This window comes from Peromyscus leucopus, chromosome 1 (assembly GCF_004664715.2).
Source record: "Peromyscus leucopus breed LL Stock chromosome 1, UCI_PerLeu_2.1, whole genome shotgun sequence".
Taxonomy (NCBI): domain Eukaryota; kingdom Metazoa; phylum Chordata; class Mammalia; order Rodentia; family Cricetidae; genus Peromyscus; species Peromyscus leucopus.
The window spans coordinates 149,965,305-150,253,662 of NC_051063.1; the positions used below are offsets into that span (position 1 = coordinate 149,965,305).

Here is a 288,358-nt window from a genome sequence, read left to right on the forward strand (position 1 = left end):
TTCCTTATAAAACTTTAAACTATCTGATATTTTATTTTTTATGTGTGTAAGGTAGGAACCAGTTTCATTTGTCTCTGTTTATTCAGTTCATTTGTCCAATACTATCTACCAAGCATATCCTCTACAGTATAATCACTGATATAGCCTATGTCCTGAGCATGTATGTGGCTCTTTGGGGGGGGAGGATCCAAACTATTTCATAGATCTTATTTTCATTCCAATAGCTATGGACATATTTGGAGATAGGATCACTATATATCCCAGGCTGGCCTGGACTTACTGTATAGCTCAGGCTAACCTTAAACTCAGGATTTTTTGACTTTAGCTCTGAGTGCTGGGATTATGGGCCTGCATGACATGCCTGCACTTATATGTTAATTTAAAGTAATCTAACCACCCTATCATATGTTGTGTTTCTACAACTTGTTTACCAAATCATGACTTTCTAAAATTCATTCCATTTTAATATAATATTTTAATTGGGTTTTTGAGAAGTTCATACATGCCTACAGACCAGAACCAGCAGGGCTAAGTTCCTAAACAGTGAGCTGTTGAGTGAGAGGACCAGGGATGAGGGATAAAGAAGACAAAGCAATAGTTGAGACCAGGAGGTTTTTTGCATAAGCTGATGACTTATGCCAAGCAATTTTATTAAGAACAATAGCATCGGCTTTTTGGAACCCATTCCCTATGGTGGGATGTTGTTGGCTGTTTTTTACTCTTTTGCTCTTTTACTCTTCTGGGGGCCTGCCACCCAACTCCCAAATAAATAGCACGGAGGCTTACTGTTACTTATAAAATGCCCGGTCTTAGCTTGGCTTGTTTCTTGCCAGCTTTTGTTAACTTAAATTAACCCACCTACCTTTCATTGCTAGGCTTTTACCTTTTTCTATTTCTGTGTATCTTCCTTTCACTCTTACTCCATGGCTGGGTGGCTGGTCCCTAGTTTCCTCCTCTTTCTCTTGCTCCTTCTTTTTGTTCTCTCACTCTTTCTTCCTCCCAGATTTCTCCTTCTATTTATTCTCTCTGTCTGCCAGTCACACCTATCCTTTCTTCTGCCTCATTATTGGCTGTTCAGCTCTTTATTAGACCATCAGGTATTTTAGACACACAAAGTATTGCAGCCTCACAGAATTAAACAAATGCAACATAAAAGAATGCAACACATCTTTGCATCATTAAACAAATATTCTACAGCAAAAACAAATGTAACACATCTTAAAATAATACTCTACAGCAGTGGGATGCCTCGCTCAGCCTTGATGTAGGGGGAAGTTGGTCCTGCCTCAACTTGATATGACATAATTTCTTGACTCCCATGGGAGACTTTTCCTTTCTGAGGAGTGGACATGGGAGGCCAGAAAGGAGGTGTGTGTGGGGGGAGGGCACGGGGGAGTGGAGGGAGGGGAAACTGTGGTTGGTATATAGAATAAATTTTAAAATATAATTTTATTTTTTTTTTAATTTGGTTTTTCGAGACAGGGTTTCTCTGTGTAGCTTTGCGCCTTTCCTGGAACTCGCTTTGGAGACCAGGCTGGCCTCGAACTCACAGAGATCCGCCTGGCTCTGCCTCCCGAGTGCTGGGATTAAAGGCGTGCGCCACCACCGCCCGGCTAAAATATAATTTAAAAAGAACTATAGCATCATATATACGATTTTCAGGGGGTAAATAGCTAAGGTTAGCAGAGAAGTAAACCAGACAATGTTGGCTAATAGAACAAGGGATACCTCAGACACAGCTGCCTGAGAACTGATAACCACAGCCCAGGGGGAAGAGTTGTGTCCCTAGAAGCTGTGACATTGACTCCTACAAAGGCACTGGCTTAAGTGTTAGACAGGCCTTGCCAAGGCCATTCCTGGAGAAGGACACAGAACTAAAGTTCCCTTTGTCCTTTCATAGAGCCTCTGAGAAGGTATTATATTGGTCTGGCTCCTTACTTCACACAGTGCATTTTGATCATATTTAGTCCCCACTCTTCCCCCTTAACTACCCCCAGATCCTTCTCCTACTTCCTTCCAACCTTATTTCATTTTTAATAGCCTCCTCCTTCCTATTTGTGCTGATATATACTCATGTATATGGGCTTATCCACTGGAGTATGGTTGATCTTCCATGCACTATACCTAAAAGAAAATTGGCTCTTTCTCTTAAATAGTTTTGCTACACTGCTCACCAGCTAGGCTGTGAGCTTCAGATTTTTGACAGCTTTTATCCTTTAAAGCCCAGATGATGTGGGAGCTCATCAACTCTGGACCAACAGTTAGGGAGCCTATATAGGACCCTTTGCATGTGTGTGACAGTTGTGTAGCTTGGTCTGTTTGTGGGGATCCTAGCAGTGGGATCAACACCTGTCCCTGGTGCTTGCACTGACTTTTGGGAACTTATTCCCCATGATGGGTTGCCTTGCCCAACCTTGATGCAGGGGGAGGAGCTTGGTCCTGCCTCGACTTGATATGCTATGCTTTGTTGACTCCCATGGGAAGCCTGCCCCTTTCTGAATGGAGCTGGAGGAGAAGTGGATGAGGGAGTAGAAGGGAGGTGGGAGGAGGAAGCAGGAGGAGAGGAGGGAGGGGAAACTGTGGTCAGTATGTAAATATACAGTATGTAAAAAATAATTTTAAAAATAAGAAGCCCAGATGAATAAAAGTAACATATTCCCCAGTTTGTGGCACAATCACTTTCAGTCAATACTAATTTGCATGCACCAATAACTTTGGAGCTAGGGATGGGAGCTCATGAGCCACACCCACCTCCCTAATGGAATATAGACAAGCTTGATTTTGTACAGGCAGTCACAGCTGCCGTGAGCTCATGAGTATAGCAGTCCTGTTAGATCCAGAAGACTTTCTTTTGGGAGGGGGTTCTGGTCCTTCCTAACCTCTGGCTCCTATGATCATTCAGCCTCATATTCTGTAGTGGTCCCTTGTTTAGTAAATTATGAACTCCAATAATCCATTTCTTAATTTTCTATAATTAAGATGATTGCAGAAACAACTCCTGGTTATTAGAAAGAAACTGAATAGATAGGCTAATAGGCAGCAAGGCAATTTAAAATAAAAAAAAAACACAAGTAAGGCAAATTGTCTTTTAAACAAGGTAAGTTGAATTTATAAGTTCAATTCCTCTGAAATCAGAAAAAAAATGACAGAAAACAAACTGTCCTTGCAAAAGGCTGAAACAGAACTGGTGATGCTCACTAAGATATATTCAAACATTTGAAAAGTGTGAGAGTAGAGGGTGCAATGGTCAGCAGTCCCCAGAGTGTTAAGCAGCCGTGGGCAGTAAAGTCAAATAATAAAACAGAGACTATTGCAGCTGCAGAATAAACACAGGATGCTTTTAAAACTCACTGAAAAGCAGACAGTCTTAGAAATAAAAATGTGGTGAGAAAACAAATGTTTTATAATAGTGGAAGAAGATACAGTGTTATTTTTCTCACAGAAAGTGTCACAAATGCAAACAGATGAACTATAGTAGAAAAATGATCAACTGACAATTTGGGATGGCCAATATCCAAATCACCGCCACTCTAAAATATGAGAACAGAATAAAAAGAAGGAATAATAATAATAATAATAATAATTAGTGTGTTATAAATACATCTGTGATAGAACACTTGCTTACCAAGGCCTTGGGTTCAATGCTGAAACACACACACACACACACACACACACACACACACACACACACACTACCCACAAGCAGACATTAAATAGTACCATAAAGATTGTTAGCTATTTTTAGCATGAGTCTTCAGATTAAAAGGTCCTATTTCACACCTGACACAATATAAGAGAGGGAATTATCTAAAATTAACCACTGTGTTATTTTAGAACACTGCAGGAAAAGGCCAGAATATGTACCAGAAAGTGACAATTCAAAAGGTGAGCCATTAAAATGTCCCCAGGCAAGAAACAATTCCTTCACTTTTCTAAAGAAAAAATATTTCCAATCTAGGCTTCTATATAACTCACCCAGTCAATCTAAAATATATTTAGATATTAAAGTTTAGGAGATATCTGTTTGCCCCCTGCAGTGCCGTACATCCTTTCTAAGAATTATTTTCTCTACTAAAGTGTGAGAGTAATGTTAACAACCAGAGTTACACAGAAGCGTGTATGAGACCTAACACATGAGTACAAAAGCAAGAAGAATTTCTAGGTCGATGGTAAGAGTAAACTGCCGGATGGTGGTTAGAAATCAAGACAGGGCTGATTGTAGGCACCAGGGTAAGAGTCTGGAGGAAACCGCTAATGGCTTGGAACCACTCTGGCTTACCTTTCCCTCTGACGGAGAGGCTATGCCTTGAACCCGGGTGTCACCTAAAGGCCACTTGTTGAAGGCTTGACCTCCGGCTTGTAATTATTTTTTTAAGATTCATATTTGTTCTTATTTATTTATGTATGTATGTATGTATGTATTTATTTATTTATTTATTTATTTAGTGTGTGTCTTTCTCTCTCTCTCTCTCTCTTCATCACAGCCCCTGTGATGTAAATAGGCCTCTTCCAACATGTGATCTCCGCTGCAATGTGCAATGTGCAATGTGCTATGTGCTGCCAAAGAGCCAAAGCAACAGGGCAGAGCAACCTCAAGAGAACCCTCCGACACTAAGCTATAAACAAGCCTCACTTCCTTTTCGTTTGGACTAGGCAAGCTTAGCTGTTGTTGTTTTATCTTCCTTTTTTTGTCACGGGGATAGAAAGCTAAGGCAAAAGTGAAGCATTTACTTGCTAAATTTATGAATAAGTTTAATTTAACATTCATTGATAATTGAAACTCAGAAACAACCATAGAGAACTTAAATCTAAAACGCTAGATGATTTGGGAAGTTGTATGAGACAACTTCAGATATCAAGTCTGACACAAGAAAGAAAAATGACCAACGGTAAAAATGTTAAAACAATGGTCAAATTCTCCTTCCACCCAATATGCCTCAGACTCATACAGTGCCTTGTGAAAAAATTCTGCTGTACTCCCAAGGAATTTGTAGCTCAGAGTTGGCACACTATGTTACAGAAAATAGATCTTGAAAATAAGCTTCCAAACTCATTTTATGAGTTAATAACCCTGGTGCTAAAACAGAACTAATAAATTACAAGTGAAGAAAATGACAAACTGATTTCATGGTGGACGTTCACTCAGAAACCAGAGATGCAGGGTTAGCTAACTCAGCCCAATAGTGTAATTTAACACTAATGAAACAGAATGGTTACATAGGGTTTATCCCAGGAGCAAGAACACACCCAGGAAGAGTCCGCATCAGATTCCTTCATATCAGGAAATGTCTCAGCGCGATCTACAACCGAATGAACAGAAGAAATGCATTTGCTTTTCTCAGTATGTCCATAAAAATTACATAAAAAGTTCAGTGTTACATGAACTTAAAGCTCATGAAAAATAATCTGGAACAAATTTGATAATCTGGCAAAATTGCCAAATAGGCAAAGAAGTCATAAGAATAAATTGCATTCCTCTAAGTCAACAATAACCACTAAGAAAATACAATAGCAAGATTTGGTTTATAGTAGAAAGTAAGTCTGTAAATATTTAGGACAATCCACCAAAAAAAAAATCATTTGTGAGATCTGCATATAAAAAAATCTTTCTAGTAAAGGGCTTGCTTTTTAAATTAATTTACTTGAAAAACTTGTAGGTTCACATGAAACTGTAAAATATACTTTGCACAGTCTTTGACAGCTGCTCTAACTGTTCCCATACACCCAGAAGACGGACACTAAGAGAGCCCACTTGTTTGATTTGATTTCACTGCTTTACGTTTACATATATGCACCAATTTATGTGCTGTGTGGACCTGTGTATGCTCATATACAGTCTGGTCCTGTATGCAAGCTTATGTCTCCACTTCAGCAACAAAGGCACAGAACACACCCACAGAGTCCTCAAGCTCTCCTTTGGTAGCCGTGCTTTCTTGCCTCTCCTCTCTATGACTCTGGCATCCCTAACCGTTGGCACACACTGGTCTGTCTGCCCTTGTATGACTGTCATTTAAATGATAAGAGATAAGGGAAATTACTCAGGAGTTCATCTTCGGAAACTAGGCTTCTCTGCACTCAGAGTAATTCTCTTGAGACCGGTCCAAACTGTTGTGTATTGATCAATAGATTTTTTTTTTATAGATACCTTTATCACCTGAATCTGTAGCACAGATGTGCCACACTTCATTTCACAATTTTCCCACGGATGGACATTTGGTTTGTTTCCAGCATAGCATTTTAGAAATAGTTTCCATGAACACCCACGTTCATGTTCTGGGAGCATGAGATTTCATTTATTAGAAATGAATGTGTGCAGGTTGGTTTTTGTCAACTTGACACAGATCTAGACTCATCTCAGAAGAGAGAACCTCAATTGAGAAAATGTCACTGTAAGATTGGCTCATAGGCAAGCAAGCCTGGGGGACTTTTTTTTTTTCCGGATGATGATTGATGTGGAAGGGAACAGTGCCATTGCTGGGAAGGTGGTCCCGGATGGTATCTGAACACAGACCGAGCAATCTACAAAAAACAAACAAAACACAGTAAGCAGCGCTCCTCCACAGCTTTTGGTTGAGCTCCTGCACTGACTTCCTTATATGACAGAGTGTGACCCAAGAGTTGTAAGAGGAAATAAACCCTTTGCTCTTCAAGTTGCTTTTGGTCATAGTGTTTTATCACAGTAACAGAAACTCTAATTTAAAAAAATGCCTATGGTGCAATTGCTGGTAATTACATGTGTTTCCTTGTGATGCTAGAGATCAAAGCCAGGGCATAGTGCATGCTGGGCAAGCACTTTACTAGTAAGTGATGCCCCAGCTACCATTTGCTTGCCTCTGTAAGAAACCTCAGAATACTCCCAGAGTAATAACAACATTTCATATTCCCATCAACAATAAGGGCAGCTTTTAAAAAATATAAACACAATTAAGGGTATGTTAACAACTGCAAACAATCAGGTGGGATGGTACATATCTTTAATCCTGGCACTCAGGAGGCAAATGCATGCAGATCTCTGTGAATTTGAGGCCAGCCTGGTCTATATTTTGAGTTCCAGGCCAGCCAAGGCTACACAGTGAAAAAACAAACAAGCAAAACTAACAAACCAGTTATCAAAGAGTTGGAAAGGTACAAATGTAGACGTGCCTCGTCGTGATGTGCTGTTATGAGCCCAAGGCAAGGGAACCAGGTAGCCATGGACAGAGACCTCTAAAATGGAGCTAAAATAAGCATACTCGAAGCTAATTATTTTACCTATTGTTATAATTGTAACAGATGGCCCACTAACACAAACCTCAAATTCAAGCCAAGGCACTATTGAAGGATTAATTTCAAAGTCTTGGAGTTTTCAAAATCTTGTAGTTTAAACACATAGAAAAACAACGTAAGCCAGATGGTGGTGGCGAATGCCTTTAATCCCAGCACTTGGGAGGCAGAACCAGGTGGATCTCTGTGAGTTCAAGGCCAACCTGGTCTACAGTGCAAGATACAGGACAGGCACCAAAACTACACAGAGAAACCCTGTCTCGAAAAACAAACAAACAAACAAACAAACAAACAAAAAACAAACAACATAAGATAAATATAAACTTACAAATGTACCAGCAGGCTGCAAAGCAGGGCAAAGTATCACTGGCTGAGAAATCTAGAAAAACAGGAGCAGGAGATCCATAGAAAACTTTTGTTGCCCGGGAATATGGGTCATGAGCCTTATGAATAGTGATGAATTATGTAATCCTGACAAATGACAACTGACACAGACTTCTATGTGTAGTCACAATAGCTTTCATAGATTCTGGGAAGACTGAGAAAGCTTCAGTGTCATTCTTAAGGCTCCTGACTCCCCGTAGATACACAAAGCCTGGATTCTGCAACGTCAACTCTAACACCTGACAACCTGGAATTCCTGAGGTCTCAGAACACCATGGGGAACCACTGACCTCCCAGAGCATCTGTGGCTTCATTAGAAGGAATAATTGGTGTCTAGAGATCTGAGACTGTTGTGAGTGGTCTTGGGGTACAGCGTGGTCATCTAGGGGTACCACTAAGTTTCTTTTGTAGGACTAACAGAGGATTACACATCTGGGAAAGACCCAAGATTGCTATGCAAAGACAGTAAAAGTAACATGTTTGGGAGACAGCACAAGTCTGAAGCAGAGAAAGTGAAAGTGGGGATGCAAAGGAGGCAAATGACAAACTTTATCACAGCAGGAAAACAGCTCCCATTGGGATGGGAGGAGGTCCAGATCTAGGAGTCTACTGGGTGGACTTGGAGCTGGAAGTTGTTGGGTTTTTTTTGTTTTTTTCGAGACAGAGTTTCTCTGTGTAGCTTTTCGCCTTTCCTGGGACTCACTTGGTAGCCCAGGCTGGCCTCGAATTCACAGAGATCCGCCTGGCTCTGCCTCCCGAGTGCTGGGATTAAAGGCATGCGCCACCACCGCCCGGCTAAACTGGAAGTTTAATAGTATCCCGAGGTCTTTTCTTTCCTGTCTCCTTCCTGCTTGGTCCCATTAGGTATCCTCCCTTGGTAGACTCTCCCTTCCCACTGGTGAACTTTATCTTCCTGCTGTGTGCAACTACAAAGTCATCCAGAAACAAGGAGCAGCCCCCTGTGCTGGGCTCCCGCCCCTCTGTTGATCTTGCACAGCTCTTGTGCAGTGGTCCACACAGCCTCTAATGCTGTGCTTCTCACAGGGTCAGAGTCTGCAGTCCAGTGGAAGGCTATGCTGCATCTTGGTGGGTGCTTGGGCTTGCCTGGGCAGCAAGCAGACAGTGCTCACTTACCTGATGGTGGGACTTGAAGTCACTGGGGGTGGGGTGGGGATGTGGTCTCAGGCCTCTTCTATCCCTACCCCCATTGGCCCCAGCTTTGATCTCTAAGGCTTTGCCAGAGCCACCATACACAGGCTTGGATGCTGTGGGCTGCTAAGGTCAGGAACCCAGCCATCAAGTACTCAGCTGGGATTCTCCATTGCCACCTCGGGTACACAGCATTTGTATGAGAGTGCTTGCTCACTCAGTCCTTCCTCTTAGAGATTGGAATGGGATGACCACTATGACTGCTTAATGCTGAGGTTACCCAATCCTTCGGGTATTGACCTGAAAGACAGAACCCTCAGGGGATGGGTCCTATGGTTAATCTGGAAGGCTGTGATGGAACTCAGTTGGCAGTGGAGATCCCAAATACAGGACAATCATGTGATGATAGCATATGTACTTAACATAACATATGTACTCACATAAAGCATTTTATGTGAGTGAGGTAAGATCTGTAGCATACAGGAAGTGAGACTGTCAGAATAACTATAATCCTCCTTGAATCATAATTTAAAAGACTGTTAGGAGGCTTTGCTCCTATTACGGGAAAAGAAAAGGCAAGAAAAACCTTCACAAAAGCCCTCTTCAGGACCCATCATGGGCTTCAGCAAAGCTGACACTGTTCCTGACACCTTTGTCTATGGGGAGAGGCACATCTTGACTCGAGTGCTTGAAAACCTTGTCAGTCAATACAAGTTCAGCCATTGCACCTCTTCTGTCACTACCTCATGAAGAGTTTTGGAAGACAAGGTTAATAAAGATAACTCTTAGCATCAGAGTTAAAATGTCTTGTTCGGCAAGATGAACTGTAACTGTGCAACAGGCTGAACTACATGCCAGAGCCCAAATGTAATTCTTAACGGGAGGGGACATGGAGTGCAAGCCTGGGAGAATTGAGGACCCCCCTCTCATTAGGAGAAAACCCATCTGTCATGTTCCAACTTAAAGTCTAGGACAGAAATACAATCTCACTGGATTATGTTTTGTAGTAATACCCATGGGCATAAACAGGTGTATCTACATTTTAGATGAGCCTGTTTTCTTTGGCTGTGGGTAGGCTCTCAATGTTTAATCAAGTCAAGGGCAAAGTGTCCTGTATCTGGGCAGTATTTTCCTTATCAATCAGAAAATAATTAGTGAGAAACAGCTGTCTTAATAACAATCCCACAATGTCTAGGGAATGTGGTCCTTTGGACTGTTACAAAACATACCAATTACTTTTAGTCCTTGGTTGTGCTTTTCTGTTGAATGTTTAATGCCACTCAGGTGACCAGAAAGAATTACTTTTTACTGTCCTCAGAGATTTTTTCAGCTTGGGAGGAACCTCTGACTTCTCTAGGTCTCTTTCTACCAGCTGTTCCATCTATGTGAGGATATGTCAAAGGCATTGCTTGACCATAAATGACATCTTAAGTGATTCCCCTATGATCTCCTGGGACACAGTTGACCTTGGAGTGCAGAAGGCAAAATTCTGTCCCTTTTAATTCCTTTGTCCACACTGGTCTAACCTCCAAATATGCTTATTCAACACCAAGATGATGTTATACCCATCTACTACCTTTTCCCCTTCCTTCCATCCTTCCTTCCTTTTTTCATTTTATTTTGACAAGGTTTTACTGCATATTCTTGGCTGTCCTGGAACTTGTTGCTTGTTATGTAGACCAGGCTGGCTTCATTTAACAGAGTTCTACTTGGTACTTTTAACTACTGTGTAATATTTAGATGAAGCTTGGACCAAAACCCAAACACTTTTAAATAAACTTTGATTACTGGTTTGTTCTTGTATGTACAGGCCAGTTCTTGTAATGGTTAGGAAGGGAAGGCCAGTAACTTCATTGGTTTAAGCTGGACATCACTTTACTGAACTTTTTAAAAAATCTTTTGAGGTATATATATATATATATATATATATATATATTTTACATCTGTCTTAGTTATGGTTTCTATTGCTGTGAAGAGACGCCATTACCACAGCAACTCTTATAAAGGAAAACATTTAATTGGGCCTGGCTTACAGTTCAGAGGTTTAGTCCATTATTGTCATGGCCAGAAGCATGGTGGTGTTCTGGCAAACCTGGTGCTGAAGAAGGAGCCGAGTTTAACATCTGGATTAGCGGGCAGCAGGAAGAGAGAGTAAGCCACTGGACCTGGCTTGAACTTATGAAATTTCAAAGCCCACCCCCAGTGACACACATCCTCCAACAAGGCCACAAGTCCTAATCCTTTCAAATAATGACACTCCTTGTGAGTCTATGAGAGCCATTTTCATTCAGGCAACTACAACGTGTATGGGTGTTTTGGCTGCATACATGGCTGTGTACCATTTACGTGCATGTCTGTACCATGTGCCTGTGGAGATCAGAAGAAGGTATAGGATCTTCTTGGAACTGGACTTACCCTGTGGCTGATGGGAATTGAATTCAGGTTGTGGTTGTTTGAATAGGAGTGACCTCCATAAAGTCATAGATTTGAATAATTACTCATCAGGGAGTGGCATTATTAGGAGATGTGGCCTTGTTGGGGTAGGTGTGGCCTTGTTGGAGGAAGTATGTCATTGGGGTGTGCTTTGAGGTTTCAGGAGCCCAAGCCAGGCCCAGTCTCTCTCCTCTCTTCTCTTCTCTTCTCTTCTCTTCTCTTCTCTTCTCTTCTCTTCTCTTCTCTTCTCTTCTCTTCTCTTCTCTTCTCTCTTCTCCTCTCCTCTCCTCTCCTCTCCTCTCCTCTCCTCTCCTCTCCTCTCCTCCCCTCCCCTCCCCTCCCTTCCCTTCCCTTCCTCTCTCTGCGTCTCTCTCTGTGTCTCTGTCTCTCTCTCTGTCTCTCCCTCTCTCCCTCTCTCTCTGTTCCTGTCTCCATCTGTCTTTGTCTTTCTTCCTGCTGCTTGCCAATCCAGATGAAGAACTCTTGGCTCCTTCTCCAGCACCATGTCTGTCTACATGCTGCCATGTTACCTGCCATGACATTAATGGACTAAACCCCTGAACCGGTGAGCCAGCCCCAGCTTAATGTTTTCCTTATAAGAATTGACATGCATCAACAATTAAGGTAGATGGAGAGCTGTCCCCATTACTCATCTGTCATGTGGAAGCATGGGCAGGGGACAGATCTCCCCCCCCACATATACACACACACCTCAGCTCTCTAGGGAGAGCTGGCCCTAGAGGTCATAAGAGCTGGAGAGCTGTCCCTGCCCCTCACCAGTTGCAGCACTCAGGAGAGTGGCCTCTGCATCTCTACTGGCCAACACAGTAGAGCTGGCCCTAAGGTGTAGGTGTGGGAGAACCAACCCTGAGGATTTGAAAGCAGGAGAACTGACCCCACCCCTTGCTCATCAATGCAAGGGGTGAACTAGCCAGGGCAGTGTTGGAGGAGTCACCCTGGTAGTGAAGACAGGCAAGAGCTGGCAGGCTGACCAACCCTATAACTAACTACCCAGGCCTGGAACAACGGGATGTCCAGGAAGAGTCCCAATGTCAATAGTGTAGCAGAGACCAGAGGCCTTGAACCATTAATGGTTCTATGTGATGAACACCTGCATGTAAAGATGTTTGGATAAAGGGGGTTACTGCATGACTCACTGTGTCACACTGCAGTTTCCATGGTGAGATTTTCCCCTTTATTTCTTTTTTCCCCTTTTTTATCTTAGATTTCATTTTGTTTTATTTGGCAGCAGAGGGTATGGGGGCAGATTGCAGGGGTAGAAGGCAGAGGGTGGGTGCCAGGGGACAGGAGATGGGTGGGATTGGGATGCATGATGTGAAAGATACAGAGAATAAATTAAAAAAAGAAAGTTAAAAAAAAAAGAGTTGCCGTGGTCATGGTGTCTCATCATAGCAATAGAAACCCTAACTAAGACACTGGTCCTCTGAAAGAGCAGTTAGTGCTCTTAACCACTGAGCTGTCTCTCCAGTCCATACCATACAAATCTGAGTATCACATATACCATCTCCAAGTCGCATCTTTTACATACTTGCTCACATTTTAATAAACTGCCTAAGTTGTCTAGTTTTCCCTTCCATTATGGAAATGTCCAGCCATCTTAATCCTCACACACAAATTCTTCTTAGTAAAAAATATTTCCACCTTTACCTTCTTAACACTTTCTTTTACCTACTAACCAGTAGGAAATTCCTAATACCACAAGACTTGAAGAATACTAACAAATAAATTTACCATCTGTTGTGAGAATTTTCTGCCTAGCAGGGGACTACCCTTGTTTATCCCGTCCTCACAAGGCTGCAAATGACAAGCCAAAGTTCAATTTTATCAGAGTTCATCTTGAGGAATTAATGAGCTCACTTATCGATATGGGTGAGTGCTGTGGGATGGTCTATATGTCAAATTGCTCTGATTGGTCAATAAATAAAACACTGATTGGCCAGTGGCCAGGCAGGAAGTAGGTGGGAAAAGGAGAGAGGAGAATTCTGGGAAGCGGAAGGCTGAGGTGGAGAGACACTACCAGCCGCAGCCATGACCAGCAGCATGTGAAGATGCCGGTAAGCTACCAGCCACGTGGCAAGGTATAGATTTATGGAAATGGATTAATTTAAGCTATAAGAACAGTTAGCAAGAAGTCTGCCACGGCCATACAGTTTGTATGCAATATAAGTCTCTGTGTTTACTTGGTTGGGTCTGAGCGGCTGTGGGACTGGTGGGTGACAAAGATTTGTCCTGACTGTGGACAAGGCAGGAAAACTCAAGCTACAGGTGAGGGGTTCCTGACAGAAGCACGAGAGACCTTAAAACAGCTAACAGGAAAGTTTTCCCTCAGCCTCAACAGTGGCTTTCTCACAGAAACCTAAGTGGAGCCCCCTCTCCCTAGCTGTCTTAGTTGGGTTTCTATTCCTGTGGTAAAGACACCCTGACCAAAGTCAATTTGGGGAGAAAGGGTTTCTTTCATCATAAAGCTTGTAGTCCATCATCCAGGGAACTCAGGGCAGAATCTTGGAGGCAGGAACTGATGCAGAAGCCATGAAGAGCTTCTGCTTGCTGGCTTTCTCCTCACAGATTTTCTCAGCCTGCTTTCTTATAGCACCCCGCACCACCAGCCCTCTTGGAGTAAAATCCACAGTTAGTCACACCAGGGCCCTACCATACCAATCATCAATTAAAGTAGGATAAGATAGAAAAACATTTGATACTAATTTATTGATTTATTTAGTGACTTATTTAAGGCACTGCTTGTACTGCCTATTTGCCAAGCATGACTTAACTTGTTACCTGGAAAAAAAAATGATCTGGAGAAATAGATGAAACAATGGGTCATTGCCCTTAACAGCCTGCTGACTGCCATGTACTCTTCTGTGAAATCTTGCTTGTCTGCCTCCTCTCGTAGTTTCAGATTATAAGATGAGAACTCAAATTGGATCCAATACCTAGGACTTTAAGGAACGATCCTGGCTTCAGTCCACAGGTAACACCTTTCTTCCACTCTCATTGGTGCTGAGAGTGCTTATTTCAGAAAGAGCCACGAAACACAATTGAGAAAATGATCCACAGGATGGCCTGCAGGCCAAGGTGCTGGAAGCATTTTCTCTGCTGAGGTTCTCTCTTTCCAGACGATTCTAACTGTGTCAAGCTGACATAAAACTAGTCTGCACAACTGATCCCTTGTCAACTTGACACGCAAGCACATCAATTATTCTACGATTACTTTTCCATCTTCCTTTGTCCCCAAGACAACATGTTAATATTAAAATTATAATCAAACATTCCAACTTTGAAATGTCCCAGGGTCTTTAAAAGTTCAAAGTCTTTAAAACATCCTGTCCTTTCAAAGTCTCTATAAAATACCCAGTTTCTCTAAGAACTCCATTCTCTCTTAAATTCCAAAGTCTCATAACTGTGGGTTCCTGCAAAAATCAAATCATATTAAGTAATTTCTTACTCTAAGAGGGATGAACAATGGCACAGTCCAATCAAATAAAAAGAAAACCAATCTTCCACAGTGTAAAAACCAGCATCAGAATCACAACCCTATGGGCTGCAAGAGGTTTCCTGTCTCCAGCTCCACCCTTTACAGCACACACAGCTTGTCTCATAGGCTAGGGCTGGCTCCATTCCACAGCTGCTGCTGTCCTTGGCAGTCATCCCACAGTACTGCAATCTCCACATTGTAGGGTCTCCACTGGAACTGGGCTGTGCCTTCATAAATAGCCTCTCTGGGTTCTCTTTGGGGACTCTGTCACTGCCACATGGTGCCAATCTCTGTAACTGAAGAGTCCTGGAGCTTCTACGTCAACAAAGGCTGTACCTCCACCAATGGCCTCTCCTGGCCTTTCACAGTGCAAAGCATTGGCTGCTTTCCCTAAGCCTTTCATATCTTCAAAAGCAGTAGTATCTAGGAGATTCTTACACATTACCAAGTTTGGCTGCCAGCATGAGGTACAACTTGGCCACCATCTGGACCACAGGTTCAATGTGCTGACCCTGAGAAAATGCTTTCCAGAATATTTCACCTCTGTGAGGTTGGTGTCCTTTTAATCACTCTAGTTTCTCAGTTCCAGTAACCAGTAACAATTGTTCCAGTAAAGTGAAGGTTTTATTTCAGTGGTGCTGGTCTCTTGTTCATCACAGGTAACTCTAGATCCAGCTGACAAGGAACTATAGATTCTTAACATAAGATATCATATAAAGGCCCCTGTAGAGTCTTTCCTTCCCTCAAAACTTCACAAAATAGGACTCCATCTCTGCATTGCTTTCAAAATACTTGTCTTCCAAGATCTCACTGATTTCTGAGCACTCAATGCTATCATACTAATATCCCACTCCTGTTACTAATTTTCTGTTTTATTTGGGATTTTTATTTTCGAGACAGGGTTTCTCTGTGTAGCTTTGTGCCTTTCCTGGAACTCGCTTTGGAGATGTGGCTGGCCTTGAACTCACAGAGATCCGCCTGCCTCTGCCTCCTGAGTGCTGGGACTAAAGGTGTGCACCACCACCACCCGGCTTATTTGGGATTTTTAATGCTTCAATAAAATACCATGGCCAAAAGAACCTGGGAAGGAAAGGGTTTATTTCACCGTATAGTTTGTAGTACATCATCCATAGAAGTCAGGGTAGGAACTCAAGCAGGGAAGGAACCTGGAGGCAGAAACTGAAGCAGAATCCATGGAGAAATGCTGCTTACTGAATTTCTCCTTACAGATTTCTTATCCTGCTTTCTTATAGCATCAAGGACTACCACCACAGTGAGCTATACCTGCCCATATTAACCATCAATCAAGAAAATGTTCCATCTGCTTCCCTACTGACCTATCTAATTGGGGCATTTTCTCAATTGAGGTTCTTTCTTCCCAAATGACTATAGCTTGTGGCAAGTTGACATAAAATGAGCTAGCATTCTAGTCTTACTGTCTTCCGTAGACTATGAATTTTGACATCTACCCAATGCCAGAGGCCTTATACGGTTAGGGAGGAATTGAATATAACCAGATAAGAGGAGTGACTGAATACTTAGACAATAACCCTGTACACTCTTCATGTCTGCAAAAGAATAGCAACAGCCCACAAGCCCAGTTGTGATGATCTTTTGAAAGCAAGAAAGCTGAACTAATGAAGATTAAAGCTCAAAAGATAGTGTCATGGAACACCTCCTAGGTAAAATAAAGTTGGATCTAAACTGTGTATGCAGGACAATGTAACACATTTTGATTACCTATACATATTTTTAGCTACCAAGTTTTTTTTTGTTTTGTTTTGTTTTGTTTTTCCTGACAAGTTTTAGGCAAATCTTTCTGCTTGGACTTCAACATCTTATTTTTTCTGTGGCCTCTCCAAACCTGAGAATTACCTCCCCATCTCAAAAGTTTACATTTCATTCAGAGCCTGGGGACATTATCAAAATGATCTTGGTGTGAGGGAACACTCCCTGCAAATTAAAGGCAAAAAAATTAAGCACACATAGAGCCAAAAACTACTAACATATTAAGCCTAATTGTAGTTTTAGATGACAAAAGACATTTCCCACTCTTGTCTTAACTTGGGTAGGGAGGAAGGCACAGTCTCACAACTTGATAAATCATTTTCCTGCCCTTAAATCTAGTAAAGGTTCCCAGTAGAACCCCCCAAAAAAGAGCCCCAAACTTACCTAAACCTCAGGAAAGGTTATGAGGGATGTTACTTTCTGTCCTTTGTTTTGCAGCTTTACAGTCCAGAAAATGATCTATGATAGCCATGCTTTGGGCTCTCAATGAATCTAAGTAGCATGGCCCAGGACACAAGTAAGTAGTTTGGGGTCTGAAGTGTAAGGGTCAAATCCTATCTCCAGAGCCAGCATCCCAGTGAGCTTAACCAGCACATGGCAATTTTCCAACACTCTCTAGACCTTAAAGACATTTTTTTTTTCTCTATAAAACTGAACCAAGCTGTCGACACTGGATATCAAGCTTGCTGTTGAGTCTGAAGCCAACTGGCTGGACCCAAAGCACCTGTCCTCCTTTCAACCTTCACAGAGTTGTCCAAATTATTCTTATCCACTGGGTCTGACAGGCACTGACAAAAGGTAGAAAGCATTTTCTTCCCCTTTAGAATAAAAGAGTTAGAACACTTTGTTTTAGAAGGCCACCCTCTGACTTCTTTTAACTTTATAATACCAGGGTGACAGTGGGCACCCAGGATCAAACATCAAACAGGCTCAAGCTGATTGAAGCATCTGTCTTTACTAGTGTCTAATTTGATACCTCCCATGGCCAGACTTGGAGTGACCAACTGCTTGAAAGCTGTATACCCACAGTCAGTTTGCCTGACCCTACAGATGGAGGTAGGTAACACGAAAACAAAAACCCTGATAAGTACTCGCCCTCATAAAAGAGATCAAGTTATACAGGAGGTTTATTTTTCTCCAGGGCAAGTGATTGATTGGACTTTGAGGGGCTAATTTTTCTCAGTGTCTGAAAAGGCAGCTGAATAGCAACTTCAGAAGAATTTGGAGCCTGGTTTGTCCACTCTTGTAATGAGATGGGGGAGTAAGTACAGAGAAGTTGGGTAGGATTTGCCTTATCGAACCCACACTCCCTAGTCCATTTGGAGGGGTGGCTGCAGCCTATAACAAGGAGCACATAGTGTGTCTAGTCTGTCCTGGGGAAAGTGCAGTCTGATGGCTTGGCTCTCACCATGTCCTGATTTCCTCCCCTTTGATTTTCCTATGACAGAGAACAGATAGTGTGGAGTAGTCTCTACCAGAGAGTTTGGATTGAGTAGTTGGATTTTTTCCTTTACCTGTGGCATGTCTCCAGCCCCTTCCTGATTTCTTTTGATTTGTTTCACTTGTGGGGCTCCTGGTTTCAGAAGTCTGGTACCTGTCTGGTCCATGACAGTTCCTCTTATAGCCCAAGTATCTTTGGTAATGCCATCCCTCGAAACAAAAGATTAGTCTTCTGATTGTTCGGGCTATGGATGAATTGAGGAAAAATTAAAGCATTCTTATGCACTTTTGGAGTTTAGCTTGTTCCAGCTGTTCATAACGCAAGCTAACAGGGACCTCAAAGGATCTTGGAGGCTTCCATCCCCATCTGAGAAGTAAAGCAAGACTGGAAGAGACTGATGGAGGGTTGCTTAATTCTCCATGACTCTCTCATCTCAGCATCTGGGGAAGCAGCTCCTAGCCTTTGGAGGGGAAGGTCAGTGTGTCCTAACAGAACACCCCTGGAATTGGTTCCCCATGTGAGACTAGTTTGCACTTACCCATACCTATGGGCTTGGTCCCTGACAATTTCATTCACCTCCTAGAGATATATTTCTGATGCCTCCATTCCAGAAAGTACACTCATTTTCCTCCAATCTTATTTGAGAATGGGCAGATCAAATTTGAGAAACCCCTGAAGTCTTGGAGACAGAATATTTTCTCTTTTCCTGGAAGCTTTATGATGGCTTAAGAGCCTTTTATTTCAGATGATGCAAATGAAAGTGACCCCTAATTTCATACAGAGCTGAGTAGGGAACCAGAGCATCTCAAATAATAGCCTGAACTAGTGATAACTAATGAGAGAGTACCTGACTCTTGGCTTGGGATAAGAGCAGTCCAAGGGGGACAGGGAAGGGACATGTTGCTCCAGGGGAAATAGGGCAGAAATCCCTTTCCCTTAGGGTATCCATAATTGTATGACCTCTCTTTTAATTCATAAATTCATGTTACATTTTTGCCCAATTAGGAAGCAAGTGGTATAAGCACTTATGGTGACTGATTTTCATTTAAAGAAGGTTATGAACATTGGGAAAACTTCTTACACATTTATTATCAGTGGCCATGCTAGGGGACCAACAGGGAGCACTGGAACTCATGGAACATGGGCAGTTGGCAAAGCCACTCCTGAGTGAGCCTTGGAGAGGCAAAGCTCGGAGGACTAGGTGTCCTGAGGACCTCATGCTGTTATTGAGCAGAGCTCTGATTGTTGCTTTCAAGGTCACTATATCCCTCATAATTTATGACTGGATGAAAACTCTCAGGGGGTTGCTAGCCCCTCACTGGGCAGTGTTACTAGTACTTAACAATAATAGTGATTGACTTTTTCCAAGCATTGATGCTGGAGCAGATTAATGATTCAACCACCACCTTTAGAAACAATTTAGACATGTAGAATTGTTAGTAAGGTTAGGTTAAGGTGTTTTTATGAATTGTTTTGATGTAGAAAATCTTAGGAAACAATTTAAAATTTAGAAAGCCACACTTTTAACATTTGAGTGAGGGACTCTTTGAGGTCATGGAACTAAACAACGGTAGCCTGGCTATTGCTGGATGACGTACCTATCTTGCTAGGATAGGTTGGTGATCAAGGGTGATGATTAATTCTTGTACCCATTACTTCTCTCAGATTCCTAATATAAAAAACTGATGAGTGGGTATGTACCGTGAGGATTTAAAGTAGAGCCAACTGACTGTTTTTCATATATAAAAGTTTAGATTTGTGATTCTTTTAAGATTTCTTATAAGATTACCTTTTGAGGTAAATAAAAAAGTGATAGGTCCTTTCTTTGTACCTGAAAAATGCAATCTGCCAGCCAAAGAACTCATTGAGAAAAACACCGTGCTTACTTACATTCTGTTAATCTATAACAAGTTGCTTGAGTATGAACATATGTGGGTTCTTTGGACAACTTGTTTTTCATCCTGTAATATGTAAAATATTTGATTATGTAAGAGATACGGGAAAACATGTTTTTTACTTGTATTCATTGTAATCATTCACTTAAAAAACAAAATGTAACCATATTGTAATTTTTATAGTGCTTGAAAGATTCCACTGGGATATATAAGCTGTAAGGGAAAAAGTAAAGACAGGAGGAAAGGAAAACACCAGCAAAGATGTAGAAGGAGGACATCAGGAAGCAGAAGAATGACATCAAGAGAGACAGAAGAACAGGACAGAAGGGTAGAGTAGAACAAGCAACAGAAAAAATAATAAAATGAAGAACTAAAGCTTCGGCCCTCAGAAAAGTCCTCATGTGTCTGTTTTCTGTCCTGCAGCTTGCCTGCTCTGCATCTCCTTTTCAGTTTCTATGGACTTCTGAAGGCTTTCTATTCATTGGCACCCTAGGTGAGATCCTGACATGTTGGAGGTGTGTGTGTGTGTGTGTGTGTGTGTGTGTGTGTGTGTGTGTGTTTCCTTTTTTCGTCATCCCCAGAGAATTAAGTTTTACTCCCTTAGATAGAAAAGTCAAGTTGAGTGATTAGTTACCTGACTCTGTGGATCCCCCTCAATCCCTGAGCTGTTGAAGGCTGGTCCTCATGGCAGCAATAATTTACCACATGTAAATGGGATCTAAGTCCTTATAATCTAGAAAATACTAAACACAGAAAGCAATAAAAGAAGTATCTATCTCTGGTCAGCTGTCTCTGGGGTTTCCCCCATCATGATCTTGAGCCCCCTTGCTCCTATAATCCCTCCTCCCTCACTTCAACTGAACTCCAGGAGCTCGGCCCAGTGCTTGACTGTGGATCACTGCATGTGCTTCCATCAATTACTAGATGTAGTTTCTATGATAGCAATTAGGGTAGTCACCAACCAGTTTACAGGGGAAGACCAGTTCAGAAACCCTCTCCACTGTTGCTAGGAGTTAGCTGGGGTCATCCTTGTGGATTCCCGGGAATTTCCCTAGCACCAGGTTTCTCCCTTGCCCATAATGGCTCTCTATCAAGATCCCTCCCTCCCCCAACTTGGCCATCTCAGTGCCTCAAGTTCCCTGCCCCCACCCCCTCCCTTCTATCCCCCTCCCAGTTTATCCAGGAAATCTTAACTATTTTCCCTTCTTGGAGCCCTCTATGTGTGCCCCTCTTAGGGTTCTCCTTTTTACCTAGCTTCTCTGGGGTTGTGGATTGTAGCCAGTTTATCCTTTGTTTTGCATGTAAAATCCACATATGATTGAGTGCATACTGTGCTTGTCTTTCTGGGTCCGGGTTATCTCACTCAGGATGATTTTTTTTCTAGTTCCATCCATTTGCCTACAAATTTCATGATGTCATGGTTTTTACTGCTGAGTAGTACTCCATTGTGTAAATGTAACACATTTTCTTTATCCATTCTTTGGTTGAGGGACATCTAGATTATTTCCAGGTTCTGGCTATTATGAATAAAGCTGCTATGAACACAGTTGAGCAAGTGTCCTTGTAGTATGATTGAGCATCTTTTGGTATTTGGTGGAATTATTTCTTTAGTCTACCACTGGTTTCCCTGTATGGAGTAGTAGGTGTTTGTCCATACCTCCCCAGGAAACTTCTCCCACTACAGCAGGTGAGTGTCGCTCAGAGGCAGATCCTTCTCGGAGGATAACGTCCTGCAGTTCTGTCTAGATTGCTTTTTCTTTTCCTTCTCTTGACTTAGTGCTAGAGATTGAACATAGGGTCTTGTGCATACTGGCAAGCACTCTATACTGTGGTACTTCCGCAGGCTGAAGTTTAATTTCAGTAAATTTTATCTTTAAATTTGTCTGATAACTTGGTGGTTCAGCTCTTGTCCAGTTCTCTGTTTTGTTGCTTTGCTGGGATGAACACTCAGGACCATCCTCCCCAATTTACATGTCCAACAACTACAGTCACCTGGAAAGAAGGACCTGACCTGGGATGGGATGTGCAAAAATGCAAGATGGTGAAATGTGGATTGGGTTTTAAAGCCTGTGGGGTCTAAAAGCGTTCCTCTCTGAAAAAGGGTAACATTGCATGGCAGAAAATCCACCAAGGCATGTGGGGAGAGAGAGAGAAGGAAAGAAAAAGCTCTTATTTCATTTTTTTTCTTTTCTGATCAAGAATCATACACTTTCATTTTGTATTTGGCCCCACAGATTGCATGCCAAGCTTGATGGTGGTTATGTTATAGAAATTTCAGCAGGCCAAGAAATGTGTGGTACAAGGTTGACCCCACCTTGGTCTGCTTGCAGTGGTCCAGAGGGTGCCTGGACCAGTCTACTCTGGTGGCCAGCCTAGCAAATAACCTAGCTGTCATCATAGAGCCTTTGTCCAGTGACTGATGGAGGTAGATATAGAGATCCACGGCCAGGCACCAGGCTGAGCTCTGGGAATCCAAATGATGACAGAGAGGAGAGATACTGCAGGCAAGGGACGTCGAGATCATGATGGGAGAACGTGCAGAGATGACTGGCCACTCTAGTGGAAGCCCATGAACTGTGGACTGGTGGCTGTGGAGCCCCCATGGGACTGGACTAGGCCCTCTGGATACGGAAGAGGGTTGTTTGCCTCGAACTTTTTGGGAGGCACCCAGGCAGGGGAATTGGGATCTGTCCTTGGTGCATGGGCAGGCTTCTGGAACCCGGTACCTGTGGTGTGACACCTTGCACAGCCTTGGTGCAGTGGGAAGGGGCTTGGACCTGCCTAGGCTCAGTGAGCTGGGCTCTGCTGACTCCCCATGGGAGACCTCGATTTGGGGGATGTGGGGATGCTGCATGGCTTGGGAAGGAGAGTTGGGGGGTAGGAGGAGGGAGGAGGGAGGAGGGGGAATCTGTGGATAATCTGTGGAGCGAGTAGAAAATTTCTTAATAAAGAAAAATGAAACAAAAAAGAAACGTGTGGTAGTAAATGTGATCAATTCACAATGATACACATGTATGGAAATGTCATAATGAGGCCCATTATTCTGTATGCTAACTAAAAATAATACTAAAAGAATATTGTAATAAAGCACAATTTGAAAAAACAGTATGGAGTGAGGGCTGGAAGGTCTCAGCTAGGCTGTGCTGAACCAGAACTGACGAGGTCCTCTCAAATCTTGTAACAATAATCAACTTCCCTTCCTGGAGAAAGCGCATGCTGAGTAAAACTGGTATGAACAGCAGGACAGGGAAAGCAGAGACAGGGAGAGAGACTGGACACCAGTCTATGGCAATTTTGTGCTATGAAAAGAGTTTGCCCCCTCCAGAACTCGTGGAGTTCAATGCCCTGTGTGCAGTATCAAGGGGACAAAAGGCTGGAGAGAAGGCTCAGTGGGTAAGAGTGGTCGCTGCTTAAACATGAAGACCTGAGTTGGCATCTCAGGCACCCTTGTGAAAAATTGATCTTGGCTGTGACACCCTGTGACCCCAGTGCTTTGGGGTGGGGGTGGGGGTAGAGACAGGAGTATTGCTCTAGGCTTGGTAGCTGCTGATTCTGTCTCAAAGGAGTAAGGGAGAGAGGGATGTAGCATGATACTCACATCCTACTCTGGCCATATACATGGGTGGTGCCTGGGGCAGCACACATGTGAATATCACACACACACACACACACACACACACACACACACACACACACACACACAGAAAGAGAGAGAGAGATAGACAGACAGACAGACACAAATACATAGAGAGACAGAGAATCAAGGAGAGACAGAGATGCAGACACACAGATACACATACACAGAGAGAAAGAGAGGGAGGGAAGGGGAAGAGTTACAGAGAGAAATTAATCTCATGGTGGTAGTGCTAAAGGTGGGGTCTCTGTTGGCCAAATAGAATTAGAGTCAGCAGGGCAGAGGCATGGGTGAATGCTAGAGGCTTTGTATGTAAGAAGAGGGAGAGTAGGGGGCATATGCATGTGCAAGTATGCACACTTTCTCTGGCTCCACCCTGGAACTCTGCCAGCAAACTTGCTATGCTCAGTTGTACAAAAGTAACCTTGGACCTGCAGAATTGTGAGTCAGGGTTAACCTCCTTTCTTTATAAATTACCCAGTCTGCAATTTGATTTTATTAGCAACAAAGAGTGGACTAAGGACAGGAAGAGAGTCAGAATCTTTCAGAAATCCAAATGTCAAAATTTCTGTCTTGTCTCAAAAACAACAGCTGTCAGGATTCCAATCAAGAAAAGAGAATTTGACAAGTAAGTGTGTATGTGTGGTCTTCCCTGGATCTGGCTGGTAGCTTTTTCCAGGGTGTTGCTTCTGCAGTGGATGGTTACTGAAGGTTCTCAGTAGAGTAAACTGCATAGAGGGAATGAGCTACAACCATCTGGGATCCAGTAGTGTGTACTTGGGTGGAGGTCTCTGTTGGATTTTGACCTTTGTGATATCTGTGTCATGCAGAGTTAAATACATAGATAGCCAGCCAGACACTGAGAATGCTGAAGGGGTGGTGGGAAAAGCAGAGCATGGCTTCTGCTTCACACCAAGACTTGTAAGCATCAGGCTGTTGTTTTACTCACCCCTCCCAAGAGTCCCCTCCCTCCTCTCTAATCAAGAAGCTGCAATGAAAAGGTTCTGAGAGGCATAGTTTGGCCATGTCAGTTAGACTCCATGAAACCCTACCACTGCATTCCAGAACTCATAACCACACTTCTGTTATGAAGGTTTGAAATACCTAATCTCAGGTAAAGTCAGTGATAGGAAAGTATTGACGACACACAAAAATGTTTTCTTGTAGAGAAAATACAGTAAAAAGGATAAGAAAGAAAAGAAAATTAAAGCCTTGCATTTTAAAGAAAGAATTAAAATATATCAACTGATGAAACCTGTAACCGGGGGTGGTATATGCCTTTAATCCCAGCACTTGGGAGGCAGAGTCAGGAGGATCTCTGTGAATTTGAGGCCAGCCTGGTTTATAGAGAAAGTTTCAGGATAACCAGGGATTCACACAGAAACCTTGTCTCAAAAAAAACAAACAAAGAAGCAAACAAACAAACAAAATGAATGAATGAATGAATGAATAAATTTAAAAAACTGCTTGTAAAGGAAATAGATGCAAAAGATGACATAACATAAATTAGGTGCTAGGACTCAGAGATGAAATATCTAAAAAGAACATCATTTTATAAATAGCCACAGGACAGATACAAATAATCACAATAGGACTCACCTACGGAAAATGTAGAAGAAAAAGATATTTAAAAGGAAGTTGTATGAAGGAGTTGAGAGAAGGCTGATAATGTGAAAGACCTCTTCCTCTTCTAGCTAAAAACAAGAAAGACAAAAACAAAAGCATACAGATCAAAATAGAAATCCAAAATGAGGGAATGAAAGAAATATCATGGACATACTCATAACAAGCCCTAAAGACTTGAAACCTTACAAGGAAGGGTTTGGAAATTCAACCCAGAGCTGCTTTAGGATATGTGGCTAGAGTGGTTGACTTTAAAGCAAAAGAAAAAATGCTCTGAATATCCAGATAAAAAAGAATACAAAATAGAAAAGAAGGAAGGGGCTTAGATTACCATCAGACCTTTCAAGAACTGCACTCCATGCCAAAAGAAAAGAAATATATTTCAAGACACGAGGTTTTTAAGTAAATGAGCCCAAGAGTTTATGTTTAGGAGAAGTGACTTTCAAGCAGAGAGGGCACAAACTGTCAGCAGTGTGCAGAAATGTAGGGAACGTTTTCCAGGAATAGCATCATATGAGAGGATGGAGAACAACCTTACCTGGTGCAAATGCAGTAGGAGAACATTAAATGTATCTTCCTTCCTTCAGAGGCTTGGGAGGCAGATAGGAAGCAGAGCACATACCATGAAATAGCTAGATATTTAGACAATGGGCAGTTACAGCGTTTCTTTGTTTGTTTGTTTTATTTTACAATAAAGTCAAAGCCAAGAACTAGTTTTATTGGGAAAAGTATGTTACAGGCCCACCAGACCATCAATTCCGCCACGAAGTTGAAAAGGGCTGTAGTAAAATGTGCAATGTGCCCTTTCTCTCCCCAAAATATCTTAAATTGAACTCAAATATGTTTTCTTCCATATCAAAGATCTTGCTGACGTTAGCGTTGGCACAACGCCCTTCTATTGCAGTGGTTCTCAACCTTCCTAATGCTATGACCCTTTAATATATAGTTCTTCATGTTGTGGTGACCCCCAACCATAGATTATTTTGTTGTCATTTTATATTTTGTAATTTTGCTACTGTTATGAATAGTAGTGTTTTATAAATATCTGTGTTTTCCAATAGTCTTAGGTGACTCCTGTGAAAGGGTCATTCGACTTCCAAAGGGATCATGACCCACACTGTTCTATTGACTGCTGAAATGTTTACTCCTTCTCTGTCTTTCTCTCTGTCTCTCTTTCTTCCTTTTCAAATATCACCCTCGGAGACATAGACTCTGTCAGCTCTGATTGGACCAAGAAGTGAATCTCTATTCTCCTAGCCAATCACCCCAGCCTTTAGGCTTTAGGCTCAGGGGTACAACCCATACCCCTATACCCCCACTAATTGCAGACCCAATTGCAGGCCAGCACACAGGACTCCTGCAGGCAGGCCTGACTACCACTCCCCTCTTCACTGGACCCTGTAGCCTAAAATCCCCACTCCACCCCCCAAACCCACCCATCCCTTGAAACCACAGCTGCTCCCTGAGACACAGACTCAGCCACGGGGGATCGGACCAAGAGCTCTGATCAGCCCAAGAGCTCAGATTGGACCAAGAGCTCAGATTGGACCAAGAGCTCTGATTGGACCAAGAAAGGCTCCCTCAGATACAGACAGTATTTGCTCTGATTGAAGAAAGAGATGAGTAGATGCCAGTGCAAGAATACATTCAACAACATAAATGTAATATGGCATCACCAGAACCTAGTAGTTCTACATCAGCAAGACCTGAAAATCCCCACATAGAAGAAGAAGAAGAAGAAGAAGAAGAAGAAGAAGAAGAAGAAGAAGAAGAAGAAGAAGAAGAAGAAGAGGAAGAAGAAGAAGAAGAGGAAGAAGAAGAAGAAGAAGAAGAAGAAGAAGAAGAAGAAGAAGAAGAAGAAGAAGAAAACCACCTTAAAATGACTTTAAGAAGATGATAGAGGCCTTTAAAGAGGAAATGAAAAATTCCCTTAAAGAAATCAAGGAAAAGACAAACCAAAAAATTGGAAGAAATCAATAAATTCCTTAAAGAAAGCCAAGAAAAAGCAATCAAACAGGTGAAGGAAAGAGTTCAAGACTTGAAAACTGAAATAGAGGCAATAAAGAAGACACAAACTGAGGGAATGCTGGAAATGGAAAATCTAAGTTACTGAGGATGCAAGCATAACCAACAGAATGCAAAAGATGGAAGAGAGAATCTCTGCTGGTGTTGAAGATACGAAAGAGGAAATAGATTCATCAGTCAAAGAAAACATTAAAGTCAACAAAGTCATAACACAAAATGTCCAGGAAATCTGGTACATCATGAAAAGATCAAACCTAAGAATAATAGGGATAGAAGAAGGACAAGAATACCAGATCAAAGGCACAGAGAATATATTCAACAAAATCATATATGAAACTTTCCCACCCTAAAGAAGGAAATGCCTATGTAACAAGAAGGTTACAGAACTCCAAATAGACTGGACCCAAAAGTCCCCTTGCTGCATAGTAATCAAACCACTAAACATACAGAATAAAGAAAAAATATTAAGAGCTGATAAAGAAAAAGGCCAAGTAACATATAAAGGCAGACCCATCAGAATAAAATCTGACTTCTCAATGGAGACTCTGAAAGCCAGAAGGCCCTGGATAGATGATATGAGGACACCAAGAGACCGTGGATGCCACCCTAGACTATTATACCCAGTAAAATTTTCAGTCGCTTTAGATGTAGTAAATAAAATATTCCATGATAAAACAAGATTTAAATGATATATATACAAATTCGGCCTTACAGAAAGCACTAGAAGGAAAAATCCACCCTAAGGAAGTTAGATGCACCCATGAAAACACAGGCAGTAGATAATCCACATGAACAAATACCAAAGAAGGGAAACATACAACACTACCACCAAAACATAACAGGAATTAACAATCACTGGTCATTAATATCCCTTAATATGAATGGACTCAATTTGCCTATAAAAAGACACAAGCTAACAGAAGGGATACGAAAACAGTATCCCTCCTTCTGTTGCATACAAGAAACACATCTCAATTTTAAAGACAGACACTACCTCCGAGTAAAGGGCTGAGAAAAGTCTTTCAAGTCAAATGGACTTAAGATACAAGCTTGTGTAGTTATCCTGATGTCTAACAAAATAGACTTCAAACTAAAATCAATCAAAAGAGATCAAGAAGGACATTACATACCCATCACAGGAAAGAGCTACCAAGATGAAGTCTCAATTCTGAACATTTATTCCCCAAATACAAGGGCACCCACATATGTAAAATAAACATTACTAAAGTTTAAATCACACATCAAACACCACACACTAATAGTAGGAGACTTCAACTCCTAACTCTGACCAATGGACAGGTCTACCAACAGAAACTTAATAGAGAAATAAGGGAACTAACAGACATTATGACTCAAATGGATTTAACAGACATCTACAGAACATTCCACCCAAACACAAGAGAATATTCCTTCTCAGCACCCCATGGAACCTTCTATAAAACTGACCACATACTTGGTCATAGGCAAACCCCAACAGATACAAAAAAATTGGAATAACCCCTTGTATTTTATTAGAGCACCATGCCTTAAAGTTAGAAATCAATAACATAAATTAACGGAAGGCTACAAACTCATGGAAACTGAATAATGCTCAAATGAATCACCACTGGGTCAAGGAAGAAATAAAGAAATAAAAGATTTCCTAGAATTCAATGAAAATGAATTTACAACATACTCAAATTTATGGGACACTATGAAAGCAGTCTTAAGAGGAGAGTTCAGAACTCTAAATGCCCACATAGATAAGATGGAAAAATCTTACATTAGTGACTTAACAGCACACCTGAAAGCTCTAGAAGAAAAAGAAGCAAACTCACCCAGGAGGAATAGACAACAGGAAATGATTAACTGATGGCTGAAATCAATAAAATAAAAACAAAGATAACAGTACAAAGAATCAATGAAACAGAGCTGGTTCTTTGAGAAAATCAACAAGATAGACAAACCCTTATCCAAACTAATTAAAAGGCAGAGAGAGAGAGAGAGAGAGAGAGAGAGACAGAGAGAGAGAGACAGAGAGAGAGAGACAGAGAGAGAGAGAGAGAGAGAATGAATGTCCAAATTAACAAAATCAAAAACAAAAAGGGAGATATAACAACTGACAATGAGGAAATCCAAAGAATTATCAAGTCATACTTCAAAAACCTGTACTCCACAAAATTGAAAAATCTAAAAGAAATGGACAATTTTCTGGATAGGTACCACATACACAAATGAAATCAAGACCAGATTAAACAATTTAAATAGACCTATAACTCCTATGAAAATAGAAGCAGTCATTAAAAGTCTCCCAACCAAAAAATCCCAGGGCCAGATGGATTCAGTGCAGAATTCTACCAGCATTTCAAAGAAGAGCTAATACCAATACTCCTCAAATTGTTCCATGCAATAGAAAAAAAGGAACATTCCAATTTCTTTCTATGAGACTACAGTTACCATGATACCCAAACCGCACAAAGATGCAACAAAGAAAGAGAATTACAGGCCTATCTCCCCCATGAACATTGATGCAAAAATACTCAATAAAATACTTGCAAACCAAATCCAAGAACACATTTAAAAAATCATCCACCATGATGAAGTAGGCTTCATCCCAGAGATGCAGGGATGGGTCAACATATGAAAATCTGCCAATGTAATTTATCATATAAACAAACTGAAAGAAAACATCCACATGATTATCTCATTAGATGATGAAAAAGCCTTTGACAAAATCCAACACCCCTTCATGATAAAGGTCTTGGGGAGATCAGGAATACAAAGAACATACTTAACTACAATAAAGGCAATTTACAGCAAGCTGACAGCCATCATCAAATTAAATGGAGACAAACTCAAAATGATTCCACTGAAATCAGGAACAAGGGAAGGCTGTCCACTCTTCCCATATTTAGTCAATATAATACTCTTAAGTTCTAGCCAGAGCAATAAAACAACAAAAGGAGATCAAGGGAATATAAATTGGAAAGGAATAAGTCAAACTTTCGGTATTTGCAGATGATATGATAGTCTACATAAGTGACCCCAAAGATTCCACCAGGGAAATCTTACAACTGATAAACACTTTCAGTAATGTGGCAGGATACAAGATTAACTCAAATAAATCAGTAGCCCTCCCATACACAAATTATAAATGGGCCGAGGAAGAAAGAAGAGAAACATCACCCTTTACAACAGCCACACATAATATAAAATACCTTGGGGTAACTCTAACCAAATAAGTGAAAGACTTGTATGACAAGAACTTTAAGTCCTCGAAGAGAAGAAAGAAATTAAAGAAGATATCAGAAAATGGAAAGATCTCCCATGCTCATAGATAGGCAGAACCAACATAATAAAAATGGCAGTTTTACCAAAAGCAATCTACAGATAGAATGCAATCCCCATCAAAATCTCAACACAATTCTTTACAGACCCTGAAAGAACAATACCCAACTTCATATGGAAAAACAGAAAACCTAGGCTCTAGATCCTCTAAAACCTAGGATCTAAAAAAACGATCCTTTACAATAAAGAAACTTCTGGAGGCATCACCATCCCTGACCTCAAGCTCTACTATAGAGCTATAGTAATAAAAACAGCTTGGTATTAGCATAAAAACTGACATGTGGACCAATGGAATTGAATTGAATACCCTGACATCAATCTGCACACCTATGAACAGCTGATTTTTGACAAAGAAGCCAAAATTACACAATGGGAAAAAGAAACCATCTTCAACAAATGGTCTTGGCATAACTGGATGTCAAGATATAGAAGACTACAAATAGATCCATATCTTCTATCACCATGCACAAAACTCACATCCAAGTGGATCAAAGACTTTAACATAAATCCAGCTACACTGAACCTGATAGAGAAGAAAGTGGGAAGTAGCCTAGAAAAGATTGGTACAGGAGACCACTTCCTAAATATAACACCAGCAGCACAGACACTGTGGGCAACAATTAATAAATGGGACCTCCTGAAACTGAGAAGCTTCTGTAAGGCAAAGGACACAGTAAATAAGACAAAACAACAGCCTACAGAATGAGAAAAGATCTTTACCAACCCCACATCTGACAGAGGGCTGATCTCCAAAATATATAAAGAACTCAAGAAACCAGACAGCAAAATAACAAACAATCCAATTAAGAAATGAGTGGCCTATTTAAACAGAGAACTCTCAACAGAAGAATCTCAAATGGCTGGAAGACATTTAAAGAATTGCTCAAAATCCTTAGTCATTAGAGACATGCAAAACAAAACAACTCTGAGATACCATCTTACACCTGTCAGAATGGCCAAGATAAAAAACACTGATGATAACTTATGTTGTAGAGGATGTGGACCAAAGGGAACACTCCTCCACTGTTGGTGGGAATGCAAACTTGTACAACCACTTTGGAAATCAGTATTGTGGTTTCTCAGAAAATTGAGAATCAATCTACCTCAAGATCCAATGATACCACTCTTGGGCATATACCCAAGGAATGCTCAATAATATCACAAGGACACTTGCTCAACTACGTTCATAGCAGCACTATTTGTAATAGCCAGAACCTGGAAACAACCTAAATGCCCTTCAACTGAATAATGGATAAAGAAAATGTGGTACATATATACACAACAGAGTATTACTCATCTGTGAAAAACAATGACATTATGAAATTTGCAGGCAAATAAATGTATCCAGAAAATACCATCCTGAGTGAAGTAACCCCGACTCAGAAAGACAAACATGGTATGTACTCACTCATAAGTGGATATTAGATGTAAAGCAAAGGATAATCAGACTACAACCCACATCTTCAGAGAAGCTAGGAAACAAGGAATACCCTAAGAAGGACACATGGATCACCTTGGGAAGGGGCAACAGAGGCGATCTCCATGGGTAAACTGGGAATGGGGGGCGCAATAGAGGGAGGGAGATTGGGGATGATACCATGAGGGAATGGGATGGTTGAGCTGGAGGAGGGATGGAGTGGTAGAGCAATGAAAGAGATATCTTGATAGAGGGAGACATCATGGGGTAAGGCATGCTAGGGAAATTCCCAGGAATTCACAAGGATGACCACAGATTTGACTACAAGCAATAGGGGGTAGGGTGCCTAAAAAGGGAAGGGGGGAAATGTAATAATAATTGGAAAAATTAAAACATACTTTTAAAGCACATATCCACCACTGCTTTGACAGTGTTACTGCTCTTGTTACACTGATGGTGCTCTGCTTGGAGTAAGACATGAAGTCAATGAGCAATGTGTATCACTGCAATTTGATTATCCCATACCCTTTGGGAACCAGGGATTGCAGGAGCTGCAAATTTAAGATTGAAAAGTTTAAGTAGAAAGTCCTTGGCCCTGGATTTGATCTCTTGCAGTATTTCAGCACAGTAAGATGGATGCGTAGAGAGTTGAGATGACAGACAGGGAGATAGGTAATCGTCAACCTATTCATGAAAGAGATCTAAAAATAGCATTTAGAGCCAGCTAAGGGAAACTAGAATTTAAGAGCAATGGCTGAAATGGCTGATTCCTGGTCTAGGGCCAGAAGTGTACAAGATGAACAGATGAGCTCAGAATGCCATCTTGTAGCAAAAAGTAAGCGCATGGACCAAAGGGCCCCTTAAAGGACTTTGGAGCCCACCTGAAGGGTCACTCACTCACGAGAGAATAGGCAATCTGAAGAACAGTAAAGATAATGACTGTAATCAAACAGACCACATAGGCACAAATGCATGTGCTCATATTGATGTTTGTGCTACTGCCGATCTGCCAAGACAGGATTAAATGTGCACAGAGTGGAGAAAATGACTACGTGTGAGAAAATAGGAAGCGAGCCACAAAGGTCTGGGAGAATTCCCAGACTACAGCGTATGCCTGCCTATAAAGGAAGGTGGGAGGGAAGCCGGCCATCCAGAAAGGTTCAGGGCCACAGGCAGCCCTGGAGCCAAAACTGGTGGACAGAAGACTCAACATCTCTCAAAAACAGGAAGTAAGATGTCAGAGTTGCCGCCTCAACTCAAACAGCAAGATGATTTCATTAGTTGATAATCTGGAATTCTTGTTCAGTTGTTACTTTAAACTGGAGATCTGCCTGGGCATTTGTGAGTGTGCATGTGAACACACACACACACACACACACACACACACGAACACACACACTCGGACACACACACATTCTCTCTCTCTCACACATACACACACACACACACACAAATTAGCTAGTCTTATAGGATATTAATGAATACATTCATTGTTTTGAAGTCTTGTGAATAAAGGGAACATCTGCCTTGCTTTTTCTATGCAAATTACTGATGAGAATCTAAATGGCAGATCAGGGATATATTTAAGATGAGAAATTATGGAATTGAAGCATCATCTTTTTTTTTTTTTTTTTTTTTTTTTTTTTTTTTTTTTTTTTTTTTTTTTTTTTTAGTGTCTGCAATTTAAATAAGCACTGCCAACTGAAACCTATGACTGCTGGTCACAAGAAGACAGGTAAGCTGGCTGGCCTTCTGTGCCCCCTGACAATGAAGTCCACAGCAGTCATGAAGCAATCTTTCTCTCTGAGGGAAATTTGAATCAGATTTAGTTGAAAGATTCAGCTCCTGATATTAAGCAAACCTAGAGGCTAAATGGGAACGGCAAACTGTACCAGAGGAGCCCAGTCAGCAGAATCTTCCCTCCACAGATATCTTCACCAGAAAATATGGAGGTTGAAAAGATATAAAGGGGCAGGAAAAGCATGTAAAAATCACACTAATCTGCTCTGTAGTGTTTAGGGGTCCTTAAACTAATTAACAAAGCACTAATGAAAAGCTGTAAGAGAACCCCCATCAAAACCCAGAGTAGACATCACTCTTGTGAGGGTAGCTTGAGCCTCTAGAGGCTGCTGTGACCCGTGTCACTTTGGTTTAAGATGAAAAGACATTTACATGATCGTACCTCTTTAAGTGGGGCATTTGATGTGAGTGATTTTCTGTATTCATGTGACCTTCAAAATAACAATGTGTTATGAAGGGAAAATAGACATCTATAGACATATAATAAGGGAGTATTTACCTTAGAGAGATACTCACTAGTAATGTTTGTTTACAAGAAGAGTAAACAAAGAAAAAAAGAATATAACTTCAGCTCCAGGAAATCCAAAATCTTCTGGCCTTCATGTGTATCTACAGTCATGTGCATATACTCGCGCACACACACACACACACACACACACACACACACACACACACACACACACTTAAAAACAAATAAATCTAAAAATAGTTTTATCAGAGATGGCTGATGACTGTACCAGGTATGTGATGACTAGGAATCCTAGATGTTGCTCAGTCCTGACTGTTGACCCAGGATCTTTTAGGCCATTCTGCCTCATTTATCTTAATGCTTACCATAAGCTGATCTGCAGTTTATGTGCTGCATGTCTGTGCAGTTGAAGAGAAGCTAGTGACAAAGGAAGATGTGTGATCTGCTTACTGTATGTAAGAGCTGAGTGAGACCAAACTCAGCTGCTTTCTTGTGTTAACTTGTCCCTACACAGTTATCACTCATCACTTTGAAAGCAGAATTCACACTGAAGAGAAAAGGGGAGACTCAGGAGCTGAGCCTGAACAGACAAAAGCTCCTGGAAGCTGGTGTGGCATAGGTTCTGCTTTCCCTCACAGCCTTCACTAATCATCAGAAAACTTCCTGTCAATAGGTGAAAAGGAGAAAAATGGATGCTAGAGAGATGTCTTGGGACATAAGAGCACTTGTTGACCTTGCAGAGGCACCAGGTTCAGTTTCATGCACTCACATGATGGCTCACAACTATCTGTAACTCCATTTCTAGGAAATCTGGTACCTCTTCTGGCCTCCAAGGACACCAGATATGTATGTGGTGCATGTACAGGTAAAACACTCATAAATATTCTTTTTATAAAGAGATAACCAATATTATCTTAATATATGTTTACCAATATTTTATTCTCACTTATGATTCTTTTTTAAAGATGAGTGTGGTGGCACACACCTTTATTTATTTATATACTTATTTTTTTATGTATGAGTGCTCTGTCTGAGGATGCATCAGATCTCATTATAGATGGTTGTGAGCTGCCATGTGGTTGCTGGGAATTGAACTCAGGACCTCTGTGGTGTTGTTCTTTTGGCTCTTTTGAGGGGCCTGCCACCCAGCTCCCAATTAAATCACACACACGTCTTATTCTTACTTATGAATGTCCGGCCTTAGCTTGGCTTAGTTTCCAGCCAGCTTTACTTAACTTTAAATTATCCCATCTGTTTTTTCCCTCTGGGCTTTTCCTGTTCTCTTACTTCTGTAAATCTTACTCTTACTCTGTGGCTGGCCCCTGGAGTCCTCCTTCTCTGGCTCCTAGATCTCTCCTCCCAGGTTTCTCCTTCTATATATTCTCTCTGCCTGCCAGCCCTGCCTATCCTTTCTCCTGTCTTGCCATTGGCTGTTCACCTCTTTATTAGACTATCAGGTGTTTTACCCAGGCACAGTAACACAGCTTCACAGAGTTAAACAAATGCAACATAAACAAAACTAACACACCTTAAAATAATATTTCACAACACCTCTGGAAGAGCAGCCTGTGATCTTAACCACTGAGCCATCTCTCCAGCCCATCATGATTTTTTTTTTTTTAATTGTAAAAAAAATCTATCTGGAATAGAAGAAAGTTTATTTTCTAACTAAAAACAATTGTGTGGTCTCTGTACATGTGCCTGAGGATATGTGCATGTGTGTGCATGTGCATGTGCGTGTGTGTGTGTGTGTGTGTGTGTGTGTGTGTGTGTGTGTGTGTGTAAGCCAGAGATGAGGTTGATGTCAAATAATTTTCTTGACTACTCTCAACCTTATTTTTTGATACAGGGTTACACTCAACCAGGAGCTCGTTAATTTGGCTAGACCGGCAGGCCATGCACTCCAGGGATCCACCTGTCAGGTTATCTCCCACCCCAACACTGGAATGCCAAATGTGTGCCATTGAGCTGGATTTTACATGGATGCTGGGGAACCAAACTCAGATCTTCATGAATACACAACAAAGACCCTTTACTGCCTGAATCATCTACCAAGAATGGCTTGTTGTGAAATGACCATTTGAAAGAAAAAAAAAATGAAACATAGCAGAGCAACAGGAAACTATAGACTAATACTTTTCTGTTTTGTTGCTGAGTTGAACCATGATTCTCCCAGATACTTATGTTGAAGGCCTAAGTTCTGCGACTTCTGAATATCATCTTATTTGGAAGCTATGAAAACGGAATCAAGTTAAGAGAAAGACACTCTGGTGAGTCCTAATTCAACATGACTTATAGGAAGAGGGGCCACACATGCACAGAGCTGTGGCAGAACCTGGGATGAGAAGCACCAACCGGGATGCTACACCCACAATTCCGAGGATGCCAAGGACTGCTAGCCACTGACAGTAACTAGGAACAGGAAGGATGCCACCCAGGCTCCCACACGGAGTAGGCTGAGGCTGGGTTTTCATTTTGTAAGAACCCACAACTCTGAAAAATTAAATTTGCATGTTTTAAATGGTCACATCTCTGTTACTTTATTAAGGAAAACCTAAGAAACGAAGATGGTGAATTACTGAAGGCCTTCTGCCTAAGATGGAATGGAAGCAATACCCTGGACTACCATTTTCTAGATAGTGTCAGAGTCAACAAAAAAGGCCAAGAAACAGAGGGAGAACAAGGATAATCTACTGAAAGACTCTATCATAATTAACTGGATAATTTAGAACTTCAATGGATATATGACTAATGTGAAATATCAACTATATTTCTGCAATGCAGCATTTAAAAATGAAAAACTAAATATGTCATTATGATGACATTGAAAAACAGTAACTATTGGTGAATAATTCTTATGATGAATAATTCTGAAATACCTACACTGAGAACGACGGCAAATAGAGAAGAGCTATGTGAACGGAAGTCAGCATCATGTTTATGGATTAGAGGACTGACTGTTTAAAGACATCAATCATGCACCAGTTAGTCCAAAAACTCAATAGAATCCCAGTGAACGTGTTGAGCAAGGAGTGATACAATGCTAGTATTAATCTAAAGGAACGTCTATGGGAATGTTGAAGGTATAAAAAAGATGGAAAGCCCACACCACCAGATATAAAATTCCATGATAATTCTATTATAATGAGTGCTATAGACCTAAGCCAGACTATTATCTGGTACACAACAGTGACATGGCAATGAAGGAGAAAAAGATTATCTTTCATTAAATGAACTGGATCAATGGAATATCCACAGAAAACAATACATTTCTATTCCTAATTATTTATTTATAAAAATGCATAAAAATAAATTCCAGATATGCAAGAAATCTCAGTGTGAAGCTCCCAGCAGAAAACAGAGGATGATCTCTTCATGACCCGGGAGTAGGCAAACAGATCAGAAACCAGAGAGAAAAGTGCAGATGTGTTGAGAAGTGCTGATAAATCGTTCTACACTAAGAATAACTGTTTCTCAAAAGATACCCTTAAAGATAAATTCTAAAGAGAAGTCTGTGGGGTCAGGGCATAGGATGGAAATACAGATCTCAGAAAACATAAAGAACTCCATGTTCAGTTAATATAAATAAGCATAAATTTTTATCTCTTTTTATTAGCTTCATTTTTAACATCCACACATTGCTTAAATAAAAAATGACAACATTCCACTATACAGTTTACCACAATGTGGTTAAAAGACACATGATGATAATTGGACATTAAGTATTAAGTGTCCAGGAAGTAGTACAGTAATAAACATATTAAATGACAAAAGCAATAATGTGTTGCAACCCAAGGAGCAACCACTTAGCAAACAATATAAAAATGAGAAACTGAGAACTAAATGAAATAGTCTATAATTTTTAAATTTTACATTAATTTATACTATACTGGTGTGTGTGTGTGTGTGTGTGTGTGTGTGTGTGTGTGTGTGTGTTTTGTTATCTCACAGCACCTTATGAGGTCAAAGCAAAGCTTGTGGGAATTAGATTAGTTCTCTCTTTCCATCATGTGGATCCTGGAGATTTCACTTGCGTCTTCAGACAAATGACAAGACGTGCTCCTGCCAACTGGGCCATATCACTGACCCACGTAAATAAGAATTTGACTACCAGCAACAGTGAAAAAAGATGGTACAGTAGGAACAGAGGTACCAAAATAGATGGGACAAGTAGAGGCTAGATATCAATATGATAAATGTAGGGAGGCCAATAATGCACTGAATTTAAGTGGACTGAGAAGTAAATAATATTGGAATATTCAGAACGGAAGAAAGCTGCTGTATATGATCTCCCAGGCATACTTTAAATATGAAGTCATGAGTTGCAGGTAGAAGTAAATTTTAATAAGATGTGCTGCTGCAAATGCAGGCATGAGACAGGTAATGTGAATTTACCGATATCAAAGAGACTACCAGCCTGTGAGTAATATCAGAATTAAAGAGGACTATTTTATAAAATAAAATGGCCCAGTTCACTAATCCAACAACCATTCATGCACACACAACAAATTAAAGACCTATCGGGGGAAATGGCAGAATTAATGGAGAACTAGAATCATCATTAAAGATAGTTCCTTAAAATGTAAAGCTCGGTGAAGAAGGGGCTATGTAGTGAGCCCCATGGGCCTGTTTAACTGACACTTGAATTCAACAACTTCAGAATACATATTCTTTTCAAGTGCATACAAGATGTTTTCCAAGACAGAACGTTTACTACATACCAGATTTTTTTTTTTAAAGTCAGTACAATTAAAAGGTTAAAAAAAAATCAAGGAGGGTGTGTTATGACCACAAAGATTTAAGTTAGAAATAGACAAGAATCATACATACAGGAAAGAATAGCTTATTTGGAAACAAAATAGCACAAGGAAATTAGAAAATGCTTTGATTTGCAGGTAATGGCTATAGAACACCAAAATGGCAGTACTCAGACAGAAATTTGCATCTTTCATCACATTTCAAAGGAAATCTCAGTTCAATGATCTCAGTGTATTCATTAAGAACTGTGTAAGAAAAGCTAATTAAATTCATAGTAAGTATAAAAGCAATGATAAGCATGAGATGAAAACCAATAAAAGAAAAAGGTTAGAAAATTAACAAAGAAAATGTTGTTATCAGGGAAGATTAATAAGACTGATAGACCCCAGCAAGTGTAATTAAGAACAGAAATGGGGAAACAAGTGACTAGACGCAGGGATGAAAAGGAGGTATCACTTCATGGCTTGCAGACTGAATGAAGGCAACAATAGAGTCTCATAATGTTAGGCCCCAAATATCTGATTATTTAGATGAAACAGTTGAAATTCTCAAAATATTACAGGTAGTAAAACCTTTCCAGGATGAAATAGAAACTCTGTATTATTCTATAGCTATTAAGCTTTGTTGTTAACTTAAAACAAACAAAAAAATGTAGGGACAGTTGTGGGAGCCCGGTTTCAGGTTCCACATGGCTTTACCAAGCAGGTCTGCATATAGAGGATGATTAGGACCACGGGCCTGAGTGCAGGTGTCTGAGATGGTCTGCACCTGGCTGTGCTGGGGGAGGAGGTCTTTTGCTCCACCCCTTGGCATCTCTAGAAATACCCTGGGGCAGAGACAGTCGGGGCCCATTAGGATAGGTTCCAGGCCCTCTCGAGGTTATCCTTTATTTTCTATCTGTTTATCTCCACAAGATTCTCCACAATAAATCCTTCTATCTAATATTTCCTGCTGCTGACACTCAAGAAAACTCTGGGGAGCTGTGGAGTTGGTGGGTAAATGCCCCACAGACAGTGAGAGCCCTGTAAGGGGTACACAAGCCTGGTAGCCGGATACAGGTGGAAGGTGAGAACTGGCTTCACAAAGCTGTGGATGACCAATGTACACGCCATGTGCCATGTGTGACAGAAATACATCATGCGACACTAAAGATAATTTCAAAAATTCCATAAAGAGAACTCCAGGCACACAACTCCATTTGTCAACCTCATCAGCATTCAAAGAAGAAATAATATCATCTATAATCAATTTCAGAATATGGAGGCGCTGGGAGTATTTCCCAATTTCATTCATGAGGCTATCTTCATTCTTGACCAGAATTAGATAATGAAATCTTTAAGAAGTAAAAATTATATAGCATTCTTTCTTCCAGGTAGGAATAGATGGAAAATCCTTTAAAATTCAGTAAACAAACAAACAAACAAACAAAAAACACTAGCAGGAGTCAAATCTATGATCAGGGGGACCTGTGGTTTGATGTTTCTTGTCAGTGAGAAAGTTTCCAGAATTTGTTCTTGGATATTGCCTTTGTCTTATATTTTCTCTCTACTTAAAGCATCCTGCATCCCTAAAAGACACAGAGAAGACTGTACCTACCCAGGAAAGCCATGCCAATTCTTCCACTACAGTGTAGGTTAGGAACACATCTCAGCAGTTTTAGGCCAAAGGGAGCATTGACATTATCCATCATGATCAATATGTCCGCGTTTTACACATTCTAATTTTTATAATCTTAAAAAAAATCGTTCTATTATTTAAAACTGTTGGACTTCAGTTTAGAGTTTCTATTGCTATGAAGAGACACCATGACCATGGCATCTTTTTTTTTTTTTTTTTTTTTTTTTTTAAGAGCTGAGGACCGAACCAGGGCCTTGTACTTGCTAGGCAAGCACTCTACCACTAAATCCCCAACCCCGACCAAAGCAACTCTTATAAAGGAAAACATTTAATGGGGCTGGTGTATGGTTCCAAGGTTTAATTCATTGTAATCATGAGGGGAGCATGGCCAGCATGCAGGCTAGACATGGTGCTGGAGAGGTAGCTAAGAGTTTTACAACTGGATTGACAAGCAGCAGGGAGGGAGGGAGGGAGGGAGGGAGGGAGGGAGGGAGGGAAGGAAGAGAGAGAGAGAGAGAGAGAGAGAGAGAGAGAGAGAGAGAGAGAGAGAGAGAGAGAGAGATTGATTGATCCTGGCCTGGGTTTGAGCTTCTGAAACCTCAAAGTCCACCCCCTAGTGACACATTTCCTCCATCAAGGCCACACCTACTCCAATAAGGCCACATCTTCTAATAGTGCCACTTCCTATGAGCCTCTGGGGGCTGTTCTTTTTCAAACCACCACAGCATCTTTCCTAATTACTCTCTTGTAGTCTCAGCTTTAATGCTGACTGTAGCTCCTCTTATGTGCTGTCTACTCACTTGGATGCTTTTTATTTTTTAAAAAAATTATTATTTAATGTGTATGGGTGTTTTGTCTGCATGTACATCTATGCACTACATGTGGGCCTGGTGCCTGAAGAGGCCAAAGGAGGGCACCAGATTGTGAAGTACCATGTGATTGCTAGGAACTGAACGTGAGTCCTCTGGCACAGCAGCCAATGAAAGCTCTTAACTGGCGGAGCCAGGTCTCCAGCCTTGCTTTCCATTTTGTAATTTGAACTCACCGTGATCTTCTTGTGGAGTCTTGTGTGGGAAGCTGTAAAGTCCTCCCCCAACACACACACACACTAGAGAAAGAATCCTTGAATATAAACAGCACAGGCTCTTGACATCTGGATCTGCCCTGTGCCTGATGCACTGTGGCTAGTTGCAGGATTACCCTCCCCAGAGTCCAAGTAGAAAACAAGCTTCCTCTCTTTTCCCTGGGATGCAGTAGAGGTTTTCTAGTCTCTTACACAGAAGGGCTGTAATGTGAAATCTAACTGGTCTTCTAATAAAAAACCCAGAGCCAGATATTGGGGTAAATGCTCAAAGATCAGAGAGACAGAGGAACAAGCCACAGCTACTTCTGACCTTGCCAACTCCATGAATCCTCTGACTGAATGTCTCTGAGTCTTCAGCTGAAAGGCCTCCAGCCGAAAAGGGCTTCAGTTCCTGTCTCCTCACACCTTATATACTTTCTCTGCCCAGCCATATTACTTCCCTCCTAGCGCTTGGATTAAAGGTATGTGAGCTTCCCAAGTACTGGTAGCAGAGGCATGAGATCTCAAGTGCTGGGATTAAAGGCATGTGATTCCCAAGTACTAGGATTAAAGGTATGTGCCACCACTGCCTGGCTCTGTTTCTCTCCTAGACTGAATCAATCTCAAGTAGTCCAGGATGGCTTTGAACTCACAGAGATCCAGATGGATCTCGGCCTCCCAAGTGCTAAGATTAAAGGCATATGCCACCACTGCCTAGCATCTATGTTTAACTAATGGCTTGTTCGGTTCTCTGATCTTCAGGCAGATTTTATTAGGGTACACAATATGTCACCACAAAGGGTGCTTTGTTTTGGTCTGTGAGTTTATGAAGAACTCTTCATCCAAGCTCTCTACCTCTCATAGGCACAAGGTCCAGTTTCCTTGAGGGACTGCATTAAAAGTCTAGACTTCTACCCTCGAGTTTGACCTTGATCTGCCTCTCCCTAGGCTATGGCAGCAACATCAGTTTGTGGGGTTCATGGGGTTTGTTTCCAATTCTAGCCTTTATGAGCTTGGACACAGTATATTTCTGTTTTTAGGCTTACCATTTCTTTATGCTGAGAAAGGGATTAAGAGATAAGCCTACATATCCCGGTAGGTTCTGCTCTCAGATCATTGTACACTTTACAAATGAAAATAACTGGGACTCACTGAAAACACTAGTATAGCTGGACTTATAGTCCTACTTATTGGCATTAGGGATACTAACACCTCTGAACTGAGAAGCAACCCAGTCAGTCCCTTAACTGGGTTTGCAGATCCTCCAGGTGTCTGGCCAAGCACAGGGCATAAACAGGTATTGACCAGTTGTCCCATCTGAAGATAGTTATTTTCTAGGCTTCTGATCTTACAGGGTACAACATTAATGTTATGTTTGGGGCTCTTAAATGTGACTCCCCAACTCAGTAAGTATGTAGTTGTGGTTTTTGTAATGTGTTCCCAATGGCTACACTCAGGGGAAGGGGCTCATCCCTCTGTGGTACTAGCCAGGGCTCTTGGGCACTTGAAGAGTGAGTGTAGGAGAGTGGCCAGGGAGAAGCTCCCCGCTGATGATGTGTGCCTCCCCCTCTCTGCTGTTCTTATTTCCCTTCTTTCCTTTTTGGCTAGCAGCTAATACTTTGCAGCTCATTCCTTCACTAAGTGCCTACTTTGTGATGTCCCACTGCTGGAGATGGGATGGGGGGTACCCAGGAACCAGATGCACACCCATCTGTTTGCCAGATGCTTCTGTCCGCTGTCCCCTCCCCCTGTGGAATACTGCTTCTCCTTGGAGGGGAGCGCTTGGTCACGTTGTCTTTTTTTTTTTTTTTTAACGAACCTTCTCCAAAACCAGTTTTCCTTCTTTGCGCTTACTCTGAAGCTGCCAGAGTTTATACTCATATCAGTAAACAGCATGGATGTGCGTCAACATACTCATTACAAGGGTAAGGCATGAAATTGCTCCCGCAAACCGAGTGGCTAGACTCACTCTACCCCATTCCCATGACTGGGGTACCTTCCAGCTTAGTCCCTTTTTGATAAGTCTATCCGTCATTTTTAGTGTCATACCGTCTAATCCATAGGGGTGGCACTCTGATGGCCCAGATGCTCTGGAATCTGTGGGAAGACAGGGGTCAGAATCTCCTAAGGGAATGCAGGGTAATCTTCAAGGTGGGCTTTCTGTACTCTGCTTCCGGGCATAATTGGGGCACAGCATTCCTCCCTTCTGAAGGCTCTCCTCAGAACCTTCCAACCTTCCCAGAATCAAAATGAAGAAGATTCTTCCAGGCCAGGGTCTCTGCGGCTGGTCCCCCTCAACTTCTCCTTGTTCATTTACTGTCCTTTGAGTCAAAAAAAAAAAAAAAAAAAAAAAAAGGCCTACACAACCTTGTCCTTCCAGCCAATGGCTCAGAGTTAAGGTTTCAATCTTCCGATCCTATTTTAAAAGAAAATGAGACTAGATCAGGCTCTCAGCTGGGAAATATCACGCCATATATTTGTCATGCTCCCCTCTCCCATAGAAAGCCTCAGAAAGAAGCCCAAATAGAGCTGGTCCCTGAAAACAACCAGGTCTTGCAGGGAACGTCCAGGGTTACTCCTCCCTTGTCTACCTTGTCTGGCCGGAGAAACTTCCAAAGCCTGTGACGCAGATGCTGGCACCAGAGAGAGTCCTGGAGGACTGGGTGGGTGGGGTGGGTGGCAGGTGACTGTCCAGGTTGTGAGGACAGCTCGCAGCTGAGAGCAGGAGCAAGCGACGCGGGGTCAGAGGCCAGCGAGTAGCTGCGCAGGGAGGGATGCAGTTCCCGGGGAGGCCGCGGAGCCGCTCGGCCCTGCGAGCGCCCGAGAGGCGGGGGCGCGCTGTCACGTGTGGGGGCGCGCGGCGGCGGGCGCGCGCAGCGCTTTAAAGGCGCGGAGGCGGCAGGAGCGGCTGCTCGGCCCGGAGCGGACGGCGGCACCCGGCGGCAGCTCCGGCGACATGTGCGGCGGACGGGGAAGCATTTGGCTGGTTCTGGCCGCGGCGCTGCTGCACGGTAACCGCGGCGCGGCTCCGACCGCACTCCCCCGGCGGGCAGGCGCGGGCGGGCGGGCCGGCGGGTGAGCCGGCGAGCCGGCGGGCGGGTGGTCCCGGGTGGCGGCCGGGCTCGGGGGTTGGGCTGCTCCGGGGCGGGGTGGCCGGCGGCCGCGCGCTGAGGCCCGCTGGGCGCTCTGCTTCCCAAGTGTCCCTGCAAGGCGAGTTCCAGAGGAGGCTGTACAAGGAGCTGGTCAAGAACTACAACCCGCTGGAGAGGCCGGTGGCCAACGACTCGCAACCGCTCACCGTGTACTTCTCCCTGAGCCTCCTGCAGATCATGGATGTGGTGAGTGTGGCGTGGCGCTCGGGCCGCGCACCCTCCTGTCCCGGACCGGGCGGCGCGCCGGGCAGGACCCCCCAGCCACCTGTGCGTGGGCACCAGAAACTCCGGGCCAAAGTGTCCCGAGTTGGGAGTCAGTAGCAGGAACAAGCTGCGTTGGTCACTTTCGGTCTTCCTTAGAGAGAAAACTAGTGCAGTCCTACGCCCGCCCGGTATAGTTTAGTCACTTAAAGGCTTTTCTCTCTCGTTAGTGACTGCGTAGTGCTTTGGCGGGGGCCTGGTCTTTCCGTTGCCCATCTGTCTGGATAGAAGGCTAGCTTGTGGGTGTTTAGAACCCTTCCTATTACAGTGATGGACATTGTTTTTATTCTGTGGGCAGGACGGGTGCTGGCGATCCTTCTTGGAGGATTCCAGGCAGGCAGCTGATAGCAGTCGCTTCGACCCCGTGCAGCAAGCAACTAGATTTAGGCGACACGCCCCTGCAGTACCCGTGTCAGCTTATTTATTCTCTCTTTCTCTCTTTTTCTGCTAGCTAGGCTACTCGTATGATTTTTCAAAGGTGGATTCTTCAAACAGCGCCAATCCTTAGAAAGTGTTCCGGTATCTGTTCTATACAAGGCTTGTAGTGGGTAAGGGTGGAGCAAAGGGGTGTTTATGGTCATCAGGAAGAACTGCTGTGGGAGGAAAGAGGTGCCAAAATAACCACAACGCCAGGTAGGAGGTGCAGAACATCACTAAAGGGGCTTAGGTAAAGTGGCTTCGCTCCTGTGCTGTTTGTTCCTCTTAATCTAGCTGTCATGATGAATGGCTTCTGTCCCCATACTATACCCGTTAAACCCGCGTCTCCTCCTGTGGCAGGATCCTGCTTTATTAAGTAGTTGTGGGCAATGTGGGGGATTTATCATGAGAGATGTAAGACAGCTGCTGCCACATGGACAGTTGTTTTCTAAGTTTACAGAGCACAGACTTCAGGAAAGGAAGACAAAGAAATCTTGTTGGTTGTGGGTCAGAGTGACAGCCAGTGAGAGAGGGGGATTCTGTCCTGGAGCAGAGTGTAGATCGGAGAGAAGTGGAGGTGGAAAGCTGTGAAGTGGAGGAGGGGCAAAGGCTCCTGGGCATTTTGGGGTGGGGTAGCCCTGCAGAGCAGTTAAGTGGCCGAGAAGTTGGTTTGTTGCTTCTGACTTTGCTGGTCTCGGGATGGTTGACTGGGAAGTTTCGTGAACACTTGCGCCTTGACATCTCTGTTAACAGAATGGACACCTAAGTGCTTCACTGGCCATTGTGAGGAGCTAAAGATGATATGAGTGACTTACAGATTCCCCAAGACCAGATACACAATTACCGTTATTTTTATGCAAAAACTACAGAAGGAAGGGTCAGGTAGCTAGATTAACATGTTCCATAAGAGTCACACAGTAAGATGCTCTCCTCAGCTTCTACTTGCCCAGGGTCTGCTTTGGCCAGCCGACCTCACTGTATGCTCCATAGCAGCCTCTGGCTGGGTGGTTGTAAGCTTTATGGTATGGGGGCTGGGGCACTCAGCTGTGGAGCTTGTGTGAGGTGGAGCAGACTTTCGAAGGCCATTGAAAAACTTTTAGGAAATCTGGCTAACCTGTTAGTAAGGTTTGCTGACTCTTAGGAAAAGTTATGGTGTAAAATAGGATTCATGATGTGGAAAAAAATTAGTTATGGTAGGAAATTAGAAAAAAATAAAAAAACAACAAATCATACACCTTTATGTCGTTACCATATCAGTGTTAGGAAAATACATGTGAAGAGAGTCATGAGCAGAGGTCAAGGGGAGGGTAAGGTTTGGCAAAGTCGTGGCCTCACCTTGGCCTCGGATCTAGCTGTGCACATACTGAACTTCCTACTCGGCAGTGCTACATCTTTGTGGAGTGGCCTTGAGAGAGCTACTTGCCTTTTCTCAGCTCCGCTTTCTCATGTGTGAAAGGAGAACAATCATATCCACTTCATGGGTTTTGAGGGGATTAACAAAGAGAGGTTCCTGCCACACGCTGGTAATTTGCTGAAGCCTTGCTCCATCTTAATTACGTAGTCATTCCTCAGAGGTCACGAAGGCCATTCCTAGAGAGGTGTGGTCACCTTCTCAAGGATGCCCAAAGAATACAGACAGTCTGCTCAGGAAAACTCACATGGACTGAGTTTACATGCCCTTGGCCCGTCATAAGCTGCTGCTTTTCGACTTGGTAACTTATTTTTTTCAGAACAGAGTCAACTGGATGAACTGTAGCTGATTGAATGTGGCCGTCCTAAGCTTCTGGGTGAGAAGGAGGTTTCTACATCAGGCATAAGGAAATATGCAAACATTTGTATTCCAATCCTGCTTGGCGCTGCCTGCTTTTGGAACAGAACCAGGTCTTCCTTGCTGAAATCTCAGCACTCTGGACAGAGACACCAGCTCTCAAGAGGGTTATGAGTTGCAGTCTTGGCTAGTGTAATCTCTTTACAAATTCAGTGCTAGGGGGTCATTTTGCTCAGCTGTTCCTTAGACCAGGGTTGATTGTCCCCTGATTTATTATCATCGTCCCCCTCCTTTTTTAAGCATAGATGCCCTGCCTTCAGGGACGTGGAGATGGCATATAGTCGCATGCACGCACGCACACATGCACGCACACACTCACTTTTCATGCAGGGTTGTTTTCACCATCAGCTTATTCTACCTGTGTTTGTAGGGCTCCCAGTGTAGGCCTTGTTAGTTTCGGAGAATTTATAAATGAATAAGAGAGGACTTCCACCTTTAGAGGCAACACGATCTGGCTAGCTCTAAGATCAAGAAGTAAATCTCAGATTTCCTTATGTGATGGAATTTAACATAGTTTGTAGACAAGATCTGCACATGTTCATAGGGAAACATTTATTCCCAGTGACAGTGGCTGGAGTGGTTTCAAGAGCAAGAGGTTGGATTTCCGATAGGAGTTTTCCAGGTAGAAAAAGTAGGAAGTGTTTCCCAGGCAATGGAAGCAGAGCATTGTAAATGTGAGGGAGGAGACACCTTCAGCAGGGTGTTTCCATGAAATCCTGAATCTTGCCTTTAGCAAGATGTTTCCATAAGATCCTGGCTCTCTGCCTCCAACTAGGTATTTGCATGGAATCCTGTCTCCGTTGATGTTTGCTTCAGGTTTGGTTGCAAGACTTCTCAGGACTTATATGCTTATGCTTATTAAAAGTTCAAAAAATATTGATCAAACCATTGGTAGTTTTATCAACCCCTTTTCTAGTCTGTATTCTTTTTTTAAAAGTGATTTTCTCTGCTAGAAAGTGCTAGTGTATAAGGTATCTTGAATATGCTATAGTGTTCACATGCTGGCCTGTGCTGTCCCTGTGTGCATGAGAAGGTAGCAAGCCAGAGTCTTGTAAAACTGCAAGATTAGCTTGCCAGAACCTAGTTTCTTAGAAATGGAAGTATTCTAATCATAAGTTTTTATTAAATCCAATAAGTATGAATTATAGATTAGAATGAAGAAAAAATGTGCATATGTTTTAAAGATAAAACATGGGTCTTTAGAGGGTTTGCCATATCCAGTGTGGTCTGTTCTAGTTATCTGGCTATCCCCTTGGTAAAGCACTCAGTAGAGAGTGGGAAGGCATGGTGAATTTCTGAGCAGGAGCGGGAAGTATCAGTATCTATATTTAGAAGATACAAAAGCCTCGAATGTGGGGCACGCTAGAGAGGAAAGTTTGGGCAAGGACACGGAGATCTTTCTTGGTTTATTTTCTGTTGCTCTAACAAAATAGCTGAGACTATAATTTATAAAGAAAGAGGTTTATTTTGGCTCCTGGGTGTAGGAGCTGCAAAGTCCAGGATCGTGGTCGTAGCATCCTCTCAGATTCTAGTGAGGGCTTTCATGTTGCTTGAACTCAGAGCAGAAAGCAAAAGAAGAAGTGTGCCCATGCAGAAGAGGCTAGACACAGGGGCAGCCTTGGGTTCTAACTGCTTCTCCAGGTAGTTGATCCAGCCTCTAGAGAATTAACCAAGTCTTCTGAGAAAGGCATTTTTGAGGGCTCTGTCCCCAGAGCCCATACACCAGTCAATAAGGATCACCCCAACATGACTGTATTAAAGAATTAAAATTCCAATACATGAACTTTTGGGAATACATTTAAACCATAACAAGGTCAAACACAGAATGACCTTTGTGGCAATGTGGAGGAGAAAGATTCAAGAGACTTTGGGGGCATACTATCCATGATACATAATTGGACAAAAGCACCATGTGCATTCACAGATCAGTTAAGTGAAAGTGGTCCCTTATTCCTAATGCATACTCGGGTTTATGGTGATTCTTAATTTACTTCATGGGCTTTTCACTGGGCTGAGAATGAGGTCATGCATCGGGAATCATTCTGAAGACTTGCAGATGGGGCTTCTGAGTTGACACTGGTTTTTATAGTGTTTCTTCTCCTCTGCCGCTATTTGGTCATTTACCTGGACCCATGCATCTAAAGGCCATCCTTAATATCCATTTGCATAAAATAAATATGCAGTTATAAAAACATCTCCAGAAGGTAATATGCTTTAAATGAATAATACAAATCAATATGTAGTTATGCACAAATACAAGACACATAGTTATGCATGAATGAATTTTAGAATTTTAAAGGTTTTAGATTACAGCGCTTTCTGGAAGCTTTACTCACAGGACAGTGAAACTGGTAGTATATTTTGAGTTTGTTCCTGTAGAGGCAGGCATGGGGTGGAGCACAGTTCCCTAAGAACCTGGGATTTATTTGAAGTCCCTTTAGTGTCCTCCTGATAACTAACACTCAGCAGATTTTTGTGCTTTTTATTTACTAGCAGAATTTAAAATGCTGCACCTCTCAATAAAAATCATACTCATATGGGATGTCTAAGCAGAAATGGCCAAGGTGAAAAATCAGATAGTTACCATAATTTAATAGCTTTCTTTTTTTAGAGCAGTTCTAAGTTTACAACAAGTGCAGAGATTTCCCACCTGGCTCTCCTGACACCCCCCCCCCCCCCGGCCTCTTCTCACCATCATTTCCTGTACCATTGTTTATATGCAAGCCTGGTGAGTCTACCCCAACATGTCAGCATCACTCTCAGGCTGTACTTTATATTTTTACTGGCAGTGATGTGGACTTGGACAAATGAATCTTAATACTCTTGTGTCCACCATTGGAGCACATACAGAGTTGAGGCATTGCTTTAAAAATGTTTATTGATGCTCCCTTTCCTCCATATCTTTCCCTCAAACCCTTGCCTCCACTGGTATTTTTACTCATTGTGTAACTTTCCTTTCCAGGGCCTGGGGAGTTAGTTCAGCTGGTAAAGTGCTGACCATGTAATCATGAGGACCTGAGTTCTGATCCCCCAGAGCACACAAACAGCTGCAGTTGTCACTGGTAATCCTAGTACTTGGGGTATAGGGAGGGAGACCAGCAGATCTCTGAAGCCTATTAACTGGCCGGCTTAGCAGAACCTATTAGATTTGGGTTCAGCAAGAAACCCTGCCTCAAAACACAAAGGAAGAGCCCACAAAAGGAAAGATACCCAAGGTTGACCTGTAGCCTCCTCATCCACGTGCACACACCTATAGTAACAAGTATGTACACTGCACATACTATTCCACACACCACACACCACACCCCTCAAAAAAAAATCTTTTCCAGAATGTGATAGGGTTACAGTCATCTCTTTGTAGCCTTTTTGAGATTTTCTCCTCTCTCTTAGTAACAGGCATTTGAAACCCTCCATATTTTTTGATGACTTGCCAGCTCATGTCTTTTCTATGTTGACTAATAGGGCATTGTGATTGTATTAGCTTATTTATCATTTCATCTATGGAGGCATGTCTTATTTGCACCTAAGTTTTGGCAACTGAATAAACAGCTGTGATATCTGTGTTGCTATTCTTATGCAGACTGAAGTCTTTTGGAAATTACCAGTAGGAGCATTTGCAAGACTCAGTGGTCAGGGCTTGTTCCACTTTGTAAGGAGCACTCAGGCAAGTCTTGAGGTTAGCAGTGAGCATTCTGTTACTCTCCATCCATAGCAGCATTTGGTGGTGTTGGAGTCTTAGCTTTTGTTGATTCTAACCCTTGTGTAGTGGTACCTTACTGTCGCATGTGTGTTTACCCGATAGATAATGTGAAGCATCTTTTCATGAGATTCTTTGCCGTCTGCTTTTCTTTAGTGTCTATTACAATCCTTGACCCTCTTTTGTGGTGAGATCTTTTTCTCATTAGTGCATATATTTGAAAAATAGTCATTTGTCAGATGTGTCGTTTAGAACGTGTAGAGTGGTTGGTTGGTCATTTTGTTCCAACAATGTCTTTTACACAGCAGAAAGTTTTAATTTTGGTGAAATCTATCATACAAATTGTGTCTTTAATGAATTTTGCCTTTTGTGTTTTTTTTTCTTCTGTTAGACTAGGATGAATACAGTTTCACATTGGTTTAGATCTGATCCAATTTGAGTTATTTTTGTGAAAGGTATAAGGTTTTTGTGCTTTTTGCTACACAGATAATATTTTTGGTATCATTCTTTTAAAAGTATCTGTCACAGCTGTTCACACTGTTGTATTTTGGGGACTCACTCTTCTGTTCGACTAACTCATGTGTCCCCCCATCAGCACCCCATTCCTGTGATCATGATATAATAGTCTTTAAGTTGGGAAGCATCACTCCCAAGCCTTGGTTGTGTATGATATTGTGTCAACTCTTCTAGAATGTTTATGTATGCACCTCAGAAGTACGTTTCCCATATCCACAAAAAGTTTTCTTGTGACTTTATTTGGTGATTCTTTTGGATTTTATTGATGGCCAATAGTGTCATCTGCAGACACAGGCTGTCACAGTTTTCCTTTCCCAGTGTGTATATCTTTATTCCCTTTGTGAGCCTCATGCAATCGAGAAAGAGTAATGAGAAGAACATTCTGGCCTTGCTCGTATCCTTGACAGCGAAGCTTGAGTTTGTCACCATTAGTTACGAATTTAGCTGTAATTTTTTTGTCAGCATTCTTCATCTGAGTAAGTTCTCCCCTATTTCTAATTTATTGAGCTTTCATATCATGAATGAATACAGAACGTTTTTAAAAGGCTTATTTATGTCTATTCATATGGTAGTGGAATTACTGTTCTTTAGCTGGTTGATGTGATAGATTATGCTAATTGATATCTCAATGTTGAACCATCCTCACATATTTGGAATAAATCCCATTTGGTAATGGGAAATAATTCTCTTTGTACATTGCTTAGATTCAAGCTGCTCACATTTTGTTGTTGCTTTTACATTTATTTAGTTTTTTTCTTTTTCTTTTTCTTTTTTTTCTTTTTTTGGTTTTTCGAGACAGGGTTTCTCTGTGTAGCTTTGCGCCTTTTCCTGGAACTCACTTGGTAGCCCAGGCTGACCTCGAACTCACAGAGATCCGCCTGCCTCTGCCTCCCGAGTGCTGGGATTAAAGGCGTGCGCCACCACCGCCCAGCTAAGTTTCTTATGTGTGTGTGCACATGTGTGTGTGTGTGTGTGTATGCACCACAGTGCTCATATGGTGGTCAGAGGACAGCTTGTAGGACTTAGCATTCTCCTCCCACTATGTGGGTCCTGGGATACAACACAGGTCAGCGGACATGGGGTCAAGCACTTTCACTTTCTGAGCCTTCTGGGAGACTCCATCATTGAAGATTTTTATATTTGTGTTCTGGAGTTATGTGGCTTCATAGAATTATGCAGGCAATAATTCCTTTGCCCTTTCAAAGACATAATAGAGAATTGGTAATGTCTGAGCCTGGTGTTCTTTTTTTTTTCTTGAAAAAAATTAGTGATTGATTTTAATTTCCTTAATAAATATCAACCTATCCAGCCACCGCCCTCTCCTCGTGTGTGTGTGTGTGTGTGTGTGTGTGTGTGTGTGTGTGTGTGTAATTTAACAAATTATTTATTTAAAAGAAACAGTCCATTTTACTTAGGCTATCAAATTTGTGAGTACATGCTTGTTCATGTATTAGTTTACATCATTTTAATGTCATAGGGTTGGGATCGTGGCCTCCTTTTCATTTCTGGTATTAGTAATTTATGCTGTCTTTGTTTTCCTCCTTGAGCTAGTGGCTTGTCAATTCTATTGATCTTTTCAAAAAGCCGGTTTTTAATGTTCATTTTGCCTATTGATTTCCTATTGTCAAATTAATTTATTTCTGTTGTAATTCGTATTTAGATTTATTAATTTGTGTTTTCCCATAAGGTAGAGACATTATTGATTATAGGTATTCCTTCTTTTTAAATGCTGCTTGGTGCTATACATTTCCTTCTAAGCACTGATTATCTTTGTCTTATAAGTTTTGAAAAGTTATGTTTATTCTCATTTAGTTAAAATATTGTTTTGAGATTTTTTTCAGGCACATGTCTGGAAGCATGGTCTTTAAATCTGTGTGTGTCTTGGGAGGGGTGTTTCTAGGTATGCTTCTGTTACTGGGTTCTAGTTAAATTCTGCTGTGGACCCAACACAGGGTGTGACTGTTACTGGGTTCTACTTAAGTTTCATTGTAGACTCAGCACAGGATGTGACTGTTACTGGGTTCTAGTTAAATTCTGCTGTAGACACAGCACAGAATGTGACTGTTACTGGGTTCTAGTTAAATTTCATTGTAGTCTCAGCACAGGATGTGACTGTTACTGGGTTCTAGTTAAATTCCACTGTGGACACAGCACAGGATGTGATACTGCTGTTCTTTTAACTGTGTAATAGAGTACTACAGTGTGCTGCAGTTAGAATGCCTTGACCTCACAGAATGTTCCATGTCATTTTAAGAATATGCATTCATCTGGTGAAGAATTCTTCTATAGAGAGATTGATTGTGTCTGAGTGATTGGAGATCTCAAATCCAACTGTGTCCTTAACTGATTTTCTACCTGCAGCACAAGTACATTTATTTATTTTGTTTATAGATAGGTAGGTAGATAAGTAGGTATGTAGGCAGGCAGGCAGGCAGATAGATAGATAGATAGATAGATAGATAGATAGATAGATAGATAGATAGATAGATAGATAGATAGATAGATACCACACACACACACACACACACACACACACACACACACGCACACACACAGGCACACAGAGGCACACTCAGAGACAGAGACAAAGAGAGACAGAGAGACAAAGACAGGGTCTTGCTATATAGCCCAGTCTGGCCTCAGCTTCTCAGGTACTAACATTACAAACTTATGCCACTGTGAGCAGCAAGCACACCAGTGTGTGTTCTAACAGAGGCCATTTAGCTGGGAGGGTGGGTTAAGCTGTTTGCAGTTTTCTGACTTCATGTCTGCTATAATCTGATGCTCCATTGTTAGGCACATACGAAGGATCGTGATAGCCTCTATCCCTGACAACATTGCTCGTTTTGAGTTCTTGTGTCGATGTACTTTTCTTATATTTACCAATAGCACAGTGTATTTTTCCTTTCTACTTTTAATGTCTTTCTGTTTTCATATTTAATAAAGTTTCTTGTAGACAATACAGAGTTGGACTTTGCTTTTTCATCCACTTCATTTCTTTCAGTTGGTACATTTAGAGCATCAAACCAAAGTGGTGATTGACATATTTGGATCAATATATACAATTGAACTTCTGTTGGTCCCATGTTACACTTGGTCCCATGTTACACTTCTTTTTTTTTTTTTTTTTTTTTTTTAAATCTACATTTCTAGTCAGGATACTTTTTTTTAAAAGATTTTATTTTTTTTATTATGTATACAGCATATATGACAGCCGGCCAGAAGAGGGCACCAGATCTCATTACAGATGGTTGTGAGCCACCATGTGGTTGCTGGGAATTGAACTCAGGACCTCTGGAAGAGCAGTCAGTGCTCTTAACCGCTGAGCCATCTCTCCAACCTCCATGTTACACTTCTTCTAGTGTTCCTATAGTACTTATTCTGTCCTTTTTTTATTCATTCAATGTTGTTTTCAACGTTTCCATTGATGTAGTCTGACCCTCAGAGGCTCTTCTGTGGCACCTCTGTGGAAAGCACCCGATTTTTCTTACCAGGCTTTGGTCTTTAGCATTTCTTTGGGTTCTTCCTTAGATTTTTCCTTTCTGTTTGTCACCATCTGTTCTTGCATGGCGTCTGCTTCCTCCACCAGAGCTTCCATATTAACAGCCTCTGTCAGTTTCTGGTCTTGAAAGCTTTAGTTCCAGCATCCCTGTCACGCCTGCCCTTTCTGACTCTTCAAGTTGCATTTTTTTTTTTTTTTTTTTTTTTTTTTTTTTTTTTTTTTTTTTTTTTTTTTTTTGCCTTTCAGCGTGTTTTCTGATGTTTTCTTACAGCCAGATATGATGGACTGGATGGAGGAGTTCCAGGAAATTAGCCGTTGCCCATATGGATCTGTGTGGGAAGAGAGGGAGTGCTCCTTTGTACTGTGATCAAGTGGCAGGCTTTGCTGAGCCCCTGGACTATGGACCAACCACTTCAGTCATTTTCTTTCTCATTAGGTGGCACAGACTGGCTAAGGCTGGCTGGAATTTGTATCATTCTGCTGTAGGGTGGACATTGTTAAGTAGAAGACTTTCTGGTGTATTGCAAAGTGCCGCTGCTTAGGGAAGCTGGAGGAAGAGTGTCTCTGTTTATTAGGGATCCCGGTCAGGCTTCTGGTAGTAAGCCTCCCAATGTTATGGGGTTCCTTTGACTAAGTTCCTCTGGAGTTTGTAACTGTCAGAATTATCTGCACTGAGTCTTCAGCCGTTCAATGACAGACAGGTTCTCCTGTCCCGTTCTTTGCTCTGAGTCTGCTCTGGGTAGATGTGACTCTTTGTCTCCCCGACCTTGAGGGTAGCTATGTGTCCTAGGTTATCCCCTCTCCTACAAAGTAGGCAAGGAATGGTTCATTTTCAGTCTGTTCAGCTCTTTACTTCTTGTTAGGACACAGTGGTGAATTCCAAGCTCATTACATGCAGAACCGGATAGCTGACCTAATAATGTTTCTATAAGTGACATTTCTTAAAATTACAAAAGAAAGATATGCTTTGTAGAGCAAGCCAAATCAAATTTTAACAAAGACAGAGTTGAGGAGGAGAAATTATCCAAATCACCATTGCTTAAGACATTCTGGTGTGGTTTATTTCGTCTTCTTTTCATTTTTATAGGTCTGGAGAGAAATATTTAAAAATTAAAGTACTAAGACACCATTTATGGTGCCTTGATCAATATTAAGCAGCATTAATTTTAAAGGGATGCACATAGGCCAAGTAGTAGAGACTGTTGTTTGGCTACTGTTATGTAACTCTTGAGTCACTGCATACCTAACCCTCTTCCTTTTGGTAAGTTCAGAAAGAATTTAAAATAGTTTTACTTGAATGATCGTGGTGAATTGCGCAGTGGGGCTGGTTCTGTGGTGTTTATTTACAACCCTTGTCTTTGGTTCCTCACTGGGTACAGCAGCTGGGTTGAAGTCAGTTTTTTCAGTGTTTGCTGGGACTCCTCTGTTCGCTTCTCTCTCCTTTCTCATTTTCGCCCCCAGTTTGTTAGTCATACATCTCTTTCTTCCCGTGACCTACAGACTGCAGCAGGAATCCTTGACTAATGACATCCTAATGAAGGTCATAGCTCTTTCCGTGCAGTGTGCAGATATTAGCACACTTTTCCACGTGGACTTCAATCTCACATTCTCAATGTACGTGCTTTGAATGCCACGCATTTTGTTTCTCACTGTATTTTGAAACTTAACATTATAATTGTCTGAGCTGACATATCCTTTAAAAAATATTTTTAATTGAAATCGAGTTAATGATTTCCCCTCCCCCTTCCTCCCTTCAGCCTCTCCCTGTTCCTCTCCCTTGAACCCTTCCCATCTCACCACTCTGATTGTGTCCAGTCTCCTCTGACATAGTCTTTTGAATTTGCTCATCCATTTACATTTCTGCTGCTTTTGTTCCTGCCCGCATCCTTGACTTCCCATTGCCTTCTCCTCTTTGGTACTCCATTGTGTAGCTCTAGAAGTGGCAAAAATCTGTGATTTCTCTGTCTCTACATATATTCATAATGATTTCATTTTCAAATAATGGTTCAAAATCTGGGTTAGTAATTTATGTACCACATTTTTTTTGTTAGAAAATTTTTGTTACAATTATTTATCGTGTATGTGTATGTACACACATGTAGGTTTATGTGTGTGGCTGCAAACGTGTTGAAGTCAGGGGACAAGTTGCAAGAGTTGGGTTTCTCCTTCCACCAGGTGGGTCCCAGGGATTGAGCTCAGGTTGTTAGGCTCGATGGCAAGGGCCTTTATCCACTGAACCATCTTACCAGCCCATTTCTCATTTTAAAACTCTTACCCCATTGTTTCTTCTTGCCACTGCTTTTCCTAAGGTCAGGTGAGTGTCATGTTCACCTTTAAGGTGCTTTGTTCTTATTTTCCTCTGGGCACTCTTAAAGGCTTTGTTGTTGTTTGTTGTAAGCGATTTTATGTCATTTCTAGATTTGTGCTTGTTTTGTCTTCTTTTTCCTGAACACACACACACACACACACACACACACACACACACACACACTCTGAATAATGATACTTGTATGCATGTTTCAGGGCTGACCATTTGGTATTGTATAACCAATTGCTGTGCTGTTCCCTGGGGAAGACCATTTCTCCCACCCTCAGTATTCCTTAGTCGCCTGCAGTTCTTTGTGTCGGTTGAGCTCTCCTAGGCTTCCCCCATCCACTTTGGCATGTCTCTCGGTATTGTCTTTGCTCAGCTTACCTTTGGGCAGTGATGTTGGTGAGACTTTACAGGTGTAGCTTCTGACATTTCTAGGAGACGCAGGCTCACAGCAATCTTCCTGACCCTCTGGCTCTTACAGTCTTTTCTCCCTCCCTTCTACAGTGTACCCTTAGCCGTAGGTGCAGGAGTTGTTTGATGATGTATCCGTTGGCGCCAGGATCCAAACTCTACATTTTGATTGGCTGTGGTTTTTCTGTAGTGGTCTCCATCTGTTACAAAGAGAAGTTTCCTTGATGAGGGGGGAGAACTACATTTATCTGTGGGTGTAAGGACAAATGTTTAGAGTGTAGTTAGTGATTATGCTGGTTTTGTTAAAGTGGTGATTGTAGGTTCTTCTCTAAGATCCATGACTTCACTGGTCCTGGGTAGTTGGCTAGGCTTCCGGTATCGGGCATGATTTCCCTCCTGTTGAGTGGGTCTGAAGTCCAATTAAAGAGCTGTTGGTCACGTCCAAGGTGAATGTGCCACCACTGCACCCTCAGGGTTATCATGCCATGTTGTTTTATGTTGTGGTTTCTTGCTGTCATTGCTGGGTAGGATCATTGGTGGCTTCCCTCCTTTGGAAGCTTGCATGGTGCACTCTGGTACCATGAAAGCTTGTCTTCAGGGATGAAGTATTCAGGTTTGTTCCAGCTCAGGGTGGTGGTGGCAGGGTCTCTGGGCACTGGTGTTTTCAGCAATAGGAAACCCTTCCAATCTAAGAGACAACCAAGGGCAATAGCAAAAGCCTGTATGTGTTTTGGGGGGTCTCCTGGACAACCCTGAGCTCAAAATAGGGCTATGCTTCTGTTACATGGTTTCTTTCATAAATGTTGGAATGCCACACATGCCAAGTGTGGTTTCTGCTCTGTTTTCCCCTTATTCCTTTTGGGACTGCAGTTGTGTGTTTGAAACACTGTTACCCTCTGTATACAAGTGCATCCTTTCTAGGAACAATTGTGTCACCTAGGGGATGACCATTCATGTCTTGAAGCCTTTTTGGTTGCCATAGGGTGCCACTGACATTTCCTGGGATGGGACCAAGGAAGCCACTAAATGTCTCAAGTGTGGAAAATGTGCTGGATGCAGCCAGGATGTACCTGGACCAAGGTATCAGGAATGCTGAGACTGAGCAACTCTGCTGTGCTCCCAACTCTGATTTTTCCTGTATTTTGCATGACTCTTTCTCTCTAGGCTTCCTTACAGCTGGTGACTCATGTTCAGTCACAGATCCTTTCTGTCTGGTTGTTTTTCTCATCTATTGATTTCACTTTCAAGAAAATTTCTTTTGGTTTTTCTTACATTTTGTTCATTGCATATTTCTCTTAAAACTCATATGTTAGTAAGAATCATTCACGGGGGCTAGAGTAGTCAAGGAGTTCAGTAGTTAAGAGTCTTCTGGAGGACCAGAGTTCAATTCCCAGCAGTGCCTCAAAATTATAATTCCAGTTTCAGGGACTCCGGTACCCTCTTTTGGCCTCCATGGGCATCAGACATATATGTGGTGCACAGACAAACAAACATGCAAAACACCCATACACATAAAGAAATAAAACTAACACCAGAGAACCGTTTGCAGTCTCCAGTCAAAGACTCTGGTGTTTGAGGCACACTGTTTCTACTGTTGATTTTCTTGTTTTTTTTTTTTTTTTTTTTTTTTTTTTTTTTTTCCCCAGTAACACGATGTACAGTCTTCTAAGCCAGGTGGTTTTTTTGTTTGTTCTAGAAAATGTATGTAGAAATTATAGGCATTATCTGAAGGGCCTGTGAACACATTCTCAGTTCTGGCTTGCACTTTCCTCTGCTCAGCTGCCAGCGCACGGACACCAGCAGCCAACATTCTCTCCATCCATTCAGAGGCTGTGGAAAGCAACTGCCCCTCTCTAACCCCTGGAAGTGCTTCTTGCTCATACATTCTGGGCTAGAATTCCAAAGAATTGACGAGGATCTTCCTTCGCTTCCCTGAGCTGGAGCTCCTGCTTTGTCCCAGTCCCTCTTTCCGGGTGCCCTCAGATGTGTAGTCTCTCTGAAGGACACACCATGTGATCTTAGAAAAGTAGGCTGTTGTTCCCTGGGGTCCCCCACCCTGTTTCAGCGTGTCTGTGATCCCTCACTGCCCTGACAGTTCCCTGGTGCCTTCAAACTTGTGATTGCATTTCTTCCCGCTTTTCCAATTGCTTTCGCTCAGTAGCTGGTGTCCATCTAGCTGACCATTGTCCATTATTAAGTCCTATTTACAATGCTCCTTTATAATCAACCCAAATTTGTTATGGTAGAATTTCCCCCCCCTCTCAAACCTGTTTATGGGTCTAGGAATAAAAACTTCCAAAATTGTTTCATCATTGTTGCTGGATATTATGGGCAGTTATCTTGCAGGAGTCTTTCTTACAAATGATAACTTTCAAGGCCACTCAGTACATTTCCCAGAGCTCCAGCTCTCTGTTTCATCCCTGACATGCTGTTAAAGAAAGAGAAATGGTCCTGTCATGGCCAAACAGTGATAAAATCTCTTCTCTACTGCTTATTTAACTTAAACATCAGGATTAGGTGGTGTTTACAGATAAGACAAAAGTCATTTTGTATCTGTGCAGTTGGTGTTGGGGATTACCTCTCCCATTTGGTGTTTTTCAACAGCTATTCTCACGCTGTGCATGTCAGTGATTTCCTTCATCACAGTCAACATCAGCTATTTTAGCAAACATAACACTCAAAGTATTATAAAGTGATGTGTGCATATGTGGTGTGTGTGTGTGTTTGTGTGTGTGTGTGTGTGTGTGTGTGTGTGTGTGTGTGTGTGAGAGAGAGAGAGAGAGAGAGAGAGAGAGAGAGAGAGAGAGAGAGAGAGAGATATTTCCCTTACTTTTGCCCTTGGCATGCATTGATACATTGAAGTTAAAACAGAAATCTGGGATCATAGCACCTGGCAGGCAGAAATAGTTAATTAAAATGATCAGAAATTAAATACAAGGTTATATAAAATCCAAGGGAGTGGGTTAAAATGAACAGGGGAGGCTGAGTGAGAGACGAGGCTTTGAGTGGGGCTAAGCACAGGTCTGTCAGTCTGTAGATATGGCTGCTGACCTGTCTCCCCTGCAAGGGGCAGGCAGCAGGGAATTGCACTTGTCATGGCTAAAGAAAGCCACCTGTGAGAGGTGCTAGGCGTAGGGCATTGACTTTTGGATCACTGAAAGCAAACTGTCTATAAAGATTCTTCCTTGAGCAGAAGCAATGGTATCTCGATTCCACAGGGAGGGCATGTGAAGGAAGAACTCACTTTGTTTTTAGAGAGAAGGTAAACATAGGGTAGCTTTCCAGTTGGTTTCAGGTTTTAGATTATATAAAGAGTTTCTGGTGTAGCATATCTACTCTAATATAATTTTAAATAAATAATGTTTGGTGATTTTGATTAAACAGATTAAGCCAAGACTGCTCACTGATCGTCAGAGTGTATTTGATTAACGTTGGCTTGATAAAATCTGCAATTTCAATCACTGGTCAGAAAACACAGTTTGCTATTCCATAAAGGCATTTTGTTGATATTTGGAGTAACTTCATCAAGTTAGCTCATGGAGGCTTAGATTTCATTCTGGAGGTTAGCCCTTAATCCTGTTTGAACACTTTGTGTTGTATTGCAGTTGGTATGCACAAGTGTGTGGCAATATCAGAATCCAGCCAGTGAATTGCCACAAAGGGACTCACCCTAAGGTCCTGCCCCCCAGCCCAGCCATCCCATCCTCCAGGACAAACAAACCTGCTAACCTTATTTCAGATACCAGGTTTTAATCTTTGCTGCCTCTGGGACTTCTTTTATTTTTATTCTCCTCAGTACCAGGGCTTAAAGCCAGTGTGCTCCCGTCTACCACCTAATCCCTCTCTGTGGAGCTTTAACAGTATCTATTTCCTCATATATGGCTGCTTTTGTTCAATTTACTTTTGTGAGTCACCAAAGCTGTTGCCTGTAACTTCACTTCACTCATTTTTATTGTACAGCCGTAACAAGATTTCATATTATATTGATAGATACCTAGAGTGTCGGTAGATTTTCTGTTATAAAGAATACTTCCATGAATATTCTTTCAGCTGTTTCTTGGAGATTTACATCTGCATCATCTGCACAATGCTTATATTGTCACTCTCGGTTAGAGTGATGCTCAATATTTAAAGAAGATTTAATTCTCAAATTTCTCCCCAGCTCTCTGCCACACAGCTACCACACTTCCTTTGCCCTCCCACATGTCCCCAAGAAATTACATAATCAGTTTTGCTTGAATTTGATATGTGGTATTTATTTTAAAGTCTGTGGCGTCCTGTCCACTTCTGAGTCATGGAGTAGGCAGTGGTTGTATTTATTTTCCCTAGAGTTAGTGCTGTGGTCCTTTCTGTGTTACAGTTGTTCTTTTATCTCTGTCTCCCCAGTAGAAGTATAATTTCCCCTCTCCTGTTGAGATGTACGTGGAGTTCTGTCTTTTGTGTTCTTAGAACCATCTTGTGATGATTTCTGTCCTCTCACTTGAAAGCAAATTGATTGTTTCCTGGGCCTGTCCTGCAGCTGTCTCACTGGAATCTTCCATCTTGCCTCTATCACCAGATGAGTGTGTGACAGTCAGTTCAGCTTTGACACTAATACTACTAGGTTAGTATCAGATCCCACAGCCTAAAAGGGCTGATCTCCACAGTGACTGTTGTGCACAAGGCTTGCATTTCTGAATGGCCCATTCAATGGAAGTCGGCTTGCTCTGCTAGAGAGTAGCAAGTCTCTGTTTCAGACGTTGCCTGACACTTTAGGAGAGTTGTAGTGGCTGTACGTGCTCAAACACTTGGTGTCTTCAGTGATTTGGAATGTAGGCCAATGGTAAAGCCCCTGCCTGGCATGCTTAAAGCATACTTAAGGCCCTGAGTCCATTCCTCAGTACTAAAAGTAAATAAATTTGTTATTCTGGTGAGTGTGGAATAATATTTCCTGGGGTTTTAATTAGCAACACCTTGACTGCTAATAACATGAGATCATTTAATTTTTGAGAAATTTTTGTTCAGATCTATTTTTTTTGCAAGGCATCTATTCATATTTTGATGTTTTCTTATGTTGCTTTGTTTAAAGCACTCATGTATGAATTTTTATACTACGAATTTGTAACTTTTCTGTCTTTATTTTGTGCTGCCGGAAGAGAATATGTGAATGTAACTGGTTCATTAGAGTAGAAATTGACTTCTTACCTTTCTAGAGGCTAGACGGTGTCCTGTTTTATGTTGGTGACATGGAAGGCCTCGCATGGCCTAGAACAAGGAGAGGAAGAGGAAGAGAGTGGGATGAAGATGAACTCACTCCCTCAGTTAAGACATTAGTCCAATACTGAGGTGGAGCCCTCATGTACGCGTGTTCGTGTGTTTCCGTGCACACGCATGTGCTTGTGGAGGCCAGATGGTAACTTCAGGTGTCTTCCTTAGAACCTGAGATCACATTTTTTATTTCCTGGAGGCTGAATATCTCGTTAGCCTAGAACTCACCAAGTTGACAAGGCTGTGTGGCCCTGCCTCCCCAGCATTGGGGTTACAAATTTGTATCTCTACACATATACCTTTTTTTCTCTCTCTCTTTCTCTACTTCCCCCTCCTTCCCTTCTCTCTCCCCATCTCCTTTTTGTCTGGGTTATGCAACACTCTTACTGACTGAGCTATCTCTCAGCCTCCAAAGGCGATTTCAGCGCGATGTTTGGAGAGGGCATTCACACAGAGGCCGCTCATTATGCTTTAGTACCACTTCAAATGCTGGGTGTAGGCTTACTTCCTAAAATGTTCTTCCGGGACACTTTGAATTGCAGTATCTTTTAGTAAACAGAAATTCCTAAATGTATGGTTCATAAGTCCTTCTTGTCTGCTTAGGCACCTTGCGTCTTGTTTTTAGCCACTTTCTCACTCAAGTTCGCGGGGACATTTTCTTTTGTCACAGGGAATTCATGCCAAGGATTCAGACTGCAAAGCACAGGTTCTCTCCTAGAGCCAATTTGATTTTCCCTTACAAGATGTTTTTAAAACCTTTCTTATCTTTGTAATCTACCTTAAATTTTTTTTTGGGGGGGTATGGTTTATATCACTTTTAAATAGTTTGTATTTTCAAGAGTAATTAAAGGTAAAGTGTCGGGTGATTATTTGAGGTCACACTTGGGCATCACATTTCGTAATGACTGTACTCAAATGGACATTTCAATTATTGAGGAGTGTATGATATGGAGAAAAAGCTTTGGCTCTGGTACCTTTTAATATTCAAAGGCATTGAAATGGCACCCATTATTTTGAGAGCTAACAGGAAAGAGGGGCTTATGAGAGAGAGCTTGGCTCCTGTCCTAAGAGGTTCACTTGCTGTCCATTCCCAACAGACAGCTACTGGGAAACATCATCTCTTTCCCATTGTTACATCTGTTTCACTGTTTGGCTCACATATATACATACACATATACATATATATGTGTATGTATATGTATGTATACATATATACGTACACACATATTTATTTAACTGCATTTATTTATTTACTTATTTACTTATTCATTTATTTATTTATTTATTCATTCATTCATTTATTTATTTATTGTGTGTGTGCTGGTGCTATTTAGAGCAGTAATGTGACCTGTAAGCAGTATCCATAATGAAGGTTAGTGGCTCATGAATAAAATTGAAATGGATTTTCTTGTTTTGTTTTTTTTTTTTTTTTTTTTTTTGTGTGTGTGTGTGTGTGTGTGTGTGTGTTATGAAATGACTCAGAAGGAAATCAAAACAAATTTTCATAGTGTCTTGGCCATCAAAACTTTTAATCTCTAGTTAACTTCAAAGATTATAAGGCCAGTCTTTGATAGGAAATAAAGTTTGGTATGGTTAACTTGAAAGCTTTGACTTGATATTCATAGCTTATCTGTTGAAAGATCTTTACGGACTTTGGAAATCACTGGTAAAAGGCATGGTATTATTATGGATTGGGTGTTTCGAACTCCAGCTGAGTAGAGCCGGTCCCAGGCTCTTCCCTCATAGGCTGAACATCACAGTGGAAGATGAACAGGCTGTGGGAAATCCCTCCTCTCCTCCTCTCATTCCCTCCTCCTCCCGTCCTCCGGTCCTCCCCCCTCCCCTCCTCCCCCCCCCTCCCCTCTTTTCCTCCCCCCCCCCCTGAGCATGACAGGATGATTTGGACTCTCCAGCTTGTTTTGTGCATTGAACAATTAATGCAGTGACAGTGACCCAGGACAGTCCTTTGACAATAACCATCAGGCATACATTAAAACAGCAGTGTGCAGATGGCACCTTCATTGTTTCTGACAGGGAAAATTATGGGCAGTAGATTAAAGTATAAAATGGAAAAGGAATATTCATGATGGGAAGTGTTCCCATCCAGTAGTGTTTTGCATAGGCGAGAAGCAGCTGGCCATGGACATAGCAGCACACGGGCTCTGCTGGCTTCTTGGATTTTCACAGATATCATTAAAAGATACTGGTTTGGGAAGAAGTCCCTTAAAGTGCCTGTTCGGAACTTATACCCAGAGAGGGAATGTAGAGCAAGGTGGGAAGCATTGTGTAGCTTTGGCTGGTCTCAGAAAATGGCATGCTTTTCAGAAATGCCACTCTGGGAGGAAATGAGAAATGAGATATCATTGATTCTTCTGGAAAATGTGGAAAGGGTTTGATTCCTGTACCTGACTTTGTTTGTGTGACTGAGTGTATTTTCAGTGTCCACATTTGAAAACAGCCATACAGTGACATCATTTCTGAATCTAACCTGGAATTTGCAATGCACTTTCGCTCGTTTGTGTCCCTTGGATGATCATGGGAGATGTCACCACACTAGTTTGGCTGTCCTGCCTGCTTTACAGAGGACATTTGGGGACTTGAATCCAAATCTCATTGTCTTCCTTCTGTCCTAGGGATCTTGTCTCTGTTCCTTTGTCATGTTGATTCCACTGCATCTGCTCTTCTTTCTGGTATTCACACTGCCATGGAGTTGGCTTCTGAGTCTGTCATGGCAGTCTTCATGACCCCTGCCAGCATCTGCATTTTGGACATAAAATATTCAGTGAATTATGTCCAGGCTCACTATTTCACCTTATATCCATGTACTGGGGCTTACCTTCCTGGAGGGGCTCCTGGGTGGGAAGTTATATTGGGAAACAGTGATTAAGTACATCTGGAGATTCTGTTGATTGAAAGTATGAATGAATATGAAGGGTTTTGTTTGTTTGTTTTGTTGTTGTTTTTCCTGGAGTTGAAGACATGGACACTTAGAGGTAAAAGATTCCATGAGTCCTTCACTTCCAGTATATCAGGCAGGAGAAAAAAAAAACACAACCTCAGACTCATCTGGGAGAGTAGAGGGGGAGCTTTCTCCAGAAGGACACAGGCAGAATAGAATCCACATCATCAAGAAAGTGCAGGAGTAGAGGGAGGCGGGGCCAGAAAGCCAAAGCTCCAATTTTCACTCTAAATCTCTGTACAACCAGTTGGATGAGCAATCCTGTGTCTCCTTTGATTGATTGGATACTAAAGCCCACATGCATGTGCTTATCATAGTGGAGTCACCATACATGGAGAAGTGAAAGACAGCCTCTACCAGTACATCCAGCTATGACTGTCCATCTAGCCAGGACCTGGGAGGAAGCCAGCAGTGGCAGCCAAAAAGAGGGAGGGAGCAAGTCCAGGTTCTTGCCTTGCTTGGGGAGGACTGTTGGGATTGCTCAAGGTCTTGTTCAAAAGATGTTTTCTTGTCAGAATCAACTGTGATGTTAAAATATTAATTTATAAGCATCTACAGGGATGATTCAGAGAGAAACAAAAGATCTGAAATACTCAGAATATCATTTAAAAATGAGGCGAGAGTAAGCCAGGTATAGGGACACACTCCTTTACTCTCAGCAATGGGAGGTAGAGGAAGGAAAATCTCTGTGAAGTTGAGGCTAGCTTGGTCCATGCAAGGTGTTTCAGGCAAGGTAGGGCTACATGGTGAGATCTTATCTCATATTTTTTAAATTAAAAATGGACGGAGACCTTTGTGATTCTGTGGGCTCTGAAATGCCAACAAAGCCCTGTGTCCTATTCTGTAAAATGCTGATAATAACACCACATGGTTGGTGACACTTCTTTGGGGGACCTTGTTTTTATTAAATAATTCTTGTTCACATTTTAAAAACTGGAAGGCAGACCTGAGGTTTTCTGTATCTCTGTCTCCATTACATTTCTCATAGGTAGCTGGCTCCAACCCATTTAGCGGTTTCTCTGAGATTTACATCTATAAAGAAAACAATGTGCTTGCGTCACCACTGATTGCTTTAGACTTATGTTCAGCATCTGAGTGAGGCCTTCCCAGTAATGAAGATGAAGATTTAATTTAGTGCTAGATGTTAGCCAGAAGGCCTAGATGAGATGAGAGGATTCAGTTCATATGCCCCTCTTCTTGGAACACATAATAATCACACTTGTTTGTCTCTTCCCATAGTTCCCCAAAGAAGTGTTTTGGACAGTCTACAACATTATATATATATATATATATATATATATATATATATATATATATATATGTGTGTGTGTGTGTGTGTGTGTGTGTGTGTGTGTGTGTGTGTGTATGTATGTATGTTAAAATCTATGAAGTCCCTATTCACCTCTGACCCATGGAATAGACAGTAATTACATTTTTTTCTTAGAGTTCACTGTTTGTTCCTGATTATGGATTTTTTTTGTAATCACTATTTCCTGCCCAAACTCCAGTAGAAGTGGGATTTTCTCCCCTTACATCTAGAGGCAATGTGGAGTTCCGTATTCTGGATTGTTAGAGCCACCTTGTGATGCTTTTTGTCCTGTACTTAAAGGCAAATGATATTGATTCTCGAGCCTGTCCCACAGCTGTCACCCTCAGACTCTCTTACTCTTGCTCTGTCAGTGGTTCTGACGCCAAGTGGGTGCGTTTCAGTCGTTCAGCTCTGACACTACCCAGAGTTAGCATCAGAGCCAAGGGACAGAGCCCACACCTGGACCGACCTGAGTTTGGACATGAGCCACAGTGGGGTCTCGTCACACACACCTCTGCCCAGCTGACATCATATTTAATTTGGGCCTTCCCATGACTCCTCAGTTTTGATAATTCACTTAAAAGCTCCTGAGATTCAGAAGTGTCTCATTTGTAAGATCATCATTTTACTATAAAGGAAGCTGGTGGGCATCCAGATGAAAAAGAGCTAGAGAAAGCCTAGTAAATCCTCTTCAGAAGCTTCTGTCTCTGGAGCCTGGAACTCTGGGCTTCCCACCCAGGGGGCTCCCCGGGCTTCATCTAGAAAATTTATTGGAGTTTCATTCTGCAGTCATGGTTAATTAAATTGATTGAACACAGTTTCCAGCGCCTATCTTCTCCCCAGAGCTGTAATGAGAGTTCCAGCCCTCTAATCATTGGGACCATTTTTTTTTAAACCACCAACCCCTGCCCTGGACCTCCTTAGAGGTGTGTGTATCAATCTTATAGATCTGTGGTGGCCAGCTGTGGGGGAGGCAGAGATGAGCCAAGGGATTCCAGAGAACTTTCAGGGCAATAAAGCAACTCTTTAAACACTGAGAGTGGGTAGATACATGTTGTCACACATATGCCCGAATACATAGACAACTAGGAGAGAATGCTAATGCCACCTATGGACTCTGGGTGAAGGTTCCATGTCCTGTTCAGTTTCTGTGAAAATTACAGCACTCTGGGTAGTGTTAGTATTACATGGGCCTATCTATGGATAAAGGGACTCTCTGTACCTTTCACTTAAGTTTGCTCTGAAAGAAAACAATACTCTAAAAATAAAGTCTACTAAAAATGAAACAACGACCCAATTACGAGCCATTGGGTACTTACATAAAATGTAGCAATGTAGGCAAAATAAAATTAAAATGATAGAAGAAAGTGCAGCATGCAAACTTTAAGCAAACATCAGATATGGGAATATAGATATGAAATATCCTCCGTAACAAATTACATTGCCAAGTCAAAGGGGCTGGTGTGAAATCGTAAATGTGTCAGACCACAGAGAACACCCAGCAATCCTAAACTTGTATGAACCAAACAATAGAACTGAAAGCACATGGAGGAAAATGGACAAAATGAAACATCCATAGAGATAGCTGCAAATGCCGATCCTTCTTTCTCTCAGAAAGTCAGCAAGGAGACAGAGTAATCACTGTCAATCAACAGGATGTAATCAACACTTACATAAGGCTCCACTCAAGAGCAACAGTACATATATTTAAAATAAATGGAAAATGCACCAAGATATACCATGACTTGAGTTGTAAATTCAGCACATTTAAAATAACTGAAAATTTGCAAAGTTTGCTCTCTAGCCATGGTGGACTCAAACTAAAAACAAGTAACAAAAGGATAATGGAAAAGAATATGTAATTTAGGCAGCTTAGTGCTACTATAACAATACCTGCAGAGTATGAAGTACCTACTTATGAAGTAAGCAGAGGTATATTTTGGTTCATGATTCTGGAGATGCAAGACCAATTGTCCCATTTGCTTGGGACAAGGGTGGCGCATAGTGGTGGAGTAAACTCTTTACATACCGAGACTGAAAGATGGGAGTCTGTAACGAGGGCATTCTGTGTGACCTAATGAAGGAGAGATGAATATCTCTCATGAATATTGACTACAGTATCCTTAAGAAACGGTAGCAAAGAGAATTCAGGATTACATAAAAAGAATTACCTGCCACAGCCAGGCAGGATTTATCCTAGAGATTTGAGGTACTTTAACGTTTGAGAACTAATCAATATGTACTAATCACACAGTTATAATTGCTGCTAAAAATTGACAAAGTTTAACTCCCCATTAAAAAAAAACTTAAAAACTAAAAAAAAAATGCAAACAGAATATACTTCCTCAGTTAATGAAGAACAGCTATAAAGAGCTTAATGCAGTGTTACATTTAGCAATTAGATGATTTCCTCCTAAACTAAGAAATGAGGTGGTTAGCTCTTCTCATGACTGCTGTTCAGCCTTCTACTGGATGTTACAGTTCTGGGCGGGGGGGGGGGTGCGAGGAAGTAAAGCCGTGACTGTTTGCAGAAGACATCATGACTTGTATAAGGATTTCCCCAAAGTTTGCCAAATATCTGCTAGAATTTATTCTCCTTATACATACTAAGTATGTTGATAGTCCTTCAATTAGTGTAATTTATATCAAAATCCTTGTAAGATACTTACAGATGTGAGTATTCAAAATCTGTATTGAAAATAAGAGAGAAGAACTAAGGCAGATTTGAAAAAGAATGTGAGGGCGGATTTCAATAGCTCTGGGGTGTGTGGTACTTGAGATGGGGTAAGTGCGTGGGTTAATGAGTAGCATTTAGGATCTGGAAGAAGACCAGTGAAAGGAGAGCCAGCTCATTTGACAGAGGTACAAAGTGGAGCACATGAAGAAAGGATCGTGTTTCAGACAGACTTCTGCTATTGGATCGCAGGCTTAAAATTTAAAAAAAATGAATTTTAACATAAGCCTCATATTTTATACAAATATTAACTCAAACTGGATTATAAACTTTAATGTAACATGTGAAACTATAAACCCTTTGAAGAAAATTGTGGGCAATCTTCAGGGCTTTTGCTAGATTAAAAGTCCCCAAACAAGAAAAAACCTTGATAAGCTAGACCTTCTAAGACCTCATATAAGTATTTTTGGGAGAAAGACTGTTCAGAGGCATAAAAGCAATCCAACAAATAAGGAAAAACTATTTGCAGTTAACTTAACTGACAAAGGACTTTTGTCTAGAATATATGAAGAACTCTTAAAAAGCCAACACTGAAAATCCAGTCAGCCAATGTTGAAATGTATCAATAGGAATAAATCAGATCAAAGAATGTCTATTGTTGGGAGATACATGGAAATGTCTGTTCTCTCAAGATACCGACAGACGAATGAAAGGATCACTCTTAAATCCTCTGAGTTTATTGGGGTTCTTTTCAGAAGATGACATACAGGTCAGTCGTTCACTTTGCATTATCTATGAGAAGCAAGGGCCTCCTGAAGAACTCTGGAAGTCTCTTAAGTGTCATGTGGCCCTTGTCTTCCTCCAGGAGGGAATATTAATGGTCCCCATCCTGTGAGGGTGATCACTGAGTCATCACATCTGTGCTGCATCATGACAATTATGGTCTGGTCCAGCCTGAAGGAAATCTACATTCTAGAGCATAATAATAGTTTCATGAGTCTATACTACACTTAACTTATACATTTAAACCTTACTACTTTATAAAATTACAGTTCACTAAAGCTGTTTTTAAAAGTAATTATTTTAAATAGGCAACTATTAACCCACATTGAAGTGATAAGTACTTTAATTCAGATAGCTAGGTAAATGAGAACAAGAAGTACATTGTCTTCTTTGGGATTGTTTGCATTTTATTACACTGCTGGAGCTGTCATTCATGACCATGCTACAGAGCAACTAGCTGGGGCTGTTTGCTCCAGCCAAATACAGACAGACCACCAGTCTCAGGTCATTGAAGCATTCAAGGCTATGGGACTGTACTAGCAGACCTTTTGTGGCTTATGGCTAGCCTCAAGCCTAGAGTGTAGGAGTCTCGTTGTTCTAGACTTTGGAAACCAGAGCCCGTGGTCTTGTTGGAGGCATAGGATCCTAGATTTTAACCAGCAGCAGCCCAAGCACTTGGTAATCTTCAGCTTCTAGCTTCTGAGAGCACCAACTATGGGAAGTGCCTGAAGGGCTTGGGTAGGGGGACTCACTGCCTGTAGCAGCTGCTGCTATATACAGCTCTTGGGCTGAGGATGTTGGGACCCTGGCCTTTGTCAGTTCCACTATCTTCTCCTTGTGGCTAGGGTGTCATATGACCCTTGAGGATTTTTGTTTTGTTGTTGATCTTTTTTCAGTATATTTCATCTCTTGCATTTCTTCTGTGTGCAAATTCACTCATGCTTTACTCCGCTCTTCTGTTCTTCTGATAGGCCCATCTATTTAGGTTGCTTATTGCTAAAACAACAACAACAACAAAACACCACAAAAAACCACTCCTGTAATGTTTAGAAATTCAGGTTAGATGTGAGGGAAGATGTTACAAGAAAGCTCACCATTGAAAACTCAGATCATATTCTCCATTACTGCAGAGGATGGGGATGGAATACAGAAACTGCAGAATGGGTTCTAACAGGTTTAAGCAGTGAGGCACTACAGACGTAATTTTCTGTTGATGCCTAACACCATTCTTCATTTTATTTTTTATATTATGAGCTCTTCCGAAAATAAGCTAACAGTTATATAACATCCATCTTGTGAGTCTAGAACATTTTTTTTTAAATGGGAAAGTAGCTTGTTGATAATATTGCTAGTATTATAGCATCATAGTTAGGATTTTTGGTTTCTATGTTTTAGTGACTTAAAACTTAGTGTAATTTTTTTTTAGATGTAGAATTAATGGTCTCAAAGTTAATGGTTTATTGTTGTTTGTTTTTAAACTCTTGACATGAAGATCTCTAACCTTAGATTGCACTGAGGGAAATATGTGCTAGTTTTTACACATTGACTCAGTGTGGGGAATGCAGTTTCACCCTCATCAGCCTGAGTCTTATTATAAATACTGTTTTGAATGTAAGTTGATTATTTGCATATTCTCATCTATGTATAACTACAGACGTAAAGAAATGACCCACAGTTAGGCAAGCCAATCATTCTTCTATTTTCTCAGTGTTATTTCCTATTATGCATAGGAACAACAGCAGCTGTAGGGGTAACCGTGAGCTGGTACCCAGCAGAGGGAGGAGACCCAGTATGCAGAAACACACTTGATAGTTGTAGCCATTATTTATACATTTGATACCAGGATTGACCCAGTGAAAGGAGAGAGGACAAGGCACTGAGTGACAGTTACTTTTGCCTCATTTGAGTGTTTCAGGAGGTCTTACTGTACCTTCTCTCCTCCCTGAAGCAGCCACAGGCTCCCACATCTTTGGAATCACTGTTTCTTTTCATTGAGGACTTCCTTGGTTGCAGTTTTCTGTTCTGTTCCTGTTGTGTTTGGTTTGGAAGCATATAAGGAGACAGTTGGTTTCCTGGTGTCTTATTATCCTTTCCTGTTCCGTCTGCCTTTCAGATGGAGGTTCGGTGTTGGGGTCTTTGGGGGTCCACAGTGACACAAACTTGAGACAGAACAGACTTAGTCAGTGGCTTAGGAAGTCCCTCTAGAGACCAGTGAGTGCTGTGGCACAGGATGGAAGGCAGGGAGGTTGGAACGTTCATGTTCTTTGGTAGGTCGTGAAAGGTTGGAGAATAGTGTGGTAATAGTAGTTGGATGAGACTCCCTGGGCTAGATCATTAAATGCCTGGGACTCTCCCTTCCCTGGGAATCTCTTATTTCCTATCTTGATCATCTGCAATAACCCAAATATAGACTCTATTAGGACAGAGGCAGTGCTTAGTCAAACTGAAAAGAAACAGGTTATTTTTCTAGGTTACAATGAATATAGAAATACCATTTTAGCCCCCACGTGGCAGGATGGGGTGCATATGCAGAGACGTAGGCTAGAAACTGAGCAGGGACTCTTGTATAGATTTAAATGTGGCTGGCCTCCTCTCTGCTCAGCACCTTCTCCCTAACTACTTCAAGATTTGGACTGACTGGAAACATACTTTCCTGATGTATCAGGAAGCTAATATATCCCCAAAGGTCATTTGGAAAGGTTTTTCTTCTTTTTGGAAATGTATGCAAATTGCTTAATCACCTAAGTTATGAGGAAGTGCCAAAGTCATTCTGTCCCCAACCATGTGATGGGAACATTTTCCCTGGTAATTGGTGCATGTGCTTCCTGGCCTGACACTTCATTGTAAGAAAGACTCAGAAGAAAAGAAGCTGTGAATAAGTGGAATTTGGTTTTCTTAGTGTCTGCTTCTTCCATGTACAGAGGACACCTGGGTATGCTCCAGGCTGGAAGGGAAGTAGAGTCTGCAGCACAGAGAGGGGTGTGGTTTCTCCTAGAGACAAAACTCTGCAGTGATTAGTTAAAATGAATCACTAGGGTATTTCTGGGCACAGTCATTTATTAGCTTTCCGCAAGTCTATAAGAAAGACTGGAGCCCAAATGTCTGTAGAGAAGGCATTATTTATTGATATTGGGGGTGGGGCGGGGAGAAATTATAAATACATAAGGAAGCTGCAAGTTTAATTAGATTTTTCTGGGACTTAGGTGACTACTCCTGGTGCTAACCGTGTGAATGGGGAGCTGCTGAGAAGGGCTTCTGCGTTCTCACAGCCCACAGCGCCTGTCACAGGGGTTGTACCTCTGTCACAGTGACTCCAGCCTGGCGGCCAGTCTCTTCTGCTGTGCTGCTTTGGAGATCAGGACTGATGGCTGTCTGAACTTCAAATGCCTGAGAACGGAATCCTTTGGTGCATGCCCTTGAGGCTGCGAGCAGAGCTCTGCTGGATAAGGACCGGATCTGTCTCTTTGTGGCTCCAAGGTTGGTCTGTGCTCCTGCCTTTCTGCCAGGGGTCTTACTTTCCAGAGCAAGAGACCTGGGTCAACTGTGTGAGCACTCTGTTCCATAGCAGCCTGGAACAGAGATGTGTTGGGACAACTCCTCTGGGGAACTCCATAGGCTACTTTGAATTCAGTGCCATGGATGGCACCAGTTGCCTGGTCTACTCTCATGCCAACTGCCAGGCCTATAGCCAGGCCTCTCTCTCCTCTGAGCAGCCAATAAGGATAATTTGTTCTAGTCCCTCTACAGTAGCCCCGCTGTCCGGCCCGCCTTTGCCATATTTTGGTAGTGTTGGGGATCAAACTGAGGTCCAGGAGTATGCTAAGCAAGCAGTTTTGCACTGAGCTGCCATGTAGCCCAGCCCCTATGGTTTTGATTCTTTTCAATATTTATCTTTGTCCTTTTTTTTTTCTTTTCTGAAATACTTAGGAGAGGGTAATATTTCTATTTTGCTCTTCATATTGATTGAAAAGTCCAGAATAACAGAGAGTCAGGTCACTGACAGATGATAGACCCTTATATTACCAAAATGAACCTTAATTTTCTGTCTAGTTGTTAACATGTTCCTGTGTGTTAGTGCTATCTCTGTGTAGATGTTAGAGGCATCTGAAAACATAGTTTTCTACCTTTAAGTTTTGTCAAACATCAATGTTGGTTCTGGTAGAAAGCCCCCGTTTGTGCTCTTTATCCCATGAAATGTTCTTCAGACTCGATTGTTCATACTCTGAGATGGATTATTAGAAGTCCTGAGATTTCATGTATTTTCTTTACATTTCATTGCTATACAAAGAGGCCTATTCACCATACTTGATCCATTCAAAAAGTACTTGTTTTTCACATTTCCACTTGAAAACTAATCGTATATATCTTGAAGTTGAATGGCATTTTAATTTTTCAAGTTTTTTGAGATTATATTATTTCTCCCTCCCCTTCCCCCCTGCAAACCTTCCCATATACTCCTCTCCACTCTCTTTCAAATTCGTGGCCTCTTCTCTCATTAATTGTTGTTTCATACATGTATGTGTATTCCTAAATATATAAATACAACCTGCTCAGTCTGTATAGTGTTTCCGACCAAGCCTGCGCTTTCTGGGTTTCCACTACATTCCAGCTTCGAGACCCCCAGCTTCACCCCCATCTCAGCAGGAAGCAACCATGGACAACTTCTACAGCCCCTTTGTCACATACCCTTCTTTTTTAACTGAACTCTCCAGCCCAGGGACTGGTCTGCCCTTAAAAAATGTTCTATTATTAATTGTATAAATTTTGCTCATGATCCTGAAATGTATGTACTATTAGATATTCCCTCATATATTTTTCACAATCGTTCTATATGTGAGTCTTGTTATATATACCCTGAGGTTATTACTGTCCTCTCATAGTTATAGTTTAATATTGCATTGATTACAAATTTATATTAGGTAAGCTTCAGCTGCAGCCTTGTTCCCACAGATGGGCATGACTAATTCAGGTAATTTTATCTAACTATACCTCCTTAAAATACAGCTTAGACAAATTTACACCACTACCAGAGATTAATAGATAGAGTAAATGTTCCAAACTAATCATTTCTTTTTGATAAGTCAGAATCATAGTATTTAGACACATTTGACCATATTATGATATACTAGCTAATGGTAGATTTTTATGTTATTCCTCTGCCCCCTTCTTGGGACAGAGATATTCTGATTATATACAAATATACCTATTAGATGGTTAAACTAATTCTCAGCTTGCCATCTATATATATTATTGATTGTAAATACATTTTAAAGATTGTAAATATATATTGAGACAAATATTCATCATATATCAAGTTATTTTTCATTTTTTTTAGTCATCTCCAAACTTAATATTTATCCACATCATCCATTGCCCTAGAGAGAATTAAACATCCCTTTTTTACTATACAAAAAAACAGGAATTCTTGCAATCCACAAGAATATATTATAGAGATTCAGCTGTGTATAAAAGCTATACTTTGACTGGCCAAGGGCCCATCAAATGGGAAGCCATTTTTCACGGAATATTTGGTGTTATACAGCCTTAATATTTCAGCTGTCTTCTGCTATGAAATTCTTGCATACTCAAATACTCCCAGATCATATTCACAAACAGCTAAGCTTTTCAGACCTGCGGAACTTCTAGGTAACTAACTTCCGCTCTGAGCCTAGGTGACAAGCAGGCTGTAGAGGCATAGCTTTGTTTCTTGTGCAAATGAAGCTCAGACCATCCTTTGCCTTCAAGCCTAATGGCATTCCAGAGCAATTGACTGAGGACAATAGGGTTTTTTGCATAACCAGGTGCAGTAAGGACTGGAGCAAAATTCCACAGGCAAACACAGAACCCAGTGGCCAGAGAGAAGAGAGGAAGACAGAGGTTCAGTAGAGGGTAAAGCAGATCTCTTGTAGAGTTTATCAGGTCCAGGGGTGAGGAGCCAGGAAGGATAGATGGAGGACGAAGGAACAGAGGACGAAGATCAGGTCAAAAGCATAGGAGCTTACTAAAACTATGAGGACAGGAAAACTGGGCACAGAGAGGAGCTGAATGTGAGGACAGAGCTGAAGCCGTATGGGTAGAATTTTGTCATAGAGGAATAAAGTTAGCGAACAAGAGAGCATAGTGTATGTAGATTCCTTTCCCTCAGATACCCCTTGCCATATGTAGCGCTTTCCCAGGACCCTGGGAGGAATTTTCTCAGGGTAGGAACTTGGGAAAATTCCTTTTTCATTAGTATATATCTTGAAGTTGAATGGCATTTTAATTTTTCAAGTTTTTTGAGATTATATTATTTCTCCCTCCCCTTTCCTCCCTCCAAACCTTCTCGTATACTCCTCTTCACTCTCTTTCAAATTCGTGGCCTGTCTCATTAATTGTTGTTTTGTATGTGTGTGTATTCCCAAATATATACATACAACCTGCTCAGTCTGTGTAGTGTTTCTGACCTTTTGGTATTGGCACTCATCCCTGGACACAAAATCTCACCAATGTGCCTGCCCAAGCCTCTTAATTTTGATGGGATGTTTATTTAGAGGCTAATCGGTACAACTGAGATTATCCATAAACATACATAAAAATCAACAGAAAAAAAGTTTCTCTTCAAATCCCGTTCAGAGTTTCTGTTACACAGAATGAGGATTTTATAACCCATTATTTTAAAACTCTGCTTCTTCCAGAAATTCATCCCTTTGGTGAGGTGGCATCAGTTTAAAAAAAGATTCCTTGTTTCTCTGAAATGGCCTTTATTTTGATTTGACTCTTGGTTAACCATTTGTGTGGGCAAAAATTTTACACTTGAGTTCTACAGTTACTTTCCATAGTTTGTAAGTGTCCTTTCCTTGACTGGGGAAGCTGTTGAGTTCCCATCTGCTCTCTGGTCAGTTATCATACTGCACTCCCTTGGGGATAAACCACGACTTTGTGCTTTTACGATAGTGTCTTTTTATGTTACAGCTTTACTCTACAGTGTGATTTATTTATTTTTGTTGCTGTCTTTCCTGTCTTTCTTCTTTTGAAGAAAGGGTTTATTTTGGCTTATGGTTCCAGAGAGATAGAGTCCATCATGGTGGGGAAGGGATAATAACAACAGAAGCAGGAAGCTGGCTGGTCACATCCTTAATCCATACAGGAAGCAGAGGGAGAGTACAGGAAGTAGGGTGAGGCTATAGATCTAAAGCCTGCCCCAGTGATGTGCTTCTTTGAGCAAGCAAGGCTCCATCTCCTGAATAGTGTCACCACCTGGGGATCTGATGTTCAAATACATAAGCCTAAGGGAGACATTTCTCATTTAAACTATCACAGTGCCCAGGGGAGGGGGAGGGGGAGAGGTGTGTGTGTGTGTGTGTGTGTGTGTGTGTGTGTGTGTGTGTGTGTGTGTGCCCACATACACTCACATGTGAAGATCAGAGGATGGCTTGACTGTTGTTTGAGTCTCAGGATTACCTTCCACACTGCCCCCTTTATTTTGAAGAGTTTTTATTTTGAAGAGAGTTTCAGTGGTCTGGAACTCTCCAAGTCTGATAGTATGTCCAACCATTGAGCTCCCTTTATCTACCTGTCTCCTCCTTGTCAGTTCTGAGCGTGCATGTCTCTAATCCTGTTTTGTGTGTGTATGTGTGTTGTGGTTGTTGTTAAATATGGTCAGGATTATATTTATAGAAAACTTTCAAAGATGCCTCTTATAGCCCTAATTGTTTCCTATTATCATCTTACATTAGTATGATATGTTTTATTACAATTAATGAATGTGAATAGATAGCTTATTTAATTTATTTTTAGATAGGTTATTTTACTCTAACTTCCATCCTTTGTTTTGTTTTCTTAGGTTTTTATTTGCATTTAATAAATTGAATTCACTTTACTTCCCAGCACCTATTTAGGCCCCCCACACACACTTATTCTCAGTCATCAGAGCTTTATAGGCTCCTTTTCACTTTTACACTTTCTCAGGCTTTATTTTCAGTGAACTTGACATGTTTGAGGAGTGCTGGGAAGGCATTTTGAAGTGTGTCTCCATTGGGAATTGTTGGACATTTTAATCAAGGTGAGACTGGAATTCTGTGACCGAGTGAGACAAGCCATAGATACAAAGTGTTATTGTCATGTCCTTAAAGGACACGTCTGTGGTATAAACAAAGACAACAGTAGACATGCTAATGTAGATGGGGTTGTGGGTGGGGGGAATGGAGGGAAGCCCAGAGGCCTCAACCCTAAACAAAGAATTAAGACAACTAGGCAATGTTGTGAACAGGAGAAATAGTTTTCCTTGGGGAAGCACACATTAATTGGTTATCTAATACCAAATGGTCAGCCCTGGAAATATATACAATTAACATTATATACACTGAGCAGGTTGCATTTATGTATTTAGGAATATATGTATATATGTATATTATGTATAGGTAACAAAACAGTGAAAAAAGACACACTGAATTTGAAATAAATCAAGGACGTGCATATGGGAGGGTTTGGAAGGAGGAAAGGGACTAAGGAAATGATGGAATTATAATATAAAATTGAAGAAATAATTTAAAAGATAGGTAGGAAAAGGACACATGCTATCCACAGAACCTACTGATAGATACCTGTTATCATGTGGCAAGCATTGCATTTTCATGTTTCCACTCCAAACTTACTCTTTCCCCTACTTTCCATACCTTACTCTTTGGAACAAAGTCACATGTAAAACTACCCTCTGTTGTAGAACATTATCTTAACTAGGCAAAGATGTGTTACATTTGTTTGTGCTGCAGAGTATTACTGTAACTGTGGAAAGGTGTGTCACTTTTGTTTATGCTGCATTTTTTTAAAATTATGTAAAGATATGTTGCATCTGTTTCACCTTGCCTACCTAAGGCACCTGATTGGTCTAAGAAGAAGCTGTGTGGTCAATAGCTAGGCAGGAGAAGGATAGGCAGGGCTGCCAGGCAGAGAGAATAAATAGGGAAGATCTAGGCTCAAAAAAAGAAAGAGAAGAAGAAGAGAAAGAGGAGGAGAGAATGAGAGACACATCTGGGGCAAGAATCCAAGAAGCTGTCAATCAGACAGACATGGAGACAGCAAAAAAAGTAAGAAAAGGTAAAAAGCCCCAAGGCAAGAGGTAGATAAAGAGAAACTGGTATTTAAGTTGAAAGAGCTAGCCAGAAATAGAGCTAAGCTAAGGCCAAGCATTCAAAACTAATAAGTCTCTGTGTCATGATTTGGGAGCTGGTTGGTGACGCAAAAGAAAAAGGCTGGTACAGCCCTCAATTGAGGAATGTGTTCCGCCACCTTAGAGGCAGAGTAGTTATATAATTATCTGGACTTTGTCTGCACAGGAGATTTATCTGTTGTATCTCATGTATTCATTTATTAAATCATAGTAAACAATGATACTGCTTTTGTAGGCTTGGTTGTAATCCATATTTATTTTGTTCAAATTGTAGCTTATGGTTATAGGTGCCTTGTGCCCCTTCCATACACTACCGTTAGTGTGATATCACTTATACTTTCTACTTACTGTTCTCATTTTCTGGCTTTGCACATGCTCCAGGTTCATTATAGATAATGCTTGTCAATTACTCAAACTGGCTGTCTCTTTCTATTGGAGAATGATTAAAAAACAATCAAATCCAGGTGATAGGGTGCTACTGCAATTTCACTTCTAGACTTTCTAAGCTGACAGAGAAAAGACACCAATGCGCATAACTCCTGTATATTTATATTTGTACACGTCTGTGAGTACCTGTTTGTATAGTCCACATATATTTATATATGCACATAACTGAGTGATTCTATAGTTAACATCTGTGCCTTCATTACACTAATGTGTATTCACATTTCCCTTCTAATTCATTGTAACATACATTGTCCTAATTTCTTCTTACTCCAGCATTAAGATATCAGACTCCCATCATGTCGCCCATAACAGTGTGTGGTGGGTTCATAAATAATTTTCAGACCATCTCCTCTGTCTGGGAACAGTTTCATCAGCCAGAGCACAGTGTTTTTGGAATTTTTGAGACCCTATGAAGTTTAAGGGTCAAAATCCTTTATTTTTGTCATGTGTTTGGAACCTTTGGTCATAGTTTGCACTCGGTACTGGACCTTCTCACTTCTCAGTGCTTTCTACACGCTCTGTGTACTTTTGGGGTTATTTTGTGCTATAAAGGTCTGCGAATGTTGACCAACACTATATGTCTTGTACTCACCATTACAGTTTCATATGGAATCCCTGTACTCTACCTGTTCATCCCTGCTCACCCCCATACCCACCCAACTGTTTACAACCTACACCTTTTGCCTTTTGCACACTGTCTTGTAATTGGAACCAAGCACTGCAGCTTTCTCAACTGGCTTCTTTCCCTTATCAAGATGGAGTTGTTTCTTTTATAACTTTCGTAGCTTGATGGCTCATTCATTTTAACCCTAAATAACCCACTGTATGACATGGTTTGCTTCCATCTATCTATTCATCTGTTAAAGGACTCCTTGGTTACATACTGATTTTCCTAATTATAAAACTGCCATAGACATTCATATGCAGGTGTGAAGCGCTATCCTAATTGTCTTATTAATAAAAACATGGAGTCAGATATCAGGGTGAAAGCTGAAAGAGAAGCAAAGCAGCAGTCACTAAAAACTTCTTACCTCTATGAATCCTCAGACCAAATGGGGGACAAATCCTGTCTCCACCCACCTTATATTCTTGTCTCCACATCCCAAGTGCTGGGATTAAAGGCGTGCACCACCACCACCACCACCACCACCACCACCACCACCACCACCACCACCACCACCACCACCCAGCTCTGTTTCTCTTTTAGACTGGTTCAATCTCCTGTAGCCAAGGGTGGCCTAGAACTCCTGATCTTCCTGCTTCCTCCTCCCAAGTGCTGGGATTAAAGGTGTATGCCACCACGGCTTGACCTCTATAGTTAAGTAGTGGCTAGCTCGGCCCTCTGATCTCCAGGCAAGTTTTATTTGTCAGAACACAAACAGAATATCATACAACACGGGTGTTTTTCATTTTTGTATTTATTTTTTTTTAACTCATCACAATTTCCCTTCCTTCCTCTCCTCCCAGCCCCGCCCCCATCTACCATATGCGGGGGTGGGGGGTGGGGGGTGGGGGGGTTGTAGGTAAATGTTTTTGAGTAAGTGCCTAAGAATTCAAGTGGTGGGACATTAGGTTAGATTCCTAAGAAGTGCTCAACTGCCTTTCCAAGTGGCCGTAAGAATTTCCCCATGAAATCATAGAGGATTTCTCTTGCTATCGTCCTCTCAGCTTTTCCTGTTTCACACCGCTGTCCTCTCCCTGCTTGTTGTTGTTTGTTTTTGCAGAGTGTCAGGTAGCCCAGGCTGGTGTGAGCTCAAACTTGACCATGCAGTAGATGATGAATGATTCCTATCTGATTTTCTTGTCTCTACCTCCCAACTGCTCAAGGCTCACAAGCATGTGCCACCACACCTGGACTGTACCATGCTGGAGCTCCACCTCTGGACTTGGTGTGTGCCAGGATGGCTCTCCACCAACCTAGCTACATTCCTAGCCCCTCTCCACCCCCCTACCCCCCACCCCCCACACACTTAAGCCCTTCTGAGAGAACTGAAACTTCTTGCTGTAGCCTACCATGGTTACTGTTTATGCTGGAGCTAGAGTATGGTGACATTGTAGAGGCTAGGGCAGATGTCCTAGGTCTGATGTCAGTCTTTTCCTGGGCTCCCCTGTGAGTGGTGACCTTCACAGGTGACTCCATTGGCCTGTAGCCTTTCTCGTCATCCAGAGAGGCAGAACTGCTACAGTGTTAGAGAGGGCAGGAGTGACTGACAAGGCTCTGTCAGGAGCAGAGGCTTTTCTTACGGGAACGTTCTGGCATCTGTTCCCAAAGTTTCTTTTCATTTGCTTTGAGGAGTCATAGAGGAGTCTTGCACATGTACCAAGACAGCATGGCCCAGTTCCTAGAGATAAAAGCAGTGAAACTGTAGGGCATCTGGCGTCTATGGTCAACCGAATCCTTACTCTTGTTCAAGTTCACACTTAGTTTACAGTGATTATCAAATTCCCATTTAAGCACTGATACAAGTTCAGGACTCTAGGCTATGCTTTAGTATTTGCTGACATCCAGATTTTTGTGTCACACTTTACCATGTAACCTTAGTGCCTCCTGTGTCTTGAGAAAAGCCATTGATTTTTCAGTCTGCTTGGTGTTTTCCTTTGAAGTATGGGAGTGATTGATGGTAAAGTCGTAGTATGCTGGAACAGAAAAGAAATGCACTTTATTAGGTTTTAATTCATTTCATTTCCTTTTGAGGATATTGTACTTTCTTAATCTGAGGATTCATTGTCCAGTTTTGGAAACCTCTCAGCTCTCCTTCTTTGACATTTCTTCTGCTTTTTTGTGGATGTGTATTGAATCTTTTCAGTCTGTCTTTTAAAGCATGTTTTCCATCTCATTCTCAGCAAGTCATTATATCACATTTGTCTTCTACGTTCTGATTATTTTTTCTGTCTTTTCTAATGTGTTTTCCAGTCTATCTGTTTTTAGGGTTTCTGTTGGTGTGATAAAACACCATGACCAAAAGCAACTTGGGGAGGAGAGGGTTTAATTCAGTTTATAGTTCTCAGGTCATACTCCATCACTGATGGAAGTCAGGGTGGGAGCTCAAGGCAGGAGCTGAAGCAGAGGCCATGGGGGAATGCTGCTTCCTGGCTTGCTCAGCCTGCTTTCTTATAGCACCTAGAACCACCTGCCCAGTGTTGGCACTGTGACCTGGGCACTCCCACGTCAATCATTAACCAAGCAAATGCACAAAAGACTCGCCCCCAGGCATAGCCTGTGGAGGAAATTTCTCAGTTGAGATTTCTCAGATGAGTCTAGCTTGGTTCAAGTTGACAAAACTGACCAGCACATGCACTGAGTTTTTATTTTAGTTACTAAATTTCTCATGTTGGAAAACATTTTTTTTCAAGTATGCCCTTTCCTTCACACATTTTATTCTTTTATATTTTTATATCACAAAGCATTTAATTGTATTAATTGTGCTTATTCAGTGGTACCCTCTCCTACTTCTCTAGTCTGAATTTGTGGAGGTGTATTCCACTGATTTGACATTCTTTCCATTAATTGCAAAGGACATTTCCTGTCATTATGATATGCTTGTCTTAATTTTTTTGGAATTATTTTAATCACTTAGTCAAATACAATTTTTCACCTAATGTATTTTTTATTTCGAACTCAAGGATATTTTATTTATGTTTCTAAGCATCATTAATTTTTGTTTCTTCTTTTTGGTCATTTGTTTATTCTGTTGATTCTTCATAGCTTTAGTAGTCTAGAGCTACCTGCATGCTCCTTCTATGGCTGGTAGAGTTCTCAGGCACTAAGGACTGTTTAAGTTTGAACTCTCTGACCAAAGGGAGACCATATTCTTAGGAGGATGATAGTCTATCCTGTTTGTTGCTTTGTGTCCAGGCTGAAACTGACAAAATTCATTTTTGTTCTCCCAGTAGGTTCTTCTAGAACCCTGAGGAGGATGCACGTGGAGGGGAGGTTTGGTAGAAGAGGACACGTGTGGAGGGGAGGTTTGGTAGAAGAGGACACATGTGGAGGGGAGGTTTGGTAGAAGAGGACACATGTGGAGGGGAGGTTTGGTAGAAGAGGACATGTGTGGAGGGGAGGTTTGGTAGAAGAGGACACGTGTGGAGGGGAGGTTTGGTAGAAGAGGACACGTGTGGAGGGGAGGTTTGGTAGAAGAGGACACGTGTGGCGGGGAGGTTTGGTAGAAGAGTCTTGTTCTTTTTATCACATAGGCACCTCCAAGTTCACCCTGGTGTTGCATGGCTCTCCTGCCTCTGTAGCTCATTATAGTATCAGTTCACACACTTGTCAAACTCTTTTAAAGAAGCAGTTCAGACAGGAAACCATTGGAGAGAGCCCTTACACACTGTGATAGAGATGCTGAATGCAGTTCTTCACAGGTGATGGCTCTGGCATGGGGGAAGGACTCAGTTCTCTTTAAGGGGCTGGCCCCTGGGAGTTTGGCCGTGCTCCAGCGAGTGTATGAGCAGCACGAATTGGACTTGGTGTATTTTTTTTTCTTTTGGGGAGAGAGCATAAGGGTGGGAGGGTGGACCTAGGAGGAATGAGAAGCAAGTGTGATTGAGGTACATTGTATGAAATTCCTAAATAATCAATAAAAACATTATGTTGAAAAAAATATTCTCTAAGTTTGTTGTTGCGATTTCTTTTTCTTTCTGGTGAGCTTAGATTTACTTTCAGATAGTCATTTTCCTTTATCTCCTTTGAAGATACTGTGTAGCAGGCCTGCTGGTACTTAGCTTATGGAGCCCGCTGTTTTGCTGGACTCTGAGCAGATGCTCTATTTACCATCTTGGAACATTCCACTCCCCTCCAGGTGCTGTGCTCTCTGAGCCAACCCAGAGTGTCTTCTTGGTTTCATTTCTGTCTCAGGCTTCTTGCCTAATTGACTTAATCTCCATTTTCCATCTACACAAATTGTGATTACCTCACGCCAGTAACTCAATTTTTTTAGCTGTCTGTTTTGTCCCTTTCTGTTTCTAACTTATTAACTATGTGATAGTGTTATTTGGGCTCTCAGATTATTTATTTAGGTCTGCAGATTTCCTTCTCTTTTCTTTCCATTATCTTGTTATCTCGAATTTTAAATCATATTTAATCCAAGACTTTATTGAATTTATAATAAGAACTGAGAAGTGTGCTTGAGCTTCTTGCTTGGACCTTTTCTAGACTGTTTATTTTCCTGACTTTGTTGTTTAGCTGTGTGTAGCTGACTGTTTGCCTTCCTTTTCATTTTGAGGTTAAACCCTTTCCAAGGATTGTTTATTTCTTCACTTCTTCAGTCATATACTATGTTTATGAATGTGAACATAGTTTGTCACTTGTTTTGATTTTCATTTTCTTATGTCTTATCCTTGTTCATAATTTTATTTTTGATGCTATAATAGCCATGAATTCTTTTTTCTGGTCATTCTTTTTCTTGTTTGTGCCTTTATTAAACCAATGAATATATATTATTTGTAGAAATATTAAACATCAAATGATAAAAAGCAGGTGAAGTTGCTGCTTCTCAATCTTGCTTCTAGGGGAAGGGACATGGGAAGAGGTTGGGCAGTGGCCACTGAGGTGGAATCAGATGACCTGATGTGGCATTGTGCATCATTGTGCATCCGGATGGCTCTAGATAGAGCACTGTGCATTGCAGAAAGCCACAAGTAAAGCATTTGCATGGTTTCACTAAGAACTCATAAAAGCTTGAGGCAATGGGCCTGTTTAATGTGGCTTAAACATTACGTGATGTATACATATATAATGTAGAGAAACAGCACAGGCGCTCCATACTTTATGTGTGATTTTATGATGTGTTTCAATGTATCAATTAAAAATAAATGTAAGCCTCATTTCATAGTGTCCCATGTAATCCCAGCTACTCAGGGAAACAGGCAATAGGACCATAAGTTCAAGACCTGCCTAAGCTAAGGAGTGAGGGCTTAGGAAGACTTGTGTTGTAGAATATTATTTTCAGGTGTGTTACTTTCCTTTCTATTGCATTTGCAATATAACTCTGTGAAGCTGTGTTACTGTGCCTGTGTAAAACATCTGATGGTCTAATAAAGAACTGAACTGCCAATGGTGAGGCAGGAGAAAGAATAGGCAGGCCTGGCAGGCAGAGAGAATATATAGAAGGAAAATCAAGGAACGGGAGGAAAGAGATAGAGGGGTGAAAGGAAAGAACAAGAAAAGGAGGAGGATATCAGGGACCAGTCACCCAGCTACACAGCCAGCCACAGAGTAAGAGTAAGATTTACAGAAGTAAGAGAATGGGAAAAGCCCAGAGGCAAAAGGTAGACGGGATAATTTAAGGAAAGCTGGTAAGAAACTAAGCCAAGCTAAGGCTGGACATTTATAATTAAGAATAAGCCTCTGTGATTTATTTGGGAGCTGGGTGGCAGGCCCCACGAAAGAACAAAAAGAAACAACAACAGACTTGAGCTCAAAACAAAATTTAAATCAAAGGGCTTTTCTAACACTTGGTGTTAGAACATCTGTTAATGTGAGGGAGCCCTGGGTTCAACCCCAGTACCGCTTGGTAAATAAGTATAATGTTCGAAAGATACTGAGCAAATGGATAAAGAAATTCTGTTCCTAACTTCTGTTCACACACTTCATTCTTTTCCCATTTATTTTTTTGTCTGTTGGGACTCCTTCCTCTGCGATGTCAGATCTTTGATGGATTACATGAGAGTGAGCTGGGAAAAGCCACAGGCCTCATACTGATGCTGTCTGAATCTCTGTTATCTGAGGCTTCCGGTGCAGGCACAAGGGTCCTCCGACTCACTTGCAGGTCTTTGCTTTCCACTTGTGACACGTGTTTGTTGGGGACAGTGCAGAGATGCCCAGTGCTGGTTAAGGAGGGGGGATGTTTTAAGCATAGAGGTATACAAACCCTTGCTCCCTCTTCAGAATGTCTGAGCTGAATTTCTCTTTCTAACTTCTCCCTCCTGTTCATCCCCACTGCCCCTGCTTTGATAACTCTAAGGCTTCTCTTCTTTCTGTTGGGTTCTGCTTCCACAGTCTACCTGCCAGGGTTCACTTCATGTGCGAGAATGGAAACGCCTTCTCTTAATGAAGGGAGCCTGTGCATGCAGTTGGAAATGAACCCTTGGATTCATTGGACTCAAGGGCATCTTTGGGCATGCAGGCAGCAAGTGGGAACACTTTCTTGGCTGTGTGTCTTGTTCCCTTTCAGTACTGTGAGTGAGATTCACAGTGGGGGAAATGACAGTCCACTGTCATTGCCTGGCTCAAGGACCTAAGCTCAGGAGACACCTGCCTCTGCATATTTGCAGTTATCTGCCTTGAAGGAGTCAGCCTGATTGGCTTGGTTTCCAGTTTGCTTTTCTGTTTTTCTGGGGTGGATGATGTCAGCAAGGAATTGAACACTGACCAGTAGGGAATAGTTAAAAAAAAAAAAAAAAAAAAAAAAAATCTCTGCTATATTCTGCTTTGATTTTTAAAAATCCCTTAAGCCTTTTCTTCTGCATCACTCCTAAAAACAGTGCTCTTGAGCAATGCACAATTGGCTCTGGTAGTTAAAAATAGAATCAAAGAATTCAGAATCGCTCAAGAAGCTGTTGTTGCAGTAGTTTCTCAACGGCTGCAGTCTGCCTCAGTGGGGACTGTGTTCTGAGTTAAAGACTGCAGGGTAATGAGTACTTTTACTTCTCAGGATGTAACCACACTGTCAGAAATTTGTACATGTATGTCCTGTTTCCACTGGGGAAGATCTTTCATGAAGCTCTCCCCCTGAATAAAGAGCCATTAGGCAAGACTCAGACATTCCACTACACTCATTGGGGGGAAAAAGACATCTGTGGATGCATGTGTCACAGAGTAACTGTCAACCAGTTCTGTGAATGAAATGGGACCACTAGGCACTTAGTTTCTAGGCCTTGTCTTTAGCAAGAGTAAAAACAACCCCAAACACAGGCCCTGCATGCCGAGGAAGCGCTCCCATTTGGCCACTTCTAAGTGTTTGAGCTCCATTGTGCTAGCCGTGGTCCCGCTGGTCACTGAACTGTGGTGAACCACTTTGTGGCTTTGTGTTATAGATACTTTGGGTGACTTACTGAATTCTTACATTGTCACTGCTGGGGTTGCAGATAAGGAAATAGTCATAACAGAGTTCGATAGCCTCTGGCGCCTGCACAGGCAATAAGTGGAAGAGACCGGGTCAGCCTGTGATAGCCAGACTTTTCCCATCATTCTTGGGCAAGACCTTGAACAGTCTAGACTGAGACTAAGGAAGGAGCTGTCTCTGTGCCCAGAAGGGTCTGGGTCTCTGAGGTGAGAACCAGAGGGTGTTGGGAATGCCAAACCTGTTGCAGTGGACATCAGTCTTTGATGCTTAAAGACCCCTTCACTCTCTTAAAGGTTTTAAGGATCCTAGGTTTTATGTGTATATGTTAAAGCTTTCAGTATTTACAAGGTTGAAATTTTTTAAAATATATATATGCAAAAAGTATATAAAGTCTATTCATTTATAATGATAACCCTATTAGGTTAAATATTATTTCCAGAAAAAAACTACTGTACTTTTCCAAAATGTAACACTTTGAGTGAGATGAGTTATTGTTTTATAGTTTTGCAAACCTTTCTCTAGCAGTTTGTTTAGTAGGTGGCTCTTATGTATGTCTGCATTCAGCCTTAGGCCAATCACCTACCTGTAGCATGTAGCCTCAGTAGAACTCTGTCCATTGTTCACAAGCAAAGGGGAAAGAAGGAAGTAACATCATGATTAACCTCACAGAGCCCCTAGAGCAGTAGTTCTCAATCTGCCTAATGCTGCCACCCTAATACAGTTCCTCATGTTGTGGTAACCTCTAGGCATAAAAAGATTTTTGTTGCTACTTTATAACTGCAGTTTTGCTACAGTTATGAATCTTAATGTAAATATTGTTGTAGATAGAAGTTTGGCAAAGGGGGTCACGACCCACAGGTTGAGAACTATTGCTCTAAAGTCACCCCAGATTGCTCTCTGAGATCTTCTGTCTGGAACATATATCAAGTGTCAAGAGAAAGCATTTTTTTTTTTGTTATCATAATCAACGTGTTCACTGTGACAACATGGGGTCAGGAAGATATTTTAGTTCAGAACACCTAGATCTGGTTAAAGAGATAGACGAGTTGCATCTCAGCTTAAGTTTCTTTAGACAGTGTTATCAAAGCACCAGATGTTATCAGAACAGTGGAAGGCAACCTTGGTGTGTTGGAGCCAAGGGGCCCTGGAAAGACATGCCACCTGAGAATTTATTGGGGGGGGGGTGTCACAGAGTGCACTCCAGGAGATAAGAGCTGAGGAGAGGAGGAATAAGAGAGGAAGAGAAAGGAAGAGGAGATGGAAATGGAACAGGGGAAGAGAGGAGATGCAGATGCAGCCTCCTGGGAAGAGAGAGAAGAAGGGGAGAGGGAGTTTGCCTTTAATAAGGGCATTTAGTGCATGCATATAGAGACTACACATCCACGCAGTGCATGTGCACAGACTGTGGCCATAGGACCTGGGCTAGCTAGGTATTTGCCTGAGTGTTAGCAAGTGCATCCTGTCAGGTCTCCAAGGGCTGAACCAGGTAATGCCTAAATGCTAACAGACAGGGTCTTAAATCTGTAGGCTAAGCTGCTCTCAAACTCTTGATCCTTTGTGTCAGCCTACACAGTGATGGGATTAGTAGTGTGTGCAGCTCATCCTCTGCCTTTAACTGTGTGATCCTAGGCCAGAGGTTTGCTGATAGTTCCACAGTTGACACGTGTGTGCATTCTCTTCACTTGATCACAGGGTAGTATGAGCTCATAGAAAAGCATTCAAAACAAACAGGCATAGAAAATGAAATTTGGGAGCCCACCTATGCATTATAAGTTACTTAAAATAATAACTAGCTTTATTGGATCATCACAGCTAAAACATGGTTGAAAATACATAAAATAAGTCATGTTTGTTATAAACTATAAGAGTGCTAACCAAATGTGAATTTATATCTTTTCTGAAACAAGGATTTAGACAGGGTTGATATATGACTTTTCTCCGAGTTTTGTAAAATACTGTTGAGTATCATCTCCCCATAACTTCCAGAAGAGTGATGGCTGAAGAAATGGGATACTGCACAGTAGGCATCATCAGAACAGTTACAATCTACATTAGGTGCACCATAATTTAAGATTGATTTTTTAAAAATGTGTCACACAAATCAAAGAATGCTCTTCACTGATGTGCTCAGGTTAAAATAGAATTATGGGGGGGGGGCAAGTCAGCTGACAATGGGGAGCTCATGCTGGGCTGGGATCCTTCATCTTGTATCTCCCAAGAGAGCTCAATCGGGTGACAGCTTTCCAGTCTCTCAGGCTAGGTGGCACTGCTCCTCACCAGCTTCAGGAGGCCTTTGTGGTCGCTGTTACTGTTACTGGTGGGAGCTGAAATAGACTGTGCCCCTCTGTGTTGCTGAGCCTCTCATGGCAGTAAGAGCCAGATGGCAGCTTGAAGAAACCCATCCGTGAATCTGAAGCCCTCACCAGCTATACCAGATCCACCGCTCCAGTATATTGACCTCACATATCCAAACTCGAAACTGAGAAACAGTACTTTCTATATTGTTTGTCAGCCTCATTGCTTATGTTTTCTTTTCTTTCCTTCCTTCCTTTCTTTTTTTTCTTTTTTCTTTTTTTTTGTTTTTGAGATAAGGTTTCTTTCTTTGTGTAACAGTCCTGGCGTCCTGGAACACACTTTCGTAGACCAGGCTGGCCTCGAACTCACAGAGATCTGCCTGGCTCTGCTTCCCAAGTACTCAACTAGGCTTATGATTTTTTCAAAGCCCATATTTCGGTGTTCAGCAGTGTCGTTGCTTCTGAACTTTTATTTTGTTTTATATTATGTTTTGCTTTGTTTATTTTTGAGGCAGAGTCTTATGTAAATCAGGCTGGCCTCGAACTTGCTACATAGCTGAATATCATCTTGAGCTCCTGAAATCTGCTCCCACAATTGTAATCCCAAGTTCTGGGATTACAATTAAGTGTTACCACAGCCAGCTGGTGTATAGTGTTTGTTATAACAGACCTAGACCGGGAGCCTGTGTTGCTTGTGGGGTACCCGTGGCATGCTCTTTTCAGAGTTCTACACCCTCCCTTAACCAGGGAAGTAGCATTCTTCTCCCCTGAAAGAATCGCAGTGTGTGGACAAGGTGGTGTCCAAGCTGTGAGGGAAGCAAACTGGCTGCTGCACCCACTGATGATGGGTGTTTAAATGAGTTCATAGGCTGCATGGTAGGCTGGTGGGTTGGTGTCTGTGGAGGATACTTATGCGGAAGAGACGGCATGCAGAACTGGCTGTCATCCCAATGTAGGTCTTGGCAATGTTAATGGCATCCATGTGGGCATTGTCCTGCCTGAACATCCTTCTGCTGGAGACCAGAGTGACATGGAGTACCATATGCAGAGTCTCAAAACACCGAAGCTTAGTCTCCTCTTCCCTGTGGCAAACATGGAAATGTGCAGCCATGAGGCCAGGAAGCAAATTCAGGACTGGTGGTGTACCTGGGGCCTGCTGTGCACAATGCTGTGTCAGGAAGCAGGGTAGGAGGGCTAGCCTTGAGTGGAACTGGGGAACAGTGCCCTGGGCAGAGGGATGGAGACACTACTTCGGGCCTGATTTCCGAGCAGCTTTTCAGGGACAGGAGATGGGTTTGCCTGTAAGCAGCTCATGGTCTTGCAGAGTTCTACAGGCTCACTTATGGCACCTTCCATAAGACCTCTGTGAGGTTGGGGTTAGGTTAGCTCAGAACCCTACTTTCCAGGAGTCTGAGGTCTGCTGATGTTGTGCATCGTGTACTATCAGGTGAGGAAAGTGTGGACACAGGATCGTCTGTCTGGTACCTTGGCAGGCAGGGCTGTCAGCAGGGCTCAAAGAACAAAGGGTCATGGCTGGGGTCTACATGGTAGACATGAGGGGACCTAGATACTGACTCAACCTGTATTGTTGAGAGATCCTAGCATGTCAAAGCAGAGGCAATGAGTCATAACCATTTGCACAGGTGTGGCATTCTTACACACGGGACCCTAATCCCACCTCAGGAGCAATGATAACTGACCACTGTGTACTTCAGTCCAGTGTGCTGATTATAGTGGGAGTACTCCACCAATATTTGCTGAAAGAGTACGAACTTGGCTGGACCATAACTTGTAGAAAAGCCTTGAGTGATGCACTATGGACTTGTGTTTTGACCCTCTGAGGAGGGAGGTGAACATCTTTGTAGTCAGAAGCGTGCCCCCCCCCCCCCCGTGGAAGCAAACTGACAGGTGATATATGTGTGGGTGTGCACACGTGTGTCTGTATGGGAAGTAGCTGGATACTGTGTTGGGAAGGAAAGGGAGACCTTCTCACCTGACCACAGGTGACAGGAGAAGAGGAGATCCAAATGGAGAGTGGCAGCAGCCTGCCTGGCCCCAGACTTCCTTTGCAGTCTGGTGTGGACCTGGCATTGCTGTGCTGCCAGGTGGTGGCTGGCTGCTGCTTGTTGATTACAGTTTGAAGCGCTGTGCTTTGGTCCCATGCTGCTACGCGGCAAGGAAATCCAGTGTCACTCTAATGAGGTTTCTGTCCAGACTTTGGAAAGAAGAAAGGCTTTTAATTAGATTGGTAGTAATTGAGCTCCCAAACCACAGAAGCCTCTCTCAGGAGAGGCAGGCACAAACGCAATTAAAGGAAGAAAAGGGACCTGAATGGAACTCTTGCTAACTCTAAGTCCATTAGTAACAACAGCTGCCTAATAACTTGAGGCAACAGATACACATCCTGAAGAACTTAGCAGTGCTTCCGGTAATGTTGGGATTGATCAGGAATGGGAGTACTACCACAATTAAAGTGTATGTAACTCTACCGGGGAAACATTTGCTCAGCATAGAACATGGGACATGTTAACCTGCAAATGTTTACCACCAAACATTGCAACACATTTTAGTTTAGAAAAGTAGATGTATTTCTTGCTTTGATCAAACTGCATTTCTTTTGGACTCATCCTGGCTTGGGATCCTCTGGTGCTTCATCCCCTGCCCCTCCACAGACAACCCAGTCTTCTCTCTCATAGTTGCTCATCACATCTTCATAGGTGCCTAGTGGATGAACATCTAAGCACAGGAACATCTATGTATCAGAAGTCTTGCCGCTAATTCTTTATATGTGGGCTACATTTCCACTAGTGGCAGCGTTCAGTTCTCATGTGCATTCCTGGCCGCTGACTGCACCCTGGGATGTGGCCTGTGCTTTTTGCCAGGGTCAGTTCTTGGTAAGTCTTTGTCAGTGAATCAAGCCAGGCAGCTACTGATACAAGAGTTAAAGGGTCCACTTCTTGGCAGGTCTTCATGAATACTTTCCCTGGAGGGTATTGGTTGCTAACTTTCCAAGTCCTTTAGGTTATAATTGAGAATTTCAAACTGACTGACAGCATTCTCAGTATAACTTGTGTCCTTGCACATTTTAATGGGATTTCCGCCCCCCCCCCTTATGTTAAGGATGCTTAACATGCTTGTTTGCATGTATGTATATGCATCACTTGTGTGCCAGGTGGCCAGGGAGGGAAGAAGAGGGCATTGGCTCTCATGGAGCAGGAGTTATAGTTGTAAGTTGCCTTGCAGCTGCTGGGAATGAAACCAGAATCCTTTGGAAGAGCTGCCAGTGCTCTTAACCACTGAGTGATCATCTTTCCAGTTCCCCCTTGCACTAGTATTTTGCTGACACAGCTGGGCGTGGCTAGCTATGAAAAAGGACTGGCCAGTTGGAAGGATTCTATGAGACTCCTTTAGATGATGTGCTGTTCAGCTTTCTGGCACCAGAATAAACACCTGAAATAGTGAACTTACAAAAAGAAAAAGGGTTGGCTCCCAGTTTTTGAGGTCCCAGTCGGTAAGAAGTTGGTCCCATTGCTTTTGGCTTGTAGTGAGGCAGCACATCATGGTGGAAGCCTGTGGTAGAGGAAAACTGCTCACTCATGGCCAGGAAGGCAAAGGGAAGAGGAAGAAGGACTGGCATTTTAGTGCATCTGGAAAGTGCATGCTCCCCTTCACCTGAGAACCTCCCTTTTGACCCCTCTTCTAAAGGCTCTACCATTTCCCAGTAATGCCAAGATGGAGATGGTGCCTTTAGCATTTCAGGGGAGACTTAAGACCCAAGACCCAAATCTAGGAGGTGCTCAGTGTCTGAACCAAACCATGGTAGTTGTACTCTCCCAAACACCTGGGGTCGGGGTGGGTATGTGGACTTGATTCTCATCTGGATTCTGTTTTGGAAATGGAGAAATTGACTTTGAAATCAGAAAGAAGCGTGTTGAGCCTACTTATAAGGTTGCCCTACCTTCCTGGTCCTTTATTTACTCACCTTGCTTATATTTACATTAGAGGCTTCAAGAGTTTAACATGTTGCCTGCTGGATAGACAAAGAGGAAAGCCCAGAGCCATGAAGAGATAAAGCAGACTGATGGCCCATTCAGATCCTTCATATTAGGCGGGCACTCCCTGCGATCATGACTCTTCCTGGGGGAGTGTAAAAAGATAAATTGCCAAGGACTTAGCTAGCATCATTTCTGATGGTGGGATGGCCTGATTTTAATTTTCTTCTTTATATTTTGCTGTCCTTTGTAAGTGCTCTGTAATAAATGTGTATTACTTCAGAATAAATAGAAAAGCTTGACTCTGGGGAAATGCTGCTGGCATAGATTTGGAAGTGCCTGGTGCATTCTAATTTCCACACACAGCACTGATCCCCAGTGTCAGATCTGTACATGAATCATTGTTCATGGCTCCTTTTGTGAAGCACATAAGCCATATTTATGTCACCCTTTTCTTTTTACTTTTTAAGGATGAGAAGAACCAAGTTTTAACCACCAACATTTGGCTGCAAATGGTAAGTTCAGGCAGAGGCAGCCCTTGCCATGGGCCTGCCTGTTCCTGCCCCATGTGCATGTGCTCGGATTGCATGGAAAGAAGTTCCGAAGAGAGTTGAGGCTGGTGCTTGACTCCACTCCCACCCTCCAGCCAACTGAGAGTGCTGGAGGACTGCATGCAGATTGTCCTGTCTGATGGGATGGGACCAAGGATGTAAGACTGGCAACAGCAGGACTCTGTGCTTGCTTGTATTCTACTGCTGGATGATTCTAGGGCATTCCAAAACATCCCATGCCAGAGATAAATAATCAGATGCAGGGCCACGCCTATAGACTGATGGCCTGTGTTATAGCTGCTCCCTAGCTCATAAGCGCCTCTCCCATTGTCTGAATTCTCCAGAGCTACATGTTTGAAGAAGGCTGAGGGATCCTTAGCCGGGGTGTTCACACTCCATGCTCTAGAGTCCCAAGATGGTCATGAAAGGATACAGAGAATCGAATACAGTGATTTGGAAGTCCACAGTCAGAAAATACTCTGAAGCACAAAACATTTTGATTGCCAAAGTGACACTCAGAATGTTTCAGATTCTGAGTCTTTGGGATTTTCAGATTGGGTATGCTCATCTAGCAAAATCTATGCAAACTGCTCCAAAATCCCCAATCTCCCGAGCCCCTAAACACCTCAGTGCTAGCATTTTAGATAAAGGATATTCAACTTGTATTTTATGCTTGAATTTTTAATTTGACATGCATATTTCTAATCTAAATTATTTAACTGTAAAATATAAGTTCCATCAAAGTGTAAATATTGGAATCTGAGTTTAAGAGTGTCGGCCTCTATTTTAGGTGGAATCTTCATGCCACTGTGATTCTGTGCACATGTAATTCTTATAAACACAGCTCCCTGTCTCTCGTATATTTTACACGGTCTCCTTTCCTCTTTGTATCTTCATTTCTTGCTTCTCTTCCCCCTCTTTCTTTTCCTATCTTCCTCCTCTTTTAGCTTCTTTCTTTTCACTTTGTTTTTTCTCTTTTCTTTCTTTTTAAGACATGGCCTTGCTATGTGGTTCAGGCTGGCTTTGAACGCCCAGTCCTCCTGCTTTACCATCTCAGGCTCTGGGAATGCAGGCAAGCATCACCATGCCTGTTTGTACACTTGCATTTCTAGTGCTTCTTTTTAATTAGAATTTTGTTCTATTGTACAATTTTATATTTGAAACTCCTTCATTAAGTACTCTACTTGGATTTCTCTCACATGTAAATATTTATGTAGCATCATTCCTGTAGGCCATAATACATTAAAAAAATTCTTCTGAATTGATTTAAGGATGCTACTATTGGTATATAATTCACCAGAGTGAGATGGATTACAAAGTTCAGATTGGAAATTCTTGTTTGTCAAACATGACACTTGGTTTTAAATTGACTTATACATCCACAGGTGACCAATTTCTTTATTTCTAGAAATGGGTGACCAATGAAGTTGCGGCCCTTGCTTCTATCACTGCCTTATTACAGATGAAGGGTCCTGCAGAGTTGGAAATGATCAGTCTTTGTGCAGCCATGTTTCTTAGTTCCTTGAACTTGCCAGGTTATTTGCCAATAATAATGTTGTATTCTACTGATAATTAACATGCACCAGTGCTGTGGGTTGGCCCCATGCATGATTCTTGAGTCAGATGAATAAAAGTAGGAATTGGATAAGTTGAGGGAAGCCTGTCTTTCCTTTTTTAAAAAAAAATTTTTTTTAATTTATTTTATATACCAACCAGTTTCCCTTCCTTCCTCTCATCCGATTCCTTCCCCCAACCTCCTTTTTACCCTCACCTCCCATCCACTCCTCAGAAAGGGTAAGGCCTCCCATGGGAGTCAACAAAGCATGGCACATGAAGTTGAGGCAGGACCAAGCTCCTCCCCCAGGCATCAAGGCTGAACCTTAAGGCATCCCTTCAAAAGGAATAGGTTCCAAAAAGCTGGCTCATGCTCCAGGGACAGATCTTGGTCCCACTACTAGGGGCCACAAACAAACCAAGCTAAACAACTATCACCCACATACAGAGGGTTTAGGTCAGTCCCATCCAGGCTCTTTAGCTGTCAGTCTAGAGACCGTGATCTCCCATGACCTGGGTCACCTGTCTCTGTGGGTTTCCCTGTTATGAGCTTGATCCACCCCATCCCCCATGGTCATGTGATTTCTCCTCCTTCTCTTCAGCATGACTCCCAGAGCTCGGCCCTGTGCTTGAGCTTGTCTTTCTTGTAGTATAGCGGCAGGAGAAGTAACAGTGGAGCAGAGGTGGCCCTTGGCAGGTGAGGTTTCTAAGGAATCCATGTGTAGTTGAGAGGTTAAAACAGGTGCTGGAGGTGCACTCAGCTCCAGAAGAGCCTTCTCACTGAGGGCTCTCACTATCTAGTAATAGTGTGGGGCTTTAGAGACAGTCCCTTGCAGGCGTTAAAACAACCACATGCCCAGGGGTGCCCCTCTCCTGGCCTCCTTTGTGTATGCCGGGATGCATGATTTCTGGGAATGCCAGCTGCATTCTCCAGGGCTCTCATCCCTCCCTGCTTCACAGTCATCTTACTCTGGCCAAATGGCAGCACATCCTCTCAGGCCAGGGATCCCAGTATCACCCTGAGCCTTTCGTGTTGAAAAACTTCTGGTAGCTCAACTTTCAAAACAGATCCTGCATCTAACCGTCGTCCACCAGCTCATGGCTTCCCCCGTTGTGACTGCCTTTCTCGCCTCCATCAGTGTAGTCTTACAGCCAGCCAGCCAGCCTATTCATCCCTACTTCTCCCCTAGTTGTGTCTGTTCTCAGCACGGAAGCCAGAGTGACCTAAATGGAAATGAATACCTCCAGACCCAGATCCCGCCCCTTCCGAGGCTCTGGGCTGCTTGGATGAGCTCAGAGCTGAAGCCAGTGAGGTTACCTTCCTACCTTGTATCTTCTCTTACATTCCTTTCTGAGCTCTTCTTCCTTCATCTGCTCCCACTGTTTTGATGTCATCCACACCTGTTGCTCACAAATGACCTTCTGGGATTTTGCATGCATGGCTCTCCCTACCTAGAAAGCCAGTTGCTGGGTTCCCTTGCTCTCTTTTGTTGTCTTCCCAAACACCACCTCTTGAGATGCTTCTTCCCAGGCTATACTCAGTCTATGATGTTTATCACCCCTCCCCCACCTCTTTTCACTGTTGTGAACAGAAGACCATGGTAGACAGATGTTCTACTACTGAGCTGTATTCCAGCCCCCAATTTATTCTCTTTGCTGCTCCTTTCCTCTAATAAACTTCTCCCCTCTGACGTGTCTGGTGCCCACTTGTCCATTTGCTCCTTGCATTCAGGTCTCTCCCTTGCCGCTGACTAGCAACTCTCATGTGCTAAGGTTGAGCCCCACTGTATGTTCCTCCAGATCCTAGCTCACTGCCTTGACTGGCAATCGTCACTGAATAACCTTTGTTGAAGGAATGAACAAACCCAAATTCTACATTAACCTGGGCAGGGGGACTAAGTTGATTCAAAATAAAGTCAACTCCTCTTACATCACAATGGGATGCTGTGTGTTAGTTAAGTTCTGGCAACTCTTGAAGATGATGGCTCTTTCCCTGGGACCTGTGAGGAACAAAACAGCTGTTGACGCCTGCCTGCCTGCCTGCCTGCCTGCCTGCCTCCCTCCCTCCCTGCCTCCCTCCCTGCCTCCCTCCCTGCCTCCCTCCCTCCCTCCCTTCCTCCCTTTCTACCCCATCCTACCCATCCTCCCCCCCTCTACATATCTTTCAACATATCTTTCTCTGTGGCCATGGTTGGCTAGGTGCTTGCTGTGTAGCTAAGGGTGGCATTGAACTTGAGGTGATTCTCCTGTTTTAGTTCTTCAAGTGCTGGAATTATACCCCACCATGCCATTCTACAGAGAGAAAGATGTGCCATGGACAGATGGACAGTTATCTGTACCTATGCCCACCTCCCTGGCCCTCAAAACTTCATTGCTTTCCAGTAATGTCTCAGACATGGCATGTGATTTTAAAGTGAGCTGGTTTCCAGGAAAATTACAGCAGGACTATTACAGTACTGAGCTCAGATATTCCATAAATAAACACCTGCTCTCTGAAGGCTGTCACTAGAGAACTTCAGATTTCTTTGAAGCACAGCTTAGTTCTAATTAAGAGCTGCATTTGCAGAAATGTATAGAGTTTCACTTTTAAAATCCCATTTATCTATTGAACTCACCACTGGGAGTGCCTACTCTGTGGAAGGCATTGACCACAGCCACGGGAGAGCACTTAGAAATGTATTAGCCACATTTCCTCTTTCAGCCATTTATAATCAGGCTGTGTAATTAACTCATTTAAAGAAAAGGTTAAGCACTGGGGGATGATAAATGTTTGAAGAGATGGGATGCTAATTACCCTGGTTTGATCATTGTACATTATATACATGTAGTGTGTTAGCACACTGTACATATAAATAAGTGCAGTTATGTGTCGATTGATGTTTATTTAATGGTTATCATAGCAAGTCCAAATGTTTCTCCAGAATATTGTAAGAATGGGTAGGTATACAGTGGAGGTCACAGATGGGAACAGTCCTGCCTTATCAAAATGGAAGACAGAGAGGCCCAACTCTTCTAAAGGGAAGATGGGCAATGCTGGCACTACTGTGTGTCCCTGTATCAGTGAAGCCTACCCAGGTAAGCCTCTGCTTAGGCAGCTTGTGCCCTTAGAAGACTGCGTGATGACAGTGGTGGTACTAGAGGGCTATGACAGTGCCTCTCCACAGCGTTTTCAAGGCTCCCCAAGAATCTCGGGTTTAAAACAAATATAAACAGTTAAGAAATGAAAACCCATGTCTCTGTACCCTTGCCTCAACCTGACATTGCTTTGATTAAGTCCTAGTTGCAGGATGGACACTGGGGCCTTGCGTGTCACCAAGGGCAGGCTTGGGAGCTTCTTTGGGACAATTGATAACAGCCATCCATTGATTCTTATTTCTGTGTTCCCTGGCCACTCACCCGCTTGGCCTGACCTACTTGGACATGTTCAAGAATGAAGCTCGATCCTGAAGTTAGCAGGCCCAGAGTTCCCAGGAGAGCTGGCAGGGCAGGAGTGAGGGCTGCCTTAGTGAGGCAGAAGACAGATGGATAGTCAGGGAATGGATTTCAGCATCGGGTTTTAGTTCCTGAAGCTTCATTTCACTAAGTTCTGTTCTGAAATCTGATCCACATAATCTTCTCTCCAGGGTGTTTCAACTCTGAAGTCAATTTTCTGCAAATTATAGATTTTTCAATCCAGTCAAAATGGCAGAGTCACTGAAGTTTTTTAAAAATGGAATTCTTCTTGACCTACCCCTTGCAGATTTTGTTATCCCTGTCCCCAGGCATCTTTCATTTCACATGATTGCGATTATTCCAACAGCCTAAAGAGTACAGAGTCGCTGATCTGAATCTCTTCCTAGCCTGGGAGGAAGCTGCTCGTAGATTCCTCCTGCAGAGATTTCGCTTTTGGGAGACTCTTAGACAGCTTTGATCTAATTCGTGAGGAGATATGACAGAGGGCATTTCAGCGTCTGTAGAAATGCTGGAACCTTCCAGATTCCTGCATTTGCTTTTTATAATCCTCCCCCTCTTCTCTGGAATATCAGCCATTTTGCCTTCAGATTTCCCCATCTTTCTGTACTTACTCTCTATTTTTAGACTCCTAATTCTAATTATAGTAATAATAGCCTTCACATCACAGAATATTAGATTGTAAACCATAATTAGTTCTAAACTGCTTCCCTTTTAATTTTCTGCATTTATTATCTGTGGAGCAGAAATACCACACATTGTGTTTACACATTCGCCCCGAGTGGGCTGCTCAGTGCTGGACTGCAGCTGGGACAGAGTGGGTGACATTGAGCATCACAGACACACAAAAAAAGTCATCAGGAAAGGGTAGAAGGGACTCATGTTCTTCCTTTGAGATCAAAATACTTCATCAGACGAATTTTCCCTCAAATTGGGTGATGTTTTCTGACACCAATTATGTGATGTAATTTTTAATACCAAGAGCAATTCTCTAACTCAGCTGGATATCCATTTAATTCAGTTCTGACATTGTCCACCTTGAGGTAATATCTGAATCCACAAGCTTGTGTCCCACGAGGCTGTTCCTACTTCAGAAACACGTTGCAAATGTGGTGCCCGGCAAACGTGGTGCCCTGTACTCATCACATGGACTCTGACGTCAGGGTTTCTACAGCCTTGGGTTCAGTACCTTCCTAAGATGGCCAACTCTTTGAGGTACGCATTTACTTGTGTTTGTTCCTAAGGACGAAGCTCAGAAGCTGGCGTGCAAGAGGTACTATGGCCGGTGTTGAGTTTGGTATTCCCCTGCCTCTCAGGACACGCCACACTTCTGTGAGCACACTCACCTGAAACTTCACTGCTGTTTGTTTGGAAGTTTGTCTCCCTCCATCCCCAACCCCACCTCCTAATTCCGGACTGGAGGAGGAGATGGGGTTGGACATTCCCACTCTCTGATCAGGCAGTTTGCCTTCACGGGGTCCAGCTTTCTTCCTGAGACTGTGGGGAGTTAGTTCAGACCCCAAAGCTGCTATTTTAGCATAAGCTCAGATGAACCCCTTTAGCAAAAGACATTTCTGTCACTCAGTTAGTTATAAGAGTTTGAGGCACTCTATGCCAAGAAAACCAAGTGTGTTTTTATTTTATTGCAATGTATTTTTAAAGGAAGCAAAACTATTTTGAGAATTTCATGCATTGGTATTGTATATTTATATCATTTCCAGTCTTTCCTCCTCTAACATCTCCTGTGTCTTCTTCCCAGTCCTCTTGAAATTATTGACCTTTTTCTTATCTTTTAGTTATTACACACCCCACCACACACACACACCCAGGGAGGTTGAGAGAAGGAGGAAGAGAGAGAACAAAGGAAACTTACTGGGTCCCTTTATTGTTGCTCATCTGTGTATGTGTGTTTAGGGCAGACCACTGGTGGTTAGAGAACCTAACAGGGGACTGACTGGCTGTCTCTCTCTCAGGCAGGATGGGGCTGCCACTTCTCTGTTCATTCGGGTTCTTACCCCAATATCTGACTCCCGACTTTTTGTTGATAAAGAATAATTAGATAAACGCTTCCCTGGGATTTCCCCCATCTGTGTTGGCATGACAGTGAGTGGTGTAAATATTCCTGCCTCATCTTTGGTGATGTTCCCTGAGCCTTAGGGGTTGTGCTGTAGGTGTTATCATTTGGGGTTAGAAATACCAGCACCAGTTGTTCTCTGCATTTGGGCTAGTTGTGGGTTTCTGTGATGGTCTGTGTGCTTCACAAAGAAGCTTCTTTGATGAGGCATGAGATCTATACTTATCTCTGAGGATGAGGAGAAGTATTTAGAATGCAGTTGAAAGTATAGCAGTTTAGACAAGAGGTAGTTGTAGACTTTTCTTGAGGGTCTGTGACCTCACTAGCCATGTGTTGCTGGCTGGGTTTACAGTACAGGCATGGATTTCCTCTTCTTGAAGGGGCCTTTAGTCTAATTATAGAGCTCTTGGTTACTCTTATATCTTTAGTATCACTGTTTTACCAATGGGGGCTATCTTGCCTTGTTGGTTATTATTGTGGTTCCCCGCCTTTATAGTGGGGCAGGACTACTGATTGCTTTTCTTCCTTGGATGCTTGCATAGCACCTTCATAAACTATGAGAGCTAGTCTTCAAAGAGGAGACTTCCAGGTTGGCTCTAGCTTGATTCCTCTAAGTCCCATATCCAATTAAAGTGGGTGGTATCTTCAGATCTGCATTTTACGTTCACGTTCTGGGAAGCAATCAAGAGCACCATCGATAATCTATATTGATTTGGGCATGTCTTGGACTCCCTTGACCAAGAACTGCAAGTGAGGGTATTTCACCTGCCTGGCTCTGTCCAGCCCTGCTTTCGTGCCATGTTTAGACACACACACATTTAAATAAAAGTTCCCTGCAAACTCAAGATGGGCTCACAGAGGGCTGAGGCATCAGAGTTGTGTAAGGAGCTGTTGCCACAGAGGAGCATCCTGCATTACCACCTCCCCTTCCCTCTGCCACTGTACAAACCACACACTTTTCATTCTGGGGCTTGCTGTCTTTGGTTCATTCATGTGGTTTCTCAGGAGCTGCCATGTTGAAAGGTTGCCAGGTGCTATCCATAGAGAAATACGCCTTGGGTTCCTATCCCCACAGGCCCAAGATCTGAGTGGCAGAAAATGCTTTGAGAACACACATCCATTCCTGCTAGAACCAGACTGCAAGGACCTCATTCCACATGTTTTTCCCTAGGAAGCCCCCCAGTAGGCAGCTTAAGGTCCATTTTTCAACCCCTATGTTGTGCTAGCACGCCTCCCACATTTCCCATGCTTTTTATACCATTGTTTGTATCTCAGATATTGGAGATACTGTAGCGCTGTGTCCTGTAGTATTCTGTAAAATGAAAGCATCATTTTCTAAATCCATCATTTGTTGCTTGCCTATGAGGACCCCATGATTTTGCCCTGATGCTGCAGGAGTGGTCTCATTTTACCCTAGAAGATAATTCAGCCCCTACGCTCTCCCAGCACCTCTCTCACAGCCCAGGTCTGTTCTTGCAGCCAATCCCCCTCACTGCCTAGTAGGTCAGGTTGGTTTTGACATCGGGGAGAGGAGCATGCACAGATCATCACCTTCAGAGACTGCATCTGTTCTGTGTTGCTATGGTGGAAGGCTTGTAGTACAGAGAGAACTTTTGCAGAACCAGCCCCGAGACAGCCCAAAGATTCATTTACTTGAGATCTGATGATACAATTGAGTCTTGACTCACTGACCAACTTAAATCCAGAGCTGTCGGAGCTTTTTTTTCTACCATTACATTGACATGCTTGGATTGTGGTGAGCTAGGAGGCACACACACAATGCTGAGCAAACAAAATAGCAGTGATATCACCTGCCACAAGACTGGGGAGTACCCTCAGCTGAGTATGCTCAGAAGCCAAGGGATGTGGGGCAAGATGGGTGGTGTGAGGCAACTCTGACCTGGTCCCTGTAGTGGTCTTAAGTTTGAACAACAAGGTGATCCCATCCCCTCACTTCCCAACTCCTCCGGTCATCATGCCTTTGGACTTAGGAGATGGGTCCTTGTCTGTCATGGCAGCATGCCTTTAAAGGAGGTTCTTGGAAACCTTGCCCCCTTGGTCACAATAATGGTCACAATGATTAACTCAGAGCAGCATCCCAGGGTGAAGTAGAAGATGGAAGTGTGTTGATACCAAAGCAGGAGAGAGAAATGAAGGGGAACATAGAGCCAAGCACATCCAGATGGAGCAGGCTGTTACAAACATGGTTTGACTGCTCTCCAGGAGCTCCCAGCAGACCACTTGAACCAGGCCAGAACTTCCTCAGTGCTCCACTCCCCATAAATCTCTTCAACTGTGGACCCCTGCAGGAGAGGTGTTAATGTCCCAGTGATGCTGCTGCATGCTGAGCTAATGTAACATCCTTGTTTGCTGAGGTGTCCCTAGTTGTTAATAGCCCCTATCCTCTGACATCAAATTATTCCAGTTCTGAAGTAGACTGTAGAACACTGCCTGTCCTCCAGAGGATGGTTAGACCTTTGAGATCTGTCCATGGATCTTCATTGCCATAATAAGTAGCTTTAGATCCACAATGCTTATCTGTGTATTCCAAGTCCAGTAGCTCTGACAGTTTGGTTCCTTTGGCTTAAATATTGTTTTATCTGAACACGTGGTCAGAAATCAAATGGAGATTGCTATACAACCGTAGCATTTATATGTGTCTTCGCATAAATAATTTGGCTAAGTTTCAGGGCACAAATGAGAATATGTTTGATTATGGGGGGCACTCTGGTTCTCAGTGGAGGTATAGCACTTTCCTAAATCCTGGAAAGTCTGGATCTTGCCACATGAATGTCAGCAGAGATACATACAGAGTTGGTAGGTCCTTTGCTGCCAGCCCTGAGACCTAATGGGGCAAGGCTGGTGGCCTGTCAGTAGTAGGGACTCTGCCTGTGGTATCTCTACAGTTTTGGCCCTGGGAATGGCTGGAGGTACCTGGTTATTGGAGCAAGGATTGTAGGCCTTCCTGGGGGTGGAGATGACTCCATAGGGACTGGCCCCAAGTTGCTGTACTTATGAATGTTCCTGGGTTCTCATCCCTGTGTCTGTGTTCTACTGCTGAGGCCCAGAGTTTGAGGTGTCAGCTTGTAGTATCAAAAGCACTGCCCATGCTGAGAGAGATGACTTTTAGAAAGAGGAATTTTATGGAGTCCAGTAGAAGCCCAAGGGAAACTTCCAGGAGTCTACAAGGATGACCCCAGCTAAGACTCCTGGCAGGAGTGGATGCATAGCCTGAACTGGCCATCCCTTGTGATCAGATTGGTGACTATCCTGTTTGTCATCAGAGAGACTTTATTCCAGTGACTGATGAAGGCAGATTCAGAGACCCACAGCCAAACATTGGGCTGCACTTGGGCAGTCCTCTGAGGAGAGGGAAGAGGGATTGTAGGAAACAGGGGGGGTCAGGAACATTGCAGGAAAACCCACAGAAACCACTAGCCTGGCTCACGGGAACTCAGAGTCTAAACCAACAACAAGGGAGCCTGCATGGAACTGACCTAGGCCTTCTGCATATATGTGACAGTTGTGTTGCTTGGTCTATATGTGGAAACAGGGCTGTTCCTGGTGCTTTGGCTGGCACTTGGGAATCTATTCTTCATACTGGATTGGCTTGCCCAGCCTGAATACGGGGGAGGTGCTTCATCTTATGGCAGCTTGATATGCCATGCTTTGCTGAAGCCCATAGGAGGCCTGCCCCTTTCTGAGCGATTACAGGGGGGGGGGGGGAGAGTGGAGGGGAGGAGTGGAGTGGGAGTGGGAGGAGAGGCTGCAGTTGAGATGTAAGATGAATAATTTAATTAATAAATAACTGTCCATAAGACAAAGTCAGAAATCATGTTTAAGTGTGCCCTCAGAAGTTCTGAGTGGTTCTGCTTTTATGGAAACAAATGGCTGACATTTCTATAGCTTGGTTTTATTTCCAGTTGGAATAAGTGAATTTATTTATTTTTTTTCAAAATGCCCTTTCAGGGAAAACTTTGAAAGCAGAACCATTGTTCATTTGGCTAGAAGCAACCCGTCTACCAACCGAAGGAGGAGAAGCCTAAGCCTAGGGGTGTGCAGTGAGTCGGAATTAGCTTTAATGCCACCATCTGAATGTGGTCATGGTGACAGCAGGTCCCCAAATGTGATTTTTATGCTATTCTAGATCATTTTAGAAGGGATTATTTAATTCTCAGTTTCCTTACACTTTATAGATACCAGCTCAGTTGTAGAATAATGTCTGAACTCTTGGCTTTGAACTTTCCTAGTAATTTCTCATGAGAAATAGAAGTAAACCGGGGACAGCATACTGCTAATGCTCGATCTTTGTCAGTCTTGGACAGATCACTATTTGCAGTGGAACATGTCCGAGTACCCGGGAGTGAAGAATGTTCGTTTCCCAGATGGCCAGATTTGGAAACCAGACATTCTCCTCTATAACAGGTAAGCGCATCTGACAGATGGGAAATGATCTTCCCTTGCATGCATAGAGCAGTAAAGCATATTTGAGCATTTTACAGAAAAGCTGGCTGTGTTATCTTTAATTTGGAGCCATTGCTCCTTGTGAGACTTTCCCAGTGGTCAGGTCTCTGGGAGGCTGCTCTGTCCCTCTGCTGGTATTTGCTGTATTTGCATGTAAATTCAGGTTGTCCCACCTGCTGCCAGAGGTGCCAGGGACTGCACTATAGATGACATAAGATTGTTTTCCACTTACAGGAATGTAAAGCATTCTTAAAGCAGTACCTTAGTATCTGAATGACAGCCATTACAATCCACAGCGGAAGGTGCCAAACAGCGTGTGCACTGCAGACTACAGTTTAGACCTAGGTTCTCATCTGACTTGTTCCCCATTGCACACTAGATATCTGCTGCACTTTGACTGAGTTCCTGCAGAGCATGCTTCTCACAGAAGCATGTGCACAGGCTGAGGAAGATCCGTAAGAGTAGGATGATATTGATGGCAGTCATGTTTTTATCTTGCGGGCAAAAATTTAAAGGATTTATTTGTAATTCAAGGCAATGTGATTTGTAGACCAGATGACCAAAAAGCAAGTTTCTAGGCAGGCTTAAGTTCTAGAAGCAGTGGAAATTCCTTATCACAGCTGTGTGGCTCAGTAACAGAACTTTGAACATCTCTGTTCTAAACAGGATGACCAGTATGATGTCATGCAAAGGCGAAGGATCCTAAAGATCTTGCACCTTTGCTTCTGTCTGGGTAAAGAGAGGAACCCAGGTAATCCTGATTCAGGACACTGACAGGCCACCACTGCTCAGTAATCCCTCAGAGAATTGCCTGGGCAGCTGATATGTTCCACTTGTATTTGCTACTTCGAGGAGCCTGGACATCCAGGTTCAGTTTCTTGTATTCACAAATTTCATTGTTTCTGCCAGTTCCCTTGAATGACTGAATGTGCCTCTAAAGGAAAACCACCTCCTCATTTGTGCCACTGTCTGCTTCTTCAGGTTCAGAAAATTGACTTTGTGGGATGTCCAAGGTCAGAATGAGTGGTCCTTTATTGAGTGGGTGAAGCAACTGAGGGTCAGGTCATCCATTTCCTGGAGACTGCACTGATATTCCAGGTCTGCTGTGGAATGGCACCATCTTTTAAGGCCACTGCTTAATCAGTAGACATTTGTGTGCTAATGATTCTAAAGGATAAGTGACGTGTGTGTGTGTGTGTGTGTGTGTGTGTGTGTGTGTGTGTGTGTGTGTGTGTTGGGTTCTTGCTATATAGTGAAGACTGTCCTAGAACCTGTAACCTTCTGCTTCCACTTTTTAAATGCTGGGATTACAAGCATGCAACTCCACATCTTACTCTTTAGTTGATGTTTTCTGGGCCTGCCTCTAAATACAGTCACATTTCCAGGTACTGGAGTTTAGAATTTCAAGGTAAAAATGTGTGGAAAGACAATTGAGAGTTTGTAAGGAAATTTCTGTAATGCATGCAGCATCCCTAGTGGGGCCCTCTGCAAAGGGAGGATATTCAGTACCAACATTCAGTGGCAGTTGTGTGTTTATAAGTGGGAGGAGGAGGATGTTATCTATCAACTAAAACTGTTTTGTAGTTCTGATGAGTTTTATCTGAAAAGTATGAGTATACTTTTTAATGTAGTAGGATTTCAAATGGGGCAATGAGAGATGGTTTTATGGCTGTGTATACGACTGTTAACTCTAAATCATGACATGTTTGGTGATCCCAATCTTCTGGCTAATGGAGAGTTACTAATTAGTCTATAGAATTAATTTCAAGGAACACAGATAGAGCAGCTTCCACCTGACATATGGCACCAGGCTCCCCTTCAGAACACAAACCATAGTCTAGAATTCTGCTTGGATGACACACTTTAGAAGCTTCCCTGTTCTTTTCTCCATATGACTGTTGATCATATCATCATGTCCCTCGTGGAGTTGAGAGAGGCCACCACAATTTCTGCTTTCGTTTTTCTAAGCAGTTAATGTTATTGTTTGAATCTGAAATGTCTAACACAGACTCATATGTTGAAAGCTTGCTCTACAGCTGGTGGTACTGTTATGGGAAATTCTGGAGTCTTTGAGAAGTGAGCCTAACTGGAAGAAGTATGTCACTGGGAGGGAGTCCTTCAGGTTATAGTATCTCTTGTCACTTCCTGCCTACTGTCTTTGCTTACTGGTCCCCTGTAACATGAACAACTGCCCTCTACCAGAAGACCCCGAACGCATGATATTCTGTTCAGTCTCATGGACCCAAACAGCCAGGAACTGAACCTTCTGAGACTGTGAGCTGAAAGAAATAGCTCCTTCCTTAAGTTGTTTCTGTCAGGTCTTTTGGTCACTGTAACACAAAAGTAACTCACACAGTGGGATGTACAAGTTCCATGATGAATCAGCTGCTAGCTCTCTGGTTTTTATTCCCACACAAGCAGAATGTAAGATGCACAGATTACAGAGACTTTTGTTTAAGCCAGCCATAGACTTGTGTCATTTACCTAGCACTACAAAACAAACTACCTCAAACCGACTGGCTTGAAAAATCTCAGAATCTTACTCTATTATTCTTTGTGATTCTTGAGCCTGACTAGAACCATCTGCTTGGGTGTCTGCTCCATGTGACATTGGCAGACTGTGGTCACTGGGGATGAAGGACACACACTTAGCCTGGGCAGCTGGCAGGGATGACAGCCATGGCTCTGGACTGAGCCTGAGCTGAAGACCATGCCACCTTGGCTTTACTCCTCTGTCCTTTTTCACGGGTCTAGGTATCCTAGCTTGATGGTGGGGGTACTCCAAGAAGTGGGGTCTGAACAGAGAAGTTCCAGAGCAGCCACTCACTCCATTCCACTGCCCAGAGCAAACTGGCTCAGCCTCTTCTTGTCCTTTTGACACCAGATCTTCAGTAAAACTTTTCGAGTTTTACTCATTTTCGTCTTTTGGTGTGTGATAGCTCTTCTCCCGAGTTCGCCATCTGCCTGCCTTTCCTGCATGCCCCAGTGGACTGATTTCATTTCCCTTGACTGTTCTTCAGAAATTACCTTTTATCTTCACATGTGCAATGTGGCATGTGCGTCACTCCCCCAATACATACATAGATGTGTACACTATAAAAAAAGAGCAAAAGAAAACAAAGGAAAGAAATCACATTAGCAACCCAGAAAAAAAAAAATCATGAGAGAGTCAAAAAATCAACAGCAGAGATAGCAAGCCCAGGCTTGTCTTCAGTAAAACCTTGACCTTTTGTTATTTTATGATAGGAGATTTTGAGAGAGGTAAGCTTAATACTTTCTGCCTGTTTCAGGCACTAAGAATATGATGTTGGGCCCATACTGTGGTCCATCCATGCGTGGATGAAGATGTAACGGCTGTTCCCAAAGAAAGAGGTTAAAATGCCACCATTCTTTGAGCTAACACGGGGGCATCTGGAGATGCCTCACAACCATGGCTAATTTTTGTTCCAGTTTGGTGTCCAGAGTCCAGGCGTATAACACTATGGTATTGAGATCATGTTTCTGTGCTTAAAGAGGCTGGGTTGCTGCAAAGCAGATACCTCTACACCATTTCTAGAATGGGCTGATGCGTTTTCTTGATGGATGGGAACCCAGGGATGTGCTGCCAGCCAGTTGGACTGCTTTGAGGAGAGGATGGGCGTCAATAAGAGCTCTGCCTGGTGCTGGTTCCAGTCGTTTCTCTGTCACTTTATTCTGCTTCGTTTGGAGCCGTCGGTTCAAGGATTTTTCTGAACACAATCTAGCTCAAAGTGAGTGGCAATTATAGATGGCTTGTCACAGTCCCCCCTTTTTTGGCTAGAGTTAGATGCCTTTCTGGTGTCAGTAAGTCGTCTTACAGAAGAGAATTCTGTATGGTGACATGGAGGTGGCCCCTGCCCCATGCTTAGCCTCCCTGGGAATCTTTTTTTAATTGCCTAGTAAGAGAAAGTGTTTGTGGTTAATGAGAAACGTTTAATGAATGTTTTTAAAGATGTGTTTGTCAGCTCTGATTTTGAGGACAGCACTGGTGGTCAGACACAGATTGTGTGGAGCTCTGTTTGCACACATCTGTAGGCAAGTATCTTTCTTCCCATGTCCCCGTGACCCCTTGGTTGATGACAAACCTGTGGAGATGTGTCTGTGTGCTCCAGCCTGTTAAGGCTCCTGATGGAGCTAACGAATGACACACCATTGGAACAAAATGTTTTCTCCCCTGTGGAGAGTCTGAGGTTCTTCTGAAATGAACTCAAGATTGGAATGTCAGTGTGTGTGGTTTATTTGGGGATCGATACCAGGAAGTGCTGGGCCGGAGGAGGAGTGTGATGGGAAAGGATGTGAAAAGCAAACAGCACGGGGGCAGCTGGGCCATGCTCACTAGGAAGTGCTGTGTGGCCGTCTCACATCGTTCTGGGGAAGCTGGGGCTGAGGTTTGTATGAAGCTACCAGCTCCCTGGAACCTGCAACAGAGTCTTGCCCTGTACATGGACTCGAAAGCCTCTGGAGAGGCAGCTCTCAGGACCTTGTCGATGTTGTTTTCCCAACTCTACCCTCAAGGTCCAGCATGGCTATAGACCCAAATTCGGCCTCCAGCGGGGATGACAGCAGCAGAGTGAAGCATTGTGTGTGGTCAGGAGGCTTCTTAGGATGTGCGATGGGCTGGGTGTTCTCAGGCAGGCAAAAAGGAGGGAGGTAGAGAGAGAACTGAAAGCCTAGGTCTACATCTTAGTAGGTGTTTCCTGTTCCACCATGGGCTGGAGTGTGTTCACAGAGGTTCCACACAGGTTCATAAGTGAAATGGGATCTCAGGGAGTGACCACTTAGTGTTATGGAATTAACACTTCTTAAATCATGGTATTTGGAAATAGAACTGAGGTTGGTCCATGAGTGCACAAAGCCCTCCAGTCAGGGCTGAGCCCTTGTAGGCTCGAGGGCATGTCTCAGAAGTTACCAGGACAGTTCTAGGATGCAGCAGAAATCTCCTGAAGAGCAGTTTTGCCACTGTGACTTTTGAGAAGGAGGAGTTAACATTGTGTTGCTGGAGTATCTGCATTTTCAACTGTTCCCATCTCCTGGGGGTGCTCTTTGTAATCCGTGTGAGTGGGAGGCAATGGTATGTTTTACAGAAGTGAAGGGAGCTAGCCATCTGTGTTAGCATCTCCACATTCATCTCCCAAAAGGCCCACCACAGCTTCCCCTGGCTGCTGATAATGTTTGCTTTTCATTTGTTGACACATTGAGCCAATCCTGAGTGAAGGCCCCACACTACCACTGTACATTGTGTGATGAACCGAAGATGCAGCCTTGTCAGACCAGATCACGTCCCTGTCCCACAGAGAACGGTGGAGAGCATGTGACAGATCGTAGGTACTCCCAGAAAAAGAGCAGGGACAGAGACAGTGGGACTGGAGTCAGGCAGGGTAGAGAGTTTCACAGAACAGTAGGTTCTATGGTGTCAAGGAGGGAAAAGAGAGCCGTAGGGCAGAGGGCTGTCCGGAGTGCTTGTGAGAGATACGGAGATAACGGAGGCCGAGACAGACACCCAGGGTCCACTGACAGCGTGGCTTAGTGTGTTCCCGGCACCAGCTGGCTGGCTGTCTGCTTCTGTAGTAGGCTATGCATGTTCCTGTCTGAATACTGTTAACTCTGGAAGTTCTGGAAAACTGATAGCAAAGTCAATGAGTATTGTCCATGGGAAAGCAGATGGATTCTGTCTCCTGGGTGAATTTCTCTCTTCAGAGGTCAAGTGAGCTTTCCTGGATGACTGTGCATGAGTCTCCTTTCTGGATGCGCATCAGAATTGTTTTTAATACCTTGCTGTTCCCTTGTCAATGAATGACTTAAATGTCACCTTTGACAAATGTCCCATTTATATTTGTGCAAGTATCGTCATTTAAATTTTTTTTTATCTATTTTTATGGCCCTGAGACAAGAACATGTCCCCTGGATCCATTCTAGGAATAGAAGGGACCCATGTGGCCAACAGAATTGGGTGGTAAGATAAGGTCAGCAACTGGAGAGAGAGTTAGGGACAGGATGGAGAAGGAGGAAAACTGATAGCAAAGTAAATGAGTGTAGTCCGTGGGAAAGCGGATAGATTCTGTCTGGTGGGTGGATGTGGGTCAGGGTCCTGACTCTGTGAGTGGAATGGGAGAGGCTAATCTTTCTCATAGAATTTCTGTTCCACTTCTCCTTTGCTCTGAATAAGTTACAAGTGCTTTTTCATAGTTTCCTTCTATCTTGCTCCCAACTGGTAGCCACTAGGCGACCTTGTCCAGACTGTACACACCTTGCTCATGGCAGTGAGCCCATGTGGCTTCTCTGGCCTCTCAGTAACTTGGAGGAAAAGGTGTGTCAGTGGCATTGTCGCCTGCCCCTGTGACCCCAGCTAATGTAGACTGCCTGGAAGCTGCTGTGTATGCCAGAGTAGCAGACTTTTAGCACTGCCTGCCCTATTTCGCACCTTCTGCAAAAGTTTCTGTGGTGTCTGTCAGCTGAACTCGGGTTACCATCTTGACTTGCTACTTCAACACACTGGAGCCAGGTCCAGTCGACTGGGCACTTGCTTGATGCCAGGGAGTTTTTTCTTCCTAGACTATGAAGTTGGCATGCTCATCCCTACTCCTCAAGGGAGGTCACTGGTGTGCAGAGATGCATGGTGCCTTTCCTAGAGTCACACAGCTAGCTCTTTGATAGTGTACCATCTAGTTTACTACTGTCTGTATCCCTGGTCCTGCCTGTAAAGTGTGTGTACTTTTAGAACTCCTAGGTTTCAAATTTGTATGAATTAAGTTGCATAGTAGGGTGAGTATTGATTATCATAATATATGTTTCCTTATTATTTTTTTGTCATTGTAACAAATTGTCTTAGTTACTTTTCTATTGCTGTGATAAGACACTATGACCAAGGCAACTTATAGAAGAAAAAGTTTATTTGGGGTTTTGCCTCCATGACCATCATGGCAGGGAGCATGACAGCAGACAGGCAGGCCTGGCACTGGAGTGGTAGCTGAGAATTCTCATCTTGAGACACAGCCACAAAGCAGAAAGAGAAAGCTAACTGGAAATGGTTGCTTTTATGAACCACTGGTGGTCAGCCACCAGTAACATACTTCCTCTTCCAACAGGGCCACACCTCCTAATCCTTCCCAAACAGTTCCACTAGCTAGGGACCAAGCATTCAAATATATGAGCCTATGGGGGCCATTCTCGTTCACACCGCTACACATACCCGCACAACATAAAAAGAGGACAGGTTTACTGTGGCTCGTGGGATTGGAGGTTTTAATCCGCGGTCAGTTGACCTCACTGCACTGAACCTATGGTGGCATACACCATGGTGAAAACATAAAGAAGAGCACAGACACACTGGCGTCCCACAGTCCTCCTTAAGGGCAGGTCAGAGTATCTAAAACCTTCCCGTAGGACCCACCTCTTAAAAATGTCCGCCTCTTCCCATTAATATCATGAAGACTTTAATTAATCAGATTTGGGGGTGATAGTGATATCCAAACTATAGCAGAGGGCTGCGCATTTCAAGAAAGTTGGAAGAAATGATTACAGATGTTACAGATGTTCTAACCACAAAGTAAAAAAAAAAATTGAGGTGATAACAATGCATACTTTGCTTTAAACATTATATAAAATATATAATAGATGTGTATGGTTTTGATGTATCAAGTCAAAATTGAAAGTAAAAAGAATAATGTGTGCTCCTTCCTCCCTCCGAGCTGTCTGTACTCTGACACCTTCTCTGGACAGTCCTGCCTGCCTCAGCCTTCCTCTCATTCTAGGAGCAGACCGTTTCTCTCCTCCTAAGCTGCTGTGACATTTCCACACTGCCACTGCCTGCACTGTGTTCACCGTTCTTCTCTGTCTGGAGAAGGGGCTCTAGTCTGTTCCTGAGCTGCTGTGGGATTTTCACAACTGTCACTTCATAATGAGTCTTGTTCAGCATCTGGTGCCTACCTTACTTTTGACCCAATCCCTGGTGAACGAGGAGCCATCCTGTGATGGGACTTGGAGTGACAAGCTCCGATTACCCTGTGAGAGTTTGAGCAGAATTCCCTGCTGTGGGAGTTTGTACACATTTCCATTGCCTCTCAATAAGCTATCTGTGCATCAGTTGCCCACATGGAGAATATAGAGAGCTTTGGACCACAGGGTGTGGCTTCAGAGGGACAGGCTTACCCTACCTTGGGACCTTAGCTACATGATCAGAAGTGGTCCAAGCTGATATGTCCCATGGGGTGTTTCACACATTTAGATATTTTATATTTCCTAGCTATTGTGACCAGAGAGACAACAGACGTAGCTGAGCAAGTATCTCTAGAGTAGGATATTGAGTCTTTTGGGCATATGCCAAGGACTCGTATAGCTGTGTCATATGCTCGATCTACTTTTAGTCTTTTCAGAATTGTCCACACTGATTTCAATAGTATGGACCAATCTGCAGTCCTACCAACAATAAAGGAGGGTTCCCTCCTTCCTACAGCCTGGGCCGGGGAAGATGAAACCTCAGAGTAGTTTTATTTGCATTCCTCTGATTGCTAGCAATGTTAAACACTTTCAAAGTTATTTCTTAGTCATTTTTATTTTTTTTCTACTGAGAAATCTCTGTTCAGCTCCATAACCCATTTTTTTTTGAATGTGTTAACTATTTTTTTGATGCTTTGATTTTTGAGTTCTTTGTATATTCTGGATATTATTCCATTACATGTATGACCAACAAAGATTTTCTCACAATATGCAGACTTCTTTACTCCATCAATTGTTCCCTTACCTGTAAAGGACTTTCTTTTTTTAGTTTTATGAGATTCTATTTCATAATCTTGGCCAGAATTTATAGGCAAATGGAGTCCTGATTAAAAGTCCTTTACACCTCCGGGCGGTGGTGGTGCACGCCTTTAATCCCAGCACTTGGGAGGCAGAGGCAGGTGGATCTCTGTGAGTTCGAGGCCAGCCTGGGCTACCAAGTGAGTTCCAGGAAAGGCGCAAAGCTACACAGAGAAACCTTTCCTACACTTCTATCATGGAGTGTACTACCTGTTTTCTTCTTTCACTTTCAGCCATTTCAGGTTTCACACTCAAGTCTTTGATGTATTTGGAGTTGTGTTTGTGTAGGGTGTTGATATGTGTCTAATTTCATTCTTCTGTGTGTAGACATCCAGCTTGTTCAAGATGTGTTTTTGTAATCTCTGTCAAATACCAGCTGGCTGTAGCTAAATGTACTCATGTTTGGGTCTTCTATTTTGTTCCATTGGACTATAAATCTGTTTTTGTGTCAGTACCATACTGTTTGTATTTCCATAGCTCTGAAATATAACTTGAAATCTGATAGGGTAATCCTTCCAGTGATTCTTTCTGCCTGGGATTGCTTTGGCTATCCCAGGTCCCTTGTGTTTCCTTATTAATTTTAGGATGTTTCATGATAAAAGTCCCAGAGCATGTAGGACTGAAGGGACTATGCCTCAATGTAATAAACGCTTTCTATGAAAATATGTATTTTAGGATTTTTTTCTATCTCTGTGATGGGGTTTTGATTGGCATTGCATTGAATCTATAAACGTCTTTTAATAGGATGGTCATTTTCACAATGTGAATTCTCCTCATGCATAAACAAGGGGGGGTCTTTCCATCTTCTTCCTTCCTCATCCTCATGCTCTTTCCTCAGAGTATTATAAAGGTCTTTTCCCTTCTTGGTTAGGCTTTTTCCTGTGTGTGTGTGTGTGTGTGTGTGTGTGTGTGTGTGTGTATGTGTGTATGTGTGTGTCTGTTATGAGTGGGAGTGTTTCCATTTTCTCAGCATGCTTGTTATTCATATTTAGAACAAATATTGGTTTTGTATCTTATACTTTGCTTAAAGTGTTCATTTCTAGAAGTTTTTAAAAATTTTCATTGAAAATGGAGTTTTTCTCATGTAATATATCCTGATTATCATTTTCTAGAAGACTTTAATATCACCTGTGGGAATAATTTAATGTCCCAGTAGGGATAATTTAACTTTTTCTTTTCCTATCTTTATCTCTTTAATTATATTCTATGGTCTTATTAGTCTAGCTAGGACTTCAGTCACTATATTGGACAGGAGTCAGGGTAGTGGACACAGCCCTGTCTCATTCCGAATTTCAGTGGGATTGCTTTATTTTTTTCTGTTAGAATAATGTTGGCTGTGGGTTTTTCAAATGTACCTTTTATTACATTGAGGTATTTTCCTCCCAGCCTTGGACTTTTATCATGAAGCCATACTGGATTATATCGAAGGTTTTTCTTTATCTGTTGAGATGATCATGTAATTTTTGCTTTAAGTCTATTTATATGATGTATTAAATTTATTGATCTATGTATGTTGAACCATACCTGCATCCCTAGAATAAAGCCAACTTGATTATGGTGGATGATCTTCTTAATATATACTTGATTTGCAAGTATTTTATCAGTAATTTTTATATCTGTATTCATCATAGATATTAGGCTGTCATTTCCTTTTTGTTGTTGTGTTGTTATTTAATTAGATACCAAATATATACCAAATACTGGCTTCATAAAAGGGGTTTGGAAGTTTTCCTTCAATTTCCATTTTTTTTTTTTTGGAGTAATTTAAAAATTATTTGTTGTAGCCTTTCTATGGAATTCTGGTAGGATTCTGCTGTGAATCCATCTGGGCCTGGGTGTTTTTTGTTGTTATCGTTGTTTTTTTTTTGGGGTTGGGGGGTTGTCAGAAAACTCTATTACTGTTTCAGTCCCTTATCTGTTGTGGGTCTCTCTTTGTTATTGATCTCTTCTTAATTAATTTTGGTAGTTGAGATGAATTTATGAATTTATCCATTTATTTAGATGTTTTAAAGGGATGTAAGTTTTTAAATTATTACCTTATAGTGTTCTGAATGTATGTGGTGTCTGTTGTGTTTTTCCCTGATTCTATTAATGAGTCTTTGTTTGTTTGTTTGGTTGGTTTTTTGTTAACTTCGCTAAAGGTCTATTGATCTAGTTTATTGTAAACCAGCTTTTAGATTTGTTGATAAATTTGTATTTTTTTTGTCGTTGTTGTTTCTACTTCATTCATTTCTGCTCTGATTTTTACTTCTTACTGTCTACCTAATTTGGGATTGTTTTGTTTTTGTTTTTTCAAATTCTTGTGTCATATCACTAAGTCGTTATTTGTTCTCTCTCTGGTTTTTAATGTATGTGCTTAAATCTAGAACTTTCCCCATTGGGGCTGCTTTTAACATGTCCCAAAGGTTTTGTTGTATTGTTTCCATTTTCATTTAGTTCTAGGATCTTTTTAAATTTCTTTCTCATTTTTTTTTGACTCATTCATCATTCAGTAATAATCTTCATGAGTTCATGTTGTTTCTGGAGAGTCTTCTGCTGTTGATTTTTTTTTTTTTTTTTTGGTTTTTCGAGACAGGGTTTCTCTGCGTAGCTTTGGCTTTCCTGGGCTCACTTGTAGCCCAGGCTGCCTCGAACTCACAGAGATCCGCCTGGCTCTGCCTCCCGAGTGCTGGGATTAAAGGCATGCGCCACCACCGGCCTGCTGTTGATTTTTAATGGTCTTCTGCATTGTTGTGAGATAGGGTGCACAGAGTTCCTTCTTTTCAATGTTATTGTTGAGGTTGCGTCCAGGGTGTGGTCTGTTTTGGAGAAATTTTCATAAGCTACTGAGTAGAATGTATGTCTTATTTTGTCCCCAGTCTCCAAGCCTGGTCCCAGTGGAGTTGCCCTTCCTGTTCCCTGGGCCAGCCTGGTGAATTTCCTAGATCCCCGCCTTGTGTGTTGTCCTCGATCTCTGGGCCTCACTCTAGTTGACAGCTTGGGTAGTTGTGCAGCCTTGTGAGTGCCCCCGGTGCTGCTGTCTCCCACCAGCCTCACATTCTCAGACATAGTGCAGGTAGCACAGAGACACACCAAGAAAACCTATGTGCTGTCTTGATTATCGTTGAATTGGAATCACGTTACCTCATCAATCAACCTTGAGTAGCTGAAAGACTGTCCCACCAACTCTTGATACCTGCTTTGAAATTAATCAGACTTGGGCAGCAACACAAACAAAATCACACTTTACTCAACAGAGGCAGGATAGAATCTTGTGTTAAACACTTAGCCAACAAAATAAGGCCACATGCCTACATTCCATTGCAAAAACACAAACCCTGTGTAAGGCCAAGACAATATGGGCCCCTAAACCCGCCAGCCCAGTAGAAATGTTCTCCAATGAGAATGACTTGGAAGAACCTCCAGACACTGAATTTAAAAGAATAATCATAAAATGACCAAATAATTCAAGAAATTTAAAGACTGCATGAACAAATACCTCAAAGAACTTAAAGAGAATACGAATAAACTCCTGAGTACAAGAGGGGAGAAGGAAGAGGGAATCGGGATGAGGAGAAAGAGGAGGAGGAGGAAGAAGAGAAAGAAGAGGAGGAGGAGAGTGGGTATTCAAGGGGCAGTGAGACAGTCCCAGTGTTGAGTCTACTCTTCTGGCAAAAGTGGCACTTATACTGTCATGGGGATTGAGGTCTGTTAACCTAAACTCTTAAAAGTCCAGTCTGGAGGCTGGGGAGATGGCTCAGTAGATACAGTTGTTGCTTTACAAACGTGAGGACCTGAGTTCAGTTCCCACAACCCATGTGAGAGTCTGTGTGTAGTTGCATGTGCTTGTAATCTCAGCACTGGGGAGCGGAGACAGGCAGATCCCTGGAGTGCTCTGGCAAGCCAGCCTAGCCATTTTCCAAGTTCTATGTTAGTGAGAGACTTAGTCTCTCCAAAAATGGTGGGTGATACCCAAGGAACAACACTTGAGTTGTTCTCTGATCTCTACATGTATATGGACACACATGTATACACACACACACACACACACACACACACACACACACACACACACACGCACGCACGAACACACACAGTCCCACCTCTTCCTGTTGCTAATATTGCTATAATGGGAACTAAATTAAGTTTTGATGTGAGTTTCAAAGAAGATAAATATCTAAAGACAACTTTTACTTCAAAGATCATATGATCATTTGCCCTGGAGCCAAATATGAATGACCATAGCCTGGAACACAGGTCTAGATTACCCCAAAGTTCATGTTCCAATGTAGTAACAGTTTCATAAGGTTTTTATAGTCATAAGACAGAGCAAAGTTATAAATCAAGGCACTTTTTACATACATTGGTGGAATACTAGATGGGTGGGTTAACACAGACCAGGGGAACTCTGTCATAGGCCTCCGACATTATCTGACAGCATTCTTTTTTGTTTGTTTTTGTTTTTCAAGACAGGGGCTCTCTGTAGCTTTGGCGCCTTTCCTGGAACTCACTCAGTAGCCCAGACTGGCCTCAAACTCACAGAGATCTGCCTGCCCCTGCCTCCCGTGTGCTGGGATTAAAGGCATGCAGCCACCACCTCCTAGCCTGACAGCATTCTTAGTTTCTTGGTTGATTGGAAGCTAAGAGAGTCTGTTCATGCATTCCAATGGATGTAATGTTAGATTAATAATGTTAGTTTAATAAGATGTTAGCTCAGTTATAGAGGAGGGCAATAAATGGCCGTTAAAAGGACTGAAGATAGCCCCATAGAATTTGGCTCTGAATCTGGAGCATTTCAAACTCTGCACAGTCATGGAAATTCCATTTGGTTAACCAACCTTGCTGAAGATTCACTGAAAGGTGTGGTGGTCTTTTGAGAAACTTTCATTCACAAAACCATAGCACATATACTATGAGCAGATGTTAGCAAAGAGAACACTGAGTCATAATGAAATCTAAATGCCTGACATATATTTAAGTGCAAATATTGACGTAGAGCTTTAGGTCAACAAGAGATTAGGAATAACAGGTAACAGTGGAAGTTTACAGATGAGCTTCTCTGATTTCTGTATGATAGACAGGTCCTAGTTAGATGTGTAAGTGAGAAATGTACAGGTTAATATCTGTGTTTAGTGCTGGAGTAGCTGTGTGAGGAGCAGAAGCAGTGTTGTGCTTTTCAGACCATTAGATGTTGAAGAAAGAACAGTAAAAAATGCAGCAAGAGCAAAATGAAGTCTGTATACCTCAATCTACTTGAACCACAGAAGTAATTGAAGGCGACTGATTTTGTTGTTATTATTGTTGTTTTCGTTTGGATGGTGCTGGTGATGGATCCCAGGGCCTTCCTTAGTCTGGGCACATGCTGTACCACTGAGCTTTGCCCTGGCCCTAAAGATGATTTTAAGCTAAAGCCACCTGACATTCAACTGGTACAGAAAGCCTTTGCGAACCTCCTCTGTGGCTGAAGGCACACGCCTTTGGGAGCAAGCTTTCTGGATCCCTTTCCAGTGAAGTTTTGGTGTCTATGAAGAAGTCAAGGAAGGTCACTTGGTGCTGCATAAACAGACATCACCAACTCTGTTTTCTCCTCTCATCTGTAAACTCACGTGTTCTTCCATGGAAGCTTTTCTTCCCCTTGCAGCTTGCTGAATCACCGCTCAGCTTGGGTTATTTGGAAAGTCACATTTTCCTGTGTGCTCATGCATCTATGAATAAGAATCTGTTTGCTCCTGCTAATCTGTCTTTGTTACTTCAGCCCACAGGTCTCCGATACTGAACCTCCAGGGCAATGGAAAGTTTCTTTCTCCCAACATTTGAGGGAGTATGGCAAAAGGACAAATAATAGGAAAGCAGCCATTAGTTAAAAGCCACTAACCACAAGTAGCCTTGAATAATTTTCCCTTAGACAAAACTGGGCCATAACGCCAATCAAAATCAAACTATCAGATATCAACCAAAGGTGGATTTTAATCAAGGTGATCCTATGGTTGAAAATAGAGACATTTGAAAGTCATGTGTGTAAAATAAAAGAAAGATGGATTTAATATTCTTATTTGACAAATAGGGGTTAAAGACAAAGTGCATGAGAAGACATGATAGATATTTCATGCTGCTTAAGGGAAATTCTGTGAGAAAACATCGTGACATAGTCATGTGGCTTCAAAGGCCAAGCAATCCATACTAATTCATCACCAAGGTGAAACTGGTGAAACCCAGTCTCAGGAAAGGTGAATTGTCAGATAAGACAGAGTTAAAATATATAAAGAGGGATCTGTACCCAAATGATGAAAGTTATTTTAAGCACACTTGAAACACTTAAGAAAGTAGTATTTACCTTCCAATCCCACTAAGACTAAACGGCAGTACTCACCACTGGCTAAGTGCTGTACACAGGGACATAGCAAACATAGCCGACACTTGAAATATCAGATGGATCCACATCTTAGACAGGGGTGACATGTCTGAACTGTATATTTGTGCTTCTGACCCAGTCTTGTATTGAAATCCCAACCCTCAAGATAGTGGTGTCAGGGTTCGGGGTTTGGGAGGCAATGAGGTCATTGGGTGGGGCCCTCATAAATGGCCTCAGGGCCTGTATGAGAAGAGATATGCAGGGCTGTGCTTCCTCTCCTCTCTGGCAGATACAGTGAGAAGACATGCCTCTGCAAACCATGGAGTGGGTGCTTCTGGTACTGGGTCTGCTAGTTTCTTTATCTTTTATTCTCAGTTTTCAGAACTGCTGGAGATAAACCTATATTTTTAAGTTTCAGCTCCTTAAACTTCGTGTCATGAGCCTGATCGGGTTACATAACTGAATGTAGATAGACATTTTGAAAAATTGGCAACAGTTAAAGGGCTTCTGAACAACTAAAAATTAATTGCACAGTGAATCTGTGGTGTTTCTCAGTGCTAAGCCTGTGTTCGCATCACTGCTTCACTGCAGCCTGGTTCAGAACACACAGCACACACTGCACAGCTTCACTGCAGCCTGGTTCAGAACACACTGCACACACTGCACAGCTTCACTGCAGCCTGGTTCAGAACACACTGCACACACTGCACAGCTTCACTGCAGCCTGGTTCAGAACACACTGCACACACTGCACAGCTTCACTGCAGCCTGGTTCAGAACACACTGCACACACCCACCAGCACCTGCACACACGCACACACAGCTTCACTGCAGCCTGATTCAGAACACACTGCACACACTGCACAGCTTCACTACAGCCTGGTTCAGAACACACCACAGCATACACACACACACACACACCAGCACAGCACAGCACACTGACACACACAGCACACTGCAGCACACTGCACGCGCACACAGCACACTGCACACGCACACGCACACGCACACGCACACGCACAGACACTATACATGCTGTCACATCAGCTGGTGCTGATGAAATCATGCCTGAAACACCTCAGCTCAGATTCAAGACCATTGTGTATTGTCACCTGTGGATTTTTAAAACCACACAACTTTTCTACTCTTACAGAAACAGCAACTTAATTATATAAAACAGACTTTAATATTTTCCTATTGTCATTTAATAATATGTATCAAATTTGTATAACTTGAGTTATATTGTGTTAGAATGGTTGATTTTTAAAATTGCTGTTTGAGTTGCTGACTTGGGTTCATAAAAAATTGTTAAATGTATTTTGGCTATGGATTAGGATAGAATGTCCAAGAAATTTCTGAAGTGACCCTAAACATACTTCTGCTAGAGTTGTACCATTTTTGTGAGGTGGCATTCTTAACATTTATGATTATAAAATCAAACTATCAATCAACTGAAAATTCCCCATGACCTGTAGTACTGAATGTTCTGCCAAGATTTAATAATTAAATATTTTAGTTAAATAATTAAAAATAAGCCAGTATATTTGTTTCATTAGTATGCCAATATATTTTCATCTGTAATAAATGTTTAAACTGTAAATAATTATTTTACAATACATTTTTAGTTGCCAGGCATGATGGACACACCCTGTAATCCCAGCACCTGGGCTGAGGAAGTAGGGGTTTCAGGAGTTCAAGGCCATACTCCGCTAGGTAGTGAGTCCAAGGATTGGGCTGCAAGCTTGGACTACATGAGACCCTGTCACAAAGTATAAAACAAAACGATGATTTTCAAGTCAGTAAATATGTGATTCATATACATATTTTATATGCCTCTCTACACAGAGTTGTGTAAAACTGTTGGGAAAGAATCACAATTGGAAAATGTTTAAGAAGCTGTAGTTTGAGTCAACCAGAGTTTGGTTTTCTGCACAGCAGTTCCAAACCAACTTCAGCAGTGTACTGGTCAGTTTACCTGTGTACTTGACCGGGTTGAGAAATGCCTTGGTGTGCTGGTTTCCAGAGATACTGGGGAAGTGGATTGGAGAACAGAGGGGAAGGTTTGCTCTGCATGTGAGTGGCACGTGATAGGCTGTGGCTGGATGGAATGAAGGACAGAAGAACAGAAGCTCCCACCATTGCGTAGGGTGAGTGATAATCACTGCCATTCTCTGGAGCACCAATCAGACTGCAGATCCACCAGCCTTTGAATGTAGGCTCACCAGAGACCCTCAAGGGAGCTTCTGGGCCTCAGCCTCAGACTGAGGAAGCATCATTAGTACCTGTTATTCTGCGATCTCTGCTTTGTTTGAGCTTCTGTTGGTTTCCCCCACCTCACAGGAATATCCACCCTCTGATCCTGTAAACAGACCTTTTAAGTCCCTGTATTCATGATATATTCTTTTGGTTGTGCCCGCTGGAGGTCTCTGAATAGCATAGGTAATAGTTTCATTTCCATGCTTACCTCTGTGATGGAGACCCAAGCCAGAGCACCGAGAGAGAAAGTTAAGAGATTTCAATATTATGAGTGTGAGCCAATGATGTTATTACTTCCAGGTAATTACTCAGTTGATGAACTTGGACTGATACAAGATTCAAGCGTGGGTGAGTTAACAGCTGAGTTAGCTGTCGAGGAATGCTCAGTGAGTTGAGATGGAATGTGCCTCGCTTACATTAGTGCTGATAACCATGAAATGTGGAGGGGGAGAAGCTGGTGTCCATTCTGCACATCATTTTAGGAGGCTACAAACTGGGGACTCAATGGAGTGAAACAGTGCCAGAGCAGATGTGTGCTTTTTCCCACACCCCGCTCCTGAGTCCAATGTGCGCTGGGAAACAGCTGGATGTTGCAGCAGGATTGCTGTGTAAGGGCTTGAGGATCAAGGTTCTAGAAACCACTACATTACTGTGGTACCAGATAGGACATACTCACCAAGGCCCCTCTGTAGTCTTTGTGCACCAAGTGAATGAAGAGGAGATCTCAGACTGGCTTTGACAATCCTAGTGTGCTCCAGAATTCTTGTCTTTGAACCTCACATTTTCTTGTTTTAAGGAGCCTGTAACACTTTGACTTCTGCCTCATGTTCTCATATCTCTAAGAAGCTCCTGAATGTTTAACAACCGGAGATTGCTCTGTGTCATGTGGGGTCTGATATCTCAGGTGTGGAATGTGAAGTTCCGTAATCTGCCACCTGAAAGTGGTCCTCCTGGATCCAACTGTGAGAGAGACTGCCCTGCTGAGCATGAATATCAGCTTGCATTCCTTTAATTAGGTGGAAGCTAGGAGGAATTGGGTGGCTGAAAGCTGTGAATTTCAGCCCATGCACTAACCTCATTTACAATCTTGTCTCCCTCCTGCTGTCCCTGGGAAACCAGCTGAATGATGAATAGTGCTCTCACCACAGGGCTTGTGGAGAAGAAGGAGCAGGACCTTGAATTTAACCATCTTGATGCTTCTGTCTTGCACTGGCTGTGCTGCTCATTTCTCCCATGGATGCATCAATACTTGACTCTAATGAGCCATTGCAGGATTCCACGCACATCTTTAGTTAATAAGAGAGGTGTGTTGTGCCTCTGGCAGTTCTTCTGGTGTAATCTTAGGAGCAGAACATGGTGTGGACTCTACTTGCAGTTGATACTTCTTACGAGGTTAAGAACCAACCCTATGCTCTCTGTCCACTGTCTGTTGACCTACTGGACACCTGTGCTTTGAAGGTTGTGCTTTCTGCCCTGCCATTGGGTGTTGTCGTTCCCTGTATGGTGGCTTTGTTGACCTTATTTGCCAATGATCCTCAGATTTAGGGTAAAACAAAGAGAATGTTAGATTTCAGAACATGAGGGCTTAGGGTCATGGGAAATAGAAATTGTTTCATTTCTGAGCCTCTTTCTATTTTATGTATCTTCCTTCAGTCCATCTACTTAGTCCATTCTCTGTGGTTATGATAAAAGCATTCCTCAGTCCTCAGAAATGCTTTTCATGTTTTCATACACTATCGTTTTAATGGTAACATTAAACATAAACATTAATATTCCATTGAGTTGTATACTAAGTCTCCATTGTTGGGTGCTTGGTAACTGTAAAAATTTTAAAAATTTTGAAATAATTACAGATCATAAGAAATTGGGGGAAAGGTACAAGGAATCACATCTAATTTTCCTTAATAATAATGTTATTTTAAAGATTTCTATTTTTTTTCCTTTTAATTGTGCATATGCATAAGTGTTCATGTGGATTTATGCATATGTCCATGGGAGTCAGAAGAGGGTGTTGGATCCCCAGGAACTGGAGTTATAGGTGGATGTGAGTCATCCAGAAGTGAAACTGGTCCTCTGTGAGAACAGTATGCACTCTTAACCTCAGAGTTGTCTTTCCAGCCCCTCAATAATAACATTTACTTAACTCAAAACTGCATCAAACCCAGATACTGTTACAACTCACAGGGCTATTCAGATTTTCCTAGGTTTGTATACATTGATTTCTTTCATTTTTCTTTTTGTTAGTTTGAGACAGAGTCTTGCTATATAACCCCAGTGAGTCTGGAATTGCTATATAACCCCAGCGAGTCTGGAACTTGTTATATATATATTCCTCTGTCCTCAAACTTGCATCAGTTCTCCTGCCTCTGTGCTAAGATTGCATGTGTGTACCACCTCACCTGGGTTACATACATCTGTCTAGTGTAATTCTAGGCATTGGTGTTGCACATGTGAGCCCATGTAACTGTCACTGCAGGTAAGAATTCTCCCACCCCTGCAGAGGTCTGTCAACCTTCTCTTATCATTACATCCCCCAGACCCTGCCCATACCCTGCAAAGCACTCATCAGCTCCCCCAACCCCGCCCCATGTCTCTGACATTTCAGGGATTTCGTGTTCATGGACTTAGGCAGTTCTCCATTTTCTCAGATTGGCTGAGTGGAGATTCTCAGTGTGGGTGGATCACAGTTTGCTTAAACATTTACTTGGGAGATTTATAGTTTCTATGACAGATGTAGCGGCTATGAACATTCTTACACAGACTTTGTGTCTGTGTGTGTGTGTACATAAATTTTTGTATCTCTGGACACATAAGCACTTGGTAGGCTGTGTATTAACTATTTGGCTCCTTTCTTTCTAAAGCAGCTATTCCCTGTACCTTTCCACAGGAAACAGGAGTGGGTTTGGGGCGCTTCTCCACCTCCTGACCAGGACTTGTTCTCTTTGTTTTCCATATTAGCCATTGTGATGGGTGTGGAGTGATTGTATGTCTCACTGTGTTCTAGAGGCTAATGATGGTGTGTGTTGTCCATATATCTGCCTGATCAAATCTCTGTCTTGTCTATGGTCTGTTCTCTAATTGGATTACTGAGGGTTTTGTATTAAAGTTAATTTTTACATATTCCAGATGTGAGGCTTTTGTTGTGCATGTGATGTTGTCCTCTGATGGCTTATCTTTTCATTCCTAGCAGATTCTTTCAAGGAGTAAAAATGTTGCTGGACTGTATTTTGTGTCATGCTTTAAGACTTTTCCCCTAACTTTAAGCCCAAAAGATTCACATCTAGGTTTATTTTCCCTCCCAACCCCTTTAGAGTTAGAAGTTGGACATGTAAGTCTGTTGTCCATAATGTTATCACAGAATGAGCGTGGCATCGAGCAGTGTTTATCTTTTCACCTATGGGTTTGCATTAGCTCTGTAACACAACAGTCTGCACTTCTCTAAAGGGCTTCACACTTAGACAGGAACAGCTGAGCGAGCATGTTTGCTGGCTCTATTCCTGGATTTTCAGTTCCGCGCTCTCTGTCAATGCCTATGTCTTTCCTGAGCTGATGCTACAGTGTCGTGTTTTCTTTAGTTCCTCAGTAAAACTTAGTACCCTGTGATGGCTGGTCTTGGTTGTCAACTTGACTGTGCCTGGAATTAACTAAAACCCAAATGACTGGGCACACTTGTGAGGGATACTTTCTTCATAATATCAGTTGAAGTGGGAAGATCCACTTCTAATCTGGATCTTTGAGATAGGAGGATAAATCTTTAATCCAGATATTTGAGGTGGGAAGATCCACGTTTAATCTGGACAAAACCTTCTGCTGGGAGCCCGTATAAAAGACATGGAAGAAGGAAGTTCTCTCTCTCCTTCTTTTCTTGCTCACAAAGTCCATTCCTTCACTGGCATTAGAGCCTACTTCTTAGGGATCCCCACATATACAGAAGACCAGCTGAGGCACTCAGCCGCATGGACTAAACAACTATTGGATTCTTGGACCTTCCGTTTATAGGCAGCCATTGTTGGACTAGCTGCACCACAGCCAGTAGGCCATTCTAATAAACTATGTATGTGTCTGTGTGTACGTACATACGTACACACACGTATATATGCAGAGAGAGACAGTCATTCTGTAAGTCCTGTTCCTTGAGAACCCTAATACATACCAGTATAATGTCTCTCTCCATTTCATTCTAGAATTTCTTCAGATATTTTAGTTCTCTAATCTCTCTATATATAAATTCCCCAAAGTGTCTAAAAATAAACCCTGCTGGGATTTTGATAGAAAACTTGTAAAAATTTACATAGCATTTTGAAGGGCATCCACATTTTCACTGTGTTGTCTTTCCATCTGTGATCAAGGTGGTTATTTAAGACTTACATGATTTCTTTCACCAGCATCTTGTGCCCCAGGCTTTCTACATTGTGTTAGGTTTGTTTATTAAAGCTTCTTTGGGCACAGCCACAGAGGCTCTGTTTTCTGTTTCTTAAGTGGATTGCTTGCACATAGGCACACATTTTTGCATGCTGGCATTGTGTCTAATGATCTTAATGCTTTCACCAGTTCTAAGAGGGTTTTATTTTTATTTTTGGACAGGGATTCCAGTAACAGAAACAGTTCTGTTTCTATCTCATATTCATGCCTTTTATTTTCTTTACTTCCCTGGCTAGTGCCTTCAGTATTATGTCCAAAAGGTGTCAGCACCCTCTTGTTCCAGATCATAGGAGCGTATGTTCAGTCTTTCACAATTAAGTAGGACGCTAGCTGTAGCATTTTGTTTTTCATTAAGATGAGACAACTTCCTATATTTCAGTTTTCTGAACATTTTTATTACATACGGATTATTGAAAACCATCACTTGTATATCCTTATGAATTGATGTGATCATATACTTTCCCTTTGTTAGCTTGCTAATATGGCAGATTTTATTGATAAAATTACAACCACTGAGCCAGTTTTTTACTCATTGAACAAACTATACCTATTGTGTGTGCTTCTTTGTGGCTGCTACTGAGCTGTATGTGCTGATCTTCTGTTAGGATTTTTATCTGATTGCATGAGGGAGGGTAGATGCTTTAGTTTGGGGCTTTTTTTTTATTTTCTCCTTTCTGTACAGTCTTTGTGTGGTTTGGATGTCAGAGTAATACTGGCATCTTAAGATGTGTTGAATTGGCAATTCTTCCCTCCTCTTAAGTTTTCTGGAAGAGAGTAGAATTTTTACCAACTTTTCTTTAAATATTTGAAAGAATTCTCCTGGGCAACTACCAGAATCTAGATATTTGGTTTTAGGAATTTTTTTTAAAGGATCACCTGGGTTTTGTTTTGTTTGTTTCAGAGCTCTTCGGGTTACCTATATCCATTGGCTGAGTTTGAGAGATACATGGGTTTGAAGGAATAAACGTATTTCATGTATGTTGTTGATGTGTGGGGAGGTTTGCCGGTCCCCCACCCCGTGATCTCCTTTTGATATCTAGTCTGTAGGTGTGTGCGGTACACGCAGAACCATTTCTTGGTTTGTCAACTTCGTTGATCTTCCCAGGAAGCTGATTTCTGTTGAGTTGTTTTTCACTATCGTTCTTGCTCTTCCCAGTTGTAAGGATTTGCGCTCATCACTTCTCCTTCCTTCTTGTTACCAGGCTCCTCTCTTTGCTCCTGGAGTCTCAACGTGTGAGCAGAGGGTGTGGCTTGCAACATCTCTCTCTCAATGGGAACACTGACTTTAGTAATAGTCTTCTCGCCACTTTCCCAGAAGGTCATATTTTTTTCTGTGTGTGTTCACAAGTGCGTGTTCATGCCTGTGGAAACTAGAGAACAAACTTCAGTGTCATTATTTAGGTGCTCCCGGCCAACACACCCCAGGGATCTTGCTGGCCTGTCTCCCCAGCACTGGGATTCTAAGCCTGTGACACCATGTCTAACTTTTTTTTTTTTTTTAACACAAGTCCTATTGATCAAAACTGAGTCCTCATGGTTGAGTAGCAAGCTCTTCAGCAACTGAGCTCTCTCCCTAGTTCCTGTTGTGATGCCATTTTTGTTTCTTTCAGTTCTTTGTGGGGTTGTTTGAGTTTCCTTGCTGCTTTGTCTTTGGGTCATGGATTCGAAATTGGTATTTCATTTCCACAGGTGTGAAAACTTTCCTGTTGTCTTCCTATAACTCACATTTGGTTTGAGTCCGCTATGAACAGATACCGCACTTTGATGTTTTACTTCTTTGAAATTTACTGAGGTCTGTCTTGCGGCTCAGGATATGTCTGTCCTGTTCAGTGCTTAAAGGTTCTGGCAGGAAAAAAAAATGTAATTTTCCCTGTTGTGGTAGTCAGTCTTGTAAATCAGATTAAATACTGTTGGTGGGCAATGTCCCTGTGCATCCTCCACTGCTGCCTGGCTTAGGTGTCTTGACCTCTCTCACTAAGAGAAGTGTTGAAGCCTACAAACACAGTGTAGGTTTCACAGCTTCCTTCTGTGGAAACACAGTTTTGATTGCTGTGTCTTCTTGACGGATTGAGCTTTTATCACTAGGTAGATTTACATCTGTCTCTCTCTCTCACACTTTTCTTTGCTCTAAGGTCTACTCTGCCTGATGGTCCTGTAGTCATTTTTGCTTTGTATGTATTTTATTCAAGCATTTCATCTTCCCCGCCTTCCTATGGGTTAGCCTAAATACTTTTTAGAAAAAAAATGAGAATTTGTTTGTATAATGTTTTGAGAATATCTGTTTACCTGTCCTAAGGTGGTTTTGAGTATTACCTGCTACATATAGATCGAGTTTTGTGGTATGATGGTATTTATATGTTTTTACTGGTTCAGATATAAAAATGTTACCTTCTTTATTTTGTTTTCAAGAACTTCCTTGGGGCATTTTCCCCTAAAGTGGTTTCCCTGGTTATCAGCTCACTTAGTCTCCAAGTTTTTTCATTATTCCAGAACAGTGTCTCCAGGGACAGAGTCCTGCGCTGACAGTCCTTTGCTCTGAGCACTTGAGGCACATTCATACACCAGCTCTCTCACCTCTGATAAAGTCTAGCATTTTGTTTGGTGTTCTCTTTCTAAGCTTTACCTGCAGTTGCTCTAAGATTCCCCTTTTCATCCCGTTTTCATGTGTTTGATCATGATGAGTGTTGGTCTGGTTTTCTTTGGGTTCAACTTAGGTTTTACTCAGCCTCTTAACTCTATAGATTTATGTCTTTTGCTTAATGTGAAAAAGTATTTAGCCATCGCCTTTTCAAACAATTTTCACTCTCATTTTCTTTCCCATCTTTTTGTTTCTGAGACTCTCTGGACACAAATACTCCTAGATCTTCTGTTACCATCTTTCATGTACCGAAAGCTTTATTCTCATTTTCTCAGATACTCTTCTCCTTGACCTTATGTCCATCCACCTTCAAGACACCCATTTGTTCTGTGGCTCTCCCTGCTCTGCTCCTGAGCCCCCCACTGTGTGTTTCTAACCCCAGTTATTGTATTTTTCACTCCCAATTTTACACTTAGCTTCTCTTTTATCTACTATTTCCTCCTGAGAACTTCTCCTTTCTGCTTTGTTTCAGGGAGGTTCCTCATTGCTCTCTGGCACATTATTATGGAAGTGATTTTAAAAGCCATATCAGAGAATTCTAGAATTCTAGGATGTGCCATCTCAGTCTCAGCATATACCACTTTTCTTCTTGGAGTTAAGAATGTCTTAGGTTTTTGGTATGGCTGATTTTTTTTTTTTTTTTTTTTTTTTGATGGAAGAAGAGAAAGTTTATTCAAACATGAGCTACCATGGCCAGAAGAATCCTGGATAGATGTTTCACTGAATGACATGTTCCACTGTAGAATTAGTTACATGAGCCTTTATAGTCAGAAAATGAAAGTCGTAAGTCAAGGCATTTATGCATCTGCAGTGACATCAGGGTTACATCTACATCAGGTAGATGGGTTACAGTGTAGTAGAGAATTCTCTGCTGTAGGTCCCAGATCCTCTGTGGTGACATTCTTAACAGTCAAGATTGTAGACATTTATAGAATTTAATTTGTTCCAAAGGTTTTACCCAATAGACAAAAGGGACACTGGACACTTTGGGCATGACTTGGTGATACCTTAAGTAGAGGAAGGAGGTATCAACTCTTGTTGGCAGGCAGAGCATGCCCTGGCTTCTTAGGCAGCTCCCACTAATACCATAAAGACAAGGGCTCTTGTTACTGCAGGAGGGGCAGAGAAGTCCCAGTTCCCTGTGTCCTCCACTGCCACTGCAGAGGGAAGCTTGTTACTGCTGGGTGAAAACTAAGCCCTGTATGCCAACTTGGCCTTTTCTAGCATCGTCTTAACTGTATATAGGGAAGATGTCTCCTTTTCACCTGAGAAAATCAAAGGGCAGAAGACCTTCACTGGACCTGTGTTGAAGGGACTTGGTTTCTGCTTTTTTCAGGGGCAGGCTACTGTCTATGTGTCCTTTTCCTAGAGAGAATGAGAATTCTTGGGAGTTGTTTTTGACTTCTCCTCTGTGGAGCATACTTTAGAGTATGTGAGACAAATAGAAAAGCCTGGGACATTATCTGGTGGCATTCTTCCCGGCACAGACGTTGTCTGTCACTCTTCTTCTCCACGTCTTTCACTGTCCTTGTGCTTTATGTGTTATGTGCAGTTATTTGTCCAGCTTAGAGGGATTAATGACGTATAGGCAGTCGGGGCTGCCACAAGAAGACACCATAGCCTTTCTGCCTTTAAACAACAGATTTTTTTTATTTTCCTTTAGAGTCCTGAAGGACTCTGGGAAGTCCAAGATCAAGTTTGTTTGGTTACATAATGAGAGCCTTCTCTGCTGTACAGGCTGCCCCTTCCTCACAGTATCCATAAAAGAGGAGAGATTAAGAGAGAGGTGGGGGATGCTTGCACATGCCTACACACCCACAAAAGAGCAGGTAGGAACTTAGGCTGGAGCCAGCTTTGTTCTACCCCTGTTTTATATGACTGTCAATCCTACCAATTAGGTGACTTCATCTAACCTAAACAGCCCATCACCATTTGATCCTTATAGCTCCCTTAAATTTTGTTGTTGTTGTTGTCGTCGTCATAGTGCTCCTATTTTTTCTCAAAGCATATACTTAGTATATTTGGAATTTATTTAGATTAACATTGGTCATTTTCTTTACTTAAAAAAAAAATCTTAAAAAACTATACTGGGCCAGATGTCGTGGCTCACAACTCTAATCCATACACCTAAGTGGTAGAGCAGTGTAGGCTATGTGTGGGCTATTTAACAAGATCCTGTCTCTAAACAACAGTGAATCAGACCACTTACCTTCCAGTCAGTCATTAGCAAACCTCAGCATGAACTTTGTGCCCCAAATTGTTCAGGAACATCTTAGTTTGCACAGGAACCTGGTCAGCCCCATTGCTGGGGAGCAGGCTGGCCTAGGGCAGCAGCAATGCATGCAGGTGAATTTCACAGCAATGAGTCTTAGCAAGCATAATAACATTAATCATAATCTTTTCTTTTGAACTGGCCAACTTTTCTTTTCTCCTCTTTCCCCATGGCCTTAAAGCTGGTAGACCACACTGGATCACATGATTTAGGAATTGAAAATTATTTTTATCTCATTAACTCCTTCACATAGAATTCTGTGGGATAAGTGGAGCTCTGTGTTACAAGGAATGTGAAAGCTAAGAACAGGCTAGTGAGGTTAAGCCCAGCTCTTCCTCCAATACTCTGTCCTGAATTATTCAGTCAACAGTTGCAGGTCACAAAGCTAATTACCCACCAAGGCAGGAGGCTAGCTTCCTGTCTCACACCTGATGAGGTGTGTGGAACCCAGGAGGCTGAGATACTGCTCACTAGGAAGTGAGGATGAGGGAATTCCAATCTATAGCAAAGGAAGATGGAAAGAAAGCTTGATTGTTTTAGGCTGTGCTGGAAGTGGTCTGTTTCCCATGAGTTTGTAATGGAAAAGAGGTGCTCTCTGGTGCATGTCGAGTTTTGTTTTATATTAACACCACACAGGAAAGCCTTAGTCCACCTTCAATAGCATGACAAGTGGGATCTGAGGGGCTCTGAAGAACTTGGAGAGCAGTCCTTTGGGCCAGTCACATGGGATCCCCACAGAATGGCAGTAATTACAGAAATTCAGTATTAGACCCACTGTGCCAACCAGTAAGCTTATGTGCCCTGCGTCAGCATGGAGGTAGTGAGACAGCATTTGAGTCATGAACTTTTCCGACTAACGAATGGCTCAGGCTGCTGTGATGGTCAGTGTGGTGCTCAGTGTGGTGCTCAGGGCGATGCTCAGGTGCCTGTGCGGAGAGGCTGTGAGGGAGCCACAGACTCCACTCATTTCTCTCCTTCCTTGCTTACCCCCACCAGGACTGGGTCTGTGTCAGTCATAACATTGGATAGTAGAAGCTTAATCTTCTTATTTTTATTACAATTTTAATTGGTGTGTGTTTGTGGGGGGGTGCACACATGGCGATATTAAAACAACTTGATGTTCCCTCCTGCTACAGTGTGGGTGTCCAAGATCAACTCAGGTTTTTACATATGGTGCAAAGTTATCTTTACTCTTGAGCCAGCTTGATGGCTTGTATGTTACTGGAAAAGAAAGTTGCACAGAAAGACATTGGGGATTAAGACAATTTTAAAAACTGCTGAAAATGAACTCGTTAAGTTATAATTACAAAATAAAGAATCAGATCACTTTGAGTAAGCATTTACAAACACAGTAAAAGGGACGTAATTAAACACAATTAAGAGTTGGAAACACAAGAAAAGAGCTACATAGCATTTGAAAAGCAAGAATCAAGTAGAATGAGTAAAAATGAGAAGTAGTCAAATTAGAAAACTCAGCGTCGGCCTGGGATGCCAGGTGAGATGCACTTGATGGAGCAGAAGCAATTTCCTGCATGAGTCAGAGGGAAGCAGGAAGAATGGGGAACAGTAATTGGCAATGATGTGGCATCAACACTCCTGGCATCTCTGTGGAGGTCCTCACAGATGCTGCGTATGCCTAAGTAGCCCTTGAGAGAAGGCACCATTAATTTTAGATTAGGTGAACTGTGGATTTAAAATGTACACAGTGTGTCCAAGGTCACAATACAACAGGTCTGGAAGGCTGAGCTCTTATCAAGAGAGACAGGGCTCCTAACTCTGCCTAATCAGCTGGTGTTTCCCTGTAGCCTGGCTTAGCATTGTGGGAAGCAGTAATAGAAAGAATGCAGGGAAGGCATTAAAAATTGTCTTTAGAAAACTGATGAAGGTCCGACTTTCATACAGATAGAAAAGTGAGCATGTTTCAGAATGTATTAAGTCACATGGGGAAAGGCAAATGTTTTGGACAGTTCAATGGAAAAGCCAAACCAGTACAGACTTACATGGCATAAAAGGATTTGGAAATGAACACTAAAATTGTTTATCTACAATGGGCAGGGAGTCAAAGCTCTACCAATTAAGCCATTTCCAGAAATCTCGTTTTCTACATCTGTCAATTGCCCGAAGTCTACAAACAGCTGCAGAATAGCCCAGGCAGTCAACATGGTGTGTGTTGTGGGGGGAGGGGAGTTTCCCACTGAAACTGTGCTTTCTGTCCAGAAGACATGATCCAAAAGAATTGCTGAGAATTTAATAACATCAGTATAAAACATAAATCCTCAGGTTCAGGAGATGTGAGTCTAAGGAGAGATGTGTAATAAGAAAGGAGCCAAGGAGATATGCCAAGCAAATAAAGCTGCAGAATGCTGAAGCCAAAGGAGGCTCTGGAAAAAGATAGAGAAAAAGGAACTCAGAGCCTTTAAAACAAACAAACAAACAAACAAAAAAACTAGCTTTTTTTTTTTCATTTATTTTACATAGGACCACAGTTTCCCCTCCCTCCCCATCCACTCCTCCTCCTCAGTCTCCACTCAGAAAGGGGCAGGCCTCCCATGGGCTTGAACAAAGCATGGCATGTCAAGATAGGCCCCAAGCTCCTCCTCTTGCATAAAGGCTGGGCGTGGTAATCCACCATGGGCAACAGGTTCCCAAAAGCCAGCTAAATGCCAGAGCTTTTTAAAGACAACATTAGGTGCCCCAAACTATCATAATTCTTTTAAACATTAAAAGAAAATAATTGTCAACCTAGAATTCTGTCCCAAGCTAAACCGTGCTCTACACCGAAGGTGAAATTAGTATATCTCCAGGGAAACAAAGACTGAAGAAATTGACCATGCAGGATGCACACTGACATCAAAGAAATGACCAGAAGATAGATTTAGGAGTGAGGTATGGGAAGAGTGAGCAAAGTAAGTAGTTTCAAAATTCAGGTCAATGGGTGAGGGGTTATCTTAATATAAACAACTCTGAATGTATAAGATAATAAAGGTAAGTTTATATTAAAGACAAAGGGTAGAACAATAGCTCAGAGATAGAATATCTGCTTAGTGTGTACAAGGCTGGGGGTTCGAGACCACCAGCAGCCAAGAACACAGAAGTTGAATTAAAATATTGGAAAAGAGTGGTGTGAGGGGCAGTGTCCATACAGTGTGTAGAGTAAAATGCTCATCCAGCTGCCCAGGAAGACCATAGAATTTAGTAAGATAGATTTAAAAAAAATACACCAGCTTTAGTTAAATACACAATTTAAAGATGATTGAATACTTCAGGTAGAAACGTAAGAGTTGTATATTTATCCACCATACAGGTAGTAAGAAGGGAAGGGACAAGGAAAATGCAAGAGGCTAGAGAAAGGAGGAAATTCAGTGAGTGGAGAAGTCAGTCATAACATTGGATAGTAGAAACAGTCCATCACAGCTAATCAGTGAAAACTACATGGGTTAGTCAGTGGGTTAAAAAAGTAATAATAACAACAATAAGAACCCGACAGAAATCTCTGAGCAATAACTAAAGAAGAAAAAAAATCTGTAAGCATGCACATGCAGGAGGTAGAAGCAAAAGCAGAAAAGATGTGCTACAAAAAGCAAGTATCCAAAGAAGTACCTACCCCAGCAGACACTGTAAGAATCGTTAATAAGTTTGCTTCCCATGAAAATATATAGGAGCAGGTATCTTCCAATACTTACATTAGAAATGGTTTAAAGGGAAAATTCGTGACTTAAATACCAATCTCAAGAAGATATCGATAGTTTTAAGAGAAAAGGAAGGAATAATAAAGACTAGAAATTCGTTAAATAAGAAAAATAGAATACACATCTCTAATACTGGTTTTTGAAAAGAACTAATAGACACACCTTGGGGAATAGTTTCAAAAGTAAAGAAGGTGTTGCTTGTGGTCACTAGTGTCGGAGTTTGTGACTGTAGACAGATATTTAAAACCCACTGACAACATTGTAGATACATTTGTGCCAATAGATTTCTAAATTTAAAGAATATGAACTTACAAAAGTAGAAATATGGATTAAAAAATCACATTGACTTTTAAATGTATATAAAGAATTTATTTTATGCTGCCTTGAATTAAATCCATGGCCTGCAGAGTTTACATGTTAGCCATATCCCCAGCCCTATATTTTATTTTTAGGGGAATTTTACAATTGTAGCTCCCTTGCCCACCTCCCTCCTGCCCCCTGCCACATGCACAGCATCCACCTCCTATCATTCATCCACTAGTATAATCCCTTTGTTATATTGATGGACTGATGTTGACATTTCATTATCACCCAGAGTCCATAGTGTACATTACTGTTCACTCTTGGAGTTGTATATACTGTGCATTCAAATAAATAGCCAATGACATGTTTCTATCATTATTCTACAGAGAACATTTAAAACAGAAGAAGAGGGTGTGGGACCTTTCACTGGGGTACTAAGTGTAAAGTATTGTGAAGCACTGTTGGACTCTGTTAAAATCAGTGCTAGTGTTAATGTGTTCTTTATGTTTATATTGTAATCAGTCCTAATGTTCATTTTCCTGTAATCAATCAAAGATGTTGAGAACAAAGGTAATTTGACACCCTAAGTAGCACCTGTCTGGCTTTACCAGCTGTCTTGAGTAAAAATACTGAACAGTTCATTTAACAGTCTGCTAGACTCGGTGTATGCCATCATCAGCTGTCTCAGTGGACTCCATGAGATAACTGTGAAGGTTGAGGCTGATTACCCTGGTTCTTCAGGTTCAGGTGCAGTCAGGGCTATTTGAAATGGTTTGATCCAGACTTTTTACTGTCATAAACTTCGATGAGCTCTAGAAGACTCTACAACCATTCCACCTGGCCCAGGGAGGACAAAAGGAGAGCACATCCCCCAAGATAGAAAGGTATGATTAGTACTAAGTAAGGCTGTGATTGTCTCAAAGCATGAAGTGTCCGTGACTGTGGCAAGGCCATGATTAGCCCAAACAAGTGTCTGTAATTTGTTCAAATACCTCTGCTACCTAAGCAGGCTTCTTGGGCTCAGGGAGTTGACTGTAGACACTCATCTGTCCTGGCTCCAGGGGTGAGGTAGCTTTATGTCCAATAAAAGGCTTCATTGGAATTGCCTTCTGTATACTTCCAAGGGTACAGGCTGAGCTGGCATTCGAAGAAAGGAGCAGCAGAGGGTGGCTGGGGCAGCATGGCAGCAGAAGCAGCAGTGGAACAGTGGTGGCCTGGCCGCAGCTGACCCATACTGAAACATGGCAGTGGGTTGTCAACCATCTGTCCTGACTGGGTGTCCCATGCCTTAGTCATCCAGACTGTGCCTCACGGTACACTCATTTCTGAGCATTGCCAGGTACCCCATCTCTCACCCTGGCTTCCAAGTGTGGTCTCAGAGGAGGAAGACAGCCAAGTTTTCTTAGCAGTGGCCATTGGGGTGTGAAAGGTTTCTGATATTGGAAGAAACAGAACAGTTCAAGAGTGTCCCATACAGGAAGAAGGGAACAAAAAGAGGGTTGCATACGTTGAACTATCGAGAACCTGTAAAGAACCAGAGAAGAGAACCTATAGACACTGGTAGTCAGGAGTTGTAGGACATCACCACATCTTCAGTGCCATGATCTCAGAACTCTGGCTGAGAACCCCAACACTGGCTAAATTCTAAGACCCTGCTATACAAGCCCTGTAGAGAGACTCTAATATTTGAACCCTAAGCCCGCTGACTGGCAACATATCCATTGCCCATGAATGCCTTCTGTGTCTAACCTGTTCATCTTCTGCCTCCAACCCCTGGCCCTTTCCAGAAAATCAGAGTTGGACCCATACAGTATGTAACCTTTTCTCACTGGCTTCTTTCCCTTAGTAACATGCATATTTGATATATCCCAATCTTCTTCATTTTGCCACTGGATAACTTTCCACAGTTTACCCACTCGCCTAATGAAGCATAGCCATCCCTTCCGAACTTTGGCAACTGTGAATAAAGCTGATCTAGACAGTTGTATAATTTTGTAGATGAAGTTTTCCACTCCTTTGGGTAAACTCCAGAAGTCAATTGTTAGATTTATTGATAAAGGTATGTTTAGTTGGGTAAGAAACTGCCAGACTCTTCCAATGCAACTTCCTGTTCTGTGTCCCAGCAGCAGAGGATGAGGGGAGGGAGGTCTTTTCTCTTCCACATCCTTAGACATTTGTTGTTGTCATCCTTCTGGATCGCAGCCATGCTGAAAGGTGTGTAGTGGTGTCTGGATTAGTTTGCACTTCCCAGGCTCTGCTGTAAGGAACCTCTTTCATATGCTCATTTGCTGTTTTTCTCTTTGGTGATATGTCTGTTAAACTGGCCCATCTGTTCAGTGGAGTTGTTTCCACATTGTTGAATGTTAAGTGTTCTCTCGGTGGCTTGGTAACTTATTTTAGCCAGTTAGCTCTTTCGCAGATATTGTCTTTCCGATTGATTTACCTTTTCATCCTTTTAATCAATCCGCTTTTTAAAAAATTACAATAAAGTTCCCTCTAGTATAAAATAATACTTACAAACATAAATACTTAAGTTTTAATTAAAATGTTTCCCCACTAAATCCAATCATTGTTTTGGAGGTAAGATCTTGCTGATTGTCCAAGCTTTCTTTAAATTCATGATACTTCTTCAGGTGCCCAAGTCCTGGGGTTACAGGCATGTATAATGCTGAAATCTCTTAGCTATTAGTAATCTCATTATGCCTAATTTATAAATCAAACTTCAGTAAAGGTATGTATATTCATAAAGAACACACATAGTAGCTAGTGCCATCCACTGTTTCTGGTGTCCACTGGAGGATTACAAAAATACTCCTTAATTGACAGTAACTATGGTATGTGGAACAGAATAAAATTGTTACTTTAGTGCCATGTAAAAAAATTCCTAGAAATCACATAATTTTAAATAATAAGAAAGCATGAAAGACTCGAAAAGGATAAAGTACATTGCTCATTGACTGTATTTTTCCCAGAGAGTCTTATCCACACAAAATGTATTACATCAGGGGTGTAGTTGGCTCTTTTTACTCTTTGGGGGCCTGCCACCCAGCTGCCAAATAAATACATGCAGACTTATTCTTACTTATGAGTGCCCGGCCTTAGCTTGGCTTATGTGTAGCCAGCTTTTCTAACTTAAATTATGCTGTTTCTCTTTAACTATGTTTTGCCTCTGGGCTTTTTACTTTTCTTTATTCTGTACATCTTTCTTCCCTTCTTACTACATGGCTGGCTGTGTGATTGGGTGGCTGGCCCCTGCCGTCCTTCTCCTCTTCTCCTTTTCCTGCTCCTCCTCCTTTCTCTAGATTTCTCCTCCTATTCTCTCTGCCTATCAGCCCTGCCTATTTTTCTCTCCTGCCTGGCTATTGGCCATTCAGCTCTTTATTAGACCAATCAGATGTTTTAGGCAGGCAAAGTAACACAGCTTTACAGAGTTAAACAAATACAACATAAAAGAATGCAACCCATCTTTGCATCATTAAACAAATGTTCCACAACATAAATGAATGTAACACATCTTCAACTAATATTCCACAACAAGGGGAAAAACAATGAACAATATGAAATACATTTCCATTCTCTTACAACAGACAGTTAGAAAATGTAGCATGACAGTTTTCATGGCCAGCATCTGTAGGTGTTAAACATTATCAACGTACACTGAAAAAGACCTTCCTAAATGTCTAGTTGCATTAGTGTGTGCCTGGAAAACACAATGCCATGAAGAAAGAAAATTTTCTCAAACAAAATTTAATGTTATTACAACTAAAGTTCCAACAGGATCTTTATGTGACTGGACGGATAGATCCTGCAATTTACAATGTGGATCAAAAGCCCAAAATAGGTAAGAGAATTCTGAAGAGAAGGAACCAATTTGAGGGGCATGCCCCGCTATGTGTAAACACTTTCCTCAAGCTGATGATGTTCACCTGGACTCAGTCAGAAATGCAGAAGCATTGTTGATGCTGGATAGCATCATCCTGTGTTATTTAGAGCACTCTTAGAACTATCCAATGTTTAATCTAGTTATTACAGAAACATGCATGGTATCATATTGAATTTAATATGTAATTGGAAAAGAAGGGATACTCTAAAATAAGTTGCATTCTTTGTATTTAAGGTGTAAAACAATATTAGCTGAGATATAAATGCAGAGAGATCACTGGAATGAAATAAATGATGTGCCCATCATCTACTAACGCTACTTCATCCTATGTTTGTGTGTTTGAGTTTGGGGACAGCCAACTCCACTCATCTAATAGGAATTCCTAAACAGTGCAACTTTTATTATTTTGAAACTTCATGTTGTATATTTAGTTATTCACCCTGCCTAGCTGTTACTTTGTAGCCTCTGATCTATACCGCCCCCCCCCCCATTTCCTTTCCCTCTGAAACCCCTCTGCACATTGTAGCCACAGTTTTATTCTCTTTCTTGAGTGCTCTATTCTGGAAGTTTCCTACCTGTATTTCATTCATATCTCCTGAGATGTCTGGTAGGTAGAAATGACCATGAAAATTTGGTGGCTTGCAAATATTTCTGGTCATGGGATGTGATAGACTGTATGAATAGCTGATTGAAGACCCTTAACATTTAGAAAAAAAATAGAACTAAAACAGAATATCTATGCAAGATATTTAGGTATAGACTGTGTAAAAGTCATTGAATACAGTTTATCTGTTTTTGCTCTGAATCTGGACCTGTTTTATATCATGAAAGCTCAACTTTATATCTTACCTTGTTATTGGCAACTACTTTTTGTCTTTCTTAAGAAATTTGAAATAAATAGTGCCTTAAACCTGCTGTGTTCTGAAACAGATGGATTGCCTTCTTTTGTGGTGTTTTTGTTGTGGTGGTTGTTGGTTTTAGATAAATCATAATCATACTTCTCTCTCTCTCTCTCTCTCTCTCTCTCTCTCTCTCTCTCTCTCTCTCTCTCTCTGGTACTCAGAGCTCAAAGGGAATGGACTGATTTCTCATGAGACTTCATTTATGAGGAGTCACCCCTAACTCGTGTGATGATCGTGTGATGAATTTTACACATCAGTATCTGTGTCTATACACCCTCTATGCAGCAGGACAGTACCGCTGGATGCCTTTTAAAAGTCTTCATTAGTTCTTAGATACAGTTTCAATTTGGTGAATACTTGCCTTCATAGTGTTGGTCTTGCTGATCCTCCTAGAGATTAACTACCTCGTTGTTTTTCTCAAGCCAGTGATTCCTCCTGTATGGATGGCATGGTCACTTTTCACCTTCCTGGCATAGGAATGGTCTCTCATGCTCTGCAGTAGATGTCCATGCTATAGGGAGAGCTGAAGTGGGACAAGATTTTCTTTGGGTACAGACCAGGCACTCTGTCAGAGCTCGGGGTTGTGCAGAAGGGAGATCCATAAGTCCTATCCTATATTGTCTAGCCAAGTTCTGCAGATCTCCTTTCTTATATTTCTACTGAATTTGTGAAAGCAAAGTGTGGAATCTCATTGTCACCCCCAGTTTGCTTCCAAGACCCTTTAACTGAATAACTGCTTGGGTGCTAGACTTAAACACACTGTATGGTCCAGTTTCCCAAGCTTCAATGTTCCATTTACCCCAAGTATATAATACAATTATGTCCACTGCCGGGGACATGGATACCTCATTTTCACCTGCAGAGCTCTGCCTAACTCACCTGACCAAGGCAGAGAACCCTAATCTGAATATCTGAGTTCAAGCCCCCTCATTGTCCTTTATTTAGTAGAGGTGGGGATGGCGCTCAGTGTTCTCCTCATACCACGTGCAGGCCATGTCCTCCTTGGCTGGTGGAGAGTTGAGGCATCCTGGAAAGACAGCTCTTGATGGGACTATAGGGCCAAATCTGATGTCCTCAAGAACTATGCACGTGCATTGTGTCTTCCAGTCATTGAAGAAGAAAAGGTAGATTATACCATTTTCAAACTATACACAAACCTCAGATATACACAAAAGCAGAGGAAAGAGTGAGGTGGAATTCTGGAGACTGTCCTGCCCTGGCCCCAGTGTTGATAGTATTCATAGCTTTGAGGCTGAAGATTCCTGCACAGCAGTTGCTGTGTTGTGGTGTCTGTAGGGCAGCTCTGCTGGCACAGGGCTGGGCCACGTGGTCACCTGCACAGATTCAGAACCACCGAGGTCTGTGACAGGCTTTGGATACTCAGCTTTCTGAGGGAGAGCTATTTTTTAAACTCAGTGTGTTGCAACAGGCCCTTTTTCTTTCCAAATCTGTCTTTTATCTAGCCTTAATGGTCAGAACAGATAAGTGGTATTAGCACAAATCTATTGCACAGGTTTACTTTTGTATTATTTATTGATGAAATCAATTTGTCTGTGGAACAGAACCGTGAAACGGCCGCCCTGAACACAAGGGTCTGTTTGGATAGCAGCTGCAGTGCTATAGTCCAGTCTATCTCGATGCCTGTTTGGATGAACCACATTCACAAGTCACCTAATCTTCCCGGTTTGCTGTTGCTAACGGCAACAGCGTTTTATCTTGTGTGTAGCCCATTTCTCTTGTGGTCTTGAGAACTCTTCAGTCAGATTGATCAAAATACTTGAAGGAAAAGCTTTTAGGGACTGTTTTTCTTTTTTCATAATTGAATCATGGATATTACAGATGCCCATGGTGGTATTTATTATAAATATAAAAATCAGTCAGAAGAAAAACGCCAAACTTAATATAAAAATACTTGGCTTCAGTACTCATCTGACACTTTCTGTGGGGGTTGTGGATCACCAGCATTGGTAGGAACATGGGTTCCCTGTGAGAAATTGTAAGTACAAACGTGTACTTCTTAAAAGGGCAATGCCGAGCTGAAGTCTTAAGTGATGACTTGTGTAGGAGGTTCAAATGTGTGTGCATTCAGGGGAAAAAAATCCTGTTACATTTTTCACTTGGAAAGGAGGAAAAGGAGCCACATGAATGCACTGGTTGTCTTTGAAGCGCAGAGACTTCAGATCCTGTCATTTGAGTGTGGGCTGATTTTTATATCCATTTTCATAGACAATAAAAAGAAAATAAGCCGTTTCCTGAGATTCTGGATTGCCTCCCCAGCATCTCAGGGTTCCAGAGAACCAGTTGGGAAGTCACAGTACTGTCCTGAGTCGGAGTGGAAGCTGTGACGTCAGCGCATCCCCTCCAGTCACTATAGTGCGGCTCAGTGACAGTCATGTGAAGATGTAGCCAAGTGTCTCCCCGCTTTGTCTCCCTGTGGAGTTGGGTGTGGGGCGGTAGATGTGTTTGCTACTGTCCCGCCCATCCATGATGAATCGCTTCCCTCCCTCCCTTTAAACTTCATCATAGCTTTGTTTTGTATCTGTATCTTGACATCCTTGAACATTTTCCCCTTTTGAGTTTCTGTCCTTTCTCCCCCACCCCTTGCTGTAAGATTGAAAAATGAAAGAAGAATAAGAGGTTCTTTGAGCACACTACACAGAGAAGAGTGGACGTGGCAGTGACAGAACTGCCTCTTAGGAGGTTTTTTTTTTTTTTTTTTTTAAATGTGCCTCTAATCCGATCCATGATGTTGGCCAGGTGTGGTGCACAGCTGCAGTCCTGGCACTTGCGAGACGACTGAGGCAGGAGGATTCTGAGTTTGTGGCTAGGCTAGACTACACAGCAAAACACTGCCTTCAAACAAAATGAAACAAAATCAAAAGTCTGTGTTTCAAAACACACTTTTTTTCTGTCTGATTGACATCTCATGCCAATCCAAGAGTGGCTCTCTCTAGTTTAGCCCCAGGTTTTCCAGTGGTCTGCATCATACATCATAGTGGCCCTGTTCTCCCTTCCCAGTTGAGTGTATAAATCTCTCTCTCTCTCGTGTGTGTCTCTTTCTCTCTCTCTTTCTCCCTCTCTCCCTCCCTCGTTCTCCCCCTCCCTCTTCTCCCCCTCTCCTTCCCTCCCTCCCTCTCCCCTCTCCTTCCCTCCCTCCCTCTCCCCCCTGTCTCTTTCTCTGTCTTTCTCTCTCTCCCCCCAACTCTTTTTACCCTAGTATCTTCTAACCCTGCCCAAGGACAGGTGTGTGGGACTCTAGCTCTCTGAGGCCTTCATGTTCTTGTAAATACGTCTCTCTGCCTTCACACTTGAATGGTTTCCTTCTGCTTAGAGAATCCCCTTGTGTCCTTCCTCCTTCGGCGGGCCCCTCCCTCCCACCCACTCCGGCTGCTGTCTTGCAGTGGAACTCTGTCAGTGACGTGGGCTCCGCTGGCCTTGTCCTTTGGGGCGTGCCTGCGTCATTTCGGTTCTGCCGTCCTCCCTGACGCTTACCAGTGGAACCTCCTGCTGTCTGTTGGAACTCATTTCCTCAAGCACAGCTCTAGTTTCTATGTTGCTTTTTGTTTTCCTAATTGTAATATATTCTTGAATTTGGGGAGGATACTCCTCTTTTTAGGAAGTAATTTTCTATCCTTTACATTTATTTACGTTTTTAATTGTTTTAAAATATTGTCCTGTAGCATGAATCTTAAAAAGTTCTTATTAATAAGATCAAACCCGGACCAACCAGGTATTGGGGTGAATTCTGGAAGATCAGAGAGACAGAACAAGCTGCAGCTAACCTCACCTGGCCAACTTCTCAGCTGGTCTTGTTTCCTCAGACTGGATGCTTCTGTGTCTTCATTCCAATGGCTCTCAGCTGAACTGTGCTGCTAGAAGCCTGAAAGCTTAACTAGGCCAAATGCTTAACCAGGCCAAATGCTTAACCAGTCCAAATGCTTCTAGTTGGTCTTCATGCCTTATATACCTTTCTGCTTCCTGTCATCATTCCCTGGGATTAAAGGCTCACTTTCTGGGATTAAAGGCATGAGTCACCATGCCTGGCTGTTTGCAATGTGGCCTTGAACTCACAGAGATCGAGGGATTTCTGTCTCAGGAATGTTAGGATTAAAGGCGTGAGTGCCACCATTTTCTAGCCTCTGTATTTAGTGGCTGTCTGTTCTCTGATCCCAGATAAATTTATTAGGGTGCACAATATTTTGGGGAACACAATACCACCACATTGACCCATGATTGTGTGGTTCCCAGGGAAGATGGATCATTGGTGCCTTGTGACTCTTGAGTTTTTATCTGAGGGACCCTGGATGCAAAACAGACTGCCTGAGGAGCTATCCACCCTAGGTGGGTCCTTGGTTGTCAATGTGAGAGGAACTCTGTGGCTAGCGAGGTGACTGGATGCCTGGGTTTTCTATTTATTTAGAGGTGTGTGTGTGTGTGTGTGTGTGTGTGTGTGTGCGCGTGTGCGTGCACGCGCGCGCGCGCCCCCACGTGCCCGCGAGTGCACGCACATGTGCAGAGGCCAGGTAGAATATCCAGTGTCGTCTTCCTCTGTTATCCTCCACCTTGTTGCCTGAGACAGGTTCTCTGGCTGAACTGGAAGCTCACCGTTTCGCCTAGGCTGGCTACAGAGCTTGGGGAGCCACCTGTCTCTCTGCCCACCAGTGCTGTAGTTATAGGTGTGAACAGCTATGCCTGGCTTTTTGTTTAGAGTGCTGGGTTCCGGTGACCCCATTGAACTATCTCCCCATACCTGCAGGTGTTTACTTGGGGCAGTTTATTTACATAAAAGGTGGTGTTTTAAGGATACATAGAATTGACTTTAATCTAGTATGGTCTGATGTGGGAACAAGAACATGACTATCATTAAGCAAGTTTTGTTTTGTGTTTTTCCAAGGAGTTCCCAAAGCAAGATGTGAAGTACCCTGGGAGGGGAACATGGCAAAGCTCTGGGTAGGATGTGAGGCAGAAAGCACAGAAGAGGAAGGAGTAGGCAGTGGTGTTTGCTTTGGTTTCCTTGGGTTGATCATCCTGAAAGGCAGATGGGTTTACCGTTGGCTAACATAAGTAATGAAGCAGGCTCTGGTACTAAGAGACAGTTTCCACTTGGCAGCGTTGGGGTGAGGGCCCTGAGCATGAGAGGCCTATAGAGTAGATGGTAGGGGTGTGGCTCCAGTTTGGTCCATTTAGATTTAAAAGAGACTCTTGAAATTTGGTGTGCTGGCAACTTTTTGTCACGTTGACACAAAGTAGAATTGCCTGGAAGAAGGAAAGAACCTCAGTTGAGGAATTAACCCCATCAGGTTGGCCTATAGATCTATCTATCTATGTGATATTTTCTTGGATATTGATTGATGTGTGAGGGCCCAGCCCACTGTGGACTATGCTTCCTGTACTGGCTAGTCTTATGTCAACTAGACACAGATAGCCATCAGAGAGGAGGAAGCCTTGATTTAACAAATGCCTCCATAAGAACAGGTTGTAGGCAAGCCTATAGGGCATTTTCTTAATTAGTGACTGCTGACGGGGGAGGGCCCAGCCCATTGTGGGTGGAGCCATTTTTGTGCTGGTGGTTAAGGGATCCATATGAAAGCAGGCAGAGCAGGCCAGGGGAAGCAAGCCAGTAAGCAGCACTCCTTTATGACATCTAAATCAGTACCTGCCTCCAGGTTCCTGCCCTGCATGAGTTCCTTCTCTCACTACTTCTGATGATGAGCTGTTACATGGAACTGTGAGTGAAATAAACCCTTTCTTCCTCAAGTTGCTTTTGGTCATGGTGTTTCATCACAGCAATAGTAACAAATACAATACTCTTGGGCAGGTATTTGTATAAGAAAGCAAGCAGAGAAGGTCAAGGGAGTAAGCCTCTCCTACAATCACTGCCTCTAGATTCCTGCTTTGGCTTCCCTTGTTGATAGACTGTATCCTACAAACCAAAGAAACCCTTTCCTCCCCATGTTACTGCTAGTTGTAGTGTTTATCATAGCAACAGTAAAGAAACTGGTACACTTGGTCTCTCTCTCTAGGAACTGCCTGATCCCAAGAGGGAAGCCCCAGCAGGGCCATCTGAGATCTCAAAACATCAGAATGTAGAAAATGTAAGAGATGGTTAGCACAGCACAAGCTGTTAGTTTTAATAGTTGCTTTATCTTTCTGGTGTGCTTGTGTTTCCTTTATTCCAGTCATAACTTCTTTCTGTAGGAAGTTTAAACATAGGGGATAAAGCTGGGGTGCATTCACGTAAAACACTTAATTTGTCGTCCACCACCTTATCATCATTGTTGTCTGGAATCTCTGGGGCCCTGCTGGTACCCAGACCCTGCATCTGTGGTTTTAGTCATTCAAACAACATCTGTTAACACTAATCAAGTGTGAGCCCCATTCCAGAGATTGGAACTAGAGTTTTGGTAACTGGTAAATTCCCTGCTTCACGAGGTCTCCTGTGGGTATGTCATACTTCTCATCTCTTGCCTTTAGGTTTCATGTTGGATAGGAGCTTTGTATTGGATACACAATGGAAAACATCTGTATTCGTTAGTCACCTGTCAACTTGACACAACCTAGACTCACCTTTCAAGGATTGTGTAGATTATGTTGGCCCATGGCCATGTTGGTGTGCATGGGAGAGGGGTGTGTTGATTGCTAATTGATTTAGGAAGACTCAGCCCACCGCAGACAGTACCATTCCCTAGGCAGGTGTTGTATAGCAGTCTCCTCAGAAATAAAACCCTGTATCTTAGAGGGACGCTCACTGAGACATGAGATGTTCTAATACTCAGCAAGGAAGCCTGGAAGAGTCTCAGCCTCACTGAGCAGGAAATAGCAGGAAAGGACACTATTTAAACTCTTCAGCTCACTGCAGATGATACAGTATATGCCATGTTTCCAGCTTTTCTGAGCTCTCACCCATTCTGGGGTAGACTTTGATGATGCAATATTTTTGAGTCATTTCTGCCCCTGTAAGTAACCCCTAACTTATATTCCTATAATTAGCCCCCAATAAAGTTGGACTTTGGTGGTATCCTTACTTTGGTCTGTCCTTGGTCCCTTTGGATGAGTAGGTATTAGTTTGTCTCCTCAGGAATAATGTTATACAATGGCAGGGAGACCTGAGCAGGGTGAGAGAGGAAAAAGGTAGCTGGGAGAAGAAGAAAATGGGGGGCTATTTGTTTATTCTCCCTGCTCTTGACTCTGCATGCGATGCTTTAAGTTATTGCCTTAACTTTCCTGTAACCTAGAACTGTGAGTCTGTGTTTTCTAAGTTGCTTTAATCACAACAACAGAAAGAAAACCAGGACATCACAATTCGTAGGAAATGGCTCTCCCAGGCAAGTGTGAGATTGTCCAGTTACAAGAGGAACCCTTCAAAAAGCTGCCACTCTGTGACTCATAAGCACAACACATCTAAGGACAATAAGAAATCCACTGCCTGGAGGTTCTGGCTCATGAATCCTTTTCCTGTTTCTAGTGCTGATGAACGGTTTGATGCCACATTCCACACTAATGTCTTGGTGAATGCATCTGGGCATTGCCAGTATCTTCCTCCAGGTAAGATCTTTTCTCTTGATCTCTATCCAGTGAGAAAATTTAAGCAAGTATGTGCATTAGTCCCAAGGACTGCCCTCCTAAGGGAGGACTGGTGTCCCAAGGACTGCCCTCCTCAGGGAGGACTGGTGTCCCAAGGACTGCCCTCCTCAGGGAGGACTGGTGTCCCAAGGACTGCCCTCCTCAGGGAGGACTGGATCCATGTTGTCTCTTCCCACCCAGCCCTTCCCTTCAAAACTGTCACACATCTCTTCAACTCACTCTGGTGTCATCTCTGATACTGAGATCACATTCAGAGGGTCTTTGCCAGGGTCTGTCTTATGTTCTTATTAATATTAACTCACAGTGGAGTAATTTTCAGCTCTTCTTTCTGCCCCAGAACACTATAGGCAGGCCTTTTCTTCTTCACCTCTTCCCAGCTGGCACAGTAAGTTGACAGGTACTGCGGTCCTGGGAAGGTAGTGGACATTCTGTGTTCAGGAACTCAAGACTGCTCACAAGGTAGATGCAAGACCCAGCTTCAAGGGAGCACTTTCTGGTGGCTTGTTCCCAACTTTTCTTCTTCTCCTGGTGGTAAATGGCTTCATGGGGTTGATCTGTTTCCCTGCCTGTCATTACTGTGGCACTTACAGGATCCCAGGCAGCTCATTGAGCAATCCACACAGCTTGGGAAACTGCTGCTTCATGCCCTTTGAGACTCATTCAAGGTGTGTTTTAGGATATGGGTATTAATTCTTTTCACTTTATCATTCAGAAGATATTTAACATATTTTCAAGAATTATATCTTCTTCACTGATGACACTGCCATACTGTTGCCACTACACTCAGAACACACTAACACACTCCCAACATATGCAGTCTTTGAATATCCAATGTCTCATAACACACACGCACACACATGCACACACACCACCCTTCTCTAGCATTCAGCCCACCCTTATCTCACAGCACATGGCGATGCTGGGCTTTGCCTATTGTTTACAACGCTCTTCCTGTTAGCAGATGATAACAATTCTGTAGACAGAATCTCGGTTTGCTCACTGTGCAATCCATCACTCCTCAACTGCAGGTGGCTGTGTGTCAATACATGAATGAATAAGTGATTGAATCTAGCAGAGACATATCCCTCTCACTGATGTTTATATTGATTAAAGAAGTGTTGCTTCTCAGACTTTCTGTCTTAAATCATCTGCTTGCAGACTCCAGCCCTTCCTCCACACTGCAGGCACCTTGCAGAGGGGGTTGGGTGATGCCTTCCAGCACACAATGAAGTAATGGGTAGTTGTGAGCCACCATGTGAGTGCTGGGAATCAAATCTGGGTCCTTTGGAAAAGCAGCCTGTGTTCTTAGCCACCGAACCATCTCTCCACCTGCTTCATGTATTTATTTTTAACAGGCAGATCGAGGTAGAATTTGCATATTATACATTTACAGTGTCTGACTCTTTGAGTTTTAGTAAATTGTCAGAAGATCACTACAATTGAGTTTTAGAATGTCCCCATCATCCGTTTCCTGTTGGGAGTTAACTGATCTTGCTGCAAGCCTCAGACAAGCTTTGAATCCTTTCTGTCTCCTTCTTGGGTCTTGTCATAGAAATGGAATCAAATACACTGTAGTTGGATTAGGGGAAATTTAGTCCACTAATGGTAAGGGGATGCCAGTGGTGACTTTCAGGCTCCTGTGGGCAGCTGAAGTAATTCTGTAAGTCCTGTGTGTGTGTGTGTGTATGTGTGTGTGTGTGTGTGTGTGTGTGTGACTATATGTACATACACACATACACAGTAGTACAGTATTGCTATTGAATTTCGAGCCTCATACATACTAAGTAGGCACTCTACTGCTGAGCTGTATCCCTGGCTGCCTTTCTACTTTTTATTTTGAGATAGGATATCACTAAGTTGCCTGGGATAGCCTTGAACTTGTCATCCTCATCTCTCCAAGTATCTGGGATTGTAAGTCACATTTAAAGGACTTCTGAGGGACAGTTTATTATGTTTTCTCAGCATGGATGTGCAGTGGAGTGTACCTGTGTAAAGCGCTTCAATTCCTTCCTCCGTTCAGTCTTTAATTCAGCAGAAGAAATGTGAGATGTGTTGCCCTTGCTCAGCTAGCACTGGATCACTTCAGCCATGGGTGCCTTCCAGGACACTCCGGGCTCCTGTGGCCAGGCAAGAGCACAGGCCACAGAAGTCTGGAGTGGATGTATGCGTCTCCTCACCATGGCCTTCTGGGAAGTCCATTTCTGGGAATTCCACCATCGTTCAGTGGAATGTTCCTTTGCATCCAAACTCTGTCTTTTTAATTTTGCATGTTATTCCATCCTTGCTGTGGAAACTGAACAGCTTAGAATTACACTCTACATATATTTTCAGATAACTAGATGTTTTCTCAGTTTGTTACAAACAAACAAACAAAACCAGCCTCTCCCTGCCCATTTTCAATTCTCTAACTCCTTCATCATTTTTATCAGCTTCTCTGAGATTTCCTACATCCTTTCTTTTTCTCATATTGCTTAGAGTCTGAATGTATTCCGGGCAAATAAAGTATATAATTAATTATTTGCACAAAGTTCCCTGAGAAAAGCCTTCCATAACAGAGGCTATAGTTATGGTTTTAACTTGAAAAGGCAATGATGCTTTGGCTGTGCTTCTCTAGGAGTTTTTGCAAAAGGAAAAATGGGGAAGGGAGCACGTCGGTTTGTTCCGAATAGGTCTAGCAAGATTTCAGGGTGTGTGTGTGGAGGGGGGCAGCCTGTGGGAACCGCTGTGTGTTCTGAGCCTGGTTCGGTAGCTCCACTTCAATCTTCTGATCATTTCCCATGCTCACCTAGGCATATTCAAGAGCTCCTGCTACATTGATGTGCGCTGGTTCCCTTTTGATGTGCAGCAGTGCAAGCTGAAGTTTGGGTCCTGGTCCTATGGAGGGTGGTCCCTGGACCTGCAGATGCAGGAGGCAGATATCAGCAGCTATATCCCCAATGGAGAATGGGATCTCATGGGTAAGGCCAGCGAAAGACACAGACCTTGTATCCCAGGAAAGAGGTGCCGTCTACCTGTGTGAGCTGAAAACGTGGGGATTTTTCTACCGTTCCTTTCATTGACTACACTTGACAGCCTTTTCCATCACGTCCTGAGAGCTCAGAATGAGAAGCAGAAATCAATTAGTGGGTGCCGCAAAGAGCCGTGGCAGGGCCCATTAAACCAGCAGTGCTAGTGTGGAATTTGTGGGATCCATTCGAACCTTACAGCCTGGTTGAACCGCACATTGCAGATGATGGTGTAAATGAAGAAAATCACAAGTGGGGTTCAGCCAGAAGAACAACAGCAGCGTTTGGGCACAGAACAGTACTTCACTTTGGGAGACACAGTTCATCTAGACGTCGAGTCAATACTGTGCTGAGAGGGGGTGGGCTTTGGATTGTAAATCAAAAAGTGCCTATGACAGTTTTGAATGGGGTGCAAGGGTACACAATGTGATTCAGGTAGTTTGAAAAAGGTGTAAACCAGGGTGGTTGTAAATTCCTAAGTCTATTGGCCTGTCAGGGGGCAAACTGGTCACTCTAGCATTTTTAATCTTCTAAAGGTAATGCGAGATTCTGAGAAACTGTTCCTTCTAGCACACACACTTCCTGACATGATACCTGCATAGCAATTTTATGCCCTGTCGGCAAACCTCTAATTCTTAGAAAAATAGTTTGATATTTTTTCTCTCTGTAACCATTTTGACTTTTTTTTTTTTACCTATACTGTATCATTTTAAATACAAACCAATATTATTATGAGTCACTCACTATACATTTGGAAAAGTGTCATTAAGCATTTTTATTATGTGAACATCATAGAATGCACTTACACTATACAAAGTAAGCCAGCTGCAGAATCCGTAAGTGATACAATGTTATTGACTCACCGTTGTACATTTCTTCCATCTTTGACAGAAACACCATTATGTGGCACTTGTTTGTAATTACGTTTGTAATGCTGTAAAATTGACCATGTGTAAGTACTTCTCATGCATCAAAAGAATGTCTCTCAGTTTGCTTGAATATCACTGAGATACCTTTAAACAGCTCTAGCATACCTGTAAAGGTTTGTTCAAACACCCGTCACCCACTTTTAGGGCTGTGCTCCTGTGTCGTACACACTTAGCAACAAAAGACAGTTGTGTCTTCTGGTGACCTGCCTTCTTTTTCCGGCCCCCACGCAGGAATCCCTGGCAAGAGGAATGAGAAGTTCTATGAGTGCTGCAAAGAGCCATACCCAGATGTCACCTACACAGTAACCATGCGCCGCAGGACGCTCTACTATGGTCTCAACCTGCTCATCCCCTGTGTGCTCATCTCGGCCCTAGCTCTGCTGGTATTCTTGCTCCCTGCAGACTCTGGGGAGAAAATCTCCCTTGGTAAGTGTCCAAGTCCTTCTCTGAGGCAAGCTCTGCAGGACACTGTCGACCATGCAGGAGCCCTTGTGACCTACCATTCATGGACCCCTGTGTCAGGATCCGACTCACCACATCAGAAACTCCTGGTTCTGCCTCTTCGGGAGACAGAGTCTTCTCGAGCATTGGCAGGGTCCAGGGATTCCATGATCTTGTGAAGAAGACAGAATATAGCTTGGGACTGAATTATTTCTACCCTGATGGGCTGTGTTTCTTTTCTTGCTCACTGCCACTCACTTTGCTCCTCAGTGGCCAGCCTCCACTATAGATGGGAGACACATTAGCTTAATATCAGCTTGCATTTGTAATTATCATACACGTTACAATAGGGATGCAATTCCTCGTAATTGCTTCCCCTGTGAAGATATAAAAAGTGGGGGTAAAATGAGCTGCTTATATCACAAAATTACTAAATAAACACATATCTAGGGCGTTGAAGAAAGCTTTCACAAGCCTTCTATCTTCTTAGCACAAGGCTTAGAATATTAAATAGCTTACCCAAGGTCACCCAGCCAATTAAACTGCAAAGTCAAGACCTGAATGAAACCACGTCTTCTGGCCACATCGGTTTCCTGATCCTGACGTGTAAAACTGCTTCTTAGTACTAATGCAGTAAAGACCCTGAGAAGTAATCATGCTGGTTGACACTCTCAAATTGTGGTTCCTAAACTTGTCTCTGTTAGAGGGTCCTTTGGACTCTGGCAGGTGACGGGAACTGTACCCAGGAAAATACATATGGCTATATGTACAGAAAGCACGGGACTCAGGGTGTAGCCCCAGCAGCCTACTGTTTGACACTACTGTCTTGAGCTCCTGTGGGGTGTAACTTCAGCCTTGTCTGTTCTGCTTAAGGAACACTTCACATTTTTGTTTCAGGAATAACTGTCTTGCTTTCCCTGACTGTCTTCATGCTGCTTGTGGCTGAGATCATGCCTGCAACATCTGATTCTGTGCCCTTGATAGGTAAGGCAAGGACTCAAGTGTGCCTAGGACTTCCCAGCAGGTGCATGGAGGAGGTCCTAGAGATTTATTCTGCCCCTCTATCCTCTGCTGTGGAGACATGACTTGCTGTAACTATTAGAAAACACCATGGCCAATACATACCTTGGCTCAAGCAGGAGGAAAAAAAGGCCAAATTTGTGGCTTGACTTTAAACTGAAGAAAGGCCATGTGTGGTGATACGTACCTGTAGTCTCAGTATTTGTGATGCTGAGGCAAGAGGATTACAGAATTCAGGAGTTCAAGACTAGCCAGAGGAACATAGCGTGACCCATCTGGGTGGGAGTAGGCGGCATGTGTGTGCTAGAATGTCCCTTCCTCCTGTATTCCTACCACTCATATGTTCTGCTCTAGAGCCCAAGACTTTACAATCCGACATTCATTATTTTACCTGGATTATTTTTTTTTAAACTAAAGCACATATTTTAATTCTTAGCTCCTTCAGTGTCTATTTATTAAATAAGTGTCTAGAGAAATGGAAGTGGAACAGCCGACTTGTCTAGGTTAGGTGTTTCTGAGCAGGGATAAGTGACAGAAGTAGAAAGACCCCATATTTTCATAGTTTCCAAGACGGAAACAAATGAGGTTGTGTGAAGGATGCTGTGACCAGGTTAGTTTCCGATTCTCACTGCTGCAGCCGGGGCTCCGTTCCTAGTCCAGTGTGTCATGGGGATGGGAACTGTATGCCGTCAGAGACTGTTTGGCTTCAGTGGGAGAGTCACTTCTGTTTTGTGGTAGGGAGTGAAGTCTTAGAGGTCTCGGCTGTCTCTTTTCCACCAGAAGTGTGGATATTAGGCTACAGCCTGTTTTTCAGTATGACCACACAGGAGGCTCTGATAGGAGAGCATCACCCCAGTAGGTGCTGCTGGAGCCCCAGGTTTCACACTGCCTCTGTTCTCTCTACAGCACAGTACTTCGCCAGCACCATGATCATCGTGGGCCTGTCTGTGGTGGTGACAGTGATCGTGCTGCGATATCACCATCATGACCCTGATGGCGGCAAAATGCCCAAGTGGGTACGTCCTGTGCCCCCATAGAGTCACAGCTCTCCCTGAAAGGGGATCCTCTCTCTGTTTTCTATTGTCTGGCGCCCCTAAAGAGATTTCACCCCTCTGTACCTTTGAGGATGTTGCAGTGGAGGTAGCAGTGTTTTTTACTCACATCCCAGATCGGGACTCCACATTGGCTGCTTGTGGGTCCTGCTAGCATTGTGCTTTAAAAGCTCCCCTCCCGTATGTCCACAGAGGAGTACTGGGTAGCAGTTGGAAGAACCAGGAGAGTGGCCATGAAGCAACATGGCTGGAGCTTCCCAGCAGACTAAGGAGTGAAAAGAATGAGAACCGGCATGAGTGTTTCTTGGGATCCTCAGGGCACCTGTTTCCAGAACCCTTGACAACAGGGACATCTGAAAGTGCCCAAGCTCCTTGTAGAAATGGTGTTGCACTTGCACAGAACCTGTACACACCTTCCAGTGTTCTGCAGACCATCTCCAGATGACTTACAGACCCACTGATATGTAAATGCCATAGCTGTAGTTCTTATGCAGTGTTGTTTAGAGAATGATAAAAGAGAGATATCTGTACTTGTTCAATGTACATTCAGATTTTGTTTTCCTAAAGGTTTTTCAATGTGTGCTTACTAGAATTAATAGGGGCAGAAACCAGCATTGCAAAGGGCCAAGTTTCTATCCAATCAATACCTAGAGGTTTACAGTCTAACCCCAAACCTATGACATAAGATGAATGGTTCCCAATGGGTAATGGACAGAGAGCAAAAGGCAATGGATGAGGTCTCAGCCCAGGTCACGTCATCACTTCCCTATGCCTGTAGACATCAGGCTGGCACTATTGTCTGCTGATTCTCACCTTCCACAGCATTTCAGGACCAGTATCTGAAGCTCTGCTCTTGGCTGATGCAGGGACCTTGACTAGGGCTCAGTCTGAGCCTAGACTTTCTCACACCTTTCCAGAATGAAACCCAAGGTAGAGGAGAGCTGCCCTGACCTGACATCACTAGTGAACCTTGCAGATACCCTTGTCTTCCTGTCTGAGGATAAGCAGAGCAGCCCTCTCCATCCCAAAAGGAGCCTGTCTGAAGACCCGTTCAGTATTGCTCAAGTCCAGAAGTAAATCTGGGAATCACCCACATGTCAAAATGCATCCCCAGCACAACAGATGGCATCCAGCCTTCTGAAGACAGCCATTGTGCAATGCCTTACAGTGGCCTACCTTAGGAAAGGGTACTTTTTCCAGTGGCCTTGTAAAAGTACTAGTTCCTCTCAGACTCTACTTGCCCTTAAACATATAATAAATCCCAGGTAAAGTTCACAGTAGCAGCTGGAGCGTGTACTTAACCTCAGTGGTTATGTCTCAAATGCCTTGACTGCAGTCCATGAAGCTTGTTTTAGAAGTCATCGCTTCTGTTACAAAGCTGAGATACATTCACCTGTATTCTCTTCTTTGTTAGCATCCTGATACACTGCAGGGCAAACTAAGCTAGGTTTGACTTATATGTCTTTCTGCCTATCCATCCATTTGAAACATATTTCACATTACCTGTTTCAAAAGCAAGAGTAAAAGCAACATCATACAAAAGACAGTTTGCCTCCCATTTTACTCTAGTCCTTTGTCACCACCAATACTGACAACCATTGTATCAGGATTTTTCTTTTAGGCCACCAACCAGCTCCCAAATCATGACACAGAGACTTATTACTAGTTTTGAATGCTCAGCCTAGCTTAGGCTCATTTCTGGCTAGCTCTTTTAACTTAAATTGACCTGTTTCTCTTTTTCTACCTCTTGCCTTGGGGCTTTTTACCTTTTCTTTCTGTATGTCCTGCTTTTCCTGCTGCTTCTGTGTCTGTCTGTCTGGCAGCTGCTGGCTGGCTGGCCCTGGACATTTCTCTCTTTCTCCCTCATTCTCTCCTCTTGTCTCTCATTCATTTCGAGCCTAGATTTCTCCTCTTATTTATTCTCTCTGCCTGCCAGCCCCACCTGTCCCTCTCCTACCTAACTATTGTCCATTCAGCTTTTTATTAGACCAATCAGGTGCCTTAGGTGAGGCAAGGTGAAACAAATGCAACACATCTTTACATAATTAAACAAATGTAGCATAAACAAATGTAACACACCTTTACACAGTTAATGTCCTGCAGCATAAACAAATGGAACGCATCTTTGCCCAGTCAAAATAATATTCCACAACAACCATTTTAATAAATTCCTTGTATTTCCTCCAGTGTTTATGCTAACACAAAGAAAAGTACACTCATTCTTATTTCTTTGAGTATTTTGGCTGGTGTGATGATAAAGGAACTGACACACAGAGACACAAAACCATTTTTAGTAAACTGGTACCACTTTATTCTCCCAGAATCTTAATTAAGAGCATTTGTCTATCACAAGCCTCTCAGAATAAAAGGTTGTTAAAACCAATTGACTGCAAGTAAAACATAAGTGTGTATTTTCTCTCATTTTATAAAGCATGCAACATTTTTCATTCATTCCTTGTGTCTTTGAAACATAAACAGTCTCCGAGGGACTCTTATTATGATCTGTTGCTGTTATGAAGAGGATAACTCCCGGGTGCAGTGGTATTATGTGACATTTGCACAAGTCACAACAAAACCGTAGGCTAACAGAAGAGGTCATGGGCACGGTTTGATAAGTACCGAGAAGCTAATTCCAGCTTTGGAGATGTGTTATCCTTGAAAGCTAATGATTCAGGCCATGGAACTCAAAATAGACTTGGCGACATAGATCATAGTAGTTGCAGATGCATCTCAGAGAACACATGGACCCCCTGGTGGCAGGAAAGGTGACCAGCCCTGCTCGGCTCTTGTGTGCACAGCTGCCTCTGGGTTCAGATCCACTTAGAGTTTGTTCCTCCTTTGAGATCTAGCATAGGCCTTCAATGGTCTTCTGGAAGAGGGTTGGGCTAAGTCATAGGAGTTCTGAAGAGAAGCCTGGGGCACCTTTGTTAGGTGAGCCTTGCGTCAGTCTAAGCACAGTAAAGGGTGGCCTTGAGCCAATTCAGTATCTTCTCTGAGTCTCAGTTGATCTGTAAGATACGGGATTTATTCTCATTTCATGACTCCAGATGACTGAGCTCTGTGTTCAGCCTCATGAGAAGGTAGCTGCTGTCCTCTGCTTTTTCCTAATTTTGAAAAGTCCTTACAGCCAAGACTTTCCCTGATGCAGTCTGCCACACTGGAAGATAAGGCTGGGAAAGGCTTCCCAGCTGTGGGGAACCTAAGCTCGACATTTGTTGTGCTTCTCACTGTCTACAGACCTCATTTTTGCATTTTTGATAAGATGCCATGAAAATGGCTCTCAAAAAAGCAAGCACTACAGACGTGCACTTCACGACTTACAACCTCCCCTACAGATGGGAGGCTGGGGAGGTTCTCCTGTGATCAGAACTCAAGATGAACATGAGGTGTGCATCTAGGTGTTTTAGGAAAAGGCCCACTGTTTACATGCCGGGACTGTCTTCAAGAATCTTCTTCTTAGCCAGGCGGTCGTGGCGCACGCCTTTAATCCCAGCACTCGGGAAGCAGAGGCAAGCAGATCTCTGTAGTTCGAGGCCAGCCTGGCTACAAGTGAGCTCCAGGAAAGGCGCAAAGCTACACAGAGAAACCCTGTCTCGAAAAACAAAAAAAAAAAAAGAATCTTCTTCTTTGTCCAGCTGTCTGAAAACACGAACCCTCTAATACTGCCCATTTATAAAACTCGAAGGGCCAGGTTGATAAACTCCAATAACCAACTACGACCTCAGCCTTTTAAACATAACTTATAAAAAGGTTTTTTTTTTTTTTTTTTTTTTTTTTTTTTTTTTAAGGCATCCCTCATACCCACCCATTCGTGCACTCATGTGTGCACACCAGCAGGGGGCGTTGCTGTCAGAGGGCCTCCATGGCCTGGACTGGTCATAGACGTGTGCTAACACCTGTCTCTGCCTTTTCCATATACTGCCCCAAACCTGGTCTTATTTGTTCATCATCAGAGCCTAATGAGCTGGGTTAGAAGGGCCTATGCTTTCTTCCATATTAACTTAGCTGTTTTTTTGTTTTTTTTTCAATAGGGCTCTGAGGCCCAGCAGCTCATTTACAGAGGTTAAAACAGATTATCGCATGACTTTGCCTTCACAGTTTGGCATCCACGGAAGCACAGGCACATCCTCTCAACTCCTGGGGACAGATTAGAGACTATCACCCTCATGTTCTGTTTCTCATTGATTCTCTTGATAAAACCCACTTTGCAAAGATATGGAGTCTCACAAACATGTGGTTATCTGAAGTCACAACCTGAAGGTGCTCCAAGCCGGGAGTCCACACTGTGTCTGACATATTACAGAGCCTCATTTAGCTTGTAGTGACCTTCCAGGCACCTCCTAGTGTGTATTGGAGCCAGGGAATTAGAGTCCCTGGGAGTGAAAAAGGCAAGTTCAGAAAAGAAGATGATTTTCCCTGCTACACACCTCTCAGGCATTCTTGCGGAGCTAGCTGCCTTTTTCCTCTCATAGTGGGTGTAATATGTCCATCCCAGGGGACCTTCTGTTTGTTACCACATTGCTAAACGTACATAGGTCATATTCTCACCTCACATTTGACTCCATCCTTGCAAGGTTTCCTCACTGATTTGCTGTATACATTCGCTGAGAAGACAGAGAAGCCCAATCTCCCCAAGATCCGTAAAGCAGGCTTCCAATGTGTGGTCACATTGCTGTGAGGCTCAGCTCCTACACAACTCTGGGCAGCTCTTGACATCCTGTTGCTGTCTTTGCAGACCAGGATCATTCTTCTGAACTGGTGTGCCTGGTTCCTGCGCATGAAGAGGCCCGGGGAGGACAAGGTGCGGCCAGCCTGTCAGCACAAGGCTCGCCGCTGCAGCCTGGCCAGTGTGGAGCTGAGCGCAGGTGCCGGGCCACCCACCAGCAATGGCAACCTGCTCTACATCGGCTTCCGAGGCCTGGAGGGCATGCACTGTGCCCCAACTCCGGACTCTGGGGTGGTGTGTGGTCGTTTGGCCTGCTCCCCAACACACGATGAGCATCTCCTGCATGGTGCACACCCTTCTGATGGGGACCCCGACCTGGCCAAGATCCTGGAGGAGGTCCGCTACATCGCCAACCGCTTCCGCTGCCAGGATGAGAGTGAAGTGGTCTGCAGTGAGTGGAAGTTTGCCGCCTGCGTGGTGGACCGCTTGTGCCTCATGGCCTTTTCGGTCTTTACCATCATCTGCACCATTGGCATCCTTATGTCAGCCCCAAACTTTGTGGAGGCTGTCTCCAAAGACTTCGCGTAATATCACCACATAGGAAATTTACTGATAGGGAAAGTATCTGGAGGGTAAGACTTGGAGTCCTAACCCCATATAACAACTCTGAAGTATCCATGTAGCTGTCAGTCTTGAGACTTAGTTTCCTGGTTACTTTAACTAAAAAGGTCCCAGCACCCTTCTGGTTTTTTTCTTCTCACAATTACCATTGGCATATTCTTGTCTTCAGCAGGGTTACTAAGTGGTCATTTGCCCCCTCTGGACAGCCCTGCAGGGTATATCTCAGTGGCTGTTGTTGGCCAGTAGAGGCCTGTCCAGTTGGTGTTGCATGCCTGCATGCCCCTTGTTACGGGCTCAAATAAGAGTTTACTGTCTGCCTGTGCCATGCACAGACCCAGGGTGAAACCAATGCTGAGCAGCACTCACTGGGTCCATTTCAACAACTTCCTTGAGAAAGGAAGGTAACACAAATTCAATTCTCTGCAGGTATTTTTTGTGATTTAACTTACCTTTTTGTCTTTATTAATGACCAACTTTTTACCACAAAGTTGGCCTTCTAAATGATGTTTTCAGCAAGCTGGTTCCTGTAGCTCTGTACTGTCCATGAAATTAGCACACAGATTGTGTCAGTTCTAAACTAGGACTAGCCCTAGCCAAAAGCTTTTGGAGGCTGTGGTCCCTGTAGATATCAAGCTTCATGCTGTGCCCATGTCCTGAGGGATTACCTGATTCTGTTTTACTGTGCAAAAGCTGAAGGGCAAATAGAGTTCTGAGTGTTAACAAGGGAGTAGCTGATGCTTCGCTAAACTATTTGATGTGTGTTTTTAAGATAAGAGTTATAACTGTAATTAATGAGGCAGTTCCACATAATTTATCTGGTAATCAAGAGAGGTTTATTTCTGGGGTAACTTAACAGCCAACAGGGTTTGGTTACAGGATCTGGGGAGAGATGAGGTACCATCCAGTGGAGAAACTCTGTCTTGGTCTCCCATCCAGCTTCCAGGACCACGAGGTATCCAGAAGGGGCAAGCACATAATGCACCTCGAGTCTTAAGGGGCTCCCTCTTAGCCACGCCCCAGGGGCAGTTCACAGGCAGGTATGGCAGTTACCTGCTGTCACTCTAGGGGCAGTGTTTCAAGGTCAAAGCTGGAACAGCTACCCACCACAAAGAGTGTCTTAGTTGCTCCGCAAGTCAGACTTCACTGGTCTTAGAAGTTTGTGCATCTGTATAACTGCATATCACCAAGTGAACATATTCCGTGGTTTTCCCCATGTTAGGGCTAGAGAGAAGCAGTTGAACCCCCTCTGGGCTACTGTATGGCAGGAGCTGGAGAGAGGTGATGTTGCTGGTGACTCATTTAGATACAGAGCTCATGGCATCAGGATTTGGCTTCTGGGGAACTACCCTCCCATGGCTTCAGGTGCAAAGCTGACTCAGGGTCAGTGCATGGATTCACTGGAGATAGATGAGCGGGTGTTGTTTGTATGTTTTTCTCTTCTGAGTTAAGGTCTAGCTGTGTAGTTCATATGGTCTGTTTGCATTTCACATCTTATTTGTTAATGGGGTCTGAGGATTCTTCACTAAGAAAAACCCTGTTCAGTTATGTTGTCCATTTTCTTGAAGCTTAAAACTATACCATGTTTCTGAGGTCCCCCCAAAATTTAATCTTCTGACTCCAGAGATGGAATCATGCGGGAAGATTCGATTTCTCAGAACTAGAACAACAACAACAAAACCCACTTTTTCCTAGCCACTAATTTTACTGCAGGAAGATGAAGGCTTGGTGGTAGCCTGTGTGTGTGTGTGTGTGTGTGTGTGTGTGTGTGTGTGCACACCTGAAGAAAGAACATAGTATAAAGTGACTTGGACAAATCTGGAGACTTCATTGATTTTAGCACTCACCATCTGGAGCAGGCCATTCCCAGCATGCATCTTTTACATCCAGTATCAACAAATCATGCACAATATTTTTTTTTTTTTGCTGGTGTTGTTTTATTTATTAAAGTAACTGGAAACAAATAGGTGTGCTTTGATACCTAAAGACCAGGCTTTGTGTCTTACTGTTAGTTAAAAATTGAATCCTAGTCTTTGCTTTGACTATCTGAGTAATTATTGCCATTATAAAAATAATGGTAAAGTCTAGCTGTGCTCATAGTTAGAAGATGTATATGGTTCAAAATTGTCTCCCCCTTGCTCCCATTTCCTCCTAGGAACAGTTTTAGAGAAGAAGAAAGGAAAGATAGGGACGGAGAGAGGGAGGAGAGCTTGGAGGGATCGTTGTTGCTTTCCTTGAACTCATGCTTGAAAGGTGCTTTGCATCTAGTGTTTTGTCCTAGAGAGTTTTCCGTAATGACATCTAAAGGTCTACCTCATTCCTCTTACTAGCTGCTTAGTGTTCCACTCCATTGGTGGCTTACAATTTGTTGGCTTAGCCTTTTACTGGTGAGCACGTAGCTACACTATTTCCAGGTTTTATTTTTATACACAAGTCTGTAGTTAGCATTTTAGTGCATACTTTGCCATATTTTTTGTGACTGTATCTTGGTATAAATGCCAGTTTAGAAATGGAACTACTGGATATAAGACTATGTGCATTTAGACTTTTGATAAATATTTCCAGATGGTCCTCTGTGAACTGGATAGCCCCACCCAGAGGACAGTTCAGGGGCCAGACTGTCAGCTTTCTGGTATTAAATATTTTCATATTTAGTTTTTCCCTTCCCAATCTGACTGGTAAAAATGATAAGGCAACAATATTCTGATTTTAGTTCATTTTACCATGAGCAAGGTTGAATTTTTCAAATATATTTTAGTAATTTCAATTTTATATTTCTATCTTTTATACAAATTTCAGTTTTTTAATTCTTTTAATTTTTATTTGGCATTTGTTTCTGATGCTGTTTATTGATTGCATATTTATTGACATATAGAAAGTTTAAAACTCTATGTTGCTAGTTTATTCATGTTTTCTTTTGTAGAACATAAGACTGCCCTCTAGGAGGTCTTCCCCATGTTAAGTTTACAAATAAATTGACTCATAGTTTCTTAACAATATTTTCATTTGTTCACCTTTATAACTAAACCTAGTTGTTCTTCTCCGAGGGTGGTCACTGGTACACCAGGCATATAATAAAGCATTTCTGTAATACAATGAGACTCTTCACTCTGTTCAGATTATCACCTTCTGTGTAAATTGACTTTCTTGAAGTGCTGTTCTGTTTTGTTGATTAATCTGCCTCGATGCTGTTGATTTCCAAAGCTTTATTCCTATTAGTATTAATATTTTCATGAGGATACTCTCTTCTGCTCCCTCCCTCTTATTCTCTGTGTCGTAAAAGCATCTAATTGGGGTCACAGTGGATTCACACAGCAGGTCTTCCTGTTTGTAAACTCCACAATGTCAGCTTGTATTGAGATCTAATTTTGTGTAGTCAGTAGGACTGTTGAGAAAAGTCCTACCAGTTTCTTGCTGTTCATTTCTTTGTAACTTATCAGTTGGTTACCATCTTCAGTCTGGTGGCATTAATTTTGTTTTCTAGCTGAATGTGTAGGAAAGTTGTTGAAGTGTGTATGTTAATGTTAATTAGTCACCATAATTGTGATCATTTTGTTTCTAAGGTTTTCTTTTAACTCACCCTTCCCAATATCTTTGTTTTCTTTTCTATCCAGTTGCACTTGAGAACAATAATTGGCTTGTTTGCATACTTATCTTGTTCTTAACGTTGATGGATATTTTAATGACTCACAGTTTTACTTGTATGAAGACATGTATTTTCTTCATCATAATAAAAATTATCCGTGTATCCTCTCAACTATTACTGCTCTCCGGAAAAAAATGGGATAGTCTCTTTCTGTCAAAGCCCTCCCAGTATCCATAAAAAGGACCAGAAATTTCAATCTACCAGCAGAAGGTTTCATTAACAAAATAATTAAGGTGATATTTTAATATATTCCTGAGGTGATGGCTACATTGTCTAATGATTTTGGCTGTCAATGTTCATAATTAAGATTAATTCATTTATAGTTTGTTTTTGTGTACCATTGGATTCAATCAACTGTGGATGAAAGATATTCAAAAGTCACATCTTTACTGAACATATGCAACCTTCTTGTTTTTCCTTTGTTAATGCAATATAGCAAGTACATATCATTCATATTATAAATAACCTACAGATGTTACAGTATAAATGTGAGGGTGTGGTGGGGTCATATCCAAATATCACACCACTTCATGGGAGGACTTGAGCATTCTCTTGCTTTTGTATGCATGGGAAGCCCTGAAAATAGTCCTGAAGTCACTGGGGGAGATTCTAATTGGTTTTAGAGTCATTTCCTACTTAAGTTTGCAAGAACTGCCTGAGAGCTGCCCATGTTTCCCATTTCTCACATCGAATAGATTAGCTCTTCCAGAACATTTGGTGTCCATTTTAGTTGTATGTGTGGGTTTTCTTTTGTGTGTGTGTCTGTTATGTCTGTGTCTGTGTTTTCTAGACAGGAGTTCTTTCTGTATGTGTGTGTGTGTCTGTGTCTTTGTCTTCTAGACAGGAGTTCTTTCTGTATCCGTGTGTGTGTGTGTGTGTGTGTGTGTGTGTGTGTGCGCGCGCGCGTGCGTGTCTGTCTCTGTCTCTGTCTCTGTCTCTGTCTGTCTGTCTATGTCTGGGTTTTCTAGACAAGAGCTCTTTCTGTATCCCAAGCTAGTCTGGAACTCAGAAGTCTCCTGTTTCAGCTTCTGTGTGCTGGATCATAGGCATATATCACTACAGAAGATTTTAGTTGCATATTTTATTTTAAAATTAATCATATCAATTTTTAAATGGGGTTGCATAATTTTCAACATAAGCTTTTGGGTCTCTGACTTTCTTGGTATTTGTGACTTTTTTCACTTTTAATTGGGCATATTTCTTCTCTTGTGCTTAATGGACACACACACACACACACACACATTTGGACACAGATCCTTAGACATTACTCTGGGAACCTGGCTGCTGGGTCCTATGTGCCCCTGGGATGAGCCAGTGCTTGCTAGTTGCAGCAGAAGACAGGTATCCTACTTTGCTTTTTATCCTGGTGTTTATCAGGGAGGACAGGGTTTATTTGGTTTGCACTTCCACACCCTAGTCCATCAGAGAAGTCAGTGCAGGAACTGGGATCTGAAGCAGAAGGGAGGAATGCAGCTTAATGACTTGCTACCATGGCTGGCCCAGCCTGCTTTTTATACCACTCAGGACCTCCTGCCCAGGGGTGGTATCACCAACAGTGGATGGGGCCATCCCACATCAGTCATTTGTCAAGACAATGCCCCACAGAATTATCTGGAGGCCAATTTGATTTGATAGGGGCACTCTCCCAATGGAGTTCCCTCCTCACAAATGAAGCTAGCTTTCATCAAGTTGACCAAAACAACAACAAAACAACCATCACTACAACAGGGCTGTGTGAGTCACACAATTGCTGGAGGTGCAATCTTCTCCATTCCTGTTCCCTATTCAAGGGTCCAAGACATGAATTCCAACCATCACTGACTGCTGGGAGCCACTGAGGCAAACCAGCAAGACAGTGGGAATGTACCAAGTGCCCATCCCATCACAAGAACAGCAGGAAGGGAGATCTTCAGACACTTCCACCACAGCATGTCTAGGGTGGGGTTCTACAAGTCTCAAGATATAATCCTTCCTCGAGGATCTTACATTCTCTTGTTCTTTCATATTCAAATGCATCCCCGCTTCCTGGTCCTCTCCTGACCTACCACTGTAGCCCCATTGTTAATTACCTTTTTCAACTTTTTGGCCTTCTGATATAGTACGTCATGAGTTGGAAAAGGAGCCCCAAAGTCCTGGCTATCTGCAAGTTCAGACTCTATGAGACTGTGCCCACCCCACCTTGTCAATATAGTCCACTTTGGGAGTCATAAGAATATGAAACAGTACAGTTCTGCCCAGGTCTTCACCATTTCTTGCCTCTCTTTATCATTTAAGATCATGTGTCTTTCTTGAATTTAGTTTGATGTGTGTGTGTCTATGTGTATGACCAAGAATGTGGAGTCTGAGGTTGATGGTGGGTAACTTCCTCAATCACTCTTAGCTTTACTTTTTGAGATATCTAACATGGAAGCTGAGGTTTACCAGTTAACCTAGACTGCCCCAGGGATGTGTGTCCACCTGCCAGCTCTGGAACTTCAGGTGCAGCCAGTTCTGGAGATAAAGGTTTGGTCCCCATGCTTGTGTGACCAGCTTTTTACTGACCAAGCCATCTTTCTGACCCTCCTAAATTTACTTTTTTGCTCCTCATGAGTTTGTGGCTACTTTGTTTGCTATTCTTGTTTTTTTAATATTTTAGTTTCTTTTTCTTTCAAAAACATTTAGATGTGCTTATACCTTGGTAAACTAACATACAACTTAAAAATGACCATCATAACCATTTCTAAGTACACAGTTCACTGGTGTCAGTTCATTCATGTCATGTGAAGCCATCATGACCCTTTAGTCCCATCACTTTTCATCTTACAAGCCTGGAACTTCTCATCCACACTAGGTCCCACTTCATCTGCCTCATTTCCTGAAAGCCACAACTCTGCCTTCTGTCTGCATGAACTTGGCTATTTCATGAACATTGTGTGAATGTCATCACAGAGTTCATCTCCTGGAGACCAACTGTTTTTTTTGTATCATGTCTTTGGGACTCATTCATGTCAGAGTTTCTTGGAAACTGTGGTGGCTGTTTAAGTCAGTCAGTAGATGCCTGTGGGTATTGATTTCCTTGTTTTTTTTTTTTTTGTTTTTTTTTTGTTTGTTTGTTTGTTTGTTTGTTGTTGCTGTTTTAATTATGTTGAGATCGGGCTTTGCTACACTGTCTGTGCTTGCCTTGAATGCATGGTCCTCCCATCTCAGCCTCCCTAGTGCTGGTGTTATGAGTTTACACCACCAGGTTTCTTGGTTCTCTATATTCTTGTCCATTATATGATGACCTGAACTTTGTCATAATCAAAATTATAACAGCCAGCTGTATGTTTTGATATACAGTACTTTTACTTTGGTTCTATTTAAAATCTTTATCTTAAATTCTCATGAGATTATTTTTAAAACCAAGCCCACAGCTGCCTTTTCTTAGTGGCTGCCTAGTAAGTCCTTACCTGCTTGTGGAAGCAGCAAACAGTTTCTTCTGTGTACTCACATGATATTTCTTAGAGCTTTTCCACAACTACTGATTTTCCAACATCTGCTGGGTGTTGTATTAATTTAACTTATTCCTGACACTAACTGCCAAAGTAGGGCAGACTTCGCAGGACTCAGACTTATAGATATATCCTATCCCTTGGGGAAAAAAAGTGGTAACCCCAACTTACCCACAACTTTGTCAGATTTAACTACAAAATAGAGGTTCTGTAAGGCCTGTCTTACAACAAAAAAGGTCTAATAATTATTTAGGAGAACTCAAGGGCATAGTTTAGCTGCCTTTCCATGTTATTAAAAGGTACCCACGTTCAGATGAGCCAAATGCACAGGTAAGATGTGGGCTGCTGGGATACAGTGATGGGGGTTGCATGCAGCTCAGAGTACCATCCCCCTTCCACATCCCTGTGCTCAGCAACCCAGAACTCTGAGGGTCTGCCACTCAGGAAAATTAATGGGGGGTTTGGCTACCTAGGAATTGCCCACCCCCAGCTCCTCTTCTTCCCAGGCAGATGGACTGAGAGTCTGTAGTGTCTGATCATGGCCTGGTCATTCTGGCAACTTGTCCCTACCCAGGAGCCCATAAGAGCCACTGTGTTCACACCTCTCCCCTAGAGCATCACAGGGTTAGGGGCTCTGCCAGGAGCTCAGCTGATGACCACATTAGAACAAATGCTGCTCCTCACTCACCCGCCAGGTAATGATGAAGCCAAAACCTTCCCTTCGGTAACCCAGTGTAAGGAGCTGGGGTCATAGTTATTATATTTGTTACTGCTTCGCAGCAGATTTTATTTTTATTCTTCTAAGGCATTAGAAGAATATGTTTATCTGGAATACATAGAATCTATGTTTACCTTTTAATAGAAATGACATATACTTTAATATCTTTTTTAGTTTCTGAAATGATTGTCTTTTGGATCCTGTTTTGGAATTTCTCTGTTTTGTTCTTTTGGCACATCGTGTCATCCTTTTGGTAAAAATGGAATGTTTGTTTTTTTGTGTTACAGAGGTTGCCGTGATACTTTTCCATAGAATTGAATCTATCCATAATTTATCACAATTATAATCTCTGTTACTTTTTACTTTTTAATCTCAAACCCTAGCATATTATTAGCTGTTTCATTGCTTCTCATCCTTCTGTAGTTTTCTTGCATAATTTACATTATATACTTGGATATTCTCAATTCACAACAGAATCACATGTCTGCCATTTTAGGGCAAATTGAGAGATGTGGATGAGAACGTAGAAATTAATTCATTTTGCATGTAATCTCTTTTTACCAATTGTGATGATGTAATTATCTTTGTTGCTTTTACAATTTCACAAGTTATATTTACCTTCTGAAAGTTCATTTCCTTTCATCGCATAAACTATGTAAATATATGCAAAATGTATTTCACTCCCTTTTCTCATTTTGGGTCCTGTGTATAATTAGGTCTTCTTCATGTCTATCGCCTTGGAAATCTGGAACTTTCCCTCTGCTGCTGACTTGTTTTCTTGGCAATGTCAACTCCGTTCCCCTCAGTTTCAGGTTTTCATGCTTTCCTTTATCATGTCTGTGGTGAAATGGTGGTCGCTGATGCTCTTCATTTGTTCAAAGTTCTGCAGTCTTCCATTGTATCCCTGCTTTTGTTTTTTTGTTTGTTTGTTTGTTTTTTTGTTTTTTTCTCCAACTCAGTGTCTCATTAGATTCTCAGGCACCATGTTGGAGATTTTCCTTCTGCTTGCTCAGCCATATTTGCAAATGGAGTCTTTGCTTTCCCTGGGCTGCACTCACTGTCTTCCTTAACATTGCTGCCTTGTTGCTTAGTCTCATCTTGCTTTTGTTTGAACGGGACGGCTCTGCAGGGGTCCATCTATTTCTTCTGAAAAGGCAGCTCTGGGCCTTCTTTCTGAATTCTCTTAATTATTCTTGCACTTAGGCCCCAATTGGCTTGTGATGTCCTTGTTTTATTTTTGCCCCTTTGTGAGGTTTTGAGAGGAAGGTCAGCCTGCAGTTCTTAGGTCCTGGGATTTTCTGCCTAAGGCTGCAGCAGTTGGTGGTCTGTTTAGGGCCCATGATATTTTAATGAAGATGCCTTGTGAAGAGACTTGCATTGTTGGTCTTTCCTCTTTTTCAGCATTGAACTCTGCTGTCTTTCATCTGGCAGGGCTGGTTTTTCAGCTCTCTCAGGTTAAACTTTCTTTCACAGTTTTCCAACTCTTATCCTTTCGTTCATCTCCAGTAGGGGCAAAGGATGTCTATCCATTTCATTTGGCTGTGGGGACTGGCAGCTGGTGGTGGTATGTCACTCATATGTGTGTTGGTTGTACTAGGAGGTGATGCCCATGAGATATAGAGGTCTAGAAGCTTTCTGTTGTCTGATGGGTTCTCTGGAGTCATGAAGGCTTTTTAACTCATTGGCTTTCCTGACTCTTTGCCCTAAGTCACAACTTTTTAATCAGCCTGACTTCAAATTGGCAATGTGGATCAGGGAATAGGATTTGAGTATAGCTGTTTCTCAAGTTGTGATGGATGACACGTGACATCTCCATCAACCAGCTGTAGGCTGAAAATATCCTTAGTGTCTAGAATCTTGAATATACTTAACCTAGCAACACCACAGTAAAGCAACACAGTGCCCTAAAAGTTGCCCATGACTACCCAGCACAAAGAGAATGCATTTCAGGGAGAATTACCAGCCTGGAAAACAAACAAAATTTAAAATTCAAAGTAGTTTGTTGTTGTTATTGTTGTTGTTTTTCTGAATGTGTAATTACTGTTGTACTATCACAGAGTTTTCAAGAGGTGGGGGCCTTCTGCATTTGGTTTGAAGGCCTATGTAGGGTGGGGTAAGGACACACTGAGGAAGAGGCTGTGAGTTTCAGCCCACACCATTCACCTGTCTTTCTTGGCTGCAGCATTTTGATTGTGCAACTTGAGGTTTTATCCTTCCCCACATTACAGCCATGACCCTCTCCTCTATTCACGCCTCCATAAAGCCCTTGATTATATATTCAATAAAATGCTTAGCAATAGTAAGTACTTCCTGATAAATGCAACAGTCAAGATTTGCACTCACCCTTTCTGTTTTCCTTTCATTTGTCCTTCTTTCTTGTGGGAGCCCACAGAGGCTACCTATTAAGGCCTTACTCAAGGTCAGAGAATCTGGGCTTGCTTTAACCCAGCAGGGCTGCATAAAGAGATGATTTGGCAAGGGGTGTGTTTACCAGGTGTTTGGAAGGGTCTACACTTGGCTGTACTGCGTGCTTTGATCTTGCAAGGGGGAGGTCTTTTGCCTCTCCCTTTGGCATATTATAAAAACCCCTTTTGAGTAAACCTCTGGGCAAGTGGGTATTGACCCAGGTCCTCCCAAAGCTATCCTGTGTCTCTGTCTTTCTCCTCTTCATCTAGGTCTATCTTTCTACCTAATATTTCCTCATTCCTCTCTCCTCCACCCAAGAACCTTTCGAAAGGTGGGAGCAGTTCAGAGCTGCTCTCCCACAGACTCCCACACTTTCTTACCCTTTCATAGAAAGAGGCAGTTCTATCTTTTGAAGTAGATTCAGAATGTGCAAATTACACAGAAGCCATTAGAGCTCATTGATGGTGTCTGTTTCCAAACTTTAAGAAATGTTTTGATGAGCAGAAAAGCTCAAAATATCTACCCCATTTGGGTTCTTAGGGTTTGGCCTTAAAGAGAGTTAGTGAAAGAACCATCTCAAAAACTGGAAATATTCAGGTATCTGTCACAAATATTTGCACCCATGAGGCAATGGACTGTTGAGGGAGGAGGCAGAGGTTTTCTCCCTTGTCTCTTTTGGGGAATAGGGGGGATATGTTTCAGTCAGGGGTTGCTGCTGATGTGGTAACGGGAAGCAGGATGTTTTCTGAACTCCTTAAGATTTTTCTGTGTCTAGAAATACATGGACAAGGAAAGCCGTGAGCCATGGGCTGAGATCAACTCACAGCCCAAAATGTAGAGACCATAGAGTTAGACGTTATTGAAAACACAAGACTGGGCTGGGGAGATGGCTCAGTGGTTGAGAGCACTGCCTGCTCCTCCAGGGGACCTGGGTTCAATTCCCAGCACCTACATGGCAGCTCACAACTGTAACTCCAATATCTGACACTCTCACACAGACACACATGCAGGCAAAACACGAATACACATTTTAAAAACCAAAAAACCCAAACCAAAACAACAACAACAACAACAAAAAAAAAAAACCCTCACAGACTGAGCTCCCAAATGCTCACTTAAAACATGTTGGCCACTGTGATGAGCTGAATCACTTTCCTAGAAATCCATAGGCTGAGGTTCCAAACCCTACTAACTACTCCAGGTAATCTTATTTGAAGATAGGAACTGATAAGAATTAATCAAGTTGAACTTGGGCAATAGTGGTAGGTCTAATCCAATATGACTGGTCTCCTTAAAAGAAGAGATGAGGACAGACATATCGGATCAGAGAAAAGACCACACATGAGGTCACAGGCCACCAAGGAGCAGGAGCGAGGTCTCAGAAGAGGCCGTCTCTGCTAGCATGCTGATCTTAGACTGCAGTCAGACCTATGGAAAAATAAGTCACTGTGGTTGAAACCACCCAGTCTTGGTAGACTTCCTTATAAAATTCATCGACAGCTAGAACTAAAGCATCTGCTGTCGCCTCTGTCAGGCATGGTCATAGGAACACTTTAGCTGGAACAGTTAGAAGGAGCTCTTCCTGGGCAGGCACTACGCAGCATGGAAGCCAGCACTGGGCAGCCGCAGTGTTTGTCAGTGGCTCATCCCAAACTAGACAGGTCAGCACTTGGCGCCATTGTGGTTTCACACCACAGTTGTGTTTGAGCTGGACTGCAAGTGTCCGGGTGCTGCTTCTCTTTACTCCACAAATATTTCTCTTTATTTCTTTGGAAATAGCAGGGAACAGTGAGAGGTATCTCGACTTTGGCTCTATGGGGCCGAAGGAACTGTAGAGATAATTTGGCTTAGCTTTGCTCTTCGTATCATTCTAGTCACTAATTGGTAAAATCTGGAGGAGGTGAAATTGAAATTTTTTTTGTCTAAAATCATGTTTCTCTCACAGTTAGCTCTTAGATGCCATGGTTTTGGGGATACTGTTGGTCTCTAAAACAGCTTTTCATCGGAGGCACAGACAAAGGGATCTTCTGAGATGGATGGCATGAAGGCTTTACAGTCATAACTCCTGGGGAATGTGTTAGGGCTGTATTAAGGCTTTACAACATGGGTGGACCACGATAAAGAAAGCTTATTTAAGAGACTTCTCTGGCTTGCGATCTTTGTTCCTTGCACACTGTAGTACCTGGACTACAGTGGTTACAAATGACCACCCTGGGGAGTTGGCTTCACCCCACCCAGTTCTGCTCCAGCTAACTGACCACCAGTACGAGATCACCTTATCCAAACGTCAGTTTCCCCACCTTTAAAAAGCAAGTGATGGATAGCAACCGTGAGATTCCAGAGGACAGCCTAGAGTAGAACAGAGTGAACAAGAAAGGTAAGCTGCCAGTGTAGCACACGAACCAACCTTGGCACTCCTACGTGGCAGACATGAATGTCTTGTTTTTAAAGCCTTCCCCAAACACAGGCTTCCTTTCTCCAGTGTAACCAACTCCTCTTGCTGTGACAATGACATCTAGCCACGCAATCTTGAGTGAAAGGGGGAAAGTTGAGAGAGATGTTGTCAGCTGCCTTTTCCTTGGAGATAGTTTTTCAGAATGCTAATGCCGAGAAGCATGCATAAAAAATACAGGACTTTTGGCAATGCCTTTGAGGAAGCTGGCAGGGTCATTAGCTATCACACATGAATAGCAGCCAAGACAATTCACAGAATGAAATATGTCCGGATGCCTGTGATAAGAAGAGGGAGAGATATACCAGGTGGAGCTGGAAGTTGGGTGGACAGTTCAGTGAACTAGCAACAGGACATGCTGACAAGTGGGAAGAGATGAGTGTGACAAGGTGGCAGGTGGCCTGGAATGGAGGAGCAGAGGCGATGCTGTCAGACAAGTCCCCTGGAGGCAGCCACCAGCTACCACACAGTCTTACCAGTTACCCAGAGGGAAGGAGTGAGGCTGCCTTGTGGAGAAAGAGCTGGGGTGTCCTTGCAATTTCCTGCTGCCTCCCTGAAAGCAGCAGGGAGCCTCTGAAGGCTCTAAGCAGGGCAGAAGTGGAACTAAATTTGTCTTTAGAGTATTGACAAAAAAAAAAAGTGGAATTCAGTTATTTCCTCTCTTTTCATAAAAGGGATTTGCTAAACACCATGCTGGGAAGCTGAATGAGTATGGTATCAGAAGAGCTCCTCCTTAATTCTCTGTCCTGTCTCTGTCTCTGTCTCTCAGTGTGTGTGTGTGTGTGTGTGTGTGTGTGTGTGTGTGTGTGTGTGTGTGTTGATGCATGCATCTGAATGTGTAAGTACCTGTACCTGTCTGTACACATGCAGAGGGCAGATGAGACAATCCACCAAGTGTCTTCCTCTATTAATTTCTGCCTTATTCTCTTGAGACCGAGTCTTACTGAACTCCAAGCTCACTATTTTGGCTAGCCTGGCTGGCAAGCAATCTCCCAGGATCTGTCTGTCTTAGACTCCCAAATGTTGGGCTTACAAGTGTACACAACCATTACTGGCCTTTATAAGGGTGCTGAGGGTTTGAACTAAGGTCCTCAAGCTTGCACAGCAAATATTCTTGCCCACTGAACCATCTCTCCAGCCCCAATTCTCCTTAATTTTAGAGATCACATAGGGCATGAGACTTGGAGGTCAGATATGGGATAGAGAATTGCAACCAGGAAGACTTGGGTGATAAATAAACAACTCACACTCAAAGCTCAAGACAGGAAGACCCTTGAAAAAAAATGTCAAGATGGTTTTTGACAAGGAACAATTATAAAGAAATTTCCCTTCTTCCCCCCAAAATATGCTGTGAATCCTGACCTACTCGTAGTGAGTGTGGACAGGCATCAGGAGCACTCACTCCAGTAATGTGAACATTGAGGCTGTCCTACAAAGAACATTTGAACAGTCCCAAAGCAGCCATGTGAGAAAGCCCTCTCCCAGCCATGACAGAGGCACCACCAGCAACAGGAAAGAGCTGCTGGCCTTGGAAGGCAAAGTGAAGCCTGAGTCTCTAGAATGCATTTAGCTTGAGAATCTTAGTTACTGAAGCTTTTATTTTTTTTAAAGCTACTTTAAAGTCTTAAGAAAATTCCAACATCTGATTCATCTGTGTTGGCAACAGCTGATTACCTTTCTTATTCAAGTTGTGGTTTTCCTGTTTTCTGGCACAGTGAGGGAATTTCAGTTATGGTTTAGACATTCTGTCTGTGACGTTGGGAGACTCAGGACCCCACTTAAATCTTTTATTTTAGCAGCAGCCAATGGCTTAGCTTTCGTCCAGCCTACTACTTATAGTCTGTTCCAGTAAGAGTCTGATCCCCAGTCTCTGAGCGGTTGTTTTCTCCTGTTCAATTTATCTTGTGTCCCAGAAGATTCTACAGTCTCTTCCATTGTGTCCCTAGCCTAGCCTGACCCAGAGAGTCTCTTCTTGAGGTTCAGGAGGAGGGATGCTCAGGCAGCCTGTTGAAGAGGTTTCTCTGACTGTATAAGAGTTGAAGGAATCCTAGTCAATGGGGGTCTCTTGGTTTGAGCAGGAAAGCCCTGGCCTTGAGGAAGGAATGTGTGGGGCTCTAGATATACCCACTTATAGGTGGCTCAAACTGCCCTGGTATCATCATGGGGTTCCTATACTAGTTGCTGTTCTCCTTACTCTGATCCACTCAAGGGAGAATTCCTTATTTGAGTTCACAGTAGGTAGAGTTCACCATGGTAGTGAAAGGATGATGGTGGGAATGTGAGTTGACTGCTCACATAGAGTCTGGGCCAGGAAGCCTAGAGATGCAAACGGTGGTGTTCAGCTGACTTTCATCCTCTAGTCTCATGGAAGTAGGCATCATGGTTTCAGCATATCCAGTGCAAATTTGAATATCACAAGATTTGATGCCTTTAGCACAGACCCTGCCTGTTACATTTTCTTTATGCATCCTGTGATTTGAAACATCACCTTCCAATTAATTCTTTCCCTGTGTTTCTAAAGAAAAGACCATGGTAAAGTATGATTCAACAAGCTTCTTTGTTAAATAATAACCACAGCCTTGAACTTTGTTAAGAAAAGAAAAAAGCATCCTTTGACATGCAGAAGCCAGTTCCTGCTCCCAGCTGGGCTTCGTTTCTTTCCTGATGGACATAAACAATTCACAGAACATGAACATCAGAAGGGCCATTGGATGCCTAGGATGGATCAAAACAAGAACTCTGTTATTAGCCTAAAGTCAGAGAAAGCAGAATATTATCCCAATCACAAACTGACCCATCCCTTCCCATCCTGCTCACATGTATCAGGGCTTCTTCTTCATTACTGAGATCCTGCTGTCTCTATGTGCTCTGCCCTCCTTCAGAAGAGAGGAATTGAGGTAGTTTAGCATGGCATTCCCTGTTTCTGAAAGCATCTAACCCAGGGCAAAGCTTTACTTCCCCGTACCCCCCAGTCTTTAGAGCTCACAACTGAATTGGGGTTCCTCTATGAGAGCTGAAACACCACTATAACAGGCCACAAGGGGAGCTAGATGGAGGCATGTGCCAACTTTCATAGAATTCATAATGGACAGTCAGATGCCTAAATGACTGACTCACTGGAGTCCTCTAGCAGGAAATAATTTTCCGGCCAGGCATTTGGTGGCTTTTACTAGAACTTTGCTTGGTTTATCGTGCCTGACCATTGCTCTGGTATTGGGAGCCCTACCTGTCGTTCTGCCTGGAGTTCTGAGAAAATCCAGCCAACCACCATAGGAAACAAGCTCAAGATTTACACCTACAGATTCTAGGCAGGGAAGATGCCATGTTCCAAGAGGGCAGTCCTCAGTCTTTAGGTCATTTGAGGCATGAGTGGAGAGTTGGGGCAGGGGGCACAGATACACTGATAAATTATATAGGTATGTAAATAGACTAATAGGTCACTATTAGTTCATGGTCAAAGACCTGAATGAACCTTTTACATAATATTGTAGTCAAAGGAAACCTGCTATATTAGTCTGGAAATATGTATCTAGACTCTTACCTCCAGACATTGGCTTGAGCTTTCCAGATGTGAAGCAATCTTTAATATGCTGTCCACATTACACCTTCCCACACATCACCAGGCACAATCCCAAGACCCATAGGGAACTTTAACACTTTTACTGAAACACCACATGGTTTCCCCTTGTGTTCACTGAGTAAAGTCTTTTGTGTCCCAATTTGTTTAACATAGGCATCTTCATGCTATGTCTAGTTGGAGGATATCTTCAGTTACAACATATTCACGTGTTACAATAGGCTAATATCCATGAGTTCTTGAGTATTGTGTAAAATTGCTTGCATAGTCCATCTTCATCTACCCACAAACTCTCTAATAGCATAAACTGAGGACAGAACCGTGGCATTTGAACCCTGGGATTCTGGGACACTCGGAGTTTTAACTTCTAAGCTAAGACAATCCTTGCATCTTTTTGTAGTGTCTATCTAACAGTTGGCAAAGGAACAACCTTATGAGAGTTAATACACTTCTTTTATTCATTCATCATACAATTCTACCAGTGATAAGTGAGAACTACCCAGTTATTTAAAGTCCTCAGACAGGCACTCTCTGACTTTCAATTATTCTTACCAAAGAACATTTTTTTTTTTTTTAGAAAACAAAAGAAGTATAATGTTCACCACCAGTCTATTTATAGAATTCCATAAAAATTGTGAACTCACATATTGACATAAAGAACAAACAGTAAATAAAACTGATTTGAAGTCTCTGGTTATTGAAACATTAAAATGATGCTAAGAGGGAATTCAGAATCAGGGAATCTTTGTGGATCTGTTGGAGCCTATAAGCTATAGTCTATGTGCTACTGTATCTACAGTTGATGGTGGAGTTAAGGAAGCTTCAGGAGACATGCTCTGGTCTGCAAAGCCCTCCTCCACTTCCCTGAGTATGAGCATAAAGAAGACATAGCCAAACATGGAACACTTGTTCTTTGTATTGTGATAGCTAACAAAACTCCATTTTATGCTAGGCATCCATCTTGGTACCCACTAGCCATTTGTCTTTGACTCCAGTCTCTGGGAGATAAGTTCCAAGTAACCCTGACTCAGTGACCCCTATCCAGAAATGTACTGCCATGGTCATCTACTCATTATGTTATGACTAATGCCTTTTTTTTTCTTCTGTAACCTGTTTATTCAGACATTCAGGTTGCCTTGACTACCTAATCTTGGCAATAGCAAAACAGCTCTTGACTTGCTTGTGCAGATACTCAAGGTCTTCTTATGGTTTTCACCTTTAAAAATCCTTTTCTCATTCTGCCTTCTCACAGTGATCTCAAGTTTGGCCCAGAGATTATTGTCCTGCCAGCAGTAATCAATAAATATTTTAATTATAATTGGACTGAGTCTATGGTCTTTTCCCAGGGGACATTAACTCTGTAACAGTTTCACTGGACCATTTTGCTCTCAAGGATTCCACAACTGAGCAAACAATCCTCAAACAATCTCCACTTCATTTGACTTTATGCACCAGAATAATCTTTTCTAGTTTTCGTAGATGGTGAGAAGGGAACTATGGGGTCATGGGCTATAAGGTAGAACAAATATTGAGTATGCCATATTAGTGCTAGAGAGAATAGAGTTGTGCATGTGAAATTTGCATTTCTGTGGGTAGCTTGTGTCACTTGCTCATAGTGTAATGATCATAGAGAAAAACTATTAAAAACTAGGTAGGTGGAAGTGATGTTCTAAGCTGAAGAATCCTTAGTTTCCTTTCTGCATGCTGTTCCTGGATGCTATGCAAATGGGTGGAGGTAGGAGAGGTTAGGCATCCTGCTTGTGAAATAGGAATTTTAGGGATGGCTGAAAGAGAACTTAATAACACTATATGTGACATGGAATTCCTTTATGATATATCCCAAGAACTTACTAATTTCTTAAGTGTAGTTCCAGGCAATTGCCTGGAATGGTAGGTCCGTAGGCTTGGCTGTATACTGGTCAGTTGAACTAAGTTGCTTCTACCTACAACTGCAGGTGTGTAGTCTGGTATTGAGACTGGCCAACTGAGTACTTAACCTAGTAAATACTGGGGGAGTGAACATGTATTAGTTCAAATGATCATTTGAATTTCAGTTAAGTACCATCAGTCAAGTCATACAAACTTCCCTTTTATTTCTTTCCTCTTTTATTTGGCCAGGGGTGAGGAGGACTTGGTGTGCTTTTTTAAGATAGGAGCTCATGTAGGCCAAGCTGACGTTGGATTCACTGTGTAGGTGGGTCTGGCTTTGAACTCCTTCTCTTCCTTTCTCCTTCCTCCACCTCCCATAAATTTAATAGAGATGTATTCTGTAATAGAAATGTATTCCCTGACAGCTATGATGGTCAGTATATGAAATGAGTCTTAAGAGAAGAAAAACCATATTGAAAGTTCTGGTTCCTTCTGGAGCCTCTAAGGGAGAATCTGCTTGTGGATCCTGTTTCATCTTCTGGATGCCATCTGCATTACTTGGTTCATGGCCTCTTCTGACATCCCATCACCTTATCCTCCCCAGCTTGTTTCCTACCCTGATGTAGCTCCTACCTTAGATGCTAGGGATGTGTTCCAAGATAACTAGTGAGTGCAGGTAGTATGTAACCCTGTATACACATGCTATAATGGTGTGGAAACTGCTAAATTACTAGCCAGCAGGCAGCATCCATGGCGTAGATGTGCTGGATAAGAATCTCATAGGTCCCAGGTGTGATGGAGCAGCGTGATGTTAGAGCTTACCATGATACCCAGCTGGTGTATGATTTTTAAAATACGAGCAAGGGATCTTTCCATTTAATATTTATAGATGGTAGTTGACTGCAGGTAACTAAAATCTTGGAAGGCAAAACTGAGGCCAGTGGGGGACTGGTGTATAGTCCCTCTCCATCTCTTAGAAATCTAATCATGTTTTCCTGTAGAGTCTTGTGTAGCTATTCCCTCCAAATTAAAACATTCTCCCTAGGGGGAAGAGAAGTTCATAAGCCTGAGTAAGTTAATTAAACTTAAGAGTCCCATGAAGTTTATGAAACTTACAAGACTCAGGAGTCCCCTCTAGATAATGCCATGAATAATTGATGGGGGGGGGGCAAGAAATAGTTTGGCGAAGCTGGCTGTAAATTGGGGAGGGAATTCCATGGGTGCAACTTCCATGAATCACCTGTGGTGGGGTAAGCGTTTCAGTGATGTAGCTGCCCTTGAGCCACATCTGCCTCTGTAAGTAAGCCTTCATTTACACTTCTCTAGGTAGCACCATTTACCAAACTACACTCGGGTGGAAGTCTTTCTTTGGTCTTGCATTTGGTGCCCTGTCTTGAGGGACTAGATGTTTCTTTACATCTTCCAATGAAAATGCATGCAATCCAATTGGTGCTTGGACAGGGACCAACTGAAGCAAGGGTGTTTGAAGAGGAGCAGTTGCACAGCCATCGTAATGAGTGTTGAGAAATGTGACCAGAGCTGATCTAGCTCCGAGTGGAGCCGCAGTGGGGCAGCCTCCACCATGTGATAAGGGGTTGTGTGCCTCTTTGCTGTACTGCATAATCCCGATGATAAGTATATTTAAAATATCCTCCGGTAGTGCGTAACTTCACCAATGCAAATAAGTCAGATCTGGCCGAATTAATAAGACTAGGTTTCATCTGAGCAAAGCATTCCTGAGTGGTCTCAGGGGAAGAGGGGAAACCACGAGACTGTTCCCAAGGAGGAGATCTTAAATACCCCTTAGGTGTGGTCTTTGAGAAGCTCTGGGGGAGGAGCTGACCCTTGGTGGGCTTTCTGAGGTGCAGGGTCTGGAGAGGGAGGAGTGGGGCCAGAGCAGAGATTTCCAACACCGTGGTATGACTGATAGATATGCAGTGAAGGCTGAACTGTCTGAAGGTGGAGGGCATTTGGGGAAGATGGCTAGAGTGGCCATTTTCCTTTATATGGCATGAGGTGGTACATCTCATTGATGAATAGAATCTGTCATGTGTGCATAGGGAATCCCTCAAAATGGCTGATGGACTAGAGAATATATCACAGTCTCTGAAAATAGCACATATGGGACAGGATTGTAAGCAGTTGTGTGGCTTTAGCTGGAGGTGAAAAGATGTGTAATGAGGGTGAGCTATATGTCCAAAAATAACTTACCCTTGTAAGGAAGGAATTAGACCAAGAAGAAAATATGCAGATGTTACCCTCATCAGTCTTTGATTTGTCAGGAAATGTATACAAAGAAAAGATGGAGATGTTGGCTTGTCCTTTTTTTTTTTTTTTTTTTAATAGATGGAAGGATAAAGGGGGGCAGAAATACAAATTGTGTACACAAACTTGGAACTCATGGGGAGAATTGGACAGTAGAAGATGGATACAGCAAGATGAAAGTGATAGGCCTGACCTCTAATATAGAGGAAGTGGGGGAGTCCATGTTCACCATGCAAATGGGAGCCTTAATAAGGAAATCATTGCTTGAATAGGGAAAGATTTTTAAAAACAAGTATTGGGAAAGCTCTTGACAACCTGGTTTGTGAGGTTGTGGAGACATGGGAGATGATGTGGTCTGTTTGGGAGCCATGGAAACAGAGAATCTGAGTAATGTAACTACTCATCCCTGCTTGAGACAAAGGTTGTATAATCTGAATCAACATGAGGGAAACCAACCCCTGACTGGCTGGCTCACACAATCCAGTAGGTAGCTGGAAGTTTCTCCTGCCCTGCCTGACCCTGCAGTCAGGACCAATCTCTCTCACCCGCTTCTCATGGCCACTTGGAGAGTAAACACACAAACTGTATGGCCTATGGGTCAGGTTTCTTGTTAACTACTCTTTCATCTTAAATTAACACATTCCTATTAATCTATATGTTGCCACACGGCTGTGGTGTTACCAGTCTGCTGGCATGTTGCTCCTTGGGCAGTGGGCTGGCATATCCCTCTCCTCTCCTTTCTCCTTTCATTATCTCTCTTGAAGCCACGTGGCTTCATCCTGCCCTACCATAGGCCAATGCAGCTTTATTTATCAACCAATCAGAGCAACACATATTCACAGCATACAGAAAGATATCCCACAGCAATACATTGTTATTGCTAATTGAGATTCCCTTGGTTAGCAGGGCCTGGAAGACAACGGAGAAAGAAAAGGCATTACTGAAATATTTGGACATAGGAGAGATAGTGTTTGATACCCAGCTTACTTGGCCCAATAAGACTGAATACACAAGTCAAAAAACAAAAAACAAAACAACAACAAAACCAATTTAATAGTGACCCGGAAGCTGGTATGGGGCTTGAGTGACTTTGCAGAACTTCATGCTGGCATGTCACCTCTACAGGGCTGGAGAGGCTCTGGCAGATCTGAATGATTTAGACTTACACATAAATCAGTTTTGTAAGCAGCTAAAGCACTCAAGAGGGGATTAGAAGAGGGGAAATTGGTCAAAGAGATCTATTCAGGTCACTCCAAAACAAATGAAAAGATTTGTGCAGTACTGAAGTTCCTAAGGTAAAATTGACAGAAAGTCAAATCCTGTGCTAGTGAGCTTTTAGAAGGCTTTAAAGCTTGAGTAACTATTCACAAAAGACATAAATGATAAAACAGGGCATGCAAAAATGTTTTGTCCTAGGAGTGGCCAGCTCTTCCCCTCAGATTATGTGTGCATTTATACCTTGTAAGAAAATATACTGTGGTTGGAGACTGTTCACACAGCTCAATATTCTTTCAGCAGCTAGGCATGACCAACAGAGAGGTGGAAGCTGTGATGTGACCCTGGATCCCAACAGACCCAGAAGTTAGCTCCAGCTGGAGGCATGACTAGCAAGAGCATGGCCCTGCTCTCATATCACCCTTAACTCATACCACAAAGCCAGTTGGAGTCAAGGAGATGTATGGTGATCCATCTATAGAAGTGAAAGGAAGTAGGATGGTTCGTGCAGAATATTATAGAGATGAGAAGTTAAATAAGGTGTGCCATCCATCCCCACAATTACACTAGCTTTATTATTTTGAAGACGCCATTGATAGAAGAGGTTATTTTCATGTTATATTGTGTCTTACTATTTTAAAAATGGATTTAGCTGCTAACTCCCAAGATGGATTGCCACCTACTTGGAAAAAAAAATGGTAGTAAGCATTCAGAGATCCTGCCTTTGGAAAAAAAGGTTTTTGTTATACAATATTATTTTAAGATATGTTACATTTGTTTATGCTGTGGAACATTTGTGTTAATGATGCAAAGATGTGTTGCATTCTTCTGTGATGTATTTGTTTAACTCTGTGAAACTGTGTTATGTTGCCTGTCTAAAACACCTGATCGGTTTAATAAAGTGCGGAACAGCCAATACCCACACAGGAGAAAGGATAGGCAGGGCTGGCAGGCAGAGAGAATAAATAGGAGGAGAAATCTGGGAAGAAAAAGATCGAGAGAGAAGAGAAAGAAGAGGAAAGGACTTCAGGGACCACCTACCCAGCCACCCAACTACAGAGCAAGACACAGAGTATCAAGAAAGGTATTCAGAAATAGAGAAAGGTAAAAGCCCAGAGGCAAAAGATAGACAGGATAATTTAAGAAAAGCTGTCTAGAAACAAGCTAAGGCTGGGCACTCATAATTAAGAATAAGCCTCCGTGGTGCGTGTATTTACTTGGGAGCTGCATGGCAGGCCCCCAAAAAGAGCAAAGAGAAAAAAAAAAACTACAGGTTTTATTATGTAATGTATGTATTTATTATATATTATATATGTCTTACTATGTAATATCAGCCCTTGGATAACTTACTAGTTTTGAAAAGCAGCTGGAAGAACAGTAAGAACAGCAGCTGAAGAGTTTTATTTTGTTTTAAAGACATCTTGGATTGAAAATGGGCATTCCAAGAAGCTGTACGGTTATTGAATAAAAATCCCAGTGCTGAGGAGTGAGTTACTTCCTTATGGGACTTTGGCTAGAGAGGCCCCTAAGGCCCTACAAACCAGTGGCTCGCTGTCAGCACTAGTGCTTGTTTGACAGCAGATGAAGATACTCTTGTTGAAGACTCTGCACACTAAGGGACATGAAAAATCGGGCTGGGACTGACCTGGGAACTCTCTCCCTGCTGGCTGACTCTTATAGTGCTAGAGCAGTGGTTCCTTCCTAATGCTGCGACCCTTTAATACAGTTCCTCATGTTGTGGTGACCCCCAACCATAAAATTATTTTGTTGCTACTTCATAACTGTGATTTTGCCGTAGCATGAATCTTAAAAGTTCTTATTAGTAAAATCAAACCTGAGCCAGGTATTGGGGTGAACACTGGAAGATCAGAGAGACAGAACAGGCCCCAGCTTCCTCTCCTCGCCAGTTCCTCAGCTGATGCTGTTTCCTCAGACTGGAAGCCTCTGAGTCCTCATCCAGAATGAATCTCAGCTGAACTGATGCTACAAAGCCTGAAAGCTTAACTAGCTAAAAGCTTCTAGTTTCTGGTCTTCACGCCTTATATATCTTTCTGTTTTGCCATCACTCCCTGGGAATAAAGGCGTGTGTCACCATGCCTGGCTGTTTCCAATGTGGCCTTGAACTCACAGAGATCCAGAGGGATTTCTGCCTCTGGAATGCTAGGATTAAAGGTGTGAGTACCACCATTTTCTAGCCTTTGTATCTAGTGGCTGTTCTGTCTCTGACCCCAGATAAGTTTATTAGTGTACACAATATTTTGGGGAACACAATGCCACCACATTTCCCCTTTATGAATTGTAATGTACATATCTGATATGCAGGCTATCTGATTTGTGACTTCCAGATGGGTCATGACCCACAGGTTGAGAACCATTGTGCTAGAGGCACTAGCCAGGCTTTTAGAACTAGAATTGTGGTTGCCAGTACTGTTTGGTTATGGATCTTGCATACTGCACTACCAACATGCTAAGTAAGATGTGTCTCCTCGTACAATAGTAGCATGACTGTTACAGGTGCAACCAATTGGTCTGCTATTAGATTCGAGGCCACTCCACAGGAGGGGACTCATGTATGGCAATGTAAGCTATGGCAAAAGCAATGATTGGGGAAATCATAGTCTTAAGTAGGGAGGGCACTCCTACTGTTTAGTTAAATGGGTGTGATGTGTATATATGGATTATTATGGCTGCTATCATTGATTGTGAACAGAAATGTTTCTTTTTTGCAGTGAGTGGGGATTATTATAGAGATTCATAAATGGTCAAGCTGCTGATAATAAATGACTGTCATTGTTACATAGTATTCCAGCGCTAAGCCATAAATAGCATAGAGTTGACAGACATCTAGATCAGCCCTTACAAAGCCTCGAGAGTACAGAAGTGGGGAGAAGGTGCTGAATGCTGGAAGAAGAGGTAGAGTGTTGTGTAACTATTTCAACTATTTCCTCTGAAACAACACATTCCCTCCTCCAAGGAGGGAGAGGCCCTTGTAAGACTCAAGAAGCTCAAAAAGTTCCAAAAAATTACAAGGCCTCTCCCCATAAAGCAATGAACAGTTGCTGGAGAATAGAGACTCTTTGGTAGAGCTGTATGCACTTTGTGCAAGAAGCTCCAGGGATACATCTCATGAGTTGTCACTCATGTTGGAGTGGGCTCTTCTGTAGCTGTCTTTGGGTCACTCACACTCTTATGTGTAACCCCTCACTCATGCTCCTGTCATGGAATCATTGTGTGGCCAATTGTCAGTGTCCTACTGAAGTGAATAAACATTTATTCACACTTCTCCAGGAAACAATACAGTCACGCAACAAGGGTCCTTCTACATAATCCAGGATAATTGCCTCACCTTGAAGTGAACAGTTTAATAGCATTTGCAAAAAGCCTCAAGACCCTATTCTCAGATTGAATCTGTGCCTCTTCCAAGGCAGGTACAGGGATTTGGAGTCCATGCTCCTCACAATATGTCTATACATAGTCTCTCTCCCGGATTCGGCATGATCCTCACAACAACTTACAACCCAGAAGTAACCTTCATATCATTTTACAAATAGAAAAATGGGAAAGCAGTTGGCCTTGATTAAATTATTTCAATGTTAGGGGGATATGACTAGGCACAAACTCCTATAGAATCACCAATTTTCTTGATCTCCCTGTAATCTTGGAAGCAACAGTTTTATTCTGACTTTGAAGATTAAAAGTAAAACAGACACTCTAGCAATTAGCCCATTGATATAAGACTGCAGATCCGGAGGTGAAACTGAACTTGAATCCGTATCTGTTATTTCCAGTCCTCAGGAGTTCTGTCATGTCCAGCATTCTCTGTGCCCTGTCTTGCCATGGTTTGTGAGGTGGCGGCAGCTGCGAGTGGCCTTCGGGATGTTCCTTTGTGATGTGTGCTAGTAATATTCTCAGAACATCAGGGCAGAAAGGAGCATTAGATAAAATCTACCCTGGGTGATTCTCAGGCTGGACTGTGCACAGGACCATCTGGAAGCTTATAAAAGTAAAAATCCCTAAGCCTCATTCTCCAAAATTATAATTGGGTAGATCTGAGAATGAGGCACACCATCCAGCTTTTTAACATGCCCCAAAGCTTATTCTGATATAGCTGGTCAGAAAAGAAGGGCATCTGGATGAAAGGATAATAAAATTTCCCTAGAAAGTACATTACGGTCCCCCCCTCCAGGGAGAGCACATTTGAGTCCTGTGGAGGCTGGTAAAGGTGAGTCATATCATTAGAAAATGGCACATAATGCTTAACATCTTCTGGCAAATTGGTCAGGCACAAACGTTTTGGCAGTTTGAGCTATGACTGAGTGAAAGAAAAAGTCAAAGTCAGACCACACATTGTGGAAGGAGTGAAACATTTGGAGTTGCTAGAGTCCAACTTGTGCACCATTTGGAAAGAACCAGCAAGTATTCCAGAGAACCTAATGAAAGGGACTCCACATTCCAGAACACAGCACCACCTGACTGCTGAAGAGTATCCTAAGAAGGGGATTCGTGGGCACTACCCAGAACCATACATTCACTACAGGTACTGGTGTAGGCATGCAGTTGTTATTGCTTAGAAAATTAGGAACAAAAAATTGGACCTCAGTTTGGGCTCTAGGAAAAAACATCAGACAGGATACCTGAACATTTGATGGACTTCACCACACCTGTTCTGAAGGCAGTTGCCTTGATTAGATTTATAAAGTCAGCAAGGTGATACCCCAGGCTGCATTCCCTAACTCAACTCTGTGGCACCAATGCAAGGTGAATATGCCTGAGTGACTTCTTCCTCGTTGAAGAAACAAGATGCATGAACAATGATTCATGACATAGCATGAATAACAATATGACCATTATTGGATCTGGCTTAGCATTTAATTTGGCATCATTACAAGCAGATTTCATAAAAGAGCTCAGAATCCTTGCCCAGGATGTCATTATTGGAAGACTGTGCTCTGAATGTTAGAGAAATGTTTCTCTACAGATCAATTCTCAAGTAGAGTCAGAGTTTTATCCAGTGTGCAGGGCCTCCCATTAAAAACCCAACTCTTCATTTTCCAAAGTTAAAGGACCTAGCTGGGGTTTCAGGAGATAGTAATTTTTCATGGCAGGGTCAGCAAGTTGTGCTAAGTGTGTGCCTTGTGATCTTCATAAAAGGGCTTCATTGAATTTTCTGTCCACTTAGCAGTTGTGTCTGTTAATGATGGGCAAGTGGCTTGCATTATTTATGGAGCACTTGATAACTCAGCACTTTATGGAGGATATATGAAGAAAAGGAACACTTTATCTTCTCATAAAATGCTACATAATAACTTTAGCACTAAACTTTTAAAGAAGGAATTGTGGTTTTTTGGTTTTTTTTGTGGCCATGCAAAAAGGACATATTGGCATTTTCCGTTTAAAGCAGCCTCTCACCATCATCATGACTGTGAGCACATGCTTGCCGGTATAGTGGAGTATTACTTCAAAAGTGAGGAGATTTATTCCATCTATTATAAATTCTTCCCAAAGCAAATAGCCATCTTATTAAAATGCTGTAAGTTCATCCATGTGGAATTTGGGTGAAGGTAATTTTGGACAAGCCACTGTGTGTTGGTAATGAGAACAGAAATGAATTGAACCTTCTAATGGGAAAGTGACAAGAAAATAAATTAATCTGTGGGCTACCCAATTTTAGAAAATGATCTAAGACAAAGCACAACTTAAAGCTGAAAAGAAGCATTAAGAGGCTCCAGGCTTTCTTACAGAGAACTTATAATTAAAAGTTGTGAAGCAGCTGTGTTGTTGAGCAGGAGAAGTCTTCCCCAGGTAGAGCCCCTCCGCTGGTTTTCCAATCCCAGGTGGACAGGCCTGAAATCCTATACATACAAGTGAGTGGTATGGACTGAGCAGGAAGGTTGTATTTCTAAACTTCAGAGTATATATACATCAGCAATTAATGAAAAAGAAGCCATGAATTTGAGAGAAAGCAAGGGTGTACATGATAGGGTTTGGAGGGAAGAACGGGAAAGGGTTAGATGTATAATTATAATTTAGCTTCAAATATGTATTATATATTAATAGAAATATAAATGAAAATACAAATATATTTTTTAAAAAACCTTGGGCAGCATCATCTAGGACAACTCTAAAGCTTTGTGCCCAGCCTGACACTGCCTCACTTCCTGGACATAGTCCTTTATTCTCGATTCCCTCACCAAGTATGAATAAAATTGGTATTTGAGTATTCTCGGCATGCAGTGCCACACTGTGCCGGCTGACAGGCCAGGGAGCCCTTGGTTTTGTGGTGAAGTGATCACAACGGGCTAATTCCAGGAAACAGAAAAGTTATGTGGAAAAAGCATACAAAACTATGCAGAGTGAACTATTTCTCGGTGTTTAGGAAACCAAATGGGCTATGGACCAATTTAGAGAATGGGTAAAAATTAGGTTTCCTTTGGCATGATGATGTAGCTGCTCAGCCTGAGAATTGTGGCACACCTATTCTATCAGCTATAATTTAGAGCTTAGACACCCTCAAAGTCTCAAGTGCTAAAGACTTCATGCCCAGAGTAGCACTGTTGAAGTGTGGCAGGTCCTTTAAGAGGCAGGGACTAGTAGGAAGGTTTTAGCTTTCTAGGGTATGCTCTTGAAGAGGATAATGGTATCCTGGCTTTTTGTCTTCCATTATTTGACCTCCGGTGAGCAGTTTTGCACCACCACACATCTGGCCATGAAACATTGTCCTGTCACAGGCATAAAAGCAAGCAATGGACCACAGAATTATAAAAACCCCTTCAAAACTATGAGCCCCTTCCCCACCCCACTTGAGGCAGCCATGGATCTCTTGATTCGACAGCCTGGTCTCAACATTCAGAAAGGAAACTAACAGAAAACCTGTTCGAAAAAAAAAAAAAAAAAAAAAAAAAAAAACCCCAAAAAAAAACTATGATTACCAAATCTGAGCTCTTCATAAATGGATTATCTCATATGGTGATAGGAAGCTGACTAGTCCATCAATCATCCTTTGGATGGTAAAAAATAAAGTGTTTTGAAACAGGAGTCTTGGATGCTCACCTTGTCCACAAGTGGTCCTCCTCCCTGAGCCTCCTGGGTGTGGGACCATTGCTTCACACTATCCTTAAACAAAAACTTCCTTTTTCAGGACTTGCTTTCCTGAAAGTACACCTTCTCTCTTGCTCCATTCCCTCACTTGGTACCTGTCCTGCCCTGCCACCCTCATGAAAGACAGCCTCATCAGTGATCCAGCCCAGCAAGTACCAGCTCCGCCGCCAGTGCCACCGCAATGAATGTCAAGACAGTCTTGAAATGAATGTACAGAGAAGAGGAAGAGATGATGTTCCTTTAGGTCTCGCAGTGGCCTGTGTTCCAGTAGGACAGCACAGAATGTCCCTGGAAGGAAGTCCTGCTAATTAAGTTAGTTGGTTAGGACAGACCTCACTGTTTAGATCTAGGGAGCCAGGAAAGACCCTGGTTTAAAGCATTTAAAGGCTTCTTTTTCGGAGTCCACATAGTTTTGAAACTACTTTTACCCACGTACTCTCCAAAATTAGTTATGTGTCTGGCAGACAGAAAATTCTTGTACACCCCTCGAAACAAATATGATGCTACATATATTTCCTTTGCTAAAACTATTGCAGTAGCAATTTAAAAAAAAAAAAGAGGCAAAAAGAAAATGTTTTATCCCCCTTAACAAGTATAGCCTTCATAATAACTAAAAAGTTAAAGAGGAAATCACAACCCAAATTTCCAAATGATTCAGAAGCATACACACATAAGAGCATTCATTAGTATTCAACCCATGGGACAAGGATGGAGACATCAGATAAAGGAAGTCTATTGTCTTCAGGACATACATCCGAAAGGATTAAAAATATCAACAGCATGTTTGTTAATTACATGCACAGTAAAAAACAAAACAAAACAAAACAAAAAAAGCTTTCCAAAAATTATGGTGGGTGAAATGAGTTGTCACTGATGTCAGTGAGGTTGGTTTCCATATCAAATACTGATGTTCTACATTAAACCATCACACATTTTGGTTTATGTACTTTAACCTGTCTGTCGAAACCAAGGCTGGAGTTTTCTGCAGAGGGCAGGAATCAGTACACATTATTTTAGTAAATGCCTTAGTTAGGGTTATCATTGCTGTGATGAAACACCACAACCGAAAGGAAGTTGAGGAGGAAATGGGAAACAGTTGATTTGGTTTACACTTATACTTAATAGTCCATCATTGCAAGAAGTCAGGGCAGGAACCCAAACAGGCAGGAACCAGGAGGCAGGAACTAATGCAGAAGCTGGGCAGGGGAGGGGGTCTACCCATTTCTCTGTGTGAGGCCTGCTCCCACTTTTTTCCCAGGGTGCTCTTGAGGAGGGAGGAATATTTAGATAGAAAGATAGAGGGAAAGAAACAGATAGAAACACATAATAGGCTCAGGAGGGCCTGGATCAATACCCACCCGCCCCTCCTGTTTCTTCTAAAGGGCCTTTTATAGGAATGCCAAGGGGTGGAGCAAAAGACCTCCCCCTAGCACAGCCAAGTGCAGACCTTTCCAATCACCTGGTAACCACACACATGGTCAAGCTAGCAATCCTCTAATGCAGCCCAGCTAAGTAAAACAAGCTCAGACCTTACTAGGAAACTTTCGTGAGCCTCCACAAGAGGCCATGGAGGAGTGCTGCTTACTGGTTTGCTCCCCACAGCTTGTTCAGTCTGCTTTCTAATAGAATCAGGACCACCAGCCAGACATGGCATCACCTACAATGGGCTGGACCTTTCCCCCATCAATCACTAATTAAGAAAATGCCCCCAGAGGTTTGCCTAAATCTGGTATTTTAGAGGTATTTTCTCAATCAAGTTTTCCTGCTCTCAGGAGTGGATGGAGTCAGGAAGGTGGTGGAAGGAACGGGAGAAGACGTAGGAGGGAAACTGTGGTCAGTATGTAAAATAAATGGGAAAAATTAATAATTAAAAAATTCCCTCCTCTCAGATGACTATAGAGTGTGTCAAGTTGACATAAAACTAGACAGCACAGTAAACAAGTTCAATGTGTCAAAGTAAAAACACATGAAGTCAAGTGAGAACATCCAAATAAGATTGACTGAGAGGAGACCAAAGCTTATCTTACGAAGCAGGGAAAGAACATTCTGAACTTCTAAAGCACAAACTCAGAAACAGAAAGAGGTACTCAAAGGTGAGTACAGAGCAATATTATGAAAAGCTGACTAAGGAAGCAAGTAATGATCAGTGCGTTCAGTGGCTACAGCGATAGGAGACCACAGGGACAGTAACAGAGTCAGTGAATTAGACAGCAGCCGTGAGAAAGTCACACAGATCACAGAGGATAGAGAGATGGGGAGTAAGAATGGCAACCGTGATATGGAGGGAGAATGTAATCATCTAGGAGTTTGGAGAGGAAGATGATGGGGAGAAGGAAATGTGGAGGGAACAACTGAAAAATTTGCATAACTGAAAAGCTTACTGAGAGAAAAATAAAAGAAACCTAAGGAGAAAAAAAAATGAGATAATTTTTTTTCTTTTTTCTTGTTTCGAGATAGAGTTTCTCTGTGTACCTTTGCACCTTTCCTGGAACTCACTCTGCAGCCCAAGCTGGCCTCAAAATCGCAAAGATCCGCCTGCCTCTGCCTCCTGATTGCTGGGATTAAAGGTGTGCACCACCACCGCCCAGCTGAGATAAAAATTTTTAATACAAAATGATTAGCTAGTCAACATTTAGTTCCATGTGCTAACAAGAGCATCTATTAAGTAAAAATATTATGTAACATCAATATGAACATAGTTACAAAAAGAAGGCTAGTCTAATTGCTTCTGGAGCATATTTAAAATGTAGCAAGCAATTTAAAAGTATACCAACATATTTGAAATATAGATAAAAATAGAAAAAAAATCAAGGAAAATATAAATTACCAGTTTCAACATGAGATAGAGTCCAAATTGTTGAGTTATGAGTTTTTCAAAGTTGAAAAGATATTAAAGAGGATAAAAATTTGTAAGAATGACACCTGGTCGCAAGTCACTCAAATATGTTTCAGTGGCCTTACCTTGAAGACTGGATTGCCCTTGTGTAATACCAGTTGTAGCAGCTGGGAAACAACTTACATTGTCCCACCAGAATTGTTATAAAACTAACTCTCAAACTTGGCAAGACTGACAGGAAACTAAAGACATTGACCAATCTCTCTGATGCATGGAGGCTCAAAAATTAAATACCACATCCCCACCCCTAGGATAGTTTTCATAGCTATGGTTCTTAGCCTTATGTATATTGCAAAGCCTTGTCTTTAAAAAAAAAACTTTTATTAAAAATGTATTTTTAATGACATAATATATTATGATTATGGTTTCTCCTCTCTCACTCCTCCCAATTCCTCCCCACCCTCCCATCCAGATCCACACCCTTTCTGTCTCTCATTAGGAAACATACAGACTTCTAAGAGATAATGATAAAAAAAAAAAAAAAAAAAAAAAAACTATCACTGAAGTTGGACAAGACAAGGAAACAAAAGGAAAAGAGCCCAAGAGTGTAGCTAGAGTTTTCTTGCCTTGCCCACAGTCAGGACAAATCTCTGTCACCTGCCAGCCAGTCCCACAGCCACTCAGACCCAACCAAGTGAACACAGAGACTTATATTGCTTACAAACTGTATGGCCGTGGCAGGCTTCTTGCTAACTGGTCTTATAGCTTAAATTAATCCATTTCCATAAATCTATAACTTGCCATGTGGCTCATGGCTTATCGGCATCTTCAAATGCTGCTTATCATGGTGGCTGCTGGCAGTGTCGTGTCCCCCCCCTTCCTGTTCTCTCAATTCTCCTCTCTGTTAGTCCCGCCTATACTTCCTGCCTTGCCACTGGCCAATCAGTGTTTTATTTATTGACCAATCAGAGCAATTTGACATACAGACCATCCCATAGCACAAGAGAAGGCCCAAGAATCAGAGATCCATTCACTTACTCAGGAGTCCCCAAAACACTAAACTGGAAGCCATAATAAGTATTCAGAAGAACTGATGCAGACCTATACAGGCCCTGTGCATGCTGCTTCAGTCTCTGTGAGTTCCTATGAGCTTTGATCCAGTTGATTTGGAGGGCTTTGTTTCCTCAGTGTCCTCCATCCCCTCTGGCTCTTATATTCTTTTGCCTTCTCTTCTGCAGGGTTCCCTGATCTCTGAGGGGAAGGATTTGGTGTAGACATGCCATTTAGAGCTGAGTGTTCCAACGTCTCTCAGTCTCTGTGTAATGTCTGCCTGTGGGGCTATATATTTGTTCCCATCTGCTGCTGCAAGAAGAAGTGTCTTTGATGATGGCTAAGCAAGGCACTGATCTATAAATATAGCAGAATGTCATTAGAAGTCATTTTATTGAAATATATATATATATATGTGATACTTTGTTTTATCCTAGGTCCCTGGGCCCATGGCTATCTAGTCTCAGGTTCTTAGTCACCCAGGCAGTGTAGGATATGAGGATATGGGTTCCATCTCATGGAGCAGGCCTTCAGTCAAGTCAGACATTGATTGGTTTCTCCCACAAGCTTTGTGCCATCTGATTGGTTTCTCCCACAAGCTTTGTGCCGTCTTTACCCTAGCATATCTTGCAGACAGGACACTATTGTAGATCAAAGGGTTTGTGGCTAGGTTAGTGTTTCATTTCTCTTAGCAGGCTGCAAAGTATCCTTTAGTACCAACAGAATGGAACATAGAGGTGAAGGCTCTATTTAAGATAAATAAAAATTCAATGAATTAACATAAAATTCAATGATTTTTAAAAAGCACAACCAAAATAGTAAAAGCTAGAGGTTAAACTTTCTTAACTTGATAATAGAATTCTGAAAAATGGAAGCCAAGGTAATACTTTCTGATGAAACATCAGAATTGTTCGTAGCTAAAACCATTCAAAGGAAAAGATGCCTGTCACTACTGTGACGGAAGGAAACCCAAAGAAACCCTCTAACTTCACTTGTCACACAGCTGGGCAGTGCTGGTCCCATGAGCTTTGCTATAGCTGACATGCTGACCTCAGCCCTCAAAGGGCTCAAAACTGTTCTTGAGTACCCTGCCTTCTGTGAGGAAAGCTGCATTTCCCAGTCCTCTGAGGGAACGTGGAGTTTTGCTGTTTCTCTCTGCTCCCCGGGAAAGAGACCCTTTGCATGCTAATCACCTACTGCAGCACTGCAGAAGTTTCCCCACTGCTTCCAGGGAGAAGGAACTGAGGAGACACCGCCTCTGAAGTGTTCTTTCTTTCTCAGGATGGGAAACTAACACAAGGCCTCACACACGTTAGACAAATGCTCTACCACGGTGCTATATTACCTGCAGGCGAGGATCATAGATTTTTCTAATCACTGGCTTTATTTTAGATTTTAAAAATGCAGAATGCCTGGGGCCCTACAAATACTAGCAGTTTGTGAATCAGTAGACAACCCAGAGTATGTAGCTACACTGGTATCCACCTGCGTGACAGATTCCTAAAGATCCCTGTACAGTCGTTCATTGTCCCTGCAGCCCCTGTGAAGTTGGGCTTGTTGGCAATACCCTTTATCTTCCATTTCCTAGCTATTCAAAGTAGTATATGGGAAATGTACATTTATATAACACTATGGTGGTGCTAAAATGTTTTATTCAGTGTTAAGTAGATGGGGTATGTAATCATAAACCCATGTTCTTTGTGGGATACCTGAAAAAACCAAGGACTGGACAGCAAATTTTGGGGGTGATAAGGAGAAATGTTTGATGTGTTCATTATTGATCGCCATCAATTTTTTAAAAAAATGTATTCACTTACATTCTAGGTTTCTTCACAAGCACTTCTTCAGTTATATCATCACTTAGATTTTGTTTTACTATGTTTTTATTTTTAAGTTATCTCTTCTGTTATTGACATATGTTACTTACATAATGGGTCTCATTGTGATATTTTTGTGTGCAATATGTTATTGTATCATATCCATGCCCATTACCCCCCTCCCCCCTCCCTTCCCATTCCCATCACTCCCTTCTTCCCAGCCATTCTCTTTACTATTTTCATGGTCTTTCTTTCTTTCTCTCTTTCTTTCTTTCTTTCTTCTTCTTCCTTTCCTTCTTCTTCTTCCTTCTTCCTTCCTTTCTTTCTTTCTTTCTTTCTTTCTTTTTCTTTCTTTCTTTCTTTCTTTCTTTCTTTCTTTCTTTCTTTCTTAGTGACCCCATTGCATTTTCAGGGTTTCTTTTAGTATCCTGGGTGAAGGGGTATTTGCCAGAGCATAGGGGTGCCTTACCAACAGTTACACCACTGAAGAAAATAGGTTTCTCTTCCTCTGTGGCCACTAATTTTAAAATACATATATATAAAACCCGAAGGTGCTATTCTCTCATTTCCCCATCTTCCTCTTCTTCTTCAACACCTCTGATGTAAAGGACATTATTACACCTTATTAGAACTTCACCCAGATGTCCAGACAATGCACCATCTATATATTCTTCTGTATTTGCAAGCTGCATGTTCATGTAGCCGTCCACAGAGACCAGGTAGCCCTTGTACTCCATCCCCCACTTGAGTTTCACCATCACTGGCTTTCCAGTCAGTCCATTGAGAAAAGGCTTGGGATTGAGGGGTAAACTCATGGCGAACACCCGCGAGCTCTGCAACCCCACTAGCCGCCGACTCCGCCGCTGCTACCCACCCGAACTGTTCGCTCAACCTAAGATACTTCTTAAAATAAACGTTTGTATGTGTATATGTGGATGCAGGCACATGCCTGTCATCGCATGCTTATGAAGTCAGAGAACAAGGTCAGGTGTATTTCTTTGCTCCTGCCTTGTTGGGGACGGGTTTCTCTTTGTGGCTCCTCTGTGTACACACCAGCCAGCATAGCTAGCACGGGAAGCTTCAGGGATTCTGCTGTCTCCAGCGCCCATCTCTGTAGCACCGCTGGCATTACGGACACTCTTGCTGCATGTCCAGATTTCACCGGGCGTTCTTGGGATTCAGACTTAGACCTCATTAAGAGTGCTTCAGAACCTTAATTTTCCTGTAACTAAGCGTTTCAGCCATTATTTGTGACTACGTTGACTTCTACAATGTAGCTGTGAGTTCCCCAGGTTTTCCTGTTACTGAATTCCTGCTTCATTTCCCTGTAATACTAGGACATAGCAAGTGAGTGGGAGGTCAGCTTGGGTGGTAGATTTCTGTGCTGCTTTTTTTTTTTTTTTTTTTTTTTTTGGTCTAGCTGTTTTTATCTTTATTGAAGCTTCATCTTTCTGTGCCTCAGACTGAATAATTTCAGCTTACCTATCTTCAGTTAATGGATTCTGTCTCCTGCCCATGATATTTGCTGTCATTTATTGAATTTTTCATCCCATTTTTATTTCATAGATTATTTTGTTATTTTGAAATAATACTCTCTATTTGTTTGGGTAGGCTTCTCACAGCTCCTTCTTATTCTTTACAGGTGATTTAGTTTTATGAACATAACTGATTTATAGTTTATGAAATCTAGAGTCTGGGCTTTTGTGGGAGCAGGTTCTATTGAGGGCACATTTCCTTGGGTGGGGTTGGATTGTTAGCACTGGAAATCTTGGTAACAATAAAAGACTACAAGTATAAATAGTGGAAAGAGACAAAGCTGTTATTTTCAAAAGTGATGCAGCATCATCTCCCCATAAGTTCCAGAGAAATAGTTGACCATACGGTGATCTTGTTTACTATGAACATTTAGGAAATGCTTGCCCCAGATAACCAATTAGAAAGCACAATGGGAAGAAAAAAATGCAGAGAATCCTGAAGCTCCTTTTTCTGAAGGTGCTATGATTTTTGAGCAGTTAGAGATGTTGTCAAAACTGCCCTTTCTTGACATAAAAATGTATCTGCAGCCTTTCCCTTGCATGTGGCCTTCATTCAAGCTATTTCCCAAAGGATAGGCCCAAATTGTTCTGGGACAAGGTCCTGCTGCTTACCTCATTTCCAGCTAAGGGATAGGCATTGAGGCAAGGATCTTAACTTCAAAAATCCAACTGGCCAAGAAAATAGGACACTCTTGTTGCAAAGCCCATAGGACCTAGGAGCAAAGGGTGTGTGTGTGTGTGTGTGTGTGTGTGTGTGTGTGTGTGTGTGTGTGCATATCGTGTAAGTGTATGCATGTACGTGCGCATGTGTATGTGCATATGTATGTATGTTTGTACAGGTATACACATATGTGTGCATGTACAGGTAGAAGTCCAAGGCAGATGCCAATTGTCTCCCTCAATCATTTTCTATCTCATTTTTTGATACAGGGTCCCTCATTGAACCTTGAGCTCACCAATTCAGCTAGCTTGGCTGGCCAGCAAGCCTCAGTGATTCATCACCCTGCCTCTGCCTCCCAAATACTGGGGTTAGAGGTTTGAGGTACTAGGCCTGCTTGTTTTTTGGTGTGTGTGGGGGGAGGGGGCTGGGGATCAGATCCCCATGCTTGCATGACAAGCATTGTACTGCAGATCCATTGCCCCAGCCTCTGATTTAGGTTTTATTTTTTATTTTTCTTAATGTGATATCTGATGGTGTTCCTAGGCTGGCTCGCATCTTCCCACAGCTGGTAGACCAGATGATGCATATTTGATCTTTATCATCTAGTCATGATGGGATTTTCTGCAAATCTCCAAACAAAGATGATGATTTCTTGGGAATGTTCCTGTCACCAGTGATTTATGTGGTGCCAAATGATCAGGCATGTGGTAGGGGTAGGCAGGGGTGACAGTCCCAGACCCTTCTGCTGATTTCCAAATGACCTGTCATCCTTAGTGCACTATTTCAAATTATAACAAGGTACCCTTTCTTCCCCACTGACTGAACCTGGACCCCCAGCATTAAGCTTGAACTCCATGCCATGGCAGAATGATCCCGGTTAGAAGCCCTCTTCAGAGCTGAGCAGCAGATTGTGCCAGGAAGCCCTGCAAACACTCTGTTCACAGCTGTTGGCGGGTTCAATTGGACAGGACATTGAATATTCATCAGCTCTGAGCTCTGGAGAATTTCCTTCTTTATACTCATTTCTTAGTGGCCCTTGGCTCTCTTTTGATTCCCACATCATTAGGCTCACGCCTGGACTTTACAAACACCGTAGGATTGGCTGCTCATCCTCAATGGGCCAATGAAAGAGTCAAGTAATAGATGAAAGTAGAGAAAGGAGGTTTACTCAATGTGATCACTGGGAAGAAGAACAGAGAAGTCAAGGGATTCCCAAGTCTACCTTCAGGGTCTTGACAGAAAATTTAGTTAAGAATGTTTTGCATCTGTACGTGTATGTAGTATACATGTATGTATATGTGTTCACACACACACACACACACACACACACGCACGCACGCACGCACGCACGCACGCACGCATATAGATATATATGCTTGTGTGTATGTGGGCCCAAGTTTGACAATGGGAGTTTTCCTCTATTGATCTCAATCCTATACATTGCATCCTGGTCTCTTGCTGAGCTCACACGAATATAGATATATATGCTTGTGTGTATGTGGGCCCAAGTTTGACAATGGGAGTCTTCCTCTATTGATCTCAATCCTATACATTGCATCCTGGTCTCTTGCTGAGCTCAGAGCTCACCAGCATGGCTAATCTAATTGGTCCTTTTGCTCTGAGGATTCCCTGTCTCTGGGTCCAAGAGTCTGAATTAGAGGCAGGCTTCCATGCTCACTGCTGGAAATGCCAACTCTGGTTCTCATGTTTGCACAGCACATACTGTGTTCACTGAATCATCACCCCAGTTGCCTGTTCTGGTTTAAATAATATGGCAAGAGGTAATCCTAACTGAGCAGTCTTGGTCCAGGTGAGGTCCTGTCCACCACTGTCACATCATTGTCTCTGTTCCAGTCTCTCCTACAAGGTGGTCTGAAAAGTGGTCAGAGCTGTGTGAAATCTCCCTCTTTTCCACCCTCCATTTCCTTTCATGGCTATAGATAAAGAGGGCATTAAAAACTATCATTTGGAGCCAGGTGGTGGCCGCGGTGGCGCACGCCTTTAATCCCAGCACTCGGGAGGCAGAGGCAGGTGGATCTCTGTGAGTTCGAGGCCAGCCTGGTTTCCAAAGCAAGTTCCAGGAAAGGTGCAAAGCTACACAGAGAAACCCTGTCTCGAAAAAACAAGCCAAAACAACACAAAAACTATCATTTGGGGGTGATAAATGTACAGAAGTTTTGTGACTTTTTAAAATTATTTTATTAAAATATTTCATACAATGTATTTTGATCACCCCCCTCAAGTCCTCCCAAATTCTCCCTACCTCCATACCAACCCAACTTTACCTTCTCTCTCTCTCTAACAGACAAAAACAACCCAAAACAAAACAAAACAAAACAAAAAGACGAAAAAACACCAAACCAGAAAGCTTACACATACAAAAACATGGAGTCCGTTTTGTGCTGGCCAACTACTCCTGAGCGTGAGACCTGAGTGTGATTGAAATACCTACTGTCACTCCACTGGTGCAAACTGATTTTGCCTAGAGGTTTCATATCAATTATCCAGGTGGTACCAATTTGGGGTTTATTGCACAGTTCTGGGTTTTCTTATGTGTAAGGTTTCTTTGGTAATAAAATTTCTCCCCAAACCGTATATGATTCAAATACAATTGTTTAACAATTTCACATGTCATAAGCCATATTCCAATTTTCACTTCATCTGATACTTAAATCAAAGTGATCTCTGTTTTTTATTTGGTAAATCTGTGCAGCTGGCTAAACAAAGATCCGGGGACTTGCTGAGTAGTGACTATCTGTATGTACCCATGCTGAATAAGTGGCCTGAGGATGGGGGAATTTGGAGAACAGACCAGATTGTCAGGGAGGATCCTTATTAGTGCTTTTAGAAGAGACCTGACACTTTCTATGTGTTTCTTTTCTAATAGTTTTCATCTGCAGTTGGTGGATCCAGATTTGGTACCCACCAATACACAGGGGTAGTTGTAGACATCTGAGATAACAACCCGTAAATATCTATATATGTGTTAATATATTTCCACTTAAAATGGCTCAGATATAACACATTTTAATCAGTTTTTTTTTTTTTTTTCCAGAAAGGTATTGCTATGTAGCTCTGGTAAGCATTAAGCTAGAAACCCTTCTGTCTGGGTCCCTGACTGCTGGGATTACAAGAATGTACCACCACTTCTGATTATATTTTTCCTGATTTTAATTATCACAGAAGTACAGTGATGTGAGGAGAGAGGTGTCCTCCTGGAAGACAAAGTATTTCCGCACTGAACTTAAGCAGTAGTGCATTTGAGCTAATTCCTGTAATTACCACTGATGCTGCAGGTGGGAAAACCTATTAAATCATTGGACTTTAATAGCTCGATGCCTCGAGCCTTCCGGAAAACATTAAGTGTGGTCCTTCAGAGTGGACGAGTAAGTTCACCAGCTTTGCCCTTTCAGTCTTCACAAAGACCCCTGCCCATTCAGCCAATGCCTTTCAATCAACTCACTGGCGTTTCAGCTGCAGACAGGTTCCCAACACAGCCACAAGTCAGCAACTGATGAAACTTCAGGCCCTCTGAGATAGTTCCTGGACAGATGTGCCTTGTCCTACCATACAGCCTTTGCTAATCCAAACATACCCAAGTGGGGCTGAAGCCAAAAGGCACCAGTAAATGCCTAATAATGAGTATGCATGCCTGCAGAGCTACTAGTTATTGTCAAGAAATCTATGAAGATTAAAACAGACCCTTATTTCTATCCAGAACGTAGTGTTTAGACACCTGTCCTTTTAAAGTTGAAAAATGAGCACAAACCATAATAGCATTTGAACTCATTCCTCAGAGCTGTGCCCTCCTGCCTCTCTTAAGACTGAAAATTATGCATAAAAGGCAGAGCATGTGACTGTTATTACATCTGATGTGAGGATTTAGGCTTGATTTGGTATGCCCTTCACTGTGAATTCAATGCTGAGTGAAAAATGGGATTTCAAAAACCCACAGGAGTGGCATTATGATTCAATTATCAGTCGTGGTTCTGGGGAAGAAATACCAGCATTGATAGGAATAGGGCCTCTGGTGTCGCTCTGACATTCTCGATAGTGACTCCAAAGCTGAAGGGATGAGGGAGGTGGTAGTCCTGTGCACTCTCTAGAAGAGTAGCCGCAGGACATGACATGCTCCCAGGAAACCCAGCTCATGACCAGAAGAGACTCAGCCTCTGCAGTGAGAGCCACTAAACATAGTTGTTTTCATGCAGGAGCAAAGGAGGTTGGGCTGCTGTAAGCCAGTCCTGGAATTGGCTTGAGTATCTCGCATGATTCCAGTGTAAGTTAGACTCTCGGAATTGCCAGGCAGTTTAGAGTGAGTTAAGCCGTAGCTGTGCTTTGAATGACATCCTAACACTTACTGTTAGACGCTGATGGGAAACTGGGAAATTGTGAACCACAATTTTTTTTCTGAGGCTTTCCTATTAAAGTCAGCCCACCTACCGTGTCTGAAGACCTTTTAGCAAGTTCACGTGGGGAGTGCCCTCCCAGGATGGTGTATATAGCTAGCCCTTAAGTGCCACCCTATCACCTATTACAGCCTTTAGATGCCTAATTAGGATTATAAGCATCAAGCAACAACGACAAATGCAAAGCCTGGCTAATGGGGAGACACAGACATCATTGAATGTTCAGACTTATTTTTCTTTCACTGCATCATGCTTCTCAAAATCCCTAAAGAAGAAAAGATAAAATATGCAAACCTCAGTGAAGTTGAACTGCTCATGGGAAAGGCAGGGAACCTCTTGAGGCAGCTGGAGGTAGATGAGACTTTCAAGCCTGCTGACCATTCCATCTCTCAGTCTAGGGCAAGGGGAGCCTGTTTGTGATTTTGCAAAATAAACACCTTGAGCTCCTGGAGTCACGTGGGCCTTCCCTTGATTGTAGCCTGTCAGGTGGTACCATCAACTGACTGTAACCCGTTCTACCTGCTGTGAAGAACAGCAGGTGGGAGGATGGGACTTCCTCCCGCCTCAAGGAACAAAGAAACTTAATTTCCTTTTCTTTTTAGCTGATAACTAGCAGAGTCTCACACACTTTACAAACAAGTCTAAAGGACGTTTTGTTCCCCTCCGTGTCTGAGAAGGACTTCTGTGTGATGTATGCTCAACCTCTATCTCAGGAAAAATACTATTTGCTTTACTAAAATGCCTGTTTTTATAAGTTGTATTAATAGACCAATAATTATTTTAAACACCACATGCACACTGGCTTTGCTCCCTTCTGACAATCTCAAGGAGTTCCCAGTTCTAGACAAAGCTACTTTTCCCTTATTCTCTAGGCTACTAGTAACTCATTTATTCCTGAACCCCTTTGTTAGGTTTCAAATGAGGGACAAAAGGTTGAGGTACCTATTTAACATATCAAAGTGAACCTGGCCTCCAGTGTCTCCCAGCAGCTCCCAGTCTCAACCTGGCTGGCATACCCCATCCATACTCTGAACTCTCCAACCCAGGGGCTGGGCTGCCCTTCCTGCATAGGCTCTTCTCCATATATTCCCTTTTGGCTCCTTTCTATCTCTGTAGCTTTGGGCCTCCAGCTGCTGCACTTGGTTCTACTCGCTCCCTCTCCTCAGCCCCCTCCTCAACATGGCACAGCTCAGTCTGGTCATGTCCGCTCTGGACTCTCCCAGATGTTCCTGCCTCTGACTATGTCTCCCTTTTATCTACAATAAACCTTCTCCAGCATACCTAGGGCTAGTTATATTTCTTTCCCTTTTTATTTATTTATCTTTTAATCACCTTCAGCCATCATTTTCTATAAGGTTTCCACCCACAATGAGTCTTTGAATTGGCCTCTCTGAGACCATGCCCCTAGTAGCACGAATAACTAAAAGTATGGAATACCTAACATAATAAAGGCCGAGAAGGTAGTACTGATGTAGATAAAATTTCCCTGATGTTTACAATTATGTACAATTACTCAATCTTTTGTTCGCATCCCTAAACATCCGTGTGCCCTGGCCTTCTTTCACAGGCAAGCAAATCACCAGTTAGAAGCCAAAGTATTCTAAAGTTCTGAACTAAAACATGAAGGTTCAGGATCTAACATAGACTTGTTTGTAAAACCCAATGCTACAAGTCTGTAGTGCATGTAGTAGAATTCTGATAAATCTCTACTGGCTGCTGGAGCAGAGAAGGTAGCGCACAGACCAACATACAGATTTTTAAGAACTCAACCTGCCTGCAGTTCATGAACTGCTCTGGAACCCCTTCCTTGCTCCCAAGATGTAGACAGTTGCCAAGATGCCAACAGGCCCCTCTGCGCGCCCGACTGCTTTCTTTAAAACATCCTTTCGATTCCATGAGCAGTTGCTCCAAGGGTGCTGTTGGCTGTGTTTTCTATCTTGCTTTTTAAAATGATCTCTCCAGATGTGTCTTACCCCTTTTTGGAAGGGAGGACAAGAAGAGCTGCAGATGAAAGCAAAACTCTTCTTCCTGATGGACGATTTTTATGTGTTTGTTTGAGAAGCAGGAATTCCAGAACGGGAACCGGATTCAATTTTGAAAACGGCACCTTCCAAACTAATCCTCTGCAGAGGCTGCCAGCAGCAGAAACCAGCTTGGCTCAGCCTGTTCAAAGGTCCCCTAGTTCTGCCTTTGAACTTTGTGGTAGAGGTGAATAAGGGCAAAAGGTCTTATCTTATTCCCTCCCTCCCGGAACTTGGAAGCAGAGTGGAAATGAGCCAGCCAGTGTTTGGGGCCAGGGCACAATTGCAATTCCCTGAGAACCAGCCTTGTAGCCCCATCACTTATGAGCTGAAGAAGGGTGACAGCCACAAGGGCCTTTAGGATCTTGGTATTCAGGCTGGCAAATTCCTCGGAAAGAATGCTGAATGTGGCAAAACCTCCTTGGAATAGTGTCGAATCATTGAATTTCAATGAAAGAGCTCCCAGAGGCATAATATTTAGTGATTTTGGCCTGCATTATTTATTGACTGGACGACTTGGGGGTTTAACATTTTATTAATATGGTACTGGGTCATCAGAGAAACTTGCACCCACAGAGAAAGCCCCCTGAAGCAATTTTGGTATTATCCACAGTGTACTTTGATGACTCAGCAGTCTATGTATCTGGGGATAAAGGAAATGCTGTGTCTTGTACAAGCCTGTGCTCCAGGGAGTGAGTGAAGACAATCCAAATGTCCCTTCTTTCTGTGAAGACATCGAGGCTCCTCATTCTACGCTTGCAAGTCCATGTAGGGGGAAATCTGTATTCTCTATAAGGTAAACTGGGGCCCCTAACTGGATCCTTTCTGTAATTATTAAGTGACAAGCAACAAATAAAGATTTATATATGAGAATATAGAATCCACATCCAAAGGGACTTGGGATGAGAGTAAGTCTATATATAGTACCGGATATCAACAAGCTATAACTTAGCCACTTTTAAAACCAAAGGAAAGCTTGATATTTAGAATTTTCACACAATTTTAGAAAGGTGACAAACACAAAAATAAAAAGCAAAGCAAAAATCACCTGCTATCAGTTGTTTTCCATTAGAGGTGGCTTTAATTTAAATTTTCAGTATTTCTATGAATTTGTGTTGGATCATATGTCAGTATTCTAGCATATCATGTGGCAGATTAACAAAAGTAAAATTGCTAATAATGGCTTTGTTCGAGTAGTTAGACATTGCTAACACACACACACACACACACACACACACACACACACACACACACACACGCCTTTCTCAGTTCAGTGCAATGGCTGAGATCAGGGGGTCTAGACTTACACCATCTGGTCCAATCCTTGTTCACACAGCTGAGTACTCCAGCACAGGCTAACTTACCTTCCCCTCTTTAGCCTAAGTTTCCTTACTTGTAAGCTGGAATGCTACTAAGCATTGCTAAATCCCTACTTAATACGCCTGTCTAGGCTGGCTCAGTACTTGACACATAACAAATGCTAAGTTTATTTGCTAGCATGCTCGTATGTTTTGTTATTATTGGCACTATAGAGGCAAAGGACATTTATTATGCATTAGATCAAAGCCTCTCATTAATCTGATCCCCGCTTCTTTCTTTTCATGCACATTATCCACATTCCCAACTCCATGCTATCCCCCTAGCCCAGGTCCCAATTTAATAAAGTAGGGATTCATTTACATATATATATCAGAGTAAAAATATGTACGTTTCTTTGCACTTGTACTGCAATTAGATAAATGTGATTTTACTATATATCCCATTCTACTTTTTAAAGGTTTGTTTTATGCATTTTATGTATGAATGCTTTGTCTGCATGTACACCTGTACACCAGGAGAGAGCATTGGATCTCATTATAAATGGTTGTGAGCCACCATGCAGTGGCTGGGAACTGAACTCAGAACCTCTGGAAGAGCAGTCAGTGCTCTGAGGCACTAAACCATCTCTCTGTCCACTCACTTTTTAATTTATCTCTTGTGTATGTACTTTAAAACATACCCTAAGTATGTATACATCTTGTCTGTAGCAAGTATCTACCATATTTTATATGTTTGGTACCTCAATTATTAGTTGAATTGTATACCAAAAGATATATTCCTAACAAAAATCTAGACATTTGTTCTTATATCCACAGATAAATATAATCCTCGCCCTTCATCAAGGAAGCTTCTTTTTGCTACAGACAAGAAAACCACAACTGATCAAAACGCAGAGTTGCAGAGCTAGTCCCAATGGGTGCATTTACAAAATACTCCCCCGCCTCCAAAAAAAAAAAAACAACAAAAAAAAAAAAAAAAAAAAAAAAAAACAAAAACAAAAAAAAAAAAAAAAAAAGCCAAACCTCACACCTAAGTTTCAGGAAATATTGCCAAAGAAGGGGCAGGTAGATTGTAAGAGCCAAGAGTTCATTGTGAGATTGTGTCTCTGAGTAACATCAGAAGCTGCAGCCATAATATCTTGCTAACATGACGGTCCTAAACACGAGCTAAATAAGGATGACTCCAATAGACATGCTAAAGTGGACAGGGGAAGCACATGAGGCCTGAACCCTACACAAAGAACTATATAGGCAACTAAGGAATTCCTTGAGTGAGAGAAATAGTCTTCCCCAGGGAATAATACACTAGTCGCTTATTCAATACCAAATGGTCTGCCCTTAAAACATGCATATGAATAATACTATACAGACTAAGCAGGTTATATTTAGGAATGTACTATCTGTATATATACATATATATGCATTTAATAACAATTAATGAAAAACAGAGGCCATGAATTTGAAAGAGAGCAAGGAGCTGCAGATGGGATGGTTTGGAGGAAGGAAGGGAAGAATGATGTAATTGTATTATAGTCTCAAAACTAAAAGAAAAAATTATATACCAAAGTCATTAATTCAGTACGAATGAATGTGGTTTTGTTTGAGAGTAGAGTTTTTGCAGATGTGACCAAGCTGAGATGAGGTTATATACGATCCCAAGACTGGTATCTTTGAAAGGAGCAAGAGATGTGAAGACATACATGTCACAACACTAGAGGCAGTAGGACCTAGGAGAATGGAGCTGATAAATGAGACAGGCTAAAGTTTCATGCAATAGCCAACTTTGTTCAGCACCTCAGACAATTTATACTCTGAGGGTTAAGAAAGGTCCCACGAATAAAGTCTTTATGAGTTCGAGCTGTATACAACCACGTGGATAAACCACACATGGCAAATCATATTTTTCCATAGAGGCACATAAAGGACTGTTTGAACATTTAATTGAATAACACCAGAAAGCAATAACGAGTAAGTCAATGGAAGTAAACTCACTCCTATCTGCTATGCCTGGGGAGAAGCAAGAAAACACATTCCAAGAACATTTCCATGCTTTGAAGAAACTGAGGCCACAAGACTCTTGTTCTCTTGGAGTGTTCTCACAAGCACTCGGAAGTCTCACACAATTCCATTCCTGGACTGTGTTTCTAAACATACCCACACAAGAGAGAAAAGGATGTAAAGATGGGAGTAATGTTGGAGTCATGATGCCACAAACCGAGCAAGAGAGGAATCCTGGGAAAACTTCAAATGTGGAATAGCAGTGTAGCTTTTCATCACCATAAAAATATCCAAGATAGCCTCGGCTTGTCAAGAGAAAAAACTTATTTTTTGACTCACATTTTAGATGTTCCAACCCATGATTGCCTGGCCTTGAAGCTTTGGAGCCTGTTCTCAGACAGAACACCATGACAGGAGAGTATGACTGAGCAGAACTGCCTAGATCAAAGTCAGGGCGTAGAAAAGGGCAGGGGCAGGTCATTGTCATCACAGTCTTCCTCTCGAAGGGAATGGCCCTAAAGACTTCTCCTGGGCTGCACATTTTAAATGATTTACCACTTCCTAATAGTGTCACCAGAGGCCAGACATTTAACTACAGCAAAGAGGTGGTGAAAGATGCTTTCCAGAGCTCTGGGCAGTGTAGTGGGTAGCTGTTCCAGTTCTGACCTTGAAGTACCGGCCCAGTGAGGCAGCTGGTAACTGCCATGCCTACCTAGGACCTGCCCCTGGGACATGGCCAAGACAGGAGCCCTTAAGACCCGAGATCCAGACATGCCGGCCTTCTTGGCTCTTTGTGATCCTGGATGCTGGATGGCAGACCCAGTCAGAGTTCTCCAAATAACCCTGCTGGACTGCACCTCACCTCTCCTGGATCCTGTGACCAACCCCTTTACTGGCTGTAAGTTACCCCCAAATAAACCTATGTTTAACTATGTGCAGTTGCCTTGTTAAATCCCCACATTAGGTCAGGGCCTGTCCTGTTGGCATCTTGATTTTTGGCTTCTAGAGTTCAGACTCATGATAGGATATTTCTGTTGTTCTAGAAAACCAGTTCAGACCCTGCTTTTGTAGAATGATTTCTTTCTTGAATTCTATAACTTTTTAGTATTTTAGGGTTCTCTCATTTGCTATATATGTGTTTGTAACCATCATATTTCCTTGATATATTAATCTACTTATCAGTGTTAGATATAAATTTTGGCTCCTATAACAAATTTTCACTGAAAGGCTATCTTCCTGATGATCAGAGAGTCACCCTAGCTTCACTGGTTACTATTTGAAAAAGCTGTTTGTATTGAGTAAACAATTTCTACTATTTTATATCTATATCAAAAGAGAGGGTTTCATACAGAACCTTCTTGGGCTATTAAAAAAAAAAAACAATTCTGCCAGTCTCTATCATTTAATTGGTGAGTTTAATCTACTTACATTTAAAGTGATTACTGATAAGAACACTCCAGCCATTTATCCATTTAAGTCCTATCTATCATTTATGTCTTTGTCCATTCATTTCTTCAAACTGCTTCTCAAGTCATCACCAAACAAGGATACCAGTCATTTCTGGGAGAAGCTACCTGGAATTCAGTCTTAGCTTGCATGGATCTAGCTCTATGCCTAAAGAATGCCAGAGATGCACTCATAGAGTCCTCCCAGTCCTTTCTATGAATAGGTCCATTCCTGGTTTGGAATTACCCTTGGTTCTGCTTTACATTTGGGACCCCTCAAAGGCTTTATTTCTTCAAGAGTATGCCTCCTTACCCATCTCCTCCTTTGGCCTCTGGGTTGCCTGCTTATCTCTTTAGTTACATCAGTGTCACTTTAGCTGAGGGGAAAAGGCAGCTGTCAGTTTCTATGGCATCTATCTCTCAAGAAGTTTCTAGACAACTAAAAATCTACAAACACAATTTTTGAAAATAAAATCCATGATTTTACACAGCTACTTGAATACCTATACCAAGCCATATCATGGAGGCATGTGTAGTCTGAAGGGCTTCTGAAGAGCTAGGGAGTAGAAGATTATTGGCTGCACGTATAAAACCACACCTTTTCCTCATTGAAATGGATCTTTACTTTTTCATTAAATATTGCGGTTTCTGTGCTTGATTACAATGTGAACTTAAAAATAAAGTTTTACTCTGTATTTCTCAGATCGGTGTCTGCATCCGTGGCATGACTAATCGTGGTGCACTTTGTTAGACTTACCACATTACCACACTCTTAATCTTTTCAAACAAAGAGCAACAGGAATGAATAGAGGAAACATAAAATTCATTGACTCACTCCTTTGTAACTTCTCTAGAATATGACTTCTTCAAGAAAAAATAGTAACAATGAATGCTATTAAAATATATAATTATAATGTATAAAACAGTACACAGGAAAAAATGAACAATTAGAAACATGCATGTGTGCACACACATACACATACATCCTGTGCACACAACATACATATTCACACATCATGTGGTTTTAGTCTTATTTTCTTACTTTTTAAAAATTATTACATGTGAAATATAATTCCTTTGTGTCACATATTATATATTGGAGAATATGAACTAATCTCAACCTTCTTTAATAACCCTTCTTCATGTCAGCACAGGCTTGTTTATTGATAAATTAGTCACAACTAACTAATTTAAAGACAGAAGGACTTTGCACCAAGTATTGAAGAGCTTGATATTTGAACACACTTGGACTCCATTTCTAAGAATGATACCCAAAGATACTACCAGAAGTATAAGGGAACTGCTTTTTTTGGATTTAGTGTTATGTTGCAATATTGAGATTGTATTGAGATAATTGAGGTTCTCCCTAGAACAGCTCTGCCTGTCTTTCTGCATATCATCTATCTAGCTATCATCTATTTTCCTATCTTTCTGTCTATCTATCTATCTGTCTGTCTGTCTATCTTCCTATCTATCTATCTATCTATCTATCTTCTATCTTCCTATCTTTCTGTCTATCTATCTATCTATCTATCTATCTATCTATCTATCTATCTATCTACTATCTATCTATTCTGTATCTTCTATCTATCTATCTTCTATCTATCAATCATCTTCTATCTGTCACCTGTATTTTTTCTTGTTACTGTGCTAAAATACCTTGACAAAATCAATTTAAGGGAGAAAAGGTTAATTTTTGGATCACAATTTGATGTTACAAGTCAATCATGGTGGGAAGGCATGGTGGTAGGAGCATGAAGCATCTGTCACATTACACCTTCTGTCAGGAAGCAGAGAGTGATGAATGTATGTTCTTTCTCCTTTAATTTGGTTTAGGACCCAGCCTATGGAATGGTTCTGCCTGAGGTAATGGTGGATCTTTTCTGCTCAATTTGTGAAATCCAGACAATCCCTCACAGGCATTCCCAGAGGCTTGTCACCTAGGTGACTCTAGATTCTCTCAAGTTTGACAATATTGACATCACACTATATTGTGTGGTGGTGGTGGTGGTGGTGGTGGTGTGTGTATGTATATGTGTGTATGTCATCAAAAGAAATTGGTACATGTAGTTATGAAGACTACTGAATTATTATCTGCAATATGGATCACTAAATAGAGCCAAGAGAAGGGATGGTGAAGATAGACGTTCAAAAACGGCCTTGTAGAGAATGACAAACCTTTTCTTCAATTTCAGCATTTAGATCAACGGACAAGGCCCACCTACATTCTAGAGGGTGATGTGTTTTACTCTATTGATTAAAATCTTTATCTCTTCCCCAAGCATCTCCTCAGAAATGCCCAGAGTACCTTAAGACCAAATACCTGAGTGAGGCAGTAGTTAGCTTAGCATAGGCATTAAGAGAAAAGCAAACATGATGGACACTACATCTTCATCACACATGTTACCATAAAAACAGATGCTGGGACAGAAAGAAAGCTTAGGATTAAAGGAACAAAGCTGGGCACACAGAGCAAGGTGAAGAAGGAGATGTGAGGTAGCCTGACGGCAGCTCTGAGAGGCAAGGCCAGGGGCATTGGGTTGGTTGGTGAGTTCCTTGAGTTCCCTTAAACATATGCAAAGCATTATTGCCTTTTCACATACTCATACTTCTAATGCAGTTCATTGTCACAAAGTAAAATCCAAGGAAGGGTGGCTTCCCAAAAGGCTCCACCCATTTCAGGAAAGAGATCCACAGACAGCCCTGAGAAAAAAGAATTAAATATGAAGTAACCAAGAATAACCCCTTTCTCTCTTAAGTTCTTTTTGTTAGAACAATTCATAATAGCAACAGGAAAAGAAACTAAGATAAGAGTCTCATTTGTTCTAGATATACTCACCCTTATCTCCATTACAGAACACAAGTCTAATTTTCCTTAGAATTCAGAATCAGGCAGTATAGTGACTACCGTGCTTGTTGATTCTGAGGCATGATGAGCTCCAGATGGCGAGGTGGTAGTCTTACTTTTCAGTTCAAAGCTTGACTGGAGATCCTCCTGGCTGAAGGCAATAGACAAACATAACACAGGCCGAGGGAGTAGACAGGCTGCTTGGTGTCATAGTAAACCATGCAGCTGCCATTTCTACTCCTTCATGTCTGGACCTGTGAATCCCAGTTATGGGAGAAACAGTACTGTGTACTAGGGCTGACTCAAGAGTATGCAACCCCTGCTTAGAGCTTTGCCCTAGCCCTGTAGGCATTGCCGTCAGTCATTTGTACTGTAACTACACTCTCAGAAATCCATGCAATTGTTCTCTCTACCAGCAACTTCGTGACGGCAGGAATCATGGCAAGATCAGCGAATTCTATTAGCCTAAGCCCGTGGGTGCACTTGGTTTGCTGTAAAGTGGGTTTCTTGTTCAGAATCAATGTTGTGTGAGAGACTGTGGCGGTAGATAAGCTGTGTTGTTTGAATGTTCATGGATTGGCATTTTGGCTGAAGCAATGCATGCAGCAAAGGCAAATTCATATGCAGAGTGAGTACCGGTACCAACCCGTAAGAACAGATTGCCGCCATTTTCATCATGGGAACAGTATAATGTAACTAAATTGCATCGGGTAGCAGACCAGTTATTCTGAGTAATGATGCTGTCTTGAGACTTCAGTGTCAGTCTCAGTCACCAGCACACAACCACAATCAGGTAGGTTGGTGACCAGAAATACTTGTTGCTGAGTCCATATGCAAGGTCCACCTCTGTCTTCTGGGAATCACAGGAGCAGCTGGAAGTACTGATTGTATCCCCAGAAAATAAATATCCTATCTACTGGATTACTAAAGAACTCCTCCATCAAGGTCACATTTTGGTGGATCCTGGCATGGGGCACAAACACCCTCATCATCCTTTTCCCCCTCAGAGAAGTCTATTCACCACACCTTTTCCATGCTACAGATCTTGCAGCCATATTTCTTACTTCCTTACCATGCAGCCCAATCATTGGCTAAAGCACACAAATTTTTATATAATCACAAATTGTGGCCATTTCTCCTTGCAGGTCAAGCATATAAGCCACTGTCCTGTTGGAATTTCTGCAAACTGGGAAGTTTTCCCTTTATGACTGAGCTTGAGTTTTCTGAGCGAGTGGCTTGTAGTTCTGCACCCACCATCTTTGGGATGCTGTCAACACATTAACCAGGACCAACTCTGAACCAGGTGTGAGGTGTCCCTTCTTCTTTGATTAGTTATAAGAATTCTCTATTCGGCTGACATGCTATCTGGGGGAAAGAAGATAGCACAGTAAGAGAGAGAGCATGAGTTCTCTGTCCACTTCTTAGTGGACCTCAGTTCTGCCTCCAGAGTCTGCTCCTGCACTTAGCACTTCCACTGAGTAATGGAGTATTGTTTAGTGCATGTAACTCTGCTTAGAATATAGGAGAACATGACATTTGTAGTGGCTAGCTCAGGCTGTGTAGACCCTTGGTGCCCATGGTTAAATATTCAGCTTTTACAAGAGCCCACTGGCTTGCTAAAAGCTAGTTCTCAAAAGGGTAATAGTTATCCAGAGATGACTGGAAGACTTTGCTCAAAATGCTAAGAAAACACCTGAGGTTCACCTGTAGTGGACATTAAAGGCTCTAAACAGCATCCTGTCTGGCTCCAGCATCCCAAATATCGCTGAGCAGCCTGCAGAGCACCTTGAATCCATTGTATCTTCCTCTCTTGGGTCCTATTAAAACCAGCCCATCAGGAGCTGGAACAGAGTAATACACCTAAACAAAGAATGTTTTGCTTCCAAACTCCAATGAGGCCCAACAGGAGTTAGTTATATAGAATCCAGGTGCAACCAGTTATCAGTTACCTTGGAATATCTCAACATGCTGGCACTCTTGCTTCCAAGATACCTGTAAACTTTAATCAGATTCATATTTCACTCCCTAGCAGTTAATTGTCTAGAATAAGTCTAGAGTGTTGCCTGTTTCTCAATCCTTAGGTAACAGAGTGTCATCAACGTAATGACCTGTGTGAAACCCTGTGCAAGGAAACATGGTAAGTTCTTTGGAACTGAATTATGACAGAGCTAGAGAGTCAACATGCCCTAGAGGTAGGTATTCATGTTGCATTAATGGAAGAAAATAACTTCCTTTGGGTATCTCTAACAGAGGAGGGAAAAAAGGCATTTGCCAGGCTATTAGCACCATTTCAACTACAGGGACTATGTTAATTTGATTAAGCAATGAAACCACATCTGGCAAAGCAGCTAAAATTACAATTAACACTTGATTAAGCTTATGATAATCTGCTCCTATCCTCCAAATCTTCCAGTATTCTGCACAGGCCAAATAAACAGCATCATTAAATGGGGACGTTCATCTTCTCCACTTCCTCACCTTCAAGTTTTTTGTTGGCATAGACCTCTGAAATCCCTCCAGGAATGAATGGTTTATGTTTTAATTTTATGTTTGGGGTGCATAAAAAATTATGTATAGAGGGCAAAAAGGCCTTGTGCACAAAGATAAGCACTGAGGAAGTCAGGACATTTAAACACACAGCTTACCTCTTCACTGGAATGAGGTATACAGCTGCTCTTCCTGGAATGCCAGGGATGATGTAGCTTACAGCCTGGTGATCCTATGCTATCTGATGAGATATGGGCTGCCCATATCTTACAAAATTTTTGTATTTACTTATCTCAGACCCTTTCCTCCTAAATCTTACTTTTTTTGGGGGGTGTGGGGGATGTTTCAAGACAGGTTTTCTCTGTGTAGATTTTTGGTGCCTGTCCTGGATCTTGCTCTGTAGACCAGGCTAGCCTTGAACTCACAGAGATCTGCCTGGCTCTGCCTCCCGAGTGCTGGAATTACAGGCATGTGCCACTGCCGCCCGGCTCCTCCTAAATCTTGAGCATTGCTTTTAGGCCATAAAATTCATTCTTGTAAGTGATGCCACTTGTGCTTCTGTGTCATCTCATGGCCAGGCCAATCCTGACTCCCACGGGCATTATTCTCCCTAGATCCTTCCTTATCTTGAGCTTTGTTTCTAAGTCAACAAGAAACCATTTTTTACAGATGAAGCTGTATGTACTTTGCAAGGACCTGCAATGTAAACATGTCTTAAGCTGTATGTACTCATGGGGCTGAGTTAATTCTTACCTGACTACTTTTGTATCCAAAAATTGTGCTGTGCTTAAATATGGCTAAAGAAAAAGATCTAGGCCAGACTCTAGGAGTTCTGGTTCAGCACCAGTTACAATAAAATCAGGCTGAGTGAGTTTCATTTTTACCTCATCCTGATTGTTTTTTCTCTGCCTGCTGTGCAGCCTGCAGGGGAATCACCACAATTACGTTGCCTTCTTCTTGGCCCTTTTCTCAATAGGAACCTTCACTCCACAGACCGTGGGACCAATGTGAGGATCCTGCCAGTAATTTACTCAACACTGATGCATTCTAGTACAGGATAGAACATAGGATGGCTTATGGGATTTCCAGGGTCTACTGCAAGTTGAATTGAAACTCTATTCATCCACTCACCCTCAGAAGTCCAGTGATATTTATTGTGTCATAGTGTTAAAAGTCATGCCCATTAGCCTTAAAATGCTCAATTGTTTTTTCAGTGCACACTCACCCTATAAAAGTCCATAGATGATTTTGGTGAAGGATGGGAGAAGGATTAACTGAAAAATTTTAGCCTTATCTTCAGGTCCTTCACAAAGGAGACCTAGCCTCCCCCTTTAAGAGATTGTTAATCAGTGATTCTAGTCTTAGACTTGTTACGTTTTTATTCACCAGACCTAGAATTCCTTTGCTTATACATTTGAAGTAAGACTTTGGTAGGCTTCCCGACTTTCAGTTCTAAACACCTGTGATCAACTAAGCACTGGTGCAGATCTTCGAGTTAGACTACTCTTATTGTTATTAAAGTCCAGTATGGCATCTATGTGCTCACCTTGTTTCTAGTGGTTCAGTGGTACCACTTGGCTCCTGCACCATGGGATCCCACCACTCCCAACACTCCTAGCTTTGCATTCAGTGGCTACAATTTCCATAAAAATTGGCCCATAAAAAGTGGAATGCTGAGGGTTGTTCTGTATGCCGTGAATGTGTTGCTCTGATTGGTTAATATATAAAGTGTTGATTGGCCAGTAGCCAGGCAGGAAGTATAGGTGGGACAAAGAGAGAGGAGAATGCTGGGAACAGGAGGGCTGAGGAGAAGATGCTGCCAGCTGCCACCATGAGAAGCATGATGTAAGATACTGGTAAGTCATGAGCCATGTGGCAAGGTTTAGATTTATAGAAATGGTTTAATTTAAGATATAAGAACTAGACTGCAAGAAGCCTGAGCCATTAGGCCAAACAGTTTAAATAATATAAGCATCTGTGTGTTTATTTAGGTCTGAGTGGCTGCGGGCCCAGGCAGGACTGGAGAAAACTCCAGCTACAGTGGAACACTGTAAAGAGCCCTTAATGAGGGCTGATAGTCATGCTTATCTTTGGGAGTGAAGATAATATTTAGAATGCAATCGGGAATTCCCCTGATCTAGAAGAACGACAGCAGTAGAGTCTTTTCTAAGACCCATGACCTCACAAGCTGGCTAGGTCTTCAGTACTATTTCTTTTTAGTTGAGTGGGCCAATGAGACAGCTGTTGAATGCCACCAAATTGTGTCACTTATTGCACCTTTATGCAGTTTTTTCTGTGCTGGTAATTGTTTAGTTCATAGGTCTTGTAGCTGGGTAGGACTGTTCAATTGCTTCCCCCACTGTCAGAGTTAGGGCTTCTGTTGCTGTGATGAAATACCACAACTAAAGGCAAGTTAGAAAGGAAAGGGTTTATTTGGCTTACATTTCCACATCATAATCTATTATGGAAGGAAGTCCTTTCAGATAATTCTAGGTTGTGTGAAGTTGACATAGAGCTAGTCAGCACACCCACTTAGCAGCTTTCATAGTGTTTTCTGGAACAATGGGGGCTAAACTAGAGGAAAGATACCTTCAAGTCAGATCTAGCTCAAATCATCAGAGTTCTGTGTCCTGAGTATGTACTGTCTCCAGCAATAGAGGCCCACCCTCAACCCCTGAAAGACATCAAAGGGTGGCATTAATAATCTATATTGTTTTGGGAATCACTTGAACTACCCTAATTAACAATTCAAAATAAGGCTTCCTGCGACTGGTAACAGGGTTTTTGTTAGTCTATGGTTCTTGTAGGGAGCATTGTTAGCTGAAGTGACATAACTTTCATACACACACACACACACACACACACACACACACACAAAATATATTATATATATGAAATAATAATAAGTATATATGGTATATAATTTTAGGTACATATAAAATATTATGATTCCTTGAGGCTTTATCATATGAGGCACATACACCAATGAACAGATTGTGGGGAACAGCTTCAGTGGATAACACTACATCACAGCTCCTGCACCTATAGCTCAGGGAATATTGTGAAAGAGCACCTAGGAATATTGTTAGAGCCAGAACACCAGGAAGACATCTGTTAAACAATCTTTCCTAGAAATGGTAGCATAAATAAGACTGGAACAATGATAATATCAATGGACTTGTCAACGTGAAAGGGTGGTAATTTCACAGGATCTTACTCCTAGATATAGAAGTACAGACAACTAATGACTTCTGGAAGAAAAAAAATTAGCCTTCCCCAGGGATGACTAACCTTATTGATCAATGAAAAATGGTAAGTCATGAAACCATATACATACCATCAACAAAAATGGACTCAGTAGGTTGCATTTGTGCACACATGCACGCACACACACACACACACACACACACACACACACACAAATAATCGAAGAAAAAGATGTTACCAACTTGAAAGTGGGTGGGGGACATGGGAGAGTTTGGAGAGAGAAAAGGGAAGAGGGAATGTGATGTAATTATATTTAAATTAAAATCACATTAGAAATTAAAAACATGCAAACACAGAGCATTTCTGTGGGACTGGAGTTCCCCTTGCAAATTTATGTTTTATAATCATAGTGAAAAGAGTGTCTTCTGGATGAGCCCAGAGTGTACAAGTGCTGAAAAATGAACTCATTCCAGTTTCCCAGTCTCTTAGCAACCAATCCATGTTTTCTTCCCTGGAGAAGTCTCTAATCCCTAGCTTTCCTCAGCCGGCTGTAGTTCTTTGTGTAGTGTTGAGGCCTGTGGGACTTTTCCCATCCACTTTGGCTTGTTCATTGGTGTTACCCTTGTTCAGCTCACATTTGAACAGTCATGGTAGTGAGACTTTATGTGTGTAGCTTCTGATTTTACTAGGAGACACAAACCTACAGCAAATTCCCTGATCCTCTGGCTTTTAGAATCTGTCCACCTCCTCTTCTGTAAATGGTTACCCCTGGAAACATACATCCAAGTAACATTATATGGACTGGACAGATTATAATTAGGAATGTACATACATATATACACATGTGCATACAATATAAATTAGTGAAAAAAGAGACCATGAAATTGAAGATGAGTGTGGAGGCATATATTGGAGGTTTTAGAGTGAGGAAAGGGAGAAATGTAATTATATTACAAATCTCTAAAATAAAATAAAAGATATCCAAGTCTCTTTAAGCCTTCGAATACCAATGTTAAACCAAAGCACAGGTTGTGGGTTTTGTTACATCAAATTCACCAGGTTGTTAGGGCTCTCTTTAATCCCCAGCATCACATCAAACATAAAAATCACTGGTTAGTGGGCCCATTTAAATCAATATACCTGATGGAATGTTGTATGACTTTGCCCATTGGTTGATACTCTGAATAACAATTCTCTAGCACATTACCTAGATCTTCATATAAGTTAGAAACCCCGACTAGTTCTGCCAGATTTTCTTGGATCACTTCATCTTTTGAGGACTTTTGGAACTTTATCAAAGTTAAACATCTACTACGGGGATAGTGGGAAACTGATTCTGAGGAAAATCAAAGTATTTCTTCCGTGACTCCTGTCTCAAGAATCACCTGAGATGAGGATTAAGAGGCCATTTCTACTGAGGGCTCAAAGACTGAATCTATTGTCAAAGAAGACCCATTAGAACTTAGAGTCTCAGTGACCCTAGCTTGCTTCCAAGCAGCTTGCCCCATCGTGTTAGGCATTCTTCTGACACTATAGTAAACATCTGTAACAATCAATTTATTAAAGAGAAAAGATATATTTTAGCAGTTTTGGTTCATGATCAATTGATGTTATTGCTTTGGGGCTGTGGCAAAGTAGCACAATATGACAGGAGTGCATGGTAGAACACAAGTGTTCACCTCATATTTAGGAAGCCAAAGAGAGAGAAGGATGTGGCTAGAAACCTATTGTCTTCTTTGATACCAGGATTAATAACATAAAGACCCCCCATCAGGTTCTACCTTCTGAAGGCTCCGATACTCCCCAATAGTGCTACCTTTCAGATATGCGAGAAGCATTTGACATCCAACTTACAGAACCCATATACTTCACAATACTCCCTGGGTTGTTATTTTAATGCAAAGCAGGCTGGGTACAGTGGGTGGTGAAGACCTGCAATCATAGCATTTGAGAAGCTGAGGCAGGAAGAACATCAGGGCCCCATCTTTGGCTATCTAGAAAATTTAAGGCCATTCTGGGTTACTTAAAAATAATTTTAAAAGGCAGATTTCACAATAAGGAAAAGGATCATGGGTATGGAACAGCATAAAGATTAAAAAGGGCCAAGAAGATATATATGCAATCCATCAATCAACTAAACTTACTTAACATTTATAGACTATATCATTGAACCACTTTAGAATTTATACTCTTCTCAAATGGACTCAGAAGTAGTCATTAAACCAGAAACATTTTTTGGCCATAGATCACATCTCTTAATAATTGTCTGCTTAGAAATGAAGTAACCAATCTGGCCACCTGATTCACTCATCACTGAGGAACAGAACTCCCTCCTGTAAAAAGGTTAAGAGATGAATACAGGGTCCAGACAGTGTTTAAGCCGCATATGCTTACAGTCCAGGGGAGGAGGGCACTTTGTTTCACAGAGGACTACCAAGGTTTGCACTTGGGGACAGAATATACCACCACAAGCAAACAGGGTTTAATTATCAAGGATTGAAGCTCTCTTGTCCCTATGAAAAGATATGATTTGCTTTTTTTGAATAACCTCGTGAATGGCAGAAAAGTAAAATTCATTAGAGTAGGGACTGGGTAAGAAACAGCTGGTCTAGCTGATAAGGAGTTATGGGCGAGGCAATACTTTCCCACAGCCTGGGAAGCATCTCTAGCATGGACAGGGTAACTCATGGTTAGAACTTAAGGCCCCATGGTGCTCACTGATGTATGGTTGATCATAAAACTTTATGCCTTCCAGTCCAGTAGCCATCATTTCAAACTATGTTATTAACTTCCCATTACTGTCATAAGTACTCAATATAAATTAACTCAACTGTCATAAATACCCAATATAAATTAACTCATAAGGACAAGAGATTTATTTGTTCTCATGGCTTCAAAAGTTTCAATCCGTGATCAACTAGCCCCATTTTGGGTCTATGGTGAGGCAAGACACTATAGTAGAAGCACATTATAAAGCAAAGTCACTCACCTCACATCAGGGATAAAAGAGGAGAAAGGGACGAGGGTTCCCTGTGTCCCCGTTAAAGATATGACTTCAATGAGCTGAAGACCTTCCACCAGTACCCAACTCCTAAATTCTCTACTGCCTCCAAATAAGCCCACTGTGCGGAAGCATCCTTCAACATGGACCATACACCACACATAGTTGTCAGTTAATTGTATCAACTTTTTCATGAATTGCTTGCTTGCATATTCTAAGAAACTTCATTTGTGTTTTCTCCTCATCAAACCCTTTTGTTTTTGCAGTTAAAAAAAATCAGGAGTGCATGGTAGAAACTGTTCACTTTATATCAAGAAAGCCTATGCTGGGACACTTTGCTCAGCCTGGGTGAAGGGAGGAGAGGACTGAATCTGCCTAGACTGAATCTACCAGGCTGAGGTGAATCCCCAGGGGAGTCCTTGCCCTGGAGGAGATGGGAATGGGGGGGTGGATTGGGGGAGGCGGGGGGGGGGCATGAGGAGGGAGGACAGGGGAATCAATGGCTGATATGTAAAATTAAATTAATTATAAAATTAAAAAAAGAAAGCCAAAGAGAGAGAGAGAAAGGACTAGAAAACTATTGTTTTCTTTGGTGCCACGATTAATAACATAAAGACCTCCCACCAGGTTCCATCTTCTGAAGGCTCCAATATTCCTCAATAGTGCTACCTTTCAGATATGTGAGAAACATTTGACATCCAACTTATAGAACCCACATACTTCACAATAATTAAACCATTTCAAACCTTCCTCGTCTTCCTCAAACTCCTATATTACCAAACACACTCCTCAAATTTATATTATTTTTTCTTTAATTTTTATTGTTATACACACATGCATAAATATATCTATACAATGCTGAGTGTGCTTAGTGTTGCATATATATGTATGCATATATATATATACATATATATATGTATACACACATATAATTGATTTCAGGGCTGACTACTTAGTATTGGATAACTAATCAGGGGTACTTCTCTAAGGAAATCTAATTTTTCTTCTCTCAGCAGTCATTAGTTGTCTATAGCTCTTTGTCTAAGGGAGCAGCTCTGAGATTTCCTCTTTATTCACTAGCATATCATTGGTGTTGTCACTGCTCAGGTCTTATTAGGCAGCTACATTGTGGATGTGTCATGAGTGTAGCTTCCCTGAAATTTCCAGTAGTCACAATTTTGCAGCAAACTTCCTGGTCTTCTGGCTCATATAATCTTTGCACCCCTCTTCTGCCTTATGCCCTGAGCCTTAGGTGGGGGCTAGTGTTGCAGATAAATCAGTTAGGATTGGGAATACTATGGTCAGAGTCTCTCTGCATTTTAACCAGCTGGGCTCTCTGCAATAGTCTGATGCAAAGAGAAGCTTTTTTGATAAAAGGTGAGAGCTACACTATCTGTGAACTTAAAAATAAATATTTATAATGGAGTTAGGAATTTTACTGGTTTAGTAATATAATAGGTTCCTCTCTAAAATCCACAATCACACTACCCCCGAATAGTTGGCTTGGTTCCATTCCTAGGCATTATTGCCTTCCTCTTGACCAGGTCCTACATCCAATTAGCTGTTGGTTTCTGCCAAGATGTAAGTGTCAGCATTATACTTTTAGGGATAGTGTATATGCCAAGGACCTGGTGCAGACCTGTGTAAGCCCTGTGCTTGCTGCTTCAGTCTCTGTGAGTTCGTATGAGCTTTGCTCAGTTGTTTTAGAGGTCCCTGTTCTCCTGGTGTCCTCAGTCTCCTCTGTCTCTCTCACTCCTTCTGCCTCCTCTTCTGTGGGGTTCCCTGAGCTGTGAGGGGAGGGATTTGATGGAGACATCCCATTTAGAAGTATGGGTTCCAGGGTCTCTCTCTCTGTGTATTTTCTTGATGTGAGTCTCTGCATTTGTTCCCATTTGCTGTAGGAGGAAACTTCTCTGACGATGGCTAAATAAGGCACTGATTTATATGTATAGCAGATTGTCATTAGGACTCATTTTATTGCTACATTTTTTTTTTCAGACCAGTAGTATTTGGTTTTACACTAGGTCTCTAGACTATTTAGACTCTGGTTCTTGGTCACCCAAACAATGTCTGGTATGGATTCTAACACTTGTAGTGGGTCTTAAGTTACATTGGATATCAGTTGCTTACTCCCCCAAGATTCATGCTGCTATTGCCCTAACATATTTTGCAGGCAGGACAGATTGTAGATCAAAGGTTTTGTGGTGAGGTTGGTGTTTACTTTTCTCTTTTAGTAGTCTGCAGAATACCTTCCCATGTTGTAGACTGTAGAACATGGGGTTGCAGGTTGTATGTAGGTACCAGCTTGACTTCTCCATGTTCAATGAGTTGTGTGTGTGTTGTCTTCAGCAATGGGGTCTTGCTGTTAGTTGGTGGAGAACAAACTATTATCTTGGCAACAGCTTAGGTTGTTTAGGGATTTTCATGGGATCTCTTTAGCCAACAACTCAATTGGATGAAATCCACTCCTGGTACTGGAAGATTCATTTGGTGACAAGAGGTGACCTGTAAGGGTTCTGTCTTCCTCGTTTTCGGAGACTTCATTAGGGTCAACTTTGTATATTATAGGAAGTTTCCACTGCACTAGGGTTCCATACTACCCTTCAAATTTTCTTCAAATGCTCTTCAATTCTAGCAGTCTCTCCCCTCACTTCCTCCCTTGATCCTATCTCCTCTGCTCCTTCCCACACAGTCTTCCCATTCTTGTGCACCCCCTCCAGTCCAACCATAAAATCTATTCTATTTTTATCTCCCAGAGATATCCATGTGCCCCTCCTCAGTCCCTTCCTCTATGTCTAACCTTTTTGAGTCCATGAATTATAGCTTGGTTATCATTTATTTTAATGGCTAATATTCAGATACAAATGAACACAAACCATGTTTATCTTTCTGGATCTGAGTTACTTCACTCAGGATGATTTTTTTTTCTAGTCCCATCCATTTGCCTGAAAACTTTATGATGTCATTTTTTTAAAGAGCCAAGTAGTACTCCATTGTGTAAATGTACCACATTTCTTTATCTATTCCTCTATTGAGGGACATCTAGGTTGTTTTTAATTTTTAGCTTTTATGAATAGAGCATTATTGAACATGACTGAGCAAGTGTCCCTGGGGTAGGATGAAGTATCCTTTGGAAATATTTCCAAGAGTGGATATTGAGGTAGATTCATTCCCAATTTTCTGAGGAACCACCATACTGATTTCCATAGTGGCTGTTCAAGTTTGCACTCCCACCAGCAGTAGAGGAATGATCCTTTTGCTCCACATCCTCACCAGCATGAGCTATCATTTGTATTATTGAACTTAGCCATTATGGCAGGTCTAAGATGGAATCTCAAAGTAGTTTGATTTGCATTTTCCTCATGGCTAAGGATGTTGAACATTTCTTTAAATGTTTCTCAGCAATTTGAGTCTCCCTTATGAAAAATTTTCTGTTTAGATCTGTACCCCATTTTTTAAATTGGGTTATTTCATTTTTGATATAAAATTTTAGAGATCTTTATATATTTTGGACGTTAGCCCTCTATCAGATATGGAATTGGTAAAAATCTACTCCCAGTCTGTAGGCTGCTGCTTTGTTCAAATGATGGTGTCCTTTGCCTTACAGAAGCTTTTCAGGTTCATGAGGTTCCATTTCTTAATTGTTGATCTTAGTGCCGATGCTATCAGTGTTCTGTTAAAAAGTTGTCTCCTGTGCCAATGTGTTCTTCTGTCATGTTCAGTGTACTTGGTTATAGGTTGAGGTCATTGATCCATTTGGAGTTGAGTTTTGTGCAGGGTGATAGGTATGGATCTATTTATCCTTCCACCTGCAGCCTTTCAGTTTGACCAGCACCATTTTTTTGAAGAAGCTCTTTTTCTGGTGTGTATTTCTGGCTTCTTTATAAAAAATCAGGTGTCTATAGGTATGTAGGTTTATGTCTGGGTCTTCTATTCGATTTCATTGATCAATGTGTCTGTTTTTATGTCAATAACATGCCATTTTTATTACTATAGTTTTGTAGCATAACTTGAGATCAGGAATGATGAGACCTCAGCATATACAGAATATTTCCTAATAGCATTAAATTGCATGGATTCACTACAATCTAAGCCCTAGCTCTCTAATGGTGATATGAAGTATTTTCCCAGTGAAAATGGGGTTATATCCTAAGAAACCTATCACAATTAAAAAATATTGTCAAATATTTGTTTAGAGCATCATCAGCCTTACCCACATTATACATGATCACCCACACTAGCCTATGGTCAGGCAAAACCTTCTAACATAAAACCTGCTGTGTAATAAACTGTTGCCTATCTTTTTGCACACATGTTAATGTAAAGAACACAGCTCTCATCTAAAAGGAGACATGTAACCATGGCCTGGGAAAATAGAGGTTACCCCAGTTCCATGTTCCAACAAGGTAACAATTTTATGAAATTTTTGTAGCAACAGAAGAATGTTATTAATCAAAACACTTTCAACTAACTGCATTGGTGGAAACATCAGGTAGGCAAGTTAGAGCAAAGCAGGAAATCACTGTGAAGATGAGGACAGTCTGAGCTTTGGGTTTGGGGAAAGTAGTGGTCTATTAAGTTAATGCATCCCGAAAGGTTTCACCTGATAGTCACAAGGTTGCTGGATCACACACAGTGGTGAAAATGAATAGGTATTTAGAGGGCTAGGGTAGCCCAATGAAATTTGGTTTTGGATCAGTAACAATCCAAAATTGCAATTTCTCCACTGTCTTTGTAGAAAGCTTGGTGAGGGGTGTGGCTTATTTTCAGGGAACTTTAGTTCATACATATCACACATATGAGTTTTGAAGATGTTATGGAATACAAAAACAGAAAGTACAGTATCTAAAAAATGCTAACCACATAGTACACTGTAGCTCTGGATCTTTTGGCTGTTTGGGAGCTGTAGCTTGTCTTGACATTGAAGCACAGCATCAACCTTCAAAGAACCAAAATTCAAAATTTCAAGTATATAATTTTTAATTTTTAGATTTTCATTTTATTTTAAATTATGTGCATTCCCAGCTTTCCTCAGTTGCCTATAATTCTTTGTGTAACGTTGAGGCCCTGTGGGCTTTCCCTTGTCCAGTTTAGCATGTTTGTTGAGGTAATCCTTGATCACTCACATTTGGACAGTCATGTTGGTGACACTGTATGGGTGTAGCTCCAACATTCCTAGAAGACACAACCTCACAGCAAACTCCTACCCAGCTATGGCTCTTACAATCTTTCTACTTACTCTCCTGCAATATTCCTTGAAAGTTAGGTGTGGGAATGTTTGTTGATGTACCTATGGAGACTAGGCTCCACAACTCTGAATTTTGATTGGATGTGGTTTTATGTAGTGATCTTCATCTGTTGCAAAGAGAAGTTTTCTTGATAAGGAATGAAGACTACATTTATCTGTAGATATAGGGACAGATGTTTATAGATAGTTGTTAGGCATTATTCTGCTTTAGTAAGTTAGTGGTTGCAGAGTCTCATCGAATAACATGACTTTACTAGCCTGTAGCATGAATTGTTAGAAGGTGGTCTTATTAATAAAAATAAACTCAGAGCCAGGTATTGGGGTGAACGCTGACAGATCAGAGACACAGAACAAGCCACAGCTAACCTCAGCTAGCCAACTTCTCAGCCAATCCTGTTTCCTCAAATTGGAAGCCTCTGTGTTCTCATCCGAATGGATCTCAGCTGAACTACTGCTAAAAGCCTAAAAGCTTAACCAGTCTCTAGTTCCTGGTCCTTATGCCTTATATACCTTTCCGCTTCCTGCCATCACTTCCTGGGATTAAAGGTGTGTGTCACCACGCCTGGCTGTTTCCAATGTGGCTTTGAACTCACAGAGATCCGGATGGATCTCTGCCTTTGGAATGCTAGGATTAAAGGTATGTGTGCCACCATTTTCTGGCCACTATATCTAGTGGCTGTTCTGTTCTCTGACCCCAGATAAGTTTATTATGGTGCACAATATATTGGGGAACACAATATTACCACACTAGCCCTGAGTAAGTAGCTAGGTTTCCAGTACCAGGCATGCCCCCCCTCTTGTTGAGCTGATCCTAAGTCCAATTATGCACGCCACTGTTATCACCAATGTATGCATGCCACTGTTGCACCCTTAGGGTCATTGTGCCATGCTGGTCATTGATGTATTTCATAGGTGTCATAGCTGGGTAGAACTGTTGGTTGTCTCCCACCTTTGGAAGCTTGCATGACATGTTCTGGTACTATTGTGCCCAGATATTAACCCCCAGAGAGACCACCAAGGACGAGCATACAAGAATGCAAAAGCAAGGTTTACTTCTGCTGCAAGTCATGACAGGGAACTCATCTCAAGGCATCTCAAGTGAGGCAGGGAAGAGTTACTCTTTCTTGGGGAAGTTAGTTTTTATAGGCAAAACCCATAAAATTTCTTAGAGGGGAGGGGGTTAGTACGGGTCCATCCTTGATTGGTCCAGTTTTTTCTGAGCCTGGACTTTATTTTATTCTAGCTTATCTGTTTGCCCTGTCAGGAGTTTTACAACTCCTCTCTGGGGTCTGGTCATGTTATCTCCAGAGAGGGGCATCTCATGGTTAATTGGTTACCATCAGACATCCTGACTCTGTTCTTTTGAGTTCCTGGGGCTGGCACCATCATTTCTGGGGACTTGAAACTGGCCTGGGTCTATCTATATTGAGATTTCTTTGTCTAAGACCCCCTTTTTGAGACAATAGAGTGAGGGTCTTGTTGTGCCTAGATCACATCCCCAAAGCTACCACTGGAGACTTTAGGTACAGAATGCAAAAGTAAGGTGTATTCTAAGTTTACAAGCCTCCAGGGAGGCTCTTCCAAATCTCTCACTCACCACTCACAGCAGGGAGGTTGGAAGGAGGGCTTCCCTTTCTTTGTGAGGCTAGTTCTTAAAGGCACAGACCATATAATTTATTTTAACCCGCCTCCCTTTTTAGTCTTTTGGTCGAATATCCTGACTGTGTTTTCCAAAGTCCCTGTAGCAGATACAGTCACCTGGGGAAAAGGGCTCTAAGTTCTTATCTACACTTAGGAATCTTGGTTTAAGCTTCTCTTTGTCTGTAGGGGATAGAGTGGGGGGTTTTACTGAGGTATCACAAACATCATTTCTTTTCATCAAGATTAATTATCAGCTGATTGTAGATTCTTCCCGGACCCTGGGAGGGGACTATCGAAGGGCTGGACCCACATAGTCCTCAATAGATAGAGTCTTTTTGTTCCTTGTTGGGTTTTAACAAACTGTACTGCAAGGAGCCAGGAACCAAGAGCTGAGAGCCAGGTTCTGTGCCTTCAACTGCTTGCCATACTCAGTAAGTAAAATCTTATCATTGCTTATAATCAACATCTTTAATAGTGATGAGGCTCACTTGTTTCCTTTTGTACCACAAGTGCTTTTCTTTTGCTCTTTTTTTTTTTTTTTTTTTTTTTTTTGGTTTTTCGAGATAGGGTTTCTCTGTGTAGCTTTGCGCCTTTCCTGGGACTCACTTGGTAGCCCAGGCTGGCCTCGAACTCACAGAGATCCGCCTGGCTCTGCCTCCCGAGTGCTGGGATTAAAGGCGTGCGCCACCACCGCCCGACTTCTTTTGCTCATTTTTATTGAACATTTATTTTTTGGTCTCATGCATTTAAGGCGTTAGCCACTTATTTTTTTTTTAAAGGAACAAATATTTGTCCATGTTTTTCATGTCTTTTCAATTTTATTATATTTGCAGATAGAATCCATCATATTTATGTAGATGATTTAATCGATGATTTTATTCCTTCATCTTGTATAACAATATAAAATTCTTTTCTCATTCTATTTCCTGATGAATAATATTCTTGCTTTTCTATTATTTTTGTGTTGTCTTAAAAGATTAGAGACAGATTATTTAGGATTTATTTTGTGTGTCATCTAAACTAAGGATCCAAATTATTTTTTCTAGATATATAAAAATTGTCAATGCCAAATATTGAAAAACCCATTTCAATGCTTTGAAATGTCATCACCATTGCCTGAGTACTTATATACATTGTGTACTATTTATGGATTTTTCTTTCTATTTTGTTGATTTTTTAATTTATGTGCTTGTCCCACAGTCTTTTAATCAGCAAACACTTAAATGTTATATTTTAATGACTGAATGTGCTTTCTACTCTCATTAGCCTTCCTATCCATCATTTCACTCCTTTTATGTTTTTTTTTTTTCTCTTTAAAATCTAGGACATAACTGTCTGGTTTCAAAGAAAATGAAAAGAAAAACTTTATTGACATTTTAACTAGATCTCTATTACAGATTAATCAGAGCAATTGGTATATAACTACTTTCTTTTTTAATCTAAGAAAATTGTATATGGTTATACATTTATTTAAAACTTCTTTAAAATAACAATACATTTTATGATTTCTCACATGAAAAGTCTAATCAATTTCTTATTTTAAAACCAGGGTATAAATATGTCTTTTATATGTGGTGTCTATATGTCTGTCTCTTTGTCTGTCTATCTACCTATCTGACCTATCTTATATGAACATATGGGGGGGGGGAGGAGAGTGGGGATGAAGAACAACAGAAGGTAATGTGGGTGAACATGAGCAAAGTACAATGATACACATGCATGAAAATTATATATTGAAGCCCATTATTTTGTATGCTAACAAAAATGCAGTTTTTAATGTTTTCTATCACTACTGAATTTGATTGTTTTGAGATATAGCTTGATGACTTTTGCATACTACTTTTTATACATTTCCTTTAATAAATTCTCTTACTTGTTCCCTATGAGTTGATAATCTAAGATATAGAAGCAAGTCACCACATTAGCTGAAAGCAACGTTAACCTTCTCTCTTCCTTTCCTGTGTCTATATGTCATGTTTCTCCTAAAATGTTGAGTTGGTGTCACCATAGTGATGCCCAGAAGCTTGGGTAATGTTTTTGTGCTTGTCAGTTTCCCTCCTTTCACAGGAAAGCTTCTGGTACTCATTCACCAAGCAGGATAATGGATATACATGTTTTTTTTCACTGTTCAAAATCTGAAAACATATTGTCCTCTGCAAACCCGAGAATGGATGTTCAAGGTTATAAAATACACATTTTTGGCATCTATAGAGATGATCTTGGAGAATTTTATTTTAAATTTTATTTAATATAATGCATCATATGAACATACAATGAATTGGTAAATGTATTTTGTAGTATGAGGCTGCCTGGTGTTGTTGCAATATTGCTATATGGCTAGCGTCTGTTCCTATCACATTTGAAGCCTAGGCATACATGTACACAATGGAGACAGAACTGGACCTGCTATGCTACCATGATTGGGATCATCACAAAGTTTGTTTTATTGTGAAGGCAATATAATGAAATGTGGTATTGTATTCCTCCAAATATTGTGCATGCTAATAAACTTATCTGGGGTCAGAGACAGAGCAGCCACAATATTAAACATAAAGGATAGGCAGGGGTAGCACATGCCTTTAATCCTAGCATTCCAGAGGCAGAAATCTATGTGTTCAAGGATACAGACAGGCATGGTGACTCATCACGCCTTTAATCTCAGAAAGCAAGCCTTTAATCCCAGGGAGTGGTGGTAGAAAGCAGAAAGGTATATAAGGCGTGAGGACCAGAAACTAGAAGCCATTTGGCCTGGTTAAGCTTTTAGCTGGTTAAGCTTCAGGCTTTAATTGGTTTAATGGTTCAGCTGAGAGCCATTGGGATGAAGACACAGATGAGCCTCCAGTCTGAGGAAACAGGATCAATTGAGAAACTGGCAAGTGAGGAAGCTGTGGCTTGTTCTGGTTCACTGATCTTCCAGTTTGCCCCAATACCTGGCTCAGGTTTGATTTTACTTATAAGAACTTTTAAGATTCCTGCTACAATGAAATCGCCAAATAATGGGGAGAGAAAGCCTCTACTGTCCATCTCTTGTGTTCAAATGAAGCTTCCAGCCCTGGGACTGGGTCAGATCTAATTGAGTTGCTGGACAAAGGGGTCCATGGGAATCACCAAACAACCTGTGTCGTTGCCAAGACTGTAGGTTGCTCTCCACAAGCTGACATCAAGGCCCCATTACTGAAGACAACACCCACCCAATTCATTGAATATGGAGAAGTTCAACTGGCTCCCACATAAAGCCTTCACTCCTCCATTCCAGCACTGTGGGTAAAGGAAAGTACTCTGCATGTAAAAGAGAAATGTAAACATAAAGCCAGCCACAGATGCTTTGATTTACAGTGGTGTCCTGCCTGCAAGATATGCCAGGGCAATAGTGGCACAATGCTTGTGGGAATAACCAACCAAAATATGCTTTGACTTAAGGCCCGCTCCATGAGATGGACCCCATAGCTGACACTTCTTGCATGACCTGAGACTAGATAGCTAGATATCCGAAGGACCTAGGGCAAAACTAAATACAACTATTCTAAAAACAAAAACAAAACAAAAATGTAGCAATAAAATGACTCTCAGTGGCAGTCTGCTGTACTCAGATCAGTACCTTGCTCAGCTACCATCAGAGAAACTTCTTCCTGCAGCAGATGGAACAAATACAGAGACCCATAGTCAAATATTATGTAGAGAATAAGAGACCCTGGAACATTCAACTCTAAGTGGGATGTCCCCATCAAAACCCTCTCCCCAGAGCTCAGGGAAACCTGCAGAAGTGGAGTCAATAAGAGTGTAAGCCAGAGGGGATTGAAGACACCAAGAAAACAAGGTCCTCTGAATTAACATGATTAAAGCTCATATGCCCACGGAGGCTGAGGCTGCATGCACAGGCCATACACAGGCCTGCACCAGGTCCTCTGAGTATGTATTACAGCTTTCAGTTTAGTGTTTTTACAGGATTCCTGAGTGAGAAAACCAGTGGGTTTCTGATTCTTTTGCCTTCTATTGGGCTCCTCTCTTCTCTTGGTTTGTCTTGTCAAGTGTGTTAGTTTTTGTTTTCTTATATTATACTGTATTATATTATAATTATAGTTACATTCTTATGTACATTATAGTACATTAGAAGCCTGTTTGTTTTCTAATGAGACCAGAAAGGGAGAGGATCCAGATGGGAGGGGAGGTGGGATGGAACTGGGAGGAGTAGAAGGAGGGAAACCGTAATCGGGATATATATTACGTGAGAAGAAAAAAAAATACATTTTTGGTTTTTTGAGACAGGGTTTCTTTGTGTATCCCTGGCTGTCTTGGAACTTGCCCTGCCAACCAGGCTGACCTTGAACTCAGCGATTTCCCTGCCTCTACCCCAAATGCTGAGATTAAAAGCCTATACCACCACCACCACCACTTGGCCAAAAACATATCTATTTTCAATAAAAGGGGAAAAAAAGCAAAACGAATAATAACAATAAAAGACTTGGGTGTCTCCTTGGAGACTGCTCTGGAAACCTGACCATCACTGCCTCTATGCTGCCCCTAGGGATTTTCTCTGTGAAGTGCCTGGGTCTGATGTTTTCCGGCCCTCCTGTGAACACTGTTTCTGTTTGAATCTTAATTTTAAGGTCACTTTGTGATTTACCCATGAAGATTTCCTGGGAAATAATTTAAAATAATTAGGGTTTTTGAATTGTTTCATTAAAATGAGCAAATTATTCTTTAAAAAAAATTACTGTTCCCCCCCTTTCTCTTTAAACACTCCCCGTCTTTACCCCTTTACTACAGTGGTCAATGGTGCATGCCTTTTATTTCTTGAGAACTTGTCTCCAGAATTATTCCAAAATTTTGTATATTTCACTGTTTTTATGATGACTCTTACTGTCTTCCTTTGCGCTGTCATTTACTTTGCTGGATTCTGTAGCTTCAGCTATGGTAGTCACATGTATTGGCATTAATTCATTTGCAGTAATTTTTTTTTTTAAACCAAATAATTCCTGGTTTCTCACACTAATTCTATAATGGTCATTCCTGTGATATTATTTTGGGGTTCTAAGGTTAGAAAATGTTTCAACTTTTCTTTTCCTTTTTGGAATTTAGTGACATTTTTCTCTGTGGCTTGATATGTGATTAAATTTTATGTATTTCCTGGTCTCTGGAAGTAATGGTATTCTCTGTCGGTCATCTTGAGCTTGGAATTCAGTGTGTGGGTAGACAGGATGAGCACGAATCATGTATTTGTATCCATGCATGCATATGGGTATGTATGCATGTGGACACAATTTACCAAAACTTTACACACACACACACACACACACACACAAATATATATATAGTATAAATAAATTCCAAACTGATTAGTATCACTCATCAGATCAATAGTTCACTCATCTGATAGCTATGTGACTCAAATACTTTTTGGTGGCAATCTTGGCCTCTGAAGGACCAAGTGCAAAGCTCAATGCTCACAATAATACTCTTTCCTATGTGTGCAGTAGGTTTTTTTTTTTTTTTTTTTTTTTTTGGTTTGTTGAGACAGGGTTTCTCTGTGTAGCTTTGGAGCCTGTCCTGGAACTCTCAGAGATCTGCCTGCCTCTTCCTCCTGAGTGCTGCTCTGAGATTAAAGCATGCCCCACCCCCGCCCTGTGCACTATAGTTTTTGCTGTTTTCAAAACTTTGTAACTTTGTAACTAGGTACAAGATTTCACCATTGGTAGATCTTCATTGCAGATTACAAACCGTTTTTTTTACGGACAGCTTTCCTTGAGCTTAATGCAATTGTGTTTTCTCTAGAGTAGGACACTGATAGAATGTAGATAGAGTCTAGTGTCAGAACATGAAGATACTGCATGGAACTATCAGAGCTGAAAATTCTGGGCTCCCCTGGGAAATGCCATCTTGTTCTTTTCTCCAACATCATTTGTGTACTTATTTATTGTAAAGATTTATGCATATGTGTATGTCAGCTGTGTGTGGGCATAGTCAAATGATTGGTGGATGGCTGTCTTTCTCTGAAGCCCAGGCTGTTATTCTTGTGTGACTTCTCTTTGAAGAGAGATAGTAAGCAGCCACTGAGCCAATATCAGGGAAGGGAAGGTATAGTGTGATAGCAAGTAGATCAGGGAAGACAGTCTAATGCTTTAACTTGGGTTGTCTCTAAAAGTCTTCCAATGATCTCCACTGTTTCTGTTCTAAGGACTCCTCAAGATCTTCTGTAGCTCTCCATGTGGCTTCTGTGGACATGTGGTCCTCTCTTGTCATGAAAGCAGCTGTGTCTGGAGCAGATAAGCAAACCATGGATCCTCCTTTAGAGGAGAAGCTTTTGCTGCCCAGAGATACCAGCTGAGCTGCCCTGCAACAACAGAACCACGTGTCACATGCTTCTCCTTTACTTTGGAGACTGAAGCAAGAGGATCACTTGAGTCCAGGAGTTCAAGGTTAGCATAAGCCTTGTATAAAAGTAACTATGTAAGTAAGTAGATAAATAAATAAATAAACATTTGATTTTATTGCTATTTTCATGTTTTATATTCAGTGCAGATGTCTCTTGTTTTATACTTTGGATGTTGTTATCATTTCTGGTGGTGAGTAGTGTGTGTGTGTGTGTGTGTGTGTGTGTGTGTGTGTGTGTGTATGGGTACATGTACAGATTGAAAAGTCATTATGTCAAAGTGTAAGTTAGGAACCACTATCTATTTGTACATCTATGTGTGAGACTGTATGCATTTTGTTTTTTTCTCTCACCTTTGAGTTACCTTTATAAGGAGTGGAGATAGAATAAGATTAGAATCACAAATACTAAATCAACCTTTCTATTTTAATATCATCTCCTATGGGAAAATGTAGGCTATGTCAAAGAGCCTGGTTCAACAGTCCTTATCTATGCAGATTCTGAGAGCCTTCACTGGGAGACCATCCCAGTCTTTCAAATGCTCTGCTGAGCCTGCCTAATTAGGCAGGAAGATGATAGAGATGAGAGGAAATTACCATGTTGGGAGAGAAACAAGAATTAGAGCCTAGAAAGCAGCTTAGTCAGAGCAGAGTCAAGAGGACAATCAAATTTGGTGTTTTCCCATCAAAAATGAATAATTTAACTGATGAACTATAATGTTTCTTTCCATTTTTTATATAGACACAATGGGGACAGGGAATATTTCTGAATATTATTAATAGAATGAACATTGTTATCCAAACTTTTTTTTATAAGAATTTGCACTAAGCCCTTGCTTATTGCAGTATATAGACAAAGTGTTGGGTATATTCTCATGTCCACCATCTCTAATGTCACATGGATGATGCATTCAGTGGGTGATTTGTTGCTATTCATTTGTTTCCTATAATGAGCACAAACTCCCTTCCACATTTAAATAAAAGCCTAATTACACCCACAAATGCTGTTACCTTTTTGTCTAGCTATAAAATTTAATGAATTTCCTATTGCTTTGTAAAGTTTAGAAATAAAAGGCTTCAAATGCATGCCATGTAATGTGAAGTCCACTCTGTTTTGCTTGTTTTTAAAAGAGGACCCAGAATTTCAATCATTTTACCCTTTACAGCCTTTCATTTTAGAATATGGCTTGCTTTGCATTATTTTGCTTGCTTCTTGGGCATAAGTATGACAAAGGGATTAAATATAAGCAACATTGAGGAAGATAGTATCAAACCAGCTGAAAAGAACCAGAGATCATTTTTATGGGATACATGTTTTTTGCAGGAGATACACAAGGCTGAAAGTCTAATAAAAAATTTAATAGCGTGAACTCACACATTTACCACAGGCTTTCAAGGTCTCCTGCAACAAGGAAACTGGGAGGTCTTGGATTATCCTCCCTTGCTAGCCACCACCTAAGCTCTGCATTGTGTCTCTCCCATATATTGAATCTAAATTTGCTTCTGTCTCCCATGCATCACTTGATTTTTAATAATTCAGTTATTTTAGAGAAATGAGTGCCAAAATAACTTATCTCCAGAAATTTCAATATTTTTAATGTTTCAAGAGCCATTCTTAAAGCAAATAAGCAAGTTAGTATTTGTTCTTGCAGTGAATTCCTCATCTTAGCAGAAAGGAAACTGTAGCCTAGAGCCAAATCCACATGGCCACACACAGCCTGTGTAACCATGGTAGCTTTCTAGAGCATACCTGGAAGGATGAGTCAGATTTGATCCTCTTAGACACATTGTGAATCCTGAGAGGTAAACACCCTTGGCACAATGTATTTCAGGTTCAATGATTACTGAATCTCATGGAAAACTTTGGACAAAGACAAAGATAAAGGCATTGGCTAGTCCTCCTGGGGCTTTCCTTTCATAGCTAGATCCTGTAAATCACAATGCAACCAATAAACCAACTTTCAGAACTACGGTCATTAGAGGAACTTACTGCTACTAAGGGCAGAAACACTTCTTATGGAGCTCCTGAAACCCTCCTAAGGAAACCCTGTGCTGAAGGGAGACTTGAACCTAAGCTGGAAGTGACCAGGTAGAAAAGCCTGGAGCAGTGAGATTTGGGCTGCTACAGCAATGTTTGCCAAGAATTGGGGGAGGAGCTTACAGTCTATGCACGCTGTTGAGATTGTGCCAGGGTGGCAACCAGATGAATGGGCAGGGAACAGACTCCTTCATGCTTCTTTGGGTTTCAGTTGTTTTCTTCAGGGAATGAGGACAGCTGAAAGAGTTTAAACAGATGCATAGTGTCATTTGAATGACTTAAAAATAACAATCACTCTGATTGCAAATGGCAGAAGGGTTGAAACGTCGCTGGCAGTGCTAAGTTGCCTAAGTGGATTGAAAAGTGAGCACATGAAGCAGGAGAGAAAGTGGTGGTGGTATGAGAGGAGTTGGAGGGGAGGGAGTGTGGACCAGTTTGCTCAAAATATATTATATGCATGTATGGAATTCTCAATCAGTAACATTACAATGTGGTTAGTCTTAAAACTATATACACACAAGTAATAAATGGACTCGTTAGGCTATATTTATATATCTATGCACATACGTGCACATAACAATATTAAAGAAGATGGGGCTATTGATTTGAGAGTGGGGATGACATGGATGGAATTGGAGGGAGGGGATTTGAGAAGGCCAGAAGAAAGAAAGGGAAGGGGGAAAGTGACATAACTATGCTGTGGGATGTTCTGTATGGCAAATGTGTTGCTCTGATTGGTCAATAAATAAAACACTGATTGGCCAGTGGCTAGGCAGGAAGTATAGGCGGGACTAACAGAGAGGAGAAAAGAAAGAACAGGAAGGTAGAAGGAGTCACTGCCAGCTGCCGTCAGGACAAGCAGAATGTGGAGATGCCAGTAAGCCACAAGCCACGTGGCAAGGTATAGATGTATGGAAATGGATTAATTTAAGCTATAAGAACAGTTAGCAAAAAGCCTGCCATGGCCATACAGTTTGTAAAGCAATATAAGTCTCTGTGTTTACTTGGTTGGGTCTGAGCAGTTGTGGGACTGGCGGGTGACAAAGATTTGTCCTGACTGTGGGCAAGGCAGGAAAACTCTAGCTACATTAACTATACTTTAATTAAAAGCATATTAAAGAGAGAGAGAGGGAACATGAATGAAAAGTTGCAGAACTAAAAGCAGGAGCAATCAGCCAGAAAAAAACTTGGTGATGTGATGATGTGCATGAGAGATGCAGGGAGTTTTCAAAGCACCTGTGATGATGTGCATGAGAGATGCAGGGAGAAAAGCACCTGTGATGATGTGCATGAGAGATGCAGGGAGTTTTCAAGCACCTGTGATGATGTGCATGAGAGATGCAGGGAGGAAAAGCACCTGTGATGATGTGCATGAGAGATGCAGGGAGGAAAAGCACCTGTGATGATGTGCATGAGAGATGGGGTGGGGTGGGGTGGAAGCAGCAACAGGCGGGGAGCAAACAGGAGGTGAACACCCAGGTGAACACTCCTGACTTGGCCAGGGACAGGCAGCCCATTGAGGACTTGCCACATACTTACTGTGCTTGCTTCCCTGTGCCAGCAGACTTGGAGGATGCTTCCTTGCTTATTTGCATATTCATATTCCCGGTGGCTGCCCATCCCCTCAGACTCACTATTCAGAACTAATACAAAGACAAACTTGCCTTTATTGAGGAGTTCCAGAGCCCACACCTTGCACTGCTGGTTAAACAAATTTGTCAACAGGGAAGCTCAAATCTGCCAACAAGGCCTGGAATATTCCTTTTAACGAAACGAATTTATTACCACTTTTTTCAATATAAACAGGTAGGTGTTATGCTTTTACAAGGTCATTTCTTCCCTTGAAAGTTCAGACTTCCCTCTTTTGCTTTCTGAGTGACTGGAACATTTTGTTTTCTATCACTGAAAATAAATCGTGTTTCAAAATTGTTGACTATGTGGGTTGAGGTCAATGCCTCCTCTTTCTTTTTTTCTTTTCCTTCACCTTTTTTTCCAGTGCTTTCTCATTTTGTTAAATGTATATAATAAAATTTTATAATTTTTAACAGTTTCTATGCCCAACATTTGATATTATAAAATAAATTCATATTGTTGCATAGCCTATCTACAAAACACTTTTAAAGTTGAAACTGTATACTGATTAAATAATAACTTTCTGTGTTTTCCCACTTCCTCCAACCTCAGGCCTAGCCACCATTATTTCACTGTCTGTCTCAATGAATTTAACTACTTTAGGGGCCTCACACAGTGAAAACATACAGTATATGTCCTTCTGTGACTGGCTTATTTCACAGAGCACAGTGTCTTCAATGTTCATGCATGCTGCAGGCTGTGTCAGAAGTTTCCTTATCTGTGAGTATCCTGTTGCCTGTATATCCACATTTTGCTCATCCATTTATTCACTGATGGGCCCTTTGATGGTTCCCACCTCTTGGCTCTTATGGATAAATGCTACTGTGCAACTCAGCACCTCTTAAATTACTTCTCTTGGCCCTCAACCTGAAGGCTTAAGACTTTGTGTTTTAACTTGTCTGTTCTTGTTGCAAGTAGCATTGCATTTATAATAAGGGAAAAGGCCTACTAGATCTGATGCCTACACACAAATACTTGGCAAACCATTTTATTTTTCTACAATTTAGACTCCTCACTTACAATGTGGAAACACCATTGGATTATGAAGAGGAAAGAACCAATTTCCTTATGGGGAAGAACTCAGAACCCAGTCTCTTATATACTAATTGCCCAGAAAGCAGAGCTTGGCCCCTTATTGCCTGTGGTTACAAGGCAGGGAGAAAGGCAGAACTCACTCATCTTGACCAAGGAGGATGGCTAGGGACTTATTTTCAGAGTAAGAGACACTGAGAACAGCTGCACACTTAAAGGCTCATTCCTGAGATTGCTAGCTATAGCTCCTGGGTAGTAGAAGTTCCCCATGAATTTTATTGCTGATAGTGTAATGTTCAGGGATACTATACTGCATAAGAAACTACAAACATGGAAAACCAAGTCCATGATAGGATGGGCATCTTGACACTGGTTCTTCATAATCTGTGTGGGTAGTTCATTAATACTCCTCACCTTGAATGAGAAGCTGAAGCACTATGAGCTAAATCATGTCTTCTCATTCATACATTACATCCATCATCTTCAGTAGACATTAAAATGAGATAAGTAAGGCAAGCCCCAATGGTATCTTTTCATGGTTTAATTAACATACAGAATATTACATTTCAGTATGGGGTTTTCAGACATAATTTGTTTTTGTAATTCTCAATTCACAACGGCTAGAAAATGGAATCAGGCTTGATAACTATCAACAGATAAAAAGATAAGGAAAACCCAAACATAGGCAGAATGGAATTTTATTCATCTCTAAAGAAAAAGGAAATCATGAGACTTGCATGAAAATGGATAGATTTGAAAATTATTGCTTCCTTACCAAAGAAAAGTTTGAAGCAGAGGTGCACTGTGTGGAGGAGACATAGCTGATGAATGCCAGAGAGGAGACAGCCACCACAAGACACACAGGCCTGCTACAGGTCCCCCCTCACCACTACAGAAAAAACAATCATGCTGGCATTGATTGTGGAGTTCCAGGCTCCAGGACTTGGAGTCAGTACATTTCCGGTGAGTAAGCACTAAGGCTGTGACTTTTACTGGGCTCACCCTGGATGCTATGCTAGAGTCTATTTTGTTGTGATGACTGACAGAAAGCCCCAGTTGAAGAAACCTCCAGATTGGCAGAACTTAGCAAGGCAGAGTCCAGTAAACTGTGGTCCTTCTGAATAAAATTCTAGAATATGGACATAGAATGAAGTTTTGGTCAACCAGGGGATATTTATGTGATAGTATATACCACATGCTCTGGGAACATCACAGGCTATACCATTAAGTTTGTGTCTGTATACTCTGTGACGATCAGACAATGACAAAATTTCCTAAGCACATATCTCTCCACATCTCTCCTCATAGTTACAATACTACTTATCATCTCTCCACTTACAGAATTTTGTTTGGCATCTGAGCAAGTATTCTTCTTTTGTGAAAAGATTATTAAGCTAATTATATAATTTGTAAACATTTTCATAAGATGTTTAGTAATTTTGTGGTAATGGGGATTCAACCAGGGCCTTTTGCCTGCTGTGCAAACACTCTATAACTCAGCTTCACCCTCAGCTCTCATAAGACACTTTAAAAGCAAAGTTGTAAAAAGATTTTAATAGAAAGTCCAGAATTGACAGCAAAGTTATTTTTTTCTTTATAGCACAAATAAAAACATGTTATTTCTCATATACTAGCTGAAATTTTTATAATATATTCTTTCATTGATAGCTGCAATATTACATTTTAATAAGTAGACTCACAGTTAATTCAATCATTTGTTAAAAACAGATTCACTATTTGGACCATGAGAATCAATTGCCCAGCTTGAAGGAGAATGTTAATCAAATTTGTCATATATAACATGAGGTCATAAAAAGCTCCCCATTAATGTCATGCATTCTAGCCTTGTTTCTTTATTAAATTCTTTATCCTGTCAGGAGTCTACACATACAGACACATGCATACAGAGAGGGGGGAGGGGAGAGGGAGAAGGAGAGGGAGAGGAAGGGGGAGAGGGAGAGGAAGAGAGAGAGAGAGAGAGAGGGAGAGAGAGAGAGAGAGGGAAGGGGAGAGAGAGAGAGAGAGAGAGAGAGAGAGAGAGAGAGAGAGAGAGAGAGAGAGAGAGAGAGAGAGAGAGAGAGAGAGAGAGAGCTTTAGCATGGCTTTCTATGGCTTGGCTTAAATTTGTAGGCTTATACAAGATGGATAAAGATCTTCACTAACTCCACATCCAACAGAAAGCTGACTTCCAAAATATATAAAGAAGTCAGGAAACTAGATATCAACAAACCAGGTAATCCAATTAAAAAATGGGGTACAGATCTAAACAGGGAATTCTCAACAGAAGAATCTCAAATGGCCAAGAAACACTTAAGGAGATGTTCAACATCCTTAGCCATCAGGGAAATGCAAGTCAAAATGATTCTGAGATTCCATCTTACAGCTGTCAGAATGGTTAAGATCAAAAACACAAGCAATAGCTCATGCTGGAGAGGATGTGGAGCAAGATGAACACTCCTCCATTGCTGGTGGTAGTGCAAATTGTACAGCCACTTTGGAAATCAGCATGGCAGTTTCTTAGAAAACTGGGAATCAATCTACCACAAGACCCAGCTATATCACTCTTGGGCATATACCCAAAAGATGCCCAATCATATCACAAGGATACTTGCTCAACTATGTTCATATCAACTTTATTTGTAATAGCCAGAACCTAAAACTACCTAGATGCCCCTCAACTGAGGAATGGATAAAGAAAATGTGGTATATTTACACAATAGAATATTACTTGGCTGTTAAAAACAAGGGCACCAGGAAATGTGAAGGCAAATTCATGAAACTAGAAAAAAAATCATTTAGGTAACCCAGATAGAAAAAGACAAACATGGTATGTACTCACTCATAATTGGATATTAGCTGTAAAATCAAGGATAACCATTTTACAATCTGCAGGCCCAGAGAGGCTAGGTAACAAGGAGGATTTATGCAGGGATGCCTGGATCACCCTGGGTAGGGGAAAAAGAAGAGATTTCATGAGTGAACTGAGGGAGGGTGGGGATGGGAACATGAGTGATTAGGTTAGGGATAGTAGAGGGGGAGAGGACTGAAAGAGACTACTGGAAAGGGAGAGGTGCATCAGGTAGAAACCTGGTGTGAGGGAATCGTCCAGGAATCTACAAGGATGGCACCAGCTAAGACTCCTAGCAATAACAGATACATAGCCTTAACTGGCCATCTTCTGTTTGACCAGATTGGTGTCTAACCCATTTGTCATCAGAGAGGCTCCATCCAAAAAAAGATGGAAACAGATGCAGAACCACAGTCAAACATGTGGAGGAGTTTGGGGAATCCTGCAGAAGAGGGGGAGAAAGGATTGTAGATGACAGAGGGGTCAAGGACTCCACAAGAAAACCCACAGAATCAACTAACTCAGGCTCATAGGGATTGACAGAAACTGAACTGACAACCAGGGAGCCTGCCTGGTAGGGACTGACCTAGGCACTCGGCATGTATGTTACAGTTGTGTAGCTTGGTCTTCTTGCAGGACTCCTAACAGTGGGAACAGGGCCTGTCTCCAACTCTTTTTTCTGGCTTTTGGGACCCTAGTCCTCATGCTGGGTAGCCTTGCCCAGCCTTAATATATGAGGAGGTGCTTATAGTCTTACTGCAACTTGATATGCCATGTTTTGTAGATGCTCATGGGACACTTGCCCTTTGCTAAACAGAAAAGGAGGGGGAGTGTATTGGGGGGTGGGAACAGAGGGAGGGGTGGGTGGGAGGGACTGGGAGGAGAAGAGGGAGGGGAAACTTCAGCCAGGATGTAAAACAAACAAATAAACAAACAAAGTTATTTTAAAAAATAAGGCAGGAGCAAAGCTGGCTCAAGATTTGGTTTGGGTATTAAGACTGAATGTTACAGGGATTATATGGCTGTTTTTTCTTAAAAAAGAGTCAGGCTCAGAAGTTGTGAAGTATGGTAGTTGTTGGTTATTGGTGATTGTTGGATGTTATCAAGATTGCGTGGGTATTCTACCATCTATCAATTATCAGATAAAATGTGCTTTACTTAAATTTTTCAGTGTTTTGCTCTAGCATGGTCATCAAACATTCTTTAGCCTTGTCCACATGCATCCCATGGAGGTCTGGAACAAGGACAAGTGGTTCACTTCAGCCATCAGCTTATGGGGATAACCCAGGTGAGCACAGAGCCCGCCACTGTGGGGACAGGAAAGCTGTCCTGGTCGGGGGAAACCGTCCTCGTGGGGCATTTAAAATTTTCCCTTTTTTGTTCTCTTTAGGTTTTTATGTAGTAGGAATGACACCTGCATTTTGATGAAAAGCTCTTATGATGCAGTTATTTGTATAGGGTCACTTGCCCCCCTGTTCTCAGGAGCTTTGCTTTCAGTTTCGGTTACAGAAGACCACAGTTCAAAACTCTTAAATAGAAAATTCCAGACATAAACATCCCCAAATTCTCTAACTTTTATTATTATAGTATATTGTTACAACTCCCTCATTTCATTATCATTACTTTTTCTTACTGCTACATGATTTATAGCACGCACGCACGCACGCACGCACGCACGCACGCACACACATGGACCTTGGAATGCACTCCTGTGATAAGGGAATCATAGTAGCCACAATCTTTGGAAATATCCACATCTGATACTAACGTTGACAGCTATTTCTCCTTCAGTTTGGAGACACACTTTTAAATTTTTTTAAATTAATCAATTAATTAGTTCTCCCCAGCCCAATTACAGTTTCCCCTCCCTCCTCTCCTTCCAGTCCCTCCCTCCAAACTCCCTCCCCCCATCCACTCCCTGTCTCTTGCCTTCAGAAAAGTGCAGGCCTTCCAAGTACATCAGCAGCAAGACTGGGCACCTCCTCTCCTATTAAGTCCGACCGAGGCAGCCCACAGGAGGAAAGGGTCTTAAGAGCAGGCAAAAGACAACAGAGTCAGAGACAGCACCCCCACTGCACTCCCAGCTTCCTTTGCCAGGAGTCCCGCAAGAAGACCAAGCTACATAACTGCAATACGTGTGCAGAGGGCCCAGGTCAGTCCCATGCACATTCTCTGGTTGGCGGTTCACTGGAGACACACTTTTAAAAATAAACACAGTGACTTACTTTTCAAATGTGTGTGTGTTTCCTCCCCCATCCCCCCCCCCGAGGTAATTTATTTTGATATGGCTTCTGTACATGACACATTTTACACTTGACTTTTCTAATGATTTGTAAGAATGATATTCCAGGTGCTGGTAAATTATGCAGAAGTTTCTTTCTCTGTTTTCTGTGAGTTAATTTGGGTTTAGCTTTATCAAGACCACCAAGCTCACCAGCTTCCCTTTCACTTACACTTACTATAGAATTATTCTTGTTGTAATACTCGCACACAAATGCAGGACAGAGGCTGTAAAAGGATGGCTGTGCTTGTGGATGCACACACATACACACATTTGCTTTTCTAGAAATTATTTCTTGTCGTGTGATGGTGGAGGAATCATTCTTCACAAACCCAAGTGAACAAGGTCAGATAAATGGACCCACGTGCAATGTGCAATGTGGCTACACCAACAGTGCAGTAAGCATGGCTGTAGTGTGGCTACAGTTGTGCAATCTCTCTACTTACAAATCTCCCCCCCCCCTGCTCTAAAACAAATCTGTAGGCATTGTGAATGTCATCACAGTATATTACACACATGCTTTCAAAATTATAATGAAACTCATTATTTTGTGTAGTTAAAATATGATAATTAAGAAACATTTTGAAACTTAATCAGCCTTACAGTCTTTAATTGAAAAAAATAAAATAACTTAGTGTATTTACTTCTTCCAATATAAAACCATTTAATCACATGAGTTCCATCACTACTGACCTAATTTGGCTAATTGGACTAATCTAAAAAAGGCCAGAAAAGGGAAAGAAAGCAGAATCCATGGATTCTTAACTGGGGAATTACTTTTCCCTGGAAATCAAATGTCAGTAGGGCTCTCTTATACCAATGGTTGTAAAAAGTTAGAGACCACGGGGAGCACAAAGGGGATTATTTCTAAAAAGAAGTTTGAACTACTCTTTTAATTTGTGATTGGTCTGTTGACCAGGTGCAGATCTGAAGAGACCGGGCTAGTCTCAGCTGTGGAGACTCCAGTCAGTACAAACAGGAACAGATTCACCAAGTAGAATCACGTCAGGGACACCAGACTGTGTAGTGTGAGTGACTTGGCCATGCCTAGAGAGAGCCTTGGTACCTATGCTGTGTTTTATTTTTGTTTGTTTCTGGCTGACAGAGCACTCCACACCACTGGGATTTTCTGCATCTCCTCGTCATCTCCGCCCTTGAATTCTTTCACGCTGAACTGAAGTTACACATCAGTTACAGAATGATTTTCACTTTTCTCTATTTCAAAAAGGAAAGTAAAATTAATATTCTCACTCAATTCAAAGTTTTCAGTGCAGAGTGTAAGCTGTCAGAAAAACTCAAAGAGTAATATTCACATAGCATCTGTCCCGCCTTCGATTTCATTCCTGTTGTGTGGTTCTGTGGCTTTCATTTTCCAGAAGCCTACTTGACGCCATCCAGTCCTCAATTTCTGACTCTTTGAAAGTGTTTTTCATCAGCATTCTTAAGCATGACAGTACCATCAGGAAACTTAATTATTAATTAATTTAGATGTAAAATTTAATGATAAAAAAGTTTATGGGGTACAGTGTCATAATTTGAGATACATACATATATATATATATATATTATGATGTATAGATCAGGGTGGTTAATATTTCCATATTTAAATAGTCAAAGGATCTGACCAACATATATTTATGTTAATATATGTGGTATGGTGTAACATGAATCTTAAAAGGTCTTATTAATAAAATCAAACCTGAAGCCAGGTATTGGGGTGAACGCTGGAAGATCAGAGAAGCAGAACAAGCCACAGCCACCTTGCCTCACCAATTCCTCAGCTGATCCTGTTTCCTCAGACTGGAAGCCGCTGTGTCCTCATCCAAATGGATCTCAGCTGAACTGCTACTAAAAGCCTAAAAGCTTAACCAGTCTCTAGTTCCTGGTCCTTATGCCTTATATACCTTTCTGATTCCTGCCATCACTTCCTGGAATTAAAGGTGTGTGTCACCATGCCTGGCTGTTTCCAGTGTGGCTTTGAACTCACAGAGATCTGAATGGATCTCTGCCTCTGGAATGCTAGGATTAAAGGTATGTGTGCCACCATTTTCTGGCCTCTATATCTAGTGGCTGTTCTGTTCTCTGACCCCAGATAAGTTTATTAGGGTGCACAATATATTGGGGAACACAATATGGCATTATAATTCAATACATGTATATGGCACATATCAAACAACTGACAGCACCTCCATGTCCTAGCATGCTCTGATGGTAATGTACCTCCATGGCCTAGCAGGCTCTGTTAGGATCTTCAAGTTCCTCTTAGGATTATTTATAAGGTATATTAAATTCAGACTTTAATAGTTAAGTTGTCATTTCTTCCTGATCTGGTTTTTCCCTTTCTGCATCACAAGCAGGTTGCACATAGACAGGTGATGCTCATTAAAAATTCAATGTGTAGTTAAGGGGCAATAATTTGATCTTTAAATCCATATTTTATATAGAAGGATTAAGATTCATAATATTTAAAGGATCTCACCAGAGTCACTTAAACGACTAACCTCTTTTTATGACAAAAATTGAGTGTATTTAGTCATTAGGAGAAGAGTTCAATTTATTGAATGCATTCTGTATCAAATCCAGAAATGAGTTCATTGTGGAGTCTCTGCATTCTTCTCAAGAAAGACACTTTTTTTTTTTTAAATTAAACTTCTGCTGCACTTTCTTGATTTTCAGAAGCCAAGTCAGTTCCCTGGGATGAGTCTTCCTTGGATAATCCTAATAGAAGCTCCATCACACTTACAGTTCTTAGAGCTGTGGTCAGGGTTGCGTGAAAAGGGGCTCTTGCACGAAGACAGGCACTTGGTCACACCCGACTGTGGTTCCTTTGCACTTCTATTCAGAAAGACTCACATATGCTGGGGACATGCAGAGGCACGGCTGTAGGGTTCTTCCTGGTCCATTTCTGTCCCTTCCATTCCTTTTGAGAAGGAATAGTATGGCAGGTACCATGTAACTTCCTCATTAAGAAGTCCACCATATGTGGCCCTCAGATATCAGCATTCTTCTAAAGGCCAGTCCCGTGATGAAAACTAAGAAAATAAAAGGTGATGGCAATTCCTTAACATCATCCAATATACTTTTATTCAAATTTAATCAGTTACCCCAAAAATGTCAGGGTATATATATTTCTTTACCCATTTCTCCGTTTGATTAAATCAAATTCCTTGATTAAATCAAAACCAATTCTGTACAAAAGAATAATGCTGGCAGTACCAGCATATCTGATTTCAAGATTATACTACAAAGCCCTAGTGGTAAAAGCAGTATGGTGTTGGCATAAAAACATATACAAAGTCACTAGAACTCAAGACCTAGAGGTAGATCCAGATCAGATCAGAGGGAAGGTAACCTCAATTGAGGAAATGCCTCATAGAGCATTTTCATAATTAGTGATTGATGAGGAAGTGTCCTGCCCATTGTGGATGGTCCCATCCCTGGGATGGTGGGCCTAGGTTCTATAAGGAAGCAGGCTGAGAAAGCCATAAAGAAAGAGCCAGTAACTAGCATCACTCCTTCATGGCCTTTGCATTAGCTCTTGTCTCCAGGTTCCTGCCCTGTTTGAGTTCCTATCTTGACTTCCTTCAATGAAGAACAGTGATATGGAAGTATAAACTGAAATAATCCTGTAGATGTAACCGTCTTGTTAAATAAGAAACACAGAGGCAAATGCAGAGTTAAAAGCCAAGAGGTCAGAGCAATAGCTAAGAGCTGAGATTAAAAACCTTACCCTTCACTGCCCCTGCTGTCCTACCTCAGCAAGAGAGCTACTTCCTGTGTGTTTATCCTTTGTATTGACTTTCTGTTCTGCCTTCTCATTGGTTGCAAACCCAACCACATGACCTCCTCATCACTGCCCATCTATACAGACCTCCAGGTCTTCTATGGTTGGTATTGAGATTAAAGGCGTGTGTCTCCATGCTGGCTGTATCCTTGAACACACAGAGATCTGCCTGTCATGTGATTGGGATTAAGGGCATGTGCTACCACTGCCAGACTTCTGCTATGGCTTGCTATTAGCTCTGATCCCCAGGCAACTTTATTTATTAACATACAAATAAAATCACATTTCAGTACAAATAAAATATCACCATATAATCCTTTCTTCCCCAAGTTGCTATGGCCATGGTATTTCATTACAACAATAGTAATGAAACTACTATTAATAGTAGTTGAAAAGTAGTTAATAGTAATGAAAAGTAACCGTAACTACGAAATAGATGTAAACCTACATAGCTACAAGCAACTTATTTTTCACAAAGATACCAAAGAAATACACATTGGAGAAAAGACAGCATCTTCAACAAATGGTGCTGGGGAAGATGATGTCCATATATAGAGGAGTGATTCTCATTCTCCATCTCCTACTCTGCATAAAAATCAAGTGCAAATCAAATACCTCAATATAAGACCTGAAGTGGAATTGGAGATTTGCCATTGAGAGATGACCCTGATCAAAAACAAATATATGTGTGTACAAAATTCTCAAACAGTAGAAAAACATACCCTTTAAGGTAGGGAAAACACTTCAAGATACCAGTCACAGGTGAGGTCTCTCTGAAGGGACTCCAGTCACTCAAGATATAATGAATGACAGCCACTAAACATAACTTCATTAAATTAAAAAGCTTTTGTATACCAAAGGAAATGTCTAACTGAGTAAAGAAACAGCCTTCAGAATGGAAGCTCCTTGCTAGCTACATATCTGATTGATGTATATACTACACAAAGAACTCATAAAATTGAACAAGAAATTAAACAACTCAATCAACAAATGGGCTAAATAAATGAACAAGAAGTTCTCAGAAGATAAAATACAAATGGGCAATAAGCATATAAAAAGGATGTTTAACCTCACTAGGCATCAGGGAAATGCAAATCAAAACTAAATTGGGACTCTACATCTTCTCAGTAGAATAGCAGTTATTAAGAAAAATACAAGGAAATGCTGGTGAAGATGTGGACAAAGGGGAATGCCGGAGGAATGTAAATTAGTCCAAGCACTAGGGAAGTCAGTATGAGGTTCCTGAAAAAATTAAAAATAGGTCTACCATGTGAGCCATTTTACCACTGAAGGGCTTTGAGTTAACACCTCTCAAAATCACTTGTACATAGATGTTTATCACACACTATTTCCAAGAATGAGGCCAGAGACAACTTTTGAGTAAGTCTCTAATTTTAGTAATGAACTGCAGCCAGAATATGATGAATTTCTACATATTTCTTATTTTTATTCCAATATAATAGTAAATTCATATTTCTAGGTATTATTACCTTAAAAAATAATATAGAGTGGTTCCATAAACCTCCAGCAAGTCTATTCCCTGCACAGTAGGACAGTGGATCACAAGCAGGAGATTGGAATAGATGTAGTTCACAGATCTTATTCAGATTTTATATACAAATTTATACATATATAAATATAATCTTCATCTCTGTGTGTGTTTATTCCAGAGTGCCTGCACCTTTTGTGCCAAATCACATTTCTACCACAGTGTAGATGACCTTGACCATAATTTGGGTCACCACTGTTTTTAATTGTGATTCTTAATGATTGCAGTTGTTCCGATAGGTGTGTACTGATGTTCTCTTGTGACTTTAATTCACATCTTCCTAACTGTTAATGGTGTAGAACATTTTTTTGATGTGTTAGTTTGCTGTCTGCAGAAGTTGCTCAGCAAACAGATCTTGCCCGTTTTCTCATTGGACGGTGTCATAACTTTTTGAGTCTTGAAAGTTCTTTTTACACTCTGGATATAAATCATTTGTTGGTATGTTGTTTGCAAGTATTTCCTTCTAAGCTCTTGACTTGTTTCCTATGGGTTTTCATCTGAAAACAAATTTTGATGAGGTCCAATTTGTCAGTTTCTCTCATTGTGAATCATGGGTTTTAGCACTAAGTCTATAAAACCCTTTGCCTACTAATGTATTCAGAAAAAAATTTCCTCCTATATCTTTGTTCTTTTTTTAAAGCTTTGTATTTATTTCCATGATCCACTTTGGTATTCTGAGCCAGCTCTTACATAAGTTGTAAGGTATAGGTCAATGTCCTAACACTACTGCCAGTCTTAGCTTTCTTTGGTTTCCCATTGCTTTTATCCTTCCAAATTGTTTCAGGACTTCTGATGAATAGATTCTTCTTTCAATGGCTTTGTCACATTGTCACAGTTGTCGAGCTTACTCAGATAACTTCATTTTGGGGTTCTGTATTCTATTCCACCCATGTTTGCATCTTTCTTCCAATATGATACTGCCTTGATCATTATAGTCATGTAGTAGCGCATCAGCCTCCACATCTGTGTGATACTGCACATAATGAGAGACAGCTGTATTGATTACTATGTTGTATAATATAGAAAAAATACATATTTGATATTTATTTGTTGTTCTTTTCCTTTTATTGAAAATAGATTCTTTTCTCTTTCTCATAAAATATATCCTGATTTTGGTGTTCTCTCCTCCTCTCCTCCCTTTTTCCCCATCTCTGTTCCCCTCCAGATCTACTCCCTTTCTGTCTCATTAGAGAAGAACAGACTTCCAAGACACAAGCAAATGTGACAAATAAAATATAATAAGATGCAGCAAAAATAAATAAATAAATAAATAAATAAATAAATAAATAAATAAATAAATAAATAGAAAACAGTTGGGCACAGCAACCCAACAGGAGGAAAAGAATCCCAAGAGCAGGCACAAGAATCAGAGATTCACTTGTTCACACACTCAGAAGTCCTATAAAACACTAAGCTAATAGCTATAATATGTACACAGAGGACCTGGTGTAACCAACTTGAGCCCTGTGCTTGCTGCTTCAGTCTCTGGAAGCTCACATGTGCCTTACTTAGTTGATTCAGAGGGCATTGTTTTCCTGGTGTCCTCCATCCCCACTGGCTCTTACACTCTTTCTGCCTCCTCTTATGTAGAGTTCCCTGAGTTCTAACGGGAGAGATTTGATGGAGACATCCCATTTAGACTGTATCTCTGTACAATGTCTGGTAGTGGGACTCTGCTTCTGTTCCTGTCTGCTGCTTGAGGAAGCTTCCTTGATGATGACTGGATAATGCACTGATCTATGAGTATTGCAGAATATCATTAGGAGTCATTTTATTTGTTTTTTACTTAGGTCTCTGGGGTATCCAGTATCTGGTTCTTGGTTACTCAAGCAATGTTGGATATGCATTTCATCTTGTGGAGTGAGCCTAAGTCAAATCAAACATTGGCTGAATACCCCCACAAGTTCTGTGGCATCATTGCCCTAATATATTTTGCAGACAGGATGAAATGTGGGTCAAAGGTTTTGTGGTTTGTTTGGTTTTCATGTTTCTCTTTTGGTAACCTGCAGAATACCTTCCTTCACCAAAGAGACTAGAAAAAAGGGTGAAGGCTCTATTGAGGCACCAGCTAGACCTCTCAATGTTCAGTGAGTTTGTGGGTGTTGCTCTAGGCAGTGGGGCTCCTCTGTCACTTTACAGAGAGCAACCCTCTATCTTACCAACAGCCTTGGTGGTTTGGGGACTTCCATGGGGCCCCCTTGGTGAACAACTGAATTGAATGTAACTCAGTCCCACCACTGGAAGCCTCACCTGGCAATGAGAGATGGCCAGTTGGGACTCCATATTCCCCATTACTAGGAGTCCTCATTAGGATCACCATCATAGATTCTGGGATGTTTCTATTGCGCTAGGGTCCACACCTCCCAGCAAAGCACCCCTCCCCTCCAATTCCAGTTTTCCCCACACTCTCTCCCTCCAACTCATCTTTCCCTAACCTGATCTCCCCATCTGCCCTTAAAACCTATTCTATCCCCCCATGTCCCAGTGAGATCCATGTGTCTCCACTAGCACACTCCTCTTTACCTAACCTCTTTGGATTGACAGATTGCAGCTTTGTTATCATTTACTTAACAGCTAATATCCACTTATAAGTGACCACATACCATATTTATCTTTTTGGTTTTGTATTACCTTCCTCAAAATGATTTTTTATCATTTCATCCATTTGCCTGAAATTTTCACGATATACTTTTTTTTAAACAGCCGAACAATACTCCACTGTGTAAATGTACTACCTTTTCTCTATCATTTCTTCTGTTGAGGGGCATCTCGGGTGTTTCCAGTTTCTGGCTATTATGAATAGAGCCATAATGAACATAATTAAGCAAGTATTCATCCTTGTGGTAGGATGGAGCATCCTTTGTGTATATGCCCAGGAATGGTATACCTGGATCTTGAGGTAGATCCATTCCCATCTTTCTGAGGAACCACTACACTGATTTCTGTAGTGGCTGTACAGTTTTGTACTCCCACCAGAGATGGATGAGTGTTCTCCTTGCTCTATGTCCTCACCAGCATGAGCTGTCACTTCTGTTATTGATCATAGTCATTCTGACAGGTGTAAGATAGACTCTCAAAGTAGTTTTGATTTGTATTTTCCTGATGGTTAAGGATATTGAACATTTCTTTAGATGTTTCTCAGCCATTTGTGTTTTCTCTATGGAAAATTTTCTGTTTAGATCTGCGCCTCATTTTTCAATTGTGTTATTAGGTTTTTAGATACCAAGTTTCTTGAGTTCTTTATGTATTTTGGATATTAGTCCTCTATCAGAAGTGGAGTTGGTAAAAATCTTTTCCATTCTTTAGGCTGCTGCTTTTTTTCTCTTGATGGTATCCTTTGTCTTGTAGAGCTTTTCAGCTTCTTCAGGCACCATTATTAATTGTTAATCTTAGTGCTCTGTTCAGGAAGTGGTCTCCTGCACCAGTCAGCTCAAGACTTTTCCTCACATTCTCTTCTATTAGGTTCAGTGTATCTGGTTTTACATTGAGGTCTTTGAATCACTTGACTTGAGTTTTGTGCAGGGTGATAAACATGGATCTATCTGCATTCTTCTACATGCAGGCATCTAGTTTGACTAGCACCATTTGTTGAAGGTGATATCTTTTTTCCAGTACATATTTCTGGCTTGTTTATCAAAAATCAAGAGTTGACTTATGTCTGGGTCTTCAAATTGATTTCATGGATCAACATGCCTGTTTTTATGCCAATACTATGCAATTTTTATTACTATAGCTCAATAGTACAAATGGAAGTCAGGGATGATGAAACCTCCTTCTTTTCTATTCTTGTTTTGTTTTTCCATATAAAGTTGAGAATTATCCTTTCAAGGTCTGTAAAGAATTGTGTTGGCTTCCACAGGACGCTCCATCATACCAAAAGGACACTTGCTCAGCTGTGTTCATATCAACTATATTTGTAAAAGCCAGAAACTGGGAACAACCTAAATGTCCCTTAATTGAAAAATGGATTAAAAAAAGGCACATTTACACAATGGAGTATTACTCAACTTTTACAAATGAAAAATCATGAAATTTGCAGGCAAATGGATGGAACTAGAAAAAATTATTCTGAGTGAGGTAACCCAGACACAGAAAGACATACATGGTATGTACTCACTCATAAGTGGAAATTAGCTGTAAAGTAAAGGATAACCATGCTACAATCCACAAACCCAGAGAGGCTAGGTAACAAGGATGGCTCAAGGGGGAATGTATGGATCTCCCTGGGAAGAGGAAATAGATTTTACTGGTGGACTGGGGGCAGATGGGGAGCAAGAGGGATTAGGTGGGGTGGTAGTGGTGGAGGGAAAGAGTATTGGGAGAGAGAACTGGAATTGGGTGTCATTTGGGGGGCAAGGTAGAAACCTAATGCAATGGAAACTTCCAGGAATCCACAAGGGTGACCCTGGCAAAGACTCCTACAAATGGATGGATATGGACCCTGAACTGACCATCTGGCTATCTTCTGTAACCAGATTGGTGCCTAGCATAATTGTCATCAGGGAGGCTTTGTCCAGCAACTGATGGGAACAGATGTAGAGAACTACAGCAAATCACTGGATGGAGAGAGAGTGAGGAGGGGATTGTAGGAGCAGAGCAGTCAAGACACCACAAGAAAATGACCTACAAGAGCAACAAACTAGAGCTCATAGGGGCTCACAGATACTGTACCCACAATCAGGGAGGCTGTATGGATCTGCCCTTTGTCCTCTGCATATATGTTACGATGGTGTAGCTTGGGGATCTGGTGGTATTACTAACAGTGAGAGCAGGCACTATCTCTGACCGTGTGTGCGTGTGCGTGTGCGTGTGCGTGTGCGTATGCGTGTGCGTGCCCGCTTTTGGGACCCTTTTTCTCCTGCTGCTGGATTGCCTCACCCGGCTTTAGTATGAGGGGACATACCTACTTTTATTATAATTTGATATGCCTTGTTTGGCTATCCTAGAAGACCTTCCCTTTTCAGGGGAGAAAGGAGGAGGAGTACATCTAGGGCAGAGGGGATGTGGTGGTGGTGGTGGTGGAGGCGGTGCGCGCGGGCGGGGGGTGGGGGAACTAGGAGGAGAGGAGGGAGGGAAGGCTGTGGTTCAGATGTAATGTATGAGAGAAAAATAAAAATAAAAAGAGGAGTTGTGTTGGAATTTTATTGGAGATTGCATTGAATTACATTGCTTTTGGTAAAATGGCCATTTTTAACTATGTTAATCCTCCCGATCTGTGAGCATGGAAGATCTTTCCATCTTCTGATACCTTCTTCACTTTCTTTCTTCAAAGACTTCGGGTTTTTATCATACCACTCTTTCACTTGCTTGGTTAGAGTTATACCAAAATATTTTCTATAATTTGAGGCTGTTGTGAAGGTGGTGTTTCCCTAATTTCTTTCTCAGTCTGTTTGTGATTTGTACATAGGAGGGCTATTGATTTTTTTTCTTGAGTTAATCTTGTATCTAGCTACTTTGTTGAAAGTGTTTATTGGGTGTAGGAGTTCCCTGGTGGGATTTTTAGGAACACTTACATATTCTATCATCTGCAAAGAGTAATACTTTGACTTCTTCCTTTCCAAGTTGTATCCCTTGATCTTCTTCAGTTGTCTTATTGTTCTAGCTAGAATTTCAAGTCCTATGTTGAATAGATATGGAGAGAGTGGTCAACATTGTCTTGTTCTTAATTTCAGTGGAATCGCTTTGAATTTCTCTCCATTAAATTTGATGTTGGCTGTCAGTTCACTATAAATTGCCTTTATTACGTTTATTATGTCCCTTGTATCCTTATCTCTCTAAGACTTTTACTATGAAGGGTAAAAGGATTTTACCATTTTGCAATGGCCTTTTGTGCATCTAATGAGATGATCATGTGGTGTTTTTTTTCTGTCAGTTTGTTTATTTGGTAGATTACCTTTACTGATTTTCATATATTGAACCACCCCCTGCATCTCTGGAATGCAGCCTACTTGATTATGGTTGATGCTCTTTTTGATGTGTTCTTGGACTCAGCTTGCAAGTATTTTATTGAGTATTTTTGCATCTATGCTCCTAATGTAAATTGGTCTATACTTCTCTCTTTTTTTGTTGAGTCTTTATGTGATTTGGGAATTAGGGTAACCATGGCCTCATAAAATGAACGCGGGAATGTTCTATCTTTGATTTTGAGGTGTGTTTCTGGGATGCAGCAAAACAGGATGGGGTCCTATTTTCATGTTCGTTGTGTTAATTGTGCCTCTTTATTGGGAAATTGAGACCAGTGATATTGAGAGATATCAATGATCAATAATTGTTGATTCTTGTTATTTTGTTGTTGGTGGTAGTGATGGTGTTGTGTGTGTGTGACTTTGTATGTGTGTAAATGTATCTATGTTTCTCTTCTTTTGATTTTGCTGGTGTGAGATTATTTATTTCCTCTATTTTCACCGGTATACTTAATCTCTTTAGGCTGCAACTTTCCTCCTAGCATCTTCTTTAGGACTGGATTTGTAGATAGATATTGTTTAAATTTAACGTTATCATGGAATATCTTATTTTCTCCATGTATGGATTGACAGTTTTGCTGGGTATGGTAGTCTGGGCTGGCATCTGTGGTCTTTTGGAGTCTACAGCACATTTGTCCAGGCCCTTCTGGATTTTAGAGTCTCCATTGAGAAGTCAGATGTAATTCTTGTAAGTCTGCCTTTACATCTTTCTTGATCTTTTTCCTTTGCAGCTTTTAATATTCTTTCTTTGTTATGTATGTTTAGTGTTTTGATTATTATGTGGTAGGTGAACTTTCTTTTCTGGTCCAATGTATTTGGTGTTCTGGATGCTTCTTGTATCTTGATAGGCATCTTCTTTAGGCTAGATAAATTTTCTTCTATGATTTTGTTGAAAATATTCTCTGGGTCTTTGAGCTGGAATTCTTCTCCCTCTATTGTTATTCTTAGATTTGGTCCTTTTATAGTGTCCCAGATTTCCTGGATGTTTCATGTCAGGAGTTTTTTAGATTTAACATTTTTTTGACTAGTGTATCTCTTCTCCTATCATATCTTCAGTGCCTGAGATTCCTTCTTCTATCTCTTTTATTCTGTTGGTGAAGCTTTCCTCTGTAGCTCCTATTAGAATTCCAAAACTTTTATTTCCACAATTCTCTCAGTTTTGTTCTTTATTGACTCTATTTACATTTTTAGGTCTTGAACAGTTATATTAGTTTCCTTCAACTGTTTGTTTGTGTTTCTTCAGACTTCTTTAAGAGTTTTATTCATTTTTTGTTTGTTTTTCCTGGATTTTGTTAAGGAATTTATTCATATCTTCTTTGAGGACCTCTATCATCTTCACGTTGTTGGTTTTAGGGTCTTTTTCTTGTGCTTCAGCTGTGTTGGCATAAAACCCCCTTTCAATCTGTGTTAGTCACCTCCATCATTATAATAAGCCCCGAGACAAATAACTCAGCTCATAAGTTCAAAGATTTCAGTCCATGATTGACAAGCTAAGTTGCCAGATCACATGGCAAAACTCAGGGCCAGGGTGTAGAAAACAGGACCATTGAAAGGACTAGGATCACACTCCCCATGACCTAAAGAGTTCCCGCTAGACTATCTCTTAAAGGTCCTACTAACTGTAAGTATTGGCCTTTGAGGAAAATGCAAGATCCAAACTATAGTAAATTGTACTTGAAACCCAAGTTTAATGAGGTGACCCTTGGGCAGGACACAGCCTCTAGACAGCTTCATGACTGAAGACTGACTGAACTCTCAATTACATCCCCCTATCCAAAGAGGGGAGAAGTGGTAGAAAAGGAATAATTCTCAGTGGTCTAATCATTTACATCACATAACTTTAATAAAAACTCTTAACAATGGTATTTTAAATGATTATTTGCCATGGCTGTTAGGAGAATTACTGGTATATTTCTTTCCCAGTCTACAAGCTATGATTCTGTCTTCCTTTTTTGGGGAGCCCTTATAAGTACATTTGTTAATCTGCCAGTCACAGCAACATATGATTATCTAATTTGTGAAAGTCTTTGAGTCTGTAATGTGTAGCACAAAGTTACTGTTGAATTGGTGTGTTCTGCCACTGTTGTGTTGTATGTACCACACAGCATATGGAGCATCCTTATCCCATCTGTCTAAAGCTTCCTGGAGTTGATAGCTGCAATGGCCAGTGAACTACTTTGTTACCAGACCATCTTACATCTTGGAATCATTGCCTGAATTTAGATAATGAAGAGACAAGTAGATTACCTGCAGGCTCCAAGAAGCAATAACCAATGTGGTTTGGAACAGTGATGGTGTATGTCTTTAATCCCAGGACTAAGGAGGCATAGTCAGGTAGATCTCTGAGTCCAAGACCAGTTTGGTCTACAGAGCAAGTTCCAGGACAGTTGGGGCTACACAGAGAAGCCCTGTCTTGAAAAAACAAACAAAACAACAACAAAAGAACCAAGGTTGTAGTGTGTGCCTTCAGGCTCAGCTACTCAAGAGGCTAAGGTGAGATCACTTTAGCCTAAGAGTTCAAAGCCAACTTGGACAATATAGCAAGTATCCATCTCCTCAACTGAAATTAGGAAAAGAAAGAAGACATATGAAAGAATCACAGAGATAAGATGTTGAATATGTTAGTGATACATTGAAATCAGATGACTAGTTAAAAACAATGGGAATGACAGGAAATTACAAGTGTGTAGAGGGTCATGCTTTACCCTAAGCAACATGCATGTACCATAGACTCAACAGCATCAGCACCACCAGGGAACTGGGCAGAAATGCAAACACTTAGCACAACAGACCAACTAAGTCATAGTTATGGAAGGGCACCTCGAAGTCTAAATTCAGCAAGATCTTCAATCTAATACTTACTAAAATGATGAACCAGTACTTTAGCTTAGAGGTTGGCCTTCTGTTTATAGATCAGTTTTCATGTGATGCAGCTGCAACAGAGGCACTTTATCCTGAAAGCTTAAATATTAATTACTTGACCCTTTGGAGGAAATATTTGCTAATGCATGCTTGAAGATACTGGATTGTCTACACCGTTTTTGATACTTCATTTGATTTTAATTTTGACATTTAACTTTTAAATCTATTCATTTAAGAATCCTAGTTCCTTTCCCATGCATGAAAGTTTGCTACACTTGTGTTTACAGACATAGCCATTCATATCATCCTAGTACAGTGAATATCACATCTTAAATTTCAGCCAGGGTCTAGACAGTAAGAAATTAAATTGAGTCATAATAAGATTCAGATAATTTATTTGAATACACAATAATTCATGCATTAGGCTTTAAATCAGAAGAGAATGAAGAGTTTCATTGAGGAAGGCTTTGGCAGGAGACCATATGGAAGGAATCTGGAGAAATGACAGCATTCTATTGGGTACAGTGATACAGTTGGTTTTGGGTCTATCTTGTTGAGAAGTCCCTGTTATAAAAGTTCACTGGCTGATTTTGATTGGTTAAGCTTATGTTCTCTTTCCTTTTATGTAGGAATTTATAAGAAATAACTCTAGTTAACTTTTACTTATTTGCAAACCCAGTGATCTTATTAAAATCACCCCTGTAGACACACTGACTCTGTCTGCTCAGGGATTCTTCAGCCTTGGACTTTATTTTAGTTTACTTTAACAAGAGTAAACACAGGAGACTCCAGCTTAAGGCACAGGAGAGCTATTGTTCAAACATGGTAACTCTAAAAGCTGTGTGTTAGCTCCAGAAACTGGAAGTAGAAGAGAAGGGTAGTGAGAATTTCTTTTTCTCAGATAAGAGAAATGAAAGCCTGTCCAATTGATGCAATCAGAAACACAGGTTCACAGAACCCATAAAAAAAAAAAAGCTGTAAGGCAGAAGTCAAACTCACTGAAATTTTGAAAAATTGTGAGAGGTTGGTGAAGAAAAGTGAGGTGTGATACAGACTGTCTAAATGAAGAAGCAAAGAACAGAAAGATCTAGAGAAACATGAGAATCAGCAGGTAGGGCTGTCCTCCCACAGACATCCCAGAAGCCCAGTGGAAAAGCTGCTGATCTTGCTCTTCATATCTTTGTGCTATGCTTTAATTTTTGTGTTTAAATCAGTGGTTCTCAATTTTCCTAATGCTGCAACCCTTTCATACAGTTCCTCATGTTGTGGTGAGCCCCCAACTATAAAATTACTTTTTTGGTTGCTTCATATTTGTAATTTTTCTACTGTTATGAATTATAGCACAAATATCTGTGTTTTCTGATGGTCTTTGGTGGCCCCTGTGAATGGGTTGTTCCATCCCTAAGGGGTTGGGAACCACATGTTGAGAACCAGTGGCCTAAATGAACCTTTTACTACAGTAATAATATATAGTTCAAAATATTCAATTGGATGCTGGAATGTGGAATTAGGGAAACATAATGTTGAAATTAAGAACTAGGGAAAACATTATTCAGCTTACCCTCTATCCTTCCTCATTGGCCCCACAGGGTTTTCCCCTCTCTTTCACTGACCAGTGCTGTGGGGTCTTTCAATTCCTGGTGTCCTGAAGTCCCAAACCTGGGTTCTCAGGCTCAGAGCCTTCTTCTCTACGAGGCTCTGCAACCATTACTTCCACACAGCCCATGTTTATTCTGATCACTCACCGAAGAGATTTCCTATTCCCTTCCCATCAACTGCCCTTCTTAATTTTACCAGGTCAAGAAAATAAGAAAGTATGTCTGAACCTAAGTCTTTCTCATGACATTTTCAGCTACTTCCCCATTACTTATGGCCTCTGCTCTTATAACCCTCTCCGGGGACACTATTACGATGTATGCATATCCCAGAGGCTGGAGAGAGCCTCTCAGTTCCAGATGCCACCTATATCATCACTTGTGTTTTAATTTTTAAAATTACAATGCTATTTTTCATTTCTTTTTAAAAACTAGCTCTTCAATATTTTCACACATGCTTTCATCGTATTCACCTCCTTTCCCCAAACTTTCCATGTCCACCTCCCCATGCCTTCTAACCCAACTTTTTGTGTACTTTTTTATTGCCATTAAGGCCAATTTGTGTCACCCAAATAATGTTGGATGTCTGACGTTTTCTATAGTATTATCAACTTATCAGAGGCTACCCACTTAGAGAAAACCAACCCTTCCTCCACAGTAGCTAAGAACTGCCAATAGCTCCTCAGCCAGGAATAGAATTTTGTCCCAGTGCCAACTCTCCTCTCTGTACTTGGATATGGTCTGGCTTGGGCTTGCACAGGTCTTTCACATGACGTCACAAACCACTCTGAGTTCATTTGTGCAGCTGCTCTTCTGTATCCAGAAGTTAAAGTTTCTTTATAGTCACCCACCATCTTTGGCTCTTACCCTCTTTCTGCCCCTCTTCTGCAAAAATCCTGGAGCATCTGAAGGAGTGTGTGTGTGTGTGTGTGTGTGTGTGTGTGTGTGTGTGTGTTTCGTTGGAGGCTGAAAATGCTGTAGTGTTTAATGCTCTGTATCTCAGTCAGTTGTGAGTCTCTGTATTGATCATAATCTACTGCAAACAGAAGCTTGTCTGATGAGGGTTGAAAGATGCTTCAAACGATGGATGAGTCAGTTTAAAACTATGTCCATTTAGCAGAAGAGCAGTATTCTCTCCTGTGGTCTATAATCGGTCTAGTCACAGGTTGGTGGCCCAATAATGGTGCCAGGTATGGATTTCAGCTTGTGGAGCAGGAATTAAATAAAATAAAAAAGTTGTTGGTTATCACTCTGACATTTCTTCCACTATTGTAACAATGGGTATGTCTTACCAGGTCAGTTGTTACTGTAGCTCCAGAGTTCATGGCTGGGTAAGATGTATGATTATTTTTCTCTTCTGGTAGCATGCATAGCACCTTCTAGAACTATGAAGACTAGCCAATAGGGACAAATCTTCCAGGTAAGTACCAGTTGGTTTCTTCATGTTCTATGACTCAAGTATGTGGTATCTTCAGCAATAGTTTTTCTAAAAAATTCTAGAGAGTAACAAAAAACTAGCAGTAACTTATAATGTTTGGAGGTCTTTGGGATCTCACTGGCCATTAATGCCAAAAGAGGTATGTAAATGAAATTCTAAACAGTCTTATTAAATAAGAAACACAGAGCCAAATACAGAGTTAAAAGCCCAAAAGATCAGAGCACTAGTGAAGAGCCAAGACTACCTTTAGTTTACCACTCACTGCCGTCCTTCCCCTGAGAGAGAGAGCCCTTCTTTCTGTGTGTCTTGAGTTTTCTTGCTTTCCTGTTCTGCCTTTTCATTGGCTCTAAGCCCAGCCACATGACTTCCTCGTCATTGCCTGTCTATACAGACCTCCTGGTCTCTATGGTTGGCACTGGGATTAAAGATTCACATCACCCCGCTTGGCTGTGTACTTAACCACATAGAGACTCTGCCTGCCATGTGATCGGATTAAGGGCGTGGGCTACTACTACCTGAATTCTGTTCCTGGCTCACTAATGACCTCTGATCTCTAGGCAACTTTATTTATTAACATACAAATAAAATCACATTTCAGCACAAATAAAATATCACCAGAGAGGTAACTTCTGGTGTCTACTGGGGCATTGTTGCCCTGTTATAGGATAGTTTCACATTGACCCATTTTAATGTATCAGAATAGATATATTTTAGGAATTTTTTACAGTAGTACATTTCCATATGAATTGTTGGCAAGGTAATTAGTGTGTGTGTGTGTGTGTGTGTGTGTGTGTGTGTAAGTGTGATATGCATATCTGTATGTATGCATGCTCCCATGTATAGGAGAACACAGATGTGGGGCACGGGTGCTGGTTTCAAATATGTGAGCATGAATTTGGAGGCTTGGGGGTGATACAGGGACTCTCCTTGTTTAGTCGCAACCTTATTCATTGATGTAGACTTTCTCAACTGAACCCAGAGCTCACCAATATGACTAGTCTAGAGAAGAGTTTTCTTTGGAGCTCCCCTGTCTCAGTCTTCTGAGAGCTGGGATTACAGGTGGTCTATCACATATACCTGGCATTACGTCAGTTCTGGGATTCCCAACTCCAGTACTCACACTTATTGCTTTAGTAGCAAGTCCTTCAGCTGTTGAGCCACCTCCCCAGCTCCTACAATGTCATTTCTTTAAGACATCGCTTCTTTTTTAATAAATATTTTTATTTTATAATTAATTTAATTTTACGTATCAGCCATGGATTCCCCTGTCCTTCTGCCTCCCACCCCTCAGCCTTGCCTCTCAATCCACCCCCCATTCCCACCTCCTCCAAGGCAAGGTCTGTCCTAGGGAGTCAGCCCAGCCTGGTAGATTAAGTTGAGGGAGGTCCAGTCCCCTCCTCCCTGTACCAAGGCTGAGCAAAGTGTCTTAGCATAGGCCCTAGGTTCCAAAAAGCCAGCTCATGCACCAAGGACAGGTCCCAGTCCCACTGCCTGGGGGCCTCCTAAACAGTTCAAGCTCATCAACTCTCTCACTTATCCAGAGGGCCTGGTCCAGTTCCTCCTCAGCTATTGGTTCACAGTTAATGTGTTTCTGCTTGTTTGGCTATTTGTCTCTGTGCTTTTTTCAATCATGGTCTCGATATTTCTTGTTCATATAATCCCTTCTCTCTCTCACTGATTGGACTCCTGGAGCTCAACTGAAGAATGGATAAATAAAATGTGGTACATATACACACAATGGAGTACTACTCAGCTAAGAAAAACAATGACCTCATGAGGTTTGCAGGCAAATGGATGACATTAGAAAATATCATCCTGAGTGAGGTAACCCAGATTCAGAAAGACAAACATGGTATGTACTCACTCTTAAGTGGATATTAGATGTAAAGCAAAGGATAACCAGACTGCAAATCACAACTCCAGGGAGGCTACCTAGTAAAGAGGACCCTAAGACAGGGATCTCCCAACGACAGAGAAATGGATGAGATCTACGTGAGCAAACTGGGGGTGGGGTGGGGTAATAGAGGGCAAGTGTCAGGGGAAAGAGAGCTTAGGGGAGCGGGAGGTCCCAGCTGTATCAGAAATAAAGTGGGAGAACAAGGAAAGAGATACTATGATAAATGAAGACCCCATGGGAATAGGAAGAAGCAGAGTGCTAGAGAGGTCCCCAGAAATCCACAAGGATGACTCCACTATAGACTACTGGCAATGGTGGAGAGAATGCCTGAGCTGACCTACTCTGGTGATCGGATGGCTGAGCACCCTAACTGTCATGAAAGAGATCATTCCTTAATGCCTTAATACAAAGCCACTGAGAAGTGTAACTATTTGTGTGATTATTTCATCACTGTTTTCTGTACTCAGAAAACAGAGAAACAATGTTTGACTCTCATACCACTGTACCTGCAGTGTCCACCAGATACCTGTGCTAAAGTAAATGTCCAACCAATGCTTTTCTGTATCAAAACTTAGAGATAATTTGAAAGGAAAAGTATTTTGATGAGTTGTTTTCAAAGGTTAGCCCAAAACACAAGACCCAACTTGGGACAAAAATCCCTGTGCCACCAGTAGCATGGATAGACATCAACAAAATATTCCCTGCATCTAAGAATTGGTTAATGAAACTTAGAGGAGAAGAAAGTGCATGTCAGCCTCACTGGCCCTACCCTGATACATTGACAACACAAATCAGAGTCTTGGGTTACAAAGATAAACTAAAGGTAGGGTCCTGAGGCTCCTTTATTGGGCCATTTTGCAAATAGATGGGATCTTTTCCTAGCATCTCATTGTTTCCCCTAAGGAAAAGGAATATATAACAGTTTCTTTTATATTTGTTAGTTTATCCCATAGCTCTTGGCAATGTAAGTTTCTCTTGTCATTTCCCTTTCTCCACCCTACCTAGCAACCTAATATAAGATATCTCAGAATTGCTTTGTCAGACCACTGCTGAATAGGAAGGAGTGTAATATAAGATATTTCAGAATTGCTTTATCAGATCACTGCTGAATAGAAAGGAGTGCAGTGTGCTGGCAGATTTCAGCGAAGGACTTAGCACTTCTCTGTTATAAGGCAGGGATACTTCTCAGTAGAAGAATGCTTGTGTAGCATGTAGGAGGCATTGGGTTGTGTGTGTGTGTGTGTGTGTGAGAGAGAGAGAGAGAGAGAGAGAGAGAGAGAGAGAGAGACAGAGACAGAGACAGAGACAGAGACAGAGACACAGAGAGAGACAGAGAGAGACAGCGGCATACAGGGAAAGAGATCTTCAAGTGGCTATGTCAAGGTGATCTTGAACCTCTAGGAACTCTCCAGGATTGCCAATACCCATGTAAATAGAAAAGGAGGTTGTGTGTTGGCCTCATAAGGCTACAGCTCTTTCTCTTCTTACTGGAATCTACTTATGTCTCCTGTCACACCCTCCATGTGGGTAACAGGGTCTGTAATTTTCGGAACAGGCCACAAGATTTGGTTCTAATTTGTAGAAAAGTGATGTAGAGATGCGACTCTGATTTGGAAGGATCATTAGACAGAAATAGTAGTGACCAAGGTGTCAGCAGTTCAGTGACAGAGCAGATGAATTCCTAGGGTCAAGTAGAAGTCTCTGCACTGGCCACAGCCCCCTGTTGTACTGACTGGGTTCTGGACTGCCACAATAAACATGATTCCCTCCACTTTGGGGAAGTGTTGGAACATAACAATGACAGAATGGGCCGGGGGGCTGGGTAGACCTTTTCGGTGACTATGGAAACAGAAATTGAAATGACAAGCTGAGTTGGTTACTGCTACCACCTGGAATATACTTCAGAGACTCCAAAATACAGTCCCTGAAATGGCTCAGAAGAGATTAGTACAAAGCAGAAAAGAAAAATTTGATTTGAGAGTCATATGCACAGAGGTGAGGTTTAAGCTACCAGAGGATAAGCTCTCAGCAAGAGAGGGAATATGGATCCTTGAAAGATATACCTGTGACCTCGACAGCAGAATAGCAAACTTCCCAGCTTGCTGGGCACAGAGCCACGAGTGAGGAAATGAAAGAGCTGAGGTTCATATTTTTGTTAGACAGAAGAACACACCCTTCCCTCCCCCTTTAAAAAGTGATAGCTGGTCATTCCGGGCAGGGACCTTCCTGGGCTTTCCATCCTGTCACTTGGTGGCTCAGTTTAAGAAGCCAGTAGCAGCCTTTGTAAACCCTGAATCTTTCATTTGAGTGGGGAAGGACAGCAAAGAACAGGTGAGCGCTAGTGAATGGGTCCTAAATTTTCTAGATTGCCTATGGCAAGTTAGCCCAATTAGGTGTGGTGGAAGAGGAAAGGGGACATAAGACACTACTGTTAGTCATAGAATTCAGCGTTTCTCTAAAAAAAACTAGTCTTCTTTTTCTTTTTCTTTTTTTGTTAGTCACTGATCTTTCAATACTGATTAGCTAAATTTCATTTGATTTTTGTAACCCTGATCACATTTTCTGGAAGTTTTGTGTCTGCTGAAGGTTGTTGATGCATTTGGTTTTCTTGGAAAAAATAAAGGGATTGAGAGTTTGGGGCAGTGTTTTTAAAGAAGGCCATGTGGAGGACATTTTGGTTACCAAATACATCAAAAAGGAGAACTTAATGGTTGAACAAAGAAACCACTGCTCCATGGAGACTAGAGGTCCTGCTGGATCCAGGGAAGGATACTACAGATGGAGAAAGGTCCATTCAAGTTAGTCCATAAGCACATGCAATCTTTCCTGTGAACAAACCGTGGAGTGTAACAGAACTGAGGTTACCTTCTCCAACAGAAGGTATAATTCACGTAGAATAATATCAACTGACAGAATGCAGGGGCCATGAAATTCATTCCTGTAGCACGAATCTTAAAAGGTCTTGTTAATAAAAACAAACAAACAAACAAACAAAAACCCAGAAAACAACAACAACAACAACAACAACAACAAAAAAAAAACCTCAGTGCCAGCTATTGGGGTAAATTCTGAAAGACCAGAGAAGCAGAACAAGCCACAGCTAACCTCATCTTGTCAACTTATCAGCCAATCCTGTTTCCTCAAACTGTAAGCCTCTGAGTCCTCATCCAGAATGGATCTCAGCTGAACTGCTGCTAAAAAGCCTAAAAGCTAAAAAGCCTCTAGTTCCTGGTCCTCATGCCTTATATACCTTTCTGCTTCCTGCCATCACTTCCTGGGATTAAAGGCACATGTCTTTTACGAACAAGACATGAGATCTCAAGTGCTGGGATTAAAGGTGAGTGTCACCATGCTTGGCTGTTTCCAGTGTGGCCTTAAACTCACAGAGAGCCGGACGGATCTCTGTCTCCAGAATGCTAAGATTAAAGGTGTGTGTTACCACTGCCTAACCTCTATATTTAATATAGTGACTGTTCTGTTCTCTGACCCCAAGATAAGACTATTGGGGTGCAGAATATATCAACCACACATTCCTGTTGTGATGTTTCACAGTTCCAAGCCTCTCTTCTATCTACTCACTTTCATAGCCGGAGAAAGTGGGTGGCCCCCAGGAATAAGAGGCTGCTCCAGGGAGCTGTGATGGGAAGATGCTTTCTGGTGTCAGCCACAGTCTGTCTTGATGTTAAAAGACTAGGGAAATTGACAAGGAACCTCGAAAGCTCTTATCATCTTTTTCTGCACTGAAATAAGGGAAGGCTGGATAAGAGCCCAGGAAAACAGAACTGCTGTAGGATGTATTTCTGTGAACATGTATTGTTATGATTGGTTAATAAAGAAGCTGCTCTGGCCTGTGGCAAGTCAGGTTATAGCTAGGCAAGAAATCCAAGAGAGAGACAGGAAGAAGAAAGGCAGAGGCAAGAGTGACGCTAGACTGCCGCCCAAAGAGCAACACGCCTGCAGACTGGTAAAACCTAGGCAACACATGGCAAAACACAGATGACTAGAAATGGGTTAATTTAAGATATAAGAGCTAGCTAACAAGAGGCCTGCCAAAGGCCACACAGTTTGTAAATAATATTAAACCTCTGAATGATTTTATTTTATAAGCAGCTTTGGTACCACAGGGCCGGGGGAGGGAGGGAACTGGAGAAAATTTCCAGCTACAAGAACTGCTATTGGCGGCTACTTCTGTGCTTACACAACTTGTGAGAATGGATGGGCTTCCCCAGGGCCCACGAGGCACCCTGCTTTCCTTTGAGCACACCTCTCTCTCATGGTCTGGGTAATGAGGGCTCCTGGAGGACCTGGTTAATGCCATTTCTCCGTGATTGCTGTTGATCGTGTATATGACTGATGATACCTGCAGGTAAGAAGTTTCCTGAAACTCTGGACCTTGGGATGTCATTGGCTCAGCTGGCTTTATGCTTGTCTGGAATGGTTAAAGGCTTGGAACATAAATCTTTGAGACAGTTGTTTTGGAGGATAGTTTGGAGAGGAAGAAGCGCGCGCGCGGCGGCGGGGGGTGGGGGGGAATGATGGGAACTTTTGTATTCCCCAAATGATGAGGAACAGACATAAAAATACTTGCCGCTTGGGTCCTTTGGAACCTGGTGCCTTTCTGTGAAGCTAACCTGTGCTTGTAGCTGCAGAGAGCAGAGGAGAATTGAGAAGCTTTGTCCTTGACACACTAGACCTATCTGCCTGGGGACCTACCCACCTATCTGCTTCTTTATGTTACAGTCCACATAGGAGGGGTTTACCTAAGCATCTCTACATTACTTGGCACCAAGAAGGCTCTCATTTTTCAGTGTGGAAAGTAAATTATGCGATTATTTCCAAATATTCCGCGGGGCAATAGCAAGTTGCTGCCGAACAACAGGGCTGCATAGGTAGACATAGATGCATCTGGAGGAGTGGGGACCGGCCTTTGTTGGGCTAGGCTGGGAAAACCTGCTAATGTCTGTGATCAGGGCGGGGGGTACTCTGACAGGAAGGCAGGAAAAGGGAAAGTTGAGAAGAAAGGTCAGTGGGGGCAGAGGAAAGCAGAGTGAGGCAAAGGCAAAAAAAATAAGGTGAGCGAAGCTGATTTAAAATGGAGGTTGGAGTAAAATGGTACAGAAAGGACAGGTATGGAGGGCACGCAGGAGAGTGTGCCGAGCTGAGACGGCTGGTTTAATGCTGGAATGATGATGTCTACAGTCACCAGACAGTGTATCTGTGTCTGAGGAAGCAGCACTGCACAAAACACACCAAGGCAGGGAGCCACGTTAAGATCTGCAAAGGAGCCCTGTGTGGAATCATTTGCTTCTTCTTCGCCATTGTCTAGATGCTGAGTCTGCTTGCCTGTGTCGGTGGTTGTGGACCAGGTCCTGTGGGAGCCTGTGGGACTAAGTGCTACATTAGTATAAGGATTTTACTCCAGCGTACCTTTGTCCATGAAAATAATTTCCCCAAGTGTGAAACTATGGGGATGTCATGTCTGTAGTTCCTCCAGCTCTCTTCAGACATTACTCTTGCTTTCTTGTCAAGTAGAGGAGCACTTTATGATAGCTTCTAAGAGGAGCCAGACAAGTTCTTCAGATTGAGGCCAGCTTCTTTCAATGCACCACCTCTAGTGACTCCCCAGGGTCCATGGGCACAGCTGTCCTTGCAACACCAGCCTTTGCTATCTCTATCCTGAAAGCCATCCCAGTTTCTGTTCATGGGCTTTATACCTCTGGAGAGGAATATTTTAGTACAAGCAGAGTGCTATTTTCTGGGATGTGTCCTGCTTGATCTGAAATCCCCGCCCCCCAGAGGTATAAGGCCTGTGGGTAGAAAGTATGAAAAACTCACCTTCACACAAGTGAATTTTTGGTCCTTGGAACTTCCCAAATATGACCAAAGAAGTCATTGGAGTCATTAACCCCAATCTCTAGAGGGGCTGTCCACATACTGCATGACCTATGCCTAATATTTACAGGATCATTAGCAATGAAACTTAGGGCATGAATGAATTTTAAGGTGGGGAGTACCGAAGGGAAAGGAACATTCTGCCTTTCCCTGATGCTATAAAAGTGGTAAAGTATTGTTTTATTTTTAAATGAGAAAGGTCAACACAGACACTTCCTATCTAGGCGGTTAGTAATGGGATGGATAGTGAGATGGCTCAGTGAGTAAAGGTGTTTTCATAAAGCCTGAAAACCTGAGTTTGATCTCCAGGACTCACAAAGTGGAGTGCCAACTCCTGTGGGTTGTGCTCTGACCTCTATAATTGTGCTATGGCATGCATACGGCATACCCCACCCCATACAACATACCTAGATACAGTTCAGTCTGGCTTCATTGTTCAAAATCTGTGTGGTAGTAGACAGAATATTTTGCCACTCTAACCGTTACTTTCTTGTAAAATAGTTAAATAGCTGGACTCACAATGTTATTGAGTAGCTTCATTGAGATCTTGCTTATAAAAGTCTTGAGTCAAACATATAAAAGTTAACTGTGTGTCATTTACCACCCAGCAGTGGAAAGGTGAGATATGTGTACTGCATACTAAATTATGGAGATTTCTTGATTAATTATAACCCCTTCAAAGAGAAGTAAGATTTACTTCCCATGCCTCTGCAAAGGTAAAGTTGCAAGTCTTTCCTTAAGAATGGCAGATAGATAAATAGTAGGTGATACATAGGTAGGTAGATAGATGATAGATAGGTAGGTAGATAGATAGATGATAGATAGGTAGGTATACAGATAGATGGTTAGATGTTATTCTGTTCTTTAAATTTAAATTATTATTGGGGATAAGTGTAACTTCATCTATAATTATAAGCAACAATACAGGACCGTCTTATGCTTCCCAGTGATAAATGCTTTGAAAACTCTAGGACAATGTCCTAGCTGAAAGTCTGACATTGATAGAACACACCAATCCTATTTAGACTTCCGTAGTGTGCCTGATATTATTTGTGTGCTTTTTCATGTGTCACTTGTATATGTAGTTCAATAAAAATTTACAACTTGTGTAAGTTAGTGTGGTGCATTTTCACCACTAAGTTAAGGATACTTGGTATATGATCAATGAATATCTAATTTTGAGAAAGGAATGATCCAAACCTCAAATTAGAAGGAAAATGAGACATAAATCAAATAGAAAAAAATTATTGAAAGAACCAGCAAAATCTGGAGTTGATTTTTAAAAAAGAAATAAGCAGAATTATTGAAAATTTCATTATATTAACTAACTAGTGAGGTAACACGAAATCATAATAAAGTTTCTGAGATTACAACAGCCATCTCAGAAATACAAAGAAACATAAAGGAATATTTTGAACAACTATATACCAGTAAATTAAGTAACTTAGAGGAGACAGATAAATCCCAGGAAAATACAGTCTACTAAGATTGAGAGCCAAGTGGTGGTGGTGCACACCTTTAATCCCAGTACTTGGGAGGCAGAGGCATCTGGATCTCTCAGTTTGGGGCCAGCCTGGTTTACAGAGCAGCCTGTCTCCAGGACAGCCAGGGCTACACAGAGAAACCCTGTCTTGAAAAACCAAAAGCCAAACCGAAACAAAGCAGAAAACAAGCACACACACCCACCCCACCCCCATATACACACAAGGCTACACAGACTAATAATAGAGAGTGAAAGAGTAATTAAAAATCTCCCCATAAAAGAAAAATCCTGGACAAGATCACTTTAAGGCTAAATTCTATCAACACTTAAAAGATCAGTAACAGTAATATTTCTTAAATTCTTCCCAAAAGGCCACAGGACATTCATTTTACAGATTCAGCTTTCCCTTGACACCCAAGATAAAGACACCACAAAGGAAGAAAAGAGGCTGCCACCTCTGATGAGCACAACCTTGATGAAGAGTCAACAAATTGGTTCCAATAGCATACCAAAAGTCTCGATTTACCACTGGAAGGCAAGACAGACACAATACATGCAAATACAGCATGTACCATGTTGCATTAACAAAGCTGAAAGACTGAAAAAAAAATAGAACAGAACAGGTATTCACCTCTCATTTTGAAGTTTTGTTATGTAACCCAGGCTCAACCTTTGGGATGCTGGGATTACAGATGTGTGCCACCACATCTAGTTGGATACCTTTTGATGAAAACATTCAACAGTTTGGGTATGAAGGTAAAGTTTTTAATGTAGTAAAGACCACTTCTGAAAAAGCCACAGCTAATATTATGATCAGCCGGAAATGACCCACTTTCATGATTGAGAGAAATCATACTCCCCAGAGCAAAGTCCCAACTTTGCACACCAGAATTTCAATGGCATTCTACAAAGAACCAGTACACAACCACAAACATGCAACAATCAAAGTAATTCTGAGCAAGAGAAACCAAGTTGCAGTTCTCACATCTCTCAACTCTGAGCTGTCACATAAGTGAGAGGAATTGAAATATTGTGATACTGGCATCAATACAGACTCTCAGCCCCGTGGATTGAATAAGAGGCCAGATGTAATTCCAAACACAGTAACCAAATTCTAACAAGGCACCAGGAAGATGCACTGAAGAAAGGTCCGTTCAATAAATGGTGCTGTGAAATCTGGATTTCCACAAGCAAAAGTGCCGAGGTCCAGCCTTGGCTCAGGTTCGAGTCCTGAGTGGGGAAGGGATGTCAGCACAAGGTAGACTTGCAACCACCAAATGGATTGCACTCAAGTGACCCCCAACAGCTCGAGCCACCTACTGACTTCTATTTTTGACTTTAAGAAATATATTGCAATTTAAGGAATACATCGTGATCATTATGAAAGCCACCATTGTTCCCCTTTATGCTTCCCCAAATACACCTTCCCACCCCCTGCATAACCTTATTCTGGACACAGAGTTCAGCATTTTTCAGGCTTAATTAAACATCGAGCCTGACACATCCTGCTCTCACAGCACTTATGTTAGCTGGCAGCTACCTGCAGTTACAAAGTTAAAAAGTAATAGACATGGATACAATGCTTTAAGGACAACAATATTCAGACCCATACAATTCTGTCATGTCTGCAAGAATATGCTTTTATACAGTTCCCTTTTCTACAAAAGGGTTCATGTCTCAATATCTCTGTAAAAGGCAGATTTTGATAAGGCAGTCTTTTCCCATCTCACTATACCAATATAAGTAATATAAGTAATATATTCTTCCACCAATATAAGCTCTGGTGTATGGTAAAGGTGAATCTATCCATCTCATATTTTACATTGCATTTCCCCATTGGATCATACTAGATCCTATCATTGATTTTATATGCTTGGTGTCCAGGGAACTTTCAACAGTTGGCACTATACGTATTCTTGAGGCTTTCCCCCTATTCTCTGTATGCATGCCTTACTCTCCATTCCAGAACTGTGAGACCTGGTTAATGTTCCAAGTGTTGTTTTTCTCATATGTACCCAACCCTCTCTGTTGAATCAGAAGAGTTACCAGGATTAGGAGTTTTGTTAATAATTCTAGATAAGAGATTTAAAATAGGAGCATTAGCTCCCTGTTGAGTCTGAGGGGCAATATTTGAGAATATTCAAGAAGTTCCCATGGAAAATTATAGCTATTGCATGTGTAACTGACCAAGTAAAACTAAAAACTGCCCAAAGAATCAACAATACATTGAGAAAGAAAAGAACCTGCAAGCTGCATGAATTTTGCAGATTCCTACATTGTCCCATGGACTACTGGTCCTTGCCAAGTGAAAGTCTGTTTCCACAGGTGCTTTGCCCTGAGGAAACCCATTGGACAGGTGGTCATATGCTCATCTGAGACTAAGCTGTACTGCCTGACACAAAAGTGTAGACCAGAGCTGATCTTATGCTATACACAGAAATCAACTCGAAATGGCTAAAAAATCTAAAGGAAATACCCAAAGGTGAGTCTTGAACCATGACATTCCTAGAAGAAAAACAGAGACTCTTCTTTATGGCTATGATCTTGGCAATGGCATGGTAAGAGTTAATATCTAAGAGGTATAAGGACTTACAGAATTAAGGAACCATATATATGTTTTCCAACTAAAAATAAACTGAGCCTGGTGTCAAAAGTGTACATTCCAGCTACCTGAGTGGCTGGGGCAGGAAGTTTACAAGCTCCTGTTTGGGTACCTTAGTGAGAGTCTGTCTCAAAAATTAAAAAATAAACAAAAAAAAGAGGATAAAGTATTTTTCTAGCACACATAAAGCTCTAGCTTTGATGCCTAGGAACATACTCAGCCCCCAAAACTAAAGGTCATCTAGGCAGACATTCCTCTAAAATAGAAACAGAAATAACAAACAGGATAGTTGAAAGTAAGTTAAACACCACTGCCCACCAGGGACATGTAAACCAAGATGGCTGAGACGTCACTTCACATTTATTGGGATGGCCATTATCAAAAAGTTTGTGGCAGAGTGTGGAGAAAAAGGGACTTTTTTCTGCTGTTAGAGAGAAGATACAGTCCTTCAGCCATTGTTGGAAACAACATACATCGTTTAAAGTAGATCCATATGTGATTCAGGAACCTGTTTTCTGTACATTTATGAAAGAAGTAAAATCACCACTTTTAAAGTGATCTCCTATGTCTATGTCGTCATTACCTGTAGGAGCGAAGATACGGAAACAATGTAAGTCAAATATGTATTAATTCCTTTTCTGTTGCTGTGATAAAATACTGTGAGTGAAAGTAATTTAAGGAAGGAAGGGTTTTATTTGTGCTTATGGTTCTGGGGGAGAGCCCATATTAGTAGAGGAGATACTGTAGCACTTGATCAGAGCAAGAAGCTGATAAGTCCCATTTTCAGCCACAAACAGGAAGCAGAGAGAGTAAACCGGAAGGAGGACAAGGCTATAAACTCCTGAGCTTGCTCCATTAAAAGTGCACCTCCCTAATAGTGTTACCAACTGGGAACCACATATTTAAATACCTGATCATGGGGGTGGCGCATCCTTTTTCATTCAAACCGCCACATTGGGATGGTGGTGGTAGGGGTGATGGTGGTGGTAGTGGTGGTGGTGGTGGTGGTGGTGGTGTGGTGGTGTGTGTGTGTGTGTGTGCTACATGGGCTTTAGCAAAGAAGGAAACCGTATCATTTACCTCCAATAAGGGTAGATTTAGAAGACATTGTGTTCATAAAATAAGTAAAAAAAAAAAGCATTGCTTGATTTCCTTATAGGTTAAATGTTTATAAAAGCCAAACATGTATGATTTGGGTAAGGGGGAGGGGATGAGTAGGTGAAGGTTCAGGAACAGGAAGTAGCAGATACACAGGATGAGGTGATCTGGAGGTTTAATACACAACTCAGGAATCGTAACCAATAATGCCCTAGTGTGTTCAGAAGATTGACAGTGACTAGACTCTGGCTGCTCTGCCACATGTGCTCACATAAGAAGCCATGTGGGAGGGTGCATGCTAATTTGCTTCACTTCAGAAATGACTTCACTGTTTATAATTATCACATATATCATGTTGTGTATCTTAAATACAGGAAAATTTATGTTGTGATGATGCATATCTTAATATATTCAGTAAAAAATAAAATAAATGAGAATTTGGTTGCCAATGAATGCAAGGTAACAGAATGATTTCTGTAAAAATTATCCTTGACTTATCTTTAGTCAAGCTTAACTTTCTCCTCCTCTTCCACATTGCAAAACAGTTCCCTTCACCACATCATAACATTGGACCATGTGGCAGGAGGCCAGAGCCACCTCAGCAGGCACAGGAGGGCATGCTCCAACAGCTTCTCCTTCACAATGACTATGCATGCCCAGACAATCGGAAACTACTGTTTGTGAAAATCCTGATTATTTTTCTCCATGAAATATCTTACTTGGATTACTGTATCCTTGAATCTCTTCTCACTTGAACTGCTCCAGCTGCTGCTTGCCTCAATCTGTGATTCAGCTTGGGGCCTGTGTGCAAGACAGGGCATGAGACTGGTACTTCAAACTGCTGGGAATAAACAGAACGAAGCATTCTGAACGGGAGGTGACTGAATATCAAAACATATCTGAAAATGAGATTGGTATTGTCTCCCAAGGCAAGCATGAGGCTACATTCATGGCAATAGGTTGGGATGAAAAAATTCATTTGTATTAACTACCATCTACTGCATAAGTGTTGAGTGACGTAATGGTTTTGGAGTATATCAATATGTCATTAGGAATCATTTTATTGCTATGTTCTTTTAACAGAAAAACAGTACCACAGAGACCCACTACTGCATGATGTACAGAGAGTGAAAGACTTTGGAGTACTCAGTTCTAAATAGGATGTCTTCACAACAACCCCTCCCATCCCCACCCTGCCAAGGCTCAGTGGTCTACTCAGAAAAGGAGGTAGAACGACTGTATGAGCCAGAGGTGATGGATGATTCCAAGGAAAATAGCATCTTTCAGACACAGTAAGATTGACACACATGTCAACTCTTGGAGACTGTGACAGTATGCATAAGACCTATGCGGGTGCAAACAGATGATATCCTAGTCCTGAGAAGGGGAAATGGACACAAAGTCCCACCCCTAAGCAGGAAATTATTTGCAATTGACATATGCTTGAATAGGGGAAATCAGTTTTCTCCACTGGGGAGAGTCACTGGATATATCAACCATACTCCAGGGCAGACCCATGCCCAGTAGTAGTTGCCCAATACAAAATGGACTCCATGTTTTGTGTGTGTTTATGAGAGCTTTTTATTTTGTTTTGTTTTGATTTTTTAATCTTACCTTTTTTGTTTGTGTGTTTTGATTTTCATTTTGTTTCTGTTTTTTTTTTTTTTGGAGAGAGAGAGTAGGAGGGAGAGAGGGAAGAAGAGGAAGAGAATGGAATTGATTGCATGAGTAAGGAGGTGGGGAAAATCTGGGAAGAGTTCAGGAGGGGGAAACATGGTCATAATTATATTGCATGAATTTTTTTAATAAAAAAGAGAATGAATACTCCCACACTCCCAAACCTCATACATTTGTGAAGATTTCAGATCCAAACCAACCACATGCTTGGAATACAATATATGAATAGATTTTTATAGAATCAAAGACTTCCTGGTAGTCTGAGAGAAGAAGGTGAAGGACATTTGAATGTCATGTTTCATGAGCATTAAATCAGGGTCACTCTTTGGACTGATCGGCAGCCTTACACTCACCTGAAAGTGATGCACAAAGCCCTGATGGTAGCCATGTGTTATATTGGTTTTATGGTGCTAACTCCAGAGAAAAGAATCCATTCTGCATCTAACATCTCACCCACAAAAGTGTTTGGCATTAAATATCCAGAGAAATCAATGCTGGAGTTCACTCCTTCATATGTCACAGTTCTGTTCCAATGGGATGCCATTCCAATTTCAAGTTAAACATTCTAATGGTCATTCTTTGTTAGGGGACATGGCCATCTTAGTGTCTCTTGTCTATGTTGAGGCACCTTGGTTCTTTCTGCTGACAAGGTTTGTCTTTCTGAATCACAAAGAGAAATCACAAGCAGCATTTGTTATAGTTGGTGGTGGTGCTGGGGAGATGAATAAGGCAGAGGGAAGAATTATCATTAGATATAATTTTAGGTGACCCTTTTCTGGGAGCTCCCCCAGTTAGTCAGAACTACCATCTTTGATTGGAATGGGGGTAAATGTTATAGGATAGTGGACAGGTGGTCAGGACTCAGTCTCCTGTAATGTGATTGGATTAGTAGAACAGACTTTTGCTGAGTGGGTTCTACCAGGTCGCCATGACCCTCTGTGATGGTGGGAAGGACAGGAGCCCAGAAATGAGGAAGTGCATGGCCCGGTTGTCAGAGAGCTCACAGTCAGGAAGTACATTGCCCTACTTTAGTTTTTAATGAAAGTCTCCATTCCAGGCCAGTAACAAACCATTCTGTTTGTGGGACAGTGCTACAGCAAGATGCAAATATCACTCTGAGAACTCACTGGACCACACTGTCACACAGCAAATTAGGGACAAGTGATTTTGCAGGCAACTTGTCTCCTTCTGTCTTATGCAAAGCTGCGAGCAAGTAAATTCAGAGAAGAACAATTAATGGTGGGTGTTCTCTCTACTTTTATAAGTGACATTTTAATTATACAAACACTAGACATGGTATAATCTTAAAGTAGGGATAAGAGAAAAAAGAAAATCACATTACTGAGATCTGTCCTTCTGACCATGGCCCTCTCTCTCTCCACCTGTGTTTTCTCAAAGATAGAATTCATCTGCTTGGCAATCTGCTCTGAACTTTAATGAACTTTTCATATTCACATAACTAGGTCTCTGTGCTGTCACTTTCCTGGATACAGAGTGATTTAATTCAGATGCAGCATGGTTTGATTATCCTAAAGACCTGTGGAAAGCATCTGTATATGTTCTGAACTTTACTTATTACATTTATTATCTAAGATCTGTATATACCCTTATTGAGTTCGATATAATTCCTAGAAATTACAATGCTGAATAATACACATTATGCAGATTGCCAAATCAATAAGTTTTCTTGGTAATTTGTGTTGTAGACAATGCATATCACTATGGCACACTGGAGTTATCTCTTCACATCACGTCATAGGTCTCATCCCATGAGTTACCACTGATTTCAAATGACTCCCTTGAGCAAACCCACACGTGTGATGTAGAACCCTCCCATATCACTGGATTATAAAATACATAAAGATGAAACAAAAGATGCTTTGGTGCTGAGTGGCATGGGAAAATGGTGACATTTACTCTCTTTGAATGATATCAGGCTTTTAATACCTCCCTCATAATGTGAAATGCATATGCCACCCCTGGGAACTGTAATGGCACCCAGAGAGAAAGCAAGATGAAGGAGAGGAAGGAGAAACAGAGGACTCAGTAAGGAAGCTTCATATCCTTTACATTACTTAAATCATTAGCAAAAACTCTTAGCTGGTATTGAGCCTTCCCACACACAATGTAGGCTCTTTCCCTCCCTGGTCCCTGGGTGCCAGCTGAGTGGTAGGACTCTGGTAGGGATGAAGCAGCAGGATTCTGGGTCTTACTCTGTGCCTTGAAACTCTTTGAGCAAATTTGAACGAATCAATTAAGTTTCCCATCTGGAACCTGATAAAAAAAAGCTTGCCAGGTCCACCTCACATGATGTTACAATTCCCTGTGAAGATTGTTATTAAATTAGGGGCTTGTGATTAAGACCAACTGGTGTGACTGCCTGGGCTTCGTTCCCCTCCAGAAATGATTAAGGCTAAACTTGTTTAATTAGTTTTTCTTTCAGTGATTTGAAAGGCTACTTTCATGAGGATGTTGGAACATGATTGCACTTGACTGTGAGCATTGATACCTGGGCCGTGACACATTCACTCTTGTAGGTCCAAAACATCACCCTTCAGGGCTACTCAGAGAAACCAAGATGATGGAAAAAATGATCATGCAGTACAGTCAAGAATGAAAATATAGGATATTTTAATTACACAGAGAAGGGGCATGGGTTGGGGGAGACTGGCTGTTTTAAAATCATAAATAATTCTCAATGTGTTTGCTTGTAGCTACCTCTGTGGCCTCCAAGCAATGGAGCTAAGTAAAATCTGCAGGCATTTTGGATAGTCTCCTGCTTGGAATGTCTTTTCCTAACACTGTTAATATCAGAATCAACAAGGTAAGAGTACCTTCTCTTGCCAGGAAACAATCAATGATCAGGAGTCTCAGAACTGGTGAGGGACTTAGGATATGGAGGTGGAAGATCTGGGGTGGGTGCTAACAACAGAAATCCTAGGCAGAGCAGGAGAAAGAGGCAGGCAGAACTTTCAATCCTTCACCAAATTTTTCAATTGTTGTTTTTATTTTTTGTTCTCATTTGACAGGCAAAGAAACCAGGGCTTAGAGAAGAGCTGAGTCACATGTAGGTCTTCAGTTTTTGAAACAGGGTCTTGCTGTGTATTCTAGGATAGCCTTGAGCTTGTCATCCTCCTACTTCAGCCTAGAATGCTGGAATTACAGACATGTGCCACAACACCTGTCTCATGAGTCTCTTGTAGGTGTCTAGATACAATTGCCAGCTGTTCAAAGTGGGGCTTTCTGTGCTCTTCTTTTGCCAAATACAAAATTCTTCTACTAGAATCTGTAAACCTTAAAAGCATTATTCACTAATAGTCAAGAAATACGTTGGCAGCACCAAGATTTCCAACATAGGTATCAACATCAGTGATGGCCATAGAGTGGCATCATAACAATATGTATTTGCTGAACACTGACTGTCAGGTGCTAATCTGAACACTTTGTACCTTGTTTCAACAAGGTGGTGCATGCTCAGCAGCCAGAGCAAGGCATTAGCTTCTGCAATGATTTGCAGTTCATTTGTCATTCACCTTGTAAGTCTTTTGGGTTTTGTGTTACCTTTTACTGCTGGGTAGATGTGGAGAAGGATAAAATCACACATTGCCTCTTATACTGCTTACTTACTAACACTGGGCCAGACACAGTGGGGCATAAACAGTCATCAAGCTGTGGCTGGTTTCAGAGGAATAGCGATTCCCTCCAGGCAGGGTCTGAAACAGCAGGCCATTACAGGAGCACTTTCCACACACATCTCATGTCTTTTACCTCCATCAAACTTTTTCACAGTACCAGAAAGGAGGCTCACAGAGATTGAGGGACCTGTTGTAAGTTATAGCCAGTAGAGCACAGCTTGACCTGTACCCCAGTAATTTCACTCCAGAGTCTGCACTCTTTTTTATTCATTTATTTTTAATTAACAATTAGCGTGAAGAATATTTGCCTTCGTTTTTCTTTGAAGGTCTCGTAGAATTTTGTGCTGAATTCATATGGTCCTGGGTATGTTTGCTTGGGAGGTTTTTAAATACTATTTTTATTTCATTGGTTTTATGGGTCTATTTAAATTATATACTTCATCTTGATTTAAATTGGTGAGCAATATACACCTAAAAACTCATCCTTTTCTTTGAAATCTACACTTAATAAAAATTTAAGTGTGTGTATCCTTATGATTTTTTGAATTTCTTCAGTATGTTATAATGTCTCCCTTTCATCTCTAATTTTTTAATTGAGAGCTTTTACCTCTTTTGATCAATTTGACTTGTTAATATTTTCAAAGAATGAATTCTTACTTTTTTTTTTTTTTTTTTTTTTTTTTTTTGGTTTTTCAAGACAGGGTTTCTCTGTGTAGCTTTGTGCCTTTTCCTGGAACTCACTTGGTAGCCCAGGCTGGCCTCGAACTCACAGAGATCCGCCTGGCTCTGCCTGAATTCTTACTTTTATCTATTCTTTGTTTTGTTTTCATTTCTATTTAGTTAATTTTAGCCCTTATTTTGATGATCTCATCCTATCTCCTGTCTTACGTTGTTGTTTGCTCTTGTTTTTCAAAGCTTTCTGGTGCATCACTATTTTATTCATTATAGATCTCTCAATTTTTAAATAGGCATTTAGTGATGAAAACTTTCCTCTGAGGACTGTACTCATTTAGTCACATAGGTTTTGGTATGTATTTTCATTTTTATTCAATTCTAAAACATTTTAAATTTCCTTCTCGATTTCTTCTCTTATCCTATTTTTATTTGGTACTGTGTTGTTTAGGTTGTATGATTCTGTGTAATATTCTGCGTAATATCTATAGTTTCTATTGCTGTTGATATCCACTATATTTTTACTGTTGTCAGATAGAAGTATGAATTTATTGCAATTTTGCTGAGGCTTGCTTTGTGTTCTAATATGTGGCTAACTTTGGAAAACATTCCATGGAATGTCTATAGATATCTGTTAAGCCTATTAGGTTTATGATGTCATTTAACTCCAATGTTTCTTATTCGTTTTTTTGCCCATATTGATGAGAGTGAAGTACTGAAGTTGCCCACTATCCCTGTGTTGGGGTTAATCTTTAGTTTAATTCAAGAGTAATTTCTGTGAAATGTGTGCTCACATGTTTGGTGCATCTATGTTAGAACTGTAATACATTATTGGTGCATTGTTGCTTTAATGAGTATGAAGTGACCTTGTTCTCTTCTGACTGGTTTTGGTTCAAAGTCTATTTTGTTGGCTATTAGAATAGCTACACCTGCTTGTTCCTTGGTTAAATTTGCTTGGACTCTCTTTTGCTGTCCTTTTACTGTAAGGTGATGTCTGCTTCTGATGGTGAGATGTGTTTGTTGGCAGCAGCAAGAAGATAGATCCCATTTTCTAATCCAATCTGCTAGTCTATATCTGTTTCTTGGGGAACTGAAAGCATTAGTAATCATAGCTGTTATTGAACAATCTGTATTAATCACTATAAAGTGGTTATTGATGTTGTTGTTCCAGTATTTTCTTGGATCATCATTGATGAGCTATTACTCATGCTGTTTATTTGCTCCCTCTGACCTCTTGAGTATGTTTATCCTTCTGTTCAGATGGAAGTATTCTTTCTAGTATCCTTTGTAGACCTGATTTAGTGGTAATAAAGTGCTTCAATTTGTTCTTGTCACGGAGAGATTTTTTTCTTCAATGTTAATAGTTTTTCTGGGGGTAATCCTCTGGGTTATCAATAGTTGTCTTTCAAAACTCGGGAATACATCATTCTAGGTTCTCTGGCTTTAAACATTTCTATTGACTAATCAGCTGTTATTCTAATGAGCCTAACTTTATTATTGACCTGACTTTTCTCCCTTGTAGTTTTAATCTCCTTTATTTATTTCACATTTTAACTATATTATTTTGTGGGGACTTTCTTTTCTGACCATGTCTATGAGGAGCTTTGTAGGCCACTTGTTCCTGGATGGGCATCTCTTTCTTTATGTTTGGGATAGTTTTTTTGAAAACTTTCCCTATACCTTCCCTATGGTGTTCATCTCCTTCTGTTCCAGAAGTAAGGTCCTGTCATGGTGTCCTAGAACTTTCCATCTTTCTGTTCACATTTATGTGTAAATTTATTGTGAACATTATGAAGTGAACTTATTCATCTCCCTTGTCTTCTACCCTGGATTCTCTGTTTCCCACATGATCTACTTTATTGATGAAGCTTTCTTTTGAGTATTTTTTTTTAAATTAAGCTTATTGAGTTTTTCATTTCCAACATAATTTCAACTTTGGTTTCCTTCAACAGTTCTATCTCTATTTTTATATCATGGATTTACTTCTTCATTTCATTCATCTCTTTCACAATGACCTCAAAAATGAAACATATCAGAATTAATATAGCCCAGGAAAAGAAATACTTGTACAATAGAAAATTTTTAAAGTGCTGTAGAGTAACAATTTGAAAGGTCGTGGAGGATCCTGATATAAGTCCATGAACCTAAAGCCACCTGATTTTTGACAAATATGCCAAAAACATACGTTGGAGAATAGACAACATCTTTAATAATTATTGTAGAGAAATCTGGACAACTGCATGTAAAAAAATGAAACTTAATTCTTCTCTTTCATCTTGCACACAGATCAATTTCATGTTCATCTAATATTTCAATGCTAGTTCTAACACTTCTAGAAGAATGACTACAGAGTACACTGTGGGATATAGGCTCAGGTAAACTTTTTAAATAGGACTCTGGTTTTCCAAGAAGTAAGATCAACCATAAATTAGTGGTACCTGATGAAATTAAAAATCTTCTGTAGTGCAAAGTAAATGATTAATTGAATGAGCAGACAGCCCACAGAACAGGAAAAATCTTTGCCAACTGAAAGTAGGGACCATATGACAGAAGACTCATCTCTACAATATATAAGGAAGTCTAAAACCTAAACACCAAGAAAACAACCCAATCAAAAAGTGAAGTACTGAAAGGAACAGAGTAATCAGAAGAAGAAGTAATATAAATGGCTAAGAAATATTTTATAAGTGTTCACCATCTTTAGTCATCAGTGAATCACAAATTGAACTTCTCTGAGTCTGAATGGCTAACATTTTTGTATTTTGAAACGTACATCCTACCAAAAGCAATCTACAGACTCAATACAATACACAACACATACACATACACACACATACATACACACACAATTAAAGAAGAGGGGGTCATGAGCTTGGAAGAGAGCAAGGGAGCATATTTGGGAGGGCATAGAGAGAGGAGAGGGAAGATGGAAATGGTGTAATTATATGAAAATCTAAAAATTAAAATATTATTTAAAAATTTGCAGAAATTCTCCACAGAAATTGGAACTATAACCCAAAATTTTATATAAAAATACAAAACTACCAAGGATAAATCACACTAAAAAAATCTGAACAATATCAGAACTGCTGTAAGTATCACTGTTTCTGATTTTGAATTATATTACAGAACTATAAAAATAAAATAATGTGGTTCTGGCATAAAAATGTACACTAAGCAATGAAATAGAATTGAGGACCTGGACATAGGTCCACATACCTATAGCCTCCTGATTTTTGAGAAGGAAGCCAAAAAAAATACACACTGGAGAAAACTTGGCTTCTTCAACATATAGCACTGATCAAACTGGGAAGCTGCAAATAAAAACTGAATTATCTGTATCTTTTTTCCTGCACAAAACTCCAATGTATCAAGGTGCTCAACATAAGACCTGATATCCTGAATCCTACAGAAGAGGAAGCATAGGCGTGGGAAACTTAATGGGAACAGGGAAGGACTTTACCCACAATATGAGAGACCAATGCAAGAGCCATTGTCACCTCTGTGACAAGATACTGAGGTGGTCACCTTATAAGGAGGAAAGAGTCTGGCTCATGGTTTCAGTTATTCTGTTTACGTTTGGCTGAATCTGTAGTTTGGTAGATGTTAGTGTGGGAGAACATTATAGAAGGAACATTTGGAAGAGTGATGTTGCATCTCATAGCACTTAGGAAATATGAAGAAAGAAAAGAAGAGGCCAAAGCTCTAATGTTCCCTTTAGGGACCCTTCCCAGATTAACTAAGTTTCTTCTACATGGTATATATGTCTATGAATAAATACACATGGTTTCTCTTTAAAAATATATGTCTCTTTGTTTTAGGCAATAAAGATTTATCAGTACAATCTATTGCTGTATTTATTTGGGAGCATTGTGATCATATAATGTGGATTAATGTGATCTGAGAAGAATACTCTAGCCAAACTTTGCTGAGAATTTCCTATATATCAATTTTATAGATTCAGGTTCACTAGGAGTAAATCAAGACAAATAGAAAACATTATTACTGTCCTTTAGACCACAGTGTTTTGTACATTTAGACTTTGGATAAGTGTTTGACAATTACTGTCTATGTCTTGGTGGATGAGTTCAATTCTTAGGTATGGGTTCCAGATAAGAGTTTCAACTTCTGGAGTGGGCTTTAACCCCTGTCACAAAGTAGTTGGTTACTCTCCTTGGTGGACACATCTTACCAGGTCAATTGTTATTGTAGTTTACAAAGTTCCCAGCTGGGTAAGATTGATAACAACTTTTCCCTACAGGAATTATGCCTAGCACCTTCCACACTGTGAAAGCTATTCAGTGGGGATGCTAAGTCAATACCAGCTTGATTTCTCCATTTTCTATGTCTAAAGTACATGTGACAACTAGCACTAAAGGCCTCCTGAAACTCTATGGAAACCTACTACTGTAGAAGCAGCCTAATACACACACACACACACACACACACACACACACACACACACACACATGCGCACACACACAAGCACATGCAAATGCATGCACATGCACATGCATATACATGCACAAGGGATTTAAGAGGGGTGTCAATATAATGTGACAGACAGTGCCCAAACTAGTGATCTTATACTTCTAACTAAAACCCCTAGTACTTAGTTACATGGGCTAGTTACATCTTGTTGAGTCCTTTTGCCAAATGGGTCCCATAAATCACTTCAAACATTACAGACTATATTGTCAATAACATTTATTACCTCCACAACCTGACAGTGAGATCCTATTGCCAAAGACAACACTTATACATGCAATTGAACAAAGAAATCATCTGTGCCCCAAAAGAAACTAGGTCCCGACTGACTAGTGTTTATGGTGCTTGAAGGTACTTTGCATGCTACTAGAGAAGAAAAGTAAACATCAATATCACCCAGCTATAAATTCTGAGACCTATAACATTGACAAGCCTGCAAGATATACTGGTGCAAAAGTGGCATGAGAGTAACCAAACACTTTAAAAAATAGATTTAAGATTAACTTTCATGAGATGAAACCTGTACTTGACAATGCTGAAGTGGCCAAGAACTTAATACAAGATAGATCATGGGCCTAGGGGAAAACCTAATACTAATATCTTGCTAAATAAACATTTCTCCTAATGACATATTGTTATATCCACAGGTCAATGCATTGATCAACCCTCATCAGAGAAGTTTCTTGCAGTAGATAGTAATTAACACAGACTCACAGATGGACAATGTGATGAGAATGAGAGACATTCATGTGCACAATAATAAAAGAGATATCATTACTCAAAATTTCCCCTCAGGACTCAAGGATCTATAGTGAATAGGAGATGGATGAGAAAGTATTAAGTGTAAGAGATGGCTGATGGTTCCAAGTAAACAGTCCTCAGTACACAACAGGGCTACGAACTAACATACAAACTAACAGAGACTGTGACAGCACACAAAAGACCTGCAGAGGTTCAAACCAGACAAAAATCCCAGAACTAAGAAGGGGAAATGGACACAAACCTCCACCCCTAATGAAAAATATACATGCAACTGATACCTGCTATGAGAGAGAAAATACATTTCTTCCAATGGAGTGACGCTGGGTCCATCAATCACACTCAAAGGCAGACCCAATGCTCAGGGGTAGTTGGCCAACTCAACACAGACTCCATGGTTTTGTGTGTTTTTAGTTTGTTTTGGTTTGCTAATTTTTTTTTTGTTTTGCTTTTTGGGGATTTTTTTGGTTGTCTGTTTTGATTTGATGACATGAAATTATGAGAGTAGGGAGATGGGGAGTATCTGGGAGATGCTGGGGTGGGGGAAGATTATGACCAAACTAAGTGAAAAAATTTCCAATAAATATAAAAAAACGAAAGAGAAAGAGAGTAGCACCACTAAACTTCATGTTGCAGGTAAAGGCTGTGCTGAAAGAGAAAATGTGGTTATTGCCACTGAGATGAAGCCTCCTATTTAGTACTGGAACAAACAGAAGGATGCCCTGATGGAAAATCCACACTCAGCTAACTTGTGAATGAAAGCATAAGGCTTTTCCTGTTCCCAGAAAGCAACTGAATAAAATCTCTGCTGCTAATTTGATTCGAAGTTATCCGGGGCCCATCCCCAGCTGCAGCAGAACCTGGCAGTGTTGTCCTTCTGGTGCTAATTTTAGAGGCATAAAGGATGCAAGAGCGAAAAGTCCATGGATTCTTCCATGGTTTCAAAGATCCATTGAGGCCAAACAGTTGTGTAGCAGAAGAGACATACATGAAGGGCCTGAGAGGGCAGGAGGTCCAGAAAGGCCTTAGAATGGAGCTGTGTTGTATTGGAGAGCCTAGAATATTGGAAATGCCAAGCTGTGAAACATCTACCAAGGAGAACTGAAGACAGGGAGGAAAATCATTCTAAGAGAGAAATGTATGATGCAGGCAGGAAAGCTGGAAGGTCAGGGCCTTCTAAGCCATTGACAATGGGCATGGAGCTAAGGGATTTAGATTTTACCCTACTGGGATCTGGTCTTACTTTGCTTCAGTATTTCTTTACAGCTTTAGAAGCTGCCTAAAATACATACATATATGAAATGGGTTTAAATGGAGCTGTACCCATTCTTCCCTTTTAGAATGGTAATGTATATTTGTGTCATTATATATTGGAAGTATGTAATTTTTAAAAATTTTACATGGGCTTACAATTAAGAGATTGCCATGAGACACAAATGAGACTTTCGATTTTGTGTCTGTTTTAAAATTTTTTATTCAAAAATTTCCATACAGTATATTTTGATCATATCTTTCCCTTTTTATTGTTTTTCCCTGGGTGGTTGTTTGTTGTTTTTTCTTTCTTTTTTTTGGGGGGGGGGACTTTGGACTTTTAAACAGTAGTGATACAGTGGAAGACTATAGGGACTTTTAAAGTTGCATTTTGCCGTATGATATGGCTATGAACTTATGGGGGTCAAAAAATGGAATATAGACGTCTGAATGAGAATGTCACCCATAGCTCTGGTAACTGAACACTTGGTCTCATTTTAATTTTCTTCATGTATCTATCCAACTCGAACAGCATAGTTTGTTGACGATGCTATCTTTTTTCCAATGAGTATTGTTGGCTTCCTTGTCCACATCCTGGGTTGACATATTTCGGTTAACAAGAACAATTAACCAGAACTGAACTACAGGAGCTGAAAAGCAAGGTTAGTACATTTAGAGACTTTTCCAAAAAGATGATTTGATGAATTAGGTCTCTGTTTTCATTTTGGCTGATGGCAATGTCTGTATGCAGAGGTTTTATGGCCTGAATGGTACTTCCATCATGGAGTCAGTTGTGCTAAGGTCTGGGGACCTACTAAGATCTGGGGCCTGTTATAAGACAACAGAGAAAAGATTGAAAACAAATGATATTGACAGTTTAGAATAAGGAACTCATGGAACAAAATGTATTAGGTAAGAATAAAATAGCTTGTATTATAGAAGGTAGCTTGAGAGATACAAAGGTATTTAAGCTAAAAATAACTTACGAAGACAGGACGAGCTCACATGACCAAGTCTCCTGAGAGAGCAGTCAATACAGAACAACTAAAATTAACACCAAATGGAAGTGTCAATAGCCTCTTGCTCTATAGGATATTCATACAGCTAGAGTATTTGTCCATTCCCAGGACATTCTTGCATTCTGATTTATACCTATACAAAATTACCCATAAGGACATATATGTTCTGATAAATGATAAATTCCTTAATAGATTTGGAAAAGCATAGTATCATTTTTAAATTTTTTTTAGAGAGAACATAAAGTTGCATGGGTAGGGAAGGGACATTCGTCTGGGAGGAATTTGGAAAGATCAAATAATCATTATCAAAATACATTGTGTGAAAATTTTTAAATTAAAAATTATCTATTTTTTTCGTTGTCAGGGAAGAGTAGACCAATTGGTTACCTAATACCAAATGGTCAGCCCTGAAAATATACACATACAAGTAACATTATACAGACTGAACAGGTTGTAGTTATGTATTTAGGAATACACACACACACACACACACACACACACACACACACAAAGAAGTTGTGAATTTGAAAGAGAACAAGGGATACATGAGCAAGTTTGGGGTGAGAACAGGAGAGGGACAAATATTTAATTATATTATAATCTCAAAAAATTAAAAAGCATCAAAGTCATGTAATTTTGGAGACAGTCCCTACTACCAAACTCTTCTATTGGGAAAAGCAGAAAACATCAGTGCAATCGAATCTCTAAAACCAAGGCGCATGCCTCCTGCACACTCCATTGACT

The 288,358-nt window shown here is 41.6% G+C and overlaps 2 protein-coding genes and 1 long non-coding RNA gene across 3 annotated transcripts; 1 reads left to right on the forward strand and 2 right to left on the reverse strand.

Annotated features, from left to right (window-relative positions):
* Positions 1 to 6,127: 6,127 nt before the first annotated feature.
* LOC119086627 lies at positions 6,128 to 44,246 on the reverse strand. The gene is made up of 2 exons (XR_005089954.1): positions 43,632 to 44,246; positions 6,128 to 6,519 (listed from the first exon to the last, which is right to left on the reverse strand). It is a non-coding gene; the product is annotated as an uncharacterized LOC119086627 (long non-coding RNA).
* A 229-nt stretch (positions 44,247 to 44,475) lies between these two features.
* Positions 44,476 to 165,268, forward strand: Chrna7 (cholinergic receptor nicotinic alpha 7 subunit). The gene is made up of 10 exons (XM_028872855.2): positions 44,476 to 44,593; positions 44,781 to 44,920; positions 95,067 to 95,111; positions 106,541 to 106,650; positions 149,662 to 149,741; positions 152,570 to 152,737; positions 153,946 to 154,140; positions 155,053 to 155,139; positions 156,082 to 156,191; positions 160,963 to 165,268. The coding sequence occupies exons 1-10, from the start codon at positions 44,539 to 44,541 to the stop codon at positions 161,479 to 161,481; spliced, it is 1,509 nt and encodes a 502-aa protein (XP_028728688.1). The 5' UTR covers positions 44,476 to 44,538; the 3' UTR covers positions 161,482 to 165,268.
* Positions 165,269 to 196,468: 31,200 nt separating this feature from the next.
* On the reverse strand, positions 196,469 to 196,782 carry LOC114695510 (small nuclear ribonucleoprotein F). Its single transcript, XM_028872858.2, has one exon. The coding sequence runs from the start codon at positions 196,743 to 196,745 to the stop codon at positions 196,485 to 196,487; it is 261 nt and encodes an 86-aa protein (XP_028728691.1). The 5' UTR covers positions 196,746 to 196,782; the 3' UTR covers positions 196,469 to 196,484.
* Between the last annotated feature and the right edge of the window lie 91,576 nt (positions 196,783 to 288,358).

Coding starts and splice junctions, on each gene's coding strand:
- Chrna7 (XM_028872855.2), top strand. CDS start 44,539: ATGTGCGGCGGACGGGGAAGCATTTGGCTGGTTCTGGCCGCGGCGCTG. Junction 44,921..95,066: donor TCCTGCAGATCATGGATGTG/GTGAGTGTGGCG, acceptor TTACTTTTTAAG/GATGAGAAGAACCAAGTTTT. Junction 154,141..155,052: donor TGGGGAGAAAATCTCCCTTG/GTAAGTGTCCAA, acceptor TTTTTGTTTCAG/GAATAACTGTCTTGCTTTCC.
- LOC114695510 (XM_028872858.2), bottom strand. CDS start 196,745: ATGAGTTTACCCCTCAATCCCAAGCCTTTTCTCAATGGACTGACTGGA.